Source organism: Amphibalanus amphitrite, unplaced genomic scaffold (assembly GCF_019059575.1).
Source record: "Amphibalanus amphitrite isolate SeventyFive unplaced genomic scaffold, NRLGWU_Aamphi_draft 000406F_arrow, whole genome shotgun sequence".
NCBI lineage: Eukaryota > Metazoa > Arthropoda > Thecostraca > Balanomorpha > Balanidae > Amphibalanus > Amphibalanus amphitrite.
In genome coordinates this window covers 1-257,983 of record NW_024881900.1, presented here as the reverse complement: position 1 = coordinate 257,983, position 257,983 = coordinate 1, and the positions used below count along the sequence as shown (strand labels likewise).

General features: G+C 50.4%; 13 protein-coding genes across 30 annotated transcripts; 9 read left to right on the top strand and 4 right to left on the bottom strand.

Moving 5' to 3' along the window:
- Window positions 1–69,228: 69,228 nt before the first annotated feature.
- On the bottom strand, window positions 69,229–79,048 carry LOC122390707. The gene is made up of 4 exons (XM_043383895.1): window positions 78,381–79,048; window positions 74,551–74,767; window positions 71,723–72,038; window positions 69,229–71,517 (listed from the first exon to the last, which is right to left on the bottom strand). The coding sequence occupies exons 1-4, from the start codon at window positions 78,678–78,680 to the stop codon at window positions 70,239–70,241; spliced, it is 2,112 nt and encodes a 703-aa protein (XP_043239830.1). The 5' UTR covers window positions 78,681–79,048; the 3' UTR covers window positions 69,229–70,238.
- A 10,610-nt stretch (window positions 79,049–89,658) lies between these two features.
- LOC122390711 (probable U3 small nucleolar RNA-associated protein 11) lies at window positions 89,659–115,307 on the top strand. 11 transcript variants are annotated; one of them, XM_043383901.1, is made up of 9 exons: window positions 89,659–89,868; window positions 110,489–110,558; window positions 111,806–111,968; window positions 112,219–112,280; window positions 113,181–113,283; window positions 113,642–113,849; window positions 114,032–114,162; window positions 114,536–114,646; window positions 115,001–115,307. In XM_043383901.1, the coding sequence occupies exons 3-9, from the start codon at window positions 111,912–111,914 to the stop codon at window positions 115,088–115,090; spliced, it is 762 nt and encodes a 253-aa protein (XP_043239836.1). In that variant the 5' UTR covers window positions 89,659–89,868; window positions 110,489–110,558; window positions 111,806–111,911; the 3' UTR covers window positions 115,091–115,307. The 11 variants fall into 11 exon arrangements, with proteins under 11 accessions (XP_043239836.1, XP_043239845.1, XP_043239840.1 ...); XM_043383905.1 differs by lacking the exon at window positions 89,659–89,868 and adding an exon at window positions 110,174–110,226; XM_043383900.1 differs by lacking the exon at window positions 89,659–89,868 and adding an exon at window positions 110,192–110,212.
- A 298-nt stretch (window positions 115,308–115,605) lies between these two features.
- On the bottom strand, window positions 115,606–136,462 carry LOC122390709 (2,3-bisphosphoglycerate-dependent phosphoglycerate mutase-like). The gene is made up of 3 exons (XM_043383898.1): window positions 136,400–136,462; window positions 116,355–117,097; window positions 115,606–115,993 (listed from the first exon to the last, which is right to left on the bottom strand). The coding sequence occupies exons 2-3, from the start codon at window positions 117,067–117,069 to the stop codon at window positions 115,938–115,940; spliced, it is 771 nt and encodes a 256-aa protein (XP_043239833.1). The 5' UTR covers window positions 117,070–117,097; window positions 136,400–136,462; the 3' UTR covers window positions 115,606–115,937.
- On the top strand, window positions 132,308–139,593 carry LOC122390708 (quinone oxidoreductase-like protein 1). 2 transcript variants are annotated; one of them, XM_043383897.1, is made up of 9 exons: window positions 132,308–132,567; window positions 133,372–133,485; window positions 133,735–133,888; window positions 134,113–134,223; window positions 134,660–134,794; window positions 136,881–136,996; window positions 137,240–137,350; window positions 138,430–138,581; window positions 138,910–139,593. In XM_043383897.1, exons 1-9 carry the CDS (start codon window positions 132,475–132,477, stop codon window positions 139,007–139,009), a joined length of 1,086 nt encoding a protein of 361 aa, XP_043239832.1. In that variant the 5' UTR covers window positions 132,308–132,474; the 3' UTR covers window positions 139,010–139,593. The 2 variants fall into 2 exon arrangements, with proteins under 2 accessions (XP_043239832.1, XP_043239831.1); XM_043383896.1 differs by lacking the exon at window positions 132,308–132,567 and adding an exon at window positions 133,011–133,091.
- A 521-nt stretch (window positions 139,594–140,114) lies between these two features.
- Window positions 140,115–161,037, top strand: LOC122390706 (intraflagellar transport protein 88 homolog). 5 transcript variants are annotated; one of them, XM_043383890.1, is made up of 17 exons: window positions 140,115–140,176; window positions 149,213–149,362; window positions 149,531–149,626; window positions 150,037–150,185; window positions 150,335–150,530; window positions 150,739–150,956; window positions 151,138–151,247; window positions 151,780–151,901; window positions 152,187–152,362; window positions 152,636–152,822; window positions 153,150–153,336; window positions 153,716–153,863; window positions 154,301–154,412; window positions 156,489–156,723; window positions 157,683–157,811; window positions 158,629–158,766; window positions 160,123–161,037. In XM_043383890.1, the coding sequence occupies exons 2-17, from the start codon at window positions 149,249–149,251 to the stop codon at window positions 160,230–160,232; spliced, it is 2,427 nt and encodes an 808-aa protein (XP_043239825.1). In that variant the 5' UTR covers window positions 140,115–140,176; window positions 149,213–149,248; the 3' UTR covers window positions 160,233–161,037. The 5 variants fall into 5 exon arrangements, with proteins under 5 accessions (XP_043239825.1, XP_043239829.1, XP_043239827.1 ...); XM_043383894.1 differs by lacking the exon at window positions 140,115–140,176 and adding an exon at window positions 140,263–140,348; XM_043383892.1 differs by lacking the exon at window positions 140,115–140,176 and adding an exon at window positions 140,273–140,372.
- A 757-nt stretch (window positions 161,038–161,794) lies between these two features.
- On the top strand, window positions 161,795–174,451 carry LOC122390722 (insulin receptor substrate 1-like). Its single transcript, XM_043383936.1, has 13 exons — window positions 161,795–161,951; window positions 166,148–166,376; window positions 167,505–167,602; window positions 167,795–167,994; window positions 168,228–168,367; window positions 168,646–168,797; window positions 169,164–169,282; window positions 170,884–171,022; window positions 171,879–171,995; window positions 172,209–172,588; window positions 172,839–172,982; window positions 173,359–173,496; window positions 174,267–174,451. The coding sequence occupies exons 2-13, from the start codon at window positions 166,311–166,313 to the stop codon at window positions 174,449–174,451; spliced, it is 1,878 nt and encodes a 625-aa protein (XP_043239871.1). The 5' UTR covers window positions 161,795–161,951; window positions 166,148–166,310.
- A 357-nt stretch (window positions 174,452–174,808) lies between these two features.
- On the top strand, window positions 174,809–185,028 carry LOC122390728 (proline-rich protein 36-like). The gene is made up of 3 exons (XM_043383944.1): window positions 174,809–174,934; window positions 177,607–177,811; window positions 182,490–185,028. Exons 1-3 carry the CDS (start codon window positions 174,810–174,812, stop codon window positions 184,164–184,166), a joined length of 2,007 nt encoding a protein of 668 aa, XP_043239879.1. The 5' UTR covers window position 174,809; the 3' UTR covers window positions 184,167–185,028.
- A 1,688-nt stretch (window positions 185,029–186,716) lies between these two features.
- Window positions 186,717–193,631, bottom strand: LOC122390727 (protein obstructor-E-like). Its single transcript, XM_043383942.1, has 6 exons — window positions 193,563–193,631; window positions 191,418–191,500; window positions 190,973–191,105; window positions 189,386–189,586; window positions 187,317–187,524; window positions 186,717–187,011 (listed from the first exon to the last, which is right to left on the bottom strand). Exons 1-6 carry the CDS (start codon window positions 193,606–193,608, stop codon window positions 186,999–187,001), a joined length of 684 nt encoding a protein of 227 aa, XP_043239877.1. The 5' UTR covers window positions 193,609–193,631; the 3' UTR covers window positions 186,717–186,998.
- An 11,050-nt stretch (window positions 193,632–204,681) lies between these two features.
- On the top strand, window positions 204,682–214,889 carry LOC122390724 (lysine-specific histone demethylase 1A-like). 3 transcript variants are annotated; one of them, XM_043383938.1, is made up of 17 exons: window positions 204,682–204,914; window positions 206,402–206,546; window positions 206,863–207,040; window positions 207,397–207,539; window positions 207,831–207,992; window positions 208,596–208,712; window positions 209,031–209,207; window positions 209,488–209,633; window positions 209,806–209,896; window positions 210,959–211,093; window positions 211,257–211,330; window positions 211,505–211,653; window positions 211,992–212,141; window positions 212,429–212,659; window positions 212,992–213,152; window positions 213,461–213,628; window positions 213,886–214,889. In XM_043383938.1, exons 2-17 carry the CDS (start codon window positions 206,430–206,432, stop codon window positions 214,027–214,029), a joined length of 2,343 nt encoding a protein of 780 aa, XP_043239873.1. In that variant the 5' UTR covers window positions 204,682–204,914; window positions 206,402–206,429; the 3' UTR covers window positions 214,030–214,889. The 3 variants fall into 3 exon arrangements, with proteins under 3 accessions (XP_043239873.1, XP_043239874.1, XP_043239875.1); XM_043383939.1 differs by having other exon boundaries at window positions 204,690–204,910; XM_043383940.1 differs by lacking the exon at window positions 204,682–204,914 and adding an exon at window positions 204,939–205,139.
- Window positions 214,791–226,398, bottom strand: LOC122390726 (transmembrane protein 181-like). The gene is made up of 13 exons (XM_043383941.1): window positions 226,358–226,398; window positions 223,744–224,285; window positions 223,432–223,535; window positions 222,866–223,030; window positions 222,363–222,468; window positions 221,973–222,126; window positions 221,283–221,363; window positions 219,163–219,262; window positions 218,665–218,792; window positions 218,289–218,435; window positions 217,757–217,859; window positions 217,128–217,355; window positions 214,791–216,750 (listed from the first exon to the last, which is right to left on the bottom strand). Exons 2-13 carry the CDS (start codon window positions 223,878–223,880, stop codon window positions 216,614–216,616), a joined length of 1,590 nt encoding a protein of 529 aa, XP_043239876.1. The 5' UTR covers window positions 223,881–224,285; window positions 226,358–226,398; the 3' UTR covers window positions 214,791–216,613.
- An 854-nt stretch (window positions 226,399–227,252) lies between these two features.
- On the top strand, window positions 227,253–236,167 carry LOC122390723. Its single transcript, XM_043383937.1, has 12 exons — window positions 227,253–227,570; window positions 228,086–228,159; window positions 229,438–229,549; window positions 229,845–229,997; window positions 230,293–230,420; window positions 232,662–232,775; window positions 233,027–233,131; window positions 233,432–233,578; window positions 234,088–234,166; window positions 234,422–234,660; window positions 234,912–235,095; window positions 235,288–236,167. The coding sequence occupies exons 3-12, from the start codon at window positions 229,462–229,464 to the stop codon at window positions 235,938–235,940; spliced, it is 1,890 nt and encodes a 629-aa protein (XP_043239872.1). The 5' UTR covers window positions 227,253–227,570; window positions 228,086–228,159; window positions 229,438–229,461; the 3' UTR covers window positions 235,941–236,167.
- A 951-nt stretch (window positions 236,168–237,118) lies between these two features.
- Window positions 237,119–249,172, top strand: LOC122390729 (gamma-aminobutyric acid receptor subunit rho-2-like). The gene is made up of 9 exons (XM_043383945.1): window positions 237,119–237,292; window positions 238,476–238,629; window positions 240,067–240,167; window positions 241,004–241,068; window positions 241,446–241,506; window positions 241,944–242,098; window positions 246,087–246,177; window positions 247,421–247,552; window positions 249,033–249,172. Exons 1-9 carry the CDS (start codon window positions 237,157–237,159, stop codon window positions 249,170–249,172), a joined length of 1,035 nt encoding a protein of 344 aa, XP_043239880.1. The 5' UTR covers window positions 237,119–237,156.
- Window positions 249,173–250,955: 1,783 nt separating this feature from the next.
- On the top strand, window positions 250,956–253,994 carry LOC122390730 (glycine receptor subunit alpha-2-like). The gene is made up of 4 exons (XM_043383946.1): window positions 250,956–251,022; window positions 251,235–251,339; window positions 252,967–253,018; window positions 253,414–253,994. The coding sequence occupies exons 1-4, from the start codon at window positions 250,967–250,969 to the stop codon at window positions 253,546–253,548; spliced, it is 348 nt and encodes a 115-aa protein (XP_043239881.1). The 5' UTR covers window positions 250,956–250,966; the 3' UTR covers window positions 253,549–253,994.
- The last annotated feature ends 3,989 nt before the right edge of the window (window positions 253,995–257,983 follow it).

Sequence of the window (257,983 nt, the reverse complement as noted above, 5' to 3'; positions counted from 1 at the left end):
ATGTGTCCAATGGCAGATTGATGAGCATCTCTCTCATTTGTTTTATTCGATGGCTGGGCTTTATCATCCAAAAATTGGTTATTCAATAGACAGTAACACAGATTGCGCACTACTCATAAATCACGATATCAAAACATACCGTCGCGAATGCGGAATGTCTCTCCGACCGAGGTTCAAAGGTTAGATGAAAAGACAACCCGGAAAAATCAAATCTTTTATTTGGCTGTTAGTCTCTCCCACAATTAATGCTCGTATGGTGTAGACAGCCCGAGGGCTCAGCATAAGGCGCTCAGTATTGCCGTGAGTTCCCACACGGTTGGCGTCGGTCGGGGTGGTGCCGGTGGATGGACCCGGGGCCGGCCCGCTGGACACCCCTGAGCTGCACCGAGCAGGTGTTTACCGGACCGCTTCCTCACGGCTGCGGTCACGGCCCGCGGCGCCGCTCCCAGCCGGCGGATTTCCGTGAATCCGCGCCGTGACGCCCGTGACGGGTGTGACGGCCGCCCTTCCCGCCGCCACCCGCGCTCCATAATCGTCACGCGGCTCTCCTGGCACGCCGAGCGCCGCTGCCGGTCCGGCCTGTCGCTCGGTACGCCGCTCTCGCCGCACTCTCAGCCCGCCGCGCCACGATGTGTCAAATTAGCCGACGCGACTCTGCAGCGTTAATAAGATTAATGAGTCGGCCGTCGATAAGAGCGGCGCGCCATCCCGTCACTAATCGCCGCGACGGCCGCGGCGCGTCTGCGGCCGAGGTGGCGCGATCCGCCGCGCCGCCGACGCCGCCAGGTCGTCACGGGTCGGTGCGGGTCAAACGTGGCCGTCATGCGTCGACGCGGCAGCGCGTCTTAATCAGTAATTGCGGTCCTGCTGGCGGGGCTGGCCGGGCGGCCGGCGTGAGGCAGGTGTGGACCAGAAAATATCAGCCCGGCGCGGCCGGCGCGCGCATCCTGCAGGGATTAGCGGCGCCGGCGTGCGCCCCGCAGTCGCCTGCGCCGGTAAATACAAATGATTCCGGTAACGCGAGCCGCGGCATCGCTGGCTGCATCTACGTGTTGTCATAATCGGGCATCTCTGCCGGCGGGCCGGCACGGCGGTAAGCCCGTGCCTGGCGCGCGCAGGCCCGCCGACACCGCAGCTGAGACGAACTTAAACCTCCACGGATCGCACTTAGCAACACCTCCGCACCGGCCGCCGGACCGAGGGCGACGGCCCACAAAGCTGTGAATTCATGCTGCATTGGGCACCGCATATGATTATTTCTCATAAGGAGTGTCGGGTGCTGATAGGGCCGGGCAGCTTTGACACTGGACATCATGCGCATTTATTTACCTGCCAGCGCTGATCCCCGGCCAGCCGCTCCCCGAACCGGCCGGCGCCTCTCTGTAATGAACCAGCTTCATCTTCTTGCTTGTGCAACAACAAGGGAATTTTCGTGGCGAAACTTAGCATGCAGACTCTGAAGACCCGTCCCTGCTCGGCGTTTGCCAGTTCCTGTCGACGCGGCGGCCCGTCTCTGAGCTAGCTCGCGCCGTTGTCTTTGTGCCGCTCCGGCTGAGTCCCCGGCGTCGGCCACCACTCATCTCCCTCCGCCGCGAGCCGCAGAAACAATGCTGAGCGCCGCTTCAATTGAAACGTAATTTATCGACACCTCCCGACGAGGGGCGCGCTGACAATCAACATCGATTGCCGGGGGCGGGGGGCGGGGCAGACGGGCCCGGTCACCGGGCCGCGCTGCTGCGTCCCAGCACCCCCCTGGGACCCGCTGTCCCCGCACAGTGGCCCGGCCGGTGACATGTAGTCCCACACATTGGGGCAGGGCGGCGACAGGGGCAGTTGGCGCCGCTGACGAGGCACATCCGTCCACAGAGGGAAATGGATGACGCTCGCAGCCAGAATAGCCCTTCAAAGGCGATTCTTTAAAGATGGATAAACATGGGGACGTTACAAAACTTAGCCGAGACATAGTGTGTGCAATGTTTGGTTGTATGACCTGATGTATCTTGCTTGTTCGGTGTTCACTTGTGTTTAATAAATGTCGAAATCCAAATGTCTGCGTCTCATATCGCATTTGAAGTGCAGATTGGTACCTTTGCTTTGGTATGTATATTTTAGAAGGATCATCAGAATGAATGGCATAAAGACCGATTAGTATTTAGTGCATTGTCCTATTTGACATTAACGTTTAATAATCCTATGCAATCATCAGATCTTCAACAATCATTAAAAACAGCATCTGCTTTGTTCAGTTAACCCTGCCATTTCGTTGCCGGCTGCGGACACCCCGGCGTGCCTCCCCGTCTGATCAGAGAGCTCTGGTCAGCTGTATCAGCCGAGCACCTGCCGACCTTCTCGGGCCTTTCATCAGCGCCGAGCCGCGATCGGGCGGCGCCGTTCTGGCTCGCGCTCGGGCGGAGGCCAGATGCAGGCCACCGACAAGGCCCGGCCGGTCGGCCCAGAGGTCACAGAACGACCTGGTAACGCCTGACAGCCTGGCAACAGCCCGCTACAGCACCGCCGCCGGCTAGTGGGCGCCCAGCGGCCCCATACAGGTCCGCCGCGGGACGACATGGGTCCATCTCGTTTAGGATAACGCTTCGTTTATTTCAGACCGACATAGCTCTATCGACGCTTCTGTCCTCCCTCAGATGTGTTCATGTTTACTATTTCCCTCTGGTGCCATGTCATCACCTGGGGCCCGTGGGGCCACGCCCGGTCCCGGGTCCCGTGCGCCCCAGCAGCCCCTCCCTCTCTCCCCTGCCTCTCTCCCGCTCTCGCCGCCCTCCATTAGGCGGCGCTCTGCCATTGGCCGCTGCCGCCGGCCGCCGCTGCATGACTGCTGGAACGGCCCGCGTCGTTAGCCAGGGTGGAGTCGACACCCACGGCAATTGTGATGATTCTAATGAGCCGAGCTAATGAACGAAATGGCCAGATTACACGGTCGCTCGAAGGCCGGCCCGGCTGGTCCGGTTGGTCTGGTCCGGGTCTGGTCTGACTGACCGGACCAGGCATGACACCGGCACGGGCTCACGGTGCAGGGAGTCGACCCGGCGCAGAGCGGGCCGCAGCGGGCCCTGATTAGATGCAGACCACCGCTGGGTAGGATGGCGATTCGGCGGCGCGTGCCTGTCATGAGCTGTGCCGACGGTCATTTGGTACACAGCTGCGGAGGTGTGAGCTGTTGGCTTTGTATGCACTGGCGCTGGTGGTTTGAAGCTCTGTGTTGTTAACGGAATAGAATACAATCCAGAATATTGACCTTCATAAGATTTTTTACTGTGCGCTGCTTTGTGATCAATGTTGTGGGACTGATCATAACCAAAGGGGCGATTTTAGCACTGGCCTTTTATGAGTGCGCTCACGAGCGCACGCCACGAATCTCTCACCTTTCTTCCCACCGTGAACCTTTTTCCCTCTCTGCCTACGTGCACTCACTGCCCTCTCCTCCATGACCCTCCTCTCCTCCCACCGTGAATCCGTCCCTCTCTGCCCGTGCGACCGCCACCACGGGAGCTCCGTTCACCGTGAAAAGGCTGCACCTCCGCCGGGCGGCCGCGGCGTCCGCCCTCTGCGCGGCCGCCACGCGTGCCTTACAACAATCGGCCGGGCGGCGGGTCGACGGGTCACACTTCCGCTCTGGCCGGACACAGCCGGACCCCCCGCCGCGCCCGGTCGGGCCGGGAAGGCCGCAGGCCGGCTGGGTCAGGCCGCGCTGCCCGGGCCGGCGCCCAGGGTGGTCCGCCGGTCACGGCTGGCTCAGGGGCGCCCAGTGACGCCCTCCGCTGCTGGGGACAGGCCGTGAATGGGCCGACCGACACGGCAGAGCTGCTGCAGGGATTATAGGAGCGCAGAGGCCGGATATGAAGGTCACTGACCCGCCGCCGAGCCGAGGACGCGACGGAATGCGCTGTTTGACGTCTGGCGACGTTTGATGGATGAGCTATTCCAGAAGGAGGGATGAGTTTCGCCGTCATGCAGCTTCTGCATGTTTTACCCCATATCCACCCCGGTTTGCAAAGCTATATAAGGATTCTGTGGGATTTAGCAGCTTCATTAATCAGCCATAAAAGCAAGGTACGGAAAGCACCTGCATCATTTGGAAGATAAGTAAATATTTCCCTTCCTAGTTAATACTCCTATTGACGTCAGAGATCAATTTTCCTTTCTATTTTCTCTCGGCGATCTTATCTTCTTCAGCTGGATTCCGCCTCCGCCATTGACCCCAGGCCGTTCCAAGCGTCTGGCCTAAGTAGCTAAGCAGCACCAATCCGCCCCTGAGCATCTGTACCACGTGACCGGCTGCGGGTCCAACAGCTGGCGCCGGATGGGGTCATGGCGTGAGGCGCGGTCATGGCAGTTCGGCGCTCTGTCGCATGATAGTGGCGTGGTGAGTCCTGTGGCGCTGTTTGTACGCGAGCGAGTGCGTTTTTAAGGGTGAAGTGGTGCCGTATGGGCACTAGGCGGTAGTACCCGAGCCAAGGCTTCTGTGTTTACAAAAACAAGTGAATGCATTTGGACGCTGTCTCCTTGCGTGGATCAACAAGTGCACACACAATGAGGAACTGATATCTGGCACATTCGGCGGTCGACTCTAGGCAAAGTCGGACGACCGTCTCCGGCTGCGGGCTGCGGTACCTATCAGCTAAGGTAAGTACCCAGAATAATTGTGCTATGCGATGCCTTCTGAACTGTGCATAACCGTCAGTCGATCAGCACTAGTGTGAGTGGAGCTCTTAAATATCTCGCTTACCGAACTTCAAATTGAGCTTAGACCTGTTGACCTGGCCGCCTGGCCGAAAACGGCGGTACAAACAGTTAACCCGCGCGGGGCTGGGGGGGTAAATTTTACCCCCCCCCCTCGCGAATTTTTGCGATATCTCAAAAACGGCGGCGCGCAGCGCCGCCAAACTTTCAGTACCTTTTTTTACATCAATTTGACACGTTCCCTGAAAATTTGAGCGAAATCCGTCGGAAAATTTTTGAGAAATTGACGTTTTAGTGACGTCATGTTCGCCATTTTCGCCTCAAAAACGGCAAAAGTTCAAACGCCGCTAACATCTTCATTTTTAAAGGAATCAAGTCGTAACTCGTAACAAAAAGGTTATACGTAATTTTACTTTGTCTATCAAATGGCTATCTCGGTTTTTTGAAAATTTTGGATTTTGGCCTTTCAAAAAACTGATTTTTTTGGGAAAATCATAAAATCCAAAATTTTGAGTCTATCGAAAAAAGCCGGAATATATGTCAGAGAAGTGGTCTATGTGCACCTACATACCAAATTTTAGAAGAATCGGTTCAAAAATGTGGGAGTTTTTCAAAATTTTATGACGTCACGACACACAAATTTTTTGAAAAATGACTTTTTTGGAAGTTCTAGACCTGGTACGGAAACAAAAATAGCACCATTCGACTCGCCGTGAAAAACTGCATCAGATAGACACCTTTGTAGGCCTTAACAACCAACTTCAAAATTTGACCTCACTTGACCTGACCTTGCCCTGACCTCGACCTGAAATTCATCCAGAGGTGGTCCATATCACTTATTGAGTGTGCCTATTGAATTCTATGAGTAAAATGACCCATAAAACATGTGTCGCACATGCCCTTTTCTATATTTTGTTTTTTGGTGACCTGACCTGACCTGACCTGACCTTGACCTTGACCTCTGAGTGATATTGTATGCAACGAATATTGTCTTGGTAGCCTAAGAACACGTTTTGGGCGATCAGTCTCAGTCCATGACTCCATTCTTCGGCAACTACCCAGCAAACATGCCCACATGGTTCCCATATGGGGCCCACATGGGCCCCCCACCTCTTCCATATGGGTCCCACATGGGAATGGCAGTGCGTGACACGTGGGACCCATATGGGTCAGCCCACGTAGGCCCCATATGGGACCCACGCGGCGCCCACATGGGACCCATATGGGTAGCCCATCTGTAGCCCATGTCCCACGTGGGCCCATCTGGCCCATGTTCACCCCATATGGGACCCACATGGGATGCCCATCTCCAGCCCATGCATGCGTTTGGCCCATCTGGCCCATTTTTATCCCATATGGGGCCCATATGGGTAGCCCATCTGTAGCCCATGTCCCACGTGGGCCCATCTGGCCCATGTTCACCCCATATGGGACCCATGTGGGCATGTTTGCTGGGTACGGTGCAAGGCCGATACTGTAGAAACTTGCAATTTGTACCCTTGACCTGACCTTGACCTTGACCTCAAACTTTAAATTAAGTACATGTTTTTAGTAGTTCGTGATGAGAGCTTTCGATTGGCGTTTGAATTTTCCAAATCGGACCATTAGTTCGGGAGATAACAGGGGGGGGTAAAATTTACCCCCCCCCCCCAGCCCCGCGCGTTCGGCTGGAGACCCCAGCCCCGCGCGGGTTAATGAATTATGTCACTGGTTAGTCGGCGGCTAAAACGTACGATTGTAACATTATTCGATCAAACAGCATCGGTCTATTATGGATCCGAAATGATAACGATTTGATGTTAAAAATATCGGGTGAGCTGTTAAACTTCTCTGATTTACAGTTGAAGTCTTGCGGTCAATAATTCGTTAACTGGAATACCCACAGTGCGCTGTGTCATCACCATTCACTCCCCTGCAGCAACTCCGTGTCATGACTGGAATTTATTCCAAGTCCGACAGCCAGGGTTTCAATGTTTGACGTCAGAGTCAGTGCCATCGGCCACTGACACTGGTTGAAATGGCCTCAGATAATCATATCTGCATCTTGAGACAGGTCTGTCCCACTACCGAGCTGTGTCAGTGTGTCGGTGTCAGACATGGCTGGAATGTCTTGTGAAAGTCCAAGTGTCAGTGTCAATGGCCATACCCATACGCTATCTTAGTGTCAGTATCAGAAGTGGCAAGTGGCAACATCGGGCGGAGTGGGTAGGAAGTTGGAACTGACCCGCATCATATTTACAATAAGTACATTATTCGACGGGCACCGACGTCAGGCAGTGTCTGACCTCCCGTGTCAGTATCAAGGTCATTGCCTGTGTCGGTGTCAGTCTCAGTCTTGGTCGGACCGCTCCGTCCCACTCCAGTGCGCTCGCCGGAGACACCGGTGATCTATGGTAGGTGGTGCACATTCTCCCCGGGTCGCTGGCGGGCCGACCTGAATGCCGGTAAATCAGGCACGTCCCCCGACCGCGCCGACGACCGTTACCATGACAACGCCAGCGGAGCCGACGTCATTGGACGACCTGATCTGTCATCGCTGTCTGGCCTCTATGACAGACCGCCGCACCCCGGCACCGCCCGTCACCGGCTGCCGAGCTGTCACCACTGACTGTCACGGGATGGCTCAGAGACAGGCTGACTGTCAACAACTCAACATTGACTGGCTGTTGTCAGATTCCTCCGGGTCTGATCACGATCAAAAGCAAAGCACAGCAACATCACTCGTGTATTACCACTATTTTTAGGGCCGAGTGCTGGATCTGCTTGGGTTTTTAGATTATCGAGATAAGATGCCATTTCGGCAGCAGCTTAGAAAGAGGAAACGTCATTTGGTCATTTCTTATCAGTTTGCTGTCAGGGAGACCATCATAGCTAGACTCGTGTGACCTTTGAGTGTCTGTTGACTGTTTTGGATTTCTCAGAACGCCAGAGAATTGTTCGTAGAAGGTGTTTTGTTTGGTCACCAGGCAAGCTTCATGGAACTACACTAAATCATGGTCCAGATCCGAGGCATCCAAACCCCCATAAAACACCGTTCGGCCCGTCTGAGCGTCGTGTCGTCTGTCTCTCCAGTTCCTCTCCAGCGGGCCCTCCCACGGCGGCGGCCGTCCGTCCAGCCCATACCGGCCATGTTGCAGACTGGCTCTGTTCGCACCTCCAGAGCCCATCCGTCAGCACGGGCCGGACCGGGCCGGACCGCCGCCCCGCCCCGCGCCGACCGTCGACGGTCCGGTACCTCGACCGGGGCCGATTACCGCGCTGACGTATAGCCGCCGACGGACGAGCGATCGGCGCTGGTCACCGAGCGACCGCCAGCGCCGGGTCGGGTCACGGCAGGGGTCACAGGGAGGGAGAGGTGGCCGGCAGGCCGCTCTGGGTCCGTGGGTTACACCGGGTGACCGGGCGTCAGGCGGGGTTGGTGATGACCTGAGGTAACTAACCGTATCGATCAGACGAGAGCAGCGGGACCACTCTCAGGGTCCGGAGGTGACCTGGGGCGGGGCAGGTCGCAGTCATTCGAGCTGACCTGCAATAACACCACCAATCGACCCAGTGTTCATACCAGAGGTCGCCTAGTCTATCGCCTGATGCTATCCATTCATCAACTCCTCGGCGCCTCGACTCTCTAATGGTGACACATATGTATCTCATAACCACCCCGCAAACACACCACTCCTCACTGACTGCAGTTTGTCCTGTCCGACTAGCAACAACCCGGCGCACCGGTCCCTGGGTCAACGTGGTGACCGGCTAGGTCACGAGCGACTGGCCCCGTCGGCTGCCGGAGAACACGACCGGGCGGCTCGGCTGCGCTAAACGCTCCATCAGCCGGCCTATCGGCCGTGCGATCAGCTGATGTTACTGGTGAACCGGTACGGCTCAGAACGGGGGGGGGGGCAGGTGTGAACTGGGGCGGTGAAACGGGCCACCGACGGAAGGAATGGGAGCGGAGGGAGGGAGAGGATGCAGGAGACAGAGGGCTAGGGAAGACGAGGGAGATCAGAGGAGATAGAAAGCTGAAAAGAGATGAACGATGAAGGCAACATTACTGACTTGCAAGTTGCAAAGGAAAGAAATGGAGGAAAAAGGAGAGCGAAAAATGCAAACAAAGAAGAACAAAGAAAATCGCGATGGAAGGACTGAAATGGAAAAGCGGGAGATTAAAATAACCAATGGAATATTAACGGAGGTCCGGGCGGGTCGGCACGATACGGAGTGATGAGCTCTGCAGCGGCGCTCTGGCCGATGACAGGCCCCGGCTCCATTCCGGCCCACTGTCTGGCAGGGCACGACCACCTGGGGGCACATTGGGTGTGACATCAGGGCCATTCGGAGGTGCTGGGAGCCGGCCGGCCGCGCCGACGGCACTTTTCCCGCCCAGAGAGCCGCCGACATCGATTCGACGAGCCGGCCCGGCCCGCCGGCCGATTGCTCAACTCTTCTCATTTGCATGAATTAGTTTGGTCGAAATCTACTTCTGTGTTCCTTGGGCTGCGCACGGGCGCGCAGCGGCGCTGCAAGTTTATGAAATGGCAGCCGGCGCGCCGTTATTTGAAACCACAGCCAGCGACAACGCGACGACATGACGGTAATATCTCTCAGAGGAAGAGATTGAGCCAACTTGGCGAGAGCGCGCCGCGAGCGGCCGCGTCGGGACACAGGTCGACTGGTGCTGGGGCACATCTCATGAATGTCTCTATTCTGGTTCGGCTGTAGACCACTGTGGGCTGGATAATCGAGAAGCTAGTGTCTCGAGTTTTGACAGTATAGTATTTGAGTATTTGAGTACAGCTGGCTAACATTATTGCTTTAATGTGACTGTTTAATTTTCATTAATGATAACATTTGGTGACATTTTCTCACAACACAAAACACGGCATAGGTTAGGTCTGTCAATTCGTCAATATAAATCGACCGTGGTTGCCTCAAGGGTCCTTTCTCCCGTTGATTTCTCCGATTTCATTGGCTTCCAAACACAGAGAGCAGGACGACTCCGTCCCCAGGCAATCATTTGTCAATGTCTCGTCACCTGCCAGGGAGTGGCGGTGTTTCCTGTGCCTGTGTCAATCGCCGGGCCATGCTGTCCAGCCAGCCTGTCAGGCCGGTCCCATTGAACTCTGCTGCACATATCCGGCTGCACAAGCCATACCAATTAGTCATACATCAGTCGCGCCACATCCGTGCCACCCCCACACACCAGTGCCATACTGCAACCATACTTCAGTCAATATACCTTAGTCAAACTCAGATATGCTTCAACATGCTTCGGTCATACACCATACATACTTCTGCATGATTCACTCTTCAGTCAAATCTGACCCGTGCGGAAGGACGCGCTGACAGCGGCGCGTCGCGGTCGGCGGCGCGGCACCTCCCATTTCGGAGCGCCAGATTCGCCGCGCCGCTCGCCCAGCGCACTGCCGGCGCTCGTAAAACAAGCCAACAGCCGCCGGGGCCTGCCTCAATGCAGCATCTCCATAATCAATAGCCGCCGCTAGATGCCACCAGAGTAATTTAGTAAATAGATACGGAGATACCGATACGAGGGGCAGCCAGTTTATGGCAGAACGGTAGACTCGGCGATTGGCAGTGCTCGTCGCGTCAGATTTGAAACACGGCTCTCGTTGTCTTTGGGCGGGCGACACGGGGGCCGAGACAACGACTGGCGTGTGCGCGGCCGAGGGGACGCCGCCGACTCTTGTCGCCACCGTTCGCGGCTCGTATAAATCAACAGACAGGCGGGCCGAGAGGGCGGCAATTCTCGCCGCTATGGGTCAGCGCGCGGCGGCCCTTTTACAGCCGGACGGCATTTGTAGGGACTCGTAAACTGGGCCACCGGAGCGGGAGGCACTGTGGCGCCCTCAGTCCGGTCCCGACCCGTGCGTCATAGCTGGGAGAGAGGGAATGGTGGGAGACAGCGACCACCGCCCGGTGGGACTGGACGGGAGACAAGTGCGGTCAGAGACAGGTGGGGCTTTAGGGACGGTTAAGGGGAAAACAAAATTGTAACGGATGATCATAACCGTTGAGAAAGGTGAGGGACTGGTAGAGTGGGGTAATCCGAATCGGTCAGTCAGTGCCTGTAATGGAGTCGGTAAATAACCATAGGTCAAGGTCAGATAAGGATCGGTCAGTGTCCTTCAGTTCTGTCAAGGTTGTCCAGGATGAGGTCAATGTCAGTCGGTGACACACCAGGGAAATAAGCTAAAATTAGAGCGCTCTATTTATTGCTTCCGCTACTTCACCGTCTCCCATAGGGTCCTGTGTTGAGCTGGTGTCGAGGCTCTAAAAATGACGCCGATTTTTGCACCCTTCTCACGAAAACCGCTCGGACCGCCTGGAAACTAATTGTTCCGCTCTAAAAATTTCATGATCGACGGGAAAATGAACGAGGAAAAGATTGGTCCTGAAATAATTTTGAACTCCCTGTAGAACTTGTCGAAATATGGCTGCAAACTAGGAGCATGTCAAAATCGACAAAACAATACAAATAAACTTACCGGGATTTTTTTATTTTCCATGCATCTGTGTATAAAATCAGTCTCTTTTTCGGAAAGAGCATCTTCTGTTTTATAAATAATTCCACAATTGCAATCGAGAAAAAAAAAACATTTCTGCTGTGACAGCAGTTTTGGCATTGTGCCAGTTGTGTGGCGTGCGCGGTGCTGCGTGGTCGTTGGAACGGAGTTGTGAGTATTTTCGGTGTTTTAAATGGTTGATGGCCATTTGAACCAGCTTTATATTATTTCCTACCAAATTTTGCATCAAATTATTGCTTTGAAAGACCATTGAAACCCCTTATCTCTTCATGAAACACGATCATATTCATCGTCGACGAAAATGGCGCGGAACTCCATGTGTGTTTCGATCGAAATAAATCGTAAATTAAATAATATTTGATGATAAGTATCATATTCTAGTGGCACATTTTCATAACATAAGGCATAAACTTTGCAAGTAAGTCAACATTGGATAATTGGATGCTTATTTTGCTCACATATCCTGGTAGTAGTCAAATGGCTCAATTGTTAGATAAATGTAAATATATGTTTTGGCTTGATGTTTGCTGTGAAACCACCCAGCCACTTGCTGGTTGAGTGGTTTTCATTACCTGATACTCATTTCTCCTTTTCCTTAAAAGAAACTAAAATTCTTTTCAAAGTAACCCATTTTTAGGAAAGGTGGCTTGCTCATTGACATTTCATGTTCTTGTTTTGTTATTGCTGGCAGTATTTTGATACAATAATGCAATATGAATTTTTTGCAATAATAAAACCTAAGACAAACTTAGTCAATGCGTCAATCAAACACCCAACAAAGATTGTGAGTCCTTGTGACGTGAAGTAGAATATTCTATGAATGTGTGTTATAGGATATTCCAAATTTTAAATTAATTTATTATTTGATACTGATAGCTGAGCATGTGAATTATGCCTCAATATAATTTCATTTTCTGGTTTTGAAATAGCCGGCAGTATTTTACTTCAACAAATGTAATATACATGGATTACATGTTGTTAGGTTATGTTAAAAGTTTAATAACAGCCAACAGAAGGGGCTGTTTCAGCAGATAATGTTTGTACCTTATGCATTACCTTTCTTTTCTGCAGGACCATGCTTCTGCTGGGTGGTCGACATTTGCCTCCTGAAGAAGTTGAGCAACATGAAGACCACCAGATGAGGTGTCTGCAGTTCATGTGGAACTCTGCAGACTACAAGTGTTATGCCAGCCACAACCAAAGTGCTGTGATCATGGAGGCATGAACCTCATGACAACACTTCAGATTTGCAGTTGTACCAAAGTGTGATTCAAACCACCTGTGGCATCTCACTCAATGCGTGAACAGTGTGAACATTGTGCAGTGTTCAGCTGCAACTAAGACATTTATTAGTGACCTGTTTTGCAATTAGCCACCAAAAGTATTTTTGGGCTGGCTGCTGTAATTTGTTGTGCACTGCGCAATAGTGGTAGTGTTTTGTCACTTATCAAGTTGTCAGTTGTGCATGTTGCATGTTTCTCTCCCCTCGGCCCTCATTATCAGTTAAGTGGTGAATTGGCATCACTCAGTCTCCCCAGATCTCCATTGACTGTCTGTCAACCACCTAACTTGAGATGGTATTTGCTAAAAGTGTCAGAAAAGAAGTGCTTGTAGACATTTTTAGGAATATGATCTCCGTTTCATGTGTGTTCCAGTGGTCATTTTGTCACATGTCCCATAGTGTAATAAATGGAAACTGTTGTTCCCTTTTGAAGGTACTCGCGGATGCAGAAAGCGTTGGGCCTAATTATTAAACGCACCCTCCTATCAGCGACGCACGAATTCGACAAATATCATCCTTTTTAGAACAGGAGGAAACGAAAACTTGTGAACATAGCTGTACCTACAACAGTGCATAAGGAATTGAAATTCTGGGAGTTTTTGAAATTCGGAGAAACTCAAGTTGTCGACAGGTATTCCCCCTTGTACGTCAAAGACCGCCTAAAAAACAAACGTCTACAAAAGAAGGCAGTATTCGTATGTTCGTTGCAATTGCAGCAGCCTAGCAACATGCATTGCGGTCCGATGGCGAATTACACTCGTGCTCAAAAACTATGCCGGCAACTGCCAATGCACTTAGGTCATAGGTGAGGAGAGGAAGGGTTATGTCAAATGTCAACATCATAGAAATGGCTTCATCTATTGAGCTGTGCCTATTGTACTATTGCCACATAATCTATCAACCAATCTATGCATTTCGTTTTTTGCAATCTACTCATGCTTTCACTCAAGCTTCAGAGTAATCATCCCATATTGTACGTCGGCGGTTTGCAATTGCTAGCCACGTCTTATCTCAGTTTGGTGGCCCCGCATCGGTCCACTCGGCCGCTCTAAAATTGACTTACGGAGGAGGATGGTGGCTTTTATTTTAGCTTCTCCGCTGACTGCGGGGAGCGCCGTCGCCGAGGTAGGAGCAATAATTAGCTTATGTTTGGGACTTGTTTCTACGCTTAATTAACATTTTAATGTTATTTTCATTTATTCATGTTAATCTTTGACGCATTGTCTTTCTATTGGTACCATCCACCGGTCTGAGAAGTACTGCCTTGCTGCGTAAGGGCCGATAAAAGATCACGCTTTTAGGGGTATCTCTTCAACATGGGGCAGGAGCAATTAATAGAGCGCTCTAATTTTAGCTTATTTCCCTGGTATGTCACCAACTGATGTCAGACCAGTGTTTGAGGAGGTCAGACCAATGTTTGCCCAGGTCAGATCAGTGTTTGCCAGGGTCAAACCAGTGCCCTCAGTCACTGGCAGTCTGTCAGAGTCGCTCAGTGTCGGGGCCGATCAGGGGCGGACGGATGTCGACAGGGAGCCGTCGGAGGGCTGCCGGCCGCAGTCTGGTTTTGATCAGCTCATCTGGTATTCACGGCAGAAGACGTCTTTGGTGGGAGCGGGCCGGCCCCGAATCAATACGCGATGCTGGCGGCGCGCGGACGGTGGGTCGCCACCGCACTGCACCACCGCTGCTACGGGAGACGGAGAGAGAGAGAGGAAACAACAAGGGACAGAGGAGACAGCATGGGATGGAGAGAGGAGAGAACAAGGGAGATAACACGGGAGAGATGGGACAACATGGAAGAGAGGAAGCAACACGGGAGAGACAACAAAGGAGAGAGGTGAGACAGCACAGAGGGAGAGAAAGAAAGAGAGGTAGGGAAGAAATCTCACGAAAGAGAAACGGCACAAAGGTGGAACAAGGGAAACGACAGTATTGAAAGGTACGGGATAATGGGATATTAAAAAGGGTCGTAATGAGAGAGGACTTGAAGATACGAAAGGAATGAGGATCATCCGAGGGTGGAATATCAAAGACAAAAAAAAATTGGAGTTACGGAAATGGAGGGCCTCACTGAAGACACTTGAAACTGACAAGTAACTAAAAACAGAAAATCAAAAAAGCTGCTGCTGTCATCTCTTCATTAAACAAAATGTTTACTCTCAGTTCCATGCTTGCTTTTTGTAACTGCTGTCATTATTTGTTTTAAAATCCGATATTAATTCGCCTTCGTCCTGAAAATTTTTGGTAGTATTCTCTTTCCATCAGTATAGCTATAGGTATGCAAGCGTTTCAGAGAGCGTTGTGTGCTCATTTCAAATTTGATTGACCGCGGAAATTTTACATTAAATTAAATTATGAACTACATAGGCAATTATGCTCAGTGACATACAGCGTACTTACAAACGCTTGAGGACGTTAATCCAAAACCTCGAATAAAAAGCAATTAGTTTGCTGTAATTGAAACAAATTGATTACGTTATTTTAAATTTGAAATAAAATCTCAATTAAGGAAAAATAACATCATAGATTAATGATTAATGATTCCCTCATTAAAAATTAATGAGGGAAAAATAGCACTTAGCACTTAGCACCCTGGCTTACGAGGGTAAGCCAGGATGCGAGTCGCGCCGAGAAGTTGCATTCCTCAAGTTCAATTTATAGGTAGGTATGTACCTACATAAAGATTCTCGGACCTGAGTTCCGATGGCGTTCAATAGGTGCATGTCCATGTGCTCAGTAATGCAAAGTTCATGTTCATGTTTGAGTAGTTCGATAAAAGTCCTGTTACGCCCACGACAAACAGCATTATTAAAACTACAAACTACAACAGGATCCAACCTCGACGGATGGGCGTTGTGCAGCTTGACATTATGCTGCAGTTGAAGTCTCCTGTACGCCTAATAAAATAAAAATACATTTAACATTTCATTGATCCCTGGGGAGACAGAGGGACCTAGATTCTGCCACAAGCTTGAGCAAATAGAGAGGCCGTATCCTCCTCTCCTTTCCGGTAGGATGACGTCATGCCGCAAAACGGCAGCGTCGCAGTCACGTGCGAATATCGACAGGCTGTTTTTGCACCCAGTCGATAATTTAATTACCCTCTTGGCTGCTCGTAGTGTTGGCACAGGCGGCTTCTTGCTGCCTTTGCAAAGAGCGGTTCGCTCTCGACAAACACAGGGCGTGATTGGTTTATGGAGTGGGTCATTTGGGCCTGTGGCGATAAGACGGAGCCTGTGCCATTTCTCCTCTCACGCCATCGCCACAGCCCATGGGCATGTGCACTGTGCAGCGAGGGCTTTGTTGGGCTACAGAGAGCGCACGCGGTCTGCATTCCTGCGGCCCACTGGGCCCGAACGGCGACTGAGTGCTGCTGCCGTGCCGTACCGCACTGACGCGGGATATTAGTTACGCCCCCGCAGTGGGATTGGCAGCCCTCAGGTGCCAGCTGCTCGAAGGATGGACCCTGCCCGCCTTCGTCATCCGCCGCAGCATCCATTACCGATGCTTCAGCCCCAAATGAGCTCATATAGAACGCAGAACGACCTGGACATACAATACGGCCGCAGCCCGTCTCCTGCAGGCACCCGACCCAGCTATAGTCTCTGGCGTCACTCGGCAGCCACCCTGAGGATCGGACCTCAGCCGGAGGCGGACGCTCCTCCCGGCCGGGCACGTGGGAGTGCCCTGACGTGCCCGGCCCTCCCGGCGCAGAGTCGAGCGCCGTGCGACGCTCGTGGCGCAGTGCATAGAGCCGGCGGCGTTGGCGGCGCTCCGCTAAGATCGTCTGCCGTTTGTGCTGCAGTTGGCCATCTCCTGACTGCGGTGCAGTGAGGCACACAGGCTGCAAGGGCGGCGCGTAACCGCTCGTGTGAGTGGCCCATCGTGCACTAATTTCTGGGAACGTGCGGCCATCTGAGGCAGCGGAGATGAGCGCGGAGGTCTGCAGTCGATACAGCACGGGATGGGGAGCGAGGCTAACTAATAAAAAGGGAGAATTAGCTCCTGCAACGGGACAGGGACACCAGCGCGGCGGAGCGAGCTGCAGGTGTGCAACGGGGCAGGATGCACCAGGGAAGGGAAGAGGACTGGACGGATGCCGGTACCGGAGCGATGGAAGACAAAAAGCATGTAAATAAACACTGGGTGTATGTCGAATACTAAATATGCTATAACGACGAGCACGAGCCGCGATAAGCCGTCCTTCATTACGGTATACGGATCTCTCTTCATCGCGGTGGTGGTGTAAAATGTCTATCACTTCTGTACTGGTTCCGGCGCTGTCCGCAGCTTCCCCTGTCGGCGGCGGCGGGGCGGAGGTCAGTATGCAAATGACACTGCGCGGCGCTCGGTGCCGTATGAGCGTGTCTGACGGATGGCCGGAAGGTGGCCGACTCCGTGACCGGCCGCCGCTCCGTCCCGCCGCCGGCGCCCAAATGAAACACTCGCCGGCCCCCACAATGCCACCGCGCCGCCATTACCGCTAACGAGAGGACTCTCCCCGCCGACCGACACTTTGTCCGCTTCCTCGAACGGATGACCCACGGACGGTAAAACAGTGGTCCAACGGCGGTCCAACAGTGGTCTAACAGTGGTCCAACGGCGGTCCTCGGTGGTTCGGTGCGGTGGTGGTGGACAGGGGACGAGAGACGGCAGGTGGACATACATAGTCAGACAGCACGGAGCACACAACTTTGTGACAGCAGGACCTCAGCTCAGCGGAAGTCGAACTGACCGACCTGACCCGAGCTTTCGACTGACCAATCCCGAGTTACGACTGACTTGACCCAAGTTCCGGCTGTCCCGAGTCCCAACTGACCCGACTCAGCGATTCATCTGGGGAGCCATTTCAATTTTCATCTGGCACTACTGACCGACAGCCGGCAACAAGGCCGTTTGGCGGCGCGCCGACGGTGTCTTGTGCATCAAAAATTAGCCTCCAAACCGCTCATTACGATGCGACCGGCTTATGAATTATGCAATAGTGCATAACTGGTGGCTAATCAGCGAGCATGTGCCGGCGGTCCGACTATCGGTGGCACGCGTCCAGAGGGTGCCGTCATCTCGCTGACCAATCGACACGACCACCTACGCGGGCGGCCGGAGAGAGGATGAGGTCGTCGCGTGAGAGGGTACGGAAGAGAGAACCGTGGGCTGTGCAGAGTGGGGAGGCGACGGAGAACAATGGGTGGAGGCCGGCTACTAGGATAGTCAAAATGGGATCGTTTGGATAAAGGAGGACAGGTGATAGGATGCAGGTATGATCATAAATAAGGGGCACAGATAGCATACTGGCTGGGAACGGTTAACACTCGTAGTGCAGTAGCAGCACCGCCTCAGGAGGCGGTCCCTAGCGGTCCGTCCGCAGCACGGTACAGTAGCTGCAGCAGCTCGCACCGGCGTTAATCAGACTTCTGTCTGCGCAGCGATTTATGATCCAGAGCGGACATCTTCATCAGGCTAGTAGCCTCACGCAGCTCCCTGCCGACCCTTTCTGAGGCTCGCCGGCAGCTGCGCGGCTCAGTCGCGACCTCTGAGTGCCGGCGCTGTCGTGTGTCACCGTCTGCCCTCCTTCGACAGCGCGTCCTGCCGCCGGCGGCGAGCTCTCCATCCAGGGTGTTAGGCTGAGCAGCCGCTCAGAGGACGGCTGAATATTCATGAGTCGATGAGAGGTTTTAGGATCTAGGCCCGGTGACGAAGATTGACGAAGGAGGCACGTCACTGACGGCTGGCGGCAGCGCGGTGTCAGTTCGGGGGCGGTGGCCGCGCCGCGGAGATGCCGCAACTGAATAATAGAGCGTGCTGCGACATCGCGCCCGTGGCCGCCCGGTGTAGCTCGCTACAGTGTCTCCATGGAGCACGAATTAGCAATGCCCGTTGCCTATAATGAACTCGTTCTTGTGACTGTTAATAATCAATTATACTTCGGAAACGAGTTGGTCGGCTGAAACATGCTAGCCACTAAGATCCATCAATACTGTTTTAAAGTGTTATTATATAATCCATTTTGTTAGTGTTAATTCATGGGACTTCAAGTAGTAAGATGCATGTTGGACAACAATTAGACCATCAAATAACGTGTATGCTAAACAGGCCCTGCTGCATACAAAGCCTGTGTTTGCTGGTAGTTATACTCGACGTGTGATTGAGCACAGGTGAGATGTGAGTTGTCACAACAGGGCAGGGTGCTGTTCCCGTTATGGCGCCCATCCAGAGCGCTATCTCTCCGTCACCTTCCGATGTTCCTGATAACCACAGGGTCGTTTGAGCCACAAAGTGATACACGGTCCGACTAAATGGAGCACACAACTACACAGCTGCTGCTGACGTGACGAGCCAGTGGATGGTTATAAATAAACTGGACGGAATGAGAACCAGACTGCAGACAGGGCAACAAGAGGGAACAGGTCAGGGTCAAGGGCGTGAGGAAGAAATTAGACAGTAACCAAAACAGTCGGGCATGTACGGGCCGGAACAGGAGAGAGCGTCGAAGGAGGTAGGGCGAAAATCTGTTAGCTGTAGCATACTGCAACTGGACGTCGTCTCGTGGGTCGAGACCCACTCCACAGAAAGAAGAGTCTGTCACAGACGGATGTTGCGCCGCCGTCTCAGCTGGATGCGGGACAGTCGGATCAGAGTTCACACTCGACTGCCTCCTGAGCCGGCCGATGCCACAATGTCCGAGCTTGAACCGACCCCGGTGACGCGGATGCAGGGCCTCCATGACGGAGCTCGTGCTGAGGGAGAGACAGGTCGGAGTAGGAAGTTCAGCGATCCAGACAATCAAAGCTTTGTCAATGAACCTTGCTCATTAATTAATCATCTGTGTGGCCAGTTGTGGTCGACAAATGCATTTCTCGGTATTTGCTATATATTAGGTACCTGAATTATATATCAGTTTTGCTCTGTCCGCGAACCACGTCCAACTGTGAGACCCTGGCCGTGTCACAGCTAACTATGTTAGGATCTTCATTGCGACATCTCACTCCCATCCGCTGATCTCCAGCCAGCGAGAAAAACTGTCCGTCTCAGTGAGCGGCTCGGCGGCTCTCCTCAGCGGGGGATCGGGCCGCAGAGCACATCACGCGGCTGACACTCTGACAGGGCGACCTTCTCCTGACCCAGCCAGCCATGTGATGTGAGGAAGCACGAGACCGGCCCGAGACGGCCTTCCGCTGAGCTGCGGGAGGACTAGCGGGATGAGGAGATGGGAGAACCCGGCAGAGGTGGAGGTGGAAAGAGTCTGGAGAAACTCTATCCGTCCAGCATTCTCCTTCTCTTCCCCTTGTCTGCGCCGCTCTCGGCTGAACGAATGCCTTATGCCTAGCTCTGCCAGTAGACCACCGCTTTTGGTCTTGAATATCCCTCATATTGACTGGTCCGTCTGACTGGTCTGTTGTTTAGTCCGTCGGTCCTTCCCCGCGTGTAGGTCTGTCCGCCCGTCTGTCCGTCCGTCCGTCGGCCGGTCTTCCCCCGGTGTCCGCCTGTCCACGTCGGTCCCCGGGGGCAGCGACGGTCGTCGGCAGCGACAGCCGCGGTCGAGGGCCGGCTGCCGCTAACGGCGCACACCATTTCTCAAAGTGTCGCAGACGTATGTCGCCCCCTCGCCGTCCCGCGTCGCCATCCATTCCGTTTATGACATTTGGACCGTTTGGGCCGCTGATAAACCTATCACGCCCCGTGTATTCGTCTTCGGCGCGCCATAGCTGTCGATAGTCTCCCCCATATATTGTCGCTGAGCCGCGCGGCTATGGACATTTATTTCTGTGGGGCTGACCGGCCAGCGGCCGCCGGCGGGCCCGTTCCGGCGCCGATTATGGCCCGCTGTGGCCGCCGAGTGGCCACCAGAAGCGCCGCAAAAAGAAACGGACGGCGCACCAGCGGAAGGCAAGAGGCGATAAAGTCCGCCAGTCCATTGAATAAATCCCCGCGGGCAGGATGATAGGAAAAACTTGGAAACGGGCTTATCAAGTGGGGATAAATTTGATGTGGCTTTTGTCGGCGAGTTTTCTTGTCAGTGCTGAATTAACGACCCTAAAGGGGAAAAGCATACGACTCTGCTATTTCGCACATATGTTGCAGTGATGGTAATGGCATGAGGGGTATCTGAAATCGCGATTTAACCGTTGCTTTCCTTTTTCGAAGATTACATTGACCAAGAGCATTTGCTGGATTAAAAAAGTCATTGCATACTCTGACTTGCCTCCACTACCCCATACACAGACATTGGCAGCGCTGTCATCCCGAGCAACTTTTTTTAGGCCACTGTATCCCCTCTCTTTCCAATTTTTTTTTTATCTGTAGACCTTTGCAGTGTCGCACCTTTCTCGACCCCTGTATGTAGAGTGTAGACCTCTGCCGCACGCCGATCCGACCACCCAATCGCGGCCCGCCCGCGCCGATATTAACTAATGCATCAGCGGTGTCAGTGGCGCCGCGCCGCGTCTGTCTCAGCCCGCGCCGCGTGCGCCGCGATTGATTCGAGCATTATATTTATCTGGTGTCGGGGTGCGAGCGCGCCGTAATAACGCGAGCGTCGGCCGCGAACGTGACCCATTCGACGCGGCGCGGCGATCAATCGGCTGCGTTACGTCGGTCTCAACGGGGAAGGAGGTGGCGAGGCTGACCGGCCCGGAGGGGAGGGGAGAGGGGAGGGAGGCGGAGAGGAAGGGGACGGTCCGGTGGCCAGTGGTCCGTCTCGAAATGGCCTGTTTGATGGACTCTATGAATGACCGGCGGTCGGTGATGAGGTGCCGCCGGCGCGGTGGATTGTAAAGGGGAGCGGGCCGCCCGAGACAGGCTGGGGTTGTCAGGCTAAGGGACTCCGGGGAGAAACAGCGATGGTCAATGGCCATTGGTCATTGTCTCTCAAATTCGTAGTAAAGGATATTGACATTGAGATATTCGGGTGCTGGCAGCTTAGAAATGCTGTCACGCTACGCTCCAAAGAGTTTGCTTGACCTCTCGGGCTAGCCCACCCAACCAAGCTATGCTGGATCGAGGCTGCATCCCTGCACACTGAGATGACGGAGTCTCTGAGCCGTGACAGGCCCGGTGTCGCTAACCGCCGCGACGCCGTCCGCCTGCCCGTGCCGTCATTATCCGGTGTTAAAGTTCGATCAGTGTCGTGCAGCCGCGGCCAGACGTGGGCCGTGTCGGCGGCGATTACCGCGTCTCGCCCGAGATAATGAGCCGAAGAATGTCCCCAATTATCGTCTCGCTGTGTTGGAGCCGCTCGGACGGGGCGGAGTGGCTCTGCGGTCATCGAGCACGGCCGCGGGCGTGCTCGGACCAGGACGTACCCTGACGTTCTCTGGCGTACCGTGTCCCGGCGGCGGTGTGATGATGTCAGACCGTGTGGCCGTGGTGGCCGTGGCGGCCGCAGCCAAGCCAGCAGCGTGGTGTCTTGGCGGCCGCAGCCAAGCCAGCAGTGCGGTGTCTAGGCGGGCCGGGCGGGCGGTGTAGTGTGGAGTCGTGTGGTGGTCCCGGGTGAAGAGGATTAGAGTCGTATCGGCCCGCGCTGTGTCTGACCGCACGCCGCACGTCATCGGGCACATGTCCCGCGTCACTCATCAGTCGCCTCATATCGCACGTCACAAGACACAACAATGTCCCGCGTCATGCGATACTGCGATTTGAAGGTCTGACGCTGGTCTTGCAAAAAAAAAACCGTGATTTGTGGAAATAGCTATGCAGAATAATAATACGTAATGTAGAAGTGCGGCTCGAAAATTATATTTTATTCATAACATTCCTAAGCATGCAAAAAAAATTTACCCAAATGCTTTTTACTCAAAATCTCTGTCATCGTATTGACGTTGCCGTGACAGTCGGCAGCGCTTAGTTGCCTGGCAGTGACGGTGGCCCTGCTTGATTACCTCAAGTGTCATGCAATGCGACCAGAGACCAGCAAGTATCATCACCAAAGATCAAGTACCATTAGGAGAGGGTAGATTCCGATTTGCCATGCATAACACGTTGACGTCAGTTGTTTGCCAGTAATGCGTCACCAGCTGCGGTGAGCTGCGCTGCTTCGTTCCACCACATGACGCTGATCAAAAGACGGGTCACCTGATGACGTCTGAATGCACATTGCACGCCTCAACTCTTCTAGGGATGTATATTTCATGTTCGAGCCTAGCACAACCTGCAGTGACCCGTTGATTGTGCTGTTGATACCGTCACACATTTCAATGTCGCGATCGCGAGTCATATTGTCTCGATTGTATCTGGTATCAGCTCGTTTCTTGTATCGCCAGCCGTGTGCAGCGGCAGCCGACCTGGAATGCATGTAGCGGACGGCGAGCCAACTGATGAGGTAGCCGGGAACAGGATTGCAGCGGAGCGGCCTGCCAATACGCGGCGATGGCGCTCCAATAAAGGCCGGACAGACCGTGTCCGACACGGTCTTATCACTGGCGACAGGCGCGGCGGCCGGGCCGCGCTGCGTGCCGCCGCGCCGCGCCGCGCCGCGCCTGCGTGCAGCCACGTGCAGGAATGCCCGGCCGGACAACATTAATACTCGTCACAATTGCCCCAGATGCGCCGATAGATAAAAGTGTCGCATTTTCCTACCAGATGTCTGCATTTTGTTTTGCGGCTGATAGTGTAGCCGCGGCCGTAACATGGACGGGTGTAAAAATGGTCGCCAGAACTGCTACCGTCCAAACGGTGGCGATAGTGTTGTGGTCCCGTTACACGTGTATTGGATACAGGTGTCGGGGGCCTCCCTCCGGGGCTCGAACATCAGTAACGGTGTTCTACCGATACAGGATCTACCGTTTTTGGTGGGTGTTGTTTTCTTTTATATTTACTTTTGGCCAGCACCCACTTCTGTTTTCGTGTTGGAGCTCTTTTGGATTAGTCAATAACCATTATATATGGTAACCCAGCAAAAACACTTTTTTGCGCTCGATATGCATTGTGAACTAACTGCACGACGGGTGTTGAGTGCGTCGCCGGCATCTGCTGCATTCCTGCAAATATTCAGCTGTAGGGCGCCAATAGAACATTGTCCGTCCCAGGTCTCCCTGCCCCATAGGTGCGCGGCGCCGCCGGGTCACCGTCCGCGCGCCTCCCTAACGACACCCGTCGTCGCCCTCTCTGGGGCTCGTTAGCCTCCTCGGGTCGGTAATTTGGGGCCGCTGACGTGGCGCCGGTGCTGCTACCTCGGGGCCGAACCTGACATTACTGTCATCGCGCCGGTCGCGATCGGCGGGCCGCGGGGCGACCGCAGCCGGCCGCTCGGCGCGCACCTGACCGCCGCGCCGCGCCGGTTAGCGGTCGGACGTCCCGCGCCGGCTGATGGGGGTAATTGTCACCCCACTCGCGGCCAGCCGCGCCCCATTAGCCTGTTTACACGCCGGATTTCAATCGGGGCCGGGGATAATGGACGGGTCATCACTGGCAGTGTGCGATGAACTGCTCACCGCCGCCGGCCGGCCGCGGGGTTGACTGGTGTCTTGGCGTCGCCCGCGGGCGCCCGGCGCTCACTGGGTCTATGGATGGGCGCCCTGGCCCAGGAATGCTCTGGTTTATTATAGTGCCGGGAGTGAGAGTCGTAGGTGTGTCTCAATGGACTATGTTTATTGGTCCGATTTCCGATCCTCCGGCGTGGGAGCGTGTCGATCGGCACCGTCTCAGCAATGCGGAACGCAGTGCGGTGCTCGGATAATCACACTCGCGGTGCCGTGATGTACAACGAGCACCGTCTGTAATGAGCGCCTGATCTGGCCCTGATGACACCGAGTGACCCCTGACGCTCCAGCCCCGTACGTCAGCCGGTCAGGCGCGCGTGCCGCTGCCGCCGCCGCTCCCCGGCGACGAGCTCACGCCCTAAGACGCGCCGCCGCGCTCCTCCGAGCTGAAATATGCAACAGCCATTCTTATCTAATCAGACGGGCTCATAGCTCACTTAGCCGGCGGTTCGATTGTCGCCCGGAGACGGTCCACTGAGCTCGGACGTCTCGGACTCATGTCGGCCGGCCGGTACGCGCCAGGACGGGCGTATAAGGCCGATTTCACGCCGGTTTGAGCGGAGACCGAGCGCCGCCGCCGGCCGCCAGGCCTCCGGCTAGCATGTGCTCCATAAAACTCCGACTAATTCGGTTGATCTTGCATGAAATGGAGTTCACTGAGTGAGCCGCGCCCGGCGTCGCCAGCCGTCCGAGCGAGCTGGTTCACAGGCCGGCCGGCCGGCTGCCTGTGTGGGCTGTGGGAGACAGGAACGTGTGGGCTGTGGGATACTGCCAGCTGTGGGCTGAAGGAGATAGCAAGCTGTGAGGAGTGTGGGAGACAGGAATATGTGGGCTGTGATGGCTCAGCTACGAATAACTTTGCTATGCTAGCATCTTGGAAGCATACTGACAAGAATACCAAAGCAGCGAGGCTATACCTGATCTTGTGCCTACGCATCTTTGCTATCGACCTTTGGCGCTGCGCCATCCCTATTCGATTGACAGGCTCCGAAATACATGGGCTAATATCCCCGAAGAAGGATAAGTTAGTGAAATACATCACAGCCAGTGGGCGCCGACCGGTTCCGATACAAGAAAAATGACGATATCTGACGATTGAAGCTATCTATAGCTGCGTCCCGTACGTTATGGAAGCTTGTCAGCGTGTTCCCGGACGCCGCTGGGCGCTGACCGCTGAGATCAGCAGCGTCAGCAGGTCAGCGGTGGATTTATGGAGCGCCGATATTGGCGGCTATCAATTGCTCATCTCCTGTCGCTGACCGCGGGTTCAGCCGGCAGTGCTGTGACCTATGGGACGGGGACGGAGCGACGGGCAGCCGGGGAGGGCAGCGACCGGTGCCGGGCTGTACCCGGCCCGGCGAGAGGTCGTGGATGCATGAAGATTAAACATCGCAGCAGGCTATGCTAAAAACGGAGCGAATCTTTCGACCTTTTTTAACCATTCGTCTTTGTGGGATGCGTCCAGTTGCTGGATGATTTGTGTGTCGTCTGACGTAGATCAAGGCGTAAATTTGGCAATATTGATTTGCGATCAGGCATATAATGAATAGTGCTTGTCTTTCTTTTAAGATACATTGCAATTTATGTACACATTGAGAAAAGTACCGACTCAATTACCACGATAATTAGATAAGAATGGGCGAAGGTACACAATGAGGTGGAAATGAATATCCGTTGACGTGCAACCTTCTTCCTTTTTTCAGCCAAATGTTTCATGTGTTGTGAATTCCTGCTCCTGTCATTGCATCAGCTTCTTTCTGAACGTTCTGAGCGTTTGCATTTCTGAAGGAAGATCTGTTTTTCTCCTGGAAAGTTTGCATTTGATCGCTGTATCGTTTTGCCGGTCCATTTCGGCAGTTCTGGGTCACTCCAGAACAGCTGACGCCCGTTCCGGGTATCGAACTCTAACGTCAGCAGACTGGTATCCTGTCAGTTGCCTATCTAGTATCTACCATCGTCTTCAGACTGTCTGCCACAATCGGCAGACTGCTACCGTCACAGTCCACCACTGCAGGCAGGCACTTACTGGGCAACTGTATGCCGCAGCCGAACGGACAGTTAACTGATGGCAAACCTGATCGATGAACTGGAGCTGAAATAGTGAGCTTCGGTTCAAGTTATACTTGAATGTTTTTGATATTAGCGATTGCACATGGAGGGAATCGATTTCAAGCACCCCTTGATATGACCACGATAGGTTGTCATTATCTTTAGTTGTTTGACTGTATGATAGCCTTTTAAAATGTAAACCGTATAGTCACATCAATCAACATCCCCACCCTCCTAGTGGTATGACCTTGTGAGCCCGTATGCCGTGACTTTTTAATGCATCGTCTGCCTCCGTCTGTAACCGGTATCTCCTTCACGGCCCCTGCGTCACGCTGTGGAGTCCTCTGTCCCTCTGCAAACTACCCACAGTTCAGTCCACTCAGCTCACTGAGTGCAGAGGACAGCCGTCCGCCGAGCCGCCGCGCCTGCCGCACTGGCAGCCCACAGCCAGCTCCCATTGCTGTTCATCCTAGCTTATTGACCGGCCGGCCGGATAAATTCCGACCACAATGGGCGGCGGCGGCGACTCTATTTGCCGGCCGTGCCGGCCGCCGCCACCGCTCCGCCGTGTGACAAAGGGCTCCGCTCGGCCCGTAGCTCCGGCTGACAGTCCCGGCAGCCATCGCGCGCGCTGCAGCAGCTCGGCAGCGCTCTCAGAACGGCCGAGGGCTCGAGCTGACTTCCTGTCGCACTGGGGCGGCTCAGCGGGAGTGGGCCGCGCCCGAGAAAGGCGGGCGTCTCGGAGCGACGGGGACGTCGTAACGTGCACTGTCGGGCGTCAGATTCAACAGCGAGTACTGCCGGCTCAGAGCTGTCCTCGGTAGTAAAAGTCGTAATGAATACGGTGTTTATGAGGGCTGGCTGAGGCTTATCTTCTAGGCAGGTGCCAGCGACAGAGCTGGTCTGTTGCGTGTGTTTTGTGAAGCGTACTTTGGAAACTTGCCTTTACAAAAAGCGAAACATCCGTGCTCTTAGAAAGTCAGCGTGTTTATCGGTTTTCTACGGTAACGCGAGCTGTCACAATGTTTAGGTAAGTAATCCACAAGTATAACGTGACACGTTCAACAGGAGCTGCCAACTAAACACACGAACCTGGCTCATCGCGGTGACCAGCTTCCATTGCCTGTATTAGAACCGAGCTCTTTAATTGCGCTGCCCACTCCCAGGACTGTCTGCCGTCTGGGACTCGGCGGTAACTGAGAGGGCCACCCGGGGACGCGGGGCTCAGTTTCACGTGTCGGTGTCACCCGCCGCGTGCGTCCACTGTCACCGCGGGCAGCCGGCCCGATAGTGTCACACTGTCACACTGCACATACTCCATCTGACAGTGTGTCAGATAGAAACACCGCCACATGCACGGCGGCTGTCACAGTGCACAGACAGCGGACACAGGAACACCGGAACGGCAGAGGTAATAAAGCTTGTTACCTATCACAGCTAACGAAGAGCGGCGAGGAAATGAAACGAGGAAGAAGACAAAGAGGGCATAGTATCTCCTGCTGAATGGGAAGGATGAGAAAGACGAATTGAATACTCGTGGTTACTGCATTGCTGTGAAGAACGACTGGAATGGGTTATATTGCTCTGCACTTTCCTCTTTCTCAAACCAAATGGGTTATGGTCGGGGGAGGGTTTTGTTTCCGCGTGCTCCCCTGTTCTGCTGCGGTCGGGTTAGAGGGTGGAGTGGGGTCTGTTGGCCCGCGCCTCCTGCGCCACTGCCGCTGTTTGGCGTCATTTTTGGCAGATTGTCACCACGCCACGCTTAATATTCATAATGCCCAGCGAGAAGGCATCTCCCCAGGCAGCCGGCATTTGCATTGGAGATGAGTGTAGTTGGCAAGTGTCGTCCGCGTCGGCTCGCAGCGACGAGCCTCTTATCCCGGACAGGCTGACACTCGCACCCCGCCAACTGCTCTCCATCGCCGCTCCCACCCTCTCTCTCCCTCTATCTCTCTCTTTCTCTCTCTCTCTCCCTCTCTCTCTCTCTCTCTCTCTCTCTCTCTCTCTCTCCCTCTCCTCTCAGATTAGCTTCCTTCCTACTCTCTCTAGTTCTTCTTCTCTCTTCCTGTTCCAGCCAATGCCAATAGCTTGCGGTTTGATGTTAAAATGCCATAATATAGGTTTATAATTAGGCTGTTTTTTGTTACCTTGCAACGAAGCTGATCATCAAACTGCATTGCTGATCTTTATATTTATTTTTGGCAAAGGTATAATTATTTATGAAGGTCTATGCCTAAATTCGTGTCTCATTCCTGAGTGGTGTCAGGTGTTTAATAGCGCCGCAACAAACCACGAGGTACTGCTGCCCACAGCAAATGAATGCCTCTAATATTCCTGCCTGGATATACGTTTATTGTTATGCACAAGCACCGCCCACGACAATGTGCTCACCTTTTTTCAAACATAACAGCTAACTGAAGGGCTCCTTCGGACTTGCAGCACGGGCAATTAATTAGGTTATACCATATGGAATGGCCGTGCGCCCGGAGGCGTTATGAGACCGGGAACTATGCACTCGGCACACGGTTAATTAACATTCCGACGAGCGGCGGCCGAAGCCAGCCGGTCCATTAACGCTTGCTTGGTGCGATGTGCAATCCGGCGTCGGACGGATGGACGGATGGACGGACGGACGGGCAGGCGGAGTGGTCCGTGTGGTCACCGGGCAGCGAGACAGCTCGGACGGATTGGCTGGCACCCGCACCTGGCTCATCAGGATCTAATTGCGGCACCATCAGTGCACGCGCACACGGCCACGTCCTCAGATTCGCCGCCCGCTGCCGCCCGACCGCAGCCGGGTCGTCTTGCAGTCTGTGCAGTGCAGCCACTCATTAATTTCGCCAGTTCGACAGAGTTTTTAAGCGGCGTGATATATCCAGCCGGTGTCAGATTGCCCGGATAGAACGGCGGAATACCGTCGCAGCTGGCGTTCGCTCAGCGAGGCGCACCGTTTGACCTCGCCGGTCGGCGCGGCCCCTGACGGATGACCGCCCTCACGGCGCACAGTCTCAGTCCGAGTATCTCTCTCAGTTTTCACTGCACGGAAAGAGGCCGCCATCCCGGAACAATATCACCCCATCCCTCGGCGGGCGGCTCTCCGCTCCGTCGCTTCCTCTTCCGGCGCCGTCTCCGCCGCGCTGTGTATACGGCTGATCCTGTTGTGACCGCGCCAGCTGCGGGCTGCGGCGGGCTGCTGCAGCTGCGGCAGCTCCGTGGAGCTGCGCGCTGCGGCTCCGGCGACCCGGGGTTAACTCGCCCGGAGCGCCGCGGCCGCCGAGCCCGATCGAATATGCAAATGGCGGCGGTCTCCGGTAGCGTTGGACCTGCCGGAAACACAGCGAAACACACCGGAGCGGAGGTGCCGCGACGCAGCCGCCGGAGAGCCCCGCGGCGCTCCCCGGGGCGGCCGGAGAGCCCCGCGGCGCTCCCCGGGGCGGCCGGGGAGTCACGGGTATCCCTGCCGAGGTGGCCGGGGCCGGCAGTCTGGGCAAGCCGTCGGTGAACAGCGATGCCGCTGATCGGTTTAACTGAGACATTAGCTTGCCATCGAAGCCAAAATAACGTTGCCATCGAAGTGTATAAAATGTTCTTGTTATGATGGTGAACATCTTTTTAATAATTAATGCCACGAATCTGATCAACATTATGCTCATAACGCAATAACACTTAAGTTATCAGCCTATTTCAGACAAAATCACGGTTTTCAGCCTGCCCTTGAAGGCGGTTGATTAAAGGCGTTCGACTTGACATTGACGGCAATCCTTTGTGTTCATTGTTCATTCATTCGGGGAGTTTTTGTATGTACGAGTTGTTATTATACAGATCGTGACAAGCCGGCACCATCCTGTTTATGAACATGAAATACAGTGGAACATTTTTACATTAGACCTTTGTCCTCGATTGATCATTCTGTGATTCACGAATCTCAATCCTTCTTCATGGATCAGCGGGCTGCCTTTTGCAGGATATGAGCTGGGCAGCGGTGCTGTTGGTTTGGTTATTTCTGCGGCTCGGTCGACCTGGCCGGGCCGGTGTGACGGCTCGCCAGACTGCACCGGCGGGCCATCAATCTCGCGCGGGACACGTTACAACAAATAATCCGGCATGCACGGGCGGCCCCAGCCCGCCCTTTATCCGGCGTGTCAATACGACGGTGATTCATTACCGGAGCCGGGACGCGACATCGGCCTCTCGGCTTCAGTCTCAAATTCGGCACATTCTTCGTCAATCTTCGAAATCCCTCAATCCAAAGTCAGATTCCACCGCCGCGTTTTCAGCGTCAGTCAGTCTACTCAATTGTTCAGTCTAAGCCACAGCACAATCTTATACTTTTAGCCGTAGCACACTTTTAGCCTCAGCCCTAGCCTCAACCACTCAGTCTTATCCTCAGCCGAGCCTGAGACTCATTCTTATTCCTTAGCCTCAGGCTAACGTAAGCTCTTCGGCGCGTTCGTTACGCCGCACTACGCCGTGCCTCGAACGACGCATCGAGTGCTCGTAGTATTCATGCTGTCGAGGAATACAGCTCTTCAGCTACTGGATTGTAGTGTTTTGGCGGCGGTGAAACGGGACAAGACAACAAACTTTATTCATTGGTATTCAATACAAAATACACCTGATTGCACGGACAATGGACATTTATTTTTATTCCGATTCGACCGCTTTTCATCAATCTCGCGACAAATAAATTTTGTAGGTGCTAATTCCTCTTTTATCCACGAGCCATTCTTATGAACGATTCATGCGCCCAGAGCGGCCAAAAGTCAATCTCTCCGATCCCATAACTCTGTTCCGGTGACCCAGTGGCGGCGGCGGCGGCGTCGGCGGCGGCGCCACCTTCGTCACCTCCGACGCCCGCCCCCGCCCCCGCCCCCGGCGGCGTGCATGGCGGCGGCGGCGGCGGCGCCACCGGCCCGGTCGTCGCTGCCGGCGCGGCGGAGTGCTCATTTCTCATCGCCGGCGGCTACTTGTTTGCCGTGCGCCGCTCTGCCGCCGGCACTGTTTACCCTGTCAATCGCCGCCGCCGGCTCATTTGCACAATTCAGCCATTTTGCCGACTAATCGACGCTCGCAGCTAGCGCCACCCATCGCCCGGCGACGACACCTCGGCGCGCCAACCGACGTGACGTTGCCATGGTGACCGTTTGGCGCGCTTCCGCCCGGCGGCGCCGTGGGCGGGGGCGGGGGCGGTCTCGGCGCCGTCGGAGCCGTCGCCGTCGATACGGCGCCAGTCGGCGGCCGACGGGCGCGCGCGGAGCTCCGCCGCCACCCCCGCGCCGACGACGCATGCTCATGCCCCGCTCAGCCGATACCGGTGATTGATGCGCCGGCCAAGTATAATCATTTGCTGCTCAATACAACCGGTCCGGACAAGGTTCACGGCGATCAATTACTCGTAATGGCCCTGAAATGAAAACACGCCGTCCGGTACAGGGATGCTGCCAGTTCACGGCACCGGCCGCTGTCGCTCATACACCGATGGACGGCGTCGGAAAGAGGGAGGGAGAGGCGGAGAGAGCTGGAGGGGAGAGGGAGGGGTACTGCACGATAAAAACGACCACACGCGCGCCACGACCGGCACATTCTTGGAGCCCTTTCCGTTTTCCGCGGAATGCTAATTTGGGCTGTAATTGCAGACTTGGGTATGTGAGACGAACCTCGTCCAGGACTGAGATCACAGCCCACAGGTGTGCAGTACTGTGAAGCGGCTCTGTAAGTGCTGGGAGGCTAATTTTAGGCAACAGCGGTTGTGGAGAATGAAAGAAACAAAATGGTATCTACAATCGCTAACAATGCGAAATGAGTGATGACATTGCTGGCAGGCTTCCTACAAATTGGACTCGATAGACGATAGCTTCAAATTGCAGTCGATAACTTTTCTTGCCTGTCATGAAAACTATTAAATAGAAAAGCCTGTTTATTTTACATGCAGTGATTTTCTAGCTCCATGCAGCGAGCCAAATATTTTATTCTTTTGATTGTTTACTTTCTATGCAGTATTGCTTATTGCAACCAACTATTCATTGCACAATCATAAGCTGAGTGCCATTGACTTCTTATGGATATCCACTCGGAAAGTGATGTTACCTACGCTTGACCAAAATACGCATCCGTTTTCATCGAACCGGCGTTTAAGTTTGATAATGAGAAACTAATTCGAAAATCGAGCGATTTCGTTCTTTCTAACTTTTATTTGAAGCCAGTTTTAAAACAAGATCAGCCCTACAAACTTTTCAGATTTCTGGAGTGTCACGTCTACTACCATGTGAGCCATGTGAGCCGCGACGCGAGCCAGGTGAGTTATGCGAACCGTGATGGAGCCATGAGAACTGTACGGTGCTCGCTGTGAGCCACAGCACCTGCCATGTTCTCCGGCGGTACCTAGACGGATCGGGCGGCCGGCAGAGACGAATGTGGCGCATCGGCGACCTCTGGGCGGAGATCGGCACGGACAGGTTACACCGGGACCCGCCCGCGCCGCGCGCCGATACAGCGCAGATGAACCGGGCGGGACGGGACCCGGTGTGGGCCCGTCCTGCCCCGCCAGACAGGGACATGGGACGCAGATAGGTCACAGCTCAGCCGGGCCGATACAGGCGATCGGACAGACTCCAGCTCCACCACACGGACGTCAGGCTGCAGATTGCCCGCTCAGACAATGGACATACAAACGCCCAGGCAGCTCCATAAAGTCACTACAATCTCCGAGAACACGTCCCATAGAGTGCTAAGAGCTCCGAGAAGGACGCACCCTCCCATTGCTGTGTCCCAGGAGCGCTCCTTCTCTCGAATCTGCTGATCTGGGGCGCTGACGATCACGAGTGCTGGCAACTGCCGGCCCGTCGCCGGCGGCGCCGCTAAATTCAAACGGGCTCGTCAGGACGGCGATGGTAATTTATCGCGGGCGCGGCGCGTACCTACCGGCGCGGCGATGATAGCGCGACGCGACGCGCCCTTCAGCGGGCCGGGCCGTGCCGCCGGCCACAACGTCATCCAGGGACGCCGGACCGTGACCTGGTTGGTGTCGGCCGGCTGTCGCCGAAGGCAGGGAAGGGGGATGGTGCCGCCGCGGTACACCACGCCACGAGTGATGGCCGCTGCACAGCGGCAGGCTCATTGCAGTGTTGGCTCTCATTTCACGAAGGGACAGGGAATCGTGAGGTGGCCATCAGCATCCGTCTCGCCTGCAGAGCGAGGATAAAGCACGCGCGGGCGGGCGGCGGCACCCTCTCGGGCGTCCCGCTCTCTCGCAGCTGCGGGCTGCCGTGACTGACGGCCGTCTGTGCCGGCGCTCCGGCGCGGCCGTGCCACACAGGCGGCCGCGCGGGAGGGATGGTGCCCCGCGGCCTGGGGCGTGCACGCCGGTGCACACCGTGCACAGGTCACCGGCGGCCGACGGACGGCCGGCAGCGTGCGGAGCCGCGCGATGAAGCTGAGGATGATCTCAGATGGGGTCTTGTAGGGAAGGTAGCGGTTTGGTTGGTATTGGTGGTCTGGGCTGCCGGAGCTCTGTGACCAGTCTGTCTGTATCTGTCCGTCTGTGGTCCAGTGGTCCATCTGTGGTCCACCCGTGGTTCATCTGTGGTCCACCGTGGTCCATCTGTGGTCCACCGTGGTCCGCCAGCACCCCGTCCGAGCGGGACCGCCGGAGTCCCAGCTGGTCCGTGACCGGCCGACAGCGGTCCACGCGGTCAGATCGAAATCTACATGTGATTTATAGCGATTCGGTCGAGTGTTTTGCTGTGTTGCGAATAACAATGAGCAGTGTCGAGCGCCAAATGGGACCGGAACCTATTGCAGCGAAATATGGCAGCGCTAAATTGAACTCAAGCCAAGAGGCAAACAAGCGTATCTGTCTTGTGAGCGCTGTGCAAAGCTTTGTCTCCGCTGCGAAAACGCATGCCCTCGTGTGGACTGCAGCAATAGGGAATGTTTGATGCTCTTGTGCGCTCTTTCGTATGCAAATTTCCCTTTGAAGCTCTCATCTGCTGGCGGGACCGCGGGTTCCGTTTCCGTCCCGAGTGAGACGATCACGACCCCTCGGCGGTGTCCCCCTTCTCCTCTCTGGCCCTCATCTCCTCCCTTCTCTTGTTCTCTCTTCACTTCTCTTCCTGACAGTGCAGTTCGAGGGCTGATATGATGACCTCAACACTGCTATCATTTTGTGAAGAGTGTGGTAATACAAAATCACTGGCTTCAAACCGAGTTTGGCAGGTTTTAACTGTGGCATGCATTAAAATGCAGCCATTCTGAAACAAGCTTTTTATATTTGCGCCGATCGAAGATATACTAAAAAAGAAAACAATTTGTTTTGTTTAGTTTCAACCTATAATTCACCCTTGTTTCGTGTTAGTTGCAGCTTATCAATGATTAATTTTGTTTGCTCCGTAACAACTTTTGGAAGCGAGCTCAAAACACAAACATTTACTGTACCTAGGGGTTAAATAGTCCATTCACGTCATATACTCAATGCTCATGTCCGGCACCGAATTTCGCCTGGCAACCAGTTACCTAGCATTACCTAGCAGTTACATGGCAACAAAAATAAAGCGGTAACCATAACATTTTTGAGCTCAATGCATGTTTAGATACCTATATGCTTATGCATATTATAATGCATCAGTCCTTATAAGCCAGCCAAAGGAACGAGGAAACGCTTAAAGCAAGGGCGGCGCCACCGTGGGGGCAGTGGGGGCAGACTGCCCCCACTGGCAAGAGGCCGTGGGGGCAAGACTATGTTTTTGCCCCCACAAAATTTGGCTGATGTATGGGAACAGAAGAACGGTGCAACATTCATTATAGGCGGTTATAATAGTACGCCTGTTTTTGACGGTCCTCGTATCAAGTGCGTCAGCAGAACGTTCGTTCTCGGACCGTCTGTCGCATATCTCCTACTCTCACTCATTCTCCTACTCATTTTCATTCACCAAAAGGCTGCCCTCGAGCTTGATCTCGAGGAGGTTGAGAAGTAGTTTATCAAAAGTCGGCCAGAGAAGAGATCACCCTCTTTTGGGAACCCTTAGACTGAGACTGAGCTCAGAGAGGTATGACAAAATGTGATAGGTATGTATATTCCGGGTTATCTGGAATTGTATGTGGGTCGCCCTAATGGAGCTTGTTCTTGTACCTATATCAATCGTATGTGAGAGAATCGCACATCTATACGTACTACGGGGAAAAGGAGAAATAGGTACCGACTATAGTTTTGAGGAACACACCATTTTACATCTCAACGAACAACATAACGTTTTCACAGGTTTGTGTCTCGCAATCTAGTTTTATAGTTTTATTTCGGCCGGGCCCGGGGGTAATCCTAACCACCGCAGCCCGGGGTAGCCCTCCCCCCCCCCTGTTTAACTCCGTTAATAAGGCAGGGCAGCTACGGAAACAAAAATGGTACCAAACGAAAAGTATCTATGAGAAGATTCTAAAGCACCTAAACTTTTTGACCTCAGGTCAGTTTTCAAGGTCAGAATTCAAGGTCAAAGGCAAAAACCGGCATTTATGTAGTGGTCTCAAAGTACGTGTTTCCAGAGGACGGCATGGTGCATAAAATCGGCTAAAAGGGATGTTGAACAAAAGAAGAGCATCCGTGGATTCCGATGATGTGCATAACATTCAAATTCAAGGTCACGATCATGCTCAAAATTGACCACAAACTTTGCACTTTTTCTTATTGTGTACTAAATTCCGAGATGTTTTGATATGTTTTCAAGCTTAGCGGACCCCTATTTGTGCCTTAGCTTACGATACAAGGCTGCTACAAGGTCAAAGTCACAAGAGAGTATCCTTGCTAGAGGCTATTTCACTATTCAAGTCAGGCATAATAATTAAGACATGTTTTGCCATACTGAGGCTCTAAATGAATGCTTACAGCAAAATGGATGCCAGAGGCCCAGAATCGTGATCAGCGGCTACGAAATCATCACAAATGACCTTCCATGTGTAAAAAATCAACCAAATGTCATTCGAGGTCACATGAGGTCAACATAAAACTTCACCTTTTCCAAACAATATACATGTCATTCGACGCGTCTCGACAAGACTAATGCGAAGGTACCACTGCCGTAGCTCCTGGACTGGACCATTTTTGTTGAAGTTATTTGCGAAAAAGAAACTAAAGCCCCAGCTCGGGGTCGTTGCCCTGACCTCTGACCTCAGGTCACCAAAGTTACTTAAGTATTTTTTTTCTAGGTCAAATGCTACACAACCGTGCTCGTAATTTGTCTTCATCTCTAAAACTCAATTTTTGGCAGCTGGTTGAAGTTCACGTCTGTGACGCCGAAGTTTGCCGTGCAGGAGTCTAGAAAAATCGGCCCTGAGACATTATCAAGGAGGCTAGGTCCAAATTGTTTGCTTCAAAAGATGTCAAATTAATGGGGGATAAGGTACAGCAAGTTTCGTCTTTCTATCCCTAAGCGTTCGTGAGGTATCGCAAATATTCACCAGGGGGAGGCGAAAAACGCCCCCCCCCCCTTCCGGGCCCGCGAGGGTTAATGGTTAAACTATACGCCTATGCATGAAACCTGAAACCAAAATAATTTTGAATAACAACATCTAGGGACAAGGTGCTCATGGATTTTGCAGATCGGCGTTATCAGACAACAGTCGGGTCAGTCTCAAGCTTGCCCCCACTTGCGAAAATTCGTGGCGCCGCCACTGGCTTAAAGCTTAAAAGATAAATAAATAAACCTAAGACTTTAGAGTAAAACATCCGGCGGAACATCGAGCCAAAGGGCTGAACACACTGGTCTGACGGGAAGACTTGGCACCGCCGAGCTTGACAGGGCTCAGCGTAATCAGGCTGAGCGTCATGCTCAATTCATCCGAGCGCGACGAGGGCAGGTGCAAACGGCCCAGCGCGCCCAGATGACAGCTCGCCGTCTTGTCCGAGGACCAAAGTAAGCAGAAACGATCTTGTCACGCGAGGCGGACATTGGGCTCTCTGGGATGGCGGCGCTCTGCCCTGCCCGGCGACCGGTGCCAGGTGTGACCGCCCTGTGGAGGCTGGTCCGCCGAGTACCGCCGGACCCGACCAGCACACAGGGGCGGAGGGCTGCAGCGGATCCACGAATATATTTGAAATAACACCGGCCATAACAGCGTTAGTGTCTGAACAGACGCGCAAAGGTGCACTGCATGCATTCATGCAGGCATACGGGGCACGCCCTGTGGCCATCGCGTATGCAGATGTATTCGCGCCGTCTGGGGAAATTCGGCGGCTGGCCGCGCGGCGGTGTCCGGCCCGGCCCGGCGGCTACCTGGAGACGGTGGTCGCTAATGGCCGGGCCGTGTCGCGCGCCGGCCGCAGCGACACGTGTCGGCTGATGGCGGCGCTCCTCCGGGGCACGTCAGGGCAGCGACACTCCGGCCGGACCGCCCAGAGGACGGTATATGGCACCGGTCAGCGCCGCCGATGAATTGGTCCGGCGGCGACCCCTCGAAACGCGACCCGCGCTGGTGACTGACGACTGATGTGGGATGGCCGGGGAGAGCACCGACACCGAGCGGATCGGGATGATGACATGCCGGCCAAATGTCGTGGCAGCATATTTAGGAAAGGTGGAATTGAAGGAATATCAAGTTTTGGCTTATCATTTTCATGGTAGTGGAAATGAGCTTCTTCCTGGCATTGCTGCTGTATTGCATAATAAATACCTTCAGACAAGAACTGATTGCATATAGATGCACAATGCACAATGCACATCGTAGCCTTGCTTCAACATTTCCATGAGCTGTGACGTGCCTGCCGCCTGAGAAGTTTGACTGAGGTCCTTGGAGCAGATGTGCAAACTGCAAAGAAACATTTCGAAAGCAGTTCTGGTTTAGGATCAGGCCTTGTGCATTGCAGACCACGATCCATCGCGTTGTAACCAAAACATTGTCTGGCTGATGAGCCGATTAGCTGGAGACAACGGCGTCGTGTCACTCATCGGCACCTGCTGTCGACCCATCCGCCTGTCGCTGGCGTGTCACGGCTCCATCACCCCCAAACGGGGACGGGGCGCTCCTCAGAACACGGGGACTCGTGTGGCCGCGTGTTCGGCAGGCGCACCTTGCCCAATGCAGTCCAGTGCAGGGACAGTGGGGCAATCTCCAGTCAGCGGCAAATGAGGAATGCCGGCCCCACCCAGCGCTGGCGGTCCGAACGGCTGCTGTTTGTGCCTCTGTGCGGCGGCTGTGGTAATCTGTATGCACCGTTTATGGGCGTTTGTGTGGTGAAGGAGCTGTGAAAGGCGGCGACACCCTGGTGGATTAGTGGGGCCGGGGAAGAACCTCGTGGATGGTGGGTTTATAAAACGAATTATCGGGTAATCGTCATAACACATTAATTGCTACTGGTCATAGACGTGTTATGACATTGCTGTCTGGCCCTGGAGACGGAAGAAATCCCGCCATGGAACGGCCGGACGCCCGCGGCCGGCGACCTGTGTAGCGTCCGACCGGACCCGGTTCGACCATCTGTCCGACGGTGACGGGTCGGCTGTCACCGGAGATGGCCCGCCGGTGACAGACCGGCACGCTCCGCCACCTGTCACCGTCCGCCGTGCACACGGCCCGTGCAGCCCGTGCACGTCGGCCGTGCACGCGGCTCGTGCATTAGCCTCCGATACGATCGCGGTCGTCCCAGAAAGCGGCGAAAAAGGGCGATGGAATCGCCACCGGCCGGCCTTCGCCGCCGGTCGCCGCCGCATTTGATCGGCTCGGCAAAAACGACCGCCGGCGGGTAACACGATGCGCTGGCGGCGACCACGCCTCGTGCGTCCAGAGAGGGACACTCGGCCCGGAGAGGGACTCTCGGCCCGGAGAGGGACTCTCGGCCTGGAGAGGGACCCTCGGCCCGGAGAGGGACCCTCGGCCCGGAGAGGGACCCTCGGCCCGGAGAGGGACCCTCGGCCCGGAGAGGGACCCTCGGCCCGGAGAGGGACCCTCGGCCCGGAGAGGGACCCTCGGCCCGGAGAGGGACCCTCGGCCCGGAGAGGGACTCTCGGCCCGGAGAGGGACCCTCGGCCCGGAGAGGGACTCTCGGCCCGGAGAGGGACCCTCGGCCCGGAGAGGGACCCTCGGCCCGGAGAGGGACTCTCGGCCCGGAGAGGGACTCTCGGCCCGGAGAGGGACCCTCGGCCCGGAGAGGGACCCTCGGCCCGGAGAGGGACTCTCGGCCCGGAGAGGGACTCTCGGCCCGGAGAGGGACCCTCGGCCTCCGCCTTATACCGTCTACGTGCCGCCGCCGCGCGCCGCCCGCCAAATCCGCCTCTTTCCGGTGCCGATAATTGAGTGACGCTATTACGTCGATACGTCAGTGGCGGCGGCTAATTCGAATGCATTGGCGGCGCGTGGCTCATGGCGGCTCGCCGCGGAGACAAAAGGCGCGTCCAGCTGCCATTAGCGGCACACGGTGCGCCAGAGACGCCGCAACCTGCAACTCATCCCGGCGCGGCGCCGGCCAGAGAGGCTGCTCTGTGCTGGAGGGACGCGCGCCGCCGCCACGGTCGCCATGCCAACCGTGCTGCAGGCGATATACGTGCCGGCATCCGGTGCCGTCGGACGTCGGGACCGAGCCGGCAGTCGCAGCACGGCGTGCACTATAGGGGTCACGGGGCAATGTAGAAGTGAAGGAAGCGGCAACGGTCACCGCTGGGGTGGAGCGAGACGGCTGGGTTCCTGTTGTTGACGAGCCGCATCCCGGAAAGTTAGGTTCCTATTAGCATTCTTCTGGATTGCAGGTATAATGACTGCATATCAAAGTTGACAAAACTCTCCCTGTCCTTATGTTTGTAGGATGTGAGTTGTTCAGTACATTACCTGTCATATTTGGCAATGGCCAATGGCCATGGCCCACCGGTTTGGGCCTACTTTCAGTCTAAGATTAAAATATCTGGAAGTCAGACCCGTCATCCTGTTCTGCAAACTCTGAGGTCCTGACGTTTTGATAAGGGGAAAAGTTGGAGCTAGATGAGGTGGATAACGATTCCCGCTCTTTTTGTGTGCCATGAAGTGGGACCTGTGGATGACCCCTAACGTGGTATAGCTGGTCCCTGATTGGGAACCGTTTCCAGTAAATTGGAGGGTAGGAGAGAGATCACTGGCGCACATCTCACCATCTCTAACCAGGGGATGAGAGTATAGAGGAGGATAATCGGCGTCTTACACCACGCCGTGTCCAGGTGGGCTGTGGGGGCCGCTGGGTGTCCAAATGGCACCTGGCCACGCTCCGGCCGCCCCCGCCGCCGCCCCCGCCGGCGCTGGCCGCCCGGTGCCGTGCTGGCGAGAGGCGCGTTCCCACGGCCCGGACTGGTGCCGCCGGCGGCGCGGCAGCTGGGGAGCGGGGAGGCGGGACCGCGCACCCCTGGGCGCCGCTCGTGACACCCGGACACCAGCTCACGGCGCCGGGCGCGCACTGCAGCAGGCCCAGCTACCTCCGGCACCGGCACCGGCACGTACTCGCGCTGTCAGCGGCGGCCTGCAGCGGCAGCGCGGCGGACGGCGGGCGGCGCGGGCTTTCCAGGCGAGCCGCCGGCGCTCCCGAGACGAATGCTCGCCACATATTGTGAAATCGTGCACCGTGAGAGACGGCCCGATAGCGGTCACCGGTGACTGATCTACGGGGGAAACTGGCCGCCGGACCGGCTATTATACCGTAAATGATTGGTGGTGCACGTGTGTAGGCCGCCGCGCTGAACAGACAATAAGCTTTGATGCACCGGCGAGGCACGTATTGCTGGACGATCCGATCGCTATGAGTGGTAACAAGTTACTGACCCCGCGGGACGCCACTCCATGGGAGCTGCTGCTTCCCCAGGCGCTGACGGCCTCCGCTGACCACCATTTACTCCTCCCAGTGCCCTCCAATGACACGGTGGACGCTGAGGCTGCAGGTCTCCTGAGCCACCGCTGAAGGCTCCGGCCCCGGCCCAGGCGATAACAATAACTCTTTAATTAGGGGATGTAGCTGTCAGCGGCGGATTGATGGCCGGCCTTGGCACCGCGCCGCGCTGGCGTCAGGTGCCGGCTGTCCACGACCGTCGGCATTGTCGGCCTGTCAAGATTGTCGGCCGGCTGGGTGTGACGGTCCGCCAGCGGTGTCAGCCGCTCGGGATTGTCGGCTCGTCACGAGTATCAACTCATCGGGGACCGGCAATGGCATGTGCAAAGTTGGTCTGCCCGATATGTCCTGCCATCGGGCGTGTCGGTCCGTCAGCGTGTCAGTGTGTCAGGTGGTTCACTGTGTCAGGTGGTGTCAGGCCATCTGCGGTGTCAGTGTATCAGCAGTGTCAGTGTGTCACTTCGTCCGGTGACCGTCGCCTGACGACCGGCGGCCGGTCGGCGCCTTATCTCGGTCAGATCGGGCGATTCATTCACCGCCGTCGGTCAGCCGGACGGCACATTCAATGCCGGCCGGTTGGTGCGATAATCGATCGGACAGCGCGTGGCTTCTATTGAAAATGGTGGCTACTTAACTACCGTTGCAGCCCGCTGTCTAGCAGCGGCTTATGTTATCGCGGGGAGCGGCAGTGATGGTCGCCGACCGCCGAGGACCGTGTGCCGGCGCGGCGGGGCCCCGTTGACGCTGACTTTGACGGTGACGACTGACGGTGACGGTGACGGTGAACTGCGGCTGTGACTGAGACTGACAGTGACAGTAACAGTACAGTGACAGTGGCGGTGGCAGTGACGCTACAGACGCTGCAGTGCCACCTCGACTCCGTCTCGAACAGTCCTCCTGTACCGGGAACGCGTCGCGTGGCGCTCACAGGCAACATCAGCGGTGGCCGGCGGCGATCGCGATAGCACTGACGTCGGTAAGCACTTTCCTCCTACCTGCGGCGCACCCACCCCTGCGCGACAAACCGCTCCGCGCCGTCAGCTGCCGCGCGGCGGAAAATGATACAAACACGCCGCGCCAAATGTAAAAACCAGAAGTCGCGACATGGCCTATCGCGGCACGGCTGACGTTCATTCCATTATAAGATCGGCGCCGTCGCTGAGAATGTCGGTGTGCCATGCGGTAAATATGCTCGACACTGGTCAGTTTTTTGGTAAGTTGTCTCATTTTTGGGTGGAAGTGGAGCTGGAAATTTGAGATCCAAGCATGAAACGCCCGGTGGTCATGCAATTTATATATAATATGCCAAAAAATAAAAAGATGAATATTTTCAGCAAGACAACAATCTTTACTACACTGCACTGTCTTGTTTTAGATCTTATTGTCTTGCTGACGACTCACCACGTTAAGCCGACCGAGAGGTGGCGGTAGCTGTTTAGCTCTCGTCCTTAGTGGTCGGTACCCGCTTCAGACAGTCGGAGGCGCACCCCTTCAGTCGGTCGTTACCGGTTAGAGCTGGATGTGTGTATACTGTATATAGTGAATAATCGCTCCTATTGTCGGCAGGGAGCCTAGAGAAGCGTCAGATGCAGCCTCATTGGAGCAGAACGAACTGCTGCGGCCTGCCTGATAGTCGTGGGACCCAATAACCAGATACATACCTAAATGTACTCAGACCAAACGGGCTAATGCCAAACGGTCAATAACTTAGTGCAAACGCATTTCAAAGACGGTTTTGTTTCATGTCGGTCTGATCAGCAACGTGAATTCGACCGCTGAATAAGCCTTTGTTCCGGAGCTCTTGCTGAGAGTTAAGTGGGCCACAGGCTGCATTTCCGCATGGCGTTCTTCAGCGCGCCTCGACTATTAGTTTCATGCTTCAACAGGCAGGGCATGCATGTCCACTAAAATTGACACATCACGTCCTCGAGCGCTCATGATGCTTTAGCCGATCGTAGCAAAGACATGAGGGACATGATGGGAGTGCCTAGGCCCTCTCTCATGGGCGATATATGTATAGGATGAGGTATGTATAATGGCCACATCGTGCGCTAGCTGTGACTATATTGAGCAGCCAGTCTCGCACCTCCCGTAAGTTAACCCTATTAGTGGCAGGCTCCTGGTATACCCCTATTAGTGGCAGGGGGGGGGGGGGGCTGTTTACGACCCCCCCTTGATATCTCGAGATCTAACGGGCCGATTTTCAAAATTCAAACGGCATTCGATTTCGCTCAACGTGATCTACATTTCTAAAAAATAAAAATTAAAAAATGTCAACAGGGGGGGTAGAGGGGGGTAAAAACGGGCAAATTGCAGATACATTTTAGACTGTTTATCACGGCCAGGTTTCTGAACCAATCTTAACGCAACTTTTGCCGATCGATAGAGAATGAACCAGGAATTCACATGGATCCTAAAAATATGCATTTTCAAAAATCATAGGCGGATACAGATCATTGAGATTGGGGGTACACAAAAAATATAGTAAATAAGGTTTTTGTTGGTGCTGTTTCTAAAAAGGGTGGTAATGGTCTTGTTATGTTACAATTTTCTTATGAGAGAACGACTACAATTGTATTGGTCATGCATAGGCGGTGTCAGGGCACCTATGTTGGGAGGTAAAACATAACCCCCCCTTTTTGGACGCCTGGATCCGCCTATTATAGCAAAAACGTGTCAAAAGAGGATGCACAATAACTGTATATGTTATCACATGATACCTTTCATTCACTGTTCGTAAAACTGGTGCAGCATCGTGATCTTCGCCCAAATGACTCGCTTCACGAATAGGACCCCCAATTCCCAGTGCTCTGGAGCCGCCCCTGGTAAAGTTATGAACTTGAAATTTTCAGGGAATAAGCCCAATTTAGTTTTAGGAAAAGTCAGAAAATTTCAGCATCGTAGCTTCAGCGGTTTCGGAGATATTCCCGAAAAACCTGAGGGGTGGATAAAAACAACCCCCCCCCTGCCACTAATAGGGTTAAGATGTGAGAAGAAAGACATGACCTACATTCTGATACAAATGCCTTTCAAATGGACTGGGAACGGTGGGAAATATTTGTTCCCTTATTTAGTCCATGCTATCTGAATGACTTTAAATCGACTGTGGCACTTCTTAGAATTGTCACAGTCACTGGGGTGACCGAATCAGCACCGGCCAGGTGGAAAACTACTTACGGTCCTTGCCTCCACTGGATCCGCATAGAACTAGAAATCCACTTCACATTAGGCAATCTCACAAAGCGATACTTACTGAAGATCCAGCCAATATCCCCACTCGTGTAATACGACACCTGCTCATCCACGATATCTGTTCTGTAAAAACAGGTGTGATGTTGACATTTACGAGATAATGAGGTAGCTGTTGGTCCGAGCATCTGATCGCCTGCGTTCCTCTGGAATTACGCTGCCGTGACGTCACCGCCACTTAGCCGGCGGGGTCAGAGGCGTCCCGGGCCGGGCGGCGCGGGGTCAGGTAGGCACCGGCCCGCTCTGCCGCCGGGGTCAGGTCGGCACCGGCCCGCTCTGCCGCCGGGGTCAAACCCGTGGGCGCAGAGACGAGACGGAGCCCGTTTCGAAACCGTATGACACGGCCCGGCCCGTCCGGAGACCGGCGCGGCCCGACTCTCAGGCCGTTTGACAGCTAATTATCCAGGCAATTTTCTCGCGAGCCGGCTGTCATAAATAGGGGATCGGCGCGCGGCGGTCGGACCGTCGGCGATCGGCTGACCCCTGACCTGGCGTCGGGCCGAGCGGCGCCGCGCCGGCCGCCGAGGCGCCCCATTACGCCAGCCTGAGTGTATGCAAACCGGCCGCTATCGGCCATCTTTATTTGTTCGGAATGAATGGGCCGGCCGATTGCAGTGTGCTTACCGTGCCGCGTGTGCCGCTGCCGTGGGGTGGGCCGGTGGCCCGGAGGCTGCTCGTGCCGATCGGTACGGCGCATGGCGAGGTGTGGAGGGTCGTGCCTGCCACTCCTGCCGGCGCGGCGGTGACGTATTTGCCTGTCGAGTACCGTACCTACCTGTCATACCTGCTGGGCCGCCCCTGTGTCGCCCGGGCCGCATTGTCACCGGCGGCGCCGACACGTCTTTATTCCGGGACGACGGCCGGCGGACGGCACCGGGCCGAGAAGCAATTTCGCCGGTGTCGCGACCGAGATGAGCGAATTCCCCGAGCCGGGCGTCGTTAGTCGCCGCGGAGCAGACGATCGCGGCGCGCCGCCCCCGGGAGCGGACGAACGCGCCGCACCGCCCCCGGGAGCGCTTGGTGTCCGCTGGCCGCTTATCGAAATTAGACGGGGGCCCCGGGCGGGTCAGCGGCGACCGTGCATAATGGATCCCTCCCGCGGGGCGCCGCGGTGGACAGCTCGGCCGCCCCGTCACACCGACACACCTGGTGCAACGGTCCGAGAAATGGGCGGTCGGTTTAGCCGAGGTGTGTGATGGTTGGTAAGCTGGCTATTGCTAGAAGTTAGAACGGTTGACACTTATTTGTGAGCTAAATGGAAAGTAGAAAATTAGAACGAGAAAAAAGGCACTTTTGACGTGAATTGCAGAGCATCTTTTGAGCATAATTACCTGCTCTGAGAGATTCGGTGGAAATAATCAGGGTTTGTCCTAACGCCACGTTGATGGCAGCGCACGTCTCCAGTACTGATACCGTGCGGTGGCACGCCAGACAAGGTCGCCAGCGAGAGGCGCTAAAAATCGTCGCTCTAATTGAATAATGGCAGTCGCGCGACAGGCTGAATTTTAATTTAGGAGCATCTGAATTGACTGTGAAATCATTTGAAATTGAGAGGGGCGGTGGCTTCTAATTGGAGAGAGGGTTGGATTGTTGGCGCGCGGCGCGCTGCCGGCCCGGCGCGCCCATTATTACCCGCGTAATTGGGGGAAATTGGCGCCGATGGCTATGCAGTCGGCACGGTTAATTGGTCGCCGGCGCTCCGGGGCGCGGACCGACGCGTCAGCGCGAACCGATGACAATAGCCGCACCGCTGCGGGGGTGGTGAGCTGTCAACGAGCGGCCGGGACGGAGAGCCGGACCGGGACTGCAGTCCGGTTAGGGCACCCATTGTGGGCCGAATAGCAGCGGCCTATTTGTGTGATCGACATTTGGTGTATTCTTTGAGCCACACAGCTGAATCGGTGCGTTGTGCTGTATGTATATGCATATATGCATCGCTAGTCTTAAATCTGCAAGGTTCTGACATGTTTATATCGCAAACTCGTCGCGGTCAGTAGGTTTGTGCTGAAAGATTTAACTGGTTAAAAACCACGAATATGCAATGAGTTTGCGTGTTACCCAATACATTTTCATGTCGGTAGATCAGCACGCGAAACCAACACAAACACTGTTCCAATTGGCCTGAACAGAGCCAATCCCGGAATATGGCCTTCCATGTAGATTGGTCGGAGCTGTTAGGCTGGTGTCGTGACGGCCGGCGGCGGCCCCGTGAAGAGGTCCGGTCCGGTCGCGGCCATAGTAATCGTCGGGTCGCGTGACCGACCGGCAGCAGTCATGTGAGACGTCTGGGGCCGTCTCATCCAACAGGGCGCTCGATGTAAGCCGTCATCCATCAGCGCTGGTGGATTGTGGAGGACCGCACGCGGTGGCTGGGTCAGACTGGCATACGGTCGCCAGGTCCCGATGATGGGCCGGGGCCCGATGAGGCCGTTCGATAGGTGGTATGGGTGTACCGCACTGCCGCAACACCTGGCCCGAGACACAGACGGCCACCTCCCCGGAGACAGGGAGACATGTGAGACAAGCGGACACGTGAGACACGAAGACATGTGAGACAGGCGCTCCTGAGACACCGAGACACAGAAGGCCTCCTCCCCGAAGACACCGAGACACAGACGGAGCCCTCCCCGGAGACACGTCACGAGAGACGTGTGAGACAAGGAGACATGTGAGACAGACGCTCCTGAGTCACGGGGACAAGCGAGGGTCTCCTCTCCGGAGACGCGGTAAGAGACATCCACATCTGGGATAAGGAGATACGCGAGACCCTCTCCCCGGAGACATGGTGACTGACGTGAGGTGATGACTTCCTTTTCGGATGTGACAAAGAATGCAAGTTGGACTCCTATTGGAGGCGAGATCACACTCACATGGGACGTTTTCTGAATGGATGCATGTAATGCGGTAATTTTGTACAGAGACAACGGTTGTGGCTGCTTATAGATACCTGGCACGGTACCCAATAACAATAATAGCAAAAGCAGAGGCAACGGCGATCCCATGAACAAAGATTAGAGGGTGCGAGAAGACAAAAAATCGCAAGCAAATATATTCGCTTTATTACTAACGTGAATTGATTCCTCTGATTGATGCAAGCTTTCCCTATATTTTGTGTCTGAAATGAAATATGTAGGCTGCAGTCTACAAGCTCAGCATAGACTGAACGATGATGAATGCACATTGTTTATGTTATTTTATGGTATTATATCTGGTTCTACTTTATTTGGACCAGACAAAGGATCAGGCATTGTGAGTTCCGTTGTTTGGGTTCAGATTAGTCCGTTTCTATCCGGCAAAAACCAGAAATTATCTTATAACGCGTCCGCTCTTAGAGCCTTAGCGCTCAGCCAAGAATGCACGATCTCGCATGGATACGTGGAGGGGTCTTCACCTCTGTTGCCTTGAGTCTTAGAGCGTATCCGAAATCCTTATTACGGATTCCATTATTTTGTCCTCCAAAACTACCTTGCGGCCCCAGATTAGCCACCATCATAAAAATATTCGTCAAAAACGGCGTGATATACGTTAAATGGACTTGTGACCCTTGCAACAACGGACGTGTTACTGAACTGCCACAAGCGGGTGGATGTTGAAACAAAAACTTGAAAGCATACCGAACATTCAATTTTTCATTCTTAACAAGCAATTATGAAGTCACATAATTGCTTGTTAAGAATGACAAAGGAAGTTTAACAAGCAAGTTAAATAAGTTAATAAAGTTAAGTTAATAAAGAAGTTTAAGTTAATAAAGTTAAACTTAAACTTCCTTTAAGTTTTAAAGGAAGTTTAAAGCCCAAATGTATCCTCAAATGTTGAACAGAGCTAATGCGGGATTTTAGCTGCTTGTCCGGTTTTCATCGCATCAGGGAAACGAGGCATGTCATGTGCGCCGGACAGGTAACTAACTCCATTGTTTGTCCTGATAGCACATGGCTGTGACTGCAGACTCACGGCGATAAGACGGCTCGGACACGGCACTCTGAGGTGGGTGTCCGGTACCGGTCGGAGCGGGCTGATCTGCCGTATCCTATTAGCTCGGGTAGGTACAGAGGATTATGTTGTGCAGTCTGCTGTCGGCATAGCCGAGAGTGTCGCCACAGGATCAGGCGCGAGTTGCCATGGAAATCGGACTGGCGGGGCCTCACGGAGGGTAGCTGGCAGGCAGTGGCGGCGGATTCGATTTTGGCGTGGGGGGGGGGGCAAGATCCCAGTCGAGATGATGTCATAGACGGATCCAGAAAGGCGTTTTCGACGCTGTAGGGGACATACCCCCCCCCCCCCCCCAAGTGTCTAAAATCCAAAAACTCCTTGGATTTCGATTCCTTTATACCGCTGAACAGTATAAAGCAAAAACATTCCTGATAAAGTTTTATTTTTAGGAAACATAAGGTACATATGTACGTTTTGTCTATTTCGGGCGATGCAGGGGGAGGGAAGTAAATATTTGCTTTAAATGCCCACTCCCTGGATCCGCCAGCGGACGATTAACGATTTTCGTATTGTTGTATTAGAAAAAAGCTCCAATGGGAAAACTTGTGCCATAGCCCGATCGCATATCAGATGTTGAAGAACGGTGCCAAACCTTTTGAAAGTAGGCGAGCGCTATTCTTCAACGAGGTAACTCGTTACCATTTCCTCTGTTCATTTTACGTTCGATTTCCGTTTAACCTTCCTTTAAAAAGTATTTCTGAGACAGATATCAATTGAAACTAGCTCACAGCGGGAGGAGACCGCTCAAACATTCAGAGACAGTCGGTCGCATCTAAACCTATTGGGACAGCGATCCGCCAGAAACCCACCCCAAGGCAGTAGTTCGCCAACTAAGCTCACCGAGACGGGCTGTCTCGGTGGGTTTATAGTTTATACAGTAAGCCTACAGCAAGGCTTAACTAAGGCCCAAACGCTCGTCAAGCTGGGAACGGAGGTCTGAGGTGAGGGAAGGCGGCAGCGGGCTAGGGTGACGGAATGGTGGACTGGAACGAGAATCCAGAAGCTCTGGGTGGGACGTTTCTTTATTAGGGCTTTAGGGTGCGCTGACTGCGGTAAGGTCCAAATTATCACACCAAATTTTGCCACGACCTCTACCAGTTCAGGCACTAGAGAATCAGCGGCCAGTGACATCTGCAAAGACGAAGCATTTCCAACCCAGCTTCAGCCTGGTGTCAGGGCGCCTCAGGTGGCTTTAATTACAGTTGCACATACCAAACGACCTCAGTGCAGCCAGTCTGTGGCCGAAACCATTCGGAACAGAATTCAACGAAAAGTGAGACAAGGTTAGTGCTATAGTTTAGTGCCATTATAGACTTGGACCCCGTTGGCTTGACCCACTGGAAGGTGGTAGTTATCGGACGCTGCAGGGCATACTCATTTTTACAAAATGCCTTAGATTTTCCTTTCGTGTTCGATGCTCTGTATTCTATAGCCAGCCTTTAGCCAGAGCCAGCCAATGCCCACTAATGATCAGTGCCCTAACCCTCAAAAGTTTCTAACATTAATTTTTGCTTATTTAATAGTGAAAACTGAAATAAAGCGGATACTTAACTGTATACATCCAGTTTTTACACTGGCCCCACACGAGCCTCCGAATGCCCCAAGCAGATCTCTGATGACTGGCCTTTGGGTGTCATACCGTGCATTGGTCAATGTGGTCAATGTGTACGACCTCGGCGTTTACCATTTTATGCACTGGAAACTGCATTGCGCTAAAAAAATCAGGGGAGTGGCTTATTACGAGCGCTCATCAGTCAATTACCCGCAAGCGAATGGCTAGGCCCTTCCGTCTCCGCTCGCTTGCGATTTGGCATTTATGTACCTGCATAGGTACAAAATAGCGGCAAACGACCACTGAATGTATGAGTTGCGTCTCTTGCGTACTTAAAATATCTCTAAATCGAATCTGAAAAGACAAAAAAGCTATAAAGCGGAAATGGTTAGCATTTACACATATTCAAAAGGCACCGTTGGACAAACTGTAGGAGCGCATAGCTGCAATATCAGGTTATGGAAATTTTCCTCGTGTTTAGGGCACAAATTATGGAGGGGCAAGAATACTACGTTTGCCCCTCCTCCAAAAGTTTCTTAGGGGACGATGCCTCCTCTGCCACCCCGTATCTGTCGCCCCTGAAAGCGGTCACTGAAGGCCTGGGTTGCCGCTGCGTCACGTTGACGCTTATAATGCCTCCAAAACTAGGTTGAAGAGAGGAAAACTTCAATTGAACGCGAATGCTTGTCATTTAAGAAAGGCAACGTATGATAAAGTATAGCTAATCTGGTTACATCTTCAGATGATCGAACAGAATAATCAGGTATATGGTTTCTTGTCTAAGTTTTGTCACAAATTATGGGGGGGCAAAAAGATACTTTTGCCCCCCCACGAGTTTCCCAGGGGGCAGCTGCCCCCCCCTGCCCCCCCGAATCCGCCGCCCCTGCTGGCAGGGTCAGGTGGAGCCGTCCAAAATAAGCGGCTAGAGTCCACTGAGGGCTTCAGGCCGGGGAGAGAAAACAAGGTGCGAAAGTCTTGGTGAACTGTTTGAGGTCACTAAATACGCTGTGGAAACTTGAGTCATGCGTAAAATTGCGTAACGGAATGCTTTATGCATACCCTCACATATCAGAGCGATTATAGCATTTCTAGCATTTCCAGCAGTGATGACAAATTAATTACAGGTGTTACTGATAGCGGATCATCCCCAGGAAGCGAGTCATTATCACCTCATGGCTCAACTGACATGGTACAGCAGACCGGCCCTCGGCTACCGGCCACTCTCCCGAAAATGACCCTCAAACGACCAGCAAACTGTCCGACCCCGCCACCCGCTTCCCGTCCCGGCTCCGATGGCCAAATACGGCCGACAGGCTGATTGTTTGCCGGCTGTTCGTAACAGGTGCATCTAGAGATAACACCTGTCCTCGCGGTGATATCGAGCGTATCGCGACCGGCACGCGGCGAACGCCGCAACTGGCACCCGTTTGTGATAGAAGCTGCTTCGTGTTGAGGGTCTACTGTGCTGTGTTTCGGTAGTGCGATGTCTTCTTGTACAGCCACTAGTGTAAGGACGGCAGCGGTCTTAGCGATGTTATCTCATCTCGTTTCAAGTACCTTTACAACAAAAAAGCAAAAGGCAAATATCATTGCAGTATTTCGCATTTTCCGCGACTTGCAAATCCCAGCTCTTTTAATAATCCCTACAAGTGTCACCACTCTCTTCTCATGGCCAGCTTAATGATTTCTGGAGGCATCCGTCACCCCTTTCCCTGTCTAATGCGCCCCAACTCTGCCCGTTGCGTCCGTCGGATGGCCGTGCGGCGCTCGTTGACACCTCTCGTCTCTCCGGCACGCCTCTCTGTGGCCCCTGAGAGGCGACCACCGGCCAAAGCGGCGACAAGTTGGCCAGTTTGTATCTCCACTGGGCAAGTTGACGCATTTATTTGTCAAGTTGACACGGCCGGCCGGCGGCGCCAGGTCCGGATTGTCGTGTAAAGGCTTGTTTATCGTGACAGGCGGGACGGCCCCGGGCGTGTGGGCCGGTCGGTTTGCGTCAGGGAGACAGCCGGAGAGGGGAGCGGACACCGGGAGTAGTGGTGGGGACAGACGTCGGCTGCTGACCGCGATCTGAGGGAGCCGGGACGACCGGAGCCGACACCGAGAGAATTCAGATGGACTGAGTCGACCGAACCGACACCGAGAGTAGTGGGGATAGACGTCGGCTGCTGACCGCGCTCGGAGGGAGCCGCAGGGAAAGTGGAGGAGTTCGTCGTCTACGGAAATGATGCCTCTGTTGGTTTTTAGGGCTCAGGAAGCATGCACACGCATACCCTGGCACACGTAACTAGCAGAGTACGCACATGACTAAAATCTACGAAATCTCCAAGAATATAAGCTATAATGGCAACAGTTTGATTTTTGCTCACTTTTCAAAGCACCTTTTATCGCTAAAGCATTCAGTTCGGTTACCACCTACTTCTCAAATCATATGGTTTGGCAAAATACCTCTCACTCCTGCCTGCAGGGAATGCGGCCGAACGGCCTGACCCGCGGTGTTGATCGTCCCACGATGAGGCGACAGCGATAGCTCATGGGTCCGTCAGTCGACTCGACAGCCGGTCACAGAGCTCACTGACGGCCACTGTTGTCGACTCAGCACCAGAAGACACGCGTCGCTGCATAACTATTTATATTTCCAAAAATCAGTGCCGACCTTTTTCAGCTCGGTCACTTTTTGCGTACCTATCGACACGTGGGCGAGACGCCACTCCCTCAGTTTCTGCCCCATAAGCCACGCTATTTTGGCTCTGACTGTTCGACCCAGCACCAGACGACGGCCAGCTAATGCCAGTCACGACTTCAGTTGTCATCCGGTAAGTAATTTATGGACGACCCGTAAGCCCCGCGGCAGTGCTCAAGACAAAGCCGCTCTCGGAGCGTCATTTTTCGACGCTGCGGCCGGCGGACGGTTTCGGCTACAATCGAAAACGCGCGCGCTCGCGATCGGAATCAATCCCGGTCGGATCGTTTGTCTTGGCCGCTGCCACGCTTGTTGGTTATGAGGGATCGACGTGCGACCGCAGCATGACTTTCCAAAAACCGGCGCACACTCGGCGCGACGAAAAAAGTCGTTAGACCCGTAATAGCTCGCCGGGATATGAAGCCGGCTGACAAATGATGCCGACGCGCGATCAGCCCAGCTGTAAAATTGCCGATACGGACCGGCGGGATGCCCGATCGGCGCAGTCACGTGACGCGCCCCGCTCCACTGCCGTAGGACTCCGGTCGAGTCACGTGGTCTCCGGCTCCGTGGACACATTTGCATCATACGATGTGGCTCTCGTAAGCTCAGTGACGTCAGCCATGAGCGAAGTCTTTAGTGTTCACTGAGTGTAATGTGATTTGATTTCATGGTCGTCCTTCCTCAATCCTCTATGTCTCAATCTCTGACCTATCCGGCACCTCCATGCTCTCATGATGCACCCCTGTTCCTGTCGCTAGTGACCCCAAGGTCGAGTGACCCTATCCCTACTCCAATCGCCCGGTCCACCCCTGCTCAGCATTCCCCACAGCTAATTGAAAGCGACGCCGCTGAATAGCAACGATGCCATATGAGCAGTTCAAAATTCCGTCCGTTCGCACCGCGACATGATATGAACATAACATGAGCATCGACCAGCCGAGTCCTTGCCGAGCGGCCGTGTGCGTGGCTCACTGCCGTGACGTCACTGGTGGAATTCCGCCGGTCGGGGGCGGGGCGGTGGGCGGGCGGGGTGACCGGGGCGGGCCGGCGGCCGGTCAGGTCGGGTCAGGCCGGGTCACCTGGCGGGGCGCCGGTCGGCCAGCGCCGGTGGCGATCAATGCCAGCGTCCCGGCGCCGCCGGCGCGCCGTTCGGCCTCTCTCCTCTGCGGGACGGCGGCTCGTTGGCACGCCGGGCACGTGCCGGCCGGCCGGCGCTCCGGGGTCGATCCGGCGGACCGGCGGCCCAGGCAGACGAGACACGCGCTCGGGACGCCTCCAGGCAGCGGAGACGGGACACCGCCGTGGGGCAGACAGCCGATGTGGTGTATTTTTGCTGGGCGAGAGTCGCATCGGTTCCGCCGGGGCACGCTGTTGTGACGTGCCCTACTTTGACTTGGTTTTCACTGCGTATACTTTTCGTGACTTTTTCACGGACTAAGTATTGATTTACCTGTGATGAGATAAATCATCGCTATCGACGACTGGTGTGAATTGACCTCTTGAGCGTTATAGTGAAATATACATTATCACACTCTACTTATCATTCGACTCTGCGGCTTGACTCAGGCATCGACTCTTAGTCTCCAACTCGGAATTTTGAACAAGGAGCCCACTGAGAAAATATGGCACGATTTCACACCTCGGCCATGTCATAACAGTGAACACTCCCTCGCCTGTCGTCGCTATTAGGCCTCAGACTTCTGCCTGGAATCACTTCTCTGTTAGCCAACAGCTCGCTGTGAGCAGATTGCTTTTCGGTTATGATCGTGCTCAATCGACGTCTCATTCTGCTTTCGTTGTAACTTGAGATGCATGTTATTATGCACATTGCACACAACATATAACAGTGCCACTGCCAGTGCTTCACGTAGGGGAGACCCGGGAGGTATGGGCCGGTTTTGTGAAATTGCAATTTTATTCCAGTGGGCAGTTGTTAGATCTGGTTTTTCACTCTGTGTACGTGATATCGCCTTTCGCCTGTATAGTGTGCCTGATATTAGGCATCTCGGATCAACCATTTTGTCTCGAGATAACTTTTAATAAATCATGCGCTTTTTCGATTCATCAAAAATCAAAATACACCGGGAGGTATGGGCCATGGCCCGGGAGGTATGGGCCGGTGTCATGTTTCATATTCTTTTCTCGACATTGGCCGTTTTCACGACGGAATAGCAGGCATCTATTTAATCCCCATTTGATCCTTTGGTTCCTCAGGAATTTTAGTAGTTCTTTTTAGTAGGTTCCCCAGCTTTCGAATGAATGGTGCGTTATTTTGCTATTTTTCTATTAAATATCACATCGATTTACTTTATCTAAGGATTTATCACTAATATCAACATAAAGCGTAAGCACAATTATAAAATTATGAAATTATTAAATACTAGTACAATAGTTAAAAAAAAGATACTGAGTTGCCAGGCTACAAAGAATATATTCATTTATGGCGCACGACAGACATTTAGAAAGCAGCGCCCTGTTTTATTGCACGCTGCTAGCCGCTTCCATTGGGTTTTGCAGGCCGACGTTATTGGTCGTTACACGTATGATGTCACGCGACTTGTGGCCTGTCACGGCTCTTTAATGATCTCCACTAAATGAATGCAACAATGGCCTTTTAAGTTGATCTCTGTGGCCATCTGTCTATGGAGCGACCAATATGAAAGTTGGGTGAATTTACCGGGGTTACATGACTATGAGCAAGCAAATGTGTATCAGGAATGGATTTAGGTGGAGAATTGCGCTAGACCATGAGAGCTCGAACGCTCCCAATTCCACGCCGGTTTGGCTTTGGAGCCGAGACAGACGATGCGGGTCAAGGTCACCGCTGGGGTAACGGTGGATTGGCTGCGCCCGAGCACCCGTAACGCGGCACAATTCTCCATCTATGGATTTTCCTATTCGCTCAGCATTGTGATAGGCGTTCGTAATAGCATTTACTCTGCTCATGTACCTATCCCCGGTTATTTAAAAGAAGTTTTTGTGGGGGAATATCACGGCTTTAGGTACTCGGTGGCCTTATTCACGACTTTCAAAGAATGCTCCGATAACTAAACACCGCACAGACCTACTGCATTAGTGAATCTGACAGAAGGTCTGTGGAATTACCTACATCCCCCCTCACCACACCCCTAAAAACTCATCCAGTGTCCAAAACCACTTTTATCGACTCGCCAAAAAAAAAAAACACACACACACACACACACACACACACACACACAGCATGGGGCATGTCAGCTCTCAGTTCATTTATCATTGTCTTTACCATGGTTCAATTGCATTGCGCGATTTAAAGCACGTGAGTGCCTATATAGTATATCCCTCGCCCGTAAACGGCGACCTGCCACCTTCGCCCATGCAGGGGGGGGGGGTTGGTGCGACCCCCCCCCTTGGCGTTTGAAAACGGAGCGTCGTAGAGCTTAGCGGAAAGGACCAACGGATTGCTCTCGCCGAGATCTCGCGATTGGTGGTATATTTTTTGGTCCTAGGTCAACATTTGACCTACTTTTGACCGGTCAAAGGTCAAATTTTCGGAAAAATAGACTTTTTTCAACTTTCGGCGGCGATTGCGGCAAAACGGTGGGAGATATCGACTTGAAACCTTCACTATCGTGTTCCTTGATCAATTCTCTATCGTTTGGTATGTATTTCGTTTCCCTAGCTCTAAAAATGGCGCGTTGGGAGCGCCGGAAGTCGGCAAGGTCACAGTCGGCGGCAGAAATTCGAAAAATCAAAATTTAAATTTTTGAAATCTGATTGTATTTTTGGATTTGGGAGGTCCATTTGCTCCCTATAGAAGCTAATATTGCTGCATATTCCCATTGAGGTGACAAGAATTAGCAAAATAGTGGTTCGGGCGCTTTTCAAAAATAGTACCGGACGCTGTTCCTCTTGTGACGTCATAGCTCCGTGACCTGACCTGACCCGGTCAAGTTTCTTATACCATATGATAGCCAATACTTGCCCCAACATGCATGGGAAGTTTCATCACGATCCATCAACCGATGTTTGTACCACCGGCAGGAAACCTCGGGCGTTGGCACTCAGTTTGTGAAAATCCGGCCGGAGGCTGTTCCCTTTGTGACGTCATAACTCCGTGACCTGACATGACCCGGTCAAATTTTTTTTTATCAAAAGATGCGCAAGGTTTGCCCCATTAGTTACCCAAAATTTGGCGGCGCTGCGCGCCGCCGTTTTTGCACTATTTCCGAAAAGCCTTAGGGGGGGGGGGGGTTGCACCAACCCCCCCCTACATGGGCGAGGGATATATGTAGAAAATAATATCTACAGCAAAACATCCAAAATTACAAAGGCTACAATGCTTAAAAAGTAGGTTCATCAAGGAAGCCCATTTTTACTTGCGTTGTGTTCCCAACCATGCGATTCCAACGCGGGCTATTCGCAACGTCTGTTAAGGCACGTTAACAACTGACAAGCCGCCACCGCTGCCACTTATTCATAGATGGTTGATATCGCAGCTTGGGCGTCAGCAGCGCGGCCCACAACGCGTCGGCGCCAGCGCACGCAGCTGTTGGCACTCGGCAGCCGGTGTTGCGACTTAACGGCCGGCCGGCCCCATGAAGGAGAAGCTCTTGGTGAAGCTTTGTGATCGCCTCATAGCCGCCTTGGATGTCATCTTTCTTGGCAGATCCATCCGTTCAGATGGTACGGTGCAGTCTGGATAAAGGACGAAGTCCAACGCCGCTAACCCCGCGACCGCCACCCCACAACGTGGCCGCAGACCGAACGGGCGTGAGGGCCGTAAGGGCCACCCCGCCATCCGGTAGGTGGCTGAGCAGCCGGGCGCAGCGGCGCCTGGGCGGCGGCCGCGCTGAGATGAAGTCCCAAACCGCCATGTCGCCATCACCGCCATCACCATTGCTGCAGCTGTTCCCAACCGCCTCAATCGCCGCCGTTTTGCCAGCAGTCGCGCCGCGGAATGGCAGAAGCTCCAGAGTAGCCTCCAGCGCCCCTCTCCGCACGTGTGCAGGTGCACTGCGGCCGCCGGGTCCGACGTCCAGGCAGAACATGATATTTCCATGCTGCTCCGACGGTGGGCTGGTCTTGTTTGGGCGTTCCTCCACCGTGACGTCGGTCACGCCTGCCCCGGCCAGGGCGCAGAGGCCGACGTGTCACCATCCGGTTGCAGTCCTCAGTCGGGTCGCAACGTGTACCTCTTCCGCAGCGTGGAGCGCGCTCCCGCTGGGCAGCGATACAGCCAAAAGTAGCATAGCATGCGGGCGGCCAGCGCTGCGCCGGACAGCGGACCCATGCCGGGGGTATGCCGGTCTCGGCCATTAGCGGGGTCGTCGGGGCCGAGGCTGTACATACAGCTGGTGACCGCGTGAGCCGCCAATCGAAGCTCACGGCTTATAAGCTCGACGCGGGCATCACACGCCGTCCCGATGGGAGCTCCACGACGCCGCCGCGAACTCCAGCGCGGCTCGCAGCGCGAAGACCAGTACGGACGGCCGGGGCAAACGGCGTGCGGGAGTCGCAGGCGACGTTCTGCGGACAGAAAGGGTTGGGCATAAGCTGGTCGGCAGGACACTCTTGAGCCGAGCCTTTGATGTAATTACAGATGATCCAGAAGCATGCACAAAAATTCATGACACACTATTCTCATTTATGTATTTGCTACATATGATATGATATACCAGCTCATGATCAGTGACGCATTCTGGGCAATATGTTCTAAAGTGAAGTAACTGAAGTTACAGCTTAAAAGCTTAAAAAAACAGCTTAAAAAAAACACACACACATTCGATAGCTTATGAGAATAACATGATTTTTATGGAAACTGCTCTAGCTAGCTTAAAGTTCCACAACGTTTCCGGAGCACCGTACCCAAACTCAGTTCATGTTACAAGAAAAAACAGTAATAATGCCTCCTAATTTTGAATGAAATATAGGTATGAGTAATTTGATTTGGAAAGCAACAAATTTCCGCACATCATTTTAGCAAAATTACTATTTTCTTCAGCCATCAGGTTACACAAAACTATAGTAAACTTTATGATCTAGTTTACACAAAACCAAAGCCCCGATTTTAACAAATGTAGATAAAATTTAAACAATTTTAAAAAATGTATCGTGGAGAAAATGAAAAGTATAGATTTGTAAAGCCGGGATATTTCAATTTCACGGATTAGGCACTTAAAGAAATATCTTCACCTTTCTTTGAGCCACCAGCCTTCACCCAAGTTTTACACGAATGTAGTGAAGCAGACAATGTGGCAACTCAAAATTGTGATGGTTTGAGATAATTATGACGGTAAAAGAAAAAGCAACACAAGGTTCCTTACCCTCGTTTTTTTCACATGGGTTCAGATGAGGCTTCAACTGTTGCCGACCTGAGGAGCTATAGGAACTTGAGCTTCCCAAAACTCAATTTCTAAGGGCACTGAGCAGTGTTTGGCTTTCACACGAATGCGATAGTAAGTTATATGAAGTTGACAAAGCAAGCAAAGCAAAGCATGATGCCCCGCGCGTCCGCCCGCGACCACGCCCCGCGTCCGACTCCCGACCGCCGCGTGACCCGAGGCGCCCGGCGGTCACGTGACCTACCGGCCGGGACTGCAAACGGCCCTCACCACCATTCTTGTATGACGTCATATCCTACTGAGGTGCTGATTGGTCGGAATTAGATACCTGAAGGTAATTATCTGCCGTAGTTATTTTTGTTTCATTGTTTTGCGTGTTTTCTTATATGAAATGTAATTAAAAAATTTGTCATATTTTAATCACCATTAAAACATAACTGAATAGGTATAAAAGAGAACTCGATATATACTTTCCTTGTTTTTAAGAATTCCGGAATTAGATACCCGAGGGAGCAAAGAGGGAGCAAGTTGCCACGCTGATTTAATACCTCATAGTCGAAAGGTGGGCTACTAGCAGTGGCGCAGCCAGGATTTCGTTTCGGGGGGGTCATCGCTTCCAAAGCGGGCCCCCTAGTGTGCGGGCCCCCACCCATTTTTCAGAATCTCTCCATATTTCATACGCATTCTGCTGGGCGGGCCCCCTTTACCTGCACGATAACCCTGAGCGAGTTTGAATCAGAAAATTTGCATAGAACAGTAGCTCGGTAATCACCCGGTCTTCACTTTTTACGCAAATTGACCACGACAGAAATATGTTACTATGACGTATGACTTCGTATCTTTCGAGTCCGATATGAGCCCCAATTCCGCAATATGCATAGCATATTATATGCAATCGGAACTGTTGCCTGCTTCTGTCGCACAAGATTTAAAAGTAGTCCCATGTGCCTGTCCTAAGTCATCTATTGGCTGCTGTAGTAGATTGTGCTTTTATTCTTCTTCATTACGTGAATTCGCTCGTAAGAAGTTTTAACCCTCGCCGGCACAGGGGGGAGGGGTTGATGCAACCCCCTAAGGTTTTTTTTTTCGCGAAGAACTCGCGTAAAAAAGCGGCTGATCGCGACGTAACTTCCATAGTGCGCTGAAATTCGCGCAACTTATAGAACAAGGATGGGTAACGTGCCTGTGAAGAGTCACAGCTCGATCGGGCCGGTGGTGAGCACATGGCGCGTGCTCAAAAAGTGCAAATTCGCGTCATAGACTTTACATGCATAAATCGGCTTGCAGAAATGGGCGACAATGGCTCAACTTGCCCGACACGGGTCCGGTCCCCGTGCAGTATCTCGGTAACCGTGGGTCCGATCGGCACGAGGAACACAGTATCGTGCATGAGAATCGAACGGGCTATCGAATGGTGTGCGGTGCAGGGATGGCACGCGCCACGTGCACCCGTGAGGGCACTTATGCTTGAAAAATTGACGTTTTGGACGGATTTTGGGCTTAATGCTATTTTTGGGTGACTGTCAGACGGAGCGGGTTCAAACAACGCTTGTTGGCAAGAGAAATGTACCTACCGCCTCTCATGGGAAAATTGTGAAAAGCTAATTGATCAAAAACAAGGTGGAACAAATTGCTGGAGAAAATAGCATTTGCTTATGACTTATTTAATTACAGGGGTTTTGCTACATAACCTGGTATGTTTGACAATTGAAATGGGCATAGATTGGAAGAGCATTCAATTGTGACCAAGGTCCAATCATCGCTTTTGCATGACGAGCAACAATATTCTTAAGAATATAAATGTTTCAAACCTCTACATAGTAATTCATCGATGGCTTTCACTCTTCAATAACCTACGCCAACCTATGGCATGAAATACACTTGGCATGTTCTATAGTAGAACGCATGGTTTTTATCAGACACGAGCACCTCGATGCGATGGATATTTTTTCCCAAAACCAAAATGCTTAGCCGTCAAAAGGCAATCGACCGTAATGGATACATAACCCACAGACACAAGACCAACCAAACGCCCACCGATCGAAAATACCCCTTATTCGCGTCGCGAAGCAAGCGGGTCACCCTAGCGGGCCCCATTCACCCGGGGGCTCGGGCCCTATCCACATGGGGGACCAAGCCCTATCCATACGCGGGGGCCCGGGCCACGTTCACCTGGGCTCCGGGCCTCGTCCACCCGGGGCTCCGGGGCCCGCCCACCAGGGGGCCCGGGCCCCATCCAGCCGGGGGCCCGGGCCCCGTCCACCCGGGGCCTGGGGTCCGTACTCCCGGGGGCCCGGACCCATCCATCGGGGGGCCCTGGCCCCATCTACCCGGGGGGCCGTGCCCCATCCACCTAAGGGGCCCGGGCCCGTTCTCCCGGAGCCTCGGGCCCCATCCACCCGAGGGGCCTGGACCCGTTCTCGCGGGACCCGGGGGTCCGGGCCCCGTCCACCCGGGGCCCGTTCTCCCGGTGGCTCGGATCCATCCACCGGGGCCCCATCCGCCGGGGGGCCCGGGCCCTATCCACCCGGGGGCCCGGACCCATCTACAGGGGGCCCGGGTCCCATCCACCCAGGGGGCCGGGCCCGTTCTCCTGGGGGCCCGGGCCCTGTCCACCTGGGGCCCCAGGCCGACCCCTCACCCGAGGTGTCGCAGTGGGCATTTCTCGAAGCGGGCTCGTCCGATTAGATTAGGACCTCTCTCTCTCTCCCCTCTCTCTCTCTCTCTCTCTCTCTCTCTCTCTCTCTCTCTCTCTCTCTCTCTCTCTCTCACTCTCACTCTCTCTCTCGAGCGGGCCCCTGACAGAAATTTCGGGGGGGTCAGCTGACCCTCTGACCCCCCCCCTGGCTGCGCCACTGGCTACTAGAACCAAAAATTGCTGTGTTTGTAAATAAATAAGTGATTTGAGGGCAAAAAATACCCGGATTTAAACTTCTAAAATCATTTTGAACATAAAATATTTCAGTTTGAGGGATGTTAAGGCCTCTAAGGGTAGGTACTTTTTAGGTATCAAATAAGTTCCTCTGCGAAAGTTCCGTCGTGAAAACGGCCATTGAGAACAATACTCGTAGCTGGGATCTACCTTGAGCTCTCTTAGAGCCCAGATACCGCATAAACAGCCAACAGCTTACTTCATGGAGGCCGCTTGGGCGCATATTTAGTATGGTTGACGCAACCATGTTCCATGAAATAAGACGAACAATATTTTTCTGTTCGAATGCAATCTGTAGTTAAATTTTCGACCATGCGCGATAAAAGCAAAACTTATTGGAGAGGACATTAAAAAAGCATCATTTTATTGATTCAGGATCACTGGAGATGGGTGGCCCGAACCTCCCGGTTAGGAGGCCAGAATGCGCGTAGCATCTCAGCTCATAATCTTCAATCTTGCAAGAAAGCGTCAAATTGTCTATCCAGTCTTAATTTGCATGCTTTAAACTTTATGTTAGCGATGGTCTGACGTAATGAAACGAGCCTGGTGCACATTGATCACGAATTTACTTTATGTACCGTATTTTACTCGGAGAGGGCAAAAACGCTTTATCACCGCTCATTGCCAAATAAGACTGAGGAAGATTTTGGAAATCACGTGGGTTGCATAACGAAATGGCTGCTACCAGTTTACGTGGTCAAATGTGTAAAAATATGCAACACTTCTTCAAAACTGCGATGGCCCATACCTCCGGGGGGCCCATACCTCCCGGGTCTCCCCTATAGTCTTGCTGGTTATGCATTTCACACGTTAAGTTTGAAAATGAGACAGCCGGCACATATTGAGATCGCTATTAATGCCGTAAAAAACTGACTCGCTCTGATCCACTGACCTCCATTTATTTCACGGTGAATATTCCTTTTTATGCTGCCAAAAAGACTGTGTTTTTATTCGATCAAGCAGAGGTTAGCCATGTTTGTGTCTATTTCAATTGCATGTCACGCTAAGAAATGCCTGCCGGGCGCGATCTCGTCGAGAAAAAAGGCGTCCCTTGTGGCTCAAACAGCATCGGGTCTATTCTGAGTGGCACTTTGGCTGCAGCGTGCGACCAAAACAGCACGCTCCTTTATCGAGGGAAACGGGATGCTCGCCGAGCGAGCCAGGCCGGGCGGCAGCGCGCTGGTGGGAGCCGCGCCGCCGCCTCTCTGCCGACGCGCGACTCGAGGGGCGACGTTCTTTAATTTCGCCCCAGGCGTCGTCACGGCCGTGGTCCGCCGGGAACAGTTAGTGACAAGGCTTTTTAAAGTTTAAAGTGTTTGGGCGCAGACGGAGGGGAGCCGGCGATAGGGTTAAACTACATACGGCCCGGCTTTATTGGTGGCCCTAACCGGCGCTGAATGGGTGACGCTGGCCGGTCACGTGTGCACGAGGGGCCGAGAGAAGTCGGCAGAGAGGGGTGAGGGGTGGCGGCCGACGCCTTTGGTGCCCGGACAATTTTAGGACAGTGCATGCCAATGAGATTTGGTAGCGAGGGCGGTGGGGTGACACCATGAGTTACTCATCCGCTTTAGCATGGACTGGTGATGACTAAATGGGGCTGGTGGTGATAGGTGGTGGTGATAGGCTGAAGAGTAAGGCATGCTTTCCGGGGATTGCTTGCAGTATGGCTTTCTAGTCGAAGAATGTCAGCCACCGCCCATCGACATGTGATGATGTGAAACGTTTGTATAGCCAGAACAAAACGGTCGTCAGTTTCAACGGCTGCCCACTGTTTTCCTTAATGCGTTATGTTACCGTGTCGCGATAGTAGCCAGTAGGACAATACAGAGGATGCCTCGACACCGATCAACTATCGCCAGAGTCTGCCGTTTCGTCGCTCCAGGAGCCTCGAGCTGTGAGCCTCCCAGCCCTAGCCCTGCCGCCTTATCTGGTCCTCGCGGAGAGCTGGGACAGCTCTGAGCCGCAGCTCGGCCTATTCCCAGCTATCCGCAGTCCCAAACTGGCCGATTTATGGCGGCGGGTAAAAATGACGACAGGAGCGGATTAGCCGGCCGGCCGCGGCCGTCTCTGCAGTGAGATGGTATCGCACGCGGCCGGCACAGATCGCCCGCAGTCGCTATGGGCTCGCGCCGCGTGGCCGCCGGACCGATGGGCCATTTCGGCACCGCCGGACCGAGGGGCATTTCTGGGGAGTCCGAGAGAAAGAGAGATTCCGCCCCAATGGTAAAAGGGTGCTGATGTCAAAAAGAGAAATGTGCAGAGCGCGGCTTATGTTGCGACATATTGAGTCGATCAGTCATTGTTGGGGCTGCCTTTGCGCAGTCTAGCGGCACTGGCAAAAGATGGCTTAGTGGCGGGAAATGTTGTCTGGAAGACAAAAAATGCTGCTATTGTTCGGAGAAGTTGGAGCAGAATGGCAAAGTGAGAGGAAACGAACGAAGGAGTTTCATCAGTGCTTCGCCGAGCGGTTTCAACGGTTTCATCGTTCGGTATCTCTTTTACGAGACACGTAAGGGCCTGTCTGGCCCCATTACCAGGGCAAACGGCTGTTCCTGCGGTTAGGGCCGCACGTCTGTGGGCGACCGGCCCGCCACGGCACGCCGTCAGATGCCAATTGAACACGGCGATATCTGTTGCATGACGCCGGTCGCCCCTTACGGCCGGATTACGTCCCATTACGGGCCGTAACGCGCCGTTACGGGCCGTTACGGGTCTCGCCAGCCCCGGGAGCTGGGCGGCCCGGGGCGCGTGCGCCGCGTCACACTGTAACGGACAGCGAACGTGACCGATAGCCCCTCCTACCGCGCAGGCTGACCGCCGACCGAACGGCTTGGCTGAAAGTGATCGCAAACGGGAGGCAGCTTCGGAGAACTTCGACAGGCACGCTTCGGAGCGGATTGCCGGAATTACCTGTGCTCAGACTGAATTTCAGCATAGTGTAGGGTGTAAGACTGAGCTGTCGTGTTCTAAAATCACTCACGACAAAACGGTTTGAGGTTTCACGATTAACGGGTGTTCCAGTTTCAATGGGCAGGGGCTCATGAGCAGACTCCGAGAGTTTTTATGAAAATGGCAAACTTGGCACCTTAGCAAACAATGGCATATGACAAGCTATTTCATTTCTGTTTCTGTGTATTTCTGCGTGTTTTTTTTTTTGTGTCTTCAACTCATGACATAGCAGCATTACCGTACAGATCTTGATGGATTGCCGTTTAAAGATCTAATTACTGAGTGATTTATTTTATGTAGGTTCTTACATACATGTGACATCGGCATGTGCCTACCTGACTACCGCTCATTTTTTGTAGTTAATGTGGTCTTTTTGTGAAATTCACAGAGATCAATCTAAGCGGTAAAAATGAAAAGTCTTTTAAATGTGTTATACCTATTGGAAAACTTTTGTTGTTTTCTTTACCTATACCCACACCTACGCATAAAACAATAACTGGAACTCATAATCTGCATTTTTTTGTGTTAAGCACGAACAAACTTTTTACCTATAAATATGCAATGAGTGCATGATTGGTAGAGTGATAAGGTATTCGTTTCCTTACAATTGATAGGCATCGTCTATCCGTTTACCTTTACAGGCCCACAGAACCTAACTGTTCCATTCATAGTCCAGTTCAGTGTGTCCAGGTGTGAATGGGCGTTTAAATGTGTCACCCTTTGTGACCTACCGACTGACCGGTAGATAGTGCGAGGGTGCCGTATTTAGGGACGTCCCTCTCTGGCACCCCCCCCCCCCCCCCCGACACCTGTTCCCCGCCCCTCTGTCCGGTCACCGCTCCGATCAGTATTGAGCGCCCCATTGGCACCCAGCGTACGGCATCCCCGCGTATCCTCTCACCGTCGGTAAAAACGACAGAGATCCATATACATGAACCTGACGCGCGCTGCGGTGTGGTGTGGTGAATATTCAGCGCCCAGCCGAGGTGTCTGCCGCGCCGCCGCCGCACCAGTGATGAATGGGAGTGAAACGTCGGAAAAGACGAAACGCCGCCGCTCCGCCGGCGCATCCTTCTTATCGGTACATGTGGGTAATATCCCCGGCCGGCAGAGACGACTGAGTGGAAAACTGGGTACGGTGTCGGCGGCGCGACCTCTCGGCCGCCGGCGCCGGGCCCGAGCCGCCACGGCCGACCGGCCCCGAATCGGACTGCTCATGCCATCTATCGGAAGATGGCTGAACTAATGCGTGGCCGGCGCTCGTCGCATTCAGCGAGGGCTGCTAAAGGGCGTTGTGTCGTTTGATTTTGACAGCTTGCAATAATAAAAACAAGAAATCAGGCACAAGAGTCTTGTGCTTCTACATAATAGTAATTTGAATTATTAGACCCTATTGCTGCGTACATTTGCGAGCCATAAGCTTCATTTGCCGATTGTCTGTCAATTTCGGCAAACAGGATGACCTTTTTATGCCTGAGTAGGTAGAGACGTTTGAAATATATTTTTCTGCCTACGAGCGGTTTAGTAATTTCATCCCGTACCGCCGATATCTTTCGGGCGCTTAAAGGTAAAAAATACATTTTATATAAAAATACGACATATTTCCAACTAGACGAAATGTTTACTAGACGTTTACCTAACTATTTGTTAATCGTCTAGACGTTTAACAAATCAGTTACACGACATCTGATAATTTTCTCTCTTTGCACGTAAAGCAATTGTAAGCACTGTCTACGGCGCGGGATAAAATGAATTAAACTGCACAGTGTCGGGAGTGCTTGAACCCCCCCCCCCCCTCTAGCCTGGCTCTTGGGCCACGCAGCGACACGCGGTGCGCGGTATCTGAAAGAGCGTCAATAATCATGAAGTAAAGTAGGTATCCACCCCAGTCAATTTTTAAGGTCAGGTCAGGTCAGGTCACCGGGATATATCAAAGGTAGGGAATATTCTGCCTATTTTAAGACTTACACAAATCGGCGCATTACTCGGCCACGAAAAGAACTACTGCGCCACAGAGAAGTGCATTCGATAGCACTTCTAAAGCTTTCTGAGCAATGCTCTCAGATTTGATTTAAAGTCAAGGGTTTACACCATGTTAAAATTGACGTTCTTGCGAAAATGTTTTTCCTTAAAAACTTTCGACAGAGAACTTTCACGACATTGATTTTACCGGTATCGATTTTTCTCGTTGAGACGCGTTGAATGAACAATAATTTTGATTTAGAATGCTATTTTGATTATTTGACCTAGGGTCAAGGTCATGACCTGATGAAAAGATCATGTTGCATATCATTTGATCCATATCGTAGAGCTGATCATGTCCAAAGTGTTTGTATCGCTCTAGCGCATCTCCGTGAGCTCTATCAAAAGTATCTGTCAAATTACTGTTGCAGGAGTCTCTCATGACCTGAGAAGTGAGATGAACTCAGTGGCATAAGGAAGTGGCACACGAGTGCAATTTTCTGGATCAATATGCAATATTTTTCCTGTTATACGATTAGTGGCTCTGCGGGCTATATGGGCAATTAGAATGGGTTCCGTCCAAAACACGTCGCATTCCAATGATCTCCGATGACTTATCGTTGAAAAAACTAGCGGAGAAGTCACAAAGTTGACCTGACCTTATGTCACCGATATCGAAAATGAAAGATAAAAGCTTTATACATTTTGTCATTATTATCAATCGCATAAATCAGTTATTTAGTGTAGCAGTAATGAGCATGAATTTTTTTTAGGTTAGGTGACTTGGCGGCCGCGGGACCTGGCAAACTGCCCTTGAACGACCTGGATGCTTGGATCCGAAATTTTTACGGCACGTGCAGAAAAGATGCATCAAAAGGTGTGCTTTAAGTCGCAGGAGTGGTGTTGAAACAGTTCCTTGGCCGGCGCGGGCTTAGCAAGTCCATCCATGCGTCGCAATGCCGACAGTTTCAGATAGTTTAGATTGGAATCCTGGCACATAAGTAGATAACCGTTATAACTTTACCGGCCTTCGCCAAATAATGAAAATTGATTTGTGTGTTTTTATAGGTGGTAGCCAGTAGGGTTCTGGTCTGTTTTACAAACACAACATTGAAGGGAAATGATACATTTGGTACACTTTCCACACATAGTTTGCATATCACCCTCATGCTAATCCGGATCCCCTCCCGTCCCCATCCCGTCCACACATATCGCCATGGGCTCCTGGCAGCTCCCCTCTCCCCCGGCCGCCGAGTGGGGGAGGGGTGCAGGGGACGGCCGTCCGAGGGGAGCCGAGTGATGATCCGCTCCTTGCACGTCACTCGCACGTGGCACAGACGGACGCACAAGTGGCGCGTCGGCGGCGACAGCGGCGCGCCGGTGATGGTGGCGGTCGGCTCTCCATGTCGGCGGCAGAGCGGGGACGATGACGGACGGCTGCCGATCCGGCCCGCCGCCGCCTCCCCTGGAGAGGACGCCCGTCACAGCCGCCTCCCCCTCTGAAGAGCGCGCCCGTCACACTCGCGTCGTCTCGCGGAGAGGAGCTCACCCGTCATCGACGCTCGACGCTGCGACTGTCTCCGGCAGCGCGAGCACAGTCAGAGTTACGAGTCGGAACGAATTCCGTCCGAGAGGCGGATCGCTTCTTTGTTAGAATTCGCATGGAACAGACAGAAAAGATACTCGAAACAGAATAATTGGCTGAATGCCATTTTCCTGTTTCTGAATTCCCAGGTCAGATTGACGGTCTGATCCAGTCGTGCAATAAGAGGAAGCCAGTACCTACACTTATATCCACGCAAAGTTCTTGAACTTTTAGGGATGTCCACCAAATCAAGAAGCTGTAGGTACTCCAGACTCCTTCAGCACAGTGACACATGGCGTATGTACAGGCAACGTCAACAGTCAAGTTCATAGATAAACATATTTTCCATATTTCTGTATATTTCAATACATTCTGAATAAGCTGAGAAGTGGCAGACTGCTGTCCGTCTGCCGGAAGGGAGTCGTTCTGGGTAAGCCGCTCCTTGTTTTACACGAGTTCAAGGGGAGCGTGTTGACAGCTCCATCCACCAGAGCGGTCCAGCTGCAGGTGATCGGGCACGTGCGGCATGTTCGCTCAGCGAGATGGAACGCCTCGATGAAAAGGCGAGCACCTCCGCTGAAGTGACGCGCCGGAGCGGCCCGTATCGGAGACGGATGACGAGCAATGGCGCGCAGACAGCGCCGCATTCGTCACACTCGCCGCGGCCGCCTTATCACTGCACCGCGCCGTGTTCGCAGCACGTGCGCCGTGCTCGCCGCCGCCGATATGCGTCGCGTGCACAATATTCGAGACAAGTGCGGCATTCCCGCAGTGACGGGAGACTGCGGCCATCACTCACCACTGATGCATCGACCCAGGTAATAGTGCGAATACTGCGACCGGTGTAAAGAATAGCTTGTCGCGAATGCCATTAAACTGTATCAATGAAACTTATGCAGTGGCCTTGAAGAATTTGGGTGTAACCTTAAGCATTGTTTAAGTTGTCACCGTTATCATAAGATCATATGATTAGAGATATCATCAGAGTTCTTGATAACTCTGATGTCTAAAACCTATTTTAGACGTTATTGTCATATTCAAAGTAAAAAAACCATGATCTTAGTAATTAAATACCTATAGTTTATATGTCATCGCTAAATGCTGATGAATCATACAAAAGTCGTCATAGATGATAGCAAAACGTTTATTTACACTTACAGCGGAATCACTTCTTGACTTCTCGGACATTGGTGCTAGTTATTTACTTGAGTTACGTTTTATGACGGTTTCTAACTAGCAAAAAAAAAAAACACAGACGTGACATTTCTAATGTCATACAATGTATAAGGTGCACGATGCGTACTATATATGTACAATATACCTACATATAAGCAAATCATATTCAAAACGGTGTATATCTGAAATCAGTACTGCTCGAGATCCTCAATGGCAGTGTTAGGACCTCAAATCACCACAGCAAGCATAACTGTATTTCCTCAGGCACGGTCCATTTGGTGCTCATAGGTCTGTCTATGATTGAGGATCTGAGAAGAGGAAATAAATGAAATCATGTGAGCATACACCACATTCACAAAGAGTATCTACAGATTATGTAATATCAATATGCAGAGGCCTTAGCCATCGACTACGGGGCATGACAAAGTAGGTCAATTTGCATTGCATGTCACATCGGTGACCCTGCACTTCGCACACTTTGTATCTAATGAGTCGATCGCTTATGTCATACCTAATATCACAAGCAGGAATGTTGCAGCTTCCATTCCTCGTTCTTCCCTGTTAACCATAAAAATAAGCTGGGTGTGGCCGGTAATCAGGCAACAAAAAACTACTATGGCAAGGAATATGGCCGGTAATATTCTACATTCTGTATATTCCACACCTACAAACTGGTAGGGTGAAAACTGACCGCGCTTGCCACATGCCATTATGAACAGAGCTATCAGGCTGGAAGCTGTATTCACTGCGATAGTTCCCTGTCTTGTCCAGCACTGTGCAAACAACGTTCGTCTTTTCCACGTGGCTTCTGCTCGGATCATTTCAACTTCCATCCACTGCCGAGTTTCACCACTGACTGCCGGACAAGCCTAACTCTCTATCTCTCGTCCCTGGCTGACCTGACCTCTGACCTCGATGGCCATCATCACCGAAAAGCAGTCTGTCTGCTCGAGTGCTCCTGTTCAGTCCCTTCTCGGCTGCACCGGCGGGCTGTAGACGTCCGCGCTGAGGTTGGCCGCCGCCTCCTGAGGCAGCGTCTCCAGATACAAGTCGTCCCCGATGCCCGAGTCCTTGCTGGGCTTGCCCTGGTGCGGCGCGGCCCATCCAGAGCGGGCGGGCCCGGCCACCGGTAAGACCTCCTCGTAGAGCTGCGGCGGCACCTCCGTGTAGTCGCTGGCCGTGCCGTCCGGCACCAGGTAAGGGTTCTCCCCCTCCTCGGCGATTCCCTCGGGCGGCTTCTCGGCGCCGCGCAGCTCGGCGCCCGCCCCGGACAGCTTCCTCGGCGGCAGGCTCTGCAGACTGCCGTAGATGGGTAGCCGGATGCCGCCCTCAGACACACACCTGTTGAGGACTTTGTTCTGTGCGGCGCGGCATGGGCCCGGGGTCGAGCCGGGCGGCGGGTCGGGCGCACGCCGCTTCTTGTAGACGATTGTAGCGTACAGGCCGTCGTCGTCTTCACCCTCCAGGGTGACGTAGTGTCCCAGATGGTGGGCGTCCACGCCGGAGAGCCCCGAGAGGCAGGGGCTGGAGGGAGCGGTGACCGGGCGGCCGGCGCCCGCGGCCGACGCCGAGTGTTTGGAGATCGGGGAGCTGATCCCGCTGGTGTAGAGGTTCGTGGGCCGGCGCAGGCGGGGCTGCTGCAGCTTGGTGGTGGTGACGCCGCGTCTGCGGTGGAAGCACCAGCACAGCAGCAGCCCCAGAAGCAGCACCAGCACGGCGGCTGCCAGCGTGGCGGTGGCCAGCACCAGCGTGGACCTCAGCCGGGCGCCGGAGCAGTCCTCGAGCTGCGCGAACTCGGCCATCGGCACCGGGCCGGCCGGCGTGCGGCAGAACGAGCCGCGCAGCAGCCGCTCGTAGAACACCTCCAGCACACTGGGCCGCTGCCGGCGCTCGAACATGGCCAGCCAGCCGACGCCGTCACACGGACATTGAAACGTGTTGGCCATCAGGCTGTAGCGCGCGCACGGGTCAAAGTGCAGCGCGCCGAAGGTCGGCGGCACGCGCACGTCATTGTCGGCGAAGCTGACTTGGCCGCAGAAGCCGCGGAAGGCGGCCACGTGCGGCACGTGCAGCGTGTTGTTGAAGATGCGCAGGGTGCCGCCGGCCACAGAGAACACCTCTGGCTGGAGGAGGCCGACGGTGTTGCCGGCGAACGCCAGCTGGCAGGAGGAGCTGCGCACGGTGACGGCGGCCCGCTCCATCTCGCCAATCAGGTTATCGGTGAACAGCAGCGACGGAGGGCTGTGAACACGGTGGATGAATCAGAGGCTGGTTAAGTGTGAGGTAAGCACTGTTTCAGATTCAGCTTTATCAGAGGAAAGCCTTAAATGTCATACTATTTAATCGCACAACTGTACTGTGGTAAGACTACAAGCTGCTGGCGGTTGCACTACACGCTGTTTACATGTTCAGCCCTATCTCTCACTTCCTGCGTCTGCACGCTCACCTCTGTCCCGGCACATCCTCTATGGAGAGGGCAGCTGTTCGCAGCGTGTCCAGGCGGCACTTCCGCACGGTCACCTCGGGCCGGCCGGCGGCTCCTTCCGGCGGCGGCAGAGGCGGCACGTCGCCCGGCGTCGGCGGAAGTCCGGTGACCTCGCTGACCTGGCAGTCGTCCAGCGTCAGCCGCGAGCCGGCCGGCAGTGGCGGCACGCGCAGCACACCCACCCGACTCTGACGGACCGTCAGCAGCAGCGGGTGTGGCGCCGGCGAGAGCTGCTCGCCGTTCAGAGAGCGCAGGTTCACCCGCTCCAGGTGCCACTCTATGGAGAGAAACACCGGGGATCGTGTCAGATCAACATCCGGTGCGGATTACACCATCGTCCCCACTGCAAGTCACTTGAGGAACGTAATGTGCTAAAAAATAAGCCGCGCTCGAATACTCGAATAAACCAAACACGAATACAATCAAATAGCATATAGTTACGTTCATCAACCAATTAGACATTTCTACGCAATCCTTGTGTGCCCCTTGGCACTGGGTATCTCGTGACGCCACCCTCAGAGCCGCGCCCGTGCCGCTGTCCGTCCCAGTCCGGCCGGGGGTCGGCGGCCGGACGAGCCTCCTCTGCTGTGTCACCGAGCGTCCCCAGCGGCCCGTTTGGCCGCGGCGCAATGGCAGGATTAGCCACCGGCATGGAGCCATCTGCAAATTGATTGCCCACTGTGCAGCGAGACGGCCGCGCCAGTGGCGGCGGGGAGACTAGAGAGCTGGTGGCAGCGGGGAGACGGCCGCGCCGGTGGCAGCGGGGAGACTAGAGAGCTGGTGGGGGCGGGGAGACTGTCGAGCTGGTGGCAGCGCGGCGACTCGACTGAGCTGCTGCGAGGGGCTGGTGGCAAACTGACATCCCGGTGAGCAGTGCTGGTGATAGGTATAAGGAGTTAGGAGACTACTGCTGGTGAAGACATTTGTGCTGGTGAGATGAATGTGTTGCCTGCTGGTGACGAGGTCGTGCTTCTGGTATGATGGTCTGTGTTACTGGATTAGGTATGTACCACAGATTAAGGTAACTGTTGAGAGCTGAGGACGAGGTTGTAGGATTGTGAAGATATCAAACGGTTAGTTTGGGTAATATTTATTGGCTAGTACAGAGGCAACCATACCAGTGACAATGCGCAACTGAGACACAGATGCTCTTATATGTATATGAAGTGTTGCTTATGCTATACATTATAATGGTAGTAGGTAATAGGTATGTCTACTGCTGCGAATCTCCCCGTCTTGCGTCTGAAACTTAAATCTTGTATTCCCGAAATCCATTAAGCTCAGCAACATTTAACCCTCGCCGGACCTATTGGTTTTCTACATACGCGCCGGCCGAGGGGGGGGGGGGGGGGCGGGTACGACCCCCCTCGCCGTTTCGCCCCTGGTAGAGCTAGCGCGTCGCGGAAAAAACGAGCGTGTGCGCCGTTACGAGACGCAGAGATTGGTACCCGAGTTTAAGGTCCTAGGTCAACCGGTGACCTCTGAGGTCAGGTCAAGTGCCCCAAGGTACGGTTCAGTTTTTGGTGAATAACTTCGCAAAAAACGGCCGCAGAGCGCCGATTTTGGCAGCATCGTGTTCGTCTCGCTCAGGCGCGTCGAATGATATACTTTTTGTCCGGGTCAGGTCAACTTGGGGTGTTGACCTCAGGTCAAGGTCAGGTCAGCACCCCCAGGTCACGAAGTTGGTCGAAAGAGGTCATGTCGCATATCATTCGATTCGGCAGGTCTTCCTGAGTCCATTGGTGGCTTTCCCGACTCGCTAGCTCAATTTGATCAAGAGTTATTGACGAAAAACTAATATGACCTTGATGACGTCATAAATGACGTCACGCAAGGTCAACATTGCAAAAGCGACGCATCTAACCTTGCAAGGAGTGCATAAAATCACGATTCTGTGTGCTTGAGATAGTTGGAGATCGTTCCCGGCGCCAGAATAGCAGTTTTCATTTTTCCCCATTGACTTATAATGGTGAGGTCACGAAAATGACCTGACCTCATATGACCTTTAGGAAACATCCGAGATATACAAGTTGTGGGGCTCATAATGGATACTAGATCCTGCAAGTTTCATTTCCCTGTGACATCTCCTCTGGCAGTGAGGGCGTTGCGAAGTTGCGACTTCTGAAGACCGTGCAGAGGTTCACTTATGACGTCATAGGTCAGTGACCTGACCTGACCCAAAAATGCGGTTGGTGTCAAAAGATGCGGCTTGGATCAAAGGTCAGGTATGCCAAGTTTCAGCTCTCTATCGCCAGCGTGTTCGGAGCTATCGCGAAAAAACCCTATGGGGGGCGGCACCCGCCCTCCCCCCCTCGGCCGGCGAGGGTTAAGCGAGACAAGTCACAGATAGAACGAAAATAGTTGCACACACTGAAATGCACAACCAGAATCCAGCCAAACTTAATTTGGCCCTATATCCTAAAGCATCTTGTGAGCTCGGCCAACATAGCTATACAGTTGACTTTGGAAGACTGGGGTTCTCTGTGTTTGAGGTCACTGAACTTAACGGAGCTCAGTAGTTCAGAAACTTCTCGCTACGCATGGGGAGCATTGCATAGGCAATGAAGCTACTACTGCGAGTGGAAACTGAGGATTTTCCGCAACGGTGACATTGAGCCGAGCTGTTTATATCACAGAAGTGCTGTGCTGCAGGCTGCTGCCTGGTTATTCAGACTATACATGGTCAGTGCCCAGAGGACACCGCTGTTGACTGACGCGTTATAGTACGTCCTTATAGCGCGTCTATGCATAGTGTGCAAGGCGGTATAACACCTCTCATGGTCGCTCACCGGTGGGGAAGGTCTTCTCGCTGGCGTAGAGCGCGTCCACCAGGGTAGCATCCCTAACGATGAACATGACGCAGGGCCTGCCGTCGGCCGGCTGCTGCAGCTTCAGGTCCAGGAAGGAGGGCAGCACCCTGACCGTGCCGCGCGTCTGCAGGTCGATCTCGAACCGGGTGCCCGGCTCCGGACGGGGTGTGATGACGTTCCAGCGCAACACCACGTCCTGCAACAGTGCGATGGTTTGAATTGGGTTAGCGTTAATGTGAGTGCTTAGCGGCAGGGCTAGAGCTGCAATGTGTCCCTCTGACCTGTCATTCTAGGTGCAGTACGATTCAGTGGCATGTAAAGAACGACTCGCGAAGATCAGACGTAGTTCGAACGCAGTGATCAGCCGCTGAGCGGTGATTAATGGTGACATAATGTCTCTCTGACAAGTAGATTTATCTTGCTAATTTAAAATGTAATCGAACACCTAGTACGTGCATTCTAGCTTGTGGCATTGAGCGTTGAAAATGACAGAGCACAGCTGGTTTGGACACCTGTATGTTAAATAGCCAACATCACTGCATGGTGCTACAATATGCACATGTTAATGAGTGTCGTTAATTCTAAACCTAAGTACACGAAGGCTTAAAAAGTATATTTTTAACTGAGTATGCTTCCATCGAACCTTGAATGTGAATAACCCTGACACCTACGCATTTGTCTTTGATAAAGAAACGCTCTGTAGGCGAACAGTCGTGCATGCTTCCCGATTTTATTACTTTTTTTAGTTGTTTGCCATTGTAAACAAGTCATCAAGTTATGCTAATCCAACTATTTTATTTGATATGATATAACAACAAACTAGAAGTAAAGAAATGCAGGGAGATGCAGCTAACCGAGAGGGAATACGTTTGCATTTACTTTTTGTAGTCCGTTGAGGCAGCGACATCAAAGATAGAACAGTTTTGAGTAGGAAGTAAAAGAATAGTTCGTTCTCACCATTCACCTGTATGTATGAAGATTGTGGAGGCATCATGCACCCCACCCGAAAAGTCCCTAAATGGCTAAACAGTAGCCTGTTATTACCTGAACGGTGTCTGCCGTGACTATGAAGAAGGTGCCACATGGCACTTGTCATACACCACCCCTGTTCCCACACTGGCAACGGTTTAGTGATTCATCAACCAGCGCTGAGTACCAAAAGGACAACATGACGCGATGCCCCTTTTTTGTATGTTCTGCAAAATAGTGACCATTTCACGCAACTGTGGGGCTGCCCGTCGCCCGGCGCCGCCTCGGCGGGCGGCGGCTTGGGTCACCGATGGATATCAGCCGGCGTCCAGCCGGTGTCCAAGTCCGGTCGGCAGCGCTGTCCTCCGATAGCGAGCGCGATTTCGGGGGCGGAACACGGTCCTGCCATACCGCGGTCACCGACATGCCTAGATAAACCCGCCGCTCGGTTGGCCGACGCGGGAAAACCCTGCCGACGTCGACACGGCGCTGCCGTGCTGCTGTTTTGTCGGCACAACGGTCCATGTCAGGTCAGGTGACTCAGCTGAGTGTGTCGAACGGCGAATGAAACGAGTGGGCTGTCGAGGGGTGGGACTGGGATTTGGTTTGTGGTATTACTCAATTCTTTTAAATAGCTCCGGCAAGCAGTCGCGAAGGCGATTAAGGATAGATGTGTTTCATCGAAATTTGCTTCGAGTTCCAGTGGTCAGTGCCTATCAGTTACCACTTCAGGTGATGAGCAGAAAGTCATGGCAAAACTGTCTAGCCTACCCAACATAACTTAAACGATTCGTGATATTGAGGTACTTATAACAGTGTAGTCGTCTGTATTCCATGTAATTTCATTCGAGCTCTTTGATGTGTTTTCATCTTTTGGAAGCTATTGGAGTTGCAAAATTTTCCCCAAAGGCTGCTACCGGCCCCACACAAAATTTATGGGATACGATACCGGCATGCTACCACACCCTAAGCAAAAAAAAAAAGAAGATCAGCATGCCTTGCAACTCTAGAAGATTCAGATTCAGATTTTATTGAACAACAGTCCTCGACATGGTGCGGGCTTTTCACTGTGTTTCGTCAGCTGGGAAGCTATGCCTACCTAGGGCTCTGCTTCTTTATGCCAAAGTAAGAGCATCGGAATTTCGTACTTATGTGAGTTTTATCACCCCAAACAAGACACATGACTAGCAGATGGCAAACGAAATGATGCACGTTAGAGGTCACAGCCCTTGGCGATATGCATGCATTCATCCTTGAGGTTGTTAGCAACGCCATTTTACATGCCCGTCGTGCTCTGCTGCAGCGAAAATCTCTGGAATGTCAACACTGGTCCGCCATTCTTGACCCGCACCTGTCATCCGTCTTCTCCGAGCGGACAAAAATAGTTTGGCCGCGTTACACGCATTTCTGATTGACGATATGACCGCTGAATGTTTGGCTACGGACGCAACTTGCACGTTTTCCAACTGATCGGGTACATTTAGAGACGTGAAAGAATGCGAAATATCGACACATAACTGTGTGAAGATTGGCGAAATCGATTGACAGCTGAAGTCTGAGGGATTGCTATTGCGAGAGTGTAAAGCAGACATTCTACGAAGGATTCTGCGATGAGTTATTGGTGACACTTGAAAAAGTGGTGTTTGAGATAGAAGCTGAATACTAAAAATGCCTGTGCAGTGGTCAGTGGTGCATCCCTCGGGCGCAAAGGCAGTGCAAGATGACCGAGGATATCAATACATCAAGGGTAAAAAGTCGGCAGGAATAAGCATGGAAAATAAAGAGATATTGATGGACGAAAGGGACTCAGCTCAAAGACTGAATTGTGAATTTCGATGAGATATGAATAAGTTACAGGCTACGGCGAAAGAAAGGTAAACTAGCAGAACTAAGATAAGCGATGATTGTTGTGGCCGCCCGTGATGGGGAAGCAAGGGCTGAATCCGACCTCCTCAGTCGAGGGCTGAAGGTCTAGCTGGGTTACCTGTCCCTCTGGGGAGGGGGTTCGGTCGTACCGCGCACATGTCCTGGTGGAGGGGGTCAGTCGTACCGCGCACATGTCCTTCTGGGGGAGGGGGTTCGGTCGTACCGCGCACATGTCCCGGCCAGCACCAGGTGGCAGTGATGCGGGTGACGGTCGCTGTGCGCCAATTTGCATAGATGTAACTGCCGATAGCGTTCACCGGCAGGATCGCCCTGAGGAAGTGAACCCGGCGACCGCTAACGACTGCCATCCGCACTGGTTTGCAGCGTCAGCGGGAATTCCGTGGGACAAAATTTGCATGTAACGAATAGTTATGTTTTTGTTACATTACCGAATAGCGAGCAGGATCTTGTTAAAATGTCTTAAATGTAAATTTTCACGTGATAATCTTTTGCAATTCCTTTTGAGCTACATGATTTACGACATGATTGATAATTTAGGACAACTATAGGCTGTGTACTTACTTGCCGAAAGGGGATAAGTAAGACAATTCGTTATTATGTGCAAGCAAATACCAGCTTCATAATGCCTTTGAGGAAAAGCAACGACTTGTATAACCGTTATTTCGGTTCTAATATGAAACGTGTTGGCTTCTCACCATGAACACAGAGCCATCGAGTAATGAGCGTCACTGCCATCCAGGGCCTATTTTAAATATTTGTTATCTCCCGCTGGTCAGAGTCAGGGATGACATACCCTGACTCCAAGTGACCTCTTCGAAGTTGGCTCGCCCCCGGCTCTGGGGCTGCTCTCACTGCTTGCCCACCTGCTGCTCACGCTGTACGAGCCCACTGCTCGTAAGTCCACCGTGCCGTTCCTCAAGGTGTCCCGCTCTGTTACCGAGTTTCTGACCCACCTGGTTGCCGTAGCGGCACTGGATGTCCACGGTGCCGTTCCTCAGTGTGCAGTGGCAGTGCAGCTCATCCTGACAGGAGACGGTCAGCGCCGGACCGGTGTCTTCTGTGTCTATCCCTGAGTCCAGCCCGTCCTCAGCCGGCTCAGTGACGGGGGCGACTGAGGTCACGGCTGGCACCGCTCCGGTGGGAGAGGTCACCGGCAGGTCACCGGCCCAGGTCACCGCGAGCAGCACAGAGCTCAGAAGAGGGATGATGGCGGCCATCGAGACCATCCCTCTGCTTCCACCATGAAGGGTCATCAATATATCACGTATGCACTAGCGTCCCGGGTAACACAGTCACGAGATAAGTCACGAACACGAGCAGAAACAGTCACGAGTCATCACAGGACGGCCATCACTGCCATGACCGGTCTCACAGTGGCGTTACGCCGATCGCACAGCTGTGCTCTGCTGCTCAGCCCCAAATCTGACCCGAATGTGTGCCGCTGCCGGATGACTCGTCTGGCTATCTGTGCTGTGTTTCCTGTCCGGCTGTGGAGAGGCGACAGCGTGGTCGGCTCACACAAAGCGCCTCTAGCCGCGGCGGTGAGGGACCGCGGTCGGGCTGACTTCACGAGGAGCCTCGGCTGACACCAGCCGGTACTGAGGACACCGGTCCCCGGAACTCTGACAAACGCGGCGCAGTGCGGCCGTATCGGCGACAGTTGCGCCGCAGGAGAGGAAGGAGGTGGAAGCAGATGAGTCAGAGTTCTCATGTTGACAGCCTGTTTGTGTCCGTACGACCTCTGTCTGCCCACACAGATGAGCTCAGTGGTGTAAACTGCGGATGTCTGCTGAAGCGCTGAGCTCATGTGCGACTGATATATGTGTCGCTGTCGCAGTCTACATACACTGCATTACTTGAACAAGAGCAGTAAGCATTTACTTGTATTGTTAATCTCTGAGTCTCTCATTTAACACGCGCAGTGGAAGGGGGGGGGGCGGATTTCGCCCACCCCTCCTGTTTTTCGCCAATAACTCGCGCCGCAAGCATAATATCAATGTGAAATTTCGGCTACCTGTCCAGAATTGAATTGCGGATCTTCTCGTGCAAGAAGTAAGAAAATCGGTTCACAACTTTTCTAGTAATAGCGGTGTAAAGTCAAACATCCTGCCGCCGCGGCGGCGCGGCGGCGCGGCGGCCGGCGCTAGCCGTTACGCGCCGCCTGAATTGTAGACTGTGCCGGGGCGGGACGGTTCCGTCTTTACATTGCGCTCCTTACCGCTGATTATATTAGATTCGCGTCAAATTCGGTGAGAAGACTGATAAATGTACGGGCAATCATATGGTCAAAGAATTTTGAAAATCGGCCGGTAACAACTTGAGTTATGAGTGTGTAAACACAAAATTGTGATTGCCGCGTTTCCCGCGTCGGCCGATGCCGCTTCAGCCGGCGACATCTTATCCTTAGCAGGCTTCTAACTGCCATATTTATTGTTGGATTATCTAGAAATTCACCATACATACTCACAAATGTTTGCTCTTTCGTATACTGAAAGATTTAAAAAAATCGGCCGGTAACTTTTTGAGTTATCGGCGTGTAAACGCAACAAAGTCGCTAATATGGCAGATTTGACCACATTTGACCTCATTTGACCTTGAAGATATTGACCTAGGGTCATGAAATTCACACACAACAGAGTTCCCCATGGCCCCCACCTACCCTCCAAATTTCATCTTTCTAGCTCCAGTGGGAGCTGAGATCTTAGGGGGGGGCGACATCCGCCCCCCCCCCTTCCACTGGGCGTAGTACTCGCAACCCTTCCACTGCGCGTGTTAAAGAAGCATGACTTTACCAAATAAGCGCAAGTCGCACACGCACGATTTTTATTTTCTTATGCATGCTCGACATGAATATTACCACAGCCGGCGTGGCTAAGCTTGCCGATCTTTTGTCAGAAAATCAGCAGCTTACTCACGTTTCCAGGTTTTACAAAGAAATTAGGAAGGAAAGATATAACTTATAGGTATTATAAGCAAATACACAAGCTACTAGTCTTATGTAGAGTCTGTGGTATACTCTGAATATCTGCCTGCTGTCGTTCCCACTACGCCCCCTTGTTACATTGTCTTTCATCTCCCATCTTTCGGCAATTATAGGATCTCCTTTCAGAAAAAAAATGGTATTTGGGGGAACTGGGGTGGCCTTTTGTACGCAGTACATTGCTTTGGCTCTCCGGGTCATTACAATTGCAAATATGCTGCCCCGTTGTATCTCATTCATAGTTTTGCATAGGAAGTAGGTTTGGACTTGGGCAGGGCATGCAGTCGCAGCATCAGTCTGCTCCCGGTGCGTGGCGGAGACGAAGCCCCGTGTCTGTGAGCGCGAACGTGAGGGCAAAGTGTAATCGGCCGCTCGGGCCGCCGCGCCGTGAGAGGAGTGCCGTACCTGCGAGTCGGCAAAGTCGGCACTGCGGCCGCCGGCCGACCGGGCCCGGGCCTGCCGAGCGGTGACGTCACGGGCAGAGCGGCCCGGCCCCGCCCCCAGCGCTGCACGTCTGCACCCCGAGGAGCAGCGGGGCCCCGCAGCACCACTGCCACTGATGGCGGCGGCCCGACGTCAGATGACGCCCAGATGACGTCAGATATCGCCGAGATGACGTCAGTTACCTGTCGCCAGAGCACACTGAAACCTGAGCTCTCCAGCCGGCCTCGCTGGAGTCTGATGGATACCGCAGCTGGCTAGAGGAAGGTGATGCTGGAATATTACACGGGTAAACATTGTGTAACGTGCATCATTGCGACAAATTACTGAAGTGGCCTGTGAAAAATTCAAATGTGTATATTCGTGAAAATCCACTAAATGCAGTGTCTTTCTCTGCCATCTTCATTTCTCCGCTAATTATATGGTACTGCTTTGAAAAGCATTGATTAACTCATGATGGCTCATGCCACCCAGCAGCGTTTTGCAATGGCTTCAACATTTGCTTGCTATTAAAACATTAACGACCGAACATTTATCATTTCACGGCTGTAGGACAGCAATGTTTGGGTTCGGGTAACTTTGAACCTCGCATCAAAAGTGGCCTAAGATGAGCATCAGCGCAATGCTGGTATAATTATTATAGCTATATTCATTTTTTGATAGTGATAAGGGATAATTAATTACTTTTGAATATTCATTTTATTGCATAGTTTCTTCCATTGTATGTAAGTGCAGGTGGAGCAAACGCCAACGTTGCGTAGCGTCTGATTTGATCAAAAAGGGAATAGGGCTGAGCACTGAGCAGTAGGTAACATTTATCTAGCCGGACATTACACAAATTACACATTTGTATTTGAAGACAGACATAGTTTTCAAGAAATGTTTTTCGTTCAAAACTGTTTTGCGAAGAAGGATAGCAAAAACATATTAGGCACAACTAAAGATTGTCGTGATGCAGCTTTTGTCGCGTTTGTTCAAGAACTCTCCGTTGTCTATTCGTCCCCTTTCTGGTTTCTTTCTCTCTTCATTTCTCTGTCTCTGGTAGCGTATCCGGGACACCTCATCCATCTCGGGGCTCGTCGAGCCTTCGTCGGCCGCGCCGGCTCCGGCGCCCCTCTGCCCCGGCGAGGGGACCAAATCCTGCAGCGGGGCGGCGCGTGGTGCCCGGCTCTGGCCGTAATACCCGCACGCAGCACGCCTCATTTGGGCCGCCGGCGCCGCGCCGCGCCGCTTGCCGTCGGATTAGTCGCGCAGAGTTGCCAAACTTAATAAATCCGCAAATGATTGGGCCCGAAATGAAACGAGAGCTATTCTAGTGTGAGGATTGTCTAGATTAAAGCCGCGGAGCCGGTGGAAGTGTGAGAGCGGCGCAGCCATGGGTGTGGGAAGTGGCACCGGACGGCCGCCGCGGCGAAACGGAAACAATACAGCCTTGCAGCGGGGATGGGCGCTTCTAGCCGCCGTTAATAATAAACTAAGATGGATTAGCCATGAGTTAACTTATTCTATTGAGGGATATTTCAGCAGGTCGCCAGTTAAAACGGTTGGATGAAAAAATAATTACATCTTAATTTCACACGTCTGAAATATACTTTATTAGGTACTCCGGCTGTTTCTGATATTAGACATTTTAGGTTGGCATGAAGATGCGGTATGAGCCTTTTTACCTACATATACTTTGTCGTAGACAGACTGTCAACAGAAATACGACTACTACGCCGAACATTTGCTCAGCCTGTCGACATGCCAGCCTCTCGTGAGGTACAACAAAGCCGGCGACGATGATGTCATTTGGACCACTGAGCGACAGCGTCTGAATACCGAGTGAGCGAACACGATGTGTCACACTTCCTCTCATTCCGCTCTCAGCATGATAGCGCCCAGTTCCACGCCGTAGTTCAGCGCAGAAGGGGAGGGGGTCTAAGGATAGGGCGACTCATGGATCGCCACTGGTATGTGATTAATGATGGGTGCTTGGGCGGTCATGCTTTTCGCAAGTCGCCGATTCAGGGTTATTGTTTTTGGTTGCCATTGTTCGGGAACTCGTGATTCAGCTCAAGCGCGCCTTGGCATCCCCGGTCTAGTCATGCGTCATATGCAGTTTTAACCAGTTTGATAAAAGTATAGATGCATTGAAAGTGCTCCTGACAGTTCTTCAAAGTATGCATAATGCGGTTTACAAAATACGAGCAAACTTATGTCAAATGAAACGACTTCACAAACGCAAGGCAACTTACTTTTCAGCTTCCTACCTATAGGTACACACATGGTATACAATTGCACATGTTGTTGATTGTGACATCTCTGCAGCTTCGCTTATTTGTGTATACCTTCCGCTGTTAGACAAAAGCAACAACTATATAGTTATCGATGGTAATGCATATGTGTGAAATCTCACAATTTTATATCCGTACCATATAAGTTTCGATTGAACACAAGCATTTGTAGCAATGTAAAAAGTAGGAAAAGCGGTATGTTATCATGTGAGCTATTTTGCGAAATAACTTTTTAAGTCTATCAAAATGTCGCTTAAATTTTGTCGGCTGCTCACATCCCACTGGAAAATCTATTATTTCATTGTTTTATATTCGCTATAGCTAAGCATGCTAAGGCGGCCATCGAACAGCTTCCAGGGTCTCGAATCCGGCCGACTTCGGCTCAGCCGAGGAGCGATTGAGCTGATCTTCTGAAGCTTCGGCGGCTGCCCCCGCTGCGCGTCCTCCAGCGCTCAAAGCCGAGCCTTCCGCTGCGGCCGGTACGCCGCTCCCGGCGCCCGTCTCTGCGCCGCCTCCCCGCTGACTGCCCGAGGGACGCGCCGCCGCGCCTCCGGAACAGGGCATGTTTTATGTGGGTGTTAATCACCCATTGGCAGCGCGGCACGCCGCCGAGCGACGCCAGCGATCAATACCCCATCTCCTTCTACCTGCCGCGCGTCAGGCGGCGACAGACTCATTCACATTCAAATTCCTTAACGAAGTTGCCTGATTTGCATAAAAATGTCTTGTAAATATCATCGGGTAGCGAGCGACGGGATGGAGTCTGACCTGGGTCAAAGATTCGCGTTTGTTTGCAGCCGAGATGTGAGCCATGCTGAGACACTTGGCTGGAAGTGGAGTGATGTGAATCAAGACGCCATTTTCGGATCTGAGACGAGCTCCGGCTCGGACCGGATGGCTGCCGTCAGTCTCACATTGTCAGCAGAGCGGCTGTCCCGGCGCGGGACGGCAGTGGTGACACTGACGCCGGCGGGCGTTTCGTGTCGTCTCGCTGGCGACAAACACGGGCCGCCGGCCGCGCTGCTCGCAAAACACGCCCCGGAATCCATTACCGGGCCAACAATGATCGGGAGCAGAGCGCCAGCACCATTCTTCGGCCGGAACAATGTGTCGGCGCTCGGCCGGCCGCATGAGCCGCCGTCGACCCCGCGCCTGAGGGCGAATTGAGCGTGTCGCGCCGCGGACGCGCTCCAGCGCGGCAGAAGCTACCCGGTGCAGCCCCGTGAGCGCCGAGAGCCCTCGACGGCGACCGGTGCCGCGCGGTGACAATGAGCTGGACGGCGGCGGCGTCCGACCGCGCTGATTCTATTACCCGTATAACTTTTCAGCGGGCGCCGGCGCCGCGCCGCCCGAGCTCCCTGCTTTTTGTCGATTTTGGCTAATTCTGTGCGCGCGGCGCGGCGCGGCCGGTGCCTTTCACTGGGGGTGACAGGGTGTGATAATGAGGTTACTGCCGCGACACGCAGGCGACGACCAATGAGGGGAATTTTTGAATACATTTGTCGTGCGGAGAGTTATCAAATTACTTTTTCCTTATCTGGCGGCTGAATCTAGATGAAAACGCGGCGTCTGTGTGCAGATGCGGCCGAAATTTTCCGCGGCGGTGGTCGGGCCGGGGCGCTGCTGTCCGATAAACGGATCGCAGCGCGACGCGACGCGACGCGGTGCGGGCTTTTACGCTCCATCTGGACCCAAAGAGCCCCCACCACCATATTGGATGAACCACATCAGCCCCCACCCGTTCAGCTATCTCTACTATCTGGGCCCTTCATTATCCAAAAAGGGCGCAGATGGCTACAATGCCCAGTATTTGTAACGCAGTTTGCTTGCCACAGCGCGGCGACATTTATTGTCTGTTGTGCCCGATAAAAGACCACAGAACTTATTTGTTTCAAATCCAATAGAGTAATGGCTCCTATCAGTAAATACAACTACAGCAATTAGAACAAATGCTAATGTGCATGTCTGATTTTGCCAGTGAAACTTAGAGATGTGATAATTGGCTCAACAAGTGCCAAGTTTTCAGCAATACGGCACCATGTCCAGACATGGTTGGGTTGATCTTTGTAAAATGCATGCTTGTTGTGGCTTATTACCTCTAAAAACATACACTTAGGTTCTAGACGTGATTCTATCTATCCAATAGTTTTTTGTTAGGTCTGGCAGGATGAGGTCTTTTTTTTTGCTTTTCCAGCAAAATTCAGTTACACTGTCCTTTACTGGTTTTCCTTACCTACTAAATGAAGTATCGTTATATTGAACAGTCCTGTTTTCCTAGTATCACGTCTCCTCTGTATTTTATAAATTCGCTTGTCCAGTTGTCCCGTTTCTTTTCTCCATAGCATCTTGCCGGCCGGCCGCCGCCTGCCTCGGCGATTGTATGCTGTGCCGCAGTGCACCTGTACTGTGCGGGCTAGCCTAACCGGACCATTTGAGGCCTGACGCCCGCGCCGGCCAAACCTGATGAGTTGGAGAGAAGTGAGCTATCTTATTTAGGTGAGGACTTCGTTTACAACTGGTTTACCAGTTTGCTGTGTTTATAATAAGTGCGTTCAGGGCAGTGAGTGGGTCATCTGGGTCCTACCATCAGTCCCGGCAACAGAACCAGGGCTTAACTGTCCCGGAGCTGTGAACAACTGGTTTACCAGTTTGCTGTGTTTATAATCAGTGCGTTCAGGGCAATGACTGGGTCATCTGGGTCCTACCATCAGTCCCGGCAACAGAGCCAGGGCTGAACTGTCCCGGAGCTGTGAACGGATCCGTGTTCTCCTCAGTACGATACATGAATCTTCTAGAGCTCTGCATTCCGCCGGTGCACGGGTCCCACGCCTCTGCAGTAGGGGTGTCGGACGGGTCTTCTAATTATGTTATTTCGGGCAGTGGACGGGCACTCTAGCTCCGTTGTCCGGACGGAGGGCGGGTTCTTTGACTCCGCTGTCCGGGACGGAGGGCGGGTCCTCTCATGGCTCTGCTATCTGGGACAGGCAGTGGAGGGGTCTCCTGGCCCTGCTGTCCAGGCGGTGGACAGGTTCTCTAGCTCCGCTGTCCAGAGCGGTGGACAGTCCCCCTGGCTCTGCTGTCCGGTTCGGTGGACAGGTCCCTGACACCGCTGTCCGGAGGGATGGACGGGTACTCTGGCCGACCATCTGTTACCACCTCGGCCGTCAATGCGGCATCACGCGCTTCGGTGGGCCGCCAATACAGCATCACGCCCGAGCCGCGACTGTTTGCTAATCTGCCATCAGTCAACGCGGCGCCGGCCGGTGTCGGGGTCTGATTGGAAGCGGGGGAGCGGCCGGTGGCAGCGGTAACGGTCACTTCGCCCCTCTGCCAGCACAGCTGTCCTGATAGCGACACACTGCAGGGCATGGCCAACAGCCGGCGTGGCGTGGACGACTTATTTGCATGGCATGCAACTTTATCGTAGTCTATTTCGTATGCAATGGTGTAATCAGGCATTGAATCGTAATTAAGAATCGGAGCTCTAGAGCAGCTCAGCCTTCTTACTTTCAAACTTATTCATTGTTTGCTACATTCACTGTGCTAAGAAAGTTGAGTGCCACCTCAGAGCATCGGTGTTTTTATTATCTTTTTAAGAAGCTTTGATATACATACGATACATTCAATATTTATCGACGAGCTGCAATGTCGCGAGCCATCAGACACAAATAGGGGCATCTCCTTATGATTTTCTCCCCACTGAGAGACATCCCCGAGCGGTGTCCGCTGACAGAGAGACATCCCCATACGGTGTCCCCGCTAACAGAGGACCATCTCCAACAGAATGGCTGCCAGCCGAGGGGCGTGTGACGTAAACTGGGCACCACGCCGGGGCCAATACCAGCAGTCGTCTCAGCCCTGAGGGTGGCTGAATCTGGAACTGAGCCCAAACCTAGAGGATACTGACGTCCACAGCGGGTCGCGCTGCCAGCCCCGGCGAGTCAGAAGACAGAGACAGGACCATTATTTTCAGAAAACAACATAAAGATAGCCTTTTATGCAAACATGAAACATATGTTCTTTTTTATTGGGTGGAACGCTTCGGCACTCAAAAACTGAGGTGCGGAGTTTTGCACTCAAGTTTGCGCCGCATGTCCTCTATTGCTGTTCGTTTATGTGTGTTGCGTTCCTCTGGCCAGGACCGGCCATGGGATATTCATGGTTCTGGGAGAAGGAAACGATATGTGACAATGGCGAACGAACTAGGATAAAATAAAAAAAAATGTTGCCATTAGCTATGTGTTGGCATTTAGAAGGTATTTTATTCCAACTCAACCAAAACCTTCTTCAGAGACATTCCCTTTGCCACAGCGCCAGGTATCACCACGCCGTTCCCCTGCGTCCTACCACGATCTGTTTCGCCCTTTCGATGGTGCCGCCGGTGTACTCTGAGCGGTGGCGGGGCGCGCGGCTCCGATCGTGCCCGAGTCCCGCTCTCTCGGCCGCTCCCGCCGACCGCCGGCGGCGCCGACGGCTGTCGCGGTGGCACCGATTGCCTTTATTAAGCATATGACGGGGTAATGGAGGGGAGACGAAAGGGTAGTCAAGTAGTTGTCAAGCGCGCCGGGACATATCTGCCGCCTCATTTAGCGTCAGATCCGGACCATTGTGCTGGCGGCGGCGGCGCTGGCGGGCGGGTTCGGAGCGGTCGGCGCGGCGGCGGCGGCGGCTCGTTAGGACGGCCGGCCTCGTGGGCACTGCCGGCTAAACAAATACACCGAGCTCTGATTTACTGGCACGCAGCTGGAATAGATGGCAGATATGCGATCCGGCGGCCTGCCGCCAGGTCGCCATTAAGGCCGATCCCAGACTGAAATGGGAACGCCACACAATGCAAATCCATTCATAATGAGCGGCGACGTTTGTTTCGTAGCTGTAGCTACAAGCTGAAGACGGACATAATAGGACGAGGGACAACGCATTGTTCTTCTCTGCATAATGTTGCCGGTAAAGCCCGACAGCCGCTGACGAGGCTTCGAGCGTTTTAGCAAAGCAATCCATTTGATTTATGCCTGAAAGCACGCACATCGGCCGATGTAACTCCCCTTCTGCAGTGCCGTTCGACGGCGTTTTATCTGAAAGAGTCTTATAAGAGACGCCAAATTATATCGTCGGCGCCGACAGTGTTTATTTTTCTGACGTTATTGCTCGCGGTGCGTCCGCCGTCGGATCAACCGCCATCTTGCTTATGAATTTTACATGAGCACGACAGACTATATTGAAGTATCGAGAAGTACTGATTTAATTCGATCTCATTTATCATCCGTCTCCTTTTATCTTAGAAATAATTGAGTCGGAAGACAAAAGTGGTCGTCCCGCCCGTCGGCGCCGATACGTCGTTGTCGACGACAAAATCAGGCCGTCTTTGTGGTCGGTGTAATTTGTGGTCGGTGCCGGATTAAAAAGAACATTTCATCTATCTACATATATGAGGTCGAAAATTGAGAGCCTGGCTGTCACATGCTATTCTGGAAATACAAAATTGCACAGGGCAAAGTTAAAAAATACAGAGCTCTAAGGTGTAACCTATGGAATAGGTACCGTGCTTTTGTTTGGGTTAAAATGTGCATCATTTTTTTCACAAAAAAAAATATTTCATTGTGTTTTAAATAACTTATCGCAAATGGTAGTAGCCAATTCAGCCTCATACAAGCGTCATCAATGTAATAATACGCTAGTGTCTGTCCATTGATTAGTACTACATTTTGTACAAAAAAGTGTAGTACTATTTGAATTTACTGTAGTACTATTTGAGTAGTACGGTTTGAATAAGCTGTGTATAGCACTTGTGTTTCTCGACAACACAAAACAGACACCAACATTCCGTGTCAGCCAATCACGTTGTTCCGCGGCCATGCATTCCCATCGCTGGGCTGCACGAGTATAACACTCGATGCAAAGCGATTCCATCGCATGAAAACGGCTCACATAAGTTAGAGGGCACTGAGCCAGCCCTAATGGAGACCGAGACACATGCTGTGATCTTATCTGGCGGCCATGGAAACAGCTTTGTACTGTTTAATCTTGGACAATTGATTGACCCGTAACCCAATCTGCCCAGTCTCTGGCAAAGATTAATTGGCATCCAATAGCGAAAACTGATTCACGCCCGTATTTTCGCCATTCTACTATATCAATGCCTGAGAGACATCAGTGCCGCGTGACAGGTGCAAAATGCCGGGCTATTTTGTTATTGGAAATCAGATAGGCTGCATGGCCATTACAGCTGTGTATAGCTGCAGTTCAGCCGAATCATGGAATGTCATGCATCATGTCTGCCCTTAAAGTAATCAAAAGGCAAGCCATAATCGTCAAATGTTTGACCGGACAGTTTCATGTTACCTTTCTGTACCTTGCAGTCTAAATAAGATGCCCTTTTTAGTTGATTGTTTCTTATTACCCGCAATTCCATTCATATCACGTCCGTAATGAATGCGCAATAACTCTTCTGCCTGTTACGCTAGTTGCTGGCGGCCGGCCCAGTTGCGTGTTTCACTGGTTACCACCCAGCCCGTGTGCCGTTCCGCAGCTGCGGCGTCCCGCAGGGAGCCTAGTGGCCTGACACCGTTGTCACCCTGGTGTCACTGCGCCCTCCGCCGCCCTCCGCCGCCCGCTGCTGGCTGTTTAGCATGCTGCTCCCTCCCAGCTCCGGTGCAGCCGCCGTCTCACACATCAGCCGGCTGTCTCACCCGCATCTGTGGCACCGGGCGACCTGCCGCGACCCCACAGGTGTGCCCAACTCAGGTGAGCTGCGCTCCCTGCCCCCTGTCCCTCCCACAGCGCGGGGTCATCGCGGTCAACTCCGCCCAGCTTAAAAATGGCCGCCGTGAAACCAAAACGACCGCCGGGACGGAAAGAGCAGTCGTCACCGGTACGTTCTCTTTTCCCACATTTTTACCGCGACCGCAAATACTCATCAAATTGTATCTGATTTGCATGCACAATGGCAGATGTGTGCCGATTAGCCGGATGATCGCCGGGTGGCTGCGGCTAACAAGCTGCGATACGGTCCGCGCCGCGCCGGCCCGCGTGTCGCTCCCGCGACTGTGCGTCCCTGTATCAGCGCACCGATCGCGATGACATGCAAATCGGCAGGCATCATGCAAATGTCATCGTTACTGGCTTCCGCCGACAGTCGAGTGACCGGCCAGTTCCGGCGACGGTCTCCCGTCGTCAGGTATTTCCCATCCCTTTTCTTCCCTTCCCCGTCTATAGAGTCATGACCCTTGTTGTGTTCACTCGTGGTGTCGGGTTCTTTTTATTCTATCGTAGCCTGAAGCTAACCTTTTCCGCTGTTTATTTCTCCTTTCAGCGCCTGTCACCGGTGTTTTGTTTCCCTTGTGCGATCTTTCCGCATTCACCCTGCCATATCTGCCCTCCTGTCTCCCTTCGTCACCCTTCTCCGTCGGCCCATCGTAGCCCTCTTCTTCCGCCCCCGCTCCGCTCTCCCTCCGTTCATCGGCGTCGACGGTGCACCGGGTCGGCCGGCCGCCGATCCGTCTCAATGTTCTGCCGGGCGGCGCTCATCACCATCCGTTTTCCGGCCATCATTTCATTAGTGTTCGGTAATCGGGCGGGCGGCCGCCGGCCGCAATCACAGTGGACAATGGCCACCAGCGCGGCTGCCAGCCTCCCCCTGGTCCGGCCCTGATGAGCCCGCCGCGACGGGGGCGCGACAGGCGGCGCCGGTCCCGCCCGAGCGGACCCGGCTCGCTGTCACCGCAGAGCTGCGAGCTGCCAGCACCGGGTGCGTCACAGTCCGCCCGCGCACTCGGAGAACTGCAATCAGCACCAGTTGACCGTCCCGACCGCCGGCCACCCAGCCAGTCAACAATTATTACCGCGTCGCCGGCTCGTGCAAATACGGCCGGCACGAGCTAGATTTATCGCGGAGACGGCACTAAATCTGGCGGTGTCCCGCGCCGTGTAAACGGATAGGGGAACTTCAATCAGCGTCGACGGCTTAGCGCCGCCACCGGCCGCCGGCGAAGCCGAGACTGGTGGGAACGGTCAGAGGTGTGACGGCCGGCGCTCTCGGGGCGCCTCCAATTACCCTCTCAGACCGGCCGGGTCGGCGGATCGGCGCCCTCCGCACCCGCCGCTGGTCCCCAGTACTTTCCGCCGGGGTTATTTCACCCTCCAAGCGGCGGTTTCTCTGTGCGTTCGAGTGTCTCCCCTCGGCACGGTCGCTTTCTCATTTCCTCGGCATTATCCCCTTATTCATCAACCCTTTCTTTGCTTGCCTCATTTACATGCCACCCTCCTCCGCTATTATCTTTGCCAAAATATTAGCCGAGACGCTGGCGCGTGCTCTCTTCTCTTGGCGTGCTAATTTGTTGTCCCGCCTGCCACACACAGGTAATTAACAGCTGCAGATTTAGCCAGATTGGTGGCGTGGTGACCCAAGTGTTTGCGGTGGTGCCCATCTCGAGAGAGCACGCGCGCACTGAAAGCTGCTCCAGCTCACCCGAAATCGCGTGCTTCGGGCGTGAACTGAAAATGTGGACCGGTTAAGGACATTGGGCGATATTTGTATGAACACTGAATATATGACATGTAATGATACATTCTGACCTATTCTTAGCATATTTTGTCCAGCATTATTGCCTATTGATTAAAATTTGTATTGCTTAATTATTTATTTTAGCGCTACTGTAAAAGACAGTGTATACCTAGTGTAGTAAAAGACAGACAAGACTCGAACAATAAATGGTCAATCCAAATAAAACATTTCGGCTGTTTTTAGAAACTCTTGACTCAAAAGAAGTCAGACAAGCAATTTCATAACTTCGGTGAAAAATTAAGCGGTCTCTGCTTTTGACAAACTGTCTGAAATATCAGCTTTTCGAGTTTGATCAAGAAGAAATCTTAATTTGAATCACAAATGAGGCGAACTTTTTATCAGCCTGTCTTCACGTGTTTGCGAAGTTCGGGTCTGAGCTGTGCTAACAACAGCGGAGCTGTTTCTTCTGGCCCTGGCGTCTCTCCTCATCCTGCTAAGAGCAAGTGAAACCAGCAAGCTGAAAATTTCACTCGAACAGTTTCGTGCTACCAAAGTGACAATTGTTGCCGGATGACAAATATTCCTTCATTCATTATATATATCCTTATGCAGTCACTGTTTCTCTTGCAAAATATAAATTGTAGACTGAAACAGTCTGTTCACTTATAATCAAGAAAAGTAACAGTGCTATCATAATAGGTAATAAAAAGGTCGTAAAAACCTGATAATTCCGAGAAGGTTTCGGCTCACGCCTTCTTCAACTCGCGCAACTGAGCGCGAGCTGAAGAAGGCTAATCCGAAAGCTCCTCATAATTATCAGGCCTTTTCTCTTGCTATGTTTAATATTAATCATGAGAGTACGGTTACTTTACCTGATTATACATATGTTTAACATGTCTCTCAAAACAGTGCTAACAACAAGTCTGTTCACTTGTTTCGTCAGCACAGTACTTATGTATGTCAAAATAGTCGGAGTAACCATATTATTGCTGGTGACGCCTTATTCTATGACTACCGCTTCAACAAAGTCAAGAGCACGCATTTTAAGGAATCGTTGCACGGCTTTCAAGGAGCTGCATAGTGCACGCCACTGCACATGTTCCTGTAATTAGCATTTTACCTGTGCGTTAGGACTAGTTAGATACATGTACGGAACGAAACATCTGCACATTCAAACGATCTGCAGACTGCAACAGCTGCTGTCATCAGCTTTCCTGCATATACAGTTAACCAATGTATCCAGCGATGTCCCCAGCTTCCACAGCCAGAGCGCCGCAACACCTCCGGTTGTTGGGGCTTCAGCGTCATCCTCGATAACTGACGTTTGGAATGTATCATGCCTGGGCAGATCGTCACTGATCTTTTACTCACTAAATTGATGGCTTGTAAGAATTTGCGTACACAACGTTGTTAATGATCATGCCATAATTTGGTATTTGCAAGCCAATCGCCAGATATTGAGTATTGTGTAAAAACCTATGTTGAAGGGAGGGCATACTAAAAACGAACTGTCTCTTTCCATGGAAACATTCAGCTATTCGTCATGTGGTCGATGGCAAAAGGCTCATGTTCCTTGTTCAGCCTCAGTTCAATTCTGCAGTTGATTTCAGCTCCACTGACTGTATGTCTATTGCCCTGATTCATGATGTGCTGTATGTCTCGGCGGTGCTTTCGCCGCAGCCATGTGCTCTATATTTTCTATGCCGTCGCACATTATTGTCACAAGCACCCATGACGTCATTGTCCATAGTTGGTCATTTCACTGACCACCGGTGTTGTTTGGGGGCAGACTGATAGATAGATTGACTTCTTGTGCCATTATTTCTGTATCTAATGGCCGCTGGGTCGTTGCATTATACTGATGGGCGGTCACTTATTCGGTGGCCGGCCGCGCGTGCTGGCAAACATGATGGATAGTGGTCCAGTGACGTCATATATTGGCCACCGGACGGAAACGGGCGCCCAGCTCCGGACAGATTGGGCAGCTAGTGACGGAGAGGGCCGCAGGACGAAAATCTCCAGACAACTCCCGGTGATGGGACGCTGTAATGACAACTCACGCGGGGTTGGACATCAACAGTCTTACTACATCTTACAACAGTCTTACTGTATAAATATTTTGGTAATGTTCTTGTAGTTGTAATAATATTTCGCTTCACGAGTAAGGAATTATTAATGTTTGCTGATGGAACGCGAGCCTTTACATACGGTTGAACGATACAAACATTTGAACGTCGCACCAACCCTTGTCTTGCAATCAATGATATCTCAGGAACTTACGGTCATTTCCCAGCAGAACCCTAAAGACCTGGCTACACTGTGGGTTTTCTGCGTGCTTTTTTTGCGAGTTTGCGTGTTTTGCGTAATATCATTCTAGGAAGAAGAGGTATAGTTGATATAACTGTTATATTATCCCTCGCCCTGGCAGGGCATTTTTCATAACACGGCCTGGCAGGGGGGGGTCGATGCGACCCCCCCCTCGCGATTGGCTCCTATGGCACCTAGAAACACCAAATTTGGTAGGTAGGTGGGCCCCCTGGAGTTCTCGCCCCTGTGCAAATTTGGTTGCTCTAGGTCAATATTTAGGGGGGTTTTGGGGGGTATAAATGTAAAAAATTCGCTAAAAACAGGTCAAAAGTTTTTCATTATAACTTTTGATCTAATTAAGATAGAGCAAAAAGAAAAGCACCAGTGAACTCAGCACGTCAAGGCGCGTCGAATGATATACTTTTTAGCTTGTTTAAGTGTACTTAAAGTTTTTCTTAAATTTTTAAGTAAACTTAAATTTATAAATTAAGTTCAAGTTAACCAAATTGCGTCATATCGTATATCATTCGATTCGGCTGATCACCAGGAACACAATGATACCATTTTTAAAGCTCTAGCGTCATTATGTGCCAAGTTATTGACAAAAACGTCATTTGACCTCAGTTGACCTCATTTGACCTGACCCATGAATAAGTACACCAAACAAAGAAGCACCAAGTGACCTGCTGTTAAGTAATGTGATTTCAAAGCACAAAAATGATAGAACGAAGCGGATAACTCCAGTATTTTCCGAATTTAGTATTTTCCCATAGGCTTAACATTACGACGTAATGACCTCTAACTGACCTCAGGTCAGTGACCTCAAAAAAACCCGAACTATATGTTATACAACTCGGTGAACTTAGCACATCCTGAAAGTTTGAAGGAAATCAGTCCAAAACTGTGAGTTGGACAGGTGCAAAAAGAAAATTGAAATTTGACCATGACCTTGTACCGGTTTTTCTGACCTGGTGACCTGACCCAAGGTCACCCGGACCTGAAATTTTCAGGTCATATGTAAAAAGGTTGCCCCATAGGCTGTGCCAAATTTGGCGGCGCTGCGCGCCGCCGTTTTTACGCTATCTTCGAAAAACCTTAGGGGGGGTCGCATCGACCCCCCCCTGCCAGGGCGAGGGTTATTTATATACAAAATGTAATATAATTCTTATACATTAACTAAACGTTAATATAAAAAACATTCACAAAATCGTAATGTAGTTTTTTTTTTCTAGAACGATATTGCGCAAAACGCGCAAACTCTAATAAAAAACACACACACACGCAGGCAACGCATAGTGTAGCCAGCCCTTAACCCTCGCCCGCACATGCCATTTTCCCATCCTAGAACGCACATAGGGGGGTGGTTGCCACCCCCCGCGCCATTTCGTTCCTGTTGGAGATAGAGCTTAGCAGTAAAGACCAAAAAGATTCTTTGGGAAGAGACGAATCCAATGATACCCAGTTTTACCTTCTCAGGTCAGTCATTGACCTTCCAGGTCAGGTCAAACTAAAAAATGTTGCTGTTTTGGGTCACCGTTGGATATCAAGTGCGCTGCTTATCAAATACCGATGACGATGCTGTTTTCTGGTGCCAAGCCAGCTAGAACCTCTTTGTCACACTATCCGACCAGATTTTTGCTGCTGAGGTCATTTCAGGTCAAGTTAGGTCAAGGTCAATTATATGTGTTTGTATGTCTGTGTGTGTCTGTGTGTATACTGATGTGTGCACCGATTGTTTTTGGGTCCATATTACATGAAATCATGATCTGAGAAGCTTTTACCAAAAATTCAGTCAAAAAACTTCACAAAAAGTAAATTCAGCTTGCCTAAAACGCAATTATCTTAGATGACCTAGGTTGACCTTGACCCTGACCTTGACCCCTGTACATCGTCGAACAACATGTTCCATGATAGGTGGGAGGTAAGACTGGCAAAAAAGGCCGAAATCAGGGTGTCAAAAGCTCACAACGCCCATGGCAAACGCAAGATGTTGAGAATTGGCCATTTGGGTCATGACATGACCTGAAAAACAAGGTCATATCTCCGAAGCCAAAAATCACAGAAACTTGAAATTTTCAGTGGACATCAAGAAAGGATAGACGAGCAGCTATACGAAAAATCAGCCATCTAGCTCTAAAAATGTTGAGTGCAGAGCAGAAAGACTGCCTGGGGGGGGGTGGCAACCCCCCCCCCCCCATGTGCGGGCGAGGGTTAACGGTTTCGGTATCCCTTCGCCAAAGCTAGTTAGCTAAAGAATAAGCAGCAAAATGAACAAAAACCAGTGGCATTATTTTTCTGTATGGGTGAGAGTAGTAAAGTAATCTTGGGTGAGATAGCCAATTGAATCATGAGGTGTCCTATTTACATACTGTACCCAAGGCCATATATAGTACTGTACCAGGTACCTGTAGGTACGCTGTACAAATCGCACAAGTACCTATTACATTTGTGAATGTCTTCAAAGCACATGGTTTTTTAACCCTCGCCGGCCGAGGGGGGGGGGGGGGTGCCGCCATCGCGATAGCTCCGAACACGCTGACGATAGAGAGATGAAACTTGGCATACCTGACCTTTGATTCAAGCCGGATCTTTTGACACCAACCGCATTTTCGGGCCAGGTCAGGTCACTGACCTATGACGTCATAAGTGAACATCTGCACGGTCTTCAGATGTCGCAACTTCGCAACGCCATCACTGCCAGAGGAGATGACACAAGGAAATGAAACTTGCAGGATCTAGTATCCATTATGAGTCTCACAACTTGTATTTCTGGGATTTTTCCTAAAGGTCATGTGAGGTCAGGCCATTTTCGTGACCTCACCATTATAAGTAAATGAGGAAAAATGAAAACTGCTATTCTGGCGCCGGGAACGATCTCCAACTATCTCTAGCACACAGAATCGTGATTTGATGCACTCCTTGCAAGGTTAGATGCGTCACTTTTGCAATGTTGACCGTACGTGACGTCATTTATGACGTCATCAAGGTCATATTAGTTTTTCGTCAATAACTCCTGATCAAATTGAGCTAGCGAGTCGCGAAAGCCACCAATGGACTCAGGAAGACCTGCCGAATCGAATGATATGCGACATGACCTCTTTCGACCAACTTCGTGACCTGGGGGTGCTGACCTGACCTTGACCTGAGGTCAACACCCTAAGTTGACCTGACCCGAACAAAAAGTATATCATTCGACGCACCTGAGCGAGGCGAGCACGATGCTGCCAAAATCGCGGCTCTGCGGCCGTTTTTTGCGAAGTTATTCACCAAAAACTGAACCGTTCCATGGGGCACTTGACCTGACCTCAGAGGTCACCGGTTGACCTAGGACCTTAAAATCGGGAACCAATCTCTGCGTCTCGTAACGGCGCACACGCTCGTTTTTTCTGCGACGCGCTAGCTCCACCAGGGGCAAAACGGCGAGGGGGGGTCGTACCCCCCCCCCCCCCTCGGCCGGCGCGTATGTAGAAAACCAATAGGTCCGGCGAGGGTTAAAGTAACATGTTTCCAACTGTCTTTTAGAATGTTTTGAAGTATTATATATTGTCTTCATCGCTCTGTATGCAGTTACTTACAGTTATGTAGCATTCGGACGAGCATAGATCTCGGATAGTTCAGTTTCTTAGGTACTTACTTGCGACATTATAGTATATCCCAGTGCCCCAGGCACCAGAAACACACCTCTTCAAAAAAAAAAACCATTAACTTTTCTCTCCCCTTGTTTTTACCTTTCTCCGTCGTTCTCACCTTCTTCTGTCGCTCTCACCTGGTCGGTGACTGTCTGTGTCAGAGACCCAGCATCAGCGTCGCCGTGAGAAGTCCTAAGAAGCAGTCCAGAGTCGCCTCCGGGGAGGCAGGGCGGCCAGCCCACATGAAAATTGCATGAAGTCTGCGATAATAAATGCAACGATCGCCAACTTATAATATCATTGCCGGCGAGAAAACGACATTAACTTGGTAATTAGTTGGTGAAGACTGTGGGATCGGGCGCGCCGGCGGGCCGGGCCGGATTTGGCGGTGGCACTTGGTCGGGAGAGCTGCTGGTGGGAGCAGGACTCGGCGAGTCTCCACGGCAGACTGTGGTAGAGCTGTGGTGATCAAAGGATGATGTCGGTAGTGATATAGCAACAGTGACGGTGGTGGTAAAAAGACAGCTACGGTGGTGGTAAAATAACAGTGACTGTGATGGTAAAGGGACTGCGACTGTGGTAAGCCAGACGGTGACGGTCGGGTAAAAAGGCAGTGACGGTGCCGTGGTTGTGTGCCCAACCCTCACTTGTCCTGACTGCAGAAAGCCGGATTGCAATCGGCATGCTATCGAGACAACAGACGCCGCTGTGAGTCACCGGGGCATCGCTCACCGATCAGTGCGTGACAAAATGACGGCGATATTGTTGCTAATCGGAAAGTTTGTCGCAGATTAGTGTCATTTTTTCGGTGTCTGATATAAATACCCTTACGTTATTCTTAAAAAATCATCCTTGGTCATAAAACTCCCGGCAGTTTTTTTCTTGCAATAAGAAAATGGCAGCATTGCGCTTGACACGAATAAATAAATATTATTTATTTAGGACAAAAAGCTGTTGCAAAATTGCGACTTAAGAATTTAACTCTTGAATCTAACCAATAAGTCGGGCGTGAGCTTTACAGGAAAACTCATATGGCAACTGTTATGTGATTATAGATTTACATATCTCAGTTGTGTCGGACTTTTGAAATGTATTTCTCATTCACCTTGCCTAAAAAACTAGAATGGAAAGAAAGAGGACGCCGATGCCTCTCCGCAAGCCAATACCTGCTACTTTTCTGATCTTCAAGTGGTTCGGACATTTCTGCTTAACTGAGGCACATTAATTACAGGGTAAAATTTATCTACCGTGAAAAGTCAAGCGAATGAATCGCAGTTCTATTTTAATTTAATCAGAGTAATGGAAGCCGGCGCATTAAGTCGGCTGTTCTTTTATATCGGACTGTTTTCTCGGCCATTTGCTGGTGGATTTATGAACCGCAAGGTGATTTCATGAGGGCGCCGCGGCTAATTTATGACGTCATTTCGTTTTCTAGCGGCAATCACGGATTGGTTTGTGAGCGGGCTCGGGACGGCCGGCCACCATTTTGGTTTGGTCCGTGGTTACCGATCGGAGCGGTGAGGTGATTGGCAACGACTTCCGACAGTTGCTGGCCACAAAACTCAACTGGTGCTACTTTGTAACTGGTTGGGAGGAGTGCAGGATTATCACACCAAAGCGGGAAAATGCATGATTAGGTACCACACTAAAACACGAACAAGACTTTGTTTGTAGATCGTAGAAAAGCTATGATAAGTGGTCTGTAAGGAAATACGATAAAAGAAATAATTATTTTTGAAATACATTGCCTTCCCAAGGCAATGTTTAGTGTAATATTGCGTGATCAAAGTAGAAATGATAGGTAAGTGGCCTGGCTTAAAATTCATTATGACCTACACAAATAGTTGACAGTGTTGTGCTGATCCCAGCTGTAAGTCTACAAACCTCAAGGCGTCTATCTTAACACTTCCTGATTGTTGGTTGCGGATATGTGCGCGTGTATTGTCGCTTGTCGAGGCTGAATACATTGGTCGATTGATTGAATAGGGTGTCGTATTTTAAAACCGTAGAAAATGCTAAATCCCTTCCGAATAATTGTTGCCTGCTTCCGAGCCGTCTTCATCGTGAACGATGCAGTCGCAGGCTGTGAATCAATCGTAGATATACATATTTGTTGAACTTATCTTCAAGTAAGGGTGAGAAAATAGCATCATTGTGAATCTGTAGTGTCAGTATCCTTTACCCAATCTGACGTGCGACCATCATCGATTTTCATCGAATTATTTTTATTTCATACGATTGCCTCATAATTTTTTCCACTGTTTCATCACTTGGTTCCGGTCAGTCAAGTCTCAGTCCGAGCCCTAAATAGTCGGAAACTTATCAACGAGTGGTAGGCTAATAACTTGCTTGGTAAAGTTAAATTAAGGAAAGGTATGCGATATTGATATGCCTTTCATCGTTAAAATCATGCTGATTCTTTGTTGTGACTTATTTGTCATCCAGATAGCACCTTGGATAGCACAACCGAATAATTACACTGTAACCGAAGGCTCTATGTGATATCTCAAATGTATCGTGTAACATTGAGCACAGACCAACTGCTCGTGAAGCACCACTCAGCGTCATTGGTGACAAGTCAGAGATGTATTTCACAGGAGCGCGCAGGACCAGGGGCGGGTTACACCGTTGCCCGGCTACAATGAGTCGCCATTTGTCATCTGTCCTCTGCTCACGGTGTCGAAGGCTAAATCACCTCTGCCGAACCGGTCGCCATTGTCGGCTCTCTCCATTTGTCGCTCACTGTCTTTGTGTGTGAAATATTGGAAGGATGTACACACCAATTTTATGGTTCATTGTGAGCGAAAAAGGAGCGATTTCAAAGTAGCTTATTGACCCATTGTGCTATTGTTGCAGCTATTGTTGATGACGTCATTAATCATGACCCAGCTGACAGGTAGGGTGCTAACAATGGTGACGTCACACATTGTTCTGTATACTTCTTTATTGTCGGCGGCAGCAGGCAATCTGTGACCGGGCCGGCTGGCCAGCGGGGCCGGGGAGCGGGCGCAGGGGAGAGGATGCCCCTCCCCACGGGCACCCTCTCCCGCCTCTGTTTAGTTAATTGCCTTCCAAAGCCGCTTATGTCCCAACTGCGCCAACCTGCCCAGAGACAAGCGGCTGCGTGGCCTAAGATACCACAAATGCTGATCAGGGCAATGTCTATGACCATCAGACATCACATTTCAAAAGGAAGGATAGGTTGATGTGGATTGTATCTTCACTACTGCGTTTTTGTTTAATGCACATTTAGACAAAATGAAGCTTGGGTGAAATGCCGACTGATCCAAGCTGCTACATCTGTGGCTGCTTTTGCTCACAGTAAAAGGGATCTGAAGGGGCTTTTAATGTCCCTCTCCTTATGATTTCAGGTATTTGAACGTTGTGTTCAACATTGCTAAATAAGATTATTAGAGGGATTATTAGAAGGTTTATTAGATGGTTTATTTTTTCTATTTTTGATAGAAATGAGCAACAGGTTATTCTTCATCCTCCTAACAACCCCTCTCCTTACTGATGGATTTTAGCACCTTATTACATTCCCAGGAAGGAGAACCGCAATAAGCCACAGCATAGCATTGCTCAGCTTCCAATGCCTTTGGCGACAGAGGACACACTGTCAAAAGTGCCGATCTTAGTGCGTCAGTGGTCAACGATTGGGTATAGAAGCTCTAGTTAAATATCGCCGCCCCGCGTAAACTGTCTGGCGAGAGTGCAGCATGAAAACGCCATTAGAGTGTGTTTGGTGCCAGCTTCGATTGCCCTTCAGCGGTGTTTGGTGAGAAAATATTGCCGGTTTTGGAGGCCGCCGGTGGCATTGTGCCGCGCGTCTGATCTCCGAGCGTTCTCTGGGCCCGCTCAGGCTGCGGGGATGATGGGATGAATTTGCTGGTTCTGAGTCCACTGCGCTGGTGATTGGAAAACCAATCTGCCTGAAATCGCACAAATATACTGATGGTACACAAAAGATGCTTTACATAAAAACTGCACACTGGTAAACTGGATAAGTGGCATGCATGCCAATTTTACTCTGATTAATTACGCCGCGCTGGCCAGTTTACGGGCAAAACCGTGAAGATGCGAGATTATCGATCGTTCACTTGAAACTAATTTTCTTTTGGCTTTGTTGCTTCGCGCCGTGCTGAAACTGACTACTGGATGGCAGCGCACGATATCCCCCAAATTCACTTTTTGCCAGTCACTCGGCAGTACCGTGAAATTCATCCGGCGTTTGAGCGGCGCCGAGTCACCAACATTGACTGGCGCTCATTAAGCGGCGGTTGTGATCGGCACACGAGTGCAGCGCAGCCGTGCCGCCAGCAGAGGTGACGAGCCGCACACGCTGCCGCCGCAGGGGGGCACGGGAGGGGGCGACGGCACGCCGCCACCCGAGTCGCAGCACCCTAATTGGGGCCGACAGATCGCCCGACGCCGTATTCTCCGGCGGCCGCTCCCGCCGCGAAAATTAGCCGGCGCCGCTAAAAAGTGGGCGAATTAGGCGGCCGGCGGCGGTGAGCGAGCCGACGTCCCATGGCGCCTTTGTGACGATTCAATGGCGCGGCGGAGTGACGCCTGCCGCCGCGCCGGCCGCCGAACGGCGCGTGCAGCAGCGGAGGCACGGAGCAGGAGACTGGAGGGCTGCGAGAGGACTGAGAGGGAAATATGAGGAGACTGTGACAGGACAGTGAGAGAGCTATGACCGAACTGAGAGGAAACTGTGAGAGAGCTGCGAGAGAGTTGTGAGAGATGTGTGAGAGGATTGTGAGAGGGTTGCGAGGGACTGAGAGGACTGAGAGAGGACTGTGAAATAGCAAGCTTATACATACAAAAATCTGTTTGCTTCCCAAAAACAAGACTTCATCAATAGTCAATACGATACACTTTTTAAGCAAGTTTTCTTTTTAGCCAAACACTTTAGTAGACGGAGTCATCCAAAGTCATTTACCAAGGTAAGCAAGGGTAACAATGAAAATGCGTATCAATGAAATGTTATCTTTGTTCCTAAAACACGAGCTAAGGTTTTTCGTTGGCCCTATCTCCTGAAGTTTTTTTTTTTTAGCTTATCACTAAGCTGGCTCTATCAGGTGCTATATGATCGATTCGGTTCTGATCCTGATAAGTCGGTTCGCCTGATCGGTATTCAATTTCAATCACTCGACGATCAGAGCGGCCGCACCTCTCGGTGCCTGCGAAATGGATGCCAATTATGTTCACGTATATCGGCTATGTTTACGTTAGCATATTTGGTTAGAATGTTGTCTGATGATGTCGTATTAGCATAATTTCCATCTGACACTAATATGGTATTCATATCAGACACCCACTTAAGCCATCCCAGTCAGTAAAAGTTGATATGAACTGTAAAGACGAGAAACGCCCGAGTACCTGCCAAACTTCCATATCAACAAGTCCCGGGTGTGAAGGGCTGCTTCCTTGACATTTACGTAGGTACTTTCAGCTATGCATTGCTTACATAAGCATTGGGAATGATTTCTTTTTAGTTGAATCTGAGGACCATTGATCACTGGTCGAAATCAGCATCGTTTTTGTTCTATACAGGCTGAAACACATTTAAAATAACGAACTTAATTTTTGCTGCAATTGTTTTCAGTTCAAATTTTTAGTCATAGCGACCATTTTTACAATTAAATAAATGTATTGTTAGGCTTTTGATAGCTTACAGCTCCCGTAACACACGGAAGATGACAGCTGTGCTTGAGTTTCATTCGGAAGAATCATTTTCCTCCGTCTACATTTTGATCAGTCTCTCTCCAAGTCTCATAAATATTCATCCGGAGTAAAATAAGCCGTTAAGTGAGTTTTAAAGCCCCGAGGCAGGATATAAAATCGACTTGAAAGACATCGTCTCGCGTTCCCTCTAAGCCTCACGTCCAATCGCTTTTAACCAACACAAATGTCTAAGCAGTTACATATAAGATTTTAGACTAAAACAATGAGGGGACAGGCAAATGGCGACAAACTTTTGGCGTGTTTATCCTCGACATTCGTTAAAGACAAACGAGGCAAAATTGAATACATCATAAACAGCATTACGTTTGTAAATTATGATCAGTGAGAACACTTAATTACTTAGAATAGAGTTAAGTATAATACGTAATTATAGGTAAGCACAATAACAGTACATACAGCAGCCCTGGTTAGAGTGTGACTATCTTAGGACAGCTACCAATGTCATGTTCAACTAGAGCAGACCCAGAGCCGAAAAATGGTTTTGGGACCTTTGTGGAAGTCAGTATTTAGTCAATTGTGTTTCTCGTTAATGCCTTTTGCCAGCTGGAAAATGTGTGGGCCTTATGTAACCTATGCTCATACATTAATCACACAGTGGTTTTGATAGTCTTCAATTTTTTCGAATGTGGCTGAATGCTGGTTTTTACGGACTGCAGAGGTGTTGATTTTTTATAAAACATGATGCTCAGCATAAAATCATTCGGGTCATCCGCAATGAAAAGAAAAGTGAATGTTCCTAACGAAAAGGAAGCTGCCAAACCCTGTCTATGCGCGACTGTTTGGATAGTTCACCAGACCTGCATACATAGAGCGGTTATCACGCACCGGCTTCTGTCTGACCGGATTTGAGCCGAGCACCGATCTGAGCGGGCCCCGCGCCAGCCGCCGAGACTGACTCGACTTGCAGCTTTTCTCTAATGACAGCTCGCGAGCCCACTTAACATGGCCGCTCCTATTTTATGATTCTTTTATTGATTGTGTGTGCGTCGCTGCTGGTCGCCGGAGCGGCGCGTCGCACTGCGGAGGGGACGCGCGCGCGCCACGATACAGCTATCGCCGACTCATCTTGGTTAGGGGGAGGTACATTTGCAATGCTAATGCGCCGCTCCCGGAGACGCACGGCGCAGTCACTGACGGGGAGCGATAGAAAATCAAAATAACGCCGTCCGATGCGCCGCCGCCGCTATCAAAACAAAGCCGGCTGATCAGGGAAGGGCTGCCGAGCGCGCCGGCCGCGGCGCCGCCCACCGGCGCGGCGCGGCGCCGGTCCGGCCCGCCCCTGAGCTGCGGTCGGCCCGGGTCGTCAGCTCGTAAATTCGCCGGCGCCGTCTTCCATCCATCTGGCCGCGTCCAGATTGTGTCCGGCGGCGGTATTGATGAAGCGGGCCGGCCGCTTATCGTGCGCTGGTCACCGGCGCCGCCATATTTACTGCCGGCCGATAGCGGTGCGCGATGACCGACTGGCCGTCGTCGGTCATCATCAGCCGATAAAACACGCATAAATCGGACCACTGCCGACCGCCGACGGCCGTCCACCGGCCGCCGCCGGAACTGTCGGTATCCGGCCGGCCGGCGGGGCGCCCCGGTCCAGTTCCGCCATTTTCAACTGACCGCCGGGATGTCGCAGTAGCAAACATCGGCGCCGTAGGAATGAGCTTGCACCGGAACATGCATTTTACGTTTAAAGTAAAACTTTAAAGTACACGTTTTTTTTTGTTTACCGCATTTTTTGTAAATGCATTACAAGTCACTCTTATTTCATGTTTTTGTACCCCCTACTCATGTTAAGTGCGATAGCTGAATTCCGAAACTGACACCGGCACAACACAAACAACCATACCTTCTCCATGCTTGACTGCGAATTATGTAGGTAATGTGTTATAGGGAGCTCAATGCGATAGAAGGCAGATCTGAGGGCTATACATAGCAATGAAAAATGCAACTTTCATCTTATATACTATTTCAGATCTGCAGTTGTGTTTTCAAATATGACAAATCTCAATACATTGTGATATCGTCGGACATAGACCTCTGGTATACAGAGGTCCTGAATCGGAGGATGACAGCGCACTTCCAGTTCAAAAGTGCAGGAAATGTGACACCGGAGCATCTTTTCTTTTACCTGCACACACACACACATACTCTGACGTTGACACTGACAGCAATTTGGCAATCGTTGATCACTGTGTGGAGGACATGTTGCAAGTCCAGATGTAGCTTGAAACGCAAATCCGATCGTTTCATCTCATGGGTGAATCACCCAAATTCCTAGTGTAGCACTTACCACTTATTGATGCTTATAACATCGCTCCTAGATGTCACTAGCAGTAGCGCCTAAAGCCATGCTGTGCCGCATCACAGGTCCATGCTTCTAATATTGCTCATAGATGGCACTAGCAGTAGCGCCTGAAGCTATGCTGCGCCGCATTCCAATTCCATGCTTATGATATTGCTCATAGATGGCACTAGCAGTAGCGCCTGAAGCTATGCTGTGCCGCATCACTGGCTCAGCTTATGATATTGCCACTAGATGGCACCAGCAGTAGCGCCTGAAGTTATGCTGTGCCGCATGACACACACGCTTCACAGAGTAGGTGCTCCCTACCAGTGGCGGATCCAGGGGGGGGGGGGCAAAATGGGCATTTGCCCCCCCCAAACGGCATGATTTTAACACCAGTATAACGCCTTTTGGGGCGACTAACGGAGCGAGCGAGAGGGTGGGCCTTGCACGTGCGAAATTGCGAGGGGGTACCTCCAACTGACTTGTGCACGGCACCCTACTAACTGGTCTCTAGCGATGTGCCAAATTTGGGCACAATCGGCCCAGCCGTTCTCGAGATCTGGAAGCGGCACCCTGCACGTGCGCACGTGCAAAATGGGTCCCAACTGACTTGTGCACGGCACCCTACTAACCGGTCCCTAACCGTGTACCAAATTTGAGCGCAATCGGTCCAGCCGTTCTCGAGATCTGGAAACGACCCCTGCACGTGCGCACGTGCAGCAGCACCCCAACTCTGGCACATGTATATGCAGTGCCTAGTGGGTGCCTACCTACATGCCAACTTTCAGCGCAATCGGCCAAGTAGTTACCGAGATATTGCAACAATTACAAAAGTGACACCTCTTCGTTTTGCACGTGGCACGTGCATAAGGGGTCACCCACATGCATCGGGAATAGTCCAATACTTGGTAGAAGGAATGAAGCTACCCTACAAAAATTACCGCGTGTAAATCGGTCAAGTGGTTGCTGAGATATAAGCCTCGCAAAAGCGTGACCACGGCCGGCCGGCCGGCCGGCCGCTCATACTCAGAAATTTCCGTTAATCTAAGGAAAGACTACGCTCGCTTCGCTCGCTCCGTAACCAGTATAACGCCTTTTGGGGCGACTAACGGAGCGAGCGAGAGGGTGAGCCTTGCACGTGCGAAATTGCGAGGGGGTACCTCCAACTGAGTTGTGCACGGCACCTTACTAACCGGTCTCTAGCGATGTGCCAAATTTGAGCACAATCGGCCCAGCCGTTCTCGAGATCTGGAGGCGGCACCCTGCACGTGCGCACGTGCAAAATGGGTCCCAACTGACTTTTGTACGGCACCCTACTAACCGGTCCCTAACCATGTACCAAATTTGAGCGCCATCGGCCCAGCCGTTCTCGAGATCTGGAATCGACCCCTGCACGTGCGCACGTGCAGCAGCACCTCAACTCTGGCACATGGATATGCATTGCATAGTGGGTGCCTACCTACATGCCAACTTTCAGCGCAATCGGCCAAGTAGTTACCGAGATATTGCAACAATTGCAAAAGTGACACCTCTTCGTTTTGCACGTGGCACGTGCATAAGGGGTCACCCACATGCATCGGGAATAGTCCAATACTTGGTAGAAGGAATGAAGCTACCCTACAAAAATTACCGCATGTAAATCGGTCAAGTGGTTGCTGAGATATAAGCCTCGCAAAAGCGTGACCACGGCCGGCCGGCCGGCCGGCCGGCCGGCTGCTCATACTCAGAAATTTCCGTTAATCTAAGGAAAGACTACGCTCGCTTCGCTCGCTCCGTAATTACGCCTATGGACGATGCATGGAAAGAATCGATAAATTTTTATGGTTTGCCCCCCCCCCAAAAAAAAACTCTGAGCTGGATCCGCCTCTGCTCCCTACTTCCCTAGTGTTCATGATCTAGTGAAGAAGGATATATGAAAACGTGAAATGCTACGTACCGATTGCATTTTTTGTCCACGTTTACGAGACACGGAATATAAATAGAGACATAGAGAGGCGACCTAAACTCTAGAGCGATAAGATAACTATGTTAAGTTCCGAGATGAAACAAACATAGGTACATATCTAAAATAGAGACGTTGGTAGAAGGTACTTCATGCATGATGGCGTCTCGTGCACACAAGTCGTGCACTATATAAATGCCATTGTATATTTGACCTAGCTCTATGACACCCACGGCCATCTCTATTCAGTCAGGACTCCGCCGGGCCCTGCCCGACTCCATGGCCCCCATGTCCCGCGACCCTGATCGATAGGGGGTGCCGCGGCCGGCACCGCCGGCCCGCCGGTCCCTCCCCCGGAGTCGCAGCAGCCGGCACGCGCTGACGCCGTCTAATTGACATCGAATGTTTCCGCCTGATAATGCCGGCGACAGCCATTGGTCACGGGTGTCGGCGCGGCGCGCTCCGCTCATGATCAATGTGCCCGACTGTGAAATCCGATTGTGCACGAGTCAGTGAGCGGGGCGGCGCGCGGCGGCGACGACTCGACCCCCGTCCGCGCGGCGAGCGTCACGGCGTGGTGACGCTGCGTCAGTGCGTCAGTGCGCCAGTGCGTCAGTCGCGGAGAGCTCTGTGGGAGCCCGGGAAGCTGCCTCCGCCACCAGAGCGCTAACGACCCGTGCGTCATCCCGGGATCAGAAACCGATCTCTGCCGACGATTTACATAGACGGGCTCGGGGAAAAACACTGCCGGATCACAATTCAATGGATGGATAAGCAGTGCTTATCCATCCAAGCACTGTACACAGGGGGAAAATATTAGCTAGATGCTTGTAATAAACGTTTTTTCCATATATCTATAGCAAGCAAATAAATCGCGGAATGAAAACATGACATGAAGTCATACGCAATTACAAAGTCGGCTGCATCGCTTTGCCTCGCTCTTCGTCAAAGATGCCATTAGACACGCAATTCCTGGAATACGCTCAAAATGTGTGTATAAGCTCATGCAATCCAGAATGCGCGTCGTGTCCGGAGGAGATCACTCGATCACAACTTCCCTCTGACTCTGGCGCGTCCATCAGTAGACCCGCCACGTGACGACGGCCTTCTTCCGGCACAGCGGAACCACAGTCCCAGAAAAACAGCGCGGCCCTGTGTCGGTCGGCGCCCAAACGTCCCGCCGACGGCGCCGCTGTTTGTTCCCGGCAGCTGGCGTCGCACGGAGCGAGCGACGCACGCGCCGTCAGCAACTGTGGCGAATATCACGACCGGGGGACTGTGCGAGCACGGGACGGGAGCGGGCCGGATCACGGGACGGGAGAGTGGGGGATTACGAGACGAGAGTGGGTTGGACCACATATCGGGAGGGAGACGGCTCACGGACCTGAGGAAGACGGGCCACACAGGAGGGAGGGGAGACGGGTCAAGGAACAGGAGAGGCAGGGATGACGCCATGACGGGCGGGAGGAACGCGACTCATTACTCAATGAGCGAGATAGGGAGGAGGCATGGTCAGAGAGAAATCAGAGAGCGAGAAGCACAGTCCTGGAATCAGGATAGCGATAAGCGAACCGCTCAATTTGCACCGCCATTCCAATTCAGCGCAAAATCGTCACGTCTGTCTGACGTCAATGATCAATCACTTATAAGCATCCGTGTAAGCAGCAACTGTGAACTAAGCTCACAACGTCTAGGATATTTCTAGTTCTGTGGCTGAATTGTTAGACTGAAAATTTTGATCTCTTATTCAAGGCCCTATATACCAGGTAGGGTCGTCCGGCGATTCTACCTTTTCGTGACGTCAGCTCGTGACGTCATTTGGAGTCAAGTCTCGAAGCCCCGTTCAATCCCCATGTAAATGAGCGATTTTCGAAGCACTGTAGAATGAAGTCTGCACAAGATATATCAAACCTAAGTATCTTATCTGAAAGAGCAGACAATTTTCTGCAAGTTATCTATTACGTGTTTTTCGCTAAATCTTTTGCTTTTTTCACAAAAGCGTAAAATGTCCCCCCATGTCTCCGCAGCCTCCCTGCCGCCGGCCGCCGCGCGGTCGCGGTAGTGTAGTGGTTAGCGTGCCCGCGCAGTATTCCAAAGGTCCCGAGTTCGAATCTATGCGGTGCGGAACTTTAATTGCAATTCCAAGCTGAATATACGCACATCCATAATAAATTATTATTCGTATAGCTAAACTGTCACCAAGCTATCCATATAAATTGACTTCACCCAAAATATCGGCAAGATTCTATTAAAATATAAATTCAAATATGGCGGCTTGGACTGCCGCGTGCGTTAGGCTCCGCCCATAGCTCCGCCCACATGCGTGACGTCATTCGTGTTAGTGGACACGCAGAGAGATAGGGGACGACATGGGCCTGCTCTTATTTTTGTCAAGTCACATGAATCAGATTTACATTTTTCTTGCCAGTAAACCATGGCATTTGTTAATTTAGCAGTTGTGTCCTACGTCACCGTAGCCATATAACAGCGCACGTGCTTCAATAAAACCGAAATGCATTGCACGTGTAACCCGCGTTCGATGTCTCTCGGACGACGAAGATTCTACGTCATCCGGCCAATCACGTTCAAGGTCAGTGGGGGCTCGTCTGCGGTTATGGAACGTGATTGGCCGGACGGCATAGAATCTTCGCCGTCCGAGAGACATCGAACGCTGGGTAAGTCAGACTGTGTAAGTTATGCTGTTTTTTCTCGTGTTATTTCAATTTGTATGAAAATAATTGATGAAGAGTTGTGGTTAGTGCTTCATTTGGCATTTATGCAACCCCATAGGTTTGAGAAATTAGATTGCTTTTGTTCTTTTCTATCTGGTGCTTTGCAATTTTATATTGATGTTAGAGGTTCAGGCTCAAAATGTAAGCCAAGCCATGCGAGAACCCCCCCCCAAAAAAAAATATTTTGATTTGACTCTGACTGGTGACATCCATTTTCAGGTTTCTATTCTCCATTGACAATTTTCCACAAGCTGAACCTGTCACCGATTAATTTTTTTCCTTTCAATAGGTAGGAAATTTGGTATTAGTAGAGCAGACGTCACATGAAGGTTTTCCAACCAAAGAGAGGCGCCATACCCGGTGGTGCTTCTTTCTAGGAAAACCTACAACCTAAAAACCTACAACCTACAAATCTACCCTACAACCTACAAACCTACAGCGCCTCTCCTCGGTTGGAAAACCTTCGTGTGACGTCTGCTCTACTAGGTAATGCCGGTAATTTGTAGATCATTTAGACTATAACATCAGTGATCAGTCAAATAATTGTGGCACACTTAGATTTACAATGAAATTTTAGTGATTGTTCAGAAGTGATTGAAGTGGTAGGCAACTGAGAGTGGTGAAAATCACCATTTGGTCTGACTGTAAGCTGTGTCCCATATCCCAAAAGAATAGAACAATTTATTTCTTTAGAATAGAATAGATCAATTGACATTTTGATTTGTTGCTTATAAAATTTAAATCAAATGTGTGCTAAAAATGAGGCATTAAATTGATATATCAACACTTTCTGACCTAAACTACCTGATTATCATGGCTCCTTCAGTCAGCTCCATCCACTGGATGTTAACAGCCTTTCGTCAGTTAACATTTATACGTTTAAACACTTTGTCACATATTTTTGTAGCAATTTTTTTTCTTCACTTCTCTGCCCTGTGTGTATTAAATCGTCCTCTGAGTCTGTTGCATCCGAGATATTCATATTAGAGGGAAACAATTGACAATTCTGAACAGGGAATAAATTTGGAACTTATACCTATTGAAAAACCTTTGGCTAGGATGGGTGATTGTTGGATAAGGAGTCATGAAACTTCTGATAAATATCATTCTCAGCTCAGCTCAAGCTACAAATCTACTATTTCAGTTCAAAACTATGTTAAAAGTTAAATATCACCAGGGATTCGAATCAATGCATGTTACATTTATATGTTTCATGACTATGATAATGTTATGCTTAATCTCAAAAGAAAGGTTGAAACTTGAAATGAAATGAAACCACAGACATAAACTGTGAATAAACAGATGTATATTTGTATGTGCACTGTGAATGAAACCCTGAGTCTGAACCTAATGAACAACTTTTTTGGTGCCAAACTTCATGTGTCAAGTACTTTAGTGCCCTTCAAAACATGGCATGTGCAGCACATTGCTTATATGAATATAAGTTTTTAATTGTAATAGATAGGTAGCATGGATCGGGATGATTGAATAATTATTACTGAAACTGTAAAAGTCAAATGTTTGATATTTTGACAGGTTACTAGCAAACTTACCTGTGGCTGTGGAATCAGTTCAAGCTGAAGAACCAAGCAGAGGAGATCAAAAGAAACTCCATTCAGTCAGACCACTGATCTACTGAACAATGTCCTCACTCAGAAATGCTGTCAAAGGACAGAAGTTCCACAGAGAGAGGCATCAGGTAAGATGAGTCATTGAATCCCATACACTATCACATGGAATGATGGGAGGCACTAGTGGCATACCATGGTGCCTACGAGCGACGCTTTAAAATCAAACATTTTATGCATTATGAACTTCAAGGAGAACAAGACACATCTAGAAGGTTGTGTTTCCTGATGGCCTGCTAACTGTGCTTAGTTTCTCCCATCCATGTATTTTTAGTGCAGGTGTCACTATGCTTTCATTACTGGACCCTTTGTCTTCCTCAGCCTGCAGCCAGACAGCACCTGGGCCTTCTGGAGAAGAAGCGTGACTACAAACAGCGGGCCAAGTGAGTTTACCACACAGACACTTTGACTGGGCCATCTGTTTTTTTTTTTGCATAGGCATCGTCTTGGGTATCCGTATTTCGGCTGATGAGATATCAGGCACCTGTTTCACGGTAGTGCTAGTGCAACAGGCAAATGATCTGTAGGCTGCTACTCTCTGGATAGTTTTGGTTTGTTGAAACATTGCATCTCTTTCGTGGAGCGTTTTGGGGAGCCAACCGACTGGTCTGACCCGCCTGCCCAGCTGATGAGGTGGAGCTGCAGAGTTGGCTATATCTGGCCTGTGTCCGCTCGGGACCGCCGGCCGGCCACGCGCCCCGCCAGGAGCGGTGGAACGGCGGCGGCGCGTGTGGCGTCACATTAAGTCACCAGATGTCGAGTATTAGTCGTTATTTGCCCCGCTGTCCGCTGCACCGGACCGTGGAATAATCGGCCGGTGGCGGCGGCCAGGGGTGGAGCCTGCCGCGCCCTGGCGCCGCCCACCGACCGCGCAGCAGCCGAGCTGTCCGCAGGGAGGGCTGCTGACCCAGCAGTGGGAAGGGGGCTGCCGACCTCGCAGTGGGGAGGGGATGGGGGTGCCGGCCTAGGTACCATTGGACCATGTGGTGCCCTGGAGCTCCCGGGGCGCTGGATCTTCGGTCTACACACCGACCAGGAAGACATAAACGATATGGCACGGAACATCGTCCCGAAGATAGTCACCAATGGCAGAACTCTGTCATGGTCGTCGATAAATCATGTCATTAAGGTATTTAGAAACCCTATAAATCAAGGCATTTTATGCCGATGTGTCATGGGCCGTTATTGTAACGTTACGGCTGCGAAACTGACTTCATACTTATGTGAGTATACCAAGTACTAACCTTCATTTGATGCTGACATCGTAACTATAACTTTTTCAGCGAGGAAAACAAGAAGAAGCATCAGCTGAAAGCTTTGAAACGCAAAGCCCTCAACCGCAACCCAGATGAATTCTACTTTCACATGGTCAACTCGAGAACAAAGGTAAGGTGCGGCATTAGTTTGGCGAATTGTATGGTACTTTTTAGCCCAGTAGTGCTAGATTCTGATGTGCCACTTACCGTCGCTGTTTCGTTATTATAATTATTTTTTATGCATTTTGATTGGTGCGCACACCTAAATATAACGCAGCGGGATATAAGACAGTTTGGTGGTGATGGTTCTGCAATCTTTTACTGGCTCATGACATTTTTTTTTTCCGGCCGACGAATAATGTTTGAAGTGTAATGCGCTGTGTCCTCTAAGCGCCCACCGCCGGTGACCGGTCTGACGCCCCTCCCTCCCCCGCTCCTGAGGAGGGGCGGGAGACATCTGACACCCTCCCCCCCCCCCCGCTGCTCAGGAGGGGCGTCACCACGAGGTGGAGGCCGGCGACGAGCTGCCCGAGGATCAGCTGGCGCTACTGCAGAGCCAGGACATCCGCTACATCCGACAGCGCCGACAGCTGGAGACTAAGAAGCTGGCCCGGCTGACGGCAGAGCTCCACCTGCTCGACGCGGAGGGAAAACCCAAAAACACACATGTTTTCTTCACCGACGACAAGAAACAGGGTGAGAAATATAATAGGTCAAATCAACATTTCTTGCTTATTATGTCGGGGTAGCATTATTTCTTTTCAATCACTCGACCGACTGAATTAGCAGCTCTGACCCCGATCCCGCTGACATTCTTTCTCAGCCCGTTCGTTGGACGTACTGAACTCGCTTCTGACCCCTCTGACGCTGTTCCACAGCCCGCACGCTGGACGTGGCCGAACGACTGCGCACGGCGCCCGAGCTGCTGGACCGGGCCTATAACCGTCCCACGGTGGAGCAGCTCAGCGTGATGAAGGCGCCGCGCGCAATGGACGAGGAACAACTCGACGTGAGTGGCCCGCCTCGCACAGAGCCGTTGGGCGACGGCGCCCGCATGGGCGGGAGGTGCAGTCCTGGTGCCGTATTTCATCCATTTCATTTCTGAATTCGGATGTGAAATTCTCTTTGCTCGTTCTCTTTCCTTTTGAATATAGCAAAAAGTGGCTGCCGATAAAAGATGCGCATTTCACGTCATTTCAACCGAAATGCTTTTGGATACTTATTACCGGTATTCAAGGAATTGTGCACTTTTTTCTTTCGGTGCCAAAACGTATCTACTGTGTCCCCCTCGGCGCGCCCTAAAGCCCCAATAAACAAACAAACTGTAGGCATGGCCATTATTTGGTGTTTAACGCTCATGGGCTGCTTTTATATTACTGCAGCGGATCTTGGCCGAGAAGAAGGCCCGCTACAGTGAGCTGGCCAAGCGTCTGGAGCGGGAGAAGACGCTGTCACTGATGGAGCGGCGCATGGAGCTCAAGCGGCACCTGCAGGTACGGAGCGCGGGGAGAGCTGTGCGGGAACCGAGGGGAGGCCAGACGCGAGGCGGACGTATGGGGACCTCAGGAGACGTGAGTTCATTGGTCAAGGACGGTATAACGTTGAGAGGGCGGACAAGGAGTGCAGGCGGCGATTCTGGAGGTGTGGAGAAGCGGAGGAGCCTAGCGAATAATATTTAACCTCAGCTGGAAATAGAATTCCGTACAGCCAGTCCACCCGTACCGTCTCTTTAGTGTCAACCCCATGTTTTTATGACTACTGCTATCCCCGTCGTGTGGGTTTTATCCAGTTTCTTTTCTGGACCTGTCCTGACCATTCGTTACCAACGTGTGTCTGTTTTTCCGCAGAATAAGAAGGAGGAGGCGCCGAAAAAGGTGCACCCGGGCAGCTCTACGCAGGCGCCCGTCTACAAATGGAAGACCGAGCGCAAACGATGACAGGCCCGCAGCCTAAGTCAGAGTAAGCCTATTTCACGCGGCAGGTGGCGCTGAGATCGACGCCTAGGTGACGAATGGCGCTGATGTCTTGACAGTGCGGTGAGCTGGGAGCTTGCCTGATCCTGGAGAGGGATCTGAACTGGCCTCAGCTGTGTCAGGTTTGTCGTCCACCTATTTCTGGTATAACCGTAAGAAAAATATACTGTAGCTTTGTTAAGGTTGCGCTGTGATGGGTGTGGTTTTGTAACTCTGCGCCAAGCCGCCTATCTGCGTGACCACTTGACCAGCATTTTCGGGCATACCGACTGATCGTATTTTATTGATGACAACACCGCTGAGCTAGTGTCGTTGACTGAACACGGTCCAGCGCTGCTTCACTGAAGAATTTCAATGCTTCTGAGCGGTTGACCAATGCTCGAGTTCTGACCCTGCCTAACTTCAGGAGCACCGGCCCACTTCTTTTTACCCGTAAACGTAGTACTCTGATTTATCTGATTCGTGCCTCAAACGCCACACAAGGTCAAAGTATCGATTTATTCATACCCGTCTAGATATGTAACAGCACACAAAAAAAAAAAAAAACATGACAAGACGCGTACATTCCAAAAATAATAACTACCCCCACCTGAGTGACTATTTGGGTTCAAAGCTGTGCAGCACACAATATCATAAGCTGAGATACACCGTGACAGGTCACCTGTCGATGACCTATTGAAGCCTATCATGTAATTGCTGCAGAGCCAGGGGCAGCCCGCACGCGTCTACTGTCTGAGATTACTTGGAAGGCTGCTCCTCGGCAGCGCGTGCACCGGCGCCCCAGCTGCCGTCAAGAGTAGGACTGCTGCCATCACGCGTCGCCCGCCATGCACTCCTCGAAGGGCTTGTCGACGCCGACACTGTCACCTATGGACATACAACATATGGATGTCAGTCATCTACACGCTCCCGTCCCGGGATGTATCATTTTTGCAGTGGCCCGGGTCAGTCGGTCGCTAGGCACCGTTACTGTCAAGGGACGAGATTTGTAAACCTCCTCGGGAACGACCGTGAGCTCGGTCGAGTGTGACCATTGAGCGCGCCCCCAGGAACGAGAAATTCGAGGCCATAGGTGATCATTTTTACAACACCCATCAAAATGGAACCTAAACAATGAAAACCCTAATTAGGATCGCACCGAAGTTTGAGGCGCCCAAAACCAGACTTCAAAACTGCGTCGGTAATGAAAGGCATCATTTTGCTAGCGATAGTCGCAATTTCGCCTTACGTGGTATTTTGCCGAGCGACGGCATCAGGTAGACGGTGGGCGCCAGGTCGCCGGTCAGGTGGTCGTCCCGGTGCAGGAACTCGCAGCTGATGGCCAGCTCGCCGTCCGAGCCGCGCCGCCCGTGCAGCCGCGTCTGGCCCGTGTTGTGGCAGAAGTGCAGCTCGCCGGCAGGCAGCAGCGCCGCCGACAGCTGCAGCCGGTGCTGCTGCTGCAGCTGCTGCAGCAGGAAGTGCAGCAGGCCCGCGTGGCTGAAGACGGCCACCTCGGCGCCGTCGCAGCCCTCTGCGGCCAGCTCGTCCACCAGTCGGTCGAAGAAGCGTCCGGCGCGGAGGCGCGCAGCCGCCGGCAGCTCCGAGCCGGCCGGGCAGTGGTCGGCCTCCTGAGAGTCGCCCCAGCGGCGGCGCGCCTCGTCGTACGTCAGGCCGGCCATCTGACCGACGTCCCGCTCGCGGAGCATGGGCTCGGGCTGCGGCTGGGCCGCCGGCCGGCCGGCGGCGGCCAGTGCGCGCTGACACGTCTCCATGGCGCGCGTCGTGTCGCTGCTCAGCACGCGGTGGAAGGAGACGCCCTCGGCGCGCCAGGCGGCGCCCAGCGCGTCCGCCTGCCGCCGTCCCACCTCGTTCAGCGGGGTGGGCGTGTGCGACTCGACGACACGCCGCACGTTGGCGTCCGTCTCTCCGTGCCGCACCAGACGCACGTAGAACGATACGGCCATGGCAGGCGTGGGATGGCTGACGGAGCTTCTGCCGAGTATACAGGGGGGAGGGGCTGTCAGGCGTGGGGCGGCTGACGGAGCTTCTGTCGAGTATACTGATACAGGGGGGAGGGGCTGTCAGGCGTGGGACGGCTGACGGAGCTTCTGTTGAACACATGACAGTGGGGAGGAGCGGTCAGGCGGAGGCGTGTGAGGTTGGGAATTGATCTGACAATCGCGTGTTGCATTCGCTGTGGAACGCATGCTTCAGCTTTGATAAAATGTAATTAACATGGTTGCGATCGCCGGATGATAATGTATCACGATTATGATTACGATTAATTGTCCGAGCGACAAATGAAGCCGTAGCAGGATTGGTGAATGAGGCACTGGCGGCACTGCTAATTTTAAGTTCTCTTTTTATGAAAATTATGTTGGTGCTCCATACAAGTGTGGGTACAAAAGTATCCTTTCAACGATCATCTCTACAAGAGCCACAGTAACGATGCGACATACCTACCTCGTCAAGCGAATAAAAAAGAAATGTAAACGCAGCTTGGCTGAGCCGTGCAGGTGAACACCTTTCCTGGTTGAGGTCACTAGGCAACACTAGCACTATCCGTATCACTCCCACTTGTAGACACCAAGTTACAAGTAGCACAGATAACAAAAACTTGCACCGCGCCCTTCCGTATTACGTCGGTAATCTGGGTAATCACTAATCTTATGTAATCTTGTCACTGGGCATTGCATGTGCCTCCCCAGCCTTGCCCCAGCCCACAGGGGAGCAATGCCGCTTCAACCCTATTGGCCGTAGTGTCTAACGGTGGCGGCCATATTGCGCAGACCAGAAACCGGCTGCCGCCTGTGTTGAGGAATAGGGAATTCGGGACCTCGATTTACGTTTGCGGCCGCCGTATCCGTTACGTTCAAGTTACGTAGATACGGAACCCGGCATCTTACGCAGAATTGAGTGGGGAACACGATCGTATCTTCAGAATTCCTCAAATTCACTCGCCTGACCTACATTTGCCCCGGCCGAGGGGTTTGATTGAACCCACCTCGCTAATGCACCGCTAATTAAACTAGAATTAAGCGGTAAAGTGGTCGTATGCGGCAAAGTATAATGCAGAGTGACTGGTAGGAACCCGCTGTAAGGGTCTCAGGTCAACCGGTGACCTCTGAGGTCAGGTCAAGTGATCTAAGGCACGGGTTCGGTTTTTGGTAAATAACTTCGCCAAAAATGGCCGTAGAGCCGCGATTTTGGTATCATCGTGTTCAGCTAGCTCAGGCGCATCGAGTGATATACTTTTTGTTCGGGTCAGGTCAACTTAGGGTGTTGACCTCAGGTCAAGGTCAGGTCAGCACCCCCAGGTCACGAAGTTGGTCGAAAGAGGTCTCATCTCATCTCTCATCTCATATATTTAACACATTCATTCGAAACAGACAATCAGTGTCCCCTCGATTGGCGCAAAAGTGCCGGAGCACTTAACTCGGGGCGCCTCTCGAGTCCGCACAATCACACTGGGTGCCGCCCACAGCCTCGCAGCCGCTGCCCGCCACCGCGCAGACCGCTCTCAATAGATGTAGATGTAAGGTCATGTCGCATATCATTCGATTCGGCAGGTCTTCCTGAGTCCATTGGTGGCTTTCCCGACTCGCTAGCTCAATTTGATCGGGAGTTATTGAAGAAAAATGGTGACCCTTGTGACGTCACAAATGACGTCACGCAAGGGCAACAATGCAAATATGAAGCATAGAACCTTGCAAAGAGTGCATGAAATCATGATTTTATATGCTTGAGATAGTTTCAGATCATTCTCGGCGCCAAAATAACAATTTTCATATTTCCCCATTGACTTATAAGGGTTTAACGTATTAGTTCCTTATAGCTGATGATTTTTTAGGATTTCATCTTGTTCTCCACTCAATTCTGCGTAAGATGCCGGGTTCCGTGTCCACATAGCTTGAGCGTAACGGATGCAGCGACCGCAAACGTAAATCGAGGTCCCGAATTCCCTATTCCCCAGCACAGGCGGCGGCCGCTTTCTGGTCTGCGCAACATGGCGGCACCGTTGGACACCATTTGGCGGCCGATGCGCATTCCACATTATAGAGTTCAGTGCCCCAGCCTCAGGTCATTGTTATGGTTCATGAACGTCACAAATGCGCCATGTATGTGAAATATTCATGAAGATACACAGCTAGCAATTTCTAACGTGTATGAATTATACCTGTTTTACTCCCGATTGACGTTTCTATACAGGCTATGACCTGGCACTTCAATCGGTTTTTCTATCTACCTACAGCTGCTCTTCTTTGAACATGTCTAATTACCATTAAGACATACAAAGGTCCAGTAGCAGCACCTCGCCGGCAGCAGCCGACTGACTGACTGAGGCAGTCTTCCCACGGACATCCACCAGTGATCAACAATCAGCAAAACTGATAACAGTGTCGGTGCTCATCCTGTCACACGGCAGTGTCTGTGCTGTCCAGTCCGGTCCGGTCTCACCTGCAGAAACCACCGATTGAAGCACCTGGTCCCTGTGCTGGTGAAGCCACCAGAAACGGTGGGGAGACCAACCGAGACCACTGGCCCCACATATCAGCACAGGTCGCGATACTCACTGGCTCAGTGCACAAGTCAGCCGGTCGGCCGGCACCGAAGATAGCCACCCTGATAGCCATCGGGGTTTCAGCGTCCGAATGGGGCAGGCGACCTAACCGCCGTTGGTGGTCTGGCCCAAGTCTGGCCAACAATGGATCGGTAACACACCGCTACCGGCTACGTGCAGAATGAAACGTGAGCGCAGGAGCACCTGAGGCTAGCTTGATAAGTTAGCTTTTATCGAAAGAATTAGGCAAGCCACCAGGCCAACGCCAAGCGAAATGATACATGGTAGGTGCGATTAATTATAAAAGTAGGCGTAATAAACGTTAGAAGTGTATTAAAAATATCATAAATTATATCCAAATATCCTTCAATATGGAAGGTGATTTGGTACCAATGCTTTTTGCTGCTATTCTGACGATATAGCGACATTTATGTACGCAAAACCCATTCAGCAACGGCTCGTCGCTTAGCAACTCGCTAGAAATACGTAATTTGTTCAGAAAAAAAGAGCAATTTGCTAAGCAACAGTTTTTTCAGCTTTCCAGATTTTCAAGATAATCGCTATCGAACAGGAATTTATGAGTGCATGTTTCACGAGATCTTTGAATGCATGTTTACGCGGTACCCAGGGGGGTTCGCTCCCGTGCCTTCAGCATTACGAAAAATGGCAACAACCCGTGAGCAGCATCAGCGCTCACGCACATGTTTAAGGAAAACAACGTGTAATGGACTGCTAACGATGGCCCTCTCCACCAATCAGCGTTCGGCATCTCGAGCGCTGATTGGCTGGTAGCAAACGCGTCATATGTGGGTCTCATTTTTTGCTATCAGTGAACGCGTTATTTAATACACAGTGGCCTATGGAGAATGGCACGCGGGATTGAAGGTCAGTGTTTTATTGCTTCGTTCATGCGAAGGGGGGTATTTGAGTGGCATTTGACACCATTTTCGAAATCTACAGTGAATTTCTGATCGACTCATGTATATATTTTTATGAATTTGACAGTATTAGTGCTACATAGTCGGTGTTTTATGTTGGTGTTGTTTCTCTCGACCTTTGTCTTGGACTGTAATCATATCTTTTCTCGAAAATGCTTGCCATAACCAGGTCTAAACTATATCTGTATAAAGGAAATATGTGTTGAATATGAGAAGAAAGTAGTAATGACCATTCTGCCTATCAAACTGCCAGAAGGTGTGCTTGTAAGGTGATTGAAACTGCAGTACGGGTTGCAGATGTGGGTTTGACAAGCATTGTTGTTTAAACCCCACTTGCTCGAATAAAATGGCAACATGGGGTTATGTACACACTATTGCACAGCCTAGTATCAAGCTGGTTGATATGTGAAGGATAATGAAAGCATAAAAACCTTTCTTAAGTGAATAGGAGCGTTGCGTCTTGTGACTTATGTCAAGTCATTTTAAATCAAATGATTGTGATTGTAACTTTTACTTCAATTATTATTGCAAGTTTTGACCTTTTTAATCATCAAGTTTTATGTGTACCAATTTCATATCCCTGTGTAATGTCTGTGCGGCTTTGTGCAGTGTGGTGTCTTGAAACAAACCAATTTATTTTGTACCTTTTTGTACTTCAACAAATGTATGTCAAAGGGCAAAAATGTCATGTCTATTATCATTGACACTACTACAGCTAACTTTGCCTGTATTCCTATCTTTCAGAGGCATTCAATTCAATCTGCTTTCCAGTGCAGTACCCAGGAGGCTGCAACTGAAACTCGCACAAAGGCAATCAAGTGTCACTTCATCAGCCTACAGCATCAGCCCATCTGTAATCAAGCTATGGATGAAGTGGCATAGAAGAACAACCAGTTCAAACATGAAAAGATGTATTTTGTTTTGGACTATTTCTTAGCATAACAGAACAGCACACTTGCTGCTTTTTATGATTGCCCTGTGTGCAGTTTTGAATGATTTTAACTATGGAATGCTTTTGCCAACTCTTCTCTTTACATAAGCTTCCTTTGTCATGCATGTGTAATTTTGAGTTTACATGCATGATGTAGGCATATTTCCCTTGGCTTCATAAAACTACTTTGCAAGCTTTTGTTATGGACATTCGTGCTTCCTCAGATGTGTCCAGTAGTTGATGAAGGGAGAAGAGGAGTAGGACAGCTGATATTACCAAGAATATGTGCTTGTCTGCACTTTGGGCTCTTCCATCATATGCAACCTCTATTTACTTTGAGTTAAAAACACCTCATCTTTTGTTTCTTTCCTGTGTGGCCATTGTTTCCGTGGTGCTATAAACGTCGAGTTTGAAGTTGGTATCCAAGTGAGCAAAATGTACATTATTTCAGTCCGTCTTGAATCATTCGTCTTGAATTATATCCCTAACTGACATCCTGTTATTTGTCCTGCAATGTCTGTGCCTGTGTCCGCCCTTACCTCCAGCTCCAGCCTCCAACCAGCCCTGCTGAGCTCTGTCGCCGGCGCGGTGTGGCGCAACGTGCTGTTTCTCCACTCCAGCCGACAGCTGCTAGGAATCGTCCTGTGCCATGCGCCATGCGACACAGCAATTGTAAGCTGCAGGTCACATTCGGACTGATTGGCTCCGCATATGTGCATCCGGCCGAGTGCTAGTCGATATCAGGGACGTTGGTCGGACTGTTGTGGCGGCGTGCATTGTGCTGGTTGAAGTTGTTGTATTTCTGTTAGTGAAAAGCATTAATACATAACCATGGCCGCAGCCCAATGTTATTGTGGATTTCAGAGAGAGAGTGGCCAGTCAGGAGGGCCCCATGTGGGTATGGATCCAGTGTCCAGTGGGATTGGCTAAGATTTGCGGCGATTGATCAACGCTTCTATGATAGTACACCTAGTCCTATTGAGTTATGAGGGGAGGTGACGTGAGGGACTCTTACTAAACTCTTGTGAAAACACGATACATACGAACGGGAAGAAACCGACAGCCATTCTTTCCGCCAAGTGTCATCTTTCTGTGAAGGATTTCTTGGCACTGAGTGTTCAGAAATTGCGTTGTTTTTGGACTGTGTAGAGGCTCACGAGCGACAACATAGCTCAACAACCTGACGTACCTTAAATATGCGACTTGTGCCAGAAGATGCAGCTTAATCAAAAGATTAGACATGTCAAATTTCAGCTCTTTAGCTCAAAAGAATTTTGAGCTGTCGTAAAAACCGTCTGTGTGGCACCATATCGCTTCCCCGCGCGGTCGGAAGGTAAAAGTTCGCCGGCTCTAACTAAACAAATAGTCGTCGTATCGCAAATTCATTGACGGCGTTCGAATCGTCGTTCAATTTACTTTCGAAACATATCCTAACATTAACATTTAACTGCCTAGCGCAATCTCCAACAAGCAAAAGTTCCGTGCATTCATCCTCATACAGTGTTAGCGGCCGCCGGCCGCCGGCCGCTGACCCACATTCGCGTCATCAGGGAATGCCGCAACTAATTTATTGTTTCCAACTTTTTTCCCGGAGCGTTCTACCTGGTTTATATAGCCTTGCTACCTATTCATATTCATATTGTATTGGGAAGATTCGGACACGCCTAAGAGCTGGACTTTTTGATGACGTCTTCGGGTGACGTCATGTCGTGTGTGACGTTTCGTGAGCAGGTAAGGAAAAGTCACCACCGCTGGCGAACATTTGGTGCGGTAAATGGCAAACACAAATGCTGCGCAGAAAAGACAAATGTGTAACTTCAGACAACAGACGCGTTTACATAGGACTTTGTTGCTTGTCATTGTCATGGCAGGGGTTGCATTTCGGGCGAGTGGGTTGCATTTCGGTAAATGGTTGGTAAGCATAATCCTTTCCTTCCCATCCCGCAAATAATCTCACCGATAATCTGTGAGGAACGTCATTTACCAGTCCATTTCTCTCGGGATCTCCTTCCTGAAAGCGAGAGAAGCTGTCGGACTCGGCACAGCAAACTGAGGCAATTGTGGCGCGGCACATGAGGATTGTATTGCATGTGTTAAGTGGGAGAAGGAAGACGCCTACCTATCATTCAAGGTAAAGGTGTAAAAAAAAAAACCCTGTATATAACAGCACGTGTCTGTGTGCATGCAGGCGCCTTGCAAGCTGATGTGGGTGTGAGGTGGATGTGCATCGGGCCTCGGAGCATGCTGCATGCGAATTGCTAGGCAAGTTGCTTGCGGGCTTGGCTTGAGGAAAAATCGGGGCTGTGAACATAGCTTTGAATCTTGATCTTGATTATACACACAACTATAAACACGAAATGGGGCCAGGAATCTCACCGACAAATAGCAGGAAAACACCTACAACAAGACAGATCGCGGACAAAGGGAAAGGTAAGAGAGATGCAGAGAGGGCGGAGAAGGGAAAAATGGCCAGGGCAGAAGACAAAGAAAGACGAGTAGTAATGAGCAAGAAAATGGAAACAGAGAAAGCCATTGGAAAACTAGACAACAGTGTCTTTGAGGCTTTTGAACCAGCACACAGATCATCAGTTGACCTGAGTAAGGAGGCAATATGCAAGGGAGGGCCTGGGCACAAATGTGGTCTTCCAGTTGGCTACGAAGATGAGGGAGTGGAATGTGACCTTTGTCATCGTTGGTTCCACGCAGCATGTCAGGAGATACATACGGAAGCATACAAAGCACTCCAGGAACACCCTGACACACTGGCATGGATGTGCAAAGCCTGCAGAAACGAGTTAAAGAACAGGAAGTATCCACACTCAGAAACTGAGTACAGCAAGTTGGAAGCCAAAATCGATCAGTTGGCAGAGGCGCTAAAAGACCAAACAAGAATAATAAGGAAGTCAGCAATCGAAAATGAACAAGCCATTAGAGAAGTAGGAGAGTTTCAAGGGCGCAATATTTCCACATTGCAAGAGCAGAACGAAGCAATGATACAGTGTGTAGAGGAAATGAAGAGCAGGGAAACGGAGAAGAAGACGGAGATCAGGAAGACGTATGCAGATGTCACAAAAGTGGTAGAAGAAATAAAAGAACAACAAGAAGTCATTAAGGGTAACTCTGAAGGTATCAAAAGAGTGATACAGAACAAGGAGTTGGAAGAAAGGGCAACAAATGTGCTGATACACAATCTCCCAGAGAGTAAAGCAGAGAAAGGAGAAGACAAAAAACAGGAAGACATAGTGAAGTTCAAAGAAATAGCAGATGCTCTGGGAGTGCGAGACTTTGAAATTCAGAAGATTGTCAGATTGAGGCAAAAACCTACAACGGAGAAAGAAGATGAAAGAAACGCAAATCAGAACCAGAAAACGAAACCAAGAATACTCCTGCTGAAGCTGAGATCAAAGGAGCACGTGGAGCTTCTGTACAAAAGGAGGTTTGATCTCAAGAGCAAAGGCATAGAAAATACCTACATTACAAGGGACCTACCTCCCGAAGAAAGGGAGAAGCAGAGAAGACTGAGAGAGGAGTGGCTCAAGAAAGGGCGAGAAACCCATGTCATTTCTCGGGGGAGGGTTGTCGAAAGGAAGGGAAACAAAGTAACACAGTAAGAAAGAAAGAAAGCAAGGATGGAAGGTACAGGAAACAAACAACAAACAAGGGGTCGAAGACCGACAACCAAGAAAGTAGAAAGGTTTACAAATTGAATCTCATTAACATACAAGGATTAACAAAGCAAAAGCTGGCAGAACTAGAAGAATTGTTAGCCTACAGTTGTGACATCTTATGTATTACTGAGACCCACCAGAGATATGATAAACTTGAGATTGACAAGAACTTGATCAAGATAGAGAGCATGAGAAAACAAAAGGACAAGAAAGGAGGAGGGCTCATGTTTTTGTATAAACAAAACAGTGGTGTCACTTTAAGTAAAGCCCCTTCAGAGAACGAAGATGTTTTGGAAGTGAGGGGAAGTATATTGAACAAACAGGTTAGGATAATACTTGTTTACATGTCAGTTGAAACAAAACCAGAAGACAAAACACGAAATGAGAAAATCAAACAAGAGCTTGAAGAGAAGCTAGAAGAAAGTCCAGACATGGCAACAATGTTGTTGGGGGATTTTAATGGACATGTAGGGTTCCTAGGAAGCCAAAAAGAGAATAGGAACGGAAAATTTGTCATTGATGTGATAAACAAAAACAATATGATTTTACTGAATGGTGATGACATATGTGAAGGCTTGTATACATGGGGAAGTAAAGAATACAGAAGTGTTATTGACTATGTGCTGGTCAACAGTAAGATGCATCAGTCTATCCTTAAGATGAAAATTGATGAAAGTCAAGAACTACTAGATCTATCAGATCACAACATGATCACAGTGTTTTTCAAAGATGAAAAGTCACTGAGTCTCAATAAAGCTAAATGGAAAGATGAATACTTCTTTAAGACAGACCAAGAATCATTGTCGGGCTTCGTGCAAGAGGTACTACAGAGAATAGAAGCTGATAACATATGCCTAATGGAAGATCTCAATGTGATAATGAAGGACGTGGCAGAGAAATTGCTTACAAGAAGGTACAGAAGAAAAACTGACAGAAAGAATGAAAAAATCAAAGAAAAACCATGGATGACCGAAGAAATACGGAAACAAATCAAGCAAAGGAAAGCCTTCAACAGACTCAGGAGAAATGCAAAGTCAGAAGAAGAAAAGAGCAGATTATATGAAAAATATTATGAGCAGAAACGACTGACAAAGCTACTCATCAAGGAAGAAATAGCAAAGCATGAAAAGAAAGTGACTGACGAAATACGTTATAGTAGCTACAAAAGCAAGGCACTTTGGGAGAATATCAACAAACTTAAAGGAAAGCAAAAGGATAACAGTCCAGTTCGCCTATTCACAGAAGCTGGACAAATGCTGCAAGGAGAAGAAGAAAAGGAAAACTTAGCAAGTGTCTGGAAGAAAATCTATCAAAGACATGAAAACAAGTTAGAAGAAGTGTGGAACGATAGGGCGAAGCTAACCTATACTGCAGATCTGGAGAAAGAGAACCAGGACCAGATACAAATAAAAGGATATAGTTTCCCAATCACACTGAGAGAACATATGGATATGGCCATGAACAGTAGGAAGAGGATGAAGAAGATGGAAGATATACAAATAACTGAGGAAGAAGTCACCAAATGTATAGGCAGGCTTAAGAACAAGTCAGCGGCAGGACCAGATGAACTCAAGCCAGAACTATACAAAGCTTTGATAAAAAATGACAAATGCTTGAAGATACTGACAGGCTGCTACCAAGAAGTCCTCGAGAGAAGTGACACGCCATCAGAATGGAAGATATCAAGGACGAAAATGATACCAAAGACGTCTAAGCCAACTGCCAAAGACTTGAGACCAATTGCTTTAACGAATGTGTCATATAAGATCTACATGTCAATTCTAAAACAGCGACTAGAAGATCATCTAGAAAGCGCAGAGCAAAAGTTAGAGACACAAGCAGGGTTTACGAGAGGAGGAAGGATAGAGGACAACCTTTTCCTATTACAGTACTGTGTGGAAGAAAGCTTTAAAATGAAGGCACCTCTGATTGTTACTTCAATTGATTACAGCAAGGCGTTTGATTCCATCGATAGAGCTAGGATGGTAGAGGTGCTCATGAAATACAAGATTCACCCCAAAATGATTGATGCTGTGGCAGCCACATACCAAGGAGACAGAACCTGGATTGAACTAAATGAGAACATTAAGTTAGAGATTTTAGTAACAAGTGGTATACGGCAAGGGTGTACAGGATCAACTGCCTTCTTCAAGCTCATGACTTATATCATCACAAAAGTAATGGAGGCAACAGAAGCAGGGTTCAGAAGCTGCAAATTTACGCTGCCAATCCTATTCTTTGCTGACGACGGGCTCCTACTGAACCATTCTATTGAAGAAACAGAGACTAGCATCAGAAGACTGACAGCAATTAGCAAGGAGTGTGGACTAGACATAAACAAGAATAAGAGCAACATTATCACATTTAATCTGAAAGAACAGCACAGAAGCATAGAAGATATTGAAGTAAAAGAAAACATAAAATACTTAGGTCTGAAAGTAACAAATACAAGGGATGTGTTCAGAGGGCAGAAAAGAATCATGATTGAAAAGGCACAAAGAATGGCAAACATGACCTATTCAGTAATTTCAAAATCATGCAACAGACTGCTGATTGGTAAGACCTACTGGAAATCCCTAGCACTGCCATCAATACTGTACGGCTCCAGTGTCATGACAGTCACAGAGGAAGAGACCAAGAAGCTGCAAGTAATCGAAAATGGTGTCTACAGACAGATCTTGGGGGCTCCAAAATATGCACCAAATGCTGCATTGAGAGGAGAAATTGGAGCATCTCTGATGACAACAAGGATTAAAACTGGAAGACTTCAGTACATGAGAAGCATATTGCAAGGAAAAAATCAACTACTCAAAGAGGTGTTAACAGAAATGATGGACGAGGGCAAGAACAAATGGATAAAGGTAACCTATTCCATTATTAAGGAAGTCGGACTCAAAGTAAAGGATTTGTATCAGATAAGCAAACAAGACCTTAAAACACACATGCAAAAATGGGATGGAAAGAAATGGAAGGAGGAATTGTTAACTAAAACTACTCTGTCCCTGTATATTGTCTGGAAAAAGGAGATGAAGGAAGTAACGTTTATTGACAACCAGCAAGCATCAACAATATTTTTCCAGGCAAGAGCTAACTGTCTTCCTCTAAATGAGCGCAAGAGATACAAGAAAGAGGACACAAGATGTATGATGTGCAATGCAGAAAATGAAGACCTCGCCCACTTTATATTGAATTGCCCAGCCTACGAAGAAGAAAGAAAAGAATCAATGCATCTTCAGAAACCCTATGCAAAGGATATTTTAGGGATATTTCTGTTTGAGGAGGAAGATATCGAAGAAAAGAAAGAAGTATTGCTTAAGCTGTGGAAGAAAAGAAGACTGCTGGAAATAAAACAAAGTTCTCCATCCTAGTTGACCTTCATCCTCCCAACACCCAATCCTGTCCCCTAGTGAGAATCCTAGCCACACAAACCAACCATAACAATGCAACCCATCGATCAAAGTAAAAGTTAAAGATTAAGAAATCAAGGAGGTGCCGATACAAAGGCTAAACCTCCGAAAACCATCGCATCGCATCGCATCGCATAGGGTTTGTTGCAAGCTTATATCTCCGTCCGTGATGTTGCAAAAGATGCCAATGGTGCTTAACAATTTACAAAATGATCCCCTCTAAATATTTGAAGATCACTGCAACGAAATTATCGCCAAATTAACGAGCTAGAGCCTCGTCAAATATGCTATGTAAACCGGGTTAACATTCGTTCGGACGACAATGTCAAGGCGATTCAAGAAGTTCTTCATGAGATTGTTAGTTATCTGTCGTGCTATTTTAGTATGATTGTTATTAGCAGTTGAGTTGTGAAATGTATTATCAAAATCAATGTTAATTGAACGCAGATTCAATTTATTTTCAGATGTACCTAGGTACCCTTACACTTCACTCATCTCAAGCTGTTCAAACACCCTTGACAAAGTCTATTAAGATGAAACGTTGGGTATAATTTATACTGTGTTTTCTCTGCATTATTAACATATTCATCATATATACAATATAAGGGCCACATGCTTTTTACAGGGAGACATAACAGACAGCCCAGTAGGATGAGGCTTCGTCAAGCGTCATTTTTAGCAAAGCTTTTCTTGCTTAAAATCCAGTCTGCAAAACATGGCAGGGCTTACACTTTGGCTTACACTTGACTCCTAGCTGTTGTGTCTTTGCTATGCGATATTAAACATATAAAACATCTTACTATTCATGTATGCGCCATGACTCATGTAATCTTTTCACAGCCAAGACGCTCCTAAGGTACTGGGAATGTGGGGAGTGCAGCAGCATCAGTGCAGCACCGATGGTCGGATGCAACGGCTGCGATAAATGGTACCACTTCCGTTGTGCGGGACTGACTAAGGAGCCAGGTAAGCGCAAATGTTTTCTGTCTCAGTATTTTTGTTGCAGCTATAGTGATCAATGAAATATTTTCCACACTGTTCAGCCAAACATGTATTTCAAACAATCTGCTTCCCAACCAAGGGCGTCGCCACAGGGGGGGGGGGGGACAGAGGGGATCTCGTCCCCTCCACTTTTTAAAATTTTAACATTACGCCTATGGCGTTGCATGGAAAGAATCGACTTGAAATGGTCCTCGTCCCCTCCAAAATGGTCAATGTCCCCTCCAGTCGTCGCACCGTGGCGTCGCCCCTGTTCCCAACTACACAAATTTAGTCAAACAATGTGCCAATATGGAATTTTCAGGTTCAGTTAAATGAAATAGGAACTATGATAATTGTAGATTACGTATACCTGCAAGAGAGGAAAACAGAATACATTGTATTGCTTGTCCTTCACCGATACTGTTATTTTTCCATTTCTAGAAACACCGACATGGCGATGCAGGTGGTACTGCCTGGTGAGGCCGCGGTCTCCGGAATCGCCTGCAGACGAAGTCACCTGGCGTCCATCTGCACATCACTTGCAGCAGTGAGGCCTGCTGACAGCGTCTGGCAGTGTCGGCAACGTGCCAGACACCTATCTGGAATCCTGCTCACCGCAGGTCGCCGACAGGAGGGGCGACGCATCGTCTCCGAGGTCGCCTCAGCAGCAGTGAGACCCCACTGGCCGTCTTCTTAGGCTTCAACTAGATTGCGAGCAACCTATGCTGAGACAACGCCCATGACGTGTGATCCGGTACCGCTACCGCACTGCGTGCCTGTGCCCGCCGTGAGCCGCTAGTGCATGGGTTCGACCATGAGAATATGTGTTTATGTTGCTTTTACTATTGTTTATACGTTGAAGTGACGAATTGTTTATTTTTCGCAAGCCTCCGCTGTCCGGTTGCCTGCAGCTCCATGCAACGCCAGCTGTACTGTTGTTTTAATGTTGTCTCTCCGCTCAGCTGTACTGTTGCCTCTCCGCTCATAAGTCATAACAACCTATGCTGAGACAACGCCCATGACGTGTGATCCGGTACCGCTACCGCACTGCGTGCCTGTGCCCGCCGTGAGCCGCTAGTGCATGGGTTCGACCATGAGAATATGTGTTTATGTTGCTTTTTATACTATTGTTTATACGTTAAAGTGACGAATTGTTTATTTTTCGCAAGCCTCCGCTGTCCGGTTGCCTGCAGCTCCATGCAACGCCAGCTGTACTGTTGTTTTAATGTTGTCTCTCCGCTCAGCTGTACTGTTGCCTCTCCGCTCATATATGACACCCTCTATATGAATGGCACTACTGATTGTCACACCCACTGTCCGTATTGTCCGTAGTGGTGTCTACGCCCATGTTAATACAGCGTGCAGAATCCAGATTCTATTGAGGAGAGTTGAGCCAAGTCACCATAGGCTCGGGAAGAGCAACGTGGAGGCCCACTGCCCCTTCCCCGGCCCCCACTGGGGGCGCCAGCCACTCCAACTTTTGACTGGATGTCAAGAGCGTCGCCACGAGGGGAACGAGTCGCCGGCCAGCCAAGGTAGCCAACGGCGTGTGAAGGTTGCCTGACCTCGAGGAAACTGAGATGGCACCAACGGAGGTTTTGTTAAGTAGGCGACCAAAATTCGAGCGGCAGCAACCTGGGCACCTTCACAGATAGCAGTGCCGCGTATCAGGGCGCCTTCGACGTTGAGCTGGGCGCCGATCATCAGGACGCCGGGGGAATATGACCCAATATCCCCCGTAAATAAGTGCCTCGGATGGGAGACCCACCCATAAAACTGAAAGCTCGCCGTATTTTATCCACTATTTTTCGAGCAGGTCCATAGATTTCCGTCCTCAAAAGTGCGGGGATATTCCCCAGTGTTTGAGTTGGATGGGTCATGGGACTATAGTGGCGTTTACACCGACAGGAGATTCCCATTGCCGGCTGTGAGAAACTACTGTCGGTGTAAACGCCATTCATATTTCCTGCGTCACCCCTGTGGGGACGCCCTTACTCCATAGTGCCGAGCTTATCAATTTGGATATCAATGGAATCAAAATATCTTATCGATCGATGAAGAACTAAACTACCCCGACCCGGAGAGCGTCTTTGGAATCAAAGCAGTAGCACATGACGCAAGACTTCAGGCAAATAAATCCTTCTTGTCTGAAATAAAACATTTGTGTATTGATAAGCACGTTTTATAAGCAATGGTAGCAAGATTCTCCATGTATTTGGTTAAAGTGATAATTTAGTAGCAGATACTTACCGTCGCATTTCGTTTTTTTTAAATTAATAATTTATATTGTCAGAACTAGCAACATGTCTCTTCACTCAACAATAATTACAAAAGTGAAAAAGAAATGATAAATTGCTTATATTTTGGTGAAACTAAAAATTAATTCACCACATATTTTTTTTACAGCGTTGAAGTCCAGCTCCAAAGGACAGCTGACGATCGTAGCCGAGCAGGCTGTTTGGTACTTCTTCACTACTTCTTAGAAGTACCCGTTAGTACCGATCATGTCTCACATTATAAGCTATTGGAACAAAAATATCCATGTTCTTCTAATTATTCTCCTTTCACACTTTAAATAAATTCTTTTGAAATGCATTTACTAATTAATTTCACAAAAACGGCTTGAAATTTTATAACGTCAAAATACTTATTCCAATTTCCACCATGAAACCACCACTATATTACTTGCTTACAGATCCGTGCGCACAGTGCGCGCAGTTTTATCGTGACGTCAGAGGGTGCTTCCTCAGTGGCGCCCCCTGGCGGGGAACGCGTGCAAAAAGTCCAGCTCTTAGGCATGTCCGAAGATTCGTTCACAGAGTTGTTATTCCCAGAGAGTTTCGAAGCTAAATTGAGTTAATTTTTAATATCAAATTTAAAACAATGAGGGCGCTGTATCTACCTTTTAGTTCAAGCTCATCTGATTCAACAACTACCAGCAAGTTTGAAGCTGGCCCATTCCTCAGCAAACTTGTGGTGAGTTGGTGATCATGGCAACATTTTTGTTTTTATGTTTAAAATATCAGAAGACTTTTGTGAAATAGAACATCTGTTCCAATTGTAAATTTGAATTTACGCGGTACCTATCGTAAACTTGGAGTAATAATTTATCTCTCTCTCTCTGACAGTGAATTGGTTTTAGCTGTCACATATGAATGATTGTGGATAAAATGCCAAAACACTATCATGTATTGTTTATAGGTCTGTGATATGTTATGGACAAGCAAATTTAAAGTCAGACACCTATAAATGTGTAAAAAATATCGGCACATAGGTAATCTAACAATTTACCCAGCAAGCTGCAACATGCCAAAAATTTCAAAAAATGGAGTAATAATTTATCTTATGACTGATTACATTTTTAGACAAAAATAAATAGGTGCCTTCAGAGGCTCAAAACCATCCCTTTCCACACCCTGGTTGTACTGTGGCAGTGGTCCAGACTGCAGTCATGGTTGCAGCTGACAGGCTGAGGATCACACCAAGAGCAACCCCGTCTTGTGGGCAGACCCATCCCCAACTCCCCAAGGTGTCCAACAGCTGCACCTCCTTCCTCAAGGTCCCTTACTTCCTAGTTCCATCAAGATTGACAGCTTCTGAGCAGGCTGGATCACATTCTCATAGGATTGCACCAAGGCCTCTAACCGATTGCACAATTCATACACTCCCTTTCATTCAAACCCACACGAACTAGTGTGGATGTGCTTAAACATGCAGCATACAGACACCTCTCTCTGACAGGATGGACTTGAATTTGATGGGTCTTTGTGAACTTTCTAGGAGGAAATGCCAACATGTGAAGAAGAAGAAGTACTAATACAAGTAAATGCATGCAATTTGACAATGTGGGACAAAGCACATCTTAGTTATATGAAGAAACTTGGATGCAATGAGGTGAGTGGGCTACTGAAGGATTGCTGGCACTCATAGGTATTTATTTTGAAATGATCATTCATGTTTCCACATTGCCCTCTCCTCCAAGGAAGAAAGGTCATCTTCATGGGATTAGCAATTTTGTCAAATAACATATTCCCGACTTGAATCACATAGTTTTGAAGAAAAACCTAGCATATTCACATTATTATTTGTCTGCCATTATTTGCCAGTTTTGCATATACATCATCATGTTTCTCCTCCCCACAGTTGGCTGTGGGTCACGAGTTCTCTGGAGTGGTGCACCAGGTGGGCAGGGGCGTCAGCCAGTGGCAGGCCGGGGACCCCGTCATGGGCATCGTGCCCATCGACCACAACAGACCGGCGTGCGCCGAGTACGTCGTCGTCGACCAGTACGACATTGGTAAGTGAAAACTGGAAATGCAACATGTCTCGAGTGGAGCAACAGTGATGTAATTTCAGAGCAGCATTAGTTCCATTTTCAAGGTGTTTTTAGTTGCAGCAATTACAATATGCATTGCAGACGACTGTACTGATCGTTTCCCAGGCAATTTCCAAACTGCAGCGAGGGTAGCCCTGTCTGTTCTACTCACCCCTGACCGGTTACCATCCACTGTTGTCTTTCAGTTGCGAAGCCCGCCTCTGTGTCTGATGCGCACGCCGCCAGCTGTCTGGAGGACGCCCTGAAGGCCTACATCGCACTCGTCTACCAGGCTCACGTCCGACCGGCAGACCTCGGTATGGCCCTAATTGTAACCGAAAATTGAATGGCTGCGCGGTACCTCGCAGTGTTTGTGACGTGTTTCAGTTGCGTAGCGTCGGTATTTGTGACGTGTTTGCGTAGCGCTCTATGCTAGTGAGGTGTTTGCGTAATGCTCAGTGATTGTGACGTGTTTGCATACCGTGCAGTGTTTGTGACGTAATTGCGTTCCGCGTGCAGTGTTGGTGACGTGTTGGCGTACCTTGCAGTATCTGTGACGTGTTTCTGTACCATGCAGTGTCTGTTACGTGATTGCATATCGCACAGTGTTTGTGGCGTGTTTGCGTATCGTTCAGTGTTTGTGACGTGTTTGTGCACTGTGTGGTGCTTGTGACGTGTTTGCGTTCTACTCAGTGTTTTTGCCGTGTTTGTGTATCGTACAGTATTTGTGACGAAGTTCCGTACCCCTCTCAGTGTTTGTGCCCCGCGGCGCCACCGGGTTCGGCTCGATGGCGGTGCAGCTGGCAGCGCTGTTCGGCGCGCGGGTCATGACCTCGGCGCACTCAGAGGATGAGCTGGGCTACCTGGAGTCGCTGCAGCAGGACATTGGTGAGCAGCGGGCGGGAGGCACGGTGCGGAGGGGGCAGGGGTGGCAAGAGGGCAATGGAATCAGAATAAGCTGTATTCAAATGAGATACAACAATAGTTAAGGCTGCGCCTCACGGCACCACTTCCCCAGGCTTTCGGATTCGGAGCGTATGGTGCATTTAATATCGCATTTGCGCTTTTGTTGCTTCATCGCAAGTGCCTCTGTGGGTCAGAACAGTACTAGACGTTGGTTCAGTCGCGTTGCTGATTAGCTGAGTCAGCCACGAGCCACTACACCACGCTGCAGCGTAGATGCTGCAGAAGTGCAGAGTCAGCGAGGTCCTGCAGCCGCGAGGGACAGCGTGCTGCGAACGTGCCGAGGTTAGCAGATCCTTGGATGAGGCTTCCATCCGATCTAAACGCCGTGTGCTACTGCAGCACTCGGGTCAGCAGTGCAGCGTGTTTGGCAGTGTAAATGAAGACGGACTGACTAGAGTAATTAAGGAGTGGCTGGCGCACCCCGACATCGCCTTAGTGCCGCTCGAGCCCGGAGGGGGGGGGGGGCAGCCATGGTTCTAATTAGCGGTGCATCTCCACCCGTTCTAGCCCGTATCAGAGTACTCCCGTCACATCTATGTGTGAATGTAATACGTATTCTGACAGAACTCAGTTAAATACGGCCGGTGACTGAATTAAGTTCTCATAGGAAGGAGGGACAGAAAGTCGAAAAGACCAACAGTCCCTGGATGCCGATATCATTTGACCCAGAGCACGTTCACCCAGTCGCTCCGACGTGTTAAAGGCTGTTTCACTTCAGAAATTGCCAGCTTTATGACCATATCTTTTCTAAGCCAATATGCCTAGCTCGGATTTAAACAATTCTGCGCTAATGTAGTTACAAAACTCGTTTAAACTTCTTTTCCTCTTGACGCTCTTGTATTTTCGACTGTCGAAGTATGCAAGCAACTATGGCTTGGCTTGGTCACTAGCTGTTTTCAAGTATTGAACTGCAGTACATGGGAACTTGTCAATGGGCAGGCATATTTCCGCTTACTGTGATTTAATTTCACTGAAATGCACTACAAAATAGCCTAACTAGGTGATGAAGCTAGTTATTTACGACACGAAAACAACACGTACAATACAGTTTGCATTACTTTAAATATGCGTATAGGTAAACTGTTTTATCATCGGCACTTGACAAACATTCTGGGGTCTACAATTACATCAGCATTTAAGCTTTGGACTCTTGTTTCATTGATAAAACCACCTAAATGAAGGGTGATGTCAGATGTGATTTAACTAACTTAGGGGTGTATGAATCATGGCAGTGAACCTAAAAAAGACGGCCGCTATACATCCGGAGGCGTATTTCCTGAGAGTCAAACGTTATGAGGAAGTTCATCATGTTGGTTATATTTTATAAGCATATTTTAAGTCGCCTAATCCTGAATTGAATCTGAAAATAGTGACAGAATAACTAAGTTTGGGTATATTCGATCACGGATCTTTGTCAACATCCGTCATGATCGAATATACCGGATTTTTTTATTTTGCCATTATATTCAAATTCAATTGAGGATTCGGCCACATAAAATATGCTTATTTGTCTCAGGTCTGACTCACCGGAGAAGTTGAGAGACGGCGATGGAGTGACGAGAGGTGCCGCTCAGCTGTTCACGTGGGGACGGCGGCGCGCCAAGTGTGGGTACTGATCGCGGCGCCGGGGGGGGGGGCTCGGGGGGAGGGAGGAGCTGCAGAGTGGGAGAGGGTCGCCAGGCGGGTCACGTAACAGGCCGTGAACTGCCCTTGCCGACCATTGTACGTCGCAGTGACCGACGTTCGGTCGTTCGCTCGTGGTTCTTACCGGTTGGGCAATGTCGAACTGATTGAATCCATCCCGTCACTCAAACTCAATTGGCTTGTTCACAGGCTTCTAGAAACGTGCTTCAACTCAATCAGCAATCAACCCATCATATTCGTATCAGAATGTGAATCCGTTGAGCGCTTCACTTGCACCTCAGATGTTGTTAAGTCTAGTTTAGGGACGCTGGAAGTGTTTGTAACCGTGTTTGTTTTGCTGTGCTGATTTGGCGCACTTCGGCAGTGGTTCTGGACTGCACGGGCGGCGTGGAGGGCAACAAGCTCAGGCAGATGGTGATGGACGAGTCACTGGACATGGGGGTCGATATCATCATTGACCAGGGCAACGTCAAACAACCGGTAAGCGACGCAACGGAGCATATAACCCTAGCTTACCAGGGGATGGAAATTGGAGATGATGGTCATCTGATGCTCCCTTCCTTGTCACTGAATGAAATGAAGGGATAACCGGAACGGAAATATCCGTAACACCCTAAAAGAATCGGTCTGCCTCTGATGTATACGAGTTTGTTAACATTATTATATTCATTGTTTTTATGATTATGTTATATAATTTTATAATTGTTTTGTCCTGTTTGTCAGGTGTGCGACTCTCCGGAGTGGGAGGCGCCGACCGCGTTCTGGACGGTCGGTCTGAGCTGCAGTGTACTGTCGGTGGGCGGCCGGCTGGTCACACAACAGGCCGGTCTCCAGGTCAGTAAATGGGCTGTGTGTGTGGGGGGGGGGGTGATATTGTGGGTTCGGTACGGACGGAAATCTCATACGGATGGGGTTAAGCATGCTGGGAGTCCGGCAGAATCTGTCAGAGACGGGGTTCAACACAAACGATGGGAGAGGTTGCCGCTTATGGAGGTCTAATGCGAACGGTGGGGGTGACCAGGGTCTAAATTGGGCGGTGGGACGAGGGTGGTGGGTGTCCGGAATAGATGAGCGGTGAGACATGTCAAACGGTGAGATGTATCAGCGGAAATGGCGTAGCGATGGTGCTACATGTTAGGTAATTGTTAGTAATAGTAGCTCAACTCGTGCATAGTACCAATGGTTCGGAGCAATGCTATCGTGTTGAACCCTCTGAGTCTGATCAAACTTATGTAATTTCATGGGTCATGGGTAGCAAATTACGCAGAAAAGCTACCGAACTTTCTTTCGCTAGTCTGCGGCGCGGCATCTATCGTTGTACCGATATCGGGAAATCGGAGCACAGCCGCGGCTACTGATGCCATCTCCAGCTGTGGCGACTCTCGTCAGGCGCGGCCGGTACGCGGGCCTGCCCTGATGTACCCCGCCGATTGGAGGGACGCGGGGTCCGGGCCCAGCTGTCTGCTAGGGTTTCTAGCGGAAGACACCTGTAGCTGTTTGTCCAGTGGGTCTGAGGGGAGCGTATGGGTCGGTAGTGTGGGTGCCGCTGCCCCAGGGTGCTGTGTTTTGTCAGGTGTGGGTGGGGTGGGGTGCATGTCCCGACACCTCAGCCCGATAGCTGGGGATGGGTGTATCCCATGCGTGATTGTTCACCGGGTTTGGTGTTTATTTTGAACTTGATGGCATAACTGACACTTTGCATTTTCGAAGCCTTTGGTGACTCTCACTACCTGTCTATATTTTGTACAATGCATACATGCCAGGTGTATTTGCCGGTCTGTGCAGGTCTATGTGCCACTGCGGGTGCAGGTGTGCTGTGACCGGCATCTTTGCCTTCATTCTGTTCTCTGCCTATACCCGCACTTTGTGCCGTCTCTGCGAGTAACTGACTCCTCTCGAACTGCCCCTCTCAGGTGGAGCCTGCCGTGTCCCAGCGGCTGCTGCAGCGCTGCGCCTCGCTCAGTTTCCTGTTCGGCCAGGCGTGGCCGCTGGGCACCAAAACCCACGGCCGCTACCTGCACATTCTGCGGGACGTGGCCGAAAAGCTGCGGGATAACGCCATCAGGTCAGCAGGCCGGCCAGGGGCTCTGTGGGAGGGGAGGCACAAAGTGGGAACATACGCAAATTTGTGAGCGTTAGGCATGATAGTTCTGGCATCGGTTCGTTTTCTATAGTAATTGCAGCTAATTGTCAGAATTTGTTGTAAAATGTTTATGATGGTCTGAATGATGATTTTTTTATAAAAATATTTTCTTGGTATTTTCTTCAACGAGGCTCAACAAGATGTTCCATTAAGGAGATGCAGGTCAACTATTGTTTCAAAAGTTCAGCCGAATCCTTTCTGTTAGCAGACACTCCTCCACGCACCGACTAACCACTCGCGTCTTCCCCAGGCCGAACATCCACCACACGGTGGCGTTTTCTGAGGTGACAAACGCCTTGGAGCAGCTGAGGCCGGACCTGGTCGGCAACATTGTGGTAACGATGCGGTGAGCTGACCCGTGAACTACGTGGGATGGGGTGGAGTGTAACAGATGTAATCTGACGGCGAATGTGATAGACGCCACAGATGTGACTGATGGAGCGGATGGCATGTGTGATGGGTGTGATAGATATGGCGAGAATTTTACCGATCGTCGACCGCGCCGAAGCGAAGTCGGTTGGGGTAGATATTTATCGGTCTGTGCGCTGTGCGATGAGCTATTCCTGAGGAGCGTCGTCACCTTTACAATCCTCGCGTAGGGACGTAGCCGAATGACATGCTTTGTTGTATTGTATATTGTTGGTCACCAAAAATTGACGTTGGGTGGCGCTCTTGCGCGACACATAACCTGTGATTGGATGCGGGGCAGTAGCTTAGACATTACCTACATTTGGACTTTTGTGCCCCTGTGATCTGGCGTCGCTTTTATTGGCTATATTCTACGAATGAGACGGTGAGAGCCACTTCTTCGTCTTGTATTTGGATATTATTATTGCACAGTTTGTATTATTTTGCACTTATTTTAGAGTCGTGTATTATCATATAATGTATTCAGCGGTGTTTTGCCAAAAATAAAACACAATCCTGTGCTGAAGTGATGGTTTACAGTTAATAAGCAGCTGTTGGCTCGTAATCGGGGCTCATGGGTATCGGCTAACCTAATTCTTGGAACCCCGCAGCTCAGAAACGGTCTTATTAGACCGAAACGGCCATATCTAAAAGAAACGAACGACTAAATAAATAACAGCTTGTGTCTGGCAGGTCATAAGGGCAGGGAGTGGTATAAGAAACGCAACACGCACTTCCTTTTTGGCCCCGCGATCCTCTGATCGAGAAATGGATGCATGGAACGCCAAGGCTCTATTTTGATATACCCGGTAAGCGTGGAAAGGGGTAATACGGAAATACGAAAATGCGTTATGAAAAACAACAAACAAAACAAAAACGCACTAAAAACGCTGAAATACGTGGAATACGTGGAAACTGGAAAGCGACCCATGTGAAGTATTTTTGCAAATGTTGCAAAAATTTTGGTAGCCTGGATAGTAACTGAATGGCAGCAATCATTTTATGCTCCAAAAATAACGCTATTGCTTCAAAATAATGAAGCATTTGGCTGCTGATCACTGTTCGACAGTCAGCGTCAAGTCAGCGTTACCTAGCAACAGACTGCAAAAGTTCCTTTTTCGCTGTGGAACATGCAAGTTGCCAAGCAACCAGTCGTTTCATTGGACGGCGTTAGCTCTTTTCTTATTTTTCGAACACAGTCTCGCCTTACTCGCATATTTACTGCGGATGCGAAGATATCAATATTATTTGGCAATAGTTTGAAACAAAAAACATACCTAGGTACAGGGACCCGCAGTTGCTACTGTACACATATATTACCAATTTAGAATTGCGCTATTATTTGCTAAGTGCTGGCCATTGGAGAAAGAAAATGTAGCGCAAAGTATGGAGGAATAACACATGTTTGCTCCCAGCAAGTATGTTTTGTATAATTCCTCTTACCGCAACAGATATTCTTCCAAAACTACAATTGTGCTATTTTTCCGCGCCGGTTGCCTCCCCAGAGCCCGTCCTTGGTATCGCCTATAGCTTCCGTTCCCGCTACGTGAATGAAAGTCACGTGACTACTACAGGTTTGCGCTCAGTACTAACACACCTAGCCCGAGGGCCGGTCCGTAGCGGGGAGGGGTAGAACGCCTGAGCTCCAGCGCAGTGGAGGTGGTGGTGGCCCGTATCATAAAGAGGCAACCGTAAGCAGAACTACAATTGCCGCAGTATAAGATTATGGTCAAGTTTTCTTTAAATGTATTGATTGACAAGAAAGTGCAATGTTTATCCGATATAATAAAACGGTGTCCAAGGCCTTGGAAGAACTATAAAACATATTCAGCAACATATAAATTTCTGATACAGGCCATGACCTTTCACCTTGCCTCCGGGGAGGACCGCTCAGGAAGCCACATACCGAACGAATCGAGGCCTCGCAGCGCGGCGGCAGAGGAGGTGGATAAACCATCGCCAGATCTTTCGATTACTTATGTTTCCAGATGTGGAGGGGGGGGGGGGGGTGGAGGGGGTCTATTTTCAACCCACTCACCAATCCTTTCCTTATTAACTTATAGCTTACCGAAAAATGCAACACAATGGTGGCCGTCACGAGATGTAGCGAAGAGTGCCTCAGCCGGTTTTGAGTAAAGGTTTTGAGTACACCGGTTTTGAGTAAACTTTAAGCATTCGAATTCAGGCCAGTGATCCTGAAGCATTATTTTATTGTTGTCGTGCATAAGCTGGGATGACGTGGTCCAAGTTAATTGCGAAGAAACGGTTTTAGTTTCAGAACATTTATGAGGCTAGTCGCGCCAAATAGTATACGTTTGTTGTAAAATGTCAAATAGAATGTTGACGTGCTATCCAGATGATGGAATTTATTTGACACAAGAAGTCAAAAAGTGGCATCGTTAGTCATCCTGCATACCTATAAATCGATTCGTCACCTTGGTTCGAGCTCAATAGTTCTTTTCGCGGATGATCGGTTTCGTTTTCTTTTATTTGGGGGGGGGGGGACAGTTTATGAGCCAGTAACCACCCTCCCCAGCCCCCAAACAACAATTGTTGACAAATACTGTGATGGCCTAAAAAATGTCCTCAATTGTGTAACGTAGGGATGAATGAGGTAAGTTGAGCCGCTTTTGTTTTTCGTAAGCTACAGGCTAACTTACTGATCATTTTTCTGCGTTTACGGGTTGACGGACAGAGTGGTCATTGCGCATGTAATGGTGGCCAGAAATGTTTCATACCGCTTATTTTTGTACTGAAAGGCTACGTCAAAAATCATCTTGCACGTTGCTCATCTTACCCCATGGGCGGGGTAAGTTGAGACACGTCGTGAGGAAAGTTGAGCATGGATGGAAAAAGCGAACCTCTTCTTTTCCCGGGCGCGGCGAAGAGTGGGCTCTTTTATTTACTCCATGGCATACATACCTACTTATGGCAAAGTTTTTTTCCTCCATCAAAAAGTAACTGTTTTAAGCCTTCCAATAACTCGTCAAGTTTTCTATCACGGAAGAAATCATTTTATCCTTCAGATAATCTGCAAATCACTTACAACTTGTGTAATCAACAAAGAAAAACAAATTCCTACCATTTTTATTCAGCAGAAACAAGCGCAGCTCAGTTTGGTTTTCGACAGCGGAGACAACAATGGCTTATCCGGCTCATCTTCCCCCAGGTGAAAATGGCTCATCTTGCCCCACCCGTGGCCATTTTCGATTAATGACACCCGCTAAGGAAAATAACCATGCACCGCAGATAACAACAATCTCATTTTAAAGCCAAACATGTCTTAGTTATCAGGGGCGATACCACATGTTACCGGGTGCTGAGCGTGAGAACGTTGCCGTCTCACGTGAAAGACTGCAGCATCGTAAGCGAACGGCACATGGAAGCTCAAGTCAATCAGCGCCATAGGACTGCATAGGCGGCGGAACAGGGAGGGCATCGGGGCACCGTGCCCCACTTTGATTTTGGCATTTTAACATTAGCCCTATGGGCGTTGCATGGAAAGAATGGGACCAAAAGTCGGCAGTGCCCCCCCCCCCCCTTAATTGAAGGCGTTCCGCCGCTACTGCATAGGAGCTGCAAGAAACATGGGGTGGCTAAACTTGCGCCTTGGCTCATCTATACCTCACTCTCCCCTATTTGGGGCTCGCAACCTTGATTCGTTAAAGTTATTTGTCTGTTCATTATAAAAGCTGTCAAATTTGCCGTATCATTAAACTTTTATTGAGTTTGTATTTCACACTTATCTAAAATGAACAATTTTGTCACTGGCTTCTTTTATGAATGGAATTGGATGGTCGCATGAATGAACGAATGAATAGCTCCATTTGAGCATCAGCTGAAATCAATCCTAAAATTTAATCTACCAGTCTGCAACGAAAAGGTTTAAAAACCAAGTGTCTCATAGTTCCATAATCTTGAGCCGCTTCTCTCACGATTCATTTTATGTGGTGCTTACAAAGTTATATTATTCGAGCTCGTTGGTCTTAAAAACTGCTATCGAAGTAAATTAAAGTGTTTCGGGCTTCGGCACTTAAAAAGCAATCGATGTTTAAACCTCACCTATTTAGGCATTTCTTTTCAGCGTCTTACATGTAGCGGAGGGGCGTAGAAACCCTCAGCCATTCGGCCCTTGATAAAAAGAGCCAGAGCTTCGCTGAAAAATAAAAAAGAGCGTGTTGCTCGTGACGAGAGAAATCCGATGATTTGAGGGTCCGTCATCGCTGACGAGAAAAAGCCAATTATTTTTATGTCCTGGTCAATGCTGAGATCCTAGGTCACTGGTTGACCTCCCAGATCAGGTTAATAACCCAAAAGCACGGAAAATTGGGTCCTGCTAGAATTTCTACAAGTGAAGTTTGCTGGGACTTGGCTTGCTTCTGACTCCGAATTTGCACTTGCTTTGATCAAAGATGATGTATCAAAGCATTTGGGGTAGGACGGGTCACGCCAGATCACCCATTAGGCGTTCTGCCGGCTATATAGAATGTCAACCAGCACTTACAGCCTTGCAACATATTGCATAGGCACTATAACTGATACCTAAGTATGCCTAGTTTTCAAATGCTAAAATGGGTGCTAAATTTCAAACCAACACTTCCTAAAAAACACAGTAAAAAGGTGTAAATTTAAGGAAGTTAACCGAGATCATTTCAAGTAAATGACCTTAACCTGAGTTTCACGTGACCTTGGCACCCACAACAATTAATGAGACAAACATTAGATAATGTAGGTATTTCACTTGTTGTCACGTTGCTAATCACGAAACGACTATGGAAACACACAGAAGATGTGCGCTGACTTTCAATTGCTATTCTGGCCTGACATGATCTTGAGAAAAATAATCACAGGTTAAAGGTTATTTGGTTCAGGGATTTAAAATTCTCAGACAAGATGCAAAAATGATAAGGGCTATTTAATTTTCCGGGAAGTTGTAAAATTGATCAACTTCAGGGCACCAAAGAATCGTCGCAATCCTTCGCTTTGCCGCGATTTATTGGTGTAAAACAGCGGGCGCGGTCTACTTACATCTACCTATATGTGTGGTGAGGGCTAATATTCATTTCATCTGTGTTGATGAATGTGCAACAATTTCTATATGAACTGAGACCAGTCCATATGAGTATGTTTTTCTCACGGACAATGACAATATAAAAACAATGCGGATAAAACCAAACGTTTCGGACAACAACGTGCCTTCGTCAGTGGAGAAAAATGAGTGTATAGGTTTAACATCGATGAGAACTAAATGCGGCACCGTCTCGGTCTGGCCAGCCGGGCTGCCGATAAAATACACAAATGTTTATAAGCTTCCATGATGTGCTTAAAAACTGTTGAAAATATATCTTTAAAAAAATAAAGATAACTACTTCATCGACGTTATCGAAAGAAAACATGTATGCCTAATTACTTATTTCTTGCCACTGACGGAGGCACTTTTTTGTGCGAAACGGCTGGTTTTATTCGTATTGTTATTGTATTGTCATTCCCTGTGAGAAAAAAGGATAACTAGATTCAGTTAGTAACCATAACAGCGAAACGGCTTATTGTAACACAATTCACTGTGTATACGAAACCTATAAGTCCCTAAAATAATTATATTTACAACTTTTAAAAAGATACAGCTTATACAGCTTGGGCATACAATTTTTTCTGCATTAAGATAATATTAATTTATCTCCACAGAATATGGTAAATTAATGCTGCTGAAGTTCGCTTTCGAAGCGTCTCCTCCAGGCATTCCACAGCTCTCGTGCCATTTTGGATCACGGAACATGGCTGGGCGCAGGACAGGTCAGGTCGTCTGCGAGCTTGGACGGACCACGTGACCACCTCCTCCACTCCCCCTCACTCCCGTCCCCTTCCCCAGCAGGGCGTCCGATCTAACCGCGCCCCAGGCAGTCGGCTCGGTCCGACCCTCCCCATGGTCGAGCCACGGCCCGGTGCCGCCTGAGTTTGTGCCGGGTGCAAGACTGGAGCAGTAACTAGCGCCGGAACTAGTAGTCAGCACGACCATCGTCAGATGGCAGGAGTAAATGGAATAAGCGGTTCCAGGTTTCAGAAGGAATGGGGCGAATGGGGCAGGAAAAACCGCTGAAAACAATGTTTTGCTGATATAGCCATAAAAAGTTCACTGAATTAGGAGAGCAGCACATCAGTTTAAAGCCCTTCAGATGGTGGTTTTAATAAGCACACAATCATTTCCCAATTCGCCTCCAACGGTGTCACAGGCAAAGAATACGCTGAAATACTAGTGTGTACAGAAGCAACTGCGGGTCCCTGTACCTTACCGTGTATGATATAAATAATGCTAATGAAAATAGCACAGAAAATTATCATAACATGTGATAAACATTTGACATTTGACATTTGATAATGTCAAAAAGGCCCTCAATTAGAAGGTTTTCCTGCTTCCTGCTCAAAACACTCAGTGTCGTGGTCTTCCCATGGTCTTGGTTAGATTCAGCAAAATTTGTTTAGTAAAAGTCATGAAACAATGAAAATACAGACTTTTATGTCACTATTATGACTTTTATGATGTATCCAAATGAAGATTGTCAATACTAGTCTGAATTTACTTTTCCATTCCCAGTAGGTAGGTAACATTGAAACCTATGTCCCAAAAGTAACGAGATGATTTAAAATGGAAATATCTTGAGAAGTAAGAATGTGAATGACTTCAAATTTTAGCATGTGCAAGCTACATTCATAAAATTGTTTCTTGCTGCTTGCATGTGTAAATCATTTTTGATAATGACTACACCGGTCATCAGGCAGTAAGCAGAAAACTGAAGTTTCACCTACAGCATGTATACTTGGCCCCGACTGGAAAAAATGCCTCCACTACGCTGAAGTTCTCGGCGGAGGTGATGCGCCGAAATTTCGGCGCAAGGGTTTATGCGCCGAAATTATTTTACCAAGCCATGCTTCATGCGCCGAAAATTTTCAAGGCTTACTGATGGCTGCAGGCTGTAGCCACCCACTTTTCGTCGAGGTGGGGGGGGGGGGGCTGGCGTGTGTGTGTGGCTGTCTTCTGTCTTCCAGTGACTACTGTCTACAGACGGTTGTTGGCACGGTCGACGGGATCGGGCAGACAATAGACATCAGCAGGCCATGCGGGACCGAGCACCAGCGTTCGCTATCACAATTCACAAAATCTCCTGACTCACAAACTCACTGGCATGTTCCATAACATAACCTTTATTTTGTTGCCCGGCTCTGATCAGCAGTAGTGCCCAGCCGGTGACTGACGCCTGACGGGGCCTTCAACAGGCGTGGTGCAAGCACGGCCGATGGGATCGGGCAGATACCAGGCCATGCGGGACCGATTGCCGGCGTCCGCTCACAAACCACACGCCGGAAATACAGGAATCACAACGGTCAATACGCACACGATAGCATACGTTATCTGAACTAGGGGATCCGACAATCCATAACCTCACTCTCGATCGGTGAACTGTTCCCGCCGTGGGAGAGTCACAATCAGGTTCACTGAACATGACTTAAATACCCTGAGACGAACACGTCACGAGACAAGATAAGTGACATTTAAGATGTTTAACTCCCGAAGACATTTAACCCTCGCCGGCCGAGGGGGTTGGTGCCTCCCCCCTGACGGTTTTTTTCGCGACTGCTCCAGAGCCGTTTGCGATAGAGAGATAGAGAAAACTGTTGCGTCGGGCGAGGGTTAACTTTACATGGTCCCAGGTATGGCTGTTGTAATTGGCCAAAAATAATAAAATAAATGAGGGTCATGCAATTTGAGAGCCTGAACTTCTGTGTTGTCCCACCGTCCGCCATATACGAATATACGAGGTGCACTCCAGAAGTTTTGAGACTTTTTCATTAGAGACAGTTAGTTGTTTCAGAAAAGCTTGAAACTTCATTGACTCTCGAAATGAGACCTCCCGAGTTCAATACACTTGTTGTAGCGCTCCGATCACTTCCTGAAGGCCCGCTGCTAGTCCTTCAAAGTGAAGGTGCCCAGGGGCAGGGCCTTTGTCACAGCCTCATTCATCTCCTCCACATCCTCCAACCGTCGTCCCCTGAGCTTCTCTGTCGGTCTGGGGAACATCCAGAAGACATAGATGGCCAGATCTGGACTGTGGGGAGGATGAGGGACAGTTTTGATGCCCATCTGTGTTAGTAAGCTCGTCACCATGATGGACGTGTGGGTGGGTGCGTTGTCCTGGTGCAGGTGCCCCTGGCCAAATTTGAAGAGTTCCGACTTCCGGTCTCTTGTGGCGAATTCCCTTGCTCAACTCCCGCAAAACTTTCAGGAACCATTCCTTGTTAATCATCTGGCCGAGCACGGGACCCAGCTATTGAATATAATGCCTTTTTGTCAAAATACGGGATTATTATGAGCTTCCCAGTGGACCTGCTCTGTCTGGCTTTCTTGGGTCTGGGGGAGTCAGTGTGCTTCCATTGAACACTTTGTCTCTTAGTGTCTGGATCGGTAAAAATACACCCAGGTTTCGTCTCAAGTCACTGAAGAGTCAATTTTAAATGTTTCTGGGGTATTTTTATCAAGCTAATCACAAAACTGTATTGCCTTGCGACCCTCAAAGTCGTCCTCACATGTGAGGACACTAACAGCCTGACCATGCTGTACATTGGTCACTGTGACAAGCCGCGTGTGACTTGCCGTGTTCAGGGTGATGCCCTAGCCGTCTCTTGCAACGTAGAAAAACAAGATTATGCAAGTACGTTTATGACAACTGTGGTAAGGACATATGAAAGCGACAAGAATCTAGCACTGTTAATAGGGCTTTTACGAGGGCAGTTTCAAAACTTCTGGAGTGGACGACGTAGCTCATCGCGCAGTCACGGTGAGATTTTTTATTTGTTTGGAACTCTGGGAGCATACGAATACGGCCGGAAGCACTGGATCAAGGCGAAATTTCGGCGCAGGCTTATTTACGCCGAAGTGCGCCGACATTTTCGGCGCAAGCCGTCGATTTACGCCGAAGTACGCCGAAAATTTCGGCGCAAGCCGTCGATTTACGCCGAAGTACGCCGAAAATTTTCGGCGCAAACGCCCAACTACGCTCGAGTTCTCGACGAAAGCGTGCATTTTTCCAGTCGGGTACTTGGCCCCCCGTCCTTCGAGGTCCTGAGCCCTGAGGTTGACAGCTGGAATTCGGTGTTGAAAAAACCAAGAGAGGTGGCTGAGAGTTCTCCACTGGTTCTTTGGCTTGGCTGCAGCGCAGCTGTGCCGACACCATCAACCAGCAGTGGCTTCAGCAGAATGGAGAGCATGCTTGCACTGTCCTAAAGACCATGTGTTGTCTCCGAGAGTGGTTGTGAATTGTGAAATTGGGTAATTTTCAGGGGGCACAGCCATCATATGGCTTCTGTGGTCACCTGACTTACACCTCTATATCTTTATTATCTGGGTACACACTATGAGTACACATTGAAGAGTTTGTCATTGAGGACAACCCAGCGAGCCAGGAAGAGCTAGAGAATGAGCCATCTGACTAAACATAAGCTAAGCGGAATCTCACTAGACGAGAGGATTGCCCCAGAATGGTGGAGGAAGTCAAATGCAGTATATTCATGCACAAAACCCAAAATTGAAGCTATGCAGAAAAATGTAAATGTGTGGCTACAAACAAATATTCTGACTCATTTATATCATAACAAAATTTTTATAAAATGTTCTATAATCTCTTAATGTTCTTACCTACCTGAAACCTGCATATTTACAACATACAACCTACTAGTGGGTAACCTACTCAGTACCCACATACAACCTTCTGTTTAAATTCTGCTGCATTATAGTTTTTTTTTCATTTTCAGCTCTTCTCTGGCACTCCGGACAGAACTAGCCTTTGGCTTTGGTTCTACACTCTACCATCCTGGGCGCTGTTTGGTCGCAGTTTTTTATCAGCAGGCTGCGAGCATGCTGCTGTTTCTTGGCCCCTCATTGGTCAAACTCATGTGGCCTATTCATTTGACCAATGAAAGGCCAAGAATCACCAGCATAACTTCCTTATATGGGAAAACCGACAGCTTGCTGATAAAAAACAGCGACCGAACAGAGCTCTGGTTGTAATAGCTGTGCTGCAGTGGTCTTGCTCCCCGTGTTGTTTTGTGAATGTGGACGACGGTGCTTATATCTTATTATCTACCTGTTTCAGAATCTGATCAAGTGATCAAGTGACAAAGCTTCAATCATGGCAGACGAAGAGGACCTTTATGAATTTGATGCATCCATCGACCAATCAGAGATGGAAAATGATGCTGATTTTCAGCAGGCTTTGAAAACCAGCACTGGAAAACGGCCCACGGTGCGTATTTAACCGCTTTATCTTAATTTCTTATTCCCTAAACCTTTGTCATTCTTGAACTGCATCCTGGCGATCAGATGACTGAGTTTTCTACACTAGAGAGTAGTTAGCACCATTTCCAAACATAGGATTCTCTTATAGGTAACTATGACACACCCTGATCCACAGACGACGGCTCGACTGGCCACCGGTATGGCCGGAAACCGTCCGGGCACACAGGCCCGCGCCGGACTGCGGACCGGCGCGCCGCCCGGCACGGCTGGGGTGAGTCGGCGATGGGGCTGCTCGGGCTGGGTACTGGGCAGGCTTAGGGACTTTTGTCTTAAGAGGGAATGGAGGAGAGAAGGCGTTTCGCACGATAAAAATGGTTGTCATCGGAGATACTGGGATGTCGTGAGATAAAAACGTAGAAGTTCTATAAACATTCATGGGATAAGCTGTTACAATAAAAGAAGGCTACGCTTACCCAGGCTATGCTTAAAGAAGGCTATGCTTACAATGCAGATGCGCGATCATCTTGCCAATGATTCGTAGACTTAATGAAGCTTCGACTGGTCGCCATTTTCCATCATCCATCGCTCCCCATGTTTGCCGGCGTCTGTCTGAATACCGAGTGGCCATGTACCGCTGCGGCCACATGTGACCGATGACGCCGTGCCGCCGATGACGCACAGGTGCGCGGGATGACGGCGGCGGTCCGCACCAGCTCCACGGGCGACAGCCGGCCGATGACGGCCGTCAAAGGCGCCGGCTACTCCTCCGGCGCCGGCACACCCGGGCTGGAGAGCACCAAACCCGTGCTGGAGACACAGAAACCCGAGACGTACGTAGTGCTACGCTCGCGGCTCGGCAGTGGCTCAGGGCGGCGACTAGATGTGTTTAGGTTGAGATAATAGTCCCGACAAGAAGATGCTCCAACTAGAGGTGATAACCCTGTTTAATAACCCTCTATTTCCTCTCTTACCCCTGCAGTCCCGAGGAGAAGATCCGCCAGCTGGAGGTGATGACCATGGATCTGATCGAGGAGTCGTGTCTGGCCAGCTGCCGGAACGAAGGTAAACTGGCGCTGGACAAGGCCAAGGAGGCGTCCACCAAGGAGCGCACGCTGATCCGACAACGCGACCAGGCCGGTCTCAGCGAGCAGCACAACATGGAGCTCACCTTTGTGGTGAGTGGCGAGCGGAAGCGAGGGGCGGCTGAGATGTGAGCGGGTGGAACATAAGTGTATAAAGCCGGTACGAGTCTGTTTTTGACTGTATTCGTGCTACTGCTCAGCTAACAAACTGGTGAAGGCTAAGCTGAGAAGGTCCCATTTAACCCATTGTCTGGCTTGTGCCTAACTGTGCTATGTTTATCTTTTGTTTTCATTGTCACAGGTTTTGACGAACTTGGCGAGCCAGTACGCCAAGAATGAGCTGTACACCGAAGCTCTGAACACATACAATGTCATCACCAAGAACAAGAGTTTCAACAACCCCGGTCGGCTGAAGGTGAACATGGGCAACATCTACTACAAGATGGAGGAGTACCCCAAGGCACTCAAGTTCTATAGGATGGCGCTCGATCAAGTGCCCAGCGGACAAAACTCGACGAAGTAAGCACATTTCATAGGTAAAGAGGTAGAGATACAGAGGTGAATCATGTCGGTCCATCTGCGTAGTACGAAGTAGAGTGCAGTAAATCTTGGCACACTTCATTACGAGATGAAATTGCTGATTGCTGAGATGTCCCGTTTTGGTCCATTACCTTCACCCCATCCTTTATCCACCTGACAGGATAAAGATAATGCACAACATTGGCATCCTGTTTGTGAAGATGGGGCGGTACAAGGACGCCATTACCAGCTTCGAGTACTGTATGCACGAGAAGGCCTCGTTCCGCACAGGTCTGTGTGTACTGTACAGTCATGCTAGTTCGCACAGGTCCATGTGCTGCCGGGTATACCCGTGGGCTACGTGTAGTCGCTCGCCGAGAAGGCGGTTTTTCATGGTTCAACGCTTTACTGCATGTCTGCATTTTGTTGTGCAGTTGCTGTTAGGCATTCTTGTTTTCACTGGTGTTGTTGGAGGGATTTAAGTAGTACCGGTGTCAGCAATGTGGTGGTGTTTATTTGCTCGTAATTCCTGCATCGCGTAAAACTGCATGCATGATGGGCAATGGCCGTGCTATAACACCGAATTAATTTGATGATATCTGTTCGGCAAAACTTCCCAACTTTGAACGGTTTGCTAAAGGCATCTATCCCTGTGGTGGCTCTTGCTGTGTGAATTGCTGATCCCTGCTTGCTGGGAATTTCTTGAACCGAACGGGGTACTCTGGGTGCAGTCTTGGTTTATCAGCCGTCGTCATTACGGTGGCCCTCACCAGTTCGGCAGTTCTAACTTGATGAGTGCAGCACCGCACTGACACCATTGCAGGCCTGCACCTGGTGGTCTGCTACCAGGCTCTGGGCGAGCGACAGAAACAGCGAGATGCCTTCGAGAAGCTACTCCAAGTGCCGTTTGATATGGACAAGGAGGACCATTACAAAGACCTGGAAGTATGTGTCTTGACGTCGTGCACGGAATGACGTCTGCTGGTTTGCTCTTTCAGCAGAACTAACCTAGTATCCCCGAAAACCAGCTTTCTTTCCAAACATTACAAACTAACGTCCTTTCTTCTTCCCTTTCTTTGATCGCCTTTGTCCGCTCATTTGTCTCCAATAATATCCATCTATCCGGCTGCCTCCGGCGTTAAACCACATTCCCTGATGCCCATACGTCGTTGCCTCCTGTTGGACCACATGTCACCCCTTGCCTAACACGTTCTCCCGGTCGCCCGCCAGGAGGAGGCTGAGAAGGACCCGCAGACGGCCCTGGTCGTGGAGGTGATAAAAAACGACCCGATGCGGAAACAGGAGCGGCGTCTGCGCAACGAGGCCGAACAGTGCATCCTGACGGCGTCCAAACTGATCTCCACGACCGGGGACACGCCCGCCGAGGTCTCCGAGTCCTACGACTGGTCAGTGGCGCCGTGGTAGGGTCGGAATATATTATGTTGTGGGAAGAATGATCGTATATGGAGAGCGTGATCTTCATGCCCTGCATGGCTGCCGCATGCTATAACTATAGACATACGAGTAGACCGGCTATAATACACTGTCACGTCTTTATGGACGACTTCTTATTAAATTGCCCGTCACAATATCTGTTGACTTTTAGCTGTAAATATTTGCACTTTGCAGTAGGTCCAGACGATGGTTCTATACCTACATGTTTCACCTCTCGTCGTCAGGTGTCTGGAGACGCTGAAGAACTCTCAGCACGCCGACCTGGCCAGCGATCTGGAAATCAACAAGGCCATCATGTACCTGCGCCGCAAGGACTTTAAGGCGGCCATCGACACGCTGCGGGTGTTTGACAAGGTGGAGACCAAGGTGGCGTCGCACGCCTTCACCAACCTGGCCTTCCTCTACTTCCTGGTCAGTAGTCTGAGCGGCAGTGTCACTGGGTAGGTCAGTGGTAGTCAGTAGATCCGCCTAGCATCACAATAGCGCGACGGCGAGTGGGATGGGCAAGGTGCGTTAGTCGGGGCGGGTCGAATGGTGATGAGTTTTGGTAGTGAGCATATTGGGCTTTAAACATGTATTTGGTAAAGTAATTAAGGCCATGGTTCGGCTAGTTTCATCATCGATAAAACTTACGATTTCTGTCGTTTGTTTTCACAACCTTTACCTCTAGGCCCGACGAGAATCACTCGCCAATCACCCCGGTCCCGACTCTGACTAACCCTCTGCCCGCCTTCACAGCGGAAGGAGTTTGAAGAGGCCGAGCGGTACGCAGTGCAGGCGAGGGACGCCGACGGCTACAACGCGCCGGCACTGGTCAACCTGGGCAACTGCTGTCTGCAGCGCGGCGACCTGCAGAAGGCCAAGGAGTACTACATCTGCGCGCTGGACAACGACGCCTCCTGTGTGCAGGCGCTTTACAACCTCGGTACGGAGCGGCTTCCAGGTTGGGGCGGGCAGAGCAGAAGAGGGAAATATGTGGGTATCGTCATTCTTCCATATCAGAACCCTTTTGCATGTGTTTATTAAGCGTCGACTTGGTTCTAGAAAATAATGAAATAATGCACTTGTCACAGAGACCTGAAGCTTTTGACAAAATCGTGTCGTTTGTTGAGCAGTAGGTAAATGTTGCCATTTTGAACAGTAGTCTTAATGTGCCTGCTTTGCTAGATGCTAATAAAGGGAGAGAGATGTGATATGAATCAGTTTTCCATCACATGGTTGTCCCGTGGCTGAAATCCAGCGAATAGGAAGTAATCCCCATTTCGCTGTAACCAACGCTTCCCTCTGCGATCTCCCGGCCGCAGGTCTGGTGGACAAGCAGCTGCGTCTGTACGCCGACGCCAAGGCCTCGTTCGAGAAGCTGCACCTGATCGTGCGCTCGCATCCGCAGATCATCTACCAGATCGCCAGCTGCTACGAGCTGCTCGGGGACGTCGACCAGGCTACCGAGTGGTGCGTGCCACTGTGGATGGGGTGGTGCGGGGTGGGTCGGTGGGGGAATGTAGCAGTGGTAGTGGATGGCAGTTTGTAGAGTGGAGTGGGGTAGGTTTTAACGTTCCCCGTGCCCTATCCACCGATATACTTTCAGACTGAAAGCTAACGCACGGTAGGTAGATGGCAGCACAATTCATTGATCGTGCGTAGCGAATTTCTTATCGTTTTCGTCTACGACTCTCGTCTGGCCACGCTATCCCTGCATATGGTTCCGTACTAGCTGGCGATGTGTCCGCATCAGTCTGTGTAGTGCTTGCTCTGTGTCGCCATTCCCAGGTACGTTCAGATGCTGAGTCTGGTGCCCACCGACCCGGACACGCTGTTCCACACCCGTCCCTTCCCAGCCGTCACTTCGTATCGATCTGTAGCTCAGTGGTCGCTCCGTGTCGCTGCAGGTACGTCCAGATGCTGAGTCTGGTGCCGACCGACCCGGACACCCTGTTCCACCTCGGAGGTCTGTTTGACCGAGAGGGCGACAAACAGGGGGCCTACCAGTACTTCTTCGATGTGAGTACACGCGAGCTGCAGTCGGATTATCTGCCATTGACGCTCATACTGTACCAGGCAGAGTAAATTTTAGACGTGTTGGCAGTCATCAAACTGCATGCAAAAAAAAAAAAAAAACTTGCCTCCGGATTAAATATATTTTTCGGTATGCATGCGCGCAACCCAACAAATCCGACATGAATATGTGTTTGCATTCTGACGGTATTTACAAATTTACCTCAAAATATGCATGATTTGAGCTTAAAACTTGATGAACCGTGATTGACGTCCCTCTGAAGTTTTGACTTGAAAACGTATAATTCCACAAATAATTTCTATATAACTTCTTTTTGCCCCCTGAAAATCTGAAATTTTTCCGAATCCTATAGGCTTCAGATGATGGTGAACTTTTATCGCATTGTGATTTCCGCGTGTGTGTTGAACTATCAAGTGTTCCTTACGTGCACATTACAACATGCATGATTGACTCTATCGTGCAATGGATCATTGGTGAAACTGGAACCGTAATAAACAGCCAACCTCAGCGCGGCTGGCGGTTCGAGTTTGTAATTTTTCCGGTCACATGCTCCTACAGACCCCGTGACCCCGCCCATGACCTTTGCCCTCGCCCCTGACCCTGTGCCAAGTATGTATACACTGGCGCACAGATCTGTGGGCCAGAACTTACGGCGCACAGTCGCCCCATCTGCTCCTGCTGAGACCGGAACGGTAGTGTTATATAAGTCGCGCTATCACAAATTATACAGATTGTGGTCATGATAGAAGTTATCACATGCTCATCAAGGAGTACTCCGAAATATTCTGCTTTGCGATGAAGGCATTTGTCTCTATAGTGACGGCGATGTTCCGCCAGAATTTTCACCACAAACTAACTGTACACTTCCACGGTCCTTATTTCATGCCAGCCGTTACCTCGCATGGACCAATCGTACCTCACGACAGCATTATCATTACCAAGGGAATGACATTGATAAATAGTTTTATTCATGCAGAAGTTTGCTGATGCCTCTAAAGTTCTGCGTTCTTCAGCATATATTCAGGTTGCGAAGTGTACTACGTTTTCTATGAAACATCCGGACCCTAAAGCAGCACAGAATATTGCGTCGTAAGGATAATGTTTGCGCCAAGTTCAAGGCCAAATGTTGACCTGGGCCTCGTCCTCTGCCAAACGACCTCGTGTTGAGTATATTTCAATCGCTGAGGCGTGGGGGCTCAACTCGTAGCACTTGTGTACGTTTTGAAACTCAGATGAATTGCTCTTAGGTGGAGGTGATCTGACACAAGGCCCATCTGACCTTGCCGGCTTGAATTTGGGCATCTCGATTAAAAAACTGAATATTTAAGATTTGGTGATATAGATGAAAATAATGAGATGGAGAAATCAGATGGAAGAAATTGCTTTGCAGTCTTTGTGCGACAATTGTCCTTTCCTCCCTCGAGATGCTGGACCTAGACAGCAGAGCTAAGACACGGAAAGCGTCATCAAAACCCATTCAAAACCACTTATTATGGAAACGTCACAGCTACCTACCTTCCGTGTAAATTTCTTCGTAATTTTGTTGCGTTTATTATGTTTTCCATATTTCGTCGATCAGTTGTAAGAAGTCAAAATGTTGGCGTCTGGCTATACTTCCCAACATCACATTCAAGTAGATAGTTGAAAAAGGTTTGAAAAGACTTTTTATGGTTTGCGCTTTTGCCTATATTTTGAGCATCCTCTGCGTGTTAATTTTGCGCTCAAGTGGACTAAAACTTAATATTTACAAACATCTCCAGTGAAACGGATTCACCGGACAAACACAAACAGTCCCCCAGACTGCATTCCTGTCCACCCGCCTGCATTCCTGTCCACCCGCCTGCATTCCTGTCCACCCGCCTGCATTCCTGTCCACCCGCCTGCATTCCTGTCCACCCGCCTGCATTCCTGTCCACCCGCCTGCATTCCTGTCCACCCGCCTGCATTCCTGTCCACCCGCCTTCCTCCTGTCGGTGCCGTCTGGGCGCAGACGTCACCGCTTTGGCCGGCGGCGCTGGCACAGCCCGCCCGTCCCTGACCTTTACCATCGCGTCCGCCAGTCGTCGCGCTTCTACCCGTCGAACCTGGAGGTGATCGACTGGCTGGGCTCCTACTTCATCGAGCACCAGGTCTCCGAGAAGGCCATCATGTTCTTCGAGCGCGCCGCGCTCATCCAGCCGGCCGAGGTCAAGTGGCTGCTGATGGTGGCGTCGTGCTACCGGCGCGCCGGCAACTACCAGCGCGCGCTGGCCAAGTACAAGGAGATCCACATGAAGTTCCCCGACAATGTCGAGTGTGAGTGTGTCCGGCTCGCCGGGGCCCGTCTGGGGCGGCCAGCGGCGGAGGCAGCGGCGGCGGCGGCGGGCGGCGCGGACCGGTCCGCCCGGCGCCGGCGGCGGGGGCCGCCCGGGCGTCTGCACGGACCGCCCGTGCGCGGCCGCTCTATTTATGTTTGCCGGCCGGCCAGACACGCGGCGGCGGGGGGCGTGGCGATGATGCAATCCGGCGGCGGCGGCGGCGGCGGCGGTTATTTCGAGGCGCCGCGCCGGGCCGCCGCCGCCAGTGATGAGTCAGGGGCACGGCGTTTCCGGGCAGCGCCGCCTAGACGCCGCCGCCGCACGGGGAGCGGGACGGACGCGACCCGGTCAGCGCCCTGTCGCCGCCGCCGGACCCGGGACGGGGAGCGGGACGGGACCCGGAACGGGGAGCGGGACGGGACCCGTCACATGGACCGCGTCCGGCTGCTTCTCACAGACTGGGGAGCTCAAACCTTGCAGGTTGTTGATGACAATTTTTAACGATTCACGTCCGTGACGATTCTCCGCCAGGGTTTGTAAATCAAAGATTAGATTTGGTACATCTTTGATTTTAACTGGCTGTTTATGTTCCAGTAGGAACTTCCTACTACGCTGCTTGACTGGTCAGGCATACAAACTCTGCGATATATTGCGACAGTATGCCCTACTTCAGAGTGCTATACGCCTGTGATAATATGTCCCCTCCGTCACACCCTCGCCGGTGATACGCAACGTGCGTCAGGATGGATGGAATCTCGGGTCTTCGGGCTGTCTTATACATTATACCTTGGGTTATCTGCTGCGGGGCGGTCTGGTACCTTGCATGGTGCGCGGCCTGATATACATCTTCCACGCTGTCCGTCGGTCTATGACGTGTGCTGTGGATTTTCCGTCTGTCTGCTGACGTACCACCCCCTGCACCTCCCCTGACGGCTCTGTCCACCCACTCTGCGACAGGCCTGAAGTTCCTGGTGCGTATCTGCACTGACCTCGGCCTAAAGGAGGCCGCAGACTATTCCATCGAGCTGAAGAAGGCCGAAAAGTCCAAGGAGATGCGGGATGAACGCATGAAGGGAAAGCCAGGCAGTGAGTATGACGTATGCCTATTTACGGAGTGGTGACTGTGGGGTCTGTTCAGTTGAGATGGTATCGTCGCTCGCCGTTTTTCTTGTGTATGTGATTGTTTTATTTTTGGAGATGCCTTCAGGATATTCGGCTGAGACCGGTTTTTGTTGATAATGGATGCATATTGCATATTTCACTCTCATTAATTTTATCATAATTAAGGGTCGCAGTAACCATGCTAAAATGGTAAATGTTGTTTTTGACGATAACTGTACGTCTAATTGGCATATTTAAATATCAACTATAATATTGCGATATTGAGTTAACGTTTTTGGGTGAAACTGGCAATTTTTTCCAAGCTATAACTGAGTCGTGACTTTCTCATTTTTGATTGATTTAACCGGCAGCAATACCACACATCTCGTGTCATTCGTCAAAATATTTTTGCATTCCATCAACTTGCCAAGCTCCTAAACACACTACAGAGTAAATATTGAGCTAAGGGCATGTCTTACAGTCAATTTACAATGGGGCCCCGCTGTAGATCAAGCATTATCGACTTCTTTGATTCGAATGCTGTGGATTCGAAAGTATATGAGAAACGGATGCGTGAAATAAGCTGTAATGCATGGAAATAAACGAACGCGTAAATAAACGAAAGCGCGTTTCAAATAGGGTGCGCTGAAAATTTACGTAATTTACTGGGCTAAATGGTTTCGCTTATCTATTCCGTTGTGTCATATCACGCTCCAATCTGGCTGTTTGTCGTGTCGCGCCTCTCCCCGCCCCGATGTTAGGTACCGTATCTGCAATACTGACACACCACGTGTTCCGACAGCGTCGTACCGGGGCAGCTCGGGCCGCGGCGGCTCCGACTCCAGTCTGGGCGGCAGTCGGCCGGGCTCGGCGGCCGCCCCCGCCCCCGCCGCCGCCGCCGCCGCGGATGGGCCGACGCCCCAACAGCAGGAGGAGATCGGTGAGTGGCCCGGCGGACCGTCCGATCGGTGACTCGGCAGGTGTTCGTTTGCCTGGAGGGTTAGTCCTTAGCCAGGATTGCGCTATCTGGAAAGTAACGTTACGTAGGTAATGCTACCGATGATTGGTGGTGAATCGTTGCTCAATGTGAGGCCAAACCCGGTCTTTGTATAGGTCGAAACAGTGACCGGCAGGCATCGGTAGGATTGTGATTGCAGGATTGCAAAATCCTGATTGCATTCCTTTTTGGTGGATTGCACCTGGATTTGAAATCCATTAAAAAAAACAGGATTTGATTGCGGATTGGATTGCATCATATTTCCAATTTTTGCAATCCAATCCGGATTGTGTTTGATAAGTGCTTTGAAATGGTTTGTTGCGATTGAAAATTATGAGATCGGCTTCATCGGCTTAATGTACTTTGCTATCAAGGGCTTTACATCGAAACTTGAAATAATTTAAACGCTTTTAATTTAAACGCTCAAAATAATATACGCTGATGAACTACATAGGAAGGGCAAAATTACGTATTTGAGGGCGAGTTTTAAAAATATAAAACACTGGTTGGGTAGAGGTTTAAATGTGGGGGTGTTTGACGCAAAAAATATTTCCCATAAAATACCTGTGCCTTAGATAGGAATTACTCGCAAGACTAGGTACTAGAAATGGGTGATTTGGGGATGGAGGCACGGCCATATGCCCCCCTCCCTCCCTAGACTAGGTACTAGAAATGGGTGATTTGGGGATGGAGGCACGGCCATATGCCCCCCTCCCTCCCTAGACTAGGTACTAGAAATGGGTGATTTGGGGATGGAGGCACGGCCATATGCCCCCCTCCCTCCCCCAGATCCACTAGTGCACATAATGATACAACAGGATTGCAAAAAAGGATTGCGGATTTGATCACAATCCAAGTGAAAAAAGGGGATTGCGGGTAGGAATGCAATCCACTTCGGCACAAGGAATGTGGATTGGGAATGCAAACCTTTCAAAAAGGATTTTCCCGATGCCTGGTGACCGGTAATGGATGATGTGGTCGAGCGATGGCCAACTCTCGTTTCGTAACTTGACGGTATGGAATCAGTTTGAATGTGTCAAACATTTTTTTAGCCTTAATCTCGGTACAATGGTGTATGCCTTATTTGATTTGATCCAGTTCTTCATTTAAATGTGTTGGTGCGATCTTCAAGCATTTTATTGTCCCGACTGGCGACTATATATTTTGAATGACACTGCTGGCACTAGATGTGTTTCCTCATTAACCTCATTCGTGGAAGATAATTGCTTGTTATGCAGCCAGCGCATTGTCCCGTACTCTCACGTGTGACACCTGCCTCGCCCACCCGTGCGCCCGCAGACGCCCGCTACAAGGACCCGCTGGGCCCGATGAAGCAGCGAATGGCCAAGGACGGTAAGAACGAGGACGACTGGGACGACGACCTGGACGACGACATGCTGCCGGAGTAGCTGCCGAGTGAGACGGCGGATCGCCGCTCTCCGGCACACACGGTCCATGGGCCGTCCCTTCGGTCGACCAGCCGTTCCGCCGGCCCGCCTGCTAGTGTGTGGAAGGTGTGGCGGCTGGTTCACCTGGGCTGTGATGAGCGGTGATTGTCCAGTGTTATTTGGCGGGGGCTGAGTGTTCTCTGCGTCGTTTATTGGCTTCCACCGCGGTACATAGGTGCAGGGTATCGTGTAAGTATTATGGACAGATGCATGCATTTCTCGGCATTGGTTGTGAGTTGTGAGCATCGTCCGTGTCTGCTGGGACGGAGTTCTGCTGTTGGTAATGATAAATACGTTACGCGGTGGTCACGTGCGGAAAGAACAGCCACTACAGCCAGACTGTGTCTAGATCTTACCGCTAGGGGTCCAGTCTGGGTGTGATTGAATCTCCGTTTTTTTTTTTTCAAAACGTGTAGGCCATTTGTGATTTGGAGACTTCGACTTCCTCACTTGCTCAATATGCGATGATGTGCAATTGTGTTTTACTTATCCGTTATACCTACTTTATTTTTGTGTTGTTATTCATGTTCTTCATTTGTCATATTAGTCGTAAAACGTTAATTGCCAACAAAGGCATGTGATAGGTCGCTGTCTACCGCTACTAGCATATAATTGCTCGTATAATTCAGTGTCCTACACAGTATTGGCAGCCTAGACGGCGGCCTACCTAGCATCGACCACATCGACAACAGTTTCTGTCCATATGTCTATATAAAAAGGTGTGTTTACCGTCTGCTTACCCAAATAAAGCCACGTCAGTTCCAGATTGTGCCGTATCGGCTGTTTTAACTCGTAGATCTGTTAATGTTTTGATCGAATCACGAGACAGTGGCATAGTTTTGTTTAGTCTGCCATGCATCTGTCTTATTTTGTGTCTGGGAGAACGGGGTTAGCCGCACAGCGCATCTGCGCCACGAATTAGGAAGGGCAAATGGGCGAGGGGCGCAAGCCGAACTGCATCGATGGACGGTGCAGCTCTGTTTCATGAAGGTTGTGTTAGCGTTTGATACCTACGGGCACGGCGTGAAGTCAATAAAATCGCTCTCTGTGACTGTGAGGCATATCGAATTAATTGGGCATAAGCCATAAATGGTTGTGGGTTCAACAGACCGTTTTTTTTTCCTGACCACGAATAACCGTCCGACCACTACGGCAGCGGAGTCGAGTCCGAGCGCGGGAGGCTCGTATCGCGCGAAGTGCGAACTGTATATCCGTGAACGGACACTGCGCAGCCCACATCCGGTGGTCGGCGACCGATGGCATTGACTTTCAGACGTCTGGTCGGGCGCGGTCGATAACATTACGCCACATGGCACACGCGTGCGCTGTGCGCGTGGATCATGCGGCCTTCCACAAATATATCCTCTGCTTGGCATGCGACCAGCGTACATCGACCGTCCATCGCAGGTGACCCGCTCCTGACCTACGTCACGAGACCCCTCCTCCCCTTTCCGGTCCCCCGCCGAGGCCCTTGCCGTCGCCGCGGCTGCCACGCAAGTTTCGATGAATGGCACACGCAAGGCACACGTACGCATGCGCGTTATGTGTTTACAACCGCCCACGTGACCTCGTAATGATCGCGCTGCGCTGAAGAGCATAGGAAATTGTACGCAGTTGTGTGATCTGTATGTGGCATTTGGACGACCCTGTTGACGTTTCAGAGCTTGTGGAATGACTCAGGTAAGTCTTTTACGTCGTTTTCCAGCACTTTTCAGTACTGGGCGCGCAACGCTTTCGAGCGTTTTGCGTGATTGCGTCTGCTCAATCGATATCGGTGCCCCACCACGTTTTCCAATGGTAACCTTGTGAAGTGCTGACAGTTCAAATTTGGCACAATAAAAGTCTTAAGATTTGGTTTGCTTCAAAAAACTCATTTGTTTCTACACGGGCTGGCGAAAAATGGCAAAATCATGCATTGCGACCGCCTTGTAGACGAAAGTGGCGCGACGTGGGTGTAGTGCTCCCTGTATTTCAATTTGTATTGGAAGTTATGGTGTTTTTGGCAGGCATTTGTTTAATTGAATGATACAGTAAGTTTTTCTTACATAACTAAGAAACAGAATACTAAGTTCCCAACCATTCAAGCTTATAATTCGTGGCATTCCTGGTGTGGAATTTGGTTTGTCGTCAACATTTTTCAGAAGAATGAAAAGTTAGTAATATTTATCTTTGTGTACCTGTATATACCCTGCCCTTAAACAAGTCTGGAAAGTGTTGAGCTCTTTTCATGCGCATGGGGTTAAGCTGTTTTCTATTTACTCATACTTTTGGCCAAACTGTGCAAAGCTTACGAGTACTTCAAAGCTTAGAGATAATACCTTACCTTACCTTACCTTATCGGTTATCGGGTAATAAGGCCACTAGGCCTGGAGGTCCCGCTCCCATCGAGCGTGTGTGACAGGTAAAGGCGAGGCTCTTAATGGTAGGGATTCGGGATGTCGTACATCTTGTTCGCCCAGTGTCGGTCCAGTCGTGCCTTGAACTGAGCAACCGATGTGGCAGACACTACTGTGGACGGCAGGGCGTTCCAGTCGTTGACGACTCTTGTGCTGAGGGCGTTTCTTCGTGTCAGGGTGTTCGCTCTGGGCTTGAGCAGTTTCCACTGGTGGCCTCTTGTTTGGTTGGAGGTGCTCTTGTGCAGGAACCGTTCGGGTTCCACTGCCATCTCGCCGTGCAGCAGCTGAAAGACGGTGATCATATCGCCTCTGCGTCGTCGGTAGTACAGCGAGGGGAGGCGAAGATGACGTAGTCGGTCCGGGTACGGGAGATGCCGGATGATAATGCACCAAAGACATGGCCCTTTACTCTACTACTTAATTATAACATTTACATGAAGAGAAAAGTTCATGTTAATGCTTCATGAATGAATTATCTGGGTGTGTTGACTTTGTGGATGAACATTGAGCGTATTACATAATGTCAGCTTAAAATTTGTTTTTACACCATCACTAATGTGATATTTCACCTACTACAGTAAAGAGCCTGAATTTCCTGCCAGCTAAATTGGTCATACAAGTAATATTGGTAAAGTAGAATAGTTACCTAGCCATTCAATGCAGACTGCAATTCTTCAGTCTGAGTCATGTGAACACTGAATCAACATGCCAAGGCCATGACCAAGTGCTCAGCAAACACTTTCATCATGTTTGCTTTTTAATTTTTTAGTGGCTTCATTGTCATAGCACCCTTTTGCCAGTATTTAGGATGCATACATTTTTTCCTTCTGCAGCTGGTTGAAGTTTTCAGTGACACTGAAAACTTTGTTTGAAGATCTCCCTAATTTCTATTAGTGTGTAGGTAATGTGTTTGAATATGTGAATCATTCAATATGGGACCACATATCAAGCTTGTGCGGTCCCATTCAACAAATAATGTCTTTTGTGAAACATACATTGAAGCTGTATTTTGTTATTGTGCCTACCTAACTACATCTGAATTTAGAGTATTGTCTTATTTGCATCAGCAACCAGTCGTGGTGCAGGGAAAGTTGTATATGTATTGTGTTCTGAACAGTGTTAGATACTAGGTAGCATGAAAAGGGAACTGGAAGCTAAAAATTACAATTTATTGTGTGATGACCCTATGTTGAGACCTGAAGGACAGGATGTGCTGTCAAGCTTAAAACATCTGTTTTCAGAAGAGCATTGATGTTTTTCTTTCAAGGTCATGTATAGATAATTTGTTTTTGAATGTAAATTTGTAAGGGGTTGTTATTCACAGACTGTAATTTTGAGGTATAGGAAAGCAACCTATGCATGCTTCAGAGCAATATAAAAAATTGCATTGTGGCAGAAGTTGAAGACTTCAAAGCAAATTTTTCTTCTTTCACAGGAAAATGTAGTCTGTGTAATTATTTGAGGAAATTCTATCTTGTATTGCAGACTAGTTTTGTAAAGTATGTAAAAAAGCTTAATTCAGCTACCCATTTTGGCAGCATAGGCATACAGTACACTGGAAAGCATGTTATATTGTTTTTGGAGATTGCTGGTGCTGTGCCATCACACTGATCAGCTGGTAAACTGAGATAAGGCAGGACAGGCTTGGTATTCAACATGGCCTTTTGCACTTTGGTTGTGCTATTATGATCCAGCACATATTTTCAAGTTGTCTTTTGTAAATAACTTGAATTTGGTATGTTTAAAAAGTATGTTTATAAAGTGTGAATGTGCTGACACTCTGTGAATTGTGTGTGGTTTGACCCAGCGTGATTTGTGAATATGCTGATGGTCTCATGTGAGCTGTCTTTAGTGTGACCAAGTGTGACTTGATAATTGTAAACCTAGCAGTGCTGGGGGGGGGGGGGCAGGTAGGGGGTAAATATTATCCCCTCCTGGATTTTTGGGATAACTCATGATCTGCATAAGCTATTAACACAGAAACTTTCAGTACCTTCTTTTGCATCAATTTGACACATATGCTGTACAAAGTTTGGCGAAATATGTAAGAAAATTTTGAAAGAAATGACAGTTTTATGGCGTCGCTATGCGCGATTTTCGTGCAAAAATAGACCAATATTCAAATAGCCACTTCTCCTTCATTTAATAAGCAATTTCAAATTTTAAAACATAAGACGCAGAATGTTGTTTTATAAAACACCTATGTATCTCAAATTTCCAGAATTTTCTTTTTTATTTTACTTAAAATTTACAAAAAATAAATGGCATAGAAAATAACTATGAAATTTTTAAAAATTGAAATTTTCAACATAAAAAAACGTAAAATATGTGTGTCATGCAAGTATAGACTATAGGCCTGTACACATTCAGCTGTTGTGCTGTTGTCAGCTGAAATAGGCTCCGCCCACCGCTTCTGGCTGACGGAACTGTATACATTTGGCTGATGAGAAATGTCAGCACTGGCTGACTGTTTACAAATATGGCGTTGTAAACAAATATTTCGCCTCATCTTCATGTTCTTTATTAATACAATACTTAAGCAGTTAGATATATTATCAAAATACTTACTGACAATGTGCGAAAGTAATAAGTATTTTTCTTGTATCGACAATTATTTATGAAACCAAATATATGTGGATAGCGCCAACATGGTGTCCAAATTTCATTTATCTGCAGTGCTCAATAAAAATCTGGCACGTGATTTGCTTTCATGCGCCACTACCAGTGTCTAAATGCGTCATTTATGGCTTTTGCTGACGGCTCGGCATCTCTGCACTTGCTTTCTCGTAGCAGCACAGCCCGTCAGCCCATGCTGCCGGCAGCAGAGAAGTGACGTCATGTTGCATGTGCAACATAACGTCATCAATTTTTCAGCCAATAGTGTGAGTGATTCTCGGCTGACAACAGCACAGCAGCTGAATGTGTACAGGCCTTATATATATAGTCTATACTTGCATGACAAGTATAGACATAAAGTCAAGTCAATCGGTTCAAAAATGGCTTTGATATTGTCCAAAATCTTTGAAAATGTCCATAGGTAAAATTTTGAAATTCGTTCTTTGACCAAAATATGCAACACAGGAAGATGAAAATGGCACCATTGAACTCCCCGTAAAATTCTGCATGGAAAGAAACCTTTTTAAGGCAAAAATAACCAATTGAAATTTTCACCTATATTGAAGGAAATAATCATGTCTTGACCTTTAACCTGACCTTGACCTCACATTTGACCTTTTAAGAAAATGTTAAGCATTTACCTGAACCTTTTCGTTACGAGCTTTCGATTGCCGCCTTCCGTGTAGGTATTTCTACGGCCCTTGGTTTCTGAGCTAGCGGAGGGGGGAGTAATATCCCCCCCCCCAGCGCTGCGCGTTCGGCTGGAGACCCCAGGGCCGCGCGGGCTATTGTACTGACCATAAGTTTTGCCCAGTGTAGCCTTTCAATATGCTACGATTGCAACTGTGATGTGTGTTTGGGCAGGTGCGGCGGCCGCGGCCGTCCTGGTAGCTCTGCCACAGTCGCCGTCTGTGACTGGTGACCCTGCAGAGCGCCGGTGCTGGTGCTGAGCTGGTGCCATCAGAGGTGGGGGCGCTGAGTCGCCGCACACCAATCGCTAGTCACCATTGATCCCACAAGATCAGCCATGGCCGACACGCTGGGCGAAATCCAGAAAATGGGCTACCTCAAAGTCCGCAGGAAAGAAGAAAAGGTATGGTGCATTCACCTTACATCACATACCCTGAATAATGCCTTTTTGAAAGAATGCCATAAAGAAAAGAACATAACATTTTTAAACATGACAGAATTGAAGCTGCTGGATCATGACTGCACTTTTGGCCTTTCATTGAATCAATTTATTTTGCAATCCTATTATTACGAGCGAGCGAGCGCAGCGAGCGAAGTGAGTCTTTTCAATATAACGGAAAAATCTCAGTATGAGCGGCCCGGCCCGGCCCGGCCCGGCCCGGCCCGGCCTGTAACGCTTTTGAGAGGCTTATATCTCAGCAACCGCTGGACCGATTGGCCTGCGGTCTTTTTTGTTGGGTAGCCCCAACCCTTCTACCCCGTAATTGACTACTTTCGATACATCTCAGTGACCGTCGTGGCACGTGCCACGTGAAAAGTCAAGGGTGTTCAAGCTGTTTTGCAAAAGCAGTGATTTTGAGAGGCTCATATCTCAGCAGCCGCTTGGGCGATTGACTTGCGGTAATTTTTGTAGGGTAGCAGCATCCCTTCTACCCAAAATAGGATACTCTCGATGCATGTGGGTCACCCCCAGTGCACGTGAAAAATACAACAATAAGAGGTGCCAAATTTGTTCCCATTTCAGTAACTCGGTAATTACTGGGGCGATTTTGCTGAAACTTGGCATACAGGTAGGCACCCACCAGGCAATGCATTCCCATGTGTTGCGGTTAGGGTGCTACTGCACGTGCGCACGTGCATGGGGCGTTTCCAGATCTCGAGAACGGCTGGGCCGATTGCGCTCAAATTTGGTACACGGTTGGGGACCAGTTAGTAGGGTGCCGTGCAAAAGTCATTTTGGCCCCGTTTGCACGTGCGCACGTGCAGAATGCCGCTTCCAGATCTCAGGAACGGCTGGGCCGATTGCGTTCAAATTTGGCACACCGCTAGCGACCGGTTAGAAGGGTGCTTTGCGCAAGCCCGTTGGAAGCACCCTCTCGCCCTTCCGCACGTGCAGGGCTCACTATCTCGCTCGCTCGTTCTTCGCCCAAAAGGCGTTTTACTGGTATAGTATTATTTTGCTCAACAGGAATATTTATTTCGAGCACAGCTTCTTGGACGTTTTTGACTGACATTATTTGTTTGTTTTCAGAAGTTCAAGAAGAGATGGGCTGTTTTACGCCAGGACACGGCCTCCGTGGATATTTATGAGTCTGACAAGAAATGGAGAGCCAGAGACAAATGCAAAATGTACGGAATTATCTGCCAATTGTTTCCATATATTTGTTGTGCTTCCCACCTATGTGTAGTTATTTTCGTGTTTTTTAAGGGACTATTTCAGTTGCTACCACTATGTATGCATCATCTCGTTAGGTCTAGTGACCTGATGCTGTCCCGACCATGCCCGGCTTTAGCTGACGAGTTTGGCGGCGGTGTCGGCAGGACGATCCCGCTGTCACCGTGCTTCAGCGTCAGCAAGAAGGAGGAGCCCAAGTGCAAGTACGCCATCGGCCTGATGGGCACGGTGAGCTACACGCTGGGACTGGACTCGGATGAGGAGCAGACGGACTGGCTGCTGCGACTGCGCTGGGTGCACCAGGGCGGACGGCACGCCGACGCCGAGCCGCCGCGGCCGCACTACGGTGAGACAGCGCCCAGAGGAGGCGTGGGAGGTAGGCGATGGCCGGTGGGTATCACCAGGGACACGGCGAGCTTACTTTTATTCCCGGCCATACCGCCCGTATATCTCGCCCTGTTTTTGAAGTGACGAGGTTTGTCCGGACACCTGTCGTTTAAACCACGCGCATTGTCTTTCCCCTATGTCCGCCGGCCGTGGTCCCCTCGCTGATGCCGCCCTCCCTTCCGTACCCGGCAGACTCCATGTGGGAAGTGACGATCACCGACCGCGGCCTGGGCAGCACCAAGAAACTCAACGGCCAGTATTGTGTGGGCCTCACCTGTGACGGCATTCAGCTCATCAACAAACGCAACAACAACGAGACCTACGACCTGCCGGTGAGCGCCCGACCCGACCCGACCTCGAGCCCCACACTGACACCGATCCTGACCCTGATTCACCCGCGTCCCGATACTGCCCGATATCGGCCCTGACCCACACACCGACCCCGACTGCACTGCCTCCTCCCGGTTTTATTTTGATCGCCTTTGTTAGCAGCTTCTGCGTGTGATTTCGGTCATTCGTGACCTTTATTCGTGGATTTGCTGGATCCGGCCGTTATGTTACGGTTTTTCGGAGGTTTTCCGGTGTGTGACCGCGGTCTGCTCGTTCCCAGTTCTCCGTGATCCGCGGCTGCCGCCACATGGAGTGTTTCTTCTGGCTGGAGGTGGGCCGCACCTCGTGTTTTGGAGCCGGAGAGATCTACATGCAGCTCGCCGAACGCATCTACGCCCAGAATATGCACGAAGTTATGAAGACTAAGTTCAAGTGAGTGACTATTCACGCACTGGTGGGTGTTTTTGTGAACGAGTTGGAAAATCATTTGTGGAAACAGTTGACAATATGCATATTTTATTAATGCTTATCAAAAGTACATGATTCAGGGCATGTTCGCGTTTATTTTGCTCAGTTTTTAGTTCATGATTTAATGATATCGAAATTCATGTCTTAGTATATGCAGAATCTCTGCAACCATGCTCTCTGATAGCCTACGCAGCTGCTGTAGCCCTCCTCCACCTGGTGCACCACCCTGGCCGGTAAGTGCGGTGCCTCACACCTGAGCGGTATTCTGTTCCCGACGGACCGCTGTTCAGTGGCCGCTGCTGACCTGTTTGCGCTCTCGCCGTCCGTCAGTTCTCGGAGCAGCGAGTCGAGCAGCAGCCAGCAGGGCGAGTCACGGCCGCGCGTCGCCTCCACTTCAGAGCCGTCGCGGCCCATCAACGTGGCCAAAGGTCGCCGCAACACCTACTCATGTGAGAGACAGCTCCCGTCCGCGGCCCGTCCCGCCCCGACCTCGCTCCGGCTCCGGCTCCGGTCCCGGCCCAGTCCGGATAGGCCGCTCTCTCAGTCACCATCGTGTCTCTCCGACTCTCTTCTTCAATTTTACCCTTCTCTTTTTTCAGTTAACCACCTGCCTTCGATCTCCTCTCTCCTACCCACCCACTGTCTCTCTGCTTTCTTCTAACCCACTAACGACCGCTTACTGTCTCAGTCCGATTCGTGTCGTTAGCTGTCTATCGGTTTGTTTTTATTCGCTGTCTCAGCTGTGGACGCTGGACCTCATCGTGCTCCCGTATCTGTCTGGTTTATTGCTATGTCTGTTTCTGTATTCCTGTCTCAGCTGTGGACGCTGAACTACGGTCTTGCAGCTCCTATGTCTAGTTTTGCTCCCTGTCTGTTTCTGTATTCCTAGTGTCTCAGCTGTGGACGCTGAGCATCGGTCGTACTCCCGTGTCTGTCTAGTTTTGTCTCTCTCTGTCTGTTTCTGAGTGTTCGCTGGCTCAGCTGTGGACGCTGAAGTTGGCCGTGCTCCTGTGTTTGTCTAAGTATCTGTGTGTGGGAGGAAGAACAGCTCTGCCTGTAGATAGGGATACATGCATTGGTAACACACGGCAATACACGACGGTCAGCTGCAGACGCCGGGAGCTTATGCCTCGAGTGCAGAGTGATTGCTAATGGGCTTCTATCGGTTGGCTGTGGTTTTTGCGGTATTGCAATTTAGAAGTTGTCTGTTTGCATTCGGTTGTATGCCTACAGTCTATTCAGTTGTGATTCCTTGTAGGCAACAAAACTGGTGCTCAGACACTTTTTGATAGGTACGTCTTGTGTCTTTAGGAAAATTGTGTTATTTCCTTTGCGTTCTGTGAGGTGTCAGGTGAATCGTTCTTTTTTGTGACGGCATTACTGAATCTCATGCGGCTTTCATTTTATCCATTATGACTGATTCGTTGGAAGCTGGAAGCTCTTCTTGTTTTATTTGAGAGAGCTCTTTGGTCGTGTTTACAGTCACTTTGTTCTGTGTTATTGTCGAGCTTAAAACACATTTTTTCTTCATCTTCCCTCGTCATGTCCCTGATTTTCGTCTTTGTGAAAGTGACATTCGTTCTACCTCAGCGCTCTCTTCATTTCCCTGGCTACTCTGCCGTGGTTAAATGTGTGTGCCGTTGTCTGATCGTACTGAGGAGATGACTTGTCTGTTCAACAGTGATGGCGGCTCACTGGTGGCTGTTTAGTGACAATTTTAGAAGGGATGTTACAAACTAAAAGGGTGCTTCGGGTGAAAAGCATGCATCGCCGTGCATCGCCTGCTTGCTGACAACATTTTAAAACAAAATGCGGGTAATACAGAACAATCATGCGATAGTTTCAGTTGCTGACTTCATTGAAAGACTGTAAGCGCCAATTGTTTCTCCTAGTTTGCGCTTTTCACCGAGTTGTGGTCTCTCCAATCATGAGAGTTTGTAAGTTGAGTAAATACCGAGGCAACTGAAAGGCTGACGATTTGCCACTGTTTTCATCTCGTCGCTTCGTACGCTGCGGCCTCACCTGACCCCCACTGTTCCGCCGCCAACAGCCAACAACAGTTCCCACACGTCTGTGAACACGATTCCTGCGGCGACCACGCCGGGTCGCGACCGGTCCGGGTCGGTGCCCAGTCGGCCGCGCACGACCAGCGAGGGAACGGGCGACCGACACCACGCCACGCTGCACGGGTTAGTGTTATAATTACTGACGGACGACACATGTCCGTGTGTCGCCAAGTTTCTACGCGCGTGTCTTTTCGTTTGTTTTGTTTGTTTTGTTGGGTTAGGCCCTTTCGGTCCAATGCAGTGTTCCATTTTTCAGACTTTTTGGTGGCAAATCACACCTGATGGGGAAAATATTTTCATCCCTAAAATATGAATGACTGACTTTACTTCATCTCTGAAAAAGGTTTCATGTATTCGAACAGCCAGTTTACATGTCACTTGACAGTTGATGCACCCACATCATTTTGTTTCACACCCTGTCAAGATCCTGACATGAAATCCTGCCTACACCATTTTGCAAAATACTTCAGTTATTTCCTTTCTTTTTTTTTCTCATCCTAGGATTTTTTTTCTTCATCAGCACACCCAACCAAAATCCAATTTTAGAACACTGGTCCAATGAGACCATTTCAGAGCCGGGAGGATGATAGGATATAGGGGGAGACATTGGTCTGGGCAGGCACCCTAGTGAGTCGCCGGGGCTGAGCCCGCCCAGAGGACAGGCCACCCAGCCCCAAGGCGCTCACTGCACCCGGCTACGGGGTGCGCTCCCTCGGGAGCAGCGGTGCCGCTCCAAGGGAGCAGCCCGCATGAGATAAAGTTGCCTGTCCGGCCCGGAGGGGGGTTGCGGCGTGGAGGAGAAGGATTTCAGTATCCTGAGGATAGAAGCACGGAACGGTCGGTGTCACGTATAAACTTGTCGTGTGGTTAGTATCACAACGCCGCGCGTATGTATAATATGTTGCGTATTATATGCATGTGTGTACGTTTTTTTTTTTTGTAAATGATTGGGCTTGACCGACTAACTCACGGCTGGCAGGCACCACACCCGCTCTCGGGTCGGCACGGACAGCCACAGCCGTATCTCTCTGGTGGCTCACTCGCGCAGCTCCAGCATGACGGCCGGATCGCCGCCAGTGCCCAGCAGCTCCTTCAGGTGAGCGCTATAATATCGTGCATCATTCGAGTGAGCAAGGTAACCGAGACATGTGTGAGACATGACCGAGATTGCTCACGGTCATGTGTGATATTAAGAAGTGAAAAGTTGTTGGTTCTGCCAAAAGCTCAGTTGTCACCGGCTAGTGGGGTTGTGCCGTGTATGCCTGTCACACTTCTCAGCCCGCGCTGACCGCCCCTCCCCCCCCCCCAGCCCGGCGTCCGTGGATAGCAGCTCCTCGTACAGTATCGACGAGCACGGCAGCGTCTGCCACCCGATTACTTCCGAGAACACCATTGTCGAGGAGGCCGCCGGCGACTACCTGATGGTGGACCGCGGCCGCGCCAGCGCCGAGCCGCAGGACGCCGCCGGCGGCCGCAAGCGCTCGCTGCCGCCGCTGTCGCTGCCGCTGGCGCCGGCCGGCTCGGCGTCGGCCGGACCGCCGTCGGCCGACTCGCCCTATCTGCCGATGGTGATCTCGCCGGGCCGGCAGCCGGCGCCGGCCGGGGCCGAGGAGGCGCCCGCCTACCTGCCGATGGTGATGGCGCCCGGCGGCGGCGGCGACACGCCCGACGGATACATCACCAGCCCCAGTGAGTGGATAGCCGCGGGGCGGGGGTGAAGGAAGGCGCCGATGCTTGCTTGTCCTATTCTTTGCGGCTGTTATGCTTATCATGTTATTATTCGATTGCCAATGCTTAATGTGCCCTGAACTGTGATCTTATCGAGCGATTACACTGTGTGAGCTGATTGTGTCTCCTTCATCGTTTTCACCCTGTTGCAGTATTATTGTGCCACCATCTCCGTTTCCAACTAACCCGAGTCCCTCTGTTCACTCCGCAGCGCCGAGCCAGGGCCACCGCGGCCACCACAGCCGCGACTCGAGTATCACCGAGGACAGCTACGTGCCCATGTTCCCTCAGTCGGAGCACGGCGACTACCTGGACATGCGCGTGGGCGGCGGCAGCGCGTCGCACCTCTCCGATGGTGGGTGACTGCCCGGTGACCTGTGCCGGTCACGGGCTGGTGCATAGTTGGGTGGTGCTTGCTGGCTGCAAGATGGTAGGGAATAAAATCAGATGTTGGAACTCTGTTTCACACTGTACGTACTCCGGGAAAGGATACTTTTTCAACTGGTATGTAAGATTTTTGTGGTGGGAAGCCCAGATGCTTCTTTGATCGTTACCTATCTGTGCCTCTGTTTGTGTCCAATGTGTCATAATGTGCTGAACTACGGGCCTCAGCTGCCACCCTGACCGGACACTGGACCCATCCTTCTGCCTTCTCGACGTTCTGGCTTCTGTCTCGTCCTGTCATCCCCTCGGAACCCTCAAATCTAACCGGCGCCCCCTTCTCCCGGCAGCGGAACTGAGCTACAGCGGGGCCGACCCGGAGGGTTACGTGCCGTTCGCACCGGGACACCCCCACTTTGCGGGCGAGGCCGTCAGCCCCAGTATGGACGTGCACCCGGCTGGCAAACGAGCCAGCAAGATATCGGACGGTAAGGGTCGGGAACGGGCTCAGCTGGCCAGGCACTGCGGATGGTCGTGTGAGAATCGGAAATAGAGTGAGAAAATGTGGGAGTGGATTGAGAGTGGCAAGTGGCATAAAAATTAGAAGTGGAGCGAGAGAAAGGAAAGGAGTGAGACTAGAGAGTTGAACGAGTCTGAATCCCAAAGAGATGATTCGTGGGACCACGGACGGAGATTTGAACGTTTCAAATTTCCTTTTCAGACTGGAATCCGCTGAGTTTAGGTATGTGGGTCGGTGAGAGTCAGAGGCTAGGTCCATGCCATTGCACAGACGCCGCACGCGCACAGATCGGGGACCGCCGTGGATGGACGAACACTCGGGTGGTGCACGACTCAACTTTCTGTTGTTCATGCCTTGTCCTAATATCACGTTCACGATATTTCAGCCACAGTAGCTCCGCTTCGCCGGGTCGCAAAACTATTCCTGATCACTACCGCCTCATGTCCTCCACTTCTATATAGTTCTCAGTTTTAGTCGGTAGGTGCAACCGCGAGGCCATTCGCTTCTCCTCGCCCACAACAAAGACGCATGATCACATTTTAGTATTAAAATATTTCTGCTGCTCAACTCGGCTACGCAATCCCTTCCTGTGCCAGACCGTCTCTGCAGATCCAGTAGCTTTTTACCATGCACCCAGCCTCCTTTTTTCGGCCAGCTTTACCTTTCATCTCAAGCACATCCGGCTGCCTCACCACCCTCCCCCGCCCTCGGTCTCTGACTGCCCCGTGCGTCCGGCAGCCGACTCGTACGTCGAGGTGTCGCCGGGCTCCAGCTGCAGTCTGCTCTCGGGCACTCCGCAGTCGGAGTCGGCACACCTGGACCGCGCCGCGCCGCTCACCGTGCTCACGCCGCCCTCCGAGGACGCGCAGCCGACCGGCCGACACGCCGCCGCCAGCGCGGCCGACCGGCAGCACGCCAGGTGAGGGAAGGGGTAGTATGCACGTAGATCCATGTGAGGAGAGGGACACAGTGGTAGCAGACGCGCCTAGCGCGGCCGGCACACTGCTGCCACGGCTGACGGGTAGCACGCCGGTCAGCCGTGAGTTGCTGGACTCTGTTGGTAGGAGAGACGATTAGCGGCCGTCCCTGATTTACGCTGATCTCGGAGAACTTTGCAGAAAATATCGGAACACCCTTCTCGTTTTTTCTTCCCTGAGATTTTGGTGTTTGTCGTTTTAAGTTTCGCTGATGGTCAACTCTGCGCCCACTGGCTTGTTGTGAAGAGTATTTGCTAATTCGCCTGACCCTCTCCGCAGTCGGAGTGACGGCGAGAGCACGCGCATGCGAGCCTTTTCGCTGGGCAGCCGCCTGAGCCAGGCGCTGAAGCCGCGCCGACGTGACCGCTCCGAGAGTGACTCGAACTCCACCGAGCGACCGTCCACCGGCGAGCCCGGAGTCCACGGCAGGTGAGTGGGACGGGAACGCCGAGCGAATGGCAGCTGGAACTCTGCGCGAAATTCCGTGCGTAGCAGAAAATCAGCTGGGAGCTCAGCTCTTCTCTGTCTTGTCATAGCTGATCTATCAGTTTATTTTTTGAGCAGCAGGGTTCCAGGATATGAGACTCATTTTCTCCATTTTCCTTTTTCATAGTCTCCCCAGAATATCGACGTGGTGAATGCTTCCTACTCATGCATCGCACGGTCTCTCCCCAGTTTGGCTGCCGTGATGAGCTGCGTCACCCTCACACCCGCAGTTCTGGGGCGTTGAGTAGATTATGTAATACGAGAAGTAGTAGCCTTTGCTCATATTAATGTTCAAAAAATGCACAAAATTGAATATATTAAAATAATACTGATATTTCGCCTTGCGGCATCATCAGAGTACACACATACAACTTTAGGTTTCACAAAATGCAAGAAAGAAAGAGACACGTGCGACTTTACCACGGGAACAAACGCCAGCCGATAGTCAAATCTTGTCCTATATAAGAACATAGGAAGAACCTATAATCTACGTTGACTACATTTTATACATATGATAACAAATACATGTAACAGTACGGTAGAGCGAAGAACAAACACACAACAGCAATAGGAGACGATGTGCAGACTGTAGAGGCCAGAGACCTATAACACACACCATGTCGGTCAGACACCAGAGGGCTACCCTAGTAGAGGCCATGTATCTAACTGATTGTTCAGACTGGGACGCCTGTCCCGAATGGCCAAAGCCTCTGCTATCTTTCTGTCTGCTGCATCTTTGCACCGGCGTATGATGGAGACAGACAGCCGTGGCTCTGACACATTGGGGTGACACTGTTCCATATGATCACCAAATGGGGTCTGCCGAGTGCGATTCGCGCCGTCACGGAAATGCTCATCGAATCTATATCTGATACACCGTTTGGTTTCACCGATATAGATTTGCGGTGGTCCTCCCAAGTCAGCACATATGGTGCACGTGATTGTGTACACCACGTTCTTAGTGGTGCACCGACCCGTCAGACCACTGGTGCACGTGCGGCATGAACGCTTTCCAGCGCGGCATGGAGGTGGGTCTAACGCCGAGTGAACAAGGCGTCTTTGGATGGTGTTCTCGTTCTTCCAAGACGCCGTGAGACTCGGATTGACTGATTTTAAGGCAGCATCTACTCTCCTAGTCAGGGTGTCGTCTATGAAAGGAAGGGTAACGTATATCCTGTCTTTCTTCTGTGGTCGTTGTGTTGTCTTTTTAGGGTGTTTGTGCTGACGTATAGCTTGTCGAGCCACCCCGTCAAGCCAGTGGGGTGGGTAGCCGTTAGAGAGGAACAGTGCACGAATCATATCCATGCTGTGTTTGGCGCTGGTCTGATCTGAAGAGACTTTGAGTGCACGTAGAAACTGTGACCTCACTACTGCTTTTTTCATCTTAAACGGCTGGGCGGAATCGTAGTAGTGAGGTAGTGAGGTCACAGTTTCTACGTGCACTCAAAGTCTCTTCAGATCAGACCAGCGCCAAACACAGCATGGATATGATTCGTGCACTGTTCCTCTCTAACGGCTACCCACCCCACTGGCTTGACGGGGTGGCTCGACAAGCTATACGTCAGCACAAACACCCTAAAAAGACAACACAACGACCACAGAAGAAAGACAGGATATACGTTACCCTTCCTTTCATAGACGACACCCTGACTAGGAGAGTAGATGCTGCCTTAAAATCAGTCAATCCGAGTCTCACGGCGTCTTGGAAGAACGAGAACACCATCCAAAGACGCCTTGTTCACTCGGCGTTAGACCCACCTCCATGCCGCGCTGGAAAGCGTTCATGCCGCACGTGCACCAGTGGTCTGACGGGTCGGTGCACCACTAAGAACGTGGTGTACACAATCACGTGCACCATATGTGCTGACTTGGGAGGACCACCGCAAATCTATATCGGTGAAACCAAACGGTGTATCAGATATAGATTCGATGAGCATTTCCGTGACGGCGCGAATCGCACTCGGCAGACCCCATTTGGTGATCATATGGAACAGTGTCACCCCAATGTGTCAGAGCCACGGCTGTCTGTCTCCATCATACGCCGGTGCAAAGATGCAGCAGACAGAAAGATAGCAGAGGCTTTGGCCATTCGGGACAGGCGTCCCAGTCTGAACAATCAGTTAGATACATGGCCTCTACTAGGGTAGCCCTCTGGTGTCTGACCGACATGGTGTGTGTTATAGGTCTCTGGCCTCTACAGTCTGCACATCGTCTCCTATTGCTGTTGTGTGTTTGTTCTTCGCTCTACCGTACTGTTACATGTATTTGTTATCATATGTATAAAATGTAGTCAACGTAGATTATAGGTTCTTCCTATGTTCTTATATAGGACAAGATTTGACTATCGGCTGGCGTTTGTTCCCGTGGTAAAGTCGCACGTGTCTCTTTCTTTCTTGCATTTTGTGAAACCTAAAGTTGTATGTGTGTACTCTGATGATGCCGCAAGGCGAAATATCAGTATTATTTTAATATATTCAATTTTGTGCATTATTTGAACATTAATATGAGCAAAGGCTACTACTTCTCGTATTACATAGTATATATAACGATGCTCATCACAGCCATCCATTTCATTTGCGTTGAGTAGATTATCACATTTCTCCCTCTTTCCGCAGTTCTGGTGCGGTGAGCGGCTCGCCGCACCTGAGCTCGTCTCTGGACTCTCCGCTGACGCCGCTCAAGGAGTACTGCCGGCGCCGACAGAAGGGCACCGAGCTGCGCGAGCAGACGGGCAGTCCGGCAGCCGAGTCGCACTGCAGCCAGGACAGCCTGCGGCACCGGCCGCGCTCCAACTCTCAGAGCAGCCAGGGCAGCGACAAGGTGAGGCCGCCGCCCCCCGCCGCCGTATGGGGACGGGGAGGTGGCGGGGGAGGTAGATGTAATGCTCACTACTCGTTGGGGGGGGGGGGGGGGGGCAGGCAGCTCGCGCTCGCTTTGTAGTTTTGCTCCAGTAGTTGCAACTTGCTACGAGCGAGCGAGCGCAGCGAGCGAGCGAGCGAGCGAGTTCATACTGAATTAAGGGAAAATCCTGAGTAGGTATGAGCGGCCGGCCGGCCGTGGGGACGCTCTTCAAAAGCTAATATCTTAGGAACGGGACATCCGATTGACAAGCGGTCTTCTTTACTGAATGTCACTTGGACGTAAAAGATCTGTGGTGTGATGGCCACCATGCGTTCTTGCCAACCACCGTACGTGGCGCGTGGTAAAGTTGGACATTTTTTAAGAGCCCCCAAAATTGCAACCTCGATAACGGCACAACGGTTGGGCTGATTGAATTGAAACTCGGTACACGGTTAGGTCTCCATCAGATAATTCATCTGCATGTGTTAAGGTTGGGGTGCTACAGCACGTGCGCACGTGCAGGGGGCGCTCCCAGATCTCGAGAACGGCTGGGCCGATTGCGCTCAAATTTGGTACACCGTTGGGGACCAGTTAGTAGGGTGCCGTGCAAAAGTCAGTTTGGACCCCGCTTGCACGTGCGCACGTGCAGAATGCTGCTTCCAGATCTCAGGAACGGCTGGGCCGATTGCGTTCAAATTTGGCACACCGCTAGCGACCGGTTAGAACGGTGCTTTGCACAAGCCCGTTGGGGCATTCCACGATAGATCGACCAAAAAAACTTAAAATTTACACCTGCATATTTTATTTTTTGCTTAAAATTGGTCTAATGGGTTGTGATGGGCGGGGAACCCAGCTGTGGCAAGGATTTTTTTCTTCGAACAACGGTTTCCGAGATATAGCCTCGGGCAGTTCCTGGAGGTCACGCTGCAACCCTATGTTTGGCGGCTTATAACTCAGAAACTATTTGTTTTCTATGGTAAAAACTTGATATGGTTCAACTCGCAATCACCCAACAAACGTTTTGGCTATCTCGGATTTTCGATTTTTGAAAATTTTGATCACGTGACATCTTGATATTTTTTCGAAGAGTGACCTTGATATTTTCCCAACTGAAAGTCGCAATTTTGTCTGATGACGATTAAAGCCTTATCAATTGCCATTCATATGCAATAATAAAAAAGTGGCTTTCGGCCTGCGTTGACCTCAGGTCAGGTCATTTTTATGACCTTCCCATTATTACGAGCGGGAGCGACAGCGAGATCTCGAGAACAAAGCAAGATAGCGACAAGCGGTAAACGGCACAGGGTACACATGGATAAGGTCTACAATTTTTACTCAGGTCATTTTCAGGTCAGGTCAAAGCTGACGTCACAGGGGTAAAAAGAAAGTGTAAATGGCGGCACTACATATATGGGGCATTCCACGATAGATCGTACCAGGCCCGTCACCCTCATCCCTCAGATTTGAATGAAAATTGGTACTAGGGGTAATCATAGGCTCCAAAAACACCTGCCAAAATATCAGACTTCTCAGATGAAAACTTTTTGAGTTATATTGCATAATATTTTCTAAACTTCAGATTGTAAGGGTGAGTTTGATGAGCTATAACTCAAAAACGAGCTAAGCAAGCAACAAACGGTAAACAGCTTTGAACTAACGATGAATCAAAGATTAATACAGCTTTTTCAAATTGGAAATAAAATCCTTACATATTGAAAAAAATCGTATTTTTTTTAATTGTCTATTATGGCCCTTGGGGCCTAAATTTTTGCCATTTTTATTTCTTCAAAATAAACTTCAGGTCATTTAAAACCGACATGCAAAAAATTAGAAAGGTGTTCTTTCTATAAGTTCCTCATTTTAATGCATACAAAATGGGTTTCCGGGGGTCGGTACGACCCCAGCTCGCCGTCTCGCCTCTAATGGAGCTAGAACCTTGCGGAAAAAACGAGCATATGCGCCGTTACAAGATGCATCGAATGATACCACATTTTAAGGTCTCGGGTTCATTGGTGAACCCTGGGGTCATTTCAAGTGACCCAAATTACGGGTCCGGTTTTTGGTAGATAACTTCGCAACAAATGGTCGCAGAGCCGCGATTTTAGCATCTTTGTGTTTGCCTAGCTCCGGCGCGTCGAATGGTATACTGTTTGTTCTGGTGAGGTCAGCATAAGTCGCTGAACTCGGGTCAGCACACTGCCGTGTATTTGGCTCCGCTCCCCGACCGGGCGGCCCAGCCGGCAGCCAGCCCCCGGGCATCACGTGACCGCCCCGAGTCCGCGGCAAAGCCAACCAGCGCGGCGCTGGACAAACAGCGCCGCCACAGAGATGGTTAACAGTCGGGTCAGGCCACGAAGCTGGGTGAATGAGATCATATTGCACATCATTCAATTCGCAAGGTCTTCCCGAGTCCATTGGTAGCTTTCCCGTCTCTCTAGTTCAATTTGATCGAGAGTTATTGACGAAAAACTCTTATGACCCTAGTGACGTAAGAATGACGTCAAGCAAGGTCAACAATCCAAAAGTCAGGCACAAATGACTTCAATTGAACTTTCAGTAGCCAGTGATGTCACTAGGCAGCTTTACCACGCCATTTGTAGGCTCTCTTCCCGAAATCACAATTTGAGACCATTACGGTAACGCAAAATAAATACATTTATAGAAAGAACACCTTCCTAATTTTTTGCATACTACTTAATAATGATCCAAAAATGTTTTTAAGAAAATAAAAATTCAAAAAAATTTGGTCCCAAAGGCATATAAATGCAAATGAAAGAAAGCTCGAGGTGTTATATATCAAAAATAGTTAATATTTCAAAATTTTACAAATGCATATTATTCTTTGTTTCAATGCAAGTTCAATGCCGTATAGCATTTGGCATTTGGATTATCCGTCTTAGAGTTACAGCCCGCCAAACTTGGCGCTGCAACGCAAGATCCAAAACATGTTATACACTATAACTCAAAAATTACTCATCTGATCAGCCTGAAATTGTCACAGGAGGATTCAGAGACCCTGATTACCCCTTAGACCAATTATCGTTAAAATCCAAGAGATGAGGGTGTCAAATTGGAAAAAAGTGGTACGATCTATCGTGAAATGCCCCATATATGAAGTTTTTTCTCGAATAACTTTCGAAGTATCCCAGCTAGGAACAAACTAATAGCACCATCGTGACCCTCTCGTCGATCCGCATCGAAACATGTGTATGTTGACCTCGAAAGGTCAAGGTCAAAAGTTGACCTTAGGTCACGTGACCTTAAGGTCATCATATATATCATTCGATGGGTCTTGACGAGCTGAACACAATGAGCCTATCCGCGCGGCTGTATCTCAAACCTGTAAGGAATTATTAGCAAAAAACATTTGGTGACCTTTAATGACGTCACATGACCCAAGAGCAACGTCACAGTTGACCAAGAGCAAAAAAGGTCTCAAGGTAGTCAAAGTTAGTCGCATATGGAGTCACTCATGGTATATTAGGCAATTCCGACGCGTTTTAGTGTAAAAATAAGGGAGCTGATTTTTCCCCAATTGACTTATAATGGGGTGGTCAAGAAATTGACCTGACCTCAGGTCATCGGTATCGAAATTCAAAACGAACTGGCGCTAGGCGAAAGCAAACGGATTGGTGCCTATTCTACGTCTCTTTCTTTATTAGATCAAAAGGTACAGCCAAAAACGGAAAATTATTGTGTGTTCAACGCGTGACCTCGGATGACCTTTCAGCGGGTCACTGATACAAAGCTGCACCAGTGCCATCAATAATAGCCTAACTCAACATGATTCAAAAGTATTTGAACCGGTCATATGCGTTTCGGTGGTAGCCGATATTTCTGCCATTGACTTATAAAGGACAGGTCAAAAAATGACCTGATCTCAGGTCAATGTAGGCCGAAAGCCACTTTTTTTATTGTCGCATATGAATGACAATTGATAAGGCTTTAATCGTCATCAAACAAAATTGCGACTTTCAGTTGGGAAAATATCAAGGTCACTCTTCGAAAAAATATCAAGATGTCACGTGATCAAAATTTTCAAAAATCGACAATCCGAGATAGCCAAAACGTTTGCTGGTTGATTGCGAGTTGAACCATATAAAGTTTTTACCATAGAAAACCAATAGTTTCTGAGTTATAAGCCGCCAAACATAGGGTTGCAGCGTGACCTCCAGGAATTGCCCGAGGCTATATCTCGGAAACCGTTGTTCGAAGAAAAAAATCCTTGCCACAGCTGGGTTCCCCGCCCATCACAACCCATTAGACCAATTTTAAGCAAAAAATAAAATAGGGTGTACGGCTTTGGTCGATCTATCGTGGAATGCCCCCGTTGGAAGTACCCTCTCGCTCTTGCGCACGTGTAGGGCTCACTATCTCGCTCGCTCGTTCTTCGCCCAAAAGGCGTTTTACTGGTAATAGTGCTTACTGCTCAGGTACGTCTTGCTTGAACTGTTGCTAGTTTTAGTGACTGGGCTAGCATTGGATTAGCTGGCGAAAAGGTGAGGATATGGGATTCTTGTCGGCTACGCTAGGCTCCAGATTTCTTAAGCTCGAATCAGTCCGAGTATTACCATTGTTCGATGGTGGAGGTATATCTTCTGCCGTTTTCTCTCGGCGGGTCCTGGCTGTACTGACACGGCGCGTTTGGTGGCGGCAGACTCACAGCAATGGCTGGAGGATGCTGTTCAAGCGTCGTGACAAGAAGTCGACCGGCTCTCTGCCGGTGGACGTGCCGGCGCAGCGCGCGCCCCGATCGCCGAACCACCCGCCGCCCTGCGCCGAGGAGACCTACGTGGGCGTGGCGATGGGAGCGCCGGCGCGCGCGGGCGGCGGCACCCGGCGCCGCCATCGGCCCAAGCGGCGCGACGCGCAGCCGCACTACACCGACGACGACTACTTGATGATGGGCCCGATGCACCTGGACGAGGACACCTCGTCGGGCTCGCAGGCCGGCTCGCTGAAGCGACGCACTCCGGCCGTACGGCGCGCACCGACCACCGAGAACGACAGCTACATGTCGATGGAGCCGGTGCGGCCGCTGGGCAGCCCGCTGGCCAGTCCCGCCGGCGGCGACTACCTCAACATGGACATGTCACTGCGCCGCGCGCCGCCCACCGCCGCGCCCACGTCCGACTACGTGAACATGGAGATTAGCGGCGGTGTGCCGGGCCCGGCGCCGCCGCCGGCCGCCGACACCTCCGACTACCTGGCCATGACGCCGCGCTCGCTGGCCACCCCGCCTGGTGTCCCGGCGGCGGCGGCGACGGCCGGCACGGACGGCGATTACCTGGAGATGTCGCTGGGCAGCCGGCCGACGCCGGCGATGCCCGTGATGCGCTCCCGCTCGGCGCGTTCCTCGGCGGAGCGGGAGCCGGAGCGGTGGCCGGCCGGCAGCCGGCGCGACCCGGACACTTACTGTGCGATGGAGGCGCCGCGCCGGCCCGTCTCAGCCCTCCTCTCTGTGCAGACCTCCCTAGACGGCGACACGGAACGCCGAAAGTCGGACACGACTTCTCCGGACGACCGCCGCCGCAGTATGGGCTCCGGGTTCAGCCCCGGACCAGGCTCCGGCTCCGGAACCAAGGTGCAGCGGAAGAACTCGGGGGTGACCGGCGCCGGCCTGCTGCGCAAGCTGGACGCCATGAACCCGCGCGCTATGTTCCGCACGCTCAGCCAGCGCGGCAAGAAGGACTCGAAGCGCCTGTCGCCGGGCGCGGCGGAGGGCGGCGCCGCACCGACCAGTATAGACCGCTCACCGTCCTCCCAGTCTCTGTCGTCGTCCAACAGTATACAGGAGGAGGTGGAGGTGGGCGCTGGCGCCGACTGCGAGCCGCTGACGGCCAGCGGCGTGCCCGTGTTCCGAGCCGCCGAGCCGGCGCCCGAGTCGCGGCTCGGCTCGGCCAGTCCGTGCGGCTCGGTGGCCAGCGTCACGCCGCGCGCCTCGCTGGCCAGCTCGCAGGCGACCACGCCGCGCCAGACGCCGGCGCCGACACCAACCCCCACCCCTCTGCCGCTGACCACCAGCAGCTCCCTGACGAGCTTCGCGCCGGCGGCGGCGGCGGCAGCGGCGGCCGCGCCTCCGGCGGTCCGGCAGCGGCACGAGTCGAACCCGCCGCCGTGCAGCCAGAGCCGGCAGCAGCGGCCGCAGACGAGCTGCGGCTCGCGCTCGCTGACGGCGCTGCCCACAGAGGAGCCCGAGGTGGTGTACGCCTCGCTGGACCTGGTGGACGGAGACACGGCCGCATGTCAGGCGCAGCTCGCCGCTGCCAGCAAGCTCACCTACGCCAAGATCGACTTCAAAGAGACGGGGAAGCTGAAGCAGCGCGACAGCTAAGGTCGGGCGGCGGCGGCCGCGGCGGCGGTGGTGCGGTGTGGCCCGGGCGACTCGCCGACTCCGGTGGGTCGCTCCGTCCGGCCGCGCGGACACGGTCCTACGCCGCCGTCTGGTGGGCGGGTCCCGGGCCACTGCGCCGGGGCCGCCTACCCTCCACGGCGCGCCGCGCGTGCCCGTATTTTACCGAGGTATTTTGTTATTTTATATACAAGTTTATTTAAAGCGTAGCGGCGTGTGGCTGCTGTGTGCAGGCGGTGGCGCTGTGGTCGTCTTCTACGGGGCGGCGCGCCGGCCCGGTGGTGCTCTGAGCTTTGCTGCGCGCCCGTCGTGATGTGCGTCTGTTACGTGTATGCGCGTGTTGGCGGTGTGAGTGTGTGAGAGGTGTCTGCGCGCGCTGTGCGGCTCGTTGTGGCGCCGGCGGACTGCTGCCGGCGCGCCGGCGGGGCAGGGCCTCCGCGCCGTACCCGCCGACCGGCGCTGGTCGCCGGCGAACGGCCGTCAGGTAATGGCCGGGTGGGGCGGCCGTCCTCTGTTAGAGGAGCCCCGCGGTCCGCGAGTGTGGTTTTACTGTTGTTATGTAAGGATCATATCAGTGTTGTTTTATACATCTGTTGAGTCTTATTTGCTCCGTTCAAGACGCCGCTAGTCATTTGTGGTCTTGTTCGGCATCGCTTGTCAATGCTCGGCCGCGAGCCGGGCCAACATTTAACTAACATTGGCCACGTACTGTGCATAGATAATTATTTTAATACATGAGTGCTAGGTACGAACCAGTGTTTGATATCTAGAATATCAGTGTTTGATAACTAGGACTAAAGCTGGCACTACTTGTAGTTTGGCTGGGCAAGGTCATTTTCCGAGGGCATCGGGCGTAACACACATTATCCTTGTTGCCTATTGCGGTGGCGAATCACGCATGCTTTTCTTTCTCACCCTCTCGCATCAACCCCTCAAATGCTGATTTCAGCGAGCGAGACTAGTAATTTGGTGGGAGCAGAATCTATGTTATTTTTGTGTCCGCAGCTGTGCGGCGAATTGACGAATTGTATCGTATCGCCATAATTCGACCAAGATGGCTAGGACCATGCTTTTCCCGGGTCTTTCGCAACCTTTCGACACGTATCACGCTCCACGACCATACAGTGACCAGTATTCGCGTGTGATCATCCACTTGTCAGTTGTCACCTAACATTCCATGGCGGCGCAACCTACTAAGTTAAATTCGCAGGCATGGTATATCAATTACCATCGCCTTATAACAAATTAGGACGTCGAAGTTATTACGGCTTTGCAGATTGCTGACAGCAACAACACGATATCAGCAGTCAACGAACAAAACACTCAACTACGGCGCGCGGGGACTGCACCAGTACACACGACACTAACTCCACGGAACATGGAGACTGCAACAGTACACACGACACTAGCCACGGGGCATGAGACTGCAACAGTACACACGACACTAACTCCACGGAACATGGAGACTGCAACAGTACACACGACACTAGCCACGGGGCATGAGACTGCAACAGTACACACGACACTAGCCACGGGGCATGAGACTGCAACAGTACACACGACACTAGCCTCGGGGCATGAGACTGCAACAGTACACACGACACTAGGACCAAGGGGCATGGGGACTGCAACAGTACACACGACACTAACCGAGGAATATGGACCTGGAGACAGCAATAGTTCACAGGACACTAGCTACAGAACATGGAGACTGCAATAGTTCACACGACACTAGCCGAGGGATATGGAGACTGCAATAGTTCACAGGATGCTAAAAATTAAGGGGCATGGAGATTGGAGACTGCAACATCAACACTAACACCAAGGGACATGGGGACTGCAGTAGTGTACAAGATAGTATCACCACTAGAAGGAGACTGCAGTAGGGCACACGACACTATCACCAAAAGACATGGAGACTGCAGCAGAACACACGACACTAACACGAGACGCGGAGACTGCAACAGTGCACACGACACTAACATGATTCGCGGAGACTGCAACAGTGCACACTACACTAACACGGTACGCGGAGACTGCAACAGCCAACAGTACACTCGATATTAACATGAGACGAGGAAACTGCAGCAGTACACACAAAACACTAACACTTCTTGAAGAAGACTGCAACAATAAACACGGCACTAGCACTGATGCCTTGCTAACACGGACGTGGAAACTGCAGTAGTTCACACAACACCAACACAAAGAGACTGCAATAGCATGCAACCATAACACGCAATGGAGACTGCAACAATATGCCTACATGAGTTTGAGTCCATGGTGCAAATCCATGGTAGGTACCGCATCCCATGGTACCATGGTAATCGCACCATGGTGCGACTTACACACCGTAGTCCACACCCCGTGTTATAGTTCATACCTTATAATAGAATAACACGGGACGTCGGGGCAGATTCAGTAGTGCACACTACAGTAGCACCGTGAATTGGAGACTGCATTCGCACCGACGCATCAGCGGTCAGTTGGGTCCAATATTGCTCTCGCTCGTTTGCCGTTCAAAAACCGTGATACTGTTAAAATGTATTACATTGGAGAATATTACCAGCGCATCCTCGATTTACAGTGCATGTTGTGTTCACACGGCCTCAGGGCGATCTGCTGCGTCTACATATCGACAAAGAACAATTCGTCGTAGTATACTCATCGTCACTTTGCTTCAGCTGCCATATAGTAAAACGCGTATGTATTGGTGGAGCTCATACTTCTTGCACACTGCACAGCTTGAAGTTTTCTTGAGAACTTCCCATTCCATTGATGCGCAATCTCGTTAAAGCTGTCAAATATGTTTGCTTACTTTCTCACCCTGAAAAAAAAAAGGAGAAATATCAGTCGTGGAGGAACTTGGAAACAACGTCCTCTAACTCACCCACTCACTCGGTCACTTTTTCTGGTATCATTGGAAGGTTACATCCCTCTTTCGCTTCTTTTATGTTCCCTCTAAAAATCCTGTCAGTTCCATTTCTCTCCAATCTCCATTCCGCTCCCCATTCCCTCCTTCCCTCTTCTCTACTCTCCTGACGCCTTATCCCTCCCTTCCTCCTTCTCTCCTCCCTACCTCCCCTCTCTCCTCTTTCTTTTTCTCCTTGCCTCTCCCTCCCCGCCTCTCACCCGCAGCCGGGCACCAGCTCGCTGCTGACACAGGTCAGCGAGTTGTCGTCCACCGACTGGCTCGGCGGGCACTTGATGAGCCGCGGGTAGTAGTTGACGCACGTCACCAGTCGGTCGCACTGACCGGTGGCGAACCGGGGGAACTGACCGAACCGGATCGACGCCGAACCGACCGGGATCTGACTGGGACACGAGAAACCCACCAGGTCTGTGGAACAGAGGGAGGTCGCACGTGATTCGGGTCAGAGCGGGGCATTACGGTGGCGCCTGGGGGTGCAGTGTACAATATCGCAATCAATAATATCGTCGGTAAACGAAAGGGTACTAAACACTTGCACGGTTGCATCGTTTACCATGCATATTACCCCACATTCATGAACTGCAGTGCTTTGGGTCACATCACGTATTTCGGTGCCAAGGATTTTTAACTATACCCGTTTTACCCTGTACGGACCATCTGTTGACCGGTTTGGGTGTGTTTATGGTTAGTGGTTACGTTCTCGAGGGATCAATTTCAAGGCTGACGGGACAGCGTTTGACAGGACTGGAGAGGAGCATTGTCCGGTGTTAAATCTGCAATATACCGTGCTAGACACCGGTTTGATGGGCCCTGCGACACCGCAACAGTGCGGGATGACTTAATGACGCGGCTATTCAGCATCAGCCTCTAAAACCGGCGAAAGGCACATCAAAGGCAGCGGCATGGGCTCAGACGCGTCAGCACGTCTCCGGGTCTTTACGATATGCAAATGAGCTGTTGGCAGAGCTCGCCTCTCGTCCACTCCCATCACTTAGTGTCGGTTTGAGCGGCCTTCGACTGAGGAAACCAGCCCAAAAACAAACCATCGAGTGGGCTTTAAAGCGGTCGAACATTTTAACACGCGCACCGACGGGGGTCTGCGCCAACTTCGTACCGACGGGGGGGGGGGGGGGCGGATGACCGCCCCCCTGAGATCTCGAGAACGAAGCAAGATAGCGACAAGCGATAAACGGCAAGGGATACGCACGGACAAGGTCTACAATTTTTACTAAGGTCATTTTCAGGTCAGGTCAAAGATGACGTCACAGGGGTCAAAAAAGTCAAAATGGCGGCGCTAGGTATGGGGAGAGTTTTTCTCGAATAACTTTCGAACTAGTCAATATAGGAACAAACTAAGGGCATCATCGTGATCCTCTCGTCAATCCGCATCGAATGATATATATGTTGACCTCGAAAGGTCAAGGTCAAAGGTTGACCTCAGGTCACGTGACCTCGAGGTCATCATGTATATCATTCGATGCGCCTTGACGAGCTGAACACAATGAGACCATCCGCGCGGCTGTATTTTGTTCCTGTACGGAGTTATTGACAAAAAACCGCTGGTGACCTTTGATGACGTCACATGACCTTACAGCTGCCTAACAGCAAAACAGACCTCAAGGTAGTGAAGTTTGATCGTATATGAGGTCATGTATGGTTTATGGGGCCATTCCGACCCGTTTTAGTGGTAAAAACAGGGAGTTGATTTTTCCCCCATTGACTTACAATGGGGAGGTCGAGAAATTGACCTGACCTTAGGTCATCGATATCAAAATTCCGAGATGAACAAATTGTAGCTACTAATGACCTTATAACATCCTGCGACTTTCAAAGGCCTCCGACATCTACTGTAGCTCTGGCACGGTGACAAAGTTGCAAAAAAGTAACTTGAGGTTGGGTCATTCAAAGTGACCTGGTGACCTGACCTTGAAAGTTAGGAGGTTCAAACTTGCACACCATGTGTAAAATTAATGAGAGAATAGTCGTACCAAATTTAGCGGCGCTACGCGCCGCGGTTTTCCCGCTATTCGCGAAAAACCTTAGGGGGGCGGATATCCGCCCCCCCCCCCCTCGTCGGTGCGCGTGTTAATCTCCTTAGTCGTCCTGTGTCAAGTGACCAATAGGTGAATTCCTAAATCTGGCAAAACAAACCCTGGAGCACTTTATTTGAAATGTCGCCTTTACCACAACACCGACGGTTATCTGTAGCTGGACTTTGGTCTGACGGCTGTGTTCCAACGGCTGTCTCTAGACTACAGTCTACACTTACGCTCGGCGTCGCCGATGGAGCACTCTGGGATGAGATCGGGCCAGTTGCACGCGTGGTTCCGGTCGTCGTAGGCCAGACCCTCCTCACACAGGTCCGGCTCGGCCTCGCCGAACGCACACTTGATGGAGTAGTCGGCGCAGCCCTCTCCCGACGGGAAGATGCCGAAACTGTAGGGGCACGCGCCGTCGCGGGCCGGCGTCACTGTAAAGGGCGGCGGGCCGTTGCGTCAGAGGCAGGCCGGTGCGCGTGGCGCAGAAGGGGAAAGGTCACGGTTATGCTCCTTCGATGTTTTAGGATTCAGAGAAAGATGGCGGGCCTTAATCCGAAACCAACGGCAGCGTTGTTTGCTCGCCTCCGCCGATGTTTGAATGGTGAATACTGTTGTCTTCTTATAGCGCTGCCATGCATTTTACAGTATTGGCTGAGAAACTAGACTTCATTTGAGTCCCTCTAGCTTTTTGCCCGTTTTGTATCCTCAGTTATGTAACGGCCTACATTCAATAGATGCACTCCGTCTCCTATGCTAATGCGTTTGCGCAGCATACAAACGCTGATAAACACAGTAGGGGAGAGAGGTCATATTGCGCCATGTTCTTAAATGCGCCACACCTTCCCCCTGTCCAAAATTCGATTCGAATGAATGCTCGAATGTGTGCATTTACTTCACCACCAATAACTCGCTCTTATTCCGGTCCACGGGGGCAGGTGAGATGTCTCAGCTTTCTCGCAGACCATTTTTTGTGATTTCATCTATTTTCTTACGCGAAACAGTCTATTTCGACCTTTGCTAGTGTCATGGTTTATCTTAGAGATAGTGATTCAACTAATAATCATTGTTAATTGCTCGTTTAATGGTAGTTTTGAAAGTTTATCACCACCGTGGCTTCGCTGTCCTTGCCATATTTGAAGCTCATGAAAAATGTGTTCCATTCGTAATTGCGCCCACCCTATTTGCGCCCTATTCTTCAACCCAGAGAAACAGCATCTGGTGGTTGGGACACATTTCATTGAACACTTTGATTATTAGAGCGCTCACCTTACCATTACCTTAGCCTTCACAGCATAAATGGTTAATGGGCTGACACGTTCAAATAGGCTACTTAGTTAGGTGGCAAACCGTTGTTTTTAATAGGGCGCTTTTACATGAGAGGCATGGGCGCTTTTTGATGGGGTAGTCCGTAAATGCGCCCTTTGCAGGTGTGTCGGAAAACTTTTCTCTTGTTGATTTTTATGGGTGTGATACAAATTAGGAGTTGTAATTTGATGCCAAAATAACTGAGGTACAATTTGAGATATCATCAAGCATGACAGCTGGTCAACTTTAGCCGCAATAGGCCGGTATCCTTAAGGTGGCGCAATATGACCTCTCTCCCCTACTAGAATGCCGCATAACTGCGCACATTGAATCCATCAAACTGACTTACGGTACAGGACGATCTTTGTTTTCTGAAAAGCGATATGCAAATGCGCATGCCTTCATATCGACAACGTATGCCGGCTTTACGGAAAATGACAATAAGAATGAAGACAAATGCTCACTACCAGAGTTAGCGATATCTGAGCAACAATAGTTGCAGTGGGACGTACATTCGAAGGGCCGCTCGCCGCAGTCGACATTCCAGTGGTAGTCGCAGTGCTCGTGGACGGCCCCGCGGCCCGAGAAGAGCAGTCCGTTCTCACATACCTCCTCGGTCAGGGTTCCGTTCGAGCAGAGAAAGTACTGTCGGCAGCGAGGGTAGGGGATCATTGCCGTCGCTCACGTCTAAATACCGGGTGTACAGACATTGGGCTGTGTCCGGATGAAATGGGTCGGAGATCAGCGTACCGACAGACATACAGGAGTTACCGAAAATTATAGGTTCGTCAAATAACATGCATGGACTTTTGAGCGCTTATCATGGACTTTCGTGATAATTATGCATATACGTGATATACGTATATCACGTATACGCATCAGTATACGTAATATACGTGATATATTATGCATGGACATTCGGGACTTTATGTGGGTTAAAAATCATACGGACGATACCCTGTCGCATCCGCTGGGATCTTCATAGGCAGCCTCCACTTCCGGGTCATCACAGGACGGCCGTGCCACATCTTGACTGACAACTGAAATACAGAGCAAATGTTGCGTTATGAGGGAGTGCCTATGTGCAGACGTTTTATTCGTTGGGATTGTGATCGTAAGTGGCCACACGGGCCACAGTGGTACCTAATGGTGAGCATGACACCACTGAAGACTCGTCCTCAGTCGCTTACGTCTACGCATAAAAGTACACACTGAATTAAACAATCGGTATTTTATAGGTACCTGGTTATACGAAATAGCAATGAGCTGTCCACATCCTGATTATTGTTTTTCGTTGGAAACACAGAAACAAAATATTTTAAATGCACAAAGAGTTAATTGCACACTCATATACCCAAATAATACCCATGCCTATGTATATTCTCAGCATTGTATCGCCACTATCAGCACTGACTTAAATCTCGCTTCACCGGCTTCACCATCGTTTCATAAACAGCGGCCAAGCAGAGTGGCGCATTCTCGGTCTCTCCGCAGACCGCACCAGTGGCGGATCCAGGGGGGGGGGCAAAATGGGCATTTGCCCCCCCCCCCCAAACGGCATAATTTTAACATTACGCCTATGGACGATGCATGGAAAAAATCGATAAATTGTTATGGTTTGCCCCCCCCCCGCCCCCCCAAAAAAACTCTGAGCTGGATCCGCCTCTGGACCGCACAGCTGTCGATGCATTAGATGACCAGTCGAATGATGACTGATAGACGGTTCAGAGAGTTTGACACAGTGGAGGTCACGATAAACTACAACTGTGGAAGATTTTTTATCGATTTTTTCATGCTAGCCTACCATTTTCTAATGCTATTTCTAATGTTATCCACACGCCGTCGGGTCAAATGGAATGGCACGTTCGCCAGCGACGTGAACGCCTCACGAGTTTGCGTTTGGGATAGCCTGAAGGCTTGTGGTTATGCGGCACTGGTAGACAAGACACCTTCCCTCAAATGCCATTATTCTGTCCCAGGCTAGGCAAGGTGTTTATTTATTCACACCATAACTATGTCACGGTCATTGCGGTAGCACACCCCACCAACAGGGGATTATACTCCTAACGGGTCACTGCCGTTTGGCACGCGCCGCGGCTGGTAATTGTCTGGCTGACCTCCATTTATAGGCAACACGTGATGTGCGGGCGGCCTACCCACCAGGCAGTCGAGCCTATAGATAAAGGCAAGTCTGTACCAATGTATATCGTGCGATCGGCCCGATAGATACTTACACAATACACATAAAACGCGTCTTTTAATTACATTACGTCATTTACATAATTACAGACTGTGGGGGTCCTTATGGGCACACTAAGCAAGGGGCAGTTTGCGCATGTCAGCGAGAAGAAAAACATCACATTTGCATTTTAATTAGCCTATAGCTAGGCACTGAGACTGATAGCTTATATTTATTTTTACATAAGGTATTTCCAGCCTGAAGGTATCTACTTTAGCCACATTATATGTGGTGCCGGCACCGTCGACAGTTTACACCCTCGCAACGCGTCTGACGCTTCAATCCGTCCAGTACCATACGGCTCCTCCCGGGTGTCGGACCGTCCCGCTAAGCCCGCCTGATGAGGCCGTTCGTCTCGGATTTGTCCGGGAACTCCGGTATATGGTGATCGATACCGAAGGTCGCTGTGGCACTAAATGCCGAGTGCTGACGGCAGTCGGGATAAGCCCTCCGGAGGCTCTCAGAACGCCTGTTATTCTGCGGTGGTTTGTGATACCTGGGAGGCTGAGAGGAGGTGCGCCAGCCAGTCAAGGGCAGCTCTCAGGGACAGGCCTCGCCAGGGACAGAATGGTTCGGTTAATCTTTAGCTTTTGTCAAAGATTCTGACGCATTTTATCAGTATTTTACTCTCTAATAGCAATAAAATGGGAAAAGACAACGTTTTGTAGGTACAACTAGGCGTAAGCTGAGCCACGTCCATTTTAGGCAGTTATTTCAGTGGAATGTTAATATATGTTGATTACTCTGATGAAAGACCAGTCGCAGGAATGTATTTTAGACGGTTGGAATTATTCATAGTTATGCTCCAATCAACTTAGCTACGACCGATGCCCTTTGCACTGGCCACCGTGCACAACACTCACCGGCGCTGGCGCAGCAGAGGATGGTGAGGAGCGCCGGAGACCACATGATGTCTGTGCGGGTTCGTCTTGACTACTGACGGCAGCTCGCTCCTTCACCGGCGCCGTCGGGTACCCCATGTCCCCCCCCCCGCCTTGCAGGTACCGGCGCGGCCTGACCGCGAAGGCCACCGCCCGCATCGGCGGGTCGGCGGTGGGGATGGGGGAGAAGAGCCGAGTCACAGTCACCGCTAGCTAATCACCGAATACGACAGAACTGACGTTTGATATCTTTATGGCATTCGGTGATAGCTCTAAGCGAATGTGTCTGAGTGCTGGATATATGCATTTTATTTTTAATTTGACCGTCCTTAAAACTCTATTTCAGAATGACATTCAAGGTAGCATGTAGCCATAAAATATTCGTAGACGGACATAACTGGGACCGTTGTTTTGACTTATTTAATAATTATACCTATATATGTTTTTATACTCATAACTATATGCCAAAAGCTAGTTTTTCGTCGCGGCTGTTAGTCTTATATGGTTTCTGCAGGGTTATGCGGATCAGAAGAACATCGGGTGATCGAGTGCCGGATGAGACGGGTGGGCGGTGGCCACCAATTGTGCCGCCGTGGGCGTGACAAATAAATATATAGGTGGGGTTGGGCGTGGATCGAGACACAGAACACCGAGGCACAAACAGTCATTCCTGACCTGACCCGTGCATCGGAGAAGTTTAGGCATTCCAGGTACCGATTAACGTTCATCCCGAAGTTCGGAGAATGAAAAAAGACTTTCTCTACTGATGTCTTCGAAGTGCGACGCACAAGTGTTGGTAATAAACGTTTAAAAAGCACGTTGAATAGAGCAACTGACAGGACAAAGCGCCGGGATGTCGGCCGTCCGTCTCGATCGCGGGCACCGGACTCAATCTTCAACGCATTCCTTACGTCCGATCCGGCTGGCTGGCCTGCTATTGACCTGGCCTGACTGACCAGGCCGCTGACAGGAGCCCTGCAGGTCAACGGGGCGGTACCTTGCTCCCGAGTGTACCGTGACCGTTCGTGGGCCAGTTCAGAACGTCCGGATTCGGGCAGTGCCCCCGAGTTTGACCCGACCGGACCGGCCGTTCAGCACCGATGTGACCGACCGGTGACCGTTTTATCTGTGCTGCACCATATTATACCCTGTGCTGCACTGCCGCGCTGCACCGGATCGGTCGTACGCACTGGAACGCAGATGGATCAATCCGGGGAAGCCGGGATGCGGCCGGACTGGATGGACAGGTGGTTATTTAACGTTTGCCTTGGGTAACCCGGTCGTGACCTGACCGAAGACACGTAGGTAGTTAAGGGTCACCGGTGGGGTCCATTGCACCGGCCCGGAAGCTGGCAGTCGTCCTATGAGCTCCAGCCATCAGAAGCGTGTGTGAATCCTAACAGACCTGGCGATACACTATAGGTACAGCGGTAACTTAGGACAGGCCTGACGGTCAGGTCATATAACTAACCCCGCGTTCGATGTCTCTCGGACGACGAAGATTCTACGTCGTCCGGCCCAGGGCACTAAAGATCCGGCCAATCCCATCCAAGGTCAGCGGGGGCTCGGTTGCGGTTATGGAACGTGATTGGCCGGACGGCGTAGAATCTTCGCCGTCTGAGAGACATCGAACGCGGGGCAAGTCACCTGTCGACGAGGTCAGGTCCTGACCTGGGATCACCTTTGACTATGTGTACCTGCCTATCAATTATTGGAAACCTTTGCTTCATCATCATGCACGCATCCCATTTGTGACCCGAGACAGACGAACACAAAATAACAGATGATTATTCGTCATGCACTGTGTCTTGTTCAGTCTAAAAAAAAACAGGCATTCATGTTTTCAGGTAAAAATGAAAAAGGCCAAAAGTTATTGAGTCATAAACCAAATGACGTTTTGAGAACAAAGCTTTGTTTGAACTCTCTTCCGTGCAATTCCATTATCTATTGCCCTGATTCCGGATTTATAAATAAGTTATAAGCTATAAGTACCATGTTATATAATGCAGTCCGAACTATTTCATTTTAGTAGTCTTCTTTCTTTTTCATCATGTCGCGGCTGCGTGATTTATGTCCTCTCTTTCCATTCTGTTCGATTGCTTCTTGCGTCGGTAACATTCGACCAATTGGCTGGGAATGTGTGAAATTGGGTTTTCCTCATTTTACAGATATTTAGTGGCTCAATAATAATTTTGCACTGCTTTTAAATGCAACTACTAAAAATACGTCATTTAATCATAAAATTAGGTTAATTGCACGTCTGTATACTTAGCGAATTATTGACATTGACGTTCAGCGACAGATTCGCGGACCCCTAGGATTCCGCTGAAAATCCCTATATAGGGGTAACTTGGGGCGTAGAGTCGCGTGGTGCAATCCGTTAAACCCTACACCTAATACTTTTCCCGCTAGAGGGCAGCAAAGTTCCAGCGACAGATTCGCCGGACCCCTAGGATTCCGCTGAAAATCCCTACATAGGGGTAACTTAGGGCGTAGAGTCGCGTGGTGCAATCCGTTAAACCCTACACCGAATACTTTTCCCGCTAGAGGGCAGCAAAGTTCCAGCGACGGATTCGCCGGACCCCTAGGATTCCGCTGAAAATCCCTACATAGGGGTAACTTGGGGAGTAGAGTCGCGTGGTGCAATCCGTTAAACCCTACACCGAATACTTTTCCCGCTAGAGGGCAGCAAAGTTCCAGCGACAGATTCGCCAGACCCCTAGGATTCCGCTGAAAATCCCTACATAGGGGTAACTTGGGGCGTAGAGTCGCGTGGTGCAATCCGTTAAACCCTACACCTAACACTTTTCCCGCTAGAGGGCAGCAAAGTTCCAGCGACAGATTCGCCGGACCCCTAGGATTCCGCTGAAAATCCCTACATAGGGGTAACTTGGGGCGTAGAGTCGCGTGGTGCAATCCGTTAAACCCTACACCGAATACTTTTCCCGCTAGAGGGCAGCAAAGTTCCAGCGACGGATTCGCCGGACCCCTAGGATTCCGCTGAAAATCCCTACATAGGGGTAACTTGGGGAGTAGAGTCGCGTGGTGCAATCCGTTAAACCCTACACCGAATACTTTTCCCGCTAGAGGGCAGCAAAGTTCCAGCGACAGATTCGCCAGACCCCTAGGATTCCGCTGAAAATCCCTACATAGGGGTAACTTGGGGCGTAGAGTCGCGTGGTGCAATCCGTTAAACCCTACACCTAATACTTTTCCCGCTAGAGGGCAGCAAAGTTCCAGCGACAGATTCGCCGGACCCCTAGGATTCCGCTGAAAATCCCTACATAGGGGTAACCTGGGGCGTAGAGTCGCGTGGTGCAATCCGTTAAACCCTACACCTAATACTTTTCCCGCTAGAGGGCAGCAAAGTTCCAGCGACAGATTCGCCGGACCCCTAGGATTCCGCTGAAAATCCCTACATAGGGGTAACTTGGGGCGTAGAGTCGCGTGGTGCAATCCGTTAAACCCTACACCGAATACTTTTCCCGCTAGAGGGCAGCAAAGTTCCAGCGACGGATTCGCCGGACCCCTAGGATTCCGCTGAAAATCCCTACATAGGGGTAACTTGGGGAGTAGAGTCGCGTGGTGCAATCCGTTAAACCCTACACCGAATACTTTTCCCGCTAGAGGGCAGCAAAGTTCCAGCGACAGATTCGCCAGACCCCTAGGATTCCGCTGAAAATCCCTACATAGGGGTAACTTGGGGCGTAGAGTCGCGTGGTGCAATCCGTTAAACCCTACACCTAATACTTTTCCCGCTAGAGGGCAGCAAAGTTCCAGCGACAGATTCGCCGGACCCCTAGGATTCCGCTGAAAATCCCTACATAGGGGTAACCTGGGGCGTAGAGTCGCGTGGTGCAATCCGTTAAACCCTACACCTAATACTTTTCCCGCTAGAGGGCAGCAAAGTTCCAGCGACAGATTCGCCGGACCCCTAGGATTCCGCTGAAAATCCCTACATAGGGGTAACTTGGGGCGTAGAGTCGCGTGGTGCAATCCGTTAAACCCTACACCGAATACTTTTCCCGCTAGAGGGCAGCAAAGTTCCAGCGACAGATTCGCCGGACCCCTAGGATTCCGCTGAAAATCCCTACATAGGGGTAACTTGGGGAGTAGAGTCGCGTGGTGCAATCCGTTAAACCCTACACCGAATACTTTTCCCGCTAGAGGGCAGCAAAGTTCCAGCGACAGATTCGCTGGACCCCTAGGATTCCGCTGAAAATCCCTATATAGGGGTAACTTGGGGCGTAGAGTCGCGTGGTGCAATCCGTTAAACCCTACACCTAATACTTTTCCCGCTAGAGGGCAGCAAAGTTCCAGCGACAGATTCGCCGGACCCCTAGGATTCCGCTGAAAATCCCTACATAGGGGTAACCTGGGGCGTAGAGTCGCGTGGTGCAATACGTTAAACCCTACACCTAATACTTTTCCCGCTAGAGGGCAGCAAAGTTCCAGCGACAGATTCGCCGGACCCCTAGGATTCCGCTAAAAATCCCTACATAGGGGTAACTTGGGGCGTAGAGTCGCGTGATGCAATCCGTTAAACCCTACACCAAATACTTTTCCCGCTAGAGGGCAGCAAAGTTCCAGCGACAGATTCGCCGGACCCCTAGGAATCCGCTGAAAATTCCTACATAGGGGTAACGTGGGGCGTAGAGTCGCGTGGTGTAATCCGTTAAACCCTACATCTAATACTTTTTCCGCTAGAGGGCAGCAAAGTTCCAGCGACAGATTCGCCGGACCCCTAGGATTCCGCTGAAAATCACTACATAGGGGTAACTTGGGGCGTAGAAACGCGTGATGCAATCCGTTAAACCCTGCACCTAATACTTTTCCCGCTAGAGGGCAGCGAAGTTCCAGCGACAGATTCGCCGGACCCCTAGGAATCCGCTGAAAATCCGTACGTAGGGGTAACTTGGGGCGTAGAGTCGCGTGGTGCAATCCGTTTAACCCTACACCTTATACTTTTCCCGCTAGGGGGCAGCAAATTTCCAGCGACAGATTCACCGGACCCCTAGGAATCCGCTGAAAATCCCTACATAGGGGTAACTTGGGGCGTAGAGTCGCGTGGAGCAATCTGTTAAACCCTACACCGAATACTTTTCCCGCTAGAGGGCAGCAAAGTTCCAGCGATAGATTCGCCGGACCCCTAGGAATCCGCTGAAAATCCCTACATAGGGGTAACTTGGGGCGTAGAGTCGCGTGGTGCAATCCGTTAAACCCTACACCTAATACTTTTCCCGCTAGAGGGCAGCAAAGTTCCAGCGACAGATTCGCCTGACCCCTAGGAATCCGCTGAAAATCCCTACATAGGGGTAACTTGGGGCGTAGAGTCGCGTGGTGCAATCCGTTAAACCCTACACCTAATACTTTTCCCGCTAGGGGGCAGCAAAGTTCGAGCGACAGATTCGCCGAACCCCTAGGAATCCGCTGAAAATCCCTACATAGGGGTAACTTGGAGCGTAGAGTCGCGTGGTGCAATCCGTTAAACCCTACACCTAATACTTTTCCCGCTAGAGGGCAGCAAAGTTCCAGCGACAGATTCGCCGGACCCCTAGGAATCCGCTGTAAATCCCTACATAGGGGTAACATGGGGCGTAGAGTCGCGTGGAGCAATCTGTTAAACCCTACACCTAATACTTTTCCCGCTAGGGGGCAGCAAAGTTCCAGCGACAGATTCGCCGGACCCCTAGGAATCCGCTGAAAATCCCTACATAGGGGAAACATGGGGCGTAAAAACGCGTGGTGCAATCCGTTAAACCCTACACATAATACTTTTCCCGCTAGAGGGCAGCAAAGTTCCAGCGACAGATTCGCCGGACCCCTAGGAATCCGCTGAAAATCCCTACATAGAGGTAACATGGGGCGTAGAGTCGCGTGGTGCAATCCGTTAAACCCTACACCAAATACTTTTCCCGCTAGGGGGCAGCAAAGTACCAGCGACAGATTCGCCGGACCCCTAGGAATCCGCTGAAAATCCCTACATAGGGGTAACTTGGGGCGTAGAGTCGCGTGGTGCAATCGTTAAACCCTACACCTAATACTTTTCCCGCTGGAGGGCAGCAAAGTTCCAGCGACAGATTTGCCGGACCCCTAGGAATCCGCTGAAAATCCCTACATAGGGGTAACTTGGGGCGTAGAGTCGCGTGGTGCAATCCGTTAAACCCTACACCAAATACCTTTCCCGCTAGAGGGCAGCAAAGTTCCAGCGACGGATTCGCCGGACCCCTAGGATTCCGCTGATTCCGCGGATTCCTAGGGGTCCGGCGAATCTGTCGCTGGAACTTTGCTGCCCCCTAGCGGGAAAAGTATTAGGTGTAGGGTTTAAGGGATTGCACCACGCGACTCTACGCCCCAAGTTACCCGTATGTAGGGATTTTCAGCGGATTCCTAGGGGTCCGGCGAATCTGTCGCTGGAACTTTGCTGCCTTCTAGCGGGAAAAGTATAAGGTGTAGGGTTTAACGGATTGCACCAACCGACTCTACGCCCCAAGTTGCCCCTATGTAGGGATTTTCAGCGGATTCTTAGGGGTCCGGCGAATCTGTCGCTAGAACTTTGCTGCCCTCTAGCGGGAAAAGTATTAGGTGTAGGGTTTAACGTATTGCACCACGCGACTCTACGCCCCAGGTTACCCCTATGTAGGGATTTTCAGCGGAATCCTAGGGGTCCGGCGAATCTGTCGCTGGAACTTTGCTGCCCTCTAGCGGGAAAAGTATTAGGTGTAGGGTTTAACGGATTGCACCACGCGACTCTACGCCCCAAGTTACCCCTATATAGGGATTTTCAGCGGATTCCTAGGGGTCCGGCGAATCTGTCGCTGGAACTTTGTTGCCCCCTAGCGGGAAAAGTATTAGGTGTAGGGTTTAACGGATTGCTCGACGCGACTGTACGCCCCAAGTTACCCCTATGTAGGGATTTTCAGCGGATTCCTAGGGGTCCGGCGAATCTGTCGCTGGAACTTTGCTGCCCTCTAGCGGGAAAAGTATTAGGTGTAGGGTTTAACGGATTGCACCACGCGACTCTACGCCCCAAGTTACCCCTATGTAGGGATTTTCAGCGGATTCCTAGGGGTCCGGCGAATCTGTCGCTGGAACTTTGCTGCCCCCTAGCGGGAAAAGTATTATGTGTAGGGTTTAAAAGATTGCTCCACGCGACTCTACGCCCCATGTTACCCCTATGTAGGGATTTTCAGCGGATTCCTAGGGGTCCGGCGAATCTGTCGCTGGAACTTTGCTGCCCTCTAGCGGGAAAAGTATTAGGTGTAGGGTTTAACGGATTGCACCACGCGACTCTACGCCCCAAGTTATCCCTATGTAGGGATTTTAAGCGGATTCCTAGGGGTCCGGCGAATCTGTCGCTGGAACTTTGCTGCCCCCTAGCGGGAAAAGTATTAGGTTTAGGGTTTAACGGATTGCTCCTCGCGACTCTACGCCCCAAGTTACCCCTATGTAGGGATTTTCAGCGGATTCCTAGGGGTCCAGCGAATCTGTCGCTGGAACTTTGCTGCCCTCTAGCGGGAAAAGTATTAGATGTAGGGTTTAACGGATTGCACCACGCGACTCTACGCCCCAAGTTATCCCTATGTAGGGTTTTTCAGCGGATTCCTAGGGGTCCGGCGAATCTGTCGCTGGAACTTTGCTGCCCCCTAGCGGGAAAAGTATTAGGTGTAGGGTTTAACGGATTGCACCACGCGACTCTACACCCCAAGTTACCCGTATGTAGGGATTTTCAACGGATTCCTAGGGGTCCGGCGAATCTGTCGCTGGAACTTTGCTGCCCCCTAGCGGGAAAAGTATTAGGTGTAGGGTTTAACGGATTGCTCCACGCGACTCTACGCCCCAAGTTACCCCTATGTAGGGATTTTCAGCGGATTCCTAGGGGTCCGGCGAATCTGTCGCTGGAACTTTGCTGCCCTCTAGCGGGAAAAGTATTCGGTGTAGGGTTTAACGGATTGCACCACGCGACTCTACGCCCCAAGTTACCCCTATGTAGGGATTTTCAGCGGATTCCTAGGGGTCCGGCGAATCTGTCGCTGGAACTTTGCTGCCCTCTAGCGGGAAAAGTATTAGGTGTAGGGTTTAACGGATTGCACCACGCGACTCTACGCCCCAAGTTACCCCTATGTACGGATTTTCAGCGGAATCCTAGGGGTCCGGCGAATCTGTCGCTGGAACTTTGCTGCCCTCTAGCGGGAAAAGTATTAGGTGTAGGGTTTAACGGATTGCACCACGCGACTCTACGCCCCAAGTTCCCCTATGAAGAGATTTTCAGCGGAATCCTAGGGGTCCGGCGAATCTGTCGCTGGAACTTTGCTGCCCTCTAGCGGGAAAAGTATTAGGTGTAGGGTTTAACGGAGTGCACCGCGCGACTCTACGCCCCAAGTTGTAGGGATTTTCAGCGGAATCCTAGGGGTCCGGCGAATCTGTCGCTGGAACTTTGCTGCCCTCTAGCGGGAAAAGTATTCGGTGTAGGGTTTAACGGATTGCACCACGCGACTCTACGCCCCAAGTTACCCCTATATAGGGATTTTCAGCGGAATCCTAGGGGTCCGGCGAATCTGTCGCTGGAACTTTGCTGCCCTCTAGCGGGAAAAGTATTCGGTGTAGGGTTTAACGGATTGCACCACGCGACTCTACGCCCCAAGTTACCCCTATGTAGGGATTTTCAGCGGAATCCTAGGGGTCCGGCGAATCTGTCGCTGGAACTTTGCTGCCCTCTAGCGGGAAAAGTATTAGGTGTAGGGTTTAACGTATTGCACCACGCGACTCTACGCCCCAGGTTACCCCTATGTAGGGATTTTCAGCGGAATCCTAGGGGTCCGGCGAATCTGTCGCTGGAACTTTGCTGCCCTCTAGCGGGAAAAGTATTAGGTGTAGGGTTTAACGGATTGCACCACGCGACTCTACGCCCCAAGTTACCCCTATATAGGGATTTTCAGCGGAATCCTAGGGGTCCGGCGAATCTGTCGCTGGAACTTTGCTGCCCTCTAGCGGGAAAAGTATTCGGTGTAGGGTTTAACGGATTGCACCACGCGACTCTACTCCCCAAGTTACCCCTATGTAGGGATTTTCAGCGGAATCCTAGGGGTCCGGCGAATCTGTCGCTGGAACTTTGCTGCCCTCTAGCGGGAAAAGTATTCGGTGTTGTAGGGTTTAACGGATTGCACCACGCGACTCTACGCCCCAAGTTACCCCTATGTAGGGATTTTCAGCGGAATCCTAGGAATCCGGCGAATCTGTCGCTGGAACTTTGCTGCCCTCTAGCGGGAAAAGTATTAGGTGTAGGGTTTAACGGATTGCACCACGCGACTCTACGCCCCAGGTTACCCCTATGTAGGGATTTTCAGCGGAATCCTAGGGGTCCGGCGAATCTGTCGCTGGAACTTTGCTGCCCTCTAGCGGGAAAAGTATTAGGTGTAGGGTTTAACGGATTGCACCACGCGACTCTACGCCCCAAGTTACACCTATGTAGGGATTTTCAGCGGAATCCTAGGGGTCCGGCGAATCTGTCGCTGGAACTTTGCTGCCCTCTAGCGGGAAAAGTATTAGGTGTAGGGTTTAACGGATTGCACCACGCGACTCTACGCCCCAAGTTACCCCTATGTGGGGATTTTCAGCGGAATCCTAGGGGTCCGGCGAATCTGTCGCTGGAACTTTGCTGCCCTCTAGCGGGAAAATTATTAGGTGTAGGGTTTAACGGATTGCACCACGCGACTCTACGCCCCAAGTTACCCCTATATAGGGATTTTCAGCGGAATCCTAGGGGTCCGGCGAATCTGTCGCTGGAACTTTGCTGCCCTCTAGCGGGAAAAGTATTAGGTGTAGGGTTTAACGGATTGCACCACGCGACTCTACGCCCCAGGTTACCCCTATGTAGGGATTTTCAGCGGAATCCTAGGGGTCCGGCGAATCTGTCGCTGGAACTTTGCTGCCCTCTAGCGGGAAAAGTATTAGGTGTAGGGTTTAACGGATTGCTTCACGCGACTCTACGCCCCAAGTTACCCCTATGTAGGGATTTTCAGGGGAATCCTAGGGGTCCGGCGAATCTGTCGCTGGAACTTTGCTGCCCTCTAGCGGGAAAAGTATTAGGTGTAGGGTTTAACGGATTGCACCACGCGACTCTACGCCCCAAGTTACACCTATGTAGGGATTTTCAGCGGAATCCTAGGGGTCCGGCGAATCTGTCGCTGGAACTTTGCTGCCCTCTAGCGGGAAAAGTATTAGGTGTAGGGTTTAACGGATTGCACCACGCGACTCTACGCCCCAAGTTACCCCTATGTAGGGATTTTCAGCGGAATCCTAGGGGTCCGGCGAATCTGTCGCTGGAACTTTGCTGCCCTCTAGCGGGAAAATTATTAGGTGTAGGGTTTAACGGATTGCACCACGCGACTCTACGCCCCAAGTTACCCCTATATAGGGATTTTCAGCGGAATCCTAGGGGTCCGGCGAATCTGTCGCTGGAACTTTGCTGCCCTCTAGCGGGAAAAGTATTAGGTGTAGGGTTTAACGGATTGCACCACGCGACTCTACGCCCCAGGTTACCCCTATGTAGGGATTTTCAGCGGAATCCTAGGGGTCCGGCGAATCTGTCGCTGGAACTTTGCTGCCCTCTAGCGGGAAAAGTATTAGGTGTAGGGTTTAACGGATTGCACCACGCGACTCTACGCCCCAAGTTACCCCTATGTAGGGATTTTCAGCGGAATCCTAGGGGTCCGGCGAATCTGTCGCTGGAACTTTGCTGCCCTCTAGCGGGAAAAGTATTAGGTGTAGGGTTTAACGGATTGCACCACGCGACTCTACGCCCCAAGTTACCCCTATGTAGGGATTTTCAGCGGAATCCTAGGGGTCCGGCGAATCTGTCGCTGGAACTTTGCTGCCCTCTAGCGGGAAAAGTATTAGGTGTAGGGTTTAACGGATTGCACCACGCGACTCTACGCCCCAAGTTACCCCTATGTAGGGATTTTCAGCGGAATCCTAGGGGTCCGGCGAATCTGTCGCTGGAACTTTGCTGCCCTCTAGCGGGAAAATTATTAGGTGTAGGGTTTAACGGATTGCACCACGCGACTCTACGCCCCAAGTTACCCCTATATAGGGATTTTCAGCGGAATCCTAGGGGTCCGCGAATCTGTCGCTGAACGTCAATGTCAATAATTCGCTAAGTATACAGACGTGTTAATTGCGTGGTAAAGTAGCATTCTATGATGCGAGTGTAAATTTTCGTATCAGTTGCACTGCGTTTCGATTTTCATTGTTAAGAGCGCGCTGAACACGGCTGCAAATGGCATGGGTGGTTGCCGGCTGCTTTGTTGATATTTACGTTTATCGGCTGAGTAGGTATATACCGTTAATTGAGGCCTTGGGTCATTGTTGATTGATATTTTGTGGTTTTGTGTACGAGACAAAGGCTGTAACACTAGCTCGAATATTCATGCATTATTTTTGATGATGCATCCTTTTGTCTTGCTACAAGATAAAAATTTGGTGAAAGTGCTAGTTCTGTAGCTTTGAAATAAAAAACTTGCCTTAGATTCAAACTGAAAAGTTGATATGTAACATGCAGTAAGATCTCTTTTGTATTTGCTTGTGGTTTTCTGTAAGAATATGTGCAGTGAGGTGCAAATTGTAATTACAGTATATTGTATAATGCTATATGGCTGTGCTTCGGCATGTTGGGGAGTGGTTGGTGGCTTGGGCCCTGTGTAGTGACACACTGAGCTTGGGCACTGGTGCAGTTCTGCAGATTATCATGCATCACAGAGTTAGCAGGGACCTCTGAATGCCAATTCAGTGTGAAATATTATGTTCTCTTGCACAATTTCCGTCCTCTTGTGTGGGCCTGTTATCTTTGCTTGTCGTCAATGTGGCTTATTGACTCCCTGCCACTCTTTGCATTATGGCCCTTTCTGATGAGTATATCAAGGTCCAGCATGGAGCTGCACGGGTTACATTTATACTCTACTTTATTGCAGTTATATTGTAAGTTGGCCTCCATGATATGGAGGGCAAAAGGGAAAAGGGAAAGAATGGTCTGCTATAACAATATGGTGCATCCTGCTTCAGCCCACATAAACCAGAGTGTAAATCTGCACCAGAAAAGTCCTAACTGCACCATGATGAAATACCTTAGTAGGCACAAAACTGCAAACTGAAAGTTTGTCAAAGTTCAAGAACTGGATCATTGATCAGCTAGCCCCACTCTTGGCTGTGTCTGATAGGTAGAGTAGATGCATACTTTGGTAGGTATCTTAAGCACCAGTGTGACGTTCCTCATGGCAATGGGCACCCACATTACCGCAAAGGGCCACATTCTAGCACTCCACTAGTCCACTGCATTGCATAATGCATCCAGAGTCAATGGCAGATCCACACAGAACTTTGGACTGTGCTACTGCTGCAATTTTGTCCCAAGACACATTCCATTATTAATCCACTCCTGCTGAATAAGGATGTGGCCCACACAGACAACATTAAATATATTTTTCATTACTTGCAGTCATTCAAAGTATGCACTATTCATTATTAAATCCTGCTTTCAATGACATGTTAACATTAGTACTAGCAGCATGATGAACAGTAATTTATTTGCTGATAAATGCCAAAAACTGTGATAGGTAGTCCATTGTGTAGCTTATGGGAGCTCAGTAATTTTCAGCTGGTTTTCTTAGGCAGGTATTAAACTTGTTTATTATTCAATTGATAAAGCAGCTTTCAAAAGGTTATCAATCAGGTCAGATTATCCATTTTGATTTTCTTAAATGTTTCTTGTGGTCTGCATATAAAAGTTTGTGTCATTGTAGATAAACATTTGATGCATTGTCCAGTTTTAGATTGTCCTGAGCTGCAGCGGTGATGGAGAAGCCGGCCAAGACGGCTGGCGAGGCGCCGATTCCCGAGCGTCAGAGCGCCCGCAAACGGGAGGCGGCTGAGCAGGATGGACAGAAGGCCATCAAGGCGAGGCGAACAAAGGTGAGATGACTAGAAATGTCCTAACTCCTCTGCTGTGTTAAATGTGCCTCTAATGCTGCTGCTGAATATGTTGTGTTACTGCTCTTACTGTTTGTGGTATATAAGTTGTCTCACTTGCACTGTGCACTTGCATTTCCTTTAAACATGTTTTCCGGCTGTGTCCCTTCCTTTTTCTTCAATGGATGTGTCATGTGAAGTTAGTGTTATAAACTTTTGTTCCAAGACTCGTTTAAAACACAGTTCCTTTTCTGACAGTGAATTATGCCTCAGACACTCTCTGTGCCACACCTTACGGCCGTCCTACCGCTGTTTCCAGGAGCTGGACGACCCCCTAGAGACGGACTCGGGCTCCGAGAGCCGCGACAGCGTCAGTCGGCCCACGGAGGGTGGTGGCGGTGTGGCCGGGGGACGCGGCGGGCAGGACACGCCCTCGGCCAAGTCTGAGCGAGAGGACGAGCCAGACTCGGAGCAGGATGACCTGGCTGCCGCCACAGGTCAGTGAGACGAGGCTGGAGAGCTGGTCAGTGGGGGAGAGGGGGCTGACAGAGCGCACTGTTCTGCTCCAGCAGCGACCAGTGTACTGGGTTTATTGACGGTATTCTGTTTCAATGGAATAAGCATTGCCAGGTTTCTGGATAAGTCGTCGTAAATATCTGTCGGTTTGCCCGAAGGCTCTATTACAGCTCTGACGTATGAATGACTCGTCATCCTCTTGTGTTATTCGTCAAATGCGTGATGTGCGAATATGAAAAAGCCGACGTGGTTGGATTTTATGTGAAGTGAATGGCATGCCAAGTCTATGCCCGTGAGATGCTGCACGCCGCTGATTGTCACCGTCTCCGTCCTGTAGGTTTCCACGGTCTGGAGGGCGCCGCCTTCCAGAGCCGCATGCCGTCCGACAAGCTGACATCGCTGGAGGCGTGCTGTCTGCCCGACATCGCCAACGGTGCGCCGCAGACGCAGAAACTCTACATCTACCTCAGAAACAGACTGGTGAGTGTCGGCGAGCTGTGTTAGGAGGGAGGCTTGAAGACTGGCGTTATTAGATTGGTTGAAAAATGACAACCACATACTTTGCTCAACACTATGGCGTCCTGTCATCATCCATACAACTTTTCAGCAGAAACACTTGTTACTCGTAAGTTACCAAGATATTGCGAACTTCGAGTATTTGTATCGAATAGCGCGTACTGGAATATTTTAAGCCAAATGTACCCGTTCCACTCTGTCTGATGCCGTGTACCCTGGGTTCTAAGTTCTAACACCATCCCTCTCTGTTTTCAGCTGCAGCTGTGGATCGAGAGTCCCAAGGAGGAACTGACCTACTCGGGCGCACTGGCGCAGATTGAACCGCCGTACAACACCGACACCAACCTCATACAGCGCACGCACGCCTTCCTCGCCCGGCAGGGCTACATCAACTTCGGCATCTTCAAACGTGTCCAGGTGAGGCGACACAAATGTGACATACGGGAGGTGAAACTGATCCGACGACTCCGTGTGAGACGGGTCTGGGTGTTCTGGTCAGACGGATTTAACTAGCCCAGATGTGATGACTCAAACATGGTTAAATATGACGATTGAAATGGGCACGGGTTTGACGGACCGGTACTATACCTGGCGACGGTGACGTTCCGTACCCAAGACGTCTGCGACTCTGCCTGTTGCTAGTGGATGTCAACAGCCGTGTCTTGCGCTAAAGGTGCGGCCATTAATGAGGCTTGTCTCTCGGTAAGCTGTTCGTTTAATAGCTGTAAGTGGCCATCAATCGGGATTACATTTGAATCGGTGGTTGCGTACGTGTGCTGGCCGATTTATGGGTTGTTGGAGAAGGTATAGGGTCTGGGTGACGTCATTTGTAAATGACGGACACCAACCTCATACAGCGCATCCATCTAACGGACTTTGTTCTCATCTTCCCTTCAGTTGATTTCAGTCGTGGGATCGATGATCGAGATGCCATTCCTGGTGTTTCAGGCATTGCCCAGTGAGAAGCGCGGTCGTGTGCTGGTGGCCGGTCCCGGTCTGAACCCCCTCCGATTGTTTCAGGCCCTACCCAGTGAGAAGCGCGGCCGTGTGCTGGTGATCGGGGCCGGTATCGCCGGCCTGACCGCTGCCCGACAGCTGCAGCAGTTCGGAATGGACGTCACCGTGCTGGAGGCCAGGGTGAGCGACGTAGGCGGACGTAGGAGCTTCAGAGAAAAAAGCGTTGTCTAGCGGGCACACTGTGCTACCCATACCACGAACGTGTGCTATTCATGGGCCATGGATGCAACTATCCATAGGACTAATTGCCCTTTTAACGGGGCTAACTGCTATCTGTGAGTAACGAGCTTACGTGGTGCGTCATCTATCGGTGATTGCCCAGTTATCCGCATTGAAGTATACATGTTCCGCTAATGTCATCTGCCGACCGTCACTCCCAGACTCCACCAGTCGTCATTCGCTAGACATCACAACGCCCCGTTTCTCTGTCCCCTTTAGGAGCGAGTGGGAGGCCGTATCGCCACCTTCCGCAAGGGCAACTACATCGCCGACCTGGGCGCCATGGTGGTTACGGGACTCGGCGGAAACCCGATCGCCATCGTCTCCAAACAGATCAACATGGAGCTGCACAAGATCAAACAAAAGTGTCCGCTCTACGAGAGCAGTGGAAGCAGTGTGAGTCGCGAACGTTCGCTGATCGGGAATCGGGCGAACGGAATGAAGGCAGTAACTTGTAACACACAAAGTAAGAACAGTCGCTGTCGGTTTGCTATTTTTATCTGAAGACGTTTCTTCTGTTTTGGAGATCGATTATAAAAAAACTGCAGGCTATAACCGAATATAGCTCAGTTGCAGTCCTTATCATTATAACATCGCAACAACCGGTACAGCTTGTACAGTCACGCAGTGATACCCGTGTTTGTCGACGCTCCTGCTCACTTCTGATTGGTTACAGGAGGTGCCCAAGGACAAGGACGAGATGGTGGAGCGCGAGTTCAACCGGCTGCTGGAGGCCACCAGCTACATCTCACACCAGCTCGACTTCAACTACGTCGGCAACCGGGCCCTCTCCCTCGGCGAGGCCCTCGACTGGGTCATCAAGTAGGTCCATTAACGGAGAAGAACTGTCGCTTCCCTGGGTATTCTGGATTTGACATATTCTTTGCAAGTTTATTTTGTTTAATCAATGTCTGTAAGTAAGACAACATTCCCTCAGCTGCCAGTGATAGTTGTTTTTCCCGCGAGCTAATCCGAGCTTCCCCTCTCATCGCAGGCTGCAGGAGAAAGCAGTCAAGGACAAGCAGCTGGCTCATTTCAAGCTCATCATCTCACTTCAGGAGAAACTGAAGGCAAACTTACACAGGGTGAGTTGGGCTGCGCTATCTGAAGTGGGCCTACTCTACGCTGCAAAATATATTTTTATTACGAGCGAGCGAGCGAGCGAGTTCATACTGAATTAAGGGAAAATCCTGAGTATGAGCGGCCGGCCGGCCGGCCGTGGGGACGCTCTTCAAAAGCTAATATCTTAGGAACGGGACATCCGATTGACAAGCGGTCTACTGAATGTCACTTGGACGTAAAAGTTCTGTGGTGTGATGGCCACCATGCGTACTTGCCAACCACCGCACGTGGCGCGTGGTAAAGTTGGTTTTTTAAGAACCCCCAAAATTGCAACCTCAATAACGGCACAACGGTTGGGCTGATTGAATTGAAACTCTGTACACAGTTAGGTCTCCATCAGATAATTCATCTGCATGTGTTAAGGTTGGGGTGCTACAGCACGTGCGCACGTGCAGGGGGCGCTCCCAGATCTCGAGAACGGCTGGGCCGATTGCGCTCAAATTTGGTACACGGCTGGGGACCAGTTAGTAGGGTGCCGTACAAAAGTCAGTTTGGACCCCGCTTGCACGTGCGCACGTGCAGAATGCCGCTTCGAAATCTCAGGAACGGCTGGGCCGATTGCGTTCAAATTTGGCACACCGCTAGCGACCGGTTAGAAGGGTGCTTTGCACAAGCCCGTTGGAAGTACCCTCTCGCCCTTGCGCACGTCGTGCAGGGCTCACTATCTCGCTCGCTCGTTCTTCGCCCAAAAGGCGTTTTACTGGTGGTATCGCTAAATCACTATAGAGCGTTTGATAAAAGGCCCGGATATACGCTTTTGAACACTGCCACTGTGAGAAAAAGTGCCTCTTAGTTTTGCCAATTATTGCTATCTCTGCAGATTGCAGGTAATGGTTCTCAGTTAACACTTATCGCTAGCCGCTAATACCACCTTAAGCACACACTTTTAACCGCTTTTCAGTGTTGTCCTTGCCGTTTGACTTTTCGTTAAGTCCCCCATTTCCCCGTAAGCTGGTCACCCGCTGTTTTATGTCGCGGCCCACTCCCATAACCCGGATACTGACCTCTGTGCCCCGTTGGACCAGCTGTCGGAGCTCGGGGACCGGATCCGCCAGCTGCACCACCAGCACAAGAAACTCACAGAGGAGAAGACGGGCAAGGACATCACGCAGGAGTTTGTGATTCGCACCAAACGCTACGACCTCAGCAGCGCGCTGAAGGTAACGCACTGCATTTTTAATGCCTTTTTTGGACGACTAGCTATGTCTTGATGTTTGAGGACGACAAAATTCAATATGTTTCTTATGGCCTCACATCAGCGAAATTACGTACTACGTAGGTGTCGTGCGTTTCTTGTCTAATGACAACATTCGTTTGTTTTAGGAATGGGATTCGCTCCATGAACAGCAGAAGGAGATCGAAGAGAAGCTGCACGAACTGGAAGCCTCCCCGCCCAGGTGAGCAACCATCGAGGAAATCAACCGGAGCAGAGAGCTGACACGGATTGCCAGCTTTGCTGGATGTCCAACCCCTCGGTCAACACAATTTACTGCCCTAGTAGGGACTGGTTCCATCTCCAGTTTGGCATTACATTACGAAGTGCTGACTAATCCCTCCCCTGTCATCCGTAGCGACGTGTACCTGTCGTCTCGGGACCGTCAGATCCTGGACTGGCACTTTGCCAACCTGGAGTTTGCCAACGCCACGCCGCTGTCGAACCTGTCGCTGAAACACTGGGACCAGGATGACGACTTTGTATTCACCGGCAGCCACCTGACTGGTGAGAAATGGGGAGGGACGGGGTAGAGGGTAGATTGCGTAGGTGTCTGGTGGGTGAGATAGGAAATGTGCAAGCCAGGGAGAGTGAGAACGCTGCCCGTTGACGTTTGCTAAGGTAGGTACAGGGAACTATGATGTGTCGAGGGTTTGTTACCATGCAGCTGCTGTCTGTTTTATTCGCACAGCTTTTTTGAGATCTCTAGAGCCTTCGATTCTTGGGTCGCCTCGGAGTTTTCTGAATCTTCTGAGCCGCTGCTGTGACTCAGCCTTTTTATATTTAGCCGTATCACCTGCCGTCGCTTGACCGTTCCCCCGTTCGTTTCCCCTCCCCTGTCTCAGTCCGTAACGGCTACTCGTGCGTGCCGGTGGCGATGGCCGAGGGCCTGGACATCCGACTGAGCACAGCCGTCACCAAGATCAGTCACGACCAGAGCGGTGTGCGGGTCGAGACCACCGACCCGCGCACCAACGTCGCGGCCACCTTGGAGGGTGAGGTGGATTGTCGGACGGGCGGGGCGGAGTTGGTGTGTGTGTGTGAGGGAGCCTGAGGCCGATAAGGTTCAGGGTGTAACTTTGATCAGTCACAGTTGTAAATTTGACCCTAAGAAAATGGAATGCGGAATGGAAATGACTCAGGCCTTTTATCTATGCATGTAGCCCTGCTGTCTGTTGTAGTGACTGCCTTGGTAGTGACGAAGTTATTAGCTTGGCTGTATTTAAATCCGTGACGCCTTTCACACCACGTCTTGCTCCGTATGCTCCCGTTCCGTTTCCAGCTGACGCGGTGCTGTGCACCCTGCCGCTTGGCGTGCTGAAGCACTCTTTGGCGGCCGGCGGCGGCGTCAACTGTCCCCGCTTCGAGCCGCCGCTACCAGAGTGGAAGCACGCCGTCATCGACCGACTGGGCTTCGGCAACCTGAACAAGGTGGTGCTGTGCTTCGACCGCATGTTCTGGGATCCGAACTCGAACCTGTTCGGCCACGTGGGCAGCACAACCACCAGCCGAGGTCAGTAACTGCGTGGAGGGCGACCGGGCTCTGGGCGCTTGACGGCTCATGAGGAGTGGTATAGCTCAGGCTTTAATTTTTTACTCAATACTAGTACATACATATGGCATTGTATTAGTTTACCGTATGACGAGCTTCCCCAATAATTTCGTGCACATTTTCGCATTTTTAGGAAGCGAGAGATTCAGACTGTGGAAACTGTTTTGCTGATGCGTTGCACCGTAGTCATGGTGACTGTGCCTCTGTCCTGCATGATAGCTGCTGGTGTTCTGGAGTCTACAAGGTGTCGTGGCTGCTGTGCTCTGCTTTAGGACTGTTCACTTGTTGCGCAGGGGAGCTGTTCCTGTTCTGGAGTCTGTACAAGGCCCCGGTGCTGCTGGCCCTGGTGGCCGGAGAGGCGGCGGCCATTATGGAGACGGTCACAGACGCCGTGATCGTCGGGCGGTGCATCGCCGTGCTGAAAGGAATCTTCGGCTCCAGCGGCGTACCCAGGGTAGGTGCCGGCCCTTGATAGGGTAACTCAATACCGCTTATTGGCAAATGAACACCACACGAACAGTTACAGAACCCATCGCCATATTTTCCGCATATCACTACATGATGTACTAACGACACTGTTGCAGCTGCCATCGGATTGTCGCACGAACGCATACACGCGGTTCTTCGGGCCATCATTGGATTCCACCCTGTTATATGCGATCGTATGAGCTGATATGACCGTCCTACCTGTTAGCGGTCATATCCTTGCCGTGGCTGTGACCGTGCCTCCCGTCGTGACCGTGCCTCCCGCTGTTTCGCCAGCCCAAGGAGACGATAGTGACGCGGTGGCGCGCCGACCCGTGGTCGCGCGGCTCCTACTCGTTCGTGGCCACCGGCAGCTCGGGTAACGACTACGACGTCATGTCGGCGCCCGTCTCGCTGTCAGCCCAGCAGCAGCAGCAGCCGCAGCAACAGAACGGCGACACCCAGGTGAGGACGGAGACCACGGTTGTGCACCAGCTAGCTTTTTGTCTCTTCCAGCATCGTGTGTGCTCAGACGTGCTAATCACTGAGCCATGTGCTCAGTATTCACGTTCAGTCATGTGCTCACGTCCAACAGTGTGCTCGAAGCATTTATGTCCCGCTATGTGGCGCGTATTCATGTCTATAACGTACGGTAGTGTGCTCTTTCACTCTCAATGTATTGTAGTTTCACTGACAGTTGACACCGTTTATCCTTTCCGCAGGCCAAGCCTCGTCTGTACTTTGCCGGCGAGCACACGGTGCGTAACTACCCCGCCACGGTGCACGGCGCCATGTTCAGTGGACTGCGGGAGGCGGGCCGCATCGCCGACAACTTCCTCGGACCGTCCTACGGACCGCGCAGCTGAGCGGACGCTGTGGAGGGTGAGGTCGTTCCGGTGGAGCCGTCCGCACCGCCACAGAGTGTGTGGGGGAGAAAACATGGTGTCCGGCGCTACAACTTACACGCCTGTGACGGTGGACGGACGGAAGGACAGACTGGACCTGTTAAGGAGCCTGTGTTGTGTCGGTGTAGGTTGTGTGAGCTAGCAGACCTCACTGGATGGCCCGCTAAGGCCATAGAGAAGAGTTTTGCGACGTTGCTTGAGCCGGCTGATGATTGTTCCTCGATGCGATTGTAATTGTAAGTTAAATATGCAAACATGTGTCCGCTGTGCTTTTGAGGGGATTTCCTCGCCTCTTGCCATTCCTCTTCTGCGTCTGTATGGCGTGTACAACATCGCGTGGACAGAGACGGAGCCTGAGCTGACTGCGTCAGCCAAAAGTGGGCAGCCCATAATAATTGATCTCCCGTCAGCACTCGTGTGCTGATGATGTGCAAGTTGAGCGTGAGAGGGGAGTCGCGCAGAGTTGCAGCTTGCTTTCCGCTATAGTTTGTGACAGCCTTTTGCTGCTGCTAGTGTTTTTGAAAACGCAATTCCGCTCTCCACTAATAACGGTGGTATTTTGTATAAAAGTGTTCGAGTGGACGAACGAATGTAGTAGGTATTTTGTACGTTAGTGTTTGTATGCTTGTAGGATGGTAGTTATAGAGAGCGTCATTTTCATACGGATCATGCATGCCTAATCGCACAAGTCACGCTTCACCTGCAATGTTCAATAGATTGAATTGAAGTTCGGTATTTATTTTCTCGATCAGCTGTTTGCTGAGCGAGCATGTTCTGAAACTTGTCAACGCGCTTAGAATGTAATAGACATTAGTTTGTAAGAATCGTATTTTGATGCGCCATTTTCCTAGTTTTTTTCACCCTACAGTGAGTCAACATACCTTCTTCGTCGGCTCTCGGTCTCGAACCCCCAGTCATATTGTCAGAAGTCGGGCACCTTCACTACTTCGCCGCTCGGGTAGAACGCTCCTGTTAGCCGATTTATCCCACATGCTGAACTGGCAGATAAGAGCAAATGCTGCGCCGCACAGGCCCATGAAACATACTTGTAGTTCGATTTTTGGTTCATTGTAGATGCCTTGCCGAAATCGACCCCGTTGCTCTGCATCCCACGAATGCATAGATCAATAGTCAAGCTGATCTGTTTTTATTCACAGTTTTTACTCCCTGCTGACCCAGAACGGGCTGCGTACGTGGCTGCGGCGGTCGGGCCGGGGCAGACAGATGGCCATTTGGACAGAATAGGGCAGGGAAACGCCCCTGTCCGGACAGGTGGTGTTACGCAGAGGAATGGGAGGCAGACGGCGGGCGGGGCACGTCTCTAGTGCTTAGTGACTCATGCATGGAATGTGCGGCGGGCTGAGCTCCGTCGGCGGGTCGCCCGAGGGAGGGACTGAGCAGGGGCGAGCTCAGACACAATCACAACAGGTGGAGAGCGAGTCTGCCTTTCAGACAGGCGCGCTGTGAGAAGGCAATGTGGTGGGAGATGATCATAATCAAATCGCTCTGCTGCCAGGAGACATGCGAGGAAGACAGGATGAGAGCAAAATTCATGGCGCATGAGGCATAGGTGAGGAATAAAAGTACCTACAGTTCACAAGACTGTCATACATTCGATACATAACAAGCTCGATAAATTGACAAGTTACATGTACGGATATATACTGAATGAGATCATGGCATAAGATTCATCGGATATACTGACAAAGCACACCAACACAGGTTATTTACAGCGCCCGCGTGGCATACATCGACCACAAACGCATACAATGGACAACAGACAAGTAGCTCGGTACACCAGCGACGCTCCGTAGGAAAATAAATGCTCTCTTTGAGCGGAGAAGCGGTAAGCGTTCAGCACGAGATGGATTTGTAACGTAACACCGAACCTCCGCTCCGCGACGCACTCATACATATACGAAGATAGTTAGATCGAGATCAGCTGCGAGACCTTCCGGTTCGGTTGCACAGAGCACGGCTTTCATTCATAAAGCCGTGCTCGGTCGGAGAGTCGATCCGACCTTCTCTGGGTGGTGAGAGGAAGTGGGCCCGACGGTCAGCCGGTACTCCCCTGCATCGATGGAGACTGGGGGAGGAGGCGAGCGCCGCTGGCACTTGGCCATCCCTATTACATTCACCAAACCCTTTGTTGACGGCCCAGACCGTACTTTTGCCAGCGCTTCACATTCACTTGCTAGGGGAAGTCAATAAAGGATTAGGCTGGCCCGATAGACGTAAGTTTTTCAAATTAACAAAATCAATGAGAATCACCCCGGACCCTGTCATGTATGACAATTTCGGTATATTCCGTCTGGAATCTTGTCTATCATGACATGACCTGCAGGTTACCCGTTGTGCGAGTTATGCACGTGAGACCATGGTAGCCGTATCAGCTATCTCTCCTCAAACACTGTTCTCTGCCAAAGGAACGCTCATCAGTTGCCGCCCTTTGCCCGACGGACGCTCTTCTCCTATCATTCGCTGTCGTCATTGATGACACTCCCCGCCCCTTAGTAGTCGCTATCCTCTACCCAAAGGACGCCGCTCAGTCGCTGTCGTCGTCGTCTGGCTTGTTGCGGTGCAGCGGCCGTCGGCTCTCCTCCTCCTCGCCGTAAATGACGTCCTCGTCAGAGTCGTTGATCATCGAGAACGCCGGGTTATCCTTCACCACACGTGAGTCGCCTGAGGGCAGTCGAGGGGCGAGGTTAGACGCAGGTACCGATCTACCAAGTCAATTACAGATTGTACAGCGTCGTTAGTCAAAATCTGTCACGGTCAGTCAACCACCTACCGCCTATCACTTACAGTCACCTGTAAATCATTTCGTGTCCGTATCCCGATGTAACAGTTTACTGAACTTTGTCATCCTCATAATACATATTATATAAGCTTGGCTCTTGGGCACATGTAGAAGAATTTTAAGATGTTTATAGCCCATGGCTGAGGCTCCGGCAGGTACCCCAGTAGCACGGCACCTGGGCCTCGTTCCAGCCTCCATTTCCACACCGCTCATTCTTATCGGTATCGGTGTCTTATAGGTGTCACGTCGGACCGCTCACCTCCGGGTCGGTCCGAGGTCGGCGGTGAGAACACCCAGGCCATGCACAGCACGAAGCTGTTGACCAGGCCGTACATGGCCAGGAACTGGGTGGACGTGGTGTAGGGCGTGCTGAGCACGGCCGAGAAGCTCAGTCCGAGGCCGGACTGGCGCAGACGGTGAGACATCAGACTCAGACTGGCGACGGCGAGTACAATCATCGACAGGGTGGCCAGCTTCAGACGCACTCCTGTGGACGGGTAAGGCATGGACGTTAGTGCCGCACGCACACCAGGCAGGTTGGTCTCAGCATAAAGTAAGGGGGGGGGGGGTTAAAAATGAGCGTAAAACAGAGTTTTCAAGGTATATGTGGACGTAACGCACACAAGCGGCATATCAAATGGTCTATGCGACTGGCAAATTCGCCACCCGGTACTAGTGTCCCAGGCCTAGGTCTCTATTGACCAAATAATCTTCACGATTGTTGATATCGCGGGAACATCGCGAACAGAGCTTCCAGCCATAAAATCGTCTGTATGAAACTGCCAGTTGGCACCAAACCGCTGAACAAACAAACCTGTCACTGCACCTGTTCTATCCGACATTTCAGAAGTGTTTCACGGGACCACAATACCCCCTCTGTCCACTGACCGAGGTAAGGCATCGCCCTGAGGTCGCTGTAGGCGCGCAGAATCAATATCAGCACGTAGAGCAGGTACACGCCTCCCAGCACGTAGAAAAAGGTGTCCACGCCCTGCGAAAGGTCGCCTTCCTTTAGTTACCAAGCAGACCATGAATTAAACGTTCATCGGCGCCACTATCACTGCTCGATATCTATCGAACTGTGACTGGCTTTCACTGAGACATTTCTCTCATTCATTTGTTGTTTAAGTCTCCCATTCCTTGACGTGCGACTTGGCATTTGTGCACCCACCTGGCAAGTGCATCACGACAAACATTGCATAACAAAGCGTCGTAAATGCAAAGGAAACGGACATGCATGGGTACAACATATGACTTTCTTTGTAATGCTGTAATATATACTTTTAAAGACCCGATTGGGCCGTTGCATACTCTACAACTTGAAGACCCAACCTAACGCTCCTAAGTCAGCACTGCGCCATTCCTGCCTGACCCGCCCTGTGACCGGTGGAGCGGCGCCGCTCTGGATGGCCGCACTGACCTGTAGCGGTCCCAGCTGAGTGCCCGTGAACGTCGGGTCCCGCAGGCTGTGGTAGCCGCGCCAGGCGATCAGCACTGTGCACAGCAACCACATCAGACCGACCAGCACCAGCTTAGGCACGTAGAACGTCAGCCAGGTGCGACTCGTCTGCGGAAAGATTTCGGGAGCATCAGGAACTGACACACCTCACATTTCTTTTGTGGACAATAAAAAAGCACCTGACAACGAGATGTGAGGTAACTGGTGAATAACACTCGTCACTGGGGCTACGCTACTTGGGGAAGATATCCTGGTCAATAACAGTTCACGTCAATTTGATATGATGCTTTCGATTTGATTATCTGTTTGATCGGCCAGCCACGCTGAGCCCACTGACCTGTCTGAGCCCGTGCAGGACGCAGATCCAGCAGAGCAGCAGAGCGCAGAACATGGTCACCTGTAGCAGCGAGTCGAGCACGCGAGGCACGATCGAGCTGCACAGGAACATCAGCGGGAAAAACGGGTCTGCGGAGACAAACAGGCACGAGCTGAGTCACGCGACCTCGCTGGCGGCTGCCGGCTGGTGTCCTTTGCTGTCATTAGCTGTCATTAGCAAGGACTCACGAACTTAAATTAGTTACAACTCAGTTACTCAACTGACGAAATAAAAGTCGATATAATTAATAATGCTTAAAGTTCACACGTATCACGCGACTACAAAACTCATTACCAAGCTAGTTGCTTTAAAAAAACTGCTGTCAAGCTGTCAAGGTAGTGTTGTGAGTCTGAAAGTTACATACTACATAGTATTGCGAGAATAGGTTTCGTGCCATTTAAGTCTGAGTTACGCATAATGAGCCCGTGTTACGAGCTATCATGAACCAGAGTTACTTACTATTGTGGGCCACCAGAAGCGGCAGTAGGGCGGCCGTCCAGCGTTGCTCCAGAGACCAGTCTTGGGAAGGAGAGCGGCGCAGCGAGAACCCGAACCAGCACTGGGGAGAGGGTGGGGGGAGAGTTATAGGCGGTAGGCTGAACCAGTCCTGTACGGAGAGCGGCGCAGCGAGAACCCGAACCAGCACTGGGGGGAGGGCGGGGATGGGAGGACGGTTATGCGGTAGCCTGAACCAGCACTGAGGGAGGTTGGGGGTGGGGGTGGGAGGACGGTTATGCGGTAGCCTGAACCAGCACTGAGGGAGGTTGGGGGTGGGGGTGGGAGGACGGTTATGCGGTAGCCTGAACCAGCACTGAGGGAGGTTGGGGGTGGGGGTGGGAGGACGGTTATGCGGAAGGCTGAACCAGTCCTGTACGGAGAGCGGCACAGCGAGAGCCCGAACCAGCACTGGGGGAGGGTGGGGTTTTGGAGGAGAGTTATACGGTAACCTGAACCAGCACTGAGGGGAGGGTGGGGGTGGGGGTGGGAGGACGGTTATGCGGTAGGCTGAACCAGTCGGAGTCGCAGAGTCGGAAAGGTACGGAGAGCGGCGCAGCGAGACCTACAACCAGCACTGTCCTATCCAGAACTAGATCGGAGAGAATCGGCGAGAAGGGTCAGACTGTAAACCCGAATCAGCACTGGGGGATAGGGGGAGGGAGAAGCGTTATGTGGTGAACCCGAGCCAGCACGGGATGGGGCCGGGCGGCCAGTAGGAGAGAGGAAAGAGGAACCTGCGCGTCTTCAGGCATCAAAAGTCCCTGAATCGGAGGGGCGTAGACGCAATATCACCGATCGATCATCACGCGCCTGATAATCCACAGCGTTATCAGCATGTTATATTATGCAAGAATTACAAGGAGGATTGAAGGAGCTCGTGGTGTCATGAATGTACCATTTGAGCGGGTCGACGCTATGAAAGGTTCGCTTTTTGTTAGGGCACCCACTATCATAAATGAATTTATGTTCGAGATAACAGATTTGGATTTGTTTCACGACTCAATGCGGGATGTTCGGGTTAAAGTAAGACGACATATACAAAACATGTGAGTCCTGGATGTGTACTGTATTTATTGTGTTATGCATGTACTGTATGGACTGTGATTACGGATGATTACGGAGCGAGCGAAGCGAGCGGAGTCTTACGTAGAATAACGGAAATTTCTGAGTATGAGCGGCCGGCCGGCCGGCCGGCCGGCCGGCCGTGGGGACGCTCTTCAAAAGCTAATATCTTAGGAACGGGACATCCGATTGACAAGCGGTCTTCTTTACTGAATGTCACTTGGACGTAAAAGTTCTGTGGTGTGATGGCCACCATGCGTTCTTGCCAACCACCGCACGTGGCGCGTGGTAAAGTTGGACATTTTTTAAGAACCCCCAAAATTGCAACCTCAATAACGGCACAACGGCTGGGCCGATTGAATTGAAACTCGGTACACAGTTAGGTCTCCATCACATAATTCATCTGCATGTGTTAGGGTTGGGGTGCTGCTGCACGTGCGCACGTGCAGGGGTCGTTTCCAGATCTCGAGAACGGCTGGACCGAAGGCGCTCAAATTTGGTACACGGTTAGGGACCAGTTAGTAGGGTGCCGTGCACAAGTCAGTTGGGACCCATTTTGCACGTGCGCACGTGCAGGGTGCCGCTTCCAGATCTCGAGAACGGCTGGGCCGATTGTGCTCAAATTTGGCACATCGCTAGAGACCGGTTAGTAGGGTGCCGTGCACAAGTCAGTTGGAGGTACCCCCTCGAAATTTCGCACGTGCAAGGCCCACCCTCTCGCTCGTTCCGTTAGTCGCCCCATAAGGCGTTATACTGGTAGATATGGTTGGTATATCGAGGGATTGTATGTGTATGAGACGAAAGACTAAAGGCAATGTTTACACTGCTCCGAACGTATAACTGCTATGGACTGTTACTGGGCGTTAATTCGCCTGTTGTTCCATGACATCGAATAAATAAATGTTATTCTTAAGTCTGCTAGCGACTTAGCACGGTGCATAATGTTAGAATGAAGTTAGGATAATTAATGCCGCCATTAACGGTATCAAACAAGCATATCTACCCAGCCAGTAACTCACCGTGGCGGAAAAGGAGACGATCAGGAATATGAACCGGAACCAGAGCTGTAGCTGCGTGAAGTTTGCCTCAAAACGTTCAAACTGTAAATGGAGGGAGTGTCAGATGTCAGGGAGGTAAACATGTAGAACAGTGGAGAGCGGACATCACATATTTAAAACTCGTTGTAACAATTCCAAATTACCTACAGAAGCTGCAAAGGTCATCGTTAAATTCCGTGATATTTGTGTCGCTAATGACGAGGATAGCATGTGCTCACCGAATTCTACGCACTAATTCGCAGTTTAAGTCGGAATTGCAATCAAGTGACGACAAATAAGTAATCGAGTGATTATTCGTTGCAACCTAGCGCAAAACGTAAGGTAACTTGTCAGCTTTATCGTAAAATTCACAACCTCGCAAGTCACAATAACAAAGCGAGGATATGAGTTATTAGGCTTATACGAGCTCTCATCCCCCCCCCCCCCAACTACACCCCACCTGCATAGGCGGCGGGACGGGGAGGGCACCGGGGCACCGTACCCCCCTTTGATTTTGGCATTTTAACATTAGCCCTATGGGCGTTACATGGAAAGAATGGGACCATAAGTCGGCAGTGCCCCCCCCCCCCTTAATTCAAGGTGTTCCGCCGCTACACCCCATCCGTGGCTCACTCTAACTCTCACACCATCCCATCCGCGCTATTCTCTGACCGCGAAGAGGACGTCGCTGACGGTGTATCGGCGGTCGATGTCCTCCAGGCCGTGGAAGCGCAGCACCAACAGGTAGTTGGTGAAGCTCAGGTAGGCCAGGTGCAGCAGCGTCACGGGCGCGCAGCTCGACTCTTGGCAGTGCAGGTGGCGGCTCCTGGCCGGGTAACAAACGGTGAACGGTGATTGCACGGGAAAAACACACCTATCAAAGGGTTGATGAACAGGGATTACGGACATTAACGACAACACGGGTACCAAACTATCAATATTGAGAAGTGGATATTTGAAAAACAAGTTCGTACTTATCAAGTGAAAAAATATAAAAAGGAAGCTTAGGTAGGTAGTAGATGGCATCCCATATCATTCCCCAAACCAAGCCAAAGAGCGTACCTGTTGAAAAGTTGGTCCTCCTTGAAGACTTGGAGCTTTTCGCGGCCCTCCGAAAGACCTTCGACGTCCACGGCAATCGTAAACCGCTTATCGAACGTTTCACCAGCTGAGAAAAGCAAAAGCGAATTGATATACTGAGCATGAAAGCACAGCATCGAGTATGAACTATGCTCGTTAGAGATTAACCAGCGAATCACGCAATTTAACTCGAGCACGATTGAAAGACACAAGTTGCCAAGACTCCATCATTTAGATGACAAACCTGTTATGTTCACTAATTGACATTGACACCACGAAATAAATCAAATCATATCCACCCTTCACCCATATCAGAACTTGACAATATCCAATAAATCCATCAACAGTCACACCTGACCCTGACACCTACAAATATCACATAAAATATCCACAGAATCGCACCATTGATCGATGAAAGACAGGTCAATGGATCATTAACACTCAATAGCACAATCACCGGTCACGGTCGCTCGCAGCTTCCATACCTGTGCCGTCGCCGACCACGACCGTGGCGCTCAGCCAGAGCTGCTGGGCGTAGGAGGTGACGCCCGGCGATTTGATGACGAACGGTCCACTGGCCATGGAGAAGCCGGGGCCGCGCGTCTTCAGCTCCGAGGCCTTCACCGTGGTGGTGACTAGACCGGCGGGACCTGGGGGCGGCCGGTGGGGACGGTTGGGTGAGGGAATAGGGGAGAATGACCAGAGCGGCGGTCCCTGAGCGCGGCCAGGGGTGGTCAGAAAATGGCCACACCGGCGCCGCGGGTCCTGGGGGAGGCCGGTGGGACGTGGGTAGGTTGGCGGGAGAGAATGGTTAGCGTCTGGTGGGAAGAGAAACGGAAGACGCTAAAAAGTAATTCGACGAAATTTGTCAAATATGTAACGATAAATGAGCCGGGAGCCCTACAGTCAAGGGTATTTGTGGATTGTTTACGCTGGAAAATAAAAAGGTCGAGCATAATACCTGCACCGCCTAGCCCACACCGTTCGACTGCATGAGGCCGATAATGAGCCCGTCTACCTATTTCGTAGTGAACACACTTGGCTGACTTACCTGCCAGCCCGATGAGTATGATGACGAAGAAAGACAGGAAGAAGCCCGCGAACAGCAGCACAAACTCCCGTTTGTGCATGGTGTACAGGCGCATCTGTAGCGATCTGAAATAAACAGTCAATTATTACACAAACAGCTGACGCGGCCTTTCGCAGCCATTTCGCAGCCTACAATCCTTCATAACCGTAAGCAGCTCATGAATGCTCTGCATAACAGCCATCTCTCCCAGCATCTCTAATAACAACCATGCACCCCTATGCCCTATTTGCGAGCGGTTTCCCCTCAGCGCCCAGCCCCGCGCCCCGGCCTCACCTCTCACAGCGGTCGTGGTGGTAGGCGGGCGCCAGGTGACGGCTGAAGTGACTGAACAGGTCGCCCACCTGGCCCAGCAGGCCGCGCAGGCCTCCTCCCACCGAGCCCTCGCCGTGGAACGAGAACCCCTGCTCCATGGTGTTCTGTTGCCCCTCTCAGGGCTGTCGTTCTCGGCAGCGGCCCGCTCGGCTCGGCGTCACGGGCGTCCATCGATCCGGGGGAGAGCGACGCAGCGCTGCCGGCTGCGCGCGCAGCGTCGCCCCCGCCGTCACCGACGGCCCCGTGCCGGCGGCAATTCCAGCCGCGGCCACCCACTATCGGCCTCATTAGGCTCACCCGAGGCACACCGGCATAAACGGCGGACTGATCAGTTACACGGCGAGTAGGTGCTCTGTTGTTCAGAACAAAACTGTCCGTCGGACAATTGGCAGTCGGTGTCTGGTTTGATGACAGGTGACGTGACATGCAAACTGGCGAATGCAGTGCACAGCTGCACGAGTAATAAAGTTTATATGATCATCAATTGCTTCCCAATTGCCCTACTGACAGCGGACGGTAAATCATCGACGACAATGGACCAATTGATAGAGATGCTTAATTAAGTACCGTGAAAATTAGCCTGCACAGTACAGTTACACACTGCACACTGCACAGCGCACATTTACGTTTACCCAGCAGCAGACATTCTAGCCAAGACTGAGCGTTTTCACCAGTCCGACACTGTTCTAGCAAAACTGTGTCCTTAGGAAATACCGAAAAGAAGAGCGCACCGCACGTCTCACCCATAAGTTTCCGTCGTGCTTTGCAGTGGGTCGTCAATGAGCAGGTCAGGCATGAGCAAATGTAACGCTAATTAAAACCAATATAGGAATCAAGAAACGTCATAGCATGCGATCGATAGGTATCATTTGACTCACTAAGCAAACGTTACTACCATGAGCTGAGTTCATTGCATTTGCCAGCCGGCACACCCCACTCAGCTGATCCCCTGACAGCTCGACTCCCGGGTCACGTATCAGTCGTGCTCTCCGCCCCCGTCTGCGTTGACGCTGGTCGGGCGACAAGGGAGCTGAGGTTGAAAAGGCACCGCGCCACACCCGACAGACGGTCCGTGCAGCCTCCCAGTGATCACCCCGGGGTATAAAGGGAGACGGAGCTCCGCCGGCGCCACTGGCGTTCGCGGAGGGGCGGCGGACGGTGGAGTGACGTCATACAGCCGACATGGTGACGTCACCTCGGTCCGCGCTGCCAACGGTCATCGTCCTGCTCCTTGGTGAGTAATGAGTATGGTGTGATACATTGGGCGTGGAATGCAACTTGTTGGGATGTAATGCATGCATAACAGATTTGTGTTGTAAATTTTAGTAAATAGGAGAAGGAAAGGAGACAAAGGGCAAAAGTAGACACAAATGATAGACGGAATCGTTCCTTTTGATGCGAAACCGTATTACGAATCACCAAGTACCAACAGTCTCTCTCCATAACGACTCACATAGCCGACCAAAATGAGTAAAATCAAACGGAATATTGCCGCGAATCGATCGATACGATACGGCGGGGTCACCCCGTCTAGTGTCTACCAACCTAAGGATCCGCATCAACTATGCTGCAACAAAAACAATGTCCTGTATCGCGCTCGTTCGATATGATTGCACTCGTAAATACCAAGCAATTAAGGCAACAATAAAACCTGTTTTCAATGTCCCTAAAACATTCGTATCGTTATGTGTCAGAGCGGTGCCTATACACAGTACAACTAAGATAAAGAACAATAAAAAGCAGGGCTATCAGTGCGAACACTAGGTATTACTAAGATTGCTGAATAAATAAACTCGATACTGTATTCCAACGCTGCAATGTGCTTTGATGATGAACAAACAACGGACAGTACCGACCTTTTTTTACTAAAATTATTTCAATCATGCATGCAATAAATACCTAATATGCCTATATAGAATATAAATCCAACATGACAGTTGGCTGGTATTTGATGCCTGAAAGACGCGTTTCCGAATAAATAACAATGTCCAGCAATATGTAGCCTAATTCGGCCACCGCTCGCGAACAAGCTACGAATAGCAGATAAATCAATAATGAATATGATCTGGTTAGATGCTGGTAACAGGTACTTTAGGTATAACCCCTAGCTAGGCCCTAACCATATATGGTATGGTATACAAGATATCTTGGCTCGCTCCGCGTCGCTTTGGCAATCAAAGTATGAGGGAGAAAATTTGGGATCGATTGGTGTTCGTCCCGTGTTAATCGGACGTCTAGAAGCTTAGATATTCACGAAAAACTTGTTGAACTTGCCAAAGTACCTGCCAGCTTGCTGTATCACCTGCTACTTGGTAATGTACTGAAAACTTGCTAATGTACTGAAAACCTGCCAAAGGTATTTACTTGCGGGCCTAAATACCGCAAAGAGTTTAAATCAGACGTCTTAAGACGACCAAAGACTTTCAAAATTTCCCTTGGTCTCAGTTCGTTTTAATTTGTTTTCAATGAATGTTTGCAGTTTGAGTTATGCTTAATTCCAATTCGTATTTTGTTTCACCTACCTATCATTTCCCACATACTTTTTGCGTCCTACCTATTAAGCGATTACACTTACGTCGAAAGAGCCGGTGGGTGCTTATAATGCAATACCCTGCACGGTGAACAGCTTGCGAGTTTTGCAGCGGTGCGATTGCTGGGGCTTATCGCTGACTGAAAAGGGTAAATACAGTAAATACAGATGGCTGTGTTGGATCCCTTTGCTTTTGCCCAACATTCAGCGTTGGAATTGTGGCTTTACCGTCCCTCTTATTAAAGTTATCTAACTTTTTGTAGCTTCGTCAGGTTAGACACGACGCGCGCGGCGGTATCCATCTGGTGGCCGCTGGCGGAACTACCGCGCATTGCCCGCTTGCCGCACGGGCCTGGCGGCCGCCAGTGGAACTACTGCGCAGGTGGCAGCACCTGCCCGTGGAGAAGCGGCTGGCAATCGGCCGCCCCACTCCCCACCCCGCCCCCACCCAGCTGGCCGCCAGACCGTGGGAACGACTCGGCTCAGCGCTGCCGGCCGCTGGACGGGGAAACCCCGCCCCGCCGCCCGCCGCCCGACACACTGCCGCCGGGCCGGCCGGTGGAATTTTCCAGCCGTCTCTCCGGAACGGCGGTACCCCGCTCATTTTCGCACGCGCATTCAGCGGCGGCTTGTCGATTTTTCGAGTGTCGGCTGCCGATCTCCCGAGAGCCGGCCACCTGTCAGCCGCCGCTCGGCTCTGTGTTAAGCATATGGGGACGGCGAATTTCTCCCGGAGGGAAGCACCTCGCTCACAAAAGCACGTGAATCAGCCGCATTCCTGTGAGGCGCGCAATGTTGAAGAGATATGTGTGCACGCAGCTATCTCGCAAGCCCTAAGAGAAAAAGCTCGCTGCAAAAACTGAGCGTTTCAAAAAACCCGAAATCCTACTCAAATGGATATTTAAACAAGGAACCCGTTGATGGTCTACTTCCAGTAAGCATACTCGAACATCCTTCGTTGACTTTTTACAGCCATCATCCAAAGCTCCATGTCGAATATAGTTATGCAATAAGTAGTAACTTTAAAACGGTTCGCCCAACCACTTTGCCGTCGTGAGCTAGTGTAGCAGACACATTGGGGCAATAAAACGCCATACTTCAGCGACTCTGTACCACTACACCGTTCGATCAGTAAGCTATTGACCCCGCCCTGAACGTGTGCCCTCCGTTACAGCGACCCACAGCGGCAGGGGACAGACTGCGCTGAACAACTTCAACATCAAACTGCTCGACACGGACAGCATCAACTCGATCCTCGGTGAGGACCGTGACAGCCAACACGATGATAGCCAGCGTCACATGCCAACACGACAATAGCCAGCGTCACAGCCAACACGACGGTAGCCGGCGTCATAAATGGCGTATACGCTAATTGGTGCAAAGCTCTTTTAAAAGGTCACACGGTAAGCTTATTTGAGACTTGCAGTTTACACCCTCAAGCGTTTAGGCCTGACAGCCTTATGCTTACAATCACATGTGACATAGTTTTGACTCACATAAAAGTCCATATGTTTACTCCAAGGCCCAAACTACCGAAATACATTAGCTTAAATATGCATATGTAGCATGTATTCAATGTTAGGAGCACTTTAGTTGACAAGAAGAAAAGCACGTCATCAGCATGGAAAACCATTGCGCTGTCTACTAGCGAAAGTTGGCGGCATATTTGAAAATGATTTTATTAGGCATGCAAAATGCGGTCAATTAATGTAATACGTTAACTGCCCATCTTAACTTGCCATCCGCTCACTCTGGTTATCATTTTTCTTTCAGGGAAGCTAGTAGGCGTTCAGGAATGTTTCAAGTGCTCGATTCTGAACGTGGTCAACAATGGACGCGTTCGCAAGGTAGGTAAGCTATTTGCGAGAGTGCATGCAGCGACCTTAAGCGGTACTTGACACTGAAGTTGTAAGCAGTAATGCCATGCTACGGTAGGGAAATGTAATGCTATAGGTATTGAAGTGTGTTAAAACGTACACCATATTTGCGAATGGAAGGTGCATTGTGCAGACCTCTGACCTAATGACAGGGCAGTATTACATATAAGATTACGGGTCTATGTACTTAGCCAATGACAGGTCAATGGTCTAGAAGTGATTTAGAGCAATCTCAAACCAACATAGCGTCTACACTTTCCTATCCATCACCGGTCGACTAACAGCTAAACGATGGAGTGAGTGCATATGTAAATTGCACGCCAGCGCAGCCGACAATCAGTAATAGCTCTTCGCTTTATCACAAAGGGTAGAGTACACTCCACGACCGTCGACCCACCCCGCGTATGTGCTTTCCCATCGAATCGTTCTTTGACGCAGTCGGTTAGGACATTGCTCGCCTAGACACAATGGCACATGCAAGCCACCGCGCGCGCGTTACTACACGAACATTTAGGCACCATATAGGTACGCGTTATCGTACCACGCATCAAGTCAAACAGTTACGGCCATTAGTGCTAATAAGTAGGAACTATGCAATTTGCATCACATTGCAAAGAAACGAATGCACCTTGACAATGAAGGGAAGTAAAGTAGGCAAAGGTTGGATGGGCAGCCCCGCAATGAACAGAGTGTGAATGCGAGCACAACATGTTTGTGTCGTGCACACAGTTACGCATGCGAAAGCACTTCAAACCCACTTAGTCCAGGTCGCGGAAATTATGCCTTTTGAGGTCGCCATGGCCCATGGACCACCGACACGACAAAATCACCAATGGATGCTTTCAGCCTGAATGCAGGCGACGCAATTAGAGATATTTGACGGGTTTCGTTACTTCAGGTGTCCACATAACCACTTTGTCATGTAGTATGCAAGAAGGGCATTTCAGCTTGAAAGCCTTATAAAGCTGAAGCGCCGGCCCAAATATCCAACATAACACAATTCAGCAGTGTCACATAGCAGCCAACAAAGAGCGACATCACATAGAGCACAAAACTGAATCAATTTCCTGAATTTTTCCGGTATTTTTGAAAATAAAGTTTATTTTCAATAGAAATCATCCAGTAAACATAGACAGCTAAAATAAAACTTAATAAAACATATAAGAGCAGAAAAACACAATTGTCAAAAATGAACAATTAGGCAAACTATGAACGATATTTTCAACAATCACCTTCCCACGTTTTCAGTTATCTGAGGCGATCAGAAAGTGTATGAACGCGTCCCCAACGCGGCCGTTCCCACCCGGCTGGAACCCCATGTTCCCGCCCATCATGCCGTACCCGGGCTTCTTCGGACCTGGTGAGTTGAACGTCTGACATGGCAAGGGGGAGAGTGAAACAGGGGACAATGGGGCTGTGTAACCTGTGTGGTATTGGCATGAGACCCGGCTGAATAAAAGCACAGGCCATTGTGAAAAAGTTGCATTCACCGACGGATGACGCAGCGACAAGCCGGTGGCTTGAAATATTACAGCGATATGACCCCACACCTAAGGGCAGTGTGACCAGAGCGATAATAATTACATACACGTGAAACGCCTGGTAAGACAGCAACATGATTTTTGAGTGACTATCCGACTGGCTCCCCCGGGCAGGTATCAACCCAATATGGCTGCAAGCATTTCAAGCCGCTCGCAGGGCGAAAAATGAAGCCGCGGCGGCTGCAGTTACAACAGAGGCACCGACTCCGGACACGAGGCCTGCATCGTTCAGCGCTCAGCCCGAGGAGCCCAGTGGTCGGCGAAAAAGTAAGGCAGCAGACGAGGTCGCGATGATCTGCCAATTGGTCGCTCACGTCATACTGTCCTCTTATCCTTTTCCCAGCGCAGTCTGTTCCATTTTACTGTTTAAATGACACGAATGTGAAACCCATCACGCGTGTGTGTAAGAAAACTAAAAAGTTCACGCAATGTCACATTCGATCGATCATTTTTCTGTCACCGGGACTCCCACTGATCCCACAACGCCCGTCAATAACCGTCAAAGGCCGCCGAGGCCTGTCATACGCACAGCACCAATTCTATGCTGTTGCCTGGTCCCCAGGGCAGGCGGGAGCACTGTACCCGGCGGGGCTGTACCCCGGGCCGGTCCCCGGCAGGCCGGGCGCCGCGCTGCCCCCGGGCACGGGCGGCGCCACCGCTCCAGGACAACGCACCGCCTGGGGAAATCAGGTAAACGAGCCGCGCATACCGGCCCGACCGCCGGCAACGACTGATTACATGGTCATTGCGGTGACTAACTACCCGCCCATGCATGTGACTCGCTTGTCGAAATGACCGATAGGTATATGTCGTGCGGCATATACCACTTTAAATCTTATTCAGGCAGTGTTATTTACCAATGTGCAATTGGATTCCACCTGCATTCATACAACGTTCCATGTGAAAAAGTCAAGACGTTAGGGGAAGTTGGGGGAACGCCGAATACTTTTTTTTCTGACGCCCGTAGCACGCAAGGTAGACAACATAAGCTATTCTTGTTGGCGTCATTCGAGAGGCCAGTCTTTTGTCTTTCAAACATAGGGGAAGGTGGGGTAAGACGGCCCAGCGGGGCAAGATGGACCACCAGCCCTCCCGGCTGAACTGCTGCTGGTATCTACTGCTTTATGCACTCACTATGTTTGTTTTCCTTCGTAACAATGGCCACCTTGAGCTCATGCTGCTAGGATGCATAGCTTTTGAGTTATTGAGAAAAATGTTGTTTTTCGTCAAACCGATCTAATATAAGAGGTCTATGGGTGATTCAATTATGGCGCCTTTCTTGTATGATTAGCTTCTATTTTGCACTTAACTGTGAAGAACAAAGTTATAAACTTAGTTATAGTCACAATTTAGGAAAGGCAAGGTTTTGCAATGTTGGGCTATTTGACATATACGTCATGATAATGACATAATTTAGATTTGGGGCAAGACGGACCACTGTGGTCCATCTTACCCTTTGCTGGTCCATTGTACCCTGCATATGGAAACTTTTTTTTCCAAAACATTGACACAAGTTTAAGTAAACTAATTTTTCAGGAAGGAGTCTTTGTTGCATGTGAGCCATGCATGCAAGTGCTCAGTTAGCATGCATTCATGCCAAACGACAATCAACACACATGTTCCCAGCTTTTAGCTGCACTTCCATCACACATGAGTAAAGAATAAAGGCTCATTTTGTTATTTTACCATTCTGGTTACTTTTTCTTACAAGAGTACAGAGCAGAAGTGTAACACACATGAACGGATAGCAGGGACTGCTGGGTGGTCCGTCTTACCCCACGTTTTTTCTTGTCCGAGTTTTTGACATGTCCCTCTTTAAGAGCATCCACCACCTAGATGTCTTTAATTTGAAATTTAGTCTTTACACATATCAACAGAGGAAGGATTCAGCATTCCGAAGACTATAAATAATATGAATTACGAGAGCAGTGTAGCAAGATATGCGGCCTCAAACCTTAGCTGGTCCGTCTTACCCCACCTTCCCCTACCAGGCGCATTTGATGAATTCGCATACCGTTAAGCGCAAAAACTAAAAATATCAAACAACTGACTTTTTCGGCGTTGCCCCGGACTGCGGGGAAAGCCGAAAATGGGATAAATGATCTACGAGGAATGCCGACATTGATGTTTTGCCAATTTATCTCAACCTTTATCCAAAATTCATCAAAGCTGAAACGCGTTTTAAGAGCTTGAGGACGCTTGGTGCACACTGGAAGTTATAATTGTGTGATATAATAAGAAAATGCCAGGTAAATCATTCCTTATAGGTAACAGGCCGTTGTGCCGGCTGAAAGTGTAATTTGTTTGACTAAAAATACGCGTTGCTATTCTACAGCAGTAAAGTCCACGTAGCGTGCTTTAACGTGCGTAATTGCACGTTTTCGGCATTACCCCAGCCAGCCATACTTTCATTTGCAGGCCCATAACTTTTAAACGTACTGTATAAATTTCAAATAGGCAGCACACTTATGCAAAGACATGCTGAAGATTACTTGACCGAATTGGCCAGACAAACGGTAGCATAATGAGTAAGAAATGCAGCTTCAAAGGCGCATGTAGTACAAGGGAAACGTACCTTGAAAACGCTTTGGCGCCCTCACAGCCGAAGTATTCCAAATGACGACTCGTAACAAACATGCGATAATTGTAGTCACTTAAGCTTCAGAGCATCACTGAGACGTGGCATCCATGTCGTACGGTTTTAGAAATATCTCGAATTTCGGCTTTGCCCCAACTCCGGCATTGCCCCAACTTCCCCTATGGCTTAAGAAAAGATCGAAGGCCTTTTGTACAGTCGTAAACTATTTTCTGTTGAATCCTTCTGAGCAATTTTGAGCCATGGTACGGTATCCATTGTCTTTGACCATGTAGGTAGGTTCCTGAAGGTGTTTCCTCACTGAATAGGGACCTCACCCCCCTCACCCCCGGCAGGTGGACGCCAGGGTTCGCTGCGTCCTCTCGGACCTCGGCCTCGTAGGACGGGACAGAGAGCTGGACAGCGACGACCTCCACAAGCTCATTGATGGCATCGTAACTGATGAACAGGTGCGGTGTGCACATGTAATACAATGCATAATTATGTTAACCTGTTGTGTTATATTAATAATTAAATTAACTACTAAAATAGTAAGGTCAGATGACTACAAACAGACCATTGTGGCAGAAGAAGCGTTATGACAAACAGTCCTTATCCATTTTAGGTGCACTTTATATATTAGCAACAATTGCCCATCGTTAATATCACTCGGTCATTCAGATCACTTATACCAGTGTTAATAATGATGCTTCTTTTCCAGAGTAAAAAGCGTCTCACATCAATATCGGACGCCTGTTTCAAACAGTCGACCAAGTCCAGCCACAGCCTGGCGTATTATCTGACCCACCCACACCAGGACAGCCAGGTTAGTCTCGTGATAAGCAAGTGCTTCCAAACAGAATCATCGTCGGATAGCGCTTTTGGACTTTGGTGACATATTGCATTACCGTGTTGGTCGAAATTAGGAACATAAGCGCTTTTACTGCACTCAAATACAATCAACAAAAATAGTTAATGTCCTTCTTTTACCATGCTCAGTAGCTCAGGCTTTCTGCTTCCTTTGATTTCTTAATGTGAGACCTACTAAATGTAAGATAACGGCACAGGCCATCGATATAGCGTTGATGGTGCATTTCCACATATACGGTAATGCTCTGCACTCCAGGAAACCGTTTACGTCAAGTGCATTCTGGGGAAGTTGGACCACGCCTGTCAGAAGGAGTACACGGACAAGTACAACCCGATGAAGGCGGAGATGTTGCGACTGAAGCAGGCACGCTGTCTGCTCTCCGACCTTCGACCGGACGGCCAGGTCAGTGTACCAGGGCGACCGCCGACGGCCAGGTCAATAACAGGGCGACCTCTGACCTCCGACCTTCGACTGGACGGCCAGGTCAGTACTAGGGCGACCTCTGACCTCCGACGGCCAGTGTTAATGCTTGGTGCAGCATTGACGATACCATTAGGATACCATCTTTACATGAAAAGATGATAATGTTGAAGCAATGACACTTCCAAGCATGCCTCTAACTCCCTCGGGGGCAGTTCAAAACCGTTGTATGAAACCATGTGTCAACAGCACCATTGAGCGGGCTGGTGTTACCGTCTGTTCAAACAGGCTGACCTCAGCACACACCGTGCACGAGTGTTGATTTTTGACCGATCAATCGTCGAGGAAACATTGGGACGCGCTCACACGGGTTCGCTGGAACGCTATAAGTCACACAGCCGCTGTCAGTGCCGGTGACGTCCGGCGACATTGTCCAATAACTGGCTGACAATGGGTGGCTAACATCGCACATATGCCCCCCGCCCCCCCAGGTGCTCTTCAAGACCATATCGTGTGTCGGCGAAACGTTCCAAAAAGTGTCGCAGGCATTTGCCAGCGAAACCAGAACAGGTTGGTCACGTGGTGTAGTGTGTATGAAGCACACATATTTGCATTCTCACGTGGGCGTTTCCAGGTGCTAGCAAAACAGCAATTAGTGGAGTAACCATAATTTCCAAAACACCTACCTTCCAAGAAGCTGATCAATTATCAACAGTATTGATGTCGACAGTTTTTACACTGTACAAAAAGCCTAAAAAGCGCTTGCTTACTGTACAAATACTCATCCCTGACTACCCTAACCCCCTTCACGCGTTCTCCCGGCAGCGACCGTGCCGCTGACGCCGGTCGCGCCGGACACGTGTCGCCGCGAGCCGTTCCTGTTCGACCCGGTGGTGGCCCTGCTGAAGCTGCCGCCGGCGTTCTCTGCCACGGCTGAGCGGCTGGCCGTGCAGCAGATGGTGCAGTGCGTGCTCAGCGAGCTGGGCGTGTTCGCCTCGTTCGCCGCGCCGCTCAGCGCTCCGGCCGTCACCAAGGTGGTGGACGGCATGCAGGGCACCATACTGGTGAGAGTGGAGAGAAGGGGGCATAAAGGGGAACCAAACTGACAGGGGAAGGAGCCTGAAAGAGAGCCATACTGGGGAGGACGAGGTACGGAGCCCTAAGGGAATACCGTACTGGACGGCGCAAGTCTCACCGCCTCGTGCCATCCACGGTGACTATAAATAGTGCCATCCAGGTGGTAGATGGGTGATGAGCTGCTACTGTCAGCGCACCATCAATCTGGAATTGTAAACACACCTACCTTTCCATGCAGGCAAAGAACAAGCTGAAGGAGGCGTCAGCCCGCTGCATAATAGCCACACCGCAGCCAAAGGACAAGGCAGAGCTGGTCGGCTACATCAACTGCGTTCTGGATTTCCTCGGAGACGATTGTCCCAACTACAGCAGGGACACAGAGAACGCGTCGTTCTTCGAGATAATACCCACGTTCCTCGGCGGTGAGTAACAATGTATTGACGTGCCATTTACAAATTACTGGACATTAGGTATCTAGACAAAAGGCACTGCATGAATCAGAAAGCGCAGTGCTGCCTGTCTGAGAGAAGCAGAAGATCAAGCCAACTTTTTGAATGGATGTCAACCTTCTAGTTACTTTTAATAAGTGAAATACCGTCTTTTCTATTCCCCAGAGCGTCCTCCAACGAATGGCACAGGAGCGCCTCTCCGTCCGCTGCCAGGGATCGCGTCCCTCTCCACTCAGCGGCCGACACTGGTGCCCACGCCGCCGGGTCCACTGGCCAACACCACCGAGCCCATCCCGGTACCGCCGGGCCCGCAGCCGGGGCCGCAGCCGACCGGTCAGCCGCCGTTCTTCGGCGACCCGCTGTCGGCGGCGGCCGGCCCGTTCAGCGCCGGTTTCGGCTCGTTCGGCGGACTGTCGGGGATGCCATCGGCGCCGTCACCGCTGTCAGCCGGCCTGCCGCCGGAGCTGTCGGCAGGAGGGGGCCCGCTCGGCTTCAGCAGCCTGGCCGGCCTGGTGAGGCGCGTGAAGCGACAGCGCGGGCAGGGCAGACAGCCGCGGGGGCAGGACGGGCCGGACTCAGACGGTGGAGCAGGGGCGAGGATGGTCAGCGGCCTGCCGGAGGAGGGCCGAACAGAGCTCGCCAGCCGACAGAGGAACCCTCCTCTGGGGCGAGCAGCAGCGGGGCAGCTTCGTGAGCGTCCCACCGACCGCGCCGAAGGTTTTCCAGAGCGCAGAGAACGACATACGCGCACCAGAGAGCACGGGGAGCGTGCTGTGGCCAAGATGAGCCTCGGTCGGGTGGAGATCAGACCGATTTAATCACTGCTGATCGCGATCGGTAGAACGGCTCTCTTCTTGCTCCTTAGAGTTGATACGCTCTTTAAGAGCTGATATGAGAGTTGTTAAAGTGAGCTGAACTCATGACATTTTTATATCATTGTTGCTTTTTAGTGTATCAACGGTGCCCATGAGTCCGTACCGATTTAATAGGTTATCATGCATGCCCTGTAAACATTGTCTTCGAAATACATGTTTTTGCTGGAAAATGTTGAAGTGACCCACAAAAATACGTGTAAACGAGGACACAATGCTCCCGTTGTTATCAAGGCACGGCCTATTCATTTGTTTCCGTGCACTGCCAACGACGGCTAATGCGCAATGCTGTCTAATGAATAAAGAACGTAATGTGATAGCTCGATGGAAAGCACTTCGTTTGATGAAAAGGCAATGTAAAAGATGGTCTTAGACCTCAGATACGGCGCATCATTCATAATGTTTGAAGCGATATTTGCATGCTGAGGGTTTATTATAACATGAATATTTCGTTAAATTCAGCGCCAAGTAATTGCGCTATTGCATAAAGCCATTCCAAGACATTGTTTATACTCCCCACGCAACTTTGCTGAGCTTTGCTTTGACCCGCTGAGAACGAATAATTGTAGGCATAAAAATAAGGTTTCACGATGTTTCGCGATATAAGGCAGAGGATTCAGGACATCAATACCAAGTTTGCTCAGGCAGAATTTGTACATCAGAAACCTCATCACTGGAAACCGCCCAGAACTCCATCATAAAAAGACGGATGTTGGTAACGGCGACAGAAGAGACGGCCGACCGAATGGCAGCAGTGACAGAACCGGTCCGACACCGGATGCTCATATTGTTCATCTGTCAGTTGTCACCATGCATCTCCAGCTCAACATGACCGAGAAACTGAGATCACGGCATTACTAAAAATACATACTCTCGTAATCGACACTTTTCCGATTATCGCAAGAATAACATGCGCCTGCCAACTTTCCTTGTATTCTTAAAACGTGCACAACCTAGCAGTACATTCGCCGTTTAATTTCCAATCACCATATAGTCCTGCAATCGGCAATCAAACACGCAACAAGCGGTTCACCTAGCCTCAATACTGACTCAAAACACACAATTCAAAGGACCGTATCCAATGTGCACGAAGTGAGCTGAGTGCCGCCGTGGGCGAACGGGCTATGATGGTGCTCGCCAAGGGACGGAACAACTGCAATCGATGCTGAGCGGCGGTGGCAGCGGCCCTCCGTGGCCCGCCGCAGTGCCATCGGACACTCACGACTGTGTGCAGCGGAGCGGCGGGCGGCGACAGACGGGCCGACACCCGACCCGGGCCGGCCGTCAGACAGGCGGAGGTAACGAGCAGGGAGGGCGGGAGAGGCTGTGGCCACCCCGAGACTGCCGCACGCGACACAGTGGAGACAGGGGCCGACTGACATCCAGAGATAATTTGGTAGTAGATACAGACGTGTTAGGATTGTGCATTATGCAAGTGATCCAGGAGAATGTTGTTGGAAAAAGGTTTTGCTGCCTTTCGTTTTATGAGTACCTGGCTGATGAGTGCGTTTCATGCAATTGAAAATACAACTATGAAAATAATTTCGGTCATAAGTGTTAATACTTCAAAAATTATCGATATTACAAAAATGAGTTCAAATTGACACCGAATTACCCACGAGAAAATAAACTATGTTTCGTTGGAAAATAAGATAAGAAATAAAATGTTAAAAATTACATGTCACTTACACCGAAAGCCATTAGCAGGAAAGCGGTAGAGCTTCAGATATAATCAACCACTGAAACAGACAAAGAAATAAGACATGAAAAGTTGTGGCTGAAAATGATTAATTGAAGTTGGTACTGTCTTGGACACAATGTCAGAAAGCCAGAATATCCGGTTCTTCGTCGTCAAAAAACCGCAAACTTTATGCGGCCTGTATAACGCGGTTTATGCCTACAGCAAACTGATAGGTTTTGAACGATGATGTTTATGCTTAGTTTTGCCCGAGTCCCATTGGAAAATAAAATTGAGGTGGAAATGCATATGCAGTACCGCCTCTGGATAGATGGCATTGAGTTTGCATGTTCATCAGACATCTACCAGACATGTGAATGCATAAATACATGCAGAAAGCATTTCGTTGAATAAAATACTTTGCGTCTGTGATACAACAGTACCTTTGATTCGAAGCTGAGAATAAACAAAGAGTAACATTTGTAATTATATTAACGTTTTCGTGGCAAGCCTCAGTCTTTTCACATAACTAGTTTGTTACATTTCCTGTTTATTCGGTACCGCGTTTCGCCAATGCTTTCTATCTGACCGCCAATGTGAGGTGGAGCCAGTCGATTGGAGGATTGTCTTTCTAGATATATCTTGAATACGGCACCACTATTAAAATAAACATGTGACGCATGACATGACGCATGGAGCAATTGCACTAGCACAAAGAAATATTGGCGACTAGCCTTTTGCTACATAAAATATCTAATTTTGCCTCTCGCACAATGTCGTTCACTCAACGTTATCCCCTCCAGTTCAGACTAGGAAACGACGGTGCGACCATCGTCTCTGCAGCTCCACGCCATCCCCTCTCGCCTCACACCGGGACCTACAGAAGTACAGCGCACAGCCAGTCGCAGCTGCTCGTCCACCGCCACCGATGAGCGTCGTTGTGGCCGCACGGCTATGGTAAGCAACGGGGTAGACTGACCACTGACCAGACATTGAGAGCACGACGAAATGTTAATTAGCGCACAACATGATACCGTTTCTGCTAATCATCGTCGTGAATACATTACATCGTGAATACATGCGCTGCATCACTTATCAGACAACAGCATACCTTTGATTAAAAATTGCAAAACGGTTAACGTGAAATGTAACAAATACATCGGCGCCGCATGAAACTTATGAGTGAATATCACTTACTTCAGAAGCAGCATTCGTTCAACTATTTCTTTCGCGAAGCTATAAAGCTGTTGTCACAACTCACTTCATACAAACTAGAGGACTGAGGAGCACCTTTCGCCACCACCCTGCTGTCGACGTCATCGGAACGATCGAAACAACAGCATTAACTATGGAGGCTTGCTTCGTTTTAACGGATTGCGGAAACCAAGTGGCGGTACGGCTTCATGAGGTGTCTGCCACTTTACAGACCGAGCCAAGATCCACCCTTCGATGGGTGTCTTAGCACCCTTACCCAATCTGATAACGTGCCGTATGCCCGTTCTATTCTATTCACGGCATTTGGTAACATACTCCCATGTCATGTGATGCCAGTGATGGCTTATGCCTACCCGTGTAAACGAAACGATTCCTGAGACCGTCAATATGCGATAGGCTGAAATGCGCAAAACAACATTCTGCATCTTAATACATACAGTTTTCTACAGCTGAAACTCAGCCAGGGCTGCCAAATCCATTAATACTACGTCTTTAATAAGATTGGGCCCCTGGGATGGAATGTCAAGTGTTTCACCAAAACCGGCATGCAATCATGTAGTTGCTATTTAGCTAATGGTTTCATATTGTTAACGTGGGAAGACCTTTTATCACTTCAAAGCTCAATACCTATTTCTAAAAAATATTTTTTTTTCATTCCATGCAGCGTGGAACCTTTTAAATGGCAGCAATCAAGTGAAGCTCTTCAATTGAAATAATCAAATAATGCATTTTGCACCCAGCAAACAAGTCACTGAACCGAAACATTTTCATAGATGGAAACATGGGTGGACGGTCTTTCGAACAAAGCAGAAGCGACGGGCTGCAGCCCCGAGTGTCTGTTGACGCGCCGAGGGACCATAGCAGGCGGTCGATGCTGCAGGCGCTACCAGAACTCTGAACATTTTATTTTGATGTTCGCTGGATGAGGGGCTCGGTGGGGAAAATATACCCTACTGTGACGTGGCCGACAATTTGCGTGGCGTAAACGCCGCACGAATGCGATTTGTTTGTGACACTTCACAGGAGTTGGGCAGTCCAGTGCCGCCTCGTTAACAACAAATTCTTTTTTTAACTTAAGCAGAACTTTAGTTTCAGGTGTTTCTATTATTCCGATGATATGCCCATTTTATCATATAGGACTTTTTTGCCTAGCTGAGAACCTTTTCACTGCGTTCTCAGGCTGATGCTGTTCAATCTCAGGACAAGCGGTGCGCTACAAGGATCAACGTTTTCACTACCGGACAACTATGCGAAGTGGGAGCCGCCGATTGGGCCGGACGGTGAGCAAACACATAACATATGCTCGTATAGGCATACAAAAACTTCGCAGCGGTAACTTTTCCACATAACTCGCATTGTATGCGCAGCCAGCGAGTAAAAAAAGCAATTAACCTTGTGTACCAACTTTAAAGGAATCAAAGGCTTAAGTGTTATAAGCATTCCACTAACTAAACAAATCAATTCAATGTCATTATCATGCAACATGCAACACTTCGCGCAATACTTCTTTGACTGTTTCATTATGAGCACAACTGTTTCACAACTTTCGAAGAATTAAATTTCTTAGCTGACTCAAGTTCGTGTACAATGGATACAGAGGCATAGTGAAGGGTTCAAAAGCAAGTCACGCAATCCAGCCGACGCGTCTGTCTAGCGATACAGCGTCGCGCTGCTCAAACGCTGCACGTGTGAAAGGCCAGCGAATGGTGCACAGACACGCGAGGATCGCGTGTGATTTCTAGGCGACCACCCTGACCTGCTCAATGCATCGAACTCAATTTGCATTGGCTGTCCATTCGATGCTGGGTAGTTATGTAGAGTACGAATGTCACAAAAAGGACACTGTTGCAGGTCAAGGATTACATGTTTAGTTGAAAGGATTATCGACTTTTCGCATAATCAACAACACTGTTGTAACCTGTCAATCTTAAATTATTTAAATCAAACGTCTGTCAATTGTGTCAGTGTTCACATATGAAATCATTCAACGGCAAACACGTTCATGGAAATACCACATAGTGGAGTTCATAAAAGGGTTCGGCGTGAATCCTTGGTTGCACTGACTGTATGCGTTTGTACCGACCCAATGAGTTTCGTATGTACCTATCGTTTGCAGGGGAGCCCGTCAATGTGCAGCTAAGCATGCACATCTTAGACGTGGTACTGGATGAGGCAGCTCAGGTAGGTAACTATGTGTCCTGCTAGCCCAGGTAGAGCCCTGCTAGCCCACGTACAGCAGGACTCTGCACATTCCGCTGGAAGCCATCTGGAGCAAACAGTTGACGTGCCATCCTGTTCGATCCGCTATATCCAGCTTCTTTGCTTGCTGTGAACTTGAGCTCAACGAAATAAACACTTGAAACAAGGCTTGAAGGGAATAAACACGTTGAGTTTGAAATAAGTTTGCTATTATTCATAGATTAAGTCTGATATGGAGAGAGAGAAAACGGATATATTGAAAATTGCTCATAAGTGTAGCAGCGACAACACTATGTAGAGAATACTTGAGGAAACTCATGAGCGAAGATGTGAATTTTGCCGACATGCTTTTGTTTCAGACTGTCAAATTCGATTCTTACTTCCGGACATTCTGGGTGGAAAATCGCATCATTTTCAAAAGTGAGTCACATTTTGCACAATTAGCTTTACAGTTTATTGCATGAATTTTTCTAAATATGCTTTTCGTCTCCACACACATCGAGTTCAGCTGCCAGCACACTATGCTATTTAAGTCTTCCACTCTTTACCCACTCCCCAGCCCCCCTCTCTGCACCACTATGCACAGAGCAGCCTAGCATCTTGTTAAGACAGCAGTGCGCGCCCATCCGACAGCGCCCCCCCCCCCCCTCCATGTCTTTAGGATAGCGGCACTTCCCTAACACGTCCATCTGGAAGCGACAAACCCTCCAGCACGCCCATCAACAGCGGCACACCCTCCAACACGACTATCAACGGCGGCACAACTTCCAACATGACTATCAACAGCGGCACCCCCCCCCCCCCTAACACGTCCACTTGTGCCGGCAGACCCGGATATCATACATTTGTGCCGGCAGACATGACAAGACCGGTGATTCAAATGGACACGGAGGTTACCACGAAGCTCTGGCTGCCCAACATTTTCGCCCTGTTCGTCCAGAAGGTGGAAAAGCCGGAGCTAATTGTGCCCGCAGCTGGCGTTCACCTTTATGAGGATAAGTTGATATTCAGGGTAAGTCGGACGTGAAGCGTTACGCAGTAAGTCATGTCGAGTGTCGTTAACGTCCCTGTAATGTTGGATACACTATGCAATATGCATCTCTGACAGTCATAAATTATAAGGTCAAGGATATTGTATATCTATTACCATTGCATTGCTGACCATTGTGTATTGTGTATTGTGTATTGAAATATACCGTCCACAGGTGCACCCCATTTACAGACGGAGTCACAAGCATAAATATACGCCACATTTTCACACACCTACCTATGTCTTACTAACACATGTATAAATAAGGTTACAGACTCGATACGAATGCCTTCACCTGACTTCTAAACGCCGCCCGGGATCCGAACAGGTCAGCAGTGGGCCGTTTCTCACATAGACTGTTCACAGCTCGTGGCAAGCGACAGAACAAACCGTTTCTGATTGTGTCAACCCTTGCTGCAGGCACATACAGCACAGGCTTGGAACGAGTTCGCGATGGTACAGCGAGTGAAAACATCGCAAGAATGTCACCGGAGTCGATCCTGCCGGTGAACACGTTCTGCACGAAGTTCAAGTCATTCAGAACAAGCCGCTGGTCAATTCGCAAGACACCAAAATGACGAAGCAGATCAGTATAGTCAAGAGAAGCACATGGACTGTTTGAATGCCTGCCCAACCACACCAGGAACTTGTGTTGGATACGCTCCAATCTCGCAATATGAGTTTTTGCTGCTCCGCCCCATATCACGCAACCGAATTCCATGATTGCACGAATGTGGGCATTGAAACCTGTCATTATAGGTCCTGGCGGTAGCCTACGGCCGGCGGGAGCTCGATAACTCTGAAGCGACCTCAAGTACATGCCCAAGGCGCGGTTTACTTTTCTTACAAGTTCATCAATGTGGGGGCCGAATGTCAACTTTGAGTCAAGCAGAACACCAAGATCACGCATCTGGCTCACACGTTCCAGTGCAGTACCGCCAATGTGGTAGGTTGTATCTAAATGCTTTCCACGAAGTGTGAACGTGATACTTTTGCATTTAGATGGGTTCAGAGCTAACTTCCACGTACCTGACCAAAGACACAATTTATCTACGTCTGCTTGAAGAGCCAAAGAGTCACTAGCAGTTCGAATGCGACGGTACAATTTCAGATCATCTGCATACATCAGGCACCCAGAAGATATGTCGAGAGGGGCGTCGTTGCAAAATAAGACGAACAGGATTGGCCCACATATGCTGCCCTCCGGCACTCCTGACTTCACACGCACCCAGTCAGAACACTTGCCGTTCAACACTACACTCTGTTCTCTCCTACTCAGGTAAGAACGGAACCAATTGAGAGCGGCACCAGACAAATGGTATGACTTCTGTAGCTTATGTAAAAGCAGAGAGTGGTCAACACTAGTAAAAGCCGACGAATAGTCCGTATAAACTACGTCAGTCTGAGCCCCCTCGGCTATCGAACGCCACAGCTGATCGACAAGACAGGTAAGATTGGTCTCGCATGAACGTCCTGCTAAAAAACCGTGCTGTGCTGAGGATAAAACGGGCGACACGTGTTGAATCACTTGGTCACATATGATGCGCTCACATATTTTGGAACAAATCGGCAAGAGGGAAACCGGGCGATAGTTGCTGGGATTTTTGCGGTCACCCTTCTTGTGAACCGGGGTAACGTACGCGCGTTTCCAGACTCTAGGAAAGGTGCCCTGGCTCAGCGAAAGTCGAATGAGTTTTGTGATCGGCACAGTGAACTCTGCTGCACACTCCTTCAAAATTCTACCACTAAGACCGTCTGGTCCACAAGCCTTATGCACATCAAGGGTAAGTAGAATGTTTGTCACTTTGTCACTGCTCACAACAAACCTTGACAGACTATCTACGTCATAACTCGGTGCCACAGGTAAGTCATGAACGACAGCTGGGTCAGAAAATTTTGCAGCAAACGCACGACTCAGACATTCGGCTCTATCACGATCGTCAGATATAATTCTACCATCACATTTCAGAACAGAAACATTTTTTGAAGACTTTACGGATTTTAACAGAGACCAGAACCGTTTCGAGTTGTTCTTGAAGTCATCGACGATGTGCAACATGTATCTGCGGTACTTGGACAGGACTAAACTCTTAAACTGGGTCCTACAGGTTGCAAACCGTTTAATCCGTTCATCGGTAGGTGACTGTTTCTTGTGGCGGTGGGCAATCTCTTTTTGGCGCAACGCTCGCTTAACATCTGCATCGAACCATGGTGGGTAGCGAGCCTTCAGAGTCACCAACGGAATGTGATCTGATATTGCCGCGTCAGTCCACTCATAAAACAGTTCAACAGCGTCATCAACAGCAAGATCATCTAGCATATTCCATGGTAAGAGCCGCAGTGCATGCCTCAAAGTCTGCGCGCCGATAGTTAAGAGCAGTGCTGCGTGTCACACGAGCGCAGCCCGTCCGAGGCACTGTGAATGTCGCCGTGACCTGATTATGGTCAGAGTCAAAATAACCGACATCAGAGTCACACTGCACCCCGCTGATGTTCGTCAGCACTAAGTCCAGTGTGCTGTTCTCTCTAGTAGGCTGCAGCACATGCTGGCGCAGTCCGTGCTGGTCGACAGCATCCAAGAAGGTGGTGGCACGCGCAGACCGCCGCAGCAGCTGGGGAGGACGATCCGGCCCGTGCCAAACGATCTCAGGAAGATTGTAGTCACCCAGCATAATCACAGACCGGCCAGCAGAACATACAGTCTCGAGCACATTCACTATAGATGTCACTGCCGCGTCATCATCCGGCGGCCGGTAGCCAACAATCACTGTGACTGCCGGACGGAGACCAACAAGGTCAACCACTAGGACCTCTCCCTGCTCCACCTCGGCGCGTCGAAGAGGCTGGAGAGCGGCCCTCACAGCACAGGCCACACCACCCCCGACCGACTCCTCACGGTCCCGGCGGAACCACACGTGACTGCTGAGTCCGTGCTGAAGCTCGGAATCACCGACATACGGCTTCAACCACGTCTCCGTCAAGGCCAGGATGTCAAAGCGCTCAAAAACAGGAGAATGGGCCCGAAGGGTACCCAGTTTGTTTTTGATACTCCGGACGTTTTGTGAGAAGCAGGTCACAGTCTGTCTATCTCCAGCTAACGCCCCCTGGCGGCCGGTGTCCGACGTGCAGAGCCGCTCAGTCGGGCCCGGGTTGACTTCAACGTCACCACATAGTGCCAGTCTGGTGATGTTCCATGTGGAGCAGGAGTTGGTATGATGCGGCGTCCGTGCATGTAGGAACCGTGGAGCCCTGCCGCCGACCGCCCCTCGCCGCACCGACGGCTGACCGGGACCGGGCGAGCTCCGACATCCGCCGGCCAGCAGCAGCAGCGCCAACAGCAGCGCCGTGGCACGCATCATGGCGGACTGTGGAAGGTGCGGTTCGAGAGCTCACCGCAAGATGGCACCAACAAGGTCAGTCAGTGCGCCTGCGCAGTAGTCTTCGCCACTCTGTCAGATGCGATGACCTCAGAAGCTTGCAACGTCAAGGCGGAACAGGCAGCCAATCAGAAGCGCAGAGGGCCCAGATGTGACGTCATACTTTCGTCCAGGCGGGCAGCGTTTCCATCATGGCGGCGTGTTTTACGGGTACATCCTTGCAAACGCAGTGACGGCGCTAAGAGCCTATGCCGTATGCGTACAGTGAATTACGGTGAAAACCAGTCAGAAGCACAGACGGCAGCAACCAAATGTCGTCTGCAAAGCACTGGGACTGGAAATACAATGGAACACTAATAAAATACTAAAAAGTGGGAGCCAACGCACGGCATAAAAGCCGCGACAATTCACCGCAACATTAACAACTAGCGAGCTTATTCATTCGTTCATTTTAAGCGGAATGTTACAAAAAAATAGCTCATGTCTCATGATCTATTTATTTAAGCATCTGTGGCAGGAATGCAACTGTGGCAGGAATGCAACGGTGGCAGGAATGCAGAAATAGCTGATATTTGTTTTTTTTTCTGTTTCAGTCCAGTTTATACCTGACAACCGTCAAATGCAACCTGCTGTACTTCAACTACCCAATGGATAGACAAACATGCACAGTCAAAATACAGAGCTGTAAGTATTTCATGTACAAGTATATAAACAAAATACATTTCATTATAGTTATCAACCTACCATATTCAAACGTATGGAGACAGGAGACATCACATTTCAGATAATGAAGCTACGCCATTTTTACACACTATGGCACCGTTAAAGAGGCACTTGCATGGTGCATTCCTAAAGGACAGAGCAATGTTCTCTCCGCGGCTGTCCGGCGTTTGGCAGTGACGGGAGGATCGTATACTGCGCCGCACTACTCAGCTGCATTGCGGCACAGTCTATGCATCCAGTAAACCGCCCTGAGCCGGGCGGCGCGGCAAGTGTAGACTATTTTACCGTTTTTAGTCGCTTTAACTTTGCGTAAAATTAGCTACAATAAACAAAACAATCACCCTCTGACACTTGCATAGGCCATGTATTAATTTGCTGCCCATTTCTCTAACGTGAACACAACTTCAGATCCTTCACCGTTGTCCGTTGGGCGTTTATGCATTCATATTCAAACCCAGTGGCGCGGGAACCGGGGGGGCTAGCGGGGGCTGAGCCCCCCCAGCTTTTCGGCTGGGGGGGGGCTCGTAATGTATTTGAGCCCCCCCCCCCAGCTGGAGGAATCGAAATCGGAAATCTACCAACATAATTTTATAGATTCATACATAGGCGCGGGAACTGGGGTAGGGGGCAGTGGGGGAAGCTTGCCCCCACAACTCTGTGGCCGTGGGGGCGGTGCCCCACAACGTTTCATGAGGCCAGGAACCGTTGGGCAGCTTGTCCTCCCCAAATTAGGGGTTGTGGGTCGCAAAGGAAGAAAGCATATAAGTGAAAAATCCACCTATTTCACTGGCTCGGCAACTCGTTTGGCAGATTAAAACCTTTACTCCAGGTTGCCAAAACGGTAGTTTCTTCACTCAGCTGAGACGGAATACCTCACTTTTTGAAAATATTTTCGTGTTTTTTTGTTGTTGTTGAAAAGGCCAAGGTCTGAAAAATAAGTGGCCTAAAACCGTTGAGGAAAACTAGGTTTGGGGGTACCCTAGGTTGATTTCTATTATGGTTCAGCCCCCCCCCCCCCCCCCCCAGTCTGGAAGAAGTTCCCGCGCCACTGTTCAAACCAGTCCTCTTCGCCAAATGTTATGACGGCAATAGGGCTGGTTCGGTTTGAAACTTATCGTGATAGACTAACATGGCTGGTAGCGTCTCAAACCTGTAACGCATAAACTTCTAGCTATACGATGTTCATCATATCCTGCTACCGCAGATGCGTACACATCGGAGACGCTGACCATCGAGTGGCACCCCAAGGGCATCACCCGTGAGGACATCGTGATGAGCAGCTTCTACCTGGAGGACATCCGTACCCTGCCGCCAGTCAGAGTCGGCGTGTTCAACAGTGAGGCAATCAAAACTGTTCTGGTGTCAGTTGCACCGTCATATGAGTTATGACTCTTTACCACTGCTTGCCGATTTAAGATTTAATGCTTTTTTATAAAATCTTATATATTTTCAAGTAGCAGCACAGCATTACAAACATCAGCATTCGACTATTACTAGCGCATTGAAACCCACGACTTTCCGATATAAACTTTAAAGGTAGTGTGCCAGCTTTCCTGGACCGTATGGAGTTAATGGCCCAGATAAGGAGAACCGGATTTTTAGAACTTAGCCATACTTTCAAAACTCATGGAAACGTCTTAAATTCTTCAAATTTTGAGTACCCCAGTGCGAAATTCGCCCCGACGGGTTGTCGGTCGTACCCCAACCACATTTCACACCACTATGAACAATAAATGCACACACTGAAATCGCTATTACCGATAGGCTCATCCAATCAAGTTTCGATAAACCCGTTCATCATCATCTCCTGCGGTTTCGAACACGCCTGTTAGGTGGTGCGGTAGACCGCGCCCAAAGCCAGGGCCCCGGTAACGTGAGGTAGCCGAGTCGGGACAGCGTGCGCGACCCAAGCCGGGGCCGCGCGTCCTCCCGGTGTCATGTGATAGCCCGGGGCTGCCCGGGGATGCGGTAGACCGCGCCGAAAGCCGCGGCCCCGGCTTGGGTCAGCGCACGCTGCCCCGACTCGGCTACCTCACGTTACCGGGGCCCTGGCTTTGGGCGCGGTCTACCGCAGGTGGCTTCTGCTCATACTTTGTGGTGCGGTGGTGGTGCGTCGGGCCGCGCGCTCTGACTTCGGCCAAGAAAAATGCGTCAGCTGATCATTGTCGTTTCTGCCACTTCCATGTGGTGAGATGGGGTCATAACTTTAGAGACGGCTGTTTCATATCAATTATTTTACATAAAATAATATTTCAAACCATAAATTAATGTTCGACAGCCAAATTAAAGAGACAATACCAATACAGGCTCACAGTTTAAATTCGACATTGTGTTGTCTACGATTAGACAGCTGATAACTCATTCCCGTACGTCGTAACTCTATAATGACCTTTGCTTATTGTCACATGTGCGCCGCATTCGCGATTGTTGCCGACGCCTGTTTGCAGGTCAGCCCACTAGAGTTGTTATACATATCGAAAAACCGATAAACTTTTAGGCGAAAAAAGCACTATTTTAGGCCCATTTTAGATTTTTTTGCGATATTAGGTAAAAACAGAAGCTTCTTATCCTAGGAAAGATAAAATGGGAAATCATTGGAAGGTGGCACACTACCTTTAATTATTTCCTGTATGATAACAGCAGCTTATTCAGTCTGCATCTGAATGTGATACAAAAGCTGCCAACTGACATGGTGGCGACGTACAGAGAAGCCTGCATCAATCGATCACAGATGATGTTATAACACCACACGATTCAAGGAGTGGTACAACGCAAGCACAAATTGGCTAACAAGTTGTTATTTCGATTCTTCACAGACAGCCACGCAGAGCTGAGGTTCGAGATGCGTTTCAAGCGTAAACTGCGCTTCTCGATCCTGGCTGTGTATGTGCCCAGTCTGCTGGTGGTAATGGTCAGCTGGCTCTCACTATGGGTACGTATGCTGTGTGGAGTATAGTGTCAGCTGGCTCTCACTATGGGTACGTATGCTGTGTGGAGTATAGTGTCAGCTGGCTCTCACTATGGGTATGTGTAATATACAGGGTGTCCCATAAGTTTGTTCTCACATTATATTTGCATGTAAAACAGAGTACATTGCGTTTTGATATGTTTATGACCCCTCAATGTGCCCCATTTCATAGGCAAACACATGAATACATGCCGCGGCATGCCAACCGGCATGTTTGGCAGCATAGCAGGCTTCAAGTTAGCCCAGACTGACTTGACATGCACCGTGAGCTCCTCGAGGCTGGAACAGTGCTTCGCCTCGACGAGCCTCGATTTCAATATTCCCAACACATGTTTATGAAATTTGGATCTGATGAGTTGCCTGGGATATGATCTTGCCACAGACGCCTATCACAGTCTCCTGGTACTGCTTTTAAGCTTTCCTTGACCTGTGCACTGATGCACTTCCTTGTATGAAGATGGGCCTACGACCTCCCGGATGCCATTTTCTCCTCCAAAAATGTGTTCATACTTGCGGTTTGAGTTAAGCTAGAAGGCTGAAACTCCTCTTAGATCTTCTTGGAGAAGCATTCTGCGTCCCAACACTGTTTCTGGAGTATCAATCGCAACCTGATTAGCGTCTGGACGCATATTACCCCACATTACCGTGATCCTGGCCTCTTGCATAGGAATAAAGCGGGATGACACGAAGGCCTTTTCCGTCGCCCATATGGGACCGTTTGGTGTTTGGACGGGTGTTTTATCTCGAACACGGACTAGGTAGTCCAGATGACCACATTGATGTCACCGGCCCTCCAGTTTTTTGGCCTCAGGCATAATGAAACACATGTTTGGCCATTTTAAGACATTTTCGATTGCTTTGCGTCCTCCGTTAAGTTTAAGCTCAAGTGACCAAGAGTTATGTACCCCGAAATAATACTCTTAGACAGCTGGTAATCCATCCTGAAAAGCCTGTTCACCAACTTTCTAACGCTAAGCCCTTTTTGACGGCCACTTTGGCGCCACACAGTTTTGGCCACATGGCTCACTCCTGAGAGCAGTCAAAAAAGAGCATAAACTTGCAGCGATTGACTCCCGACAAATCATCGACGTCACTTGCTGATTGTGCGTCCAGTTAGCGGCAGACATTGGCTACAGACTGGATGCCTCAATCACCCTCAACCGTCGCGAATGGCCCACGTGCAGACTAAATATCGAGACGTACCCGTATTGGAGACCTCTATGTTGCGGCGTAAGCCGTCTCCACATGAAGTGAACTCTCTAGCAACAAATATTTTGTCTAGACGAATTAGTTATCGTGGAGCATATTCACAGTTGCCATGGCAACCCCAAAAGCTCAGTTACAAAATGAATTAAGCATGGCCTTAAATAAGAGAGCCTCTAAAAGAAAAATTTAGGTGAGAAGGAACTTATGGGACACCTGTATAGTGTCAGCTGGCTCTCACTATGGGTATGTATAATTATAGTGTCAGCTGGCTCTCACTATGGGTATGTATATTGTTCACTAGCTCTCACTATGGGTACGTATTTACGTACGTATGTAAGTACTTAGTGTCAGCTGGCTTTCACTATGGGTACGCATTCGCGCATCAAGCTTGTGTCTACTTGGTCTTCTGGGAGCGGCATCACGACTCTTCTAACGCTGACCGTTAGACCTCATAGTATGTCTTTCACTGTGTTTCAGGTTCCTCCCGAAATGGTGCAGGGTCGGATGGTGCTGGTCATCACCACTCTCCTGACGCTGACCATTATTTCAGGTTCCTCCCAAATGGTGCCCGGTCGGATGGTGCTGGTCATCACCACTCTCCTGACGCTCACAGCACTCTTCAGCGCCAATGTGTGAGTACAGCGCTGAGAAAACAGCGGTTAACAATTCCATTGAATCTTCTACTTTAATAACCACATGCGTTGTTCCTAGCGAAGCTTACGAAACACGTGGACAAGACAACCAGCATGCCGAAGTAAATATCAACCAACAGCACCTCGCCAGAAGTTACGAACTAATATGCCATTACTACCTTTCCAAACAGCGAACAATAATATTTTTTCAGCCAAGGAATGCCTGAAGTCAGCTACGTCAAGGCGATAGACGTCTGGACACTGGCATGCATCGTCTTCGTCTTCGGGACAATCTTGGAATACATTGTCGTTCTCAGGTAAAACCTATGCATAACCAAACAGATAACCTGAAACCTAGTGGACGACATCCTCTGAAGTGAAAACAGCAACAGTTCGAACGATAGACCATTTGTCAGGATTTATCGTTGCGTAGACCTATTCACATCGGATCAAAAATAATATTTTATCATCCTATGCTCATAATGAAATGGCCAGCTGACAGGAATTAATATATAGATAACAGATGATAGAAAAACTGATTACGAGCGAGCGAGCGCAGCGAGCGAAGCGAAGTCTCTTCAATATAACGGAAAAATCTCAGTATGAGCGGCCCGGCCCGGCCCGGCCTGTAACGCTTTTGAGAGGCTTATATCTCAGCAACCGCTGGACCGAATGACCTGCGGTCTTTTTTGCTGGGTAGCCCCATCCCTTCTACTCCGTAATTGACTACTTTTGATACATCTCAGTGACCGTCGTGGCACGTGCCACGTGAAAAGTCAAGGGTGTTTAAGCAGTTTTGCAAAAGTAATGATTTTGAGAGGCCCATATCTCAGCAGCGGCTTGAGTGATTGTCTTGCGGTAATTTTTATAGGGTAGCTGCATCCCTTCTACCAAAGTTCGGATACTTTTGATCTATGTGAGTGACCCCCACTGCACGTGCAAAATACAACAATAAGAGGTGCCAAATTTGTTCCCATTTCAGTAACTCGGTAATTACTGGGGCGATTTCGCTGAACCTTGGCATACAGGTAGGCACCCACCAGGCAATGCATTCCCATGTGTTGCGGTTAGGGTGGTACTGCACGTGCGCACGTGCAGGGGGCGTTTCCAGATCTCGAGAACGGCTGGGCCGATTGCGCTCAAATTTGGTACACGGTTGGGGACCGGTTAGTATATGGGTGCCGTGCAAAAGTCATTTTGGACCCCGTTTGCACGTGCGCACGTGCAGAATGCCGCTTCCAGATCTCAGGAACGGCTGGGCCGATTGCGTTCAAATTTGGCACACCGCTAGCGACCGGTTAGAAGGGTGCTTTGCACAAGCCCGTTGGAAGTACCCTCTCGCCCTTCTGCACGTGCAGGGCTCACTATCTCGCTCGCTCGTTCTTCGCCCAAAAGGCGCTTTACTGGTATATTATAGTGCATGTATGGCCTAAACTTTTGAATTCATTTTAAAAGAAAAAAAAACGCAAGAAATTACCCAACGTTTCGCATTTATTGCTTAGTCATGGGTCTTCGAGGGCGATTGGTAGAGACGGCTGTTTCATATCAATTATTTTACATAAAATAATATTTCAAACCATAAATTTATGTTCGACAGCCAAATTAAAGAAACAATGCCAATACAAGGCGATAACAAGGTAAGCAGTTTGGAATACCAGATGATGGGACTATTCATGAACTGATATCCGTTATAGACGTAAGAATAAGAGCCCGACTAGCGACAATCGCCCTCGAAGACCCATGACTAAGCAATAAATGCGAAACGTTGGGTAATTTCTTGGGTTTTTTCCCCTTATAAAATTAATTCAAAAGTTTAGGCCATACATGCACTATAATATGTCACACCTGTCTATTGATAATCCCCAAAAACTGATTTGCTTTGACATACCTAAAAAGAATTGTATGAAATTTAAGTTCACTGACAACAATTATCAATGCTCACAGGCTATCAACACATAACAATACCGCCACGGTTGCACCAAAGGAACAAAACAAGGTAAGCAGTTTGGAATACCAGATGATGGGACTATTCATGAACTGATATCCGTTATAGACGTAAGAATAAGAGCCCGACTGCCTTTTTGACCCAGGCTCCAATGAGTGATTCATGTGATTACCCTGATTGGCGCTGCAAGGTGGCAGAAATCCGAGCGTCTTTTGATATAACCAATGTCTTTTACTCCATCCAAGCTGAAGTCACAACCTAACATTTTTTTTCATACACATTTAACAGGTATAAAAAGGTGGGTGACTGCCACGCAGGGGGACGGACCTATACCATAAAGAACGTAGAAGATCGCTAGTTGCGTACGGATTTTCTTTGACAGGTGTAATGCAGTTGTTGCTGACGCTGAGCAATGCCCCCTTTGTTTGTTATTCGAATGTCGGCAGGCGAAGACGCTGAAGGGCAACTGGACGATGACGGGCGCCGAGAAGGCCGATCGTCTGGAGCGGTTCTCCCGAGTGGCCTCCGTGGTGGCCTTTGCCATCTTCAACATCGCCTACTGGGCCTACTACCTGGGCTGATCAGTGATCATCCGGTGTTGACAAACAGACTCGCTGTCCGGGCGGACCGTCAAACGGCTATCAATTACTGGAACTGTGCAGCGTGGAGCTGCAGGTGGAGCTATCAGCGGCCCGAATTGACACCGTGCGGAACTAACACTGCGTGTAGCTGTCACTGGGTGGCGCGGTGCAGGTCCACGGACTGTGGATATTGAGACGCTGAGCGTCACTGTGCAGCGCTGTGCACGTCTGTGGACGGTGGATAATGAGTGCCACTGGATAGTCAAATGTGTCCCTCGATGGAGCTGTCACCGAATGACGATCTGCCTCCGAGGTATCACTTATACGAGCCAATGATCACCGGTAAAAAGGACGTGCATTCAAAAGGAGGAAAGGCTGCGCCAGTGGCTCATGCTATGTAACCGAGCGTTAGTTGTTTAATGTAGTGAAAACACAACTTATCTAAATGTGAAAACGAATCCCACCCGTTGGGTGTAGATTTCCACTGGCGTCCAACTGGCGTCTTACTGAACAGACGTCCAAATTGGCGTCTAGCTTGGCGTCTAACTGTTGGACGGAGACTTCCAAGCTAGACGCGTCTAAAGTTAGCAGTCGCCAGATAGACGCAGCCGCCATCCAGCTAGACGCGTCTAACTAACTAGACGCAAAATGGAAGTCTCCACCCAACACGCTAAATTGTGTTTTTCAATTCAAGAAATACTCAAAAGTTGGCGCTTAAAAGGACATTTTTCACCATCTAGAATAAATCAGTGCATCCCGCCTGCAGAAAAGACACCACGCATTGCTATATGCAGTGCATCGATTCGCGCACAGTAAGCAGTTGTTGTGAAACCTGAATGTGCATTCAAACACCAGGCGAAAACGAGCCCGTGTATTCTTGTACAAATACTTCTGTGTATACCTACTTTCGACAAAAATATACCAGACATTGAACTCTAATGATTTGCCGTGAAATCGCTGTGCACCACCTCGAGATATCAAGCCAGCTATCTTCCTCAGGATCAGGAAGGTCCACTACTTTCTCAAATGAACTGATACGTAAGTATTCACCACCCACCAAGCGGGAGAGCCTCGACTGCACGCTCCACATCACTGACACATGACGATTGTGACCACGCTGATCATATCCCGATTTCTCAGACTGGGAGGGTCAGAGCCTCAGAGGACTTAGTGATATGCGATCAGGTGAAACCCTGGAGGAGACATGACACACGACCGATCACAGAGGAGTGGCGCCAATCGCAACTTGGGCATTCGGAATTCCGATTTTGTCCAATGTCCAATGAGGAATTCGAACTTATCACGAGAAATGTGGGTGCAATAAAATGATAGGTGGTTCCTGGACTTTCATTATCTGTAGGTAGCCATAAGATATTTTCTGATACCTCATCATTTTCACGACTTTTCACGAAAAGCCAGTGGGAGAACATGATACCTCCTTACTGGAGAATGAGAAAGGTCCTTTTAAATCACATGGACAAAAAGCCACCTAGAAGTGGCAGAATTGGGTACATCAATGCTACCTATAACGTGCGATGCAATAGGTACAATAAAATTACACCCTTCTAAGAACTCACAAACGTCTGAAATATCTAGGTGTCTAAGCCACCCTGAATTGCAAAATTCCACCCATGACTCCACGTTACATTTCATGGTTATGCGACGCAAAAAAAAGATCATCAACAATCCTTCATCATTCACCGAAAGAGACGTAAAGGGGATGAAAACACCTAACGTAAGTATAGTCGACTACAGAATAATATTCACTTCTCAGAAGCTATTAGTTGACCGGAGCGCTAAGTTGTGCCGTTTATCACGCAATTAAGCGTGTCGATTGTGAGCATTGGGACAAAGCTATCATTTGTGAACTCAGCCCGTGTGATGCGGCACAGCCTACCACTCCAGGCAAATAATTGCCTGTGAAAAGTGGAACATCATTTTGTAGTCGACTATACATTCGAACAATACGAATTGACTGATATGGCCAACTTTCCAGCTATGTCATGACCTTGACAAGATAAAAATCGATTGGCTGTCTTATGATCGGGTTACTGGATTGGGCGAACTATTGGAGAATGCCGGCGCAAATAAAACACCCACGGATAAGAACTACTACAACAGGTAACTAAAAACTGTCATGAGCAAACCGCAATAGTGTATCGTATATGTAAATCAACACAAATGACGGACAAGAGCAAGGTGCTATACTGATGCTCTGTACGGCATCAGACCATCGCAGTTGTGTCATTGAGCCCGCATAGGGTACCGTCCATGGTCCATCGCACAGGCATTGATCCGATTGCCTGTGTCCCGCGAGCCTCGTGCGGCACAAAGCGGCGGCAGCTGGGACGTCTGTCCACTGTCCAGCACAGGCACGGCGGCGGTCAAACGGATGACAAATGGAACACATTGTATGTACAATGTGTACATGACGGGCCACATATACGAAGAAAGCCATTGCGCGGGCGAAAGGTCAACTTTTCCATGTTTTTGGTACATTGAGAACCACTGGCTTATTGGCGCTGTGGGCAGCATTTGCATTTACCCTCCTCTTATTACATACGATTTTACGGGGGCCATGTAAGTTACTGCTTCCTGTTGATATAAAAAATGCTTATTCGTGTCTGGCAACATAAATAACGGGGTGCCACCAGGTGAGGTCCTGGTATAATTATACATGGTTATAACCCAGGGCCTCGATATTAGTTTGGTCACTTGTTAAAACAGAATATGTTCATTTAAAGGAAATAATTCACTTTTAACATAAGGCTTTGACCTGAATAACAGTTTCGTAGCTTGAGCTGAGACCAGCACAAAGTAGAAGCTTTCACGGCCCAACGATGACCCTAGGGAAAGATATTCCATTTCTCGTTCCGAAAAAAGCGTCCTAAACAGGAAAGTGGTGTCCTAATGAAGAAATATACCCAGAATGTAGCCACCTCAGCCTCAGCTTGGCGCCAGCCAATCAGCATGCTGCTTACAGCCAATGGGTTTAAAATACGCAAGATGATTGGTCAACGCGTAATAAGCTTCCACGTCAAACAATGTTTGATATAGAATATATTTCTTCCTATATTAGGTATAATATAGAGGATAATGTCAAAAAAAGTTTTATTTCCTTTGCTGGTCAGTTTGAGCATAAAAATCAAATCCATTGCAAAAAAAACTAATTTCGGGAAAGTGAACTTTTCCCTTTAGATTTCGTTTACCAACTCGTACCTAAAATAGGCACCTCGAAGACGATGAACAGGATTTCTGCGGCAGCCTTGTGTTTTTTATTATTTCATAATAATAATAATAATAATATAATATATAACATAATAATAATAATAATAATAATAATAATAATAATAATAATAATAATAAAATAATAATATAATAATAATAATATAATAATAATAATAATAATAATAATAAATAATAATAATAATAATAATAATAATAATAATAATAATAATAAAATAATAATAATAATATAATAATAATAATAATAATAATAATAATAATAATATAATAATAATAATAATAATAACAATAAAACTTATCATTATTATTAATATCATTTTTATTATTTATTTATTTATTTATTTATTTATTATTTATTCATTTATCTATTTGGGGGGGGGGGGTGAGCGGCGGTTGACACATTTTCCGTCTTTCAATAGAACATTCACTTGGAAGAGCAAACAATATTGAATGACCATAGTTTACCCTGAGAAGTTCGCTTTTAATTTTGAGGATAACTCCAGATCATTAGTTTGGGGCGGGAAGGCACCTTTATTTATACATAGAGTTAAGCGTAGTCAATTACACAAATATGCTGTAAAAATAGGTACAGGTATAGGAGTGCAGTTGGCGACGGTGGCACAGCTCAAAATGGAGGTAATAAAAATATATATTGCATGTTAGCCAGTAAACACTGACATGACCGGGCTTTTACCTAGCGCCGCCGCTTGTCAACATGGCATGCAGTCAGTTCCAGGGCAGGTCACAGAGGTGCTAAGGAGGTGGATGCACGACATGTCGCAACCGTGTCTGCAAGGCCTCCACGTTATAACTTCCGTGAACAACAAGACGTCAAGGAGGCACTTTGTATTCACACGATTAGTTTGTCCAAACATTCACTTTTAAGTGCCGCCTCATGATTTGTCTCTAGCCAGTGTCAATAACCAAATGGTTATGGATATTATAATAGCAAAAAGTACTCTCCTTCATTGGTCGGGACAATGAAATCAAAGGCAAGACGACCTCTTCTTGGACACAAACCGCTTTCACAAAAGCAGGCCTATATGTGCATCAGACTATCACAGCGTTCACCATTTCCAATGCTTTGTTATGCAGGATTAAGTATACTGTTGTAACGGCAACATAGCTTAGAAGTGTTATCATGATCCTGCATCATTTACATCCCTTTAGGCAGCGTTTTTCAATGAAT

What these genes read in the sequence shown, in the direction of transcription:
- LOC122390708 (XM_043383897.1), top strand. Translation starts at nt 132,475, where the DNA reads ATGAGGGCGCTGTATCTACCTTTTAGTTCAAGCTCATCTGATTCAACA. An exon ending in CGTCCGACCGGCAGACCTCG is followed by an intron (nt 134,224 to 134,659) that starts GTATGGCCCTAA and finishes TACCCCTCTCAG; the next exon opens with TGTTTGTGCCCCGCGGCGCC. An exon ending in CTGCGGGATAACGCCATCAG is followed by an intron (nt 138,582 to 138,909) that starts GTCAGCAGGCCG and finishes CGTCTTCCCCAG; the next exon opens with GCCGAACATCCACCACACGG.
- LOC122390711 (XM_043383901.1), top strand. Translation starts at nt 111,912, where the DNA reads ATGTCCTCACTCAGAAATGCTGTCAAAGGACAGAAGTTCCACAGAGAG. An exon ending in TCCACAGAGAGAGGCATCAG is followed by an intron (nt 111,969 to 112,218) that starts GTAAGATGAGTC and finishes TGTCTTCCTCAG; the next exon opens with CCTGCAGCCAGACAGCACCT. An exon ending in TGGTCAACTCGAGAACAAAG is followed by an intron (nt 113,284 to 113,641) that starts GTAAGGTGCGGC and finishes CCCGCTGCTCAG; the next exon opens with GAGGGGCGTCACCACGAGGT.
- LOC122390706 (XM_043383890.1), top strand. Translation starts at nt 149,249, where the DNA reads ATGGCAGACGAAGAGGACCTTTATGAATTTGATGCATCCATCGACCAA. An exon ending in CGCCGCCCGGCACGGCTGGG is followed by an intron (nt 149,627 to 150,036) that starts GTGAGTCGGCGA and finishes GATGACGCACAG; the next exon opens with GTGCGCGGGATGACGGCGGC. An exon ending in CCAACAGCAGGAGGAGATCG is followed by an intron (nt 158,767 to 160,122) that starts GTGAGTGGCCCG and finishes GTGCGCCCGCAG; the next exon opens with ACGCCCGCTACAAGGACCCG.
- LOC122390722 (XM_043383936.1), top strand. Translation starts at nt 166,311, where the DNA reads ATGGCCGACACGCTGGGCGAAATCCAGAAAATGGGCTACCTCAAAGTC. An exon ending in TCCGCAGGAAAGAAGAAAAG is followed by an intron (nt 166,377 to 167,504) that starts GTATGGTGCATT and finishes GTTTGTTTTCAG; the next exon opens with AAGTTCAAGAAGAGATGGGC. An exon ending in GTGCCCAGCAGCTCCTTCAG is followed by an intron (nt 171,996 to 172,208) that starts GTGAGCGCTATA and finishes CCCCCCCCCCAG; the next exon opens with CCCGGCGTCCGTGGATAGCA.
- LOC122390727 (XM_043383942.1), bottom strand. Translation starts at nt 193,608, where the DNA reads ATGTGGTCTCCGGCGCTCCTCACCATCCTCTGCTGCGCCAGCGCCG. An exon ending in ATCCCAGCGGATGCGACAGG is followed by an intron (nt 191,106 to 191,417) that starts GTATCGTCCGTA and finishes CGCTGCCGACAG; the next exon opens with TACTTTCTCTGCTCGAACGG. An exon ending in CGGCGAGCGGCCCTTCGAAT is followed by an intron (nt 189,587 to 190,972) that starts GTACGTCCCACT and finishes CGCCCTTTACAG; the next exon opens with TGACGCCGGCCCGCGACGGC.
- LOC122390730 (XM_043383946.1), top strand. Translation starts at nt 250,967, where the DNA reads ATGGTGCTGGTCATCACCACTCTCCTGACGCTCACAGCACTCTTCAGC. An exon ending in GAATACATTGTCGTTCTCAG is followed by an intron (nt 251,340 to 252,966) that starts GTAAAACCTATG and finishes CAATGCTCACAG; the next exon opens with GCTATCAACACATAACAATA. An exon ending in CACCAAAGGAACAAAACAAG is followed by an intron (nt 253,019 to 253,413) that starts GTAAGCAGTTTG and finishes GAATGTCGGCAG; the next exon opens with GCGAAGACGCTGAAGGGCAA.
- LOC122390726 (XM_043383941.1), bottom strand. Translation starts at nt 223,880, where the DNA reads ATGGAGCAGGGGTTCTCGTTCCACGGCGAGGGCTCGGTGGGAGGAGGC. An exon ending in TCCTGCACGGGCTCAGACAG is followed by an intron (nt 218,436 to 218,664) that starts GTCAGTGGGCTC and finishes ATCTTTCCGCAG; the next exon opens with ACGAGTCGCACCTGGCTGAC. An exon ending in CAGGGCGATGCCTTACCTCG is followed by an intron (nt 217,356 to 217,756) that starts GTCAGTGGACAG and finishes ACCCGTCCACAG; the next exon opens with GAGTGCGTCTGAAGCTGGCC.
- LOC122390707 (XM_043383895.1), bottom strand. Translation starts at nt 78,680, where the DNA reads ATGACCCTTCATGGTGGAAGCAGAGGGATGGTCTCGATGGCCGCCATC. An exon ending in AGTGCCGCTACGGCAACCAG is followed by an intron (nt 74,768 to 78,380) that starts GTGGGTCAGAAA and finishes GCACTGTTGCAG; the next exon opens with GACGTGGTGTTGCGCTGGAA. An exon ending in GAGGATGTGCCGGGACAGAG is followed by an intron (nt 71,518 to 71,722) that starts GTGAGCGTGCAG and finishes CCGTGTTCACAG; the next exon opens with CCCTCCGTCGCTGCTGTTCA.
- LOC122390729 (XM_043383945.1), top strand. Translation starts at nt 237,157, where the DNA reads ATGCTGAGCGGCGGTGGCAGCGGCCCTCCGTGGCCCGCCGCAGTGCCA. An exon ending in AGGATAAGTTGATATTCAGG is followed by an intron (nt 242,099 to 246,086) that starts GTAAGTCGGACG and finishes TTTCTGTTTCAG; the next exon opens with TCCAGTTTATACCTGACAAC. An exon ending in CACAGTCAAAATACAGAGCT is followed by an intron (nt 246,178 to 247,420) that starts GTAAGTATTTCA and finishes CTGCTACCGCAG; the next exon opens with ATGCGTACACATCGGAGACG.
- LOC122390723 (XM_043383937.1), top strand. Translation starts at nt 229,462, where the DNA reads ATGAACGCGTCCCCAACGCGGCCGTTCCCACCCGGCTGGAACCCCATG. An exon ending in GCCCAGTGGTCGGCGAAAAA is followed by an intron (nt 229,998 to 230,292) that starts GTAAGGCAGCAG and finishes CCTGGTCCCCAG; the next exon opens with GGCAGGCGGGAGCACTGTAC. An exon ending in TGCCAGCGAAACCAGAACAG is followed by an intron (nt 234,167 to 234,421) that starts GTTGGTCACGTG and finishes TTCTCCCGGCAG; the next exon opens with CGACCGTGCCGCTGACGCCG.
- LOC122390709 (XM_043383898.1), bottom strand. Translation starts at nt 117,069, where the DNA reads ATGGCCGTATCGTTCTACGTGCGTCTGGTGCGGCACGGAGAGACGGAC. An exon ending in GTCGCTCGGCAAAATACCAC is followed by an intron (nt 115,994 to 116,354) that starts GTAAGGCGAAAT and finishes GTATGTCCATAG; the next exon opens with GTGACAGTGTCGGCGTCGAC.
- LOC122390724 (XM_043383938.1), top strand. Translation starts at nt 206,430, where the DNA reads ATGGAGAAGCCGGCCAAGACGGCTGGCGAGGCGCCGATTCCCGAGCGT. An exon ending in TCAAGGCGAGGCGAACAAAG is followed by an intron (nt 206,547 to 206,862) that starts GTGAGATGACTA and finishes CGCTGTTTCCAG; the next exon opens with GAGCTGGACGACCCCCTAGA. An exon ending in CAGCACAACCACCAGCCGAG is followed by an intron (nt 212,660 to 212,991) that starts GTCAGTAACTGC and finishes CTTGTTGCGCAG; the next exon opens with GGGAGCTGTTCCTGTTCTGG.
- LOC122390728 (XM_043383944.1), top strand. Translation starts at nt 174,810, where the DNA reads ATGCGAGCCTTTTCGCTGGGCAGCCGCCTGAGCCAGGCGCTGAAGCCG. An exon ending in GAGCCCGGAGTCCACGGCAG is followed by an intron (nt 174,935 to 177,606) that starts GTGAGTGGGACG and finishes CTCTTTCCGCAG; the next exon opens with TTCTGGTGCGGTGAGCGGCT. An exon ending in GCAGCCAGGGCAGCGACAAG is followed by an intron (nt 177,812 to 182,489) that starts GTGAGGCCGCCG and finishes TGGTGGCGGCAG; the next exon opens with ACTCACAGCAATGGCTGGAG.